Genomic DNA, 288358 nt, shown 5'->3' with positions numbered 1-288358 from the left:
CTTCTCATCTACAGCTGTATTTCTATCTATCTACCAAATTTTTCTACTTTCATTTCTCCCAGAATCTGCTCGCCTTCCCCATAAAATCAATAATAGTAATGCAGAAATTAGTGAATATCTAAAAGACTTCAATAGTTCCTCGTCTGGGAAGAAAATTGTTTCTTGAAATAAGGCTTGTTTTGGGAATAGGAGGAAAATATGAAAGAGAAAATGACGGTAAGAAACCTGGAAGCAAAATTATTTTGTGAGGCTACATATACTGGAGAAGGTGTCTAGAAAAGAAAAGCTGTTAACGATTTCCTAAGGACAGACAGACTTGACAGGCAGATTTAATGTCTTTAGAGCCTCATTTTAATATTAGCTTCTTTGGTAAATAACTCTTGACCTCTACTTTAACTTTAACTTGGTATTTTCTGGGTGGCTGTAAAATTTGCCAAGCCAAATCCTGTTCTGTCTGGTAATTGCCTTCAAGATCTTCAAGAACAGAAATAAGTCCTTAAACTGGAAGAGAAAGTCACTTACCATGATGGACTTCTACACAAACTTTTTTTTTTTTTCAGTGGCCAGAGCCAGAAGGAAGGTAGAAAGGTACACTTTGTACCAGCTGGAACTTGCTCATGACAGTGACATTCAGTTTCTAAGCACACATTTAAAGTAGTCTTCAGGGGAGTGAGGAAAAACTGCAGGCTACTGCAGTAAAATTGTCATCAGAGAGAAGGGAATTAGTTTCCCAGCCAGCTGGAAAGTTAAAAACGTATTTCTGGAAACTGATGTTACCTGCTCATCCAGTGTCAGCAAGGAGTCAATCAGAGCCCTGAGGCTTTGCACTGTTTTAATGGATGACAGCTGTATTTCTTCAATGAAGGTAGAAGCATTTTTTTCTGAACAGATATTCAAAGGATTTCCCTTTTCTGGTCAGTATTACTTCACTCTTCACTGGGTTCAGTCTGAGCAGTGGGGAATGCCTTCTGGCATTCTGACAGTCCAAAAGCAGGGAAGTCCACAAGCCCATCACCTGACATTACCTCAGAATTTCCTCCCTCTACTGGTTTCTGGTAAAGGCAATGTCAGTCATAATGCACTTCTCAGTTATGTGCAATTATCTAAACTAGCCAGCTGGTGCCCAGTCTTCTTCACAGAGCTGTTGGCACATGTCACTATCATTTAAGCAAAGGCTTAATGTAGCAAATGGGGGACATGGATATTTGAGCCTTTGGTACCAGCTATTTAAATAGGAAGATGAGACGGGTATAACTGAGATCTGCTCTCTAATCTAGTGCTGTATGTGCAGGGCTGGCAGCTTTTCTTTAGGGAAAAGGAAACATTTTTATGTGAAACACAGAAAGACAAAAAAGGAGAAATTCAAAACATCATTTTTATATTGCCAACCTTCAAAGAAAATACGACCAGAAATGAAATCAATATAATGAAAGCTCCACCTGATAAAACTTTTTTATTGTCAGTCTATCTCTTTTAGGAAAATATGCCAAAATACCTCTAAATATATCAAATAATCCATTCCACTCTTTGGAAGAGGTGGCCTGTGTTAAGTATTGAGTGATCAATAAAATCAGAACAGAAATATTTTTATGTAGCATTAATAGTAAATACATCTGCCATAATTTCAGGTTAAATCATAAGAAGTTTAATGAAAAATAACCTACCTATCCATATGGTCTTTGTAAGAGTAATACCCTACATTGCCCAACATTAACATAACATTGTTTTCTGACAAACTGAATAGCAGAAATCATCTTGTAAAACATACTGACAGTAGAAAATCTGAGGGGTTTACAGACCCTTTGAGTTAAAAAGGTGTGAAAACCAAATGGAGAATGGGTTGTCAGGCAATCTATGTCTGTTACAGCAGGAATTTCAATTCAGTCATCTCTGCTGATCAAAATATGTCACAAGGGGACTTGTGATCTCTTAGGCTACACTTACATAGTTAAATACCTCCTGTCTACAAAATTTCTTTCCATATTTGGGGCCAAGTAGCACAGACCACCCACATCCACATCTCCTAGCACTTCTCCCTATGTCTCCTCTCCAAGCAGCATATGATGCTATGTTTTGTGTGTTGTTTTTATATTCAAAGCCTCTGCAAGCAGTATTGAAGCCTACTAAAGTGTTGGGGTTTTCTTCATAGCATGATATTGCAAATGTATGTTGCATGCCCAAGGGTATGCTGGGAAGGTAGATGAGTGCATTTGAGATGGCAAAGCTTGTTGGAATAAACAAGAAAATATGTGTAAAAGTTCAACATTTGCTGCATTCTTGACAATGCTGCCTGCTGGGAATGGTCCTGGGCTCCTCCACAAAAACCATGCCTAGGATTTGTCTCAGAGAAAATTAGTCACCATTAGTGACTAAACAGTACCTAGAAGCATGATAACGGTTAAGGAATGTAGGTAGCCAGCAGTTCCTTTATCTGTCAGATGTCTGATAAGCAGTGTAAAATACCTTTGTACATGACTGCCACTTTAATCAGTCTCGAAAACAAGATAAACTAACAAAGATCGCACAGTAATGGTTTAGTTCATTTATAGAAAAAAGCTTCAACTTATTTAGTAAGTTAAAGCTTGTTTAGTTTGCTTAGCAAATTGTTGAGTACCAAATGGAAATAGAGCATAGGGTAGTAGTTAAGCACTGGAATGAAAAGGTGTGGATGATAGCTATAAGTTTTGTATCTGAAGTAAACAAGCAGTGTCTGCTACCTGTCTCCATTTGAAATGAGGTGGATCTTCAAACACAAAATGTTTAAAACATTATTTAGATAGGTCACAGAGTGTCTCAATACTTTGGCCCACTGTCCAGTATAAGGGAGTCCCAGCCTACTTGAGGACAGCTTCACAGTGCTAGTGTAACACATAAGTAACACATACAGTGTTTTTTTCCACTCCTACACATATATATGACATTTTAAAGAGCATCTTTACTTGCAGGGACCTAACCTATCTCATTCACTAATTTTTAATGAAATCATATTACTTCCTGTCATAGCTGACTTCTGCTGCGTTAATATATGATTGTCCGGAGAACTGGCTGACTGTTGGGAAGAAAATATGTTATACATTTCCCTGAAGTGTCACAACACTTAAGATTTTAATGCTAAAATTCTTTTGTGATTGCATTGCTCTCTCAACCTCTCATTAAAAGTAATTTGGTAGTAAAGCTTCTTTTTACATGCAATCATTCTCTCCAATTAAATTACTATATCCCCCTCCTCCAATTTTTTAGAGGTCGACATTTACTTTCCCTTAAAAAAGTGTTGTTTTGGCAGGCTAACATCCTAGTCACATCATAGAGAACTGTCCTGCTTTGAAGAGTCAGGGCACACAGAAATCAGAACTATGAGGCTTTTGGTCAATTTATTCCGTTATTTTTGTTGCCACATTGATAGTTGGTAGTCTGTTATTTGCTATGGTAGTGATAAAACCAGCAGTACATTTTGCATACGATGACTAACCTTTTGGCTATGTATTAATACTGTGTTATATTAACCCACCAAGTTTTCTAAGAGCTGGAAACCACAATAGCTATATTTAGGCATGGTTAATGCCAAGTCCTAACAGCAAGTGAACCAAAACTGAAGGTTTTGTTAATATTTATGTGACAATTACAGCGTCAGTTGACACCAAGAACCCAAAGTGATCTCCAGATTTGTACTTTTGACCTAAAGAGCTGAACTCTGAGAGTCAGAGCTGTAGCTGATCTGCATCTGAAAGGAAGCAGTTGAACTCTAGGGAGTTTAAGAGCAGTGTATTGAAGCTTGTCGCTAAATTTCAATTGGAAAAAAGGAATTTTACACTGAATATCAGACATCTTTGTTCAGTAAGCACCATGGAATTATTATGATCTCTGCAAGCTAAAATTTAGACTAATTCTTACAGAAAATCTCATTTTTTACAGAGGAATGACAGTACAGCTTCACTCTGGTGAAAATAATTTGGAAACCAGGTTTAAGTAGCAGTTAAAAAAAAAAAAAATCAACCTTGCTGTGATGTGGGCTAGCCAATGGTGTTGACTTTAGTCTTAGCGATGGTCCACAGAACTGAGCTGTAAACAGAAAAGCACATTAAATCATAGCATGAGTATATAGAAGTTATGAGTGATCCTTACACTGAAGTAAGTGGAGAAGCAAGTTTGTTGTGCATTACAGAGAGATTAGGCAGCTACCTCCCTAGAAGAGCTGGTTAGGGATCTCAGTGTTTTCCCATGAAAAAATACTTAATCATTAGAAGAATGACATATAGTATGGGAACGCATCTATTTCAATATCTTCCCATTGGAAACAAGAGAAACCCTGTTTTCTGACAGCTTATAGGTCTTCTCTGCAATTGCCCCAGCCCCTGAACCAGCTGGGCTGCCTGACCTTCAGGAATCATAAGCTACCTTCTTGGGAAACTGGGTGCCACAGAAATCCCAGCTCCCCAGTACAGCCAATACAGCTGGGCCTTCACAGTTCATAGCCCTTAATATGCTTCGCACTACTCCAAGAATGAGTTCCTCTGTGTTTCAGCAGTTTTTAAATCACAGCTCCCACGCTTTTTTTTTATTATTATTTACATTTTAAAATGCATCTGAAACATTCTAAATAGAAGATTCGAACAATTTTTTAAATGTTTAATTTTAATTTCTACTTCAAAATATCTCCTGTGGCGTAATAAAGCTATTTTACACCTTGAATCAATGTGTAAAAATGCTCCATTATAACATCAAGTAAGGGAATAAACAGTTGGAAAAAAAAGTAAGGTGCCTCACTCAACGCAAGTTAGAGCAACAGCTTTTTTATTACTGCAACAAAATGTAACCAAGCTGCCATCTAGATATTAAAGCCAGACATCTATCTGAATTGTGCTGGGGGCTCATCCTCTTTTCTAGTTCAAAGTTTCAGAGTCTTCTGTGAAAACTCCAAAGGGACTCTGAAAAGAAAAATCACATAAACTTTATGTCAGAAGCAAGGGTTTAAAGTTGAAAGAATTATTTTGTGTTAATAAATTTAAAACAAAAACTAATATAAATTCACAATGTAAAAACATAATAAACGTTTAAAAATCAGAATAAAATAATTTTAACATATTGAAATGCTCATAATTATAAATATTTGCATTCTTACTGTGATTCTAAATTTAATTTATGATTTTTTTAAGCTAAATATTGAAGTTAGTTTGAAGTCGAATTTATAATGGAGGTTTTTTTCTAGGAGACCTCTGTAATTTTTAGTTTTTATTTCAAATTCCAATAGAAGCGAAAGTCAAACCCTCTAGCAATGGGTTTTCTTGTCTTTGCGCAATTCTGTTTGCAAGCACCAAAAAATTTTTTTAGGCTGCACTGTGAGAATATGGTATTTTCTTTGGCAGTCTGTGAACCGCAACCAAGAAGGTATTGTCTTTGTAGGTATAAATTTAGATGCCTACAATTTCAGAATACAGTGTTTTTCAAACATACGTCTGCTACAGAGCTGCCAGTTAAATATATATCATTCCTTTGGGATTTATTGCTATTTGCAAAGTATCTTTATAAGAAGCACATGAAAAGAAGACTGAATAAGAGTGAAATGAATAAACTGTGGAGAACTGTGGAATGAACTGTGGAGAACTGAAACATAGAGAACTAACTCTAAAATATAAAAATGTTTTACAAACTAAGGCCTTTGCAGGAACATTGTGCATGTTAATTACATCTTATGGAACCTTCTCATGTAGTTAATTGTGAAGATTTTTTTTTTTGTATGAGCATAAAGCATGTGTCATGAAATTTGTGTACAGCTGTACAGGTGCAGCTGTACCTTGAAAGTGCAAACTGCCAAGGTCTGAAATCCCATCTGTCCTCAGGAATTTTTCCTACTCTAATTAGAATAATACAAGCCCCATTTTTCAGCAGAAGTGGAAATTTAATTTTTTTTCTTTAAACTCTAGATCGCTGGAAATGCAGTTGTGGATTTGAAGCACATAATTGCTTTTCTAATCCAACAGTTTTATGTCCTGACTTATTCCTTAGACTACTGAACATACTTGTTAAAAAAAGAAAATTAAATTAAATGGGGAAAAATTCAGATTAGTGTTGGTTTTATTTTGAGAATAAAAAATACCTATATCTCATTTTAAGCTCTGAATTTTTAAAAGTAGAGCCTTATATTATTGGGAAATTGAAATCATAGAAATCTGAGGTTTCTTAAAATTTATATAATTATTCCAGTATTTTAATAAAAGTGTAATATTATTGAAAGGTAAGGCTGGTAAGTTGCACCAACTCCCAACACTGTTCCCTTTCTGCCAATAAAGTTGGAGTGCTGTAAGTTCATCCTTTCTTTCCTGTTCTCATAAAGATACATATTTATTATTTCTTTATCCAGTCAAAGGAAGGAATAAGTTAAACTTGGTATCCTGAGCTACTCTTTGAATAAAACCTTCCATGCCACATATGCCTGGGTGACATAAACTTTGCTACAAAGAGTGCTAATTCTGAGTGCAGCAGTCTAGAGACAATATCCTGTTTTTCAGAGTGCCTTAGAAAGTCTAGGAAAGAGTGATGACTCCTTTACAGGGCAGTGACACTTTTTTTCCCCTGGAGTACTTCTTTCCACCTCAGAAGACATTTTTCATGCTCTAAAGTATGCCTTGCCATAATTTCCTGGAAGTCTGCCATATCTAACAGGTTAAAACCTTTAAAGATTGTCCCGTCTGCAGGATTTTTTAAAGAGCAGAAATAGCTCGAGTATGATGTGGGTCCAAATGCAGAGTTTAAAACACTAGAGATATCTAAAAATAGTGCTTAACAGCAGCAAAGAAATGTTCCTGTGCCTCCTTAATCTCCAGATTTGCCATGGGATAGCAGCTGCCTATATAGATACCAGACAGTGGTGATTTGTGTGCATGTAACGATTGAATAGATATTACAAACAGATCTTCGTGGGAAGAAAATACAGATTGTGGAATACTTTGGACAAGCCAGTAAAAGTGTAGCTATTGGACTGCTGCAAATCCTGATCCACCAGGAGAAAGATCGTGCAGACTCACTCACAAATCAGGGAATGCAAAATTATGGAAATATTCTTACTGCTGCTTTTTGTATGTAGAAGTTTTTCATACCAGGTCTAAGTTATCATTTACAGCAACACACTGTACGGAGACTAGACTGCCATGGTAGGAACAGGTTTGTGGAGATGGCATCCTGCACTACGATGTCATCTTCTATGCCTACACCTTATTTTTCTTCTACTCAGTACTAGGCTAAAAGCATCACTTGCTGTTGGCCATTGCTATCAGTGCTTCCCTTTTTTCTCCTCAATTTACTCCCCGACAGGTCTTGCCCATTCCTTTCAGTTTCTCTCTAGTAGCCAGGTTCATCGCTGTTCCTATATTGCAGCATTCTTGGGAAGCTTTTAGTCTGACATGCTTTATGAACCATAAAAATATGGTCATAAAAAATCTCTCTGGCTCCACTGTAGGTTAAAGAGGTTCCATTGTTCTAGTCAGAGAGCAAAAGGGAGAAGAAAGTTCCTAACTTTGGTGCAGCAGTTGTGTAAGACCCCATTGAAATGCTAGGTCACCTCCGTATTACATTTATCTAAATATCAATCTAATTAGAAAAGCATACACTCCTGAGACCTCTCAAGACATAATTTTCATTAGCTGTTACTTATAGCTTGATTTGACAGAAAGCAATGAGCCAGATTTTCACTAAACCATCTGTTAGATAGTAACGATGAGATATTATGACATATGGCCATTTAGTGAATATATTCCTAATATTTAGAGCTATGTAATGAGAAAGAATCCCTTGACACAAAAAAATCTTCTTTCAAGGAGGTCCTGGGAAAGCCTCCAGACACAGACAGATTCACAGATGGAGTGTCACAGTGTATCATATATTTATTTCAGTAAGTCAGTTAAACTTTAAGAAATAAAACACAACAACCATTTGAAGTAACATTTGCTAAATTCCAGCATTCTCATTGCTCTCTATCTGAAAACAGGTTAATCATGTCCATGCATTTCATCCAACCATTACCTATCTCTATTACAGGGGAGACGCAGTAGACAGAAACAATAAACACTGCTAATTGCGGGTTTAGATTGTGCTATATATTTTCCTTACTTCATACCAGGTTCCAAGTCCCATTCATTCATACCTCTAAGAGTATATGTACAAACACAAGCTGAAAATAAATAACATGCATTTCACACAAAGAAGAAACCCATATTTTTATTCTTGTTCAAATATCACTGACACAGTAGCACTAAAATACATAGATCATTATGTTCTAATAGATAAGAAGCACCTCACATTTAGCACTTAAATCTTCAGCTTTAAACATTTCAAAAGAAAACAATTCTTTATGTATCTCATACATCAGATATTTCTAAATATTTGTTAGGAGTAGCATTAAATCCTTCATAAGCTGTTCAGTAATGCATAATCTGTTTGCAAAAAAATAAAATTAATCAACCTTCTATGTCCCCCAAATATTTTCATATGGTCTTTGATGGCAACTAAAACCTACTTCTTATCCTACCGAGTACTGCTGAGGCAGCTGCAGAGAGAGACAGTGAAAGGCTGTTTGTAGAAAGAGCAGATTATTTTTCTTTCTCTGGCTAATATAACATTTTAATTCTTTTAGCCCTCAAAGTTATTTTTGGCGGAACCAATAGAACCAGACATTGTTACAAAGTCTCATCTCACAGCCCCAGTTTTCATCTTCTGTAAAAAGATTAATTAAAAAAGTTCCCCTGCAAAACCTTATCCCCACTTATCTATTCCCATTGTTATCTAGATGTTGAATTTTCTACACACCTCAAAGCTGTTCTTTGCATGAATACCTAGGAAATTTTAATCACCGTAAAAATGATGAAAACAGGGCACTGATTTCTCATCATCCGCTGATTAGTCACATGAATATTTCTCTCCAGCTCACAGCTGCATTTCTGGGGTCTAGGAAGAGACATACCTGTAAGCTCTCTGAAAGCAAGGGAAAAGCCATTGGAGGGGGCATACTATAATCATAGTAAATCGAAATAGAGTATGTGCAGATTGCTACCAGAACATCAGTCATCAGACGTAAATTGTTATATTTTGGGTGACAGCCAGAGTCTGTAATTTTTTTGAGTAATAATTGTGAAGTTCACAGCAACATTCCTTGTATCTGTCAAAACCTGCTTTGGCCAGCCCTCCCGAGATGCTCGCAGAGAGGCACACAGCCACGTCCACCTCCATCAGCTTGCAGTACTAATCAGATTACAAAGAGCATCTCTGGGAGTACATATGTGACTCCGTGTATGGAGACTCGTGTGGCAATGGAATGGAAATGTTTAAATCAAGGCTTCTAAAACAGGTAGATCAGTGTGTTGTTTCAAGACAAGCATAGTTAGTAGTGATGGCTATCTATAATGCTGCCAAGATCCAGCTGGGACAGGTTCTCAAAAAGTACAGAGGAAAGATAGATTATGTTTTCTTCTACTGAAATTGAGTTCCCACCTACATTGCTACAAATCTCAGACCTCTGACATTTCAAAATGTAACAAGACTGTTGATTTTAAGGTGGAATATGTTTTGAAAGGTTAAGAAAACTGAAGAGCGCCATAAAGTCCCTCTTCTTAACTGATTGATTACCCTTCTAGTGTTGAGGACCAGAGACATGAATAAAATATTGCTGAATTTACATAAAAACTGGAAGGTGGTAATTTATTTTTACAAAAGCTCTGTGAAGAACATTTTAGATCAGGAAGTGTTTATTGGAAAGGAAATAACAGGTAGCTTAGAATATAAACAGAAGTAAAGTGATCAGAACGGTATCCTTCTTTCCAATGGAGTAATGTAAACATATTGCTGCATTTAATGCAGGCTGAATTTGTTATGCAAGATGAAAGAAGTTTGCTCAGGGCAAGTGGAGCCTGTAGTACACAGAAATTTCACTGAGATAAGGAACCACTAGATCACACATTTAAAACCAGTAAGTAAGTTTTGACTTCTCTTGTTACTAATGTAAAGATGTTTCACTTCTTACACTTAATAAATGATTGAATCTGTTTCTTTTGTTCCTTTTCCCCTTTAAAATTAAGGAAAATCTGTGCTGCCTGCAAGAAGTATGGAGTACGTTACCATCATTGAAGTGTGACAAAAGTATTTAAACAGGACATCCTAATGCAGTAACAAGAGTAAAAGCAGGGATAACAAACAGCAGTATAGAAGCACACAGTAAGAAAAGAGGTATTTTTACACATTTATAATATTACAAGAACTAAAACTCTCTTGGAATAGAGAGATGGACATTCAAGTATTTATCACATATGAAATGTAGATGAAACATTAACTTAATTGCCCTCTTGAGCACTCAGCCTGATGCCTGTGTTTAAGCATTGTCCAGAACCTCAGCTTTAACGGTATAATTATTAACTAAAAGACTAGGAGGAGTAAAAATGATAACATTGCTTTAAACAGTAGGATACCTGCATAAACCAGTGAATTGCTTAATTTTGAAGGAGAGCGATCCTGAAAGGATTACACTTACATCAAAGAGGATCCCAACGGCCTGAAAGCTTAGCATCAGACAAAATGCAGAGGCTTGGCAGAGACTAAAATGTTTTACTGTTAAACACTCCTGTAATGAATCACACACAAATCTGACTCTTCTTAGGGAAAATATTTTCACTTCAGTGACTACTTGAAATAAATAAAATAACTTCATAGTAGTGCAAATACATCCCAATGCAAACAAAATATATATTTATTGGATGTGCCTTCCATGTTACACTTCTGTAAAGTGATTAATCTGAAATACTGTTAATATTGTAGTGGTGGCATAACAGTAGTCAGGAAAGCCCTCTATTGTGGTAGTCCTTCCCACCACTGTATGAAAATCTTAGGTTTTAGAACACAGAAATCAACCATTTGAGTGACACTGGCTCTGTGCTGTCCATAATTTTCTTTTGATAAAAAACAACATCAGATGTTTTCAGTGAAATAGATAATGAAGCACAGTGACAAGCATACTCTGCCTGTCATATGGTATCTACTAGCTTAGCTAAAAGTATATAGTTCTATGCTGTAAGGCTTTTCATTGACATAAATGGGGACAATTACATAAATACAGGAACAACCTCGTAAGTTTACACTTTTAATGCTCATTTTCCCTCTTGAGAGTTACAAAACACTATATAAACACAATAAGAGAGAATATAAAAACTCGATCTAACTTTATAGAATCACACTAAAGGTGCAGGAAAAGCATAGGGAGGTTTACTGACTGGCCAAACATTCTGTATCAAAACTGTGACAGTGCCAAGAACAGAACACCAAATTTCGGGTTTTAAATCTTTAGTTTTAACATTTAATTTCTTCCTGAGAAGTCTTCCTTACACCTTTAACTGCATCACATCTATGTTGGGTATAAAGTCAATACAAATCATTCCGATTTAAGCAGTTTGTGGTCTTGCTAATGTGATTATATTCATGTCGTTGAACAATACCTTTCTGAAAAGTGAAACTACCAAATGTACTGAATGAGTATTGTGTTGAATTCCTTTAAGATATATGTTAGAGGGTAAATTTTCACCTCTTATTCCTATGAGACCACATGTTTAGCTGGGTCATGCTGGTGGTTGGTCCTTGGGTGGATCAAATGGCACTCTGTTACACACACACATACACACATGCACACCTCATTTCTTTCAATGCAAGTAAGTTCATCAAGTATGCTTTACCCCATAGAAGCACAAAAAACTTGGATGGAGAACCATAGCGCTACTGGGACTCCCTTTGCAGAATCAGACATGGGTGAGTTACACCCTGACAATGCACAACTTTTTATAAAGCCATAGCAACAGATCATTGTGTATCTTGGTTTCTCTTTGAGAGTTTAAGGGGTTTAGCAGTGATATTCCTGAAGACATGTTTCTGTAAAGACTTAAGTGCTTTACTGAACTTGGATCCAAAATATAAAAAAAGATATATTTTTGTACCAATGTTGAGAAAAAAGCAATTTTCATTTACATTTTAGAAATTAAATGCCTAAATAGTGAGAATATATTTTTTAATCAAAACATGACTGTCCTGCAAATTTCACAAAAGACCACAGTCAGCTAAGGAGACAGCCAGATTCTTTATTGAACCTTGCATCTTCCCAAAGGCAATCTCTCTTAAATGGTCAAAAATGTTCTATTTACATATGTATCACCAGGCAGTTTTCTTAAGGGTTTTTTTTGCGTGCCTAAGTATCCAGAGTAGCAAAGCCTGAAGTAAAGAGCATAAAACATGAAGTCACACTATTACACATCAGTCTAGAATACCGAATATCATGATACTATCTCAGAGCTGCCTATTTTGCTGTTGTTACATAGAACAGGGAAATAATTTTATTTTTTGTTCCCCACTATTGTTTTCATAGTCTCTGTAGATTTTGGGATCAGTCATGAGTCTGCCCAACTACCACAAGCTGCAGAAAGCAATTTTGTCTTTGGTTGGTCCAAATAGTTTTTAATGAACTAGTTTATTTATGCAGCTATTCGGTTTCCTCTCAGCCAAAAAGCAAAGGACCAAAGGACAGTCCTTATTTTTCTGCACACCGAGTTACCATAAAACAATCAATGAGTTTGTTTTCTCCAGAAACATAAGCCTTAAATTGTCTTAGAGCTATTTGACCATATTTTAACAAGTTTTTAACTTGCAATGTGAGAATTTATGCCCTAGTTGAAGAAAATTATTGTTGGGTTGGGGGTTTTTCACAAACTAATAATGAAATTTTTCCTTGTGCATCATATTTCTTTAGTGAAACTGCATTAATGACTACATTTAATGCTTTGAAGTAACTGACAGGTATTTTATACGTTAATACTCTCTCTAAATGTTTCCAGAGTAGCTTGTATTTTGCTGCCAGTCAGGATTGAAGGAGAAGCAATGTTTTCAATTCATCTTGAAGTAGCCTTCTGAGAGCAATTACTGGCTTTTATGTCATTTAAACAGTTACTTTTAAAATTAAAAAATTTAAAAAACCCAAACAAATGAAAAAAAACCCCACCAAAATTAGAACACAACCTTAATCCATTAGTATGAGCCAACATTTTTCACATATGTCTAAGCTAGGAGTTTGCTCCTGGCGTTAATTATTACAATTAATGAATGTAAACTATCCTCAGATACAACATTCAGAAGAACTGCATATCACAGTCAGTAAGTGCATCCTATCAGCTCTCAGTGACAAGACTTTCATAAAGTAGATTTTGAGCGACAGTAACAGCTTCCGGCCTTGGGAAACAAGGGATCAGAGAAGCTGTTCTGCAGCTATTTCAACCCATCACTGGGTGTTTCAACTGAAACAGCTACAAATTAGAAATATTTGTTGAAATTAGCTGATTTTTCACCTCGATTCCCTTCTTCCATCTTCCCATGAAAGCTGTTCACAAACTCAAAAAAATAGCTCACAAAATTAAGCACACTAAGAAGCCTTGCAAAATACACTTAGAAACAGAAGTATGTTTGGACTTGAAAGGACTCTAACTGAGAGCTCAGCAGCAGCTCATCCTACCACTGATTTTATTGAACTTGTCTTATACCTTTGTTAAGAATAATATGTACATTTCAGATGCAGCCCCTTGTATAGCACAAAATTCATTCTAGAATATAACTGAAGGAAATCAGGAAATACAGGACAAGTTGGAGCTGAATTAATTCTGTCCCTGGGAAAGAATTTCTATACAGAAGCACTACTTTATATATAAATATTTGATAGATAATGACTAACTACCTAATGATTAGAGAAGTTGTCAACACCGTAGATTTGTCAGCAATAGAAAGCATCTGGAGCCCTATGTGGAAATAAGTGCCACAAAACCAGATTTTAAAATGAAATGTGCCAACCATGCTTACCTCATTGCATAAATTCTTGTTGCACTTCTGAAATAATCTCATATTTATGTTTTAAAAGATAGGGAAGTGATAGAACTTAAGAGCTACCATCCTAAAACAATGACCAAACAACAGAGTGTGAGAACTTTAACAAGCAATGATAAGTCACTTATAGAAGGTTGTCTAAATAATATCGCTCACAAGTGTACTGAAAAAAGTAGTAATAATGCATGAAAGACAGGAATGTACTTTGTAATTTCAGAACAACTTTATATGTCAGACTGCCAGATAAATATTTACAACACACTCCAACTTAGCTGAACTTATATGACTTCAATCAGGGCAAACTGCTTCCAGACACGAAGGTCGTGAAATATGTTATCAACTTTCCAGAGCCTCCCTTCAAAATCACATTGAAAGTGGAGAGCCACACGGCTGTCTAGTGTTATGCAGACTTAGAAACACTGATAGGAAGTTTATGAAACCCTTCCCAGGGGAAAAAAAAAAAAAAAACCAAAAAACATTGCACTGCTATCACATTATTTAATAAAACTAGGAAAGGTTGTTCTTTGTGTATGGTCCTTATAACCATGCCTGGGAACACCGACCTGTGACATAGGAAGCCATGTAGATTGCTGAGACTGAACATGGATGGTAAGAATCACTCTGACGAGAAGAAATACGTAGAAAGGCTGTGCAGCAGGCATTTAGCCAGATCTGCAGTGTCTAATTGTCTTCTTTTAAAAGTAATGTTACTAGTGCTATGCAAGACTGGAAAGGGAAAGCATAGCAGTTAGAAAAGACTGTGAATGAAGCCAGAGACCAGCCAAAGTTTGCACTTAACAGCCACAGTCACAACTGGCAACAAATGATTATTTGAGGTGAAAATCTTTTAGATGTTAAAGAAGAAAATGTGAAGAATGAACAGTGTTTCTAAGAAATGTCACATTCTATTTGACATCATTATTATTCTTTTATTAATAGGTTAACTCATTATATAAAATTATCACGCAAAGGACCTTTTACCCTACTAAACTGAAGACAGACAGAAGAAAACTATTCCAGGTATGACAGAACCTTGCAATTTAGGCATTAGGTCACGTACAATAAATTCTTCAAATTGCAGTTAAAAGGAGTGTTTTGGTGTCAATTACTATTTTGAAGCAACGCTAGCAATGCTGAGAATTCAAAAAAATCCCGGTCAGGAATCCTTTCTCTAATTAAAATGTTTGGTTTCTTTTTATTTGTTTTCTGTCTTCAGAACCTTAGGCCCATCAAAAATACTATTTTCTAGTTTTTCCAAATGATGAGAAAAGCTCGAGATTACTTTTGCTTCATTTGTTTGGACTTTTTTTTAATGTTAAAATAGAACATGCAGTACCAATTTTCTACATTTTCTTCATCAGAAATTTATGCTCATCTGGAAAAAGCAGAAATGAAAGGATTAGGCTCAACTATTTTCTTGCAACACTGGTGAATTTATTACTTCTTTCATACCCAGTATTAACTATTGCTACTCCTGCTGTACACTACAGGATACTGTTGGATACTATTACTACTGGATAGCAATGTTGATACTGAAAGAAAGACTGTAAAGCATAGTAAAAAAGTATCAATACCTACTATTTTCTTGGCCAATTCTCCCAGGAAATATGAAATACCATTAACACCACTGTATGTATAAATGCATACACAAATCAATGAGTTTAGGTATGTTACTGCTTAAATAATCTGAAATGTGCTCACCATGTCCTACAACAATAACGTGGACTACTACTATCAGCACAGTGGATATGTCAGTTCTCAGCACATATGACCATGAATGCAGTATACAAAATGGAAAAAAGCAAGAAAAGGCAGACCCACAGAGTATTCCCTCACTTTGGTGAACATTCCGTCTCTAAATGCTTTTGAATAAAGCAGAAGTATTGTGTATGTTGTTCACAGCAGCCTTATGAAACCTTTACCAAGATCCAGCCCATTGATCTGAGAAATACAGGTTAAGATGACTGCAATTTAGACCTCCAATTGAGACTCAGACTGTGTTCTGGAATGCTGATGGTGATGCACAGTAGGAGAAGCAGGAGGCAGATGACAGGAAGGGCTACATGTATCCTTTTTCAGAGGTGATGCAGGAAAGATTTTCTAGGTGTATTAGAGACTCATGAATCACACCCTTGGCCTAATGAAAGGATGGGCAAGTTGTGATAATTAGCCCACCCATTTAAGCTCTTTTCTTGACATTCCTCCTTGGCTCTCGTGTAAATTAAATTGATTGATGTAACTTACAACATTCCAAAGAAAAGGACTGGGGGAGGTAGTTCTAATTCATGGGGAAAATGTTCATTTTCCTTTTTCCAAAAGCAGTCTGGGAACACAAAACATCTTCGTATGTAGTCTAAATCTCCCCAATAGCAGTTCAGTGATCTTCACTACTCTTTAAGTAGGAGCCCATCACCAAAGATAAATGCATTTGCCATGTCATTATTCAGTTTTAGAATCAGTTCAGTTTGAGTTTGCTATAGTCACATCTACAGAACAGCCACATAGATTTGACAATTTTTTAACATGTGAATTTCTTTGTTCTGTAACCTGTTTTATTTTAACACAAACTGTCAGAACAACAAGATATTGTGAAACCCCATTGCTGTCTCTTACTGGTGAGATAATCGATGTTGCAGGCCTGTTGCTCTTATCTTTGGGGAGTGTTTAACAGCATGATGGGAGTTCCATTTTGATTTGTGACTGTTTCAGCTGGGTGGCCCAAGCATCCCATAGAAGGTGTGAACAAGCAGACAGCTGCTGCTTTTATAAAGCAAAGAGTTTGCTCTGAATCTTAGGTTTTATTTTTGAGGCAAGCAGTATCTTGGGATTACAGTAAGATCTTGAGATCAGGCTGGTGCGTGCACATCTGGTAATATGGGATTCACACATCAAAAATCAAGCCTGCCTGTAACTAGTTCATCTAAAGAATAATACCAAAAAGGGTGCACTAGAAGATGAACTACCTCTCGTAGCCTAAACAGCAGAACATATGCTGGATCATGGGGATAGTCCGATGGCACTTCACAATTTAAAACAAAAGGGCATTTCAGATGTTTGGCCTCTCTCAAACCTCTTTTTAAAAAGGTTTGCCTTTCAAGCATGACATCAGTCACTGTTGCTTGTAATGGCATGATATGAACAATGCAATTAAAAGAATACCTGTTTACATAAGAGGCCTTAGGTTTCTGATACATTTCAGGCACAATGTTATGTTTAAATGAGTTCAGACATATTGAAGAAGGTGGCAAGAAAATTACTGTTAGAAAGCTCCTCTGGACCTAGGAAGGTATCATCTCTACCGATTGTTTAAAAAAATGTGTGCAACTCTGACATCATTTATTGTTCTCTACGAAAAAGAGAAACAAATTTTGTCTGGTTGTTAGGGCCATTATTCTATTAAGTGTATTTCAGCTGAAGGTTTTAAGCTGCAAGATAGTTAGGAAAGTTGATGACCTACAGGAATATGTCGAGTATGCATGCTGCTGAAAGGCAAGAGAGTGAAGTTTGACTCTATTAAGATGGATGTGGAGTGATTGATAACATGTGTGAGAATGTAGATAGGAGCCTTGAACACGGAAGCAGAGGAGACAGGGAGTATATTTTTACTCATTTCTAAAACTTCTTTTTTAGAGCCAGAAAAGACAACATGCAGATTATTTGTACTCTCCTTCAGTTTGCTGTGGTAAATATGACTTTTTTTAAATCTATGGAACCACAACTGAAAATAGAATGCTGGAAACTTTATAACTTGAAGAAACGTTGACCAAATTCATCACAGGATCTTCTTATTTGGTAAATGAATCATGTTCTTATTGCATACAACCACAAAAAAGCTCTCAACATCCATTAAGAGTATTACTTGAAACATAAAAACTCATGAATGCTCTTTTGCTTTTTACAGAACTATCCTTCCATTTTCTCTGCAGCTGGATCTACCTTGAGAATTGACGAAGTAAGCTGAGAGGACTTTGACATAAGCACCCTTACTAAAAAAATACTATCTGCCTTCTAAACCTTACAGTGGTGCTTAGAAATAATTCTGCAACTACTCCTTAAATGTGAGTTAAGCCATTTAAAAATGTTGGGTCTTAGTCTGCTGCTCATATAAAAGGCATGTTATACATGTTTATCCTAAAACCACTGTTTTTAATTTATTGCAATCAGTAGATTCTCAATCACTAAACAGTGATGATTTATTTAACTCTTTTAAACTTAAAGTAAACATTAAAAGTCATATAGGCAAAATATAATCTATGCAATCCAAGTCAGTCAAACATTCTCAAACTTCTGGTTGTTATAACAACCCATTTTCTGGACCTAATCTTTGAAGGTACTTTTAAAAGCTTTCATGTCAGCTGCTGCCCCTTTTCTTCATTATCTTTACTTTGTAAGTAACACTTCTTCCCTTATAAGCATTTCCAAAATTATCCAATATGTCTTGAAACAGCAGTCTTGTAGCTAGGATGGCCTAAAGCAATGGTGACTCTAACATATTTCAGCACACAGGTATACTCCCCATTCCAGCTACTTTTCCTTTTCCCTCGCATTGTGACAGCAGGTACATTAGCAGGCTGCACTTATGGCAAGAGGTAAATAAAATGCAGAAAGATCTTTCTGCATCTTACTGAGAGTTACAGAGTGGAAGCTGTTATTCAAAAGGGAAGAGAGGACACTGATCTAAACCCAGGCATTCCTCCTTAAGTACCCTGATCTTCCACTCACTGCTGTCTCTAAACAAACTTGCTATTTTTCATTACTCTTAACATTTTCCTCCAACTCATAAACTGTCAGTAAAAAAAATAAATTAATAAATAGATTTCAGCAACTTTTTGCATTTCACACCATGAAAAAAGAATATCTGGAAAATGTGCTACGACCATGTCCCCTACTTTGTTCAGATTGGTCAACCAGAAGTTTTCAAGGTCTCACTCAGTATTTTCCATTTTATAACTACTGCCCTCAATGAAAATGTACTTTAATCTGCTCTCCACATATTACAAACTTTTCTTTGAAAGTTAATAAATATTATCTCTATTAAAAGCTGAGAAAATACAAAAAACAGAAGAATCAATGGCTTTGTGAGCTATTTTTACATGTCTAAAATCAGACATACAACGTAAGTAAAAAGAGCAGTGATCCATTTGACTGAAAAATCAAACTTTTTAAATTTGACATCTAATAACCTGAGTTTTGGGATCACTTTGAGCATAAGCTTAACACTTCCAGGTGTCTTCCATATTATTTTTGAGGAGTTTAAGTGTAAGTTTAGTGGTAAGGAGCTTCAGATTCTGCCACTTGATTTACTAACAGACGAGGAAATCACTTCAGGTTTTTAAACATTTATTTATTTATTTATTCATTCATTCATCGAACATTTAAAGGGCTTATCTATCACTGCCCCTGTTTTGGTGTGAATGGTTTTGGTATTGCAGGAAAGGATGGGTTGGTATGCTCACATTCAGCATCTCACCACTACTGCTCATCTCTCTCTGCTCATTGCAGGGCCTTCACCAACTCTTCTCTTTCCAGCTTCCTTCAGCAGACTGAAGCAAGCACTATACATTTCACAATAATGACTAGCACACAAACATTACGCCATAATAGTTTCTAGCTCACTGTGGTTACATTCATCATCTCTGGGTATGTTTATTTTTGGTACTGTTTTCTTCTTTCCCTTAATATGATCATTTAACAATGAAGCTATGCCATGTTTACATGTGCAAAATATAGACTTGTTACACACAAACAGACCTTTAATTTGTTGCCTTCATCTTAACACATGCAAGTAAATTTATGAAAACACTTCTTGTTTGGTCCTCATGAATTCTCCTTCAGCTGAACATTCTTTTTATGCTTTTTCATGTTTGGCTGAAGTCATAGTATATTATGTTAAAAAACTTTTGGCTCCATTTCATAACATTGAAGCAGAAAGGCTCATAATAAATTGATTTATGATCTGTAAAAAGACCTCACAGAATGTGTGAGCCCTTGCCCTCATTTCAGTGTGCATATATGAGAGGATATATGCATGTATGTGCATTTGTATGTACACATATTTTGTATATATGTGTATATGTTGTTACTACAGTGTGGCAAGTGTCCAGTATCTAAAGGTTTCCAGCTATGGTATGGTTTAGATTGTTAGCCAATATACAATGATACCATGTATATCAATAATACAATCAGTAGAAATACACTTTGCAGTAAATGCCTCTTACCTCTGATAACATACAGATATTTCTTAGTAGAACTTATGTGCAGGACTACCTTTCTGAAGGAAAGAAAGAAGGGGGGTGGGGAAGAGGGGAGAAGTAAAAGGAAAACTGCATAGTATTCCGTCTAAGCAAATCACTACAGATCTCTCTACTGATTCTAACTTACAGATTTCACTAATCTTTTTAGAGGAGAAAACAGTTGGCACATTTTTGTCAGGGTGAAATAAATAGAGCATTATTTTAAGCAAAGAGTATATACACATATTTTTAAAACCTCTTGGCATGATGAAGAGTGGGACATTGGAGAATTAAAAGTGTCTGTTCTTTGTAAAATTCCTCTTGTTCCTACAGAGATCCTCTCTGGCTACAAAGGTTTACAAGAGAAAAGAAAATACAATGAATTGTCTCATAACTGCTTATGCCTCAGAGACCATTTTTTTGTAAATATATCCTGACTCTTAGATAAGGTACAATATTTTCTTTTTTTGTCTAGCACCAGAAGGACTTACTTTGTGAAAAGTAAACCACAAATTTGACTAAAAATAAGTAGAAACAGTTAGGACTCAGATATTTTACTTTTCCCCCAGATGCAGTGTTTAAGTTTAATTGTAGAGGACCTGAAAGTTACTTTGTTTATCTGAAATTTTTGCTGCCCTGTGTTTATAAAATTGTGGGAAAACTGGATGATAACTTTGTTTTTGACATATTTTGGATGAGGATTTTAGAGCAGTGATATTGCTTTTCTAATGTAGAGTTCTTTGTGTCTTTTACTTAGGCAAGTCCAGCTTTTATCCTTACCTTTCTATACCTTTCCTTCTTCAATTTTACCACTCTCCAAAACCTTTTAGCAGGTGACTAACCCTATGTTGAGTTTTACATGTGAGAATGCAAAAAGTTCAAGATACTACAGTAGCTGTTTATTTTTTACAAGAAGCAAAGAATGGTCAAATATCTCTCCCAGATTACATTTTAATTATTTGAAGGAGACAGATCTGATACATTCCAACCATTACCAAAAATATACCTTAGCGATGGCTTTGGTATCCAAGTCTGAATATTTATTATACTGTAATGCTCAGAACAGAATATGGAAAGATAAACTACTCTTGGAATAGTCAAAACACCTTAAGGCTCTAGGAATTTTAGCCTGAATTTTGGAATAAACTTCATTTAGAGGTGCCATTTTGGTTGGAGTTAATGCTAAAACAGCATCTAATTTTTATCACATCTTATCCCTTTCTGAATTAGGCCTCTATGTATGCTGATTTTTGACAGACATAAGTCTATAAGCCCTGGATTTGTAAGTAATTGCAGTGCTAGCGCTGTTAGCAGATCTTCTGTGTTTGATGCATCCCCAAGGAAGCATTGACAACCTGAAACATAAAACTAGTTAATGTTGACTAGTCAGAGCTTACTTTCAATACTAAAGCCTGAGCTGAATTTAAAAGCTTGGCAGTGAGCTAACTAGAAGTTCACTTTTCTCCTGAGAAACTTTGTAAGTGGCCATTAAAGAAGGAAACAGTAAGTATGAAGGTTTAAAGCACTTTTTTTCATACAGACAATCTACACATGTGCCTGTCATGGTATAACTACTCATAACTAATGGACAAGTGTATGTCCACTGGGTAACTTAAAAACATGTAGTTCCACAAAAAGAGATTTTGAAATATAGTTCTATTTAGAATAGCATTTGTTCTGTTGTTCTGGCTCTTCACATCCTCTCCATAAATAATGAGAGATTTTCTTCCTAAAATCTTTGTGTACGTTGGTCTCAATGAACTATGACCGGGTCTGATGATGAGGACAACTGTACAACCAACCTAAACCACTGGTAAAATCGGGTCTGTCAGAGATAGGTCTGCTGGGTATTAGATTTGAAAAAGATTATACTCTGGCTATACAAATGTTCTAATAACAGCCTTGGCACAGCCACACACTCCCGTCTTAATTTAACTTGTCAGGCTCATCATGAAGTGAACTGCATGCATTTTATTTTAATTTAGTGTATAGGGTATAGAAAACCAGACCAATTCTACATGAGAAGCGAACAAAAGAATGGGGTAAAGCAACAGCACAGTCACTTCATCAGTCACTTGGATTGAGACTGTAGCCCACACATTTCCCTACCCACTGCTTGCAAGGATAGGCAATAAAAAGGATCCAACTTATGATGACAGAAAAACCAGGTAGGATTCTGCTCAAACAGTTGCATTTGCTCAGGGTAATGCTCAAGCAAAAAGAAAGGGCGTCCAAGTCCTATTGAAATATGGATGTCCTACATACCGGCTTCTGTGTGACATTTGTAACCTATGTCCATGGACTCCATAAAGATCATTTCAGTGGATATAAAACGCTAGGTTTTATCCACTAATAATTTGCTGACAGCAATGTCATGGAGGCTTCATACTAACCTCTAGGAAATATTTAATCACTTAAACCAGGGTTTATGTGTCCTAATTTGGGTATGTGTGTTATAAACATGGAAGCATGACATCTACAGGCTCCCATTACATAGGCACAGATCAAAAAAAGCGCTTTTAGCACATAATTTCATGTTGAGACATCTTTGCCCGAAAGATGTCTCCCCATCACCCTACTGTTTAAAGTCTTTATTCCTGCAATGCGTCTAAGAGGTATAGAAGTGCATTCAGCAGTAGGGCAGAAAGATGCTGGAGGTAATGTTCACAAAGGTGTTTAGACAACTCCTCCTAATCAGGTACCTAATTTCTTCTGAAATTCACCAAGGGTTTGTGCTTGCATAAGGTTAAGCTGTAAACCATAATCACCTTGTAATACCTGGCTTTGGCAGTTCGCATGTGGTCATATACGAAATTTTTAGCAGAGCAGGGAAGTGACATGACTTTCGCAAATTTAGACCAACGTTAAAGCTACCAAGTTATCTGCCCTTTACATTATCTCTCAGCTTTGTCTAGCTAGCTCCTTCCATAATGTTTATTCAGCTAGATTTTATGCCTTCGTATCTCACTGGACTCACTGCTTAGGAGAAATTGCCTTATGCATTATCCTTAACAAAATCACTCCTACAGCGAACAAGTTATTTGAAAAGCAATATAGATAACCCCAAAGAGGATTAGCAGAGCCTTCTTACAGCAAGCTGACATGTTCTCCTTTGTTTCCTAGTCTTTTCTTCCCTGGCACCATAATCTTCCTTGCTGAATTCAGACACTCTAGAAGTATCAACACTCATCAACATGATGGGATGTCAACTTCATAGTCAAAAACCCTGAGGCAGGAGACATTCAGGTAAATTTCAAAGCAGGCCAATCTCAAAAAGAAAAAAAAAAAAAGAAAACCCAAAATAACCTAACTTATTCCATTTCAAAAGAGATGCAACTAATAAATGAACTGACCACTCCCAAACCTCACACACATATCTTGATCAGCCTGCTATCTGTTCTGAGGAAAGAGAAAGGAATTGAGGAATAACTCATACCATAGTCCTCAGTTCTCTGTGTTGTAAGATTAATATAAATTGCCCATCAGATGAGACAGCTCTGGTTTAGAGCTGAATAGATGTGATAGTGCAACAAACAAATATGTCCATCTTCGACTGGAGCTTGTTAGCTCCAAAATGTGGTGTGCGGCTAGCTATGTGCCTCCTGAAATGGCTGGTTTGTGTCTGGCTTGGCACATGGGTAAAACTTTCCTACATTTACCAACACCAACCAGTAAACACCTTTCCAAGGGCTAGTCACCTCTTTGTGTCAGTCCAACTGGCTGGTGCCCTGCAGAACCACAGGGGTGTGAGGCCCAACAGACCTGTTGCAGTTCCCAAAAACTGAGGGGAAGGGAAGGCTTAGCCATGCTTCCTGCTTCTCACACTGGGATTCATGAAGCCAGTTGCCCACAAGAGAGACAAAGGATCTATCAAACTGTCTCACTCCTCTATGTGCCCAAGTGAAGGTTTAATTGCTCAGAAATAAACACCAAGTTGCAGAGACTCTGTGTCAACAATAATGTGTATGGAGATTTGAGGCATGTCTACACAGGAAAGGTGAGAAACATTTGAACTCAAAATTTTCTGGAGCATAAGCAGTTATTTGGAGTCCAAGTATTGGTTTAGCTACTATTTGTTCATACATTTTCTGATCCCAGATATTCAAAGAATGACACTTCCTGTTTTTCTGAAACGATTATCCATTCTGTCACAAAATATGCCAAACAGCTGATTACCCTTTAAATCTGGATGGGTGCTTTCCCTGTTCTGCAAGAGTAACTCTTTGTAATTAGTTATAATGACATTATAAACGCACATGGTGTTTTATAATTAACTATTAATAGGTAGCTACATGACTTGAAAAGGTTTAATAGATTTAATTAAACTACTTAAACATTTACATTGCTCTAATAAGTGTTAGGAAATGAGCATGATACCTGGCTTCAGGATTAATTTCAAAAACCTTTTATGAATTTAAATAGCCTTTTGGTTGAAAACTATGTATTCACTAGTAAGAGTAAAAGGTGAATGCTTGCACACCTTATTCCTTAGTAAAATGAGTGTGGTTTCTTTAGCAGATGTTTAAAATAAATGAAGTAAGTTCCTGCCTGGCGAGAGTTTTACAGAAACTGTAGTGTATTGCACTTATGTGTTTAATTTATCTTTTTAATTATTATTATGTACTACAATAGCACTTAACAAGAGGGTCAGGTTATACTAGGTGCTGTTAAACAGATGCACAATAAAACAAGATTTTCTGTTCCTGAACCTGGAGACTTAACATTTGGCCATATACCACATCTTCAGTGAACAACTGAAGATAACTAGTTTCAGAAACTGGGCTATGACAGAGAAAGAATTTTGAAGACTTGACTGAAAAAAAGTGCAGTAAATGCAAAGTTAAAAAACGACTCAATATTCAGAATTAAGCATGATTCACTGCATTTGTCTTTAGGTAGAACCATGCAGTGTGTGGTCTTGGCAGGCTTTGATGGGTTCACCAGAGGGTTACTGTTAGATGGGGCATATGATGGAGAGATTTCAAACACAAATTTTAAAACCATTATGTCAGTTGAAAAGTAAAAGTCTTTAAAATTAGATAATTTAATAAAATATTTTATATGGATGAGCCAAGACATGTCTACCTGTCAGCTGCTTTGGAACTATACTGTTTTATATTAATAAGTGTATTTTGTACCACAGTGCTAAATTTAAACCAGGCATCACACAAGCTGTTACACAAGCACCCCCATTCAGCTTTGCCAGCAAATGTCAGCACTGACCCCACAACACCCCATGCTTAGGGCCTCTCTTACACAGAGAATGCCAATTGTACTAAACTGTGGGAGCACTTACGCTGTGGAGAACAGAGGCTAAAACAAGACCCACCAAACTTATTTTCACTTGAGATCAAAGACAGAATGTGAGTTCAACTCTCCAGACATCAAAGACCAGTGCAGAAGCCCACTGTGCCACTTGGACCTGAAATTATGTCCTTATTATGTACAGTGGGAAGTTCACAGCTTTTATCTCAAAATGCAATGCAAGAAATTCAGTTAGTTAAAAATAAAAGATCTATGTAAATAATAATAATAATAGTGGTAATCACCATCATCGTCATCACCATCATCTAGACTTGATCAGTAAGAACACTGCTAATTAGAAGAATTGTTTCTAGTGTGCCAAGATTTCATGTTAATTAGACTATGAACATGATTGAGTAGAAAGACCTTATCCACATACAATGAAATCAATATAATTTCCTTTATAATAGAATTTGTTTACTCTCTAAATGATTTAAGCATCTCATGATTTTGCTTTGTTCATATACAAAGACCTCAGAGCTGGCTTCTAGTTAAACCTATCTTACTAAATTGGAGATTATTAGCCGCTGCAGTTCTGTTTGCATACCCTTTGAGACCATAAGAAAGGCCACCTGCCACTTCAGGCTAGTGGGGAAGCAAAAGGTGGTTCCATTGATGTGGGTAAGGTTAGCTCATGTTCAACATTCACATTTTCTTGTAGGTGGGTACATTGATACCAATCAGTGTGAAGACTTCACTAGTGCCACCAAGGCAGATGAGTGTTAGATCTGCAATGCTTTGCTGTCCAGTAATGAAACTGAGAAGAGATTATATAAACAGCTGGTTTCCTAAGTTCCAGTAGGTAGTAAAAGTAGATTGTTACATACATGTGGATTGTGATTAGTTAAAGTTATGAAAGGTATGCCTAGACTAGATGGCAGGCACACAAGGGTTATAGACCCTTACACATCCATACCAAGGATCTGGTCAGAGCAAGTTACATCTTACTAATGAGCAACCTGAGCTTCCTTCTGTGGAAACAAGAGTGTACAGGGCAGACAAGGTGTGCAGCACAAAGGTGTGCAGCACGCACCTGCGTCCAACAAGAGCATGGTGTGCGGAAGTGCTCCAAAACCTTGAGGCCTAGGTCTAGTGATACATCATTGTCTCTTCCATCTGCAAGAGCTTTTCACCTATTAACTGTATAATAACATTTTGTGAAATATCAGGCAAAATAAAACTAGTACCTGTAGCACCTTAACCTATAGTCCAAAGCCCATGCATGAACTGAAATCTTTAATTCCATAAAAGCTGCAAAACAGAAGAAATAGTAAGTGCAAATACATTTACACTCTTTCTTTTGGTCACCGTATACCTGTGCTACAACATGTCAACTTCTTTACTGACATTGAAAGCTGATGGTGTAAGGGTCTGCTTTATGGTTCACATCCACTCCTGTTGCCTTGTGTTCAACTGACCAGTCGGTATTGATTGCTCTAGACTGACCGCTCACCCATCAGGTGATGGTTTGAACTAAGGCTATCTATCAATGCCCTTAGCTCAGCTGCTGTTGAACGAGTGGGTGCACAATACACTGTGATAAACACTTGTAGCAAATAAAAGACATAGGACTAAATAAGCATAAAAATTCAATTGTTCTTTGACCCAATAGGAGTGTAGCCTCCCAAGCTGTGATCAAGGAATGCTTGCTATCACATGATGTCCACCCACATTGTATCTAGGCCCTGAACATATTTCTATATTAAGAAAAAATGATTTGAGCATTCTACTATATGAATGTATAAATACAGAAGGAAACAGTATCTTTGTTATATTCTAAACTACTAGAATTTCAGAAAGAAATTATTCAACCTCAGTTTTGGCCTTAGTCTGTTTCTATTATTGCATTTTATTAAATTTTGATATTGTAATATTCTTAGAAAACTAAATATTTATAAGAAGGTGCCAGTGAATAAAGACTCCACACAGAATTTCATTAAAAATCTTTGTGTTTTTCCTGTCCTATAAAAATAAATAACCTTTTCTTCAACTGACCAAATCATGGTCATTCTGAATAAGAGTACAATTCATGATCCATCCAAGTGGCTCTTTAACAATACCCTTTCTCTCTCTGACATAAATCTGTATTCATTGCTTTTTGAAAATTTCCACTCTTAAAAGCCCATAAAATTAAAAACATGTACTAAAAATACTTCAGATGTTTCTTCCAAAACACATCATAATAATGAGACTTAATTTCAAAATAGTTGTTTAATAACCACAGGGTTCCAAATATTAAGCCTGAAAATCTTTAGAAGTTTTAGAAGGTAAGGGCATAACTTCACTGTGAGCAGAGTTGCGCAGTTTAAGCAGCGCTATACTCCAGGTTGCATCACAGACTAGTTAGGCACTGTCACCATCAGTCATGGTTCTCAAGATTACAGCTAGTGTAGCCCCTCTGGATATTCAAGGCACAATAGATGGGAGCAACTGGGTTTCCTGGGAAAAGGGGCAGCCTGTCAGATCCCTGCTGACATTGCTTTTTGGGGTAGTGGTAAGGAACAGAAACTGACCTTGCAAACAGTTATTACTTTGTGTGATGTTTCTTGCCACCACAGTGGAAGGCAGTTCTAGGCAGTCACCACCAAGACATATGGCTCAGAAATAGAGCACAAAAAGGTTTACATGTATAAAACCTGTGTCTGCAGCTGACAAAAGGTAAAGCAGACTGATGTTAGGTAAATTGTACCGAAGTTATCTGGACATACCAGCAAATAACTTCCCATCAGAGAATTGTTGGGTGACAATAATACACAATTATAGACAAGAGTGCCAGAACCTCAGCTAGAATAAACACAGTGGCACAACAACAGATTAGCTGTGGTCATGCCAGCTTTGCTAGTTTACAACTCAAAATCCATGATGATTTATAGCTAAAAAGCCCTGGAATAGCTCATTTTTTAACACATTTTTAAAGTGGGTGGAAAAATTCTTGGTGGCCATAATGACTGCACCTTCAACAAATGAAAGCAAAAAGTTATTTTAATCTCTCACGTTAATCCCTTGCTCAGTTTTGATTTCTAAGAAATATTGTTTTAACATTTGTGCCAATGGAAGCCTTGCCAATATTTTCACAGAATGTTGATAGGTTTTGCCAATATTATATGAAGAAGGACATCTAAGAAATGCAAACATTTAGTAGACTTTTATGAAAAGTGATGTCTGTCCAGTATCTCATACCACTGGATAAAAAAGAAAACAAACTAAGAACTAGGCCTCTGGAATACATTCGTATTTCATATGACAAAAAGACTCACTCTTTGTCCTGTGAAATAATGAATATATATTATCATTATTTGCTTTCAGTTACCTAAATATACTCACATAATCTCACACTGTCTTTATCATGAAACCCTAACAGTCTACAAGACAACAATAAAGATACATGAATATACAGAAAAGGAGAAGTAAAGGAAGAAAAAAACCAGGTGACGATACTGAGGTCATGAGACTAGGTTTTTCCAGATTTTCATTAGTATTAATCACAACAAATAATTTTAAATGGGTAGGTTGCTGCTTATATTCATAGCAAATTATATAAAAATATTTAGTTGAAAAAAAATCATAAAATCATAGAATCATAGAATCAACTAGGTTGGAAAAGACCTTTAAGATCATCAAGTCCAACCATTACCCCAGGACTGCCAAGTCCACCACTAAACCGTGTAACAAAGAGCCTCATTACACAGTTTTTGAATGCTTCCAGGGACAGTGATTCTACCACTTCCCTGGGAAGCCTGTTCCAATGCCTGAGCATCCTTTTGGTGAAGAAATTTTTCCTAATCGCCAATCTAAACCTCCCCTGGTGCAGCTTGAGGCAGCTACCTCTTGTCCCACCACTTGTCACTTGGGAGACCAGCCACCTGGTAACAATGAGCTGATGAGGAGAGACATTGGCAGAAAAAACATACTTTTAGAAGCTCAGAATCAGTGAAGAGATAGTAAGGGTTGCAAGAAAGTGCCCTTCAGTGGAAGACAGGCTCTTTGTGTTTTGTGCCAGGAGAAGGGAGAACTACAAACTGTGAAGGTGTAAAATGTATTAAGGACCAAGTTCTGCATAACAGCACCATCTTAAATGATACAAATTGAAAGTTTCAGAGCTGTGAGAGTTAAAACTTAAGATTTGTTTCTACACTGGTGAAAAGGAAAGATTATTCACAGAGATGGGACCTGTAGCTCTGGAAAGAAGGTTAAGGTTCACACAATTCCCATCTTTCAGGTATCAGGCCCAGGAAGGACAGTAATGATACCATGGCAAAGATAACAAAGAATGTGACTATCATTGAGAAGACTGGAAAGGAATTTGAATTTAACTTGGGGTGGAGGAATAAACCTGTGAGACACTGGCATAGAGATGACAGCTGGAGTTGTGTTTGTAAAGAAGATCCACAGAGGGGAAAATAGAAGCAGGCTAAGGGATCAGTCCCATGAAACCTCAGAGAAACTTGGAAGGCATGCAGGCTCCCCAGGGAAACAGCAGCAGCAAATGTTCGTTGCACTATTATTGTAACTTGTGTTTGAAAATTCATACTTTTGTTTAAAAAAATGCCATTAAACACAGCTGAATAGAAATAAGCTCTATTATATAGTGACAGGAAGATGGTTTCCAAGTTCTAAAGGATGGCTTTTATCAAATAAATTTGGTGCAGTATCTGTATCAGGCTATGAGCAACAAGTCAAACAAGTACTCATGATATTTAATATTATACAGGTTCTTTTCTCTTGGGCTCTCATACCATATCTTCTGGTGTCTCACTGTCTCTTAAGTATATTGGTACTTTTTCCACTGAATTTAATAAAGCATAGTAACACTGTCAACTAAGTTTAGACAAAGACTCTACAACTCCCTTAAATTGAGTATGTTGTTTCAAGAACTTTACAATAGAAAGTAATACAGAATTTATACTCAAGTCTGTAGAGGTAAACAGAGAATTAAAAGACATGGTCAAGAAATGTCTATAAAAGTTAATAACAGTTCTAGAAATTATACCAGTTTTATCCTTCTTTAATTCCAGGATATTTCTGTAAGATTTTATTCTTTCAGTGGTGCCATTTCCCCATCCATACTTCATAGAATCATAGAATGTTTTGGGTTGGAAGGGACCTTAAAGATCATCTTCCACCTACTTGCAAAATTTATTTTGCAAATGACAGACTATGCTGTGTACAGGAATCTGAGTATGCTATGATTCTTTTATTGAGATCTCTCAGACAATTGACCTAGAATGAAAAGTTCAGTTTGCACTGAGAAATATAGAAATACAGCACATCAACAATCACTATTGAATACTGTAATTATTTAATATGTATTTAACATACCAATAACTGGTAGTAACTTTTAAACCACCAGATTTACAGCATCTCAAACTGTAGAAAGCTAGGATAGTCATGTTTAGGTTGCCCTCTACTGTTTAAGATTAGCAAGACAAGGCGTGTTTTTAAGAGACTGTAAAAAGCAGTTTGGGTGAGGAAGGTAGTTCTGGGACTAGAATAGGAAAATAAAGGCTTGCACAGAGGATTTGTATCTTTATTAAAAAAAATCCATTCATTTTAAAAGGTAACATCAGAGAAGTAGAAACTCTCTGAAGAGGAGTTCATGAAAGAGCAAATGTAGAAAGTTCAGTAATGTAACTTAATTTCTGTGAGATTGTAAAACTCTTACTTTTCCTGGAGAACCACCAACTATAGGAACAAATCCTGCAGTTGTAACTCAATTTCCCATTCAAATCAATGGCACAAATCTAATTCTTAGAATCTGAACACTCAGCTGAAATTCCTGGTTTAGAGAATTTGACCTGGGAATGTGGCAAGAAACACTGACTTTTTTTACATCTACTTTATAGATGTACTATTTTTCAGCATCATATATATCAATTTGGAAAATCCAGAGGCTATGCCACCCAAATAATTGAGCTAAACTGGATCCAGGCGCTTCCTGAGCCTCAGAAAATTTCAATGCTAAAGCACTTGAAGGGTGGCCCTGGAATGATGAGCCCTTCCAGAAATCAAGGGAAAGATTTACTGGACTGGAAAGAAGCCCTCAATTCTAGACAAACAAAATCATGTCTTTCCTAACAAAATTATCATATTTATCCCTTCTACAGGGTTTTCTTCACTAGCCTGTCTCAAAACAGGACAGCTGTAGCATCACAGTAAAGACCCACACTCCACTATGACTTTGAGAAAGCAGGTGGGTAATGAATGACAGCCCAAGACACCTTCACAGAGATTTTCTGCTTGTCTGCTAAGTCAGCTGATCCTTAATAGTGCAAACAAGGGCAAATCGAATTTATTTGGGCCAGAATGAAGAAGAGAGGCTGGATGTGCTTGATTTAGTTGGAGCAGAAGGGTAAGTACGTTTGTTGGTTGGCAGTGGCTGTCAGGCATGGGTTAGGCCCAGCAGCTGGCCCAGTGTAGTGATTGTGGACCTCCAGAATGTGCATTTGTTCTGGGCAGGTGAAGAAGGTTCCAAATAAAGGAGGTTTCTTGCTCAGTAATGCTCACAGGAAAATGCAGTGGTGTTTGCTTTTAGTGCTTTATATGGACATGCTGATCTGCTGGTTATACTGTTTGTTTCTTTCCTTCATGAGCATACAAAACAATCAAATTTTTGTCTATAAAGAGAAGGTAACAAGAGAGGGTATAGTGTTCATTGGCAATGGAGGACTAGTGGGAAAAACCTTTGGTGATTTGGAGTGATTCAGTTCTGCTGGATGGCACCCTTTAGGGAGCACATTTCTTTAAAAGAGTTTAAGCTTATGTGAGCTGCCATGAAAAAATCGAATTATTGCCACATGGCATCACTATGGACTACGGCAGGGGTGGGGGGGTGGGGCTGGTGGGGACTTAAATGTCTTTCCTGTCCATTTTCTTCATCAGACTCATCTAGGTTTTTTACAAGGCTCTATATTTCTTGTATTTGTTCTTCATGCCCTTTGGATATCTTTATTACTCCAAATTATGGCTGTATCTTGTGACCTTAACTTGAGCTTAGCACAGTTTTTGTCAAGGATTGTGTATATTTAGGGTCACTACCAATTAACTTCAATATAACATTGAATTCACATAATAAATTAAAGAGAATATAGTGTGTAGAGGGCTCTCATTGCCTTTAGGGACAAGATTTTCTGCCTCTAAAAAAACACTCTGAACTGACCCAGATGTGTAAGAACAATACTCACTGACTACATAGAACAGGTTCTGGTGTCCTTTGATCTTAACCTCCCCATTTCTTTTCTAAACATCTTCAAAGGGCTGCCTTTCTGAAAAGAAGTTCACTCATCCTTGTTTGCAGACTGAACAGGAAGGGCACGTGGAAGCTCTTTTTATTTTGTTGTTTGATTTATTTACAAACCAAATGTAAACGGTCTGACATATGTGACAGTTGGATCCAGGACTCATCAACACACAGCTCAGTTCTGTATCATGGCAAACGCAGGAGAGTAAATAATTACAGAGACACACAATGATTATTCAAGTGAGTCATAGCGCAAAAGTGAATATTTTTACCATTTACATACTAGTCTAATGCAATAGAATTTCAACATGGTTAAATCCTGTCCAAACTGTCCCTGGCACTTACAAAAGGGTGAAATACAGACAGATCTTGAAATATAGAAGTGTTCTTGTTCATCAGAAGTGGCAGTTCCCTGATTTTTTTCAGACTATTGGAAAAACTGAAGGAAAAGTAAGAGTGTCTTCTTTAGTATTATTTCTAGACTGACTGATTCAGACCTTTCAAACAACATTCTGTTTATTATTTAAGTCTAACAAACAAGTAGATAAGAAAACAATTATTTAGACCATTTCCCCAAAACTGACAGAGTAGAAATCAGTAGCAAGACTCAAGTATGATGCAGGATCTGACCCTTCACAACTACTCTATGTACTTCTTTATAATAGTTCAAGATAGATATGGTCATATTTTTGTAGTGTAAGGCAGTTCAGGGACTATTTCAGGAATACTTAAGAGTGCATCTATTTCTGCCACACCAGAATCCTAGAAATGTCAGTCATTATTTCAACTGATCCTCTGCATTTTCAATTGTTTTACGAATAGGAAGACAGGCACTTCTCCAACTTCCAACATTAGGACAGGTGAAATCAGCTTCAAAATGTGCATCAGAGATACTAAAAAACAGATTATATCTGTCTAACTGTGTTACCCTTCTGATTCTCAGAAAATGAAACAAATATTATGACAATGGCAACTTTCAGAGATAAGTTTGTGGAAGTTCAAGTTTCATATGAGAGCAAATCCCACTGATTTGTGAAGTTTCTAAATATTGGGACTTCTGAAATAGGACTTAATTACCTAAATACAGAATAAAGTGCATGTCCTTATCATCTGTCCAATAGTTGTAACACCACGTCTGGAGTTCTGTGTCTGGTTTGGAGCTCCCCAGTACAAGACGATGCTGACGCACTGGGGCATATTCAGTGAGGGCCACTAAGATAGCCAATGGGCCAGACAACATGATGTGTGAGGAGAAGCTGAGAAAACCGGGCCTGTTCAGCCTTAAGAAGAGAAGATTAAGGGAAGATCTTAGTGCTGTCTAAAACTACCTGAAGAGGACAGATACAATTAAAACAGAACCAGAATCTTGCAAATGCACGGTCATAGGAAGAGAGGCAAGAGAAACAAATTAGGAACATGGAAAAATCTGATTAGAGCTTAGAAATCTTGCTTTTTCCATTAAATATTGGAACAGGCCACCCAGAGAGGTTGTAGGATCTCAATCCTTGGAGATATTCCAAATACAGCCCTGAGAAGCTGGTTTAAGTAGACCTGCTTTGGACGATCTCTGAAGGTCGCTTCTGATGATCTCTGAAGGCTGCTTCCGACATAAATTGTATGATTCTGTGAGTCAGCGGGTGATGTTCTTTACCGACTAACGTCATTGTCTGAGAACCTGGGCATATTCCTGTGGATTTGAATCCTAACAGGCTGGAAAAGTATATTGATTGTAAGACTCCTACTTTCTGGCAAAAGCTCTAACTGCTTTAGTATTACACAGAAGTCAGGAAATACATGCTCTACTGTCTGTTCTGCCATAAATTAAGCATTACTGTCTTCTGTCAAAGAACAGATATATAATCTCAGGAGGGAGCTTCACATTCTGGCTCCCAAATAGACAAAAATCCCTGTCTATAACCATTATAAAAGTCTATGCAAGTGCTACCAATCAATGGTTCCTCAAACCTCAAGGTTTCTTCACCATCCTTTAGAAGTTCTAAACTTCACTTACCACAATTTGCCCTCTTTGTCTAAGAGTGGTATTATGAACAGAACATAGAACTCTTCATAGTGTTTAATTACTAATAAGCCTTCTGGTATGTTTCTTTTTTTGTGCCAAAGAGTACCCTCTCAGACAACATCAGAGAACAGTTTGGGGATAGCAAAGAGTATAGGGAAAAGAACATTTAGCTATATGGACATAAACTGTGCCATGAAAAATTCCCTAATGGTCCATTTTAATTACATTCACTGATTCAAACAAGCGTTCTAATTCTTTGGCTCTTAGCTCCTTTCCTGGATATAGCTTGTAGTCATTCAAATTACTTACCTATACAAAAAGCAGTAAAACATGATTTAATACCTTTCTAACTCTACCTAAGTGTTTATCCATCCCTCTCTTTTACTCTAGAAAGCAGAATTTAGAAGAAACTAGTCAAACTCTCTGAAGATACCATACCAATGCAAAATGCCACGGCAGCCTAGTTACACCATACAACCATTAGAAAGGTCAGAGTGCAACACCCCCTACAGACAACAGAAAAATTCCTACTGACATTGCTAGACACTGGATTAAGTTCAAAAAAAGTGAGAGAAGATACAAACTAACTAAATATATACATGGAATTCAAGAAATAAAATTCAGGAATAAAGAAAACAGTGATAATACTAGAAGCATGTATCTAGATAGGAAGCTTCTCAAAGGCACAAGAGTAGAAATTCCTCAAAAAAACTTTAGTTGAGAGCCAAAGAATGTGGATTTATTTCACTAATGATGACAAGTTCAAGGCATCTACACAAAAAAAAGATGAGTGCTGAAAGATGAACTGACACAGGCTGTGCACTTCATCTGAGGAGTGCAGATACTGTCCTTACAGGAGGATAGAATCATTCAGAGCACAAAATTATTATAGACAGAACAATGACTGTTGTAATGAAATGATGTACAACAGGTCAGAGGCATACAAAAGCTCTTTCTTTCAGGGGGACACTTGAAGGCTTTTTCTGGTTTAGAACTGATAATAAAATTTTCTATATTGAGAAACAGCTGAGAATTCCCAAGCACAGTATTGCTATATATTTTACCAGTTCCTTCACCGTGGAAGAGGGGAATGCTACAAATAGATAGAAGAAGTTCCCCTTGCACAGGTTTATTTTCAACTTGACTTAACACTCTGCAACATCTCCCTCACCGTATATAGACAGTGTTCATCTTTCTGTATTTACGAACTGTATTACTTAAATTCACTAGGTGAGTGAAGTGTTTCCAATTGGAAGCATAAGAAATTCCACAACTTCAAGATAAAAGCACTATTATGCACTATATGTCCCTTTGTAAACTGTTAGATGGCCTCAGCATTCCATCTGGCCCTTCAAACCAGCGCCTGATATGGGACATTTGGACACAGAGACAAGAAAAAATAATGCCATGAAGGGAGTAGGAAAGAGTTCTACTTGTCAACAAGATCTTTGGCTTTCATTTTGCAGATAAAAATGTAGCTATATCTGGAGATGTTCTTAAGATTTAAACGTACTTGAGTAGCTATAAGGAATTAAAGTTATTAAAGAACTCTGTAAACCAAAACTACCAGGGAGTAAACAGACTTAATGAAGACCTAGTTCTTACAGACAAGTTATACTGGCTTAGTGAAACGGGATCTTAAAAGGCAACTTTAGCACTATCATTTTGTTTTAAGAATGGTTTCTTTCACTTCAGGTTCAGGTCACACTTAACCTTAAATGAAACTGATTTCTCTTGGAGGCAGTCTTTTCCAGATTTACAAATTTACCAAAAGATCAAACCAAACCAAAACAAAAACCTGCTTATGCATCTTCCAGTTTGCTATAGTTTTAGGTTTGTGCAGAATATTCTCAGAACATGGCTTCTCTTACCATTTCCACTCAGTGATCGCCATTTACAGACATTCACTAAAGATTTTTATATTAAAACTTGCACTACATATATTTACAGATATGCAGGGTAAAAAGTCAATCTAAACATAAGAAAAACTATTCAGCCAGTACCTTTTCTTTGGTATATTTGAACATTGAAGTACAAAAAAAATATCTTATCAGCTTGAAGAATATTCTAGCCCTTTATTGCTTAGACTAGAGATGGAACAAGGATGAAAGACAAGCAATATTATGCTCACCGAGTCCATGAAATCTTGTATCATGCCTGATCTGTAACGCTACATTTCATTTCATATTCTCAATCTCATTTGCATACTATGGAGGAATATAGATATATATACAGAGAAAACAAAATAGTTTTGCACAGCCAGCCGTCCCAATGAAGTAGGTCCATCTGCCTATCTTACGAACCATCTGAGAGCTTGTCCAGGTTACTCCTCTAAATGATAAATCCAATCCCAGAGAGGGAGATTCAAAAACTCAGCAGGGCAAAGGAATATTGTGCATAGGAGTGTATACATTAAAGGTGTTTTGTAGACAAGAAGTAAATCCAAGCCTAAGTTTAGAATAATTTTTAGCCCTTCAGAACAAAAGAAAGCCTGTTTAGCTGAAAGAGCCATAGTAGCAGCCCACTTCATGGAAGTGTACTCCTGTAATTAGTAGCAGGCAAATATGATACTTAAGGGCAATTGGCAAGATAAAGGGGTTCAGGTGATGGGAATCAGCTGAGGAGGTGTATGTAGGATGAAATCCTCACATGAGAGTCCTATTGAGATAGACTGAAGTATTTGATTGATAGTCTGATTTTTTTTCCTCTTTCATTTCAATTAGTTGAACAGAGTTGCCCATTCTGTTGTGTTGAGTGACGATAAAGGTATTTTGGAATTTTAGACTAGTGTAATCAGAAGCACAAGGAAAACAACAATCAGAAATGTTCTCTTTCCTTATCCGGAACAAGTTTTGAGACTAAGAGAAGAACATACCACATTAAATTGAGGTAGAAAAATGCCAGGTTAAAAAAGTATTCAGTAGTGCATAGTTATTGAGAAAAACAATAATTAAATTAGTAAAAATTATAGCCTTAGATCTCATGTACTCTACTATCTTAAAAATAACCACATTTTAAAGCCAACAGACAAATGGAAGCTGGGGCTTTTTAATCATCCCTTGCTGAGAAAAGGGAAACTGAATGTTTTTAAAATATCATGGAAATATTGAAAAATTAAGGAGAGAGAAAAAGATCAATGTGTTTAATGAAATCATAAAAGACACAGACATGCATTATTTATGCTTACTTAGGAAAAAAAACAAGAAAATAAACATTAATGTTTTTGTTTGCATGAGCAAACGCTTAGTGCAATGCGACAGTTTGGAAGAATATATAGAATGTACTGTGAAGCTTCAACAACATGTTTTATGACTAGGCTTCAAATCATTATTTGCTCACGTTAAATGGAATCAGAAATAAATGTCAACTACTGATAGCAAAATTTGATGTCCAACTCTGTTTCCCAACTTGTAAAAGAGAGTTCTTACATATCTTTAAAGTTCATGCTAGATATTGGATGCAACACCTCTTCTCAAACTACTTTATGCCCATATTCCTTGGAGAAATGGAAAGCAGGACAAATAATCTTTTGAAGAATCAGGTAAAGCTATGAAAATTTCTCCTAGAGAAATATACAGATAAGCAAATTGCTTCCAGGAGTGGTACTGAATTCACTGCTCATTTTTTCATTTGAACTTATTCATAACCATAGAATATCTCATCGCCTCTTTCATACTTCTATATCAGTAATTAAAATAAATAAATAAATAAAGCTAGAGATCCAAACTATAAAAATTAAGAAGAAAGCAAGCTAGTGTTGAATTTATTTACAAGATGGTCCTCAGATATTACAGCAATAGTCAGTATTATAGTAAAGTATTCTCTCTCAGATTTTTTTTCATACTTTGTGTTTCTGTAATTAAATTCTTACTTATATTCCAATTCTGGAGCCTTACCTCACCCTTAAAAATATTGTATCTAGATATTAAAGTAATATGAACAAATTACTTTGGTGCAGTGTTTGAAATATCAGCAATATATACTGATGACTCATAGGATTAACTTCTTAAGCAGCTATTTGTAAAACATGTTTAAATCTTTGGAAGAACGACTGGCGAAATACAAAATATTATTATTAGAAGATGTTACAACAGATGTTCCCCAACAATTTGCCACAAAACCGAAAACTTAAATTATTTTATAAAGATCCTTTGGTGTTTCAACAGTCTTTGAAGTACAGAATACCATTTTCTAAGAGCTGTGATTTATAGGCATACTGTTTTATTTGGATTTTTTTGTAAATCATGTGGTGGTTTTTTCTTCTCTTGTAATGTGACAGCTTAACTCCTCTCTTATGTCAGAACAAAATGAAAAAAAATCCATAAACAAAGGAAACTCTCTTAGGACTTGTAATTCATAAAGTATACTTTGTCATGATGCATATCAGAAGAAAGCTGTAGGCAATTTCGCACTTGCTTTCTGTTTCAAAGCCTGGTGACTGGAATTTTATTACTTCATCAGAAGGATATTACATCTAGTTTACACTAAACTTATATTAAACAATGGAATACATTTACTCTAGATATCTAACTGAACACAATACACTTGCATTACACAAAAATTGTCCTAGAAATCATGATGTGGTCCTGCATTGGCTAGGGGTACAACCTGGACAATTAACTGAGCTTTTCAGTGGTTGAGTAAGTTTGGGAGCCAGTCCTCCTGACACCTCTGAGTCTAGAAGCAGATGATAAGAAGTAGGATAAGTTTTCTGAAATGAACACAGGTCTCTGTAACATGCTGCACCATCCACTCTGGACACAGCTATAGCTCCTGAAACAAATTCATTCTTCTTGAGCATTTCCTCTGTTGGTGAACCATAATATACTGTAGCACTAGAATCATAGAATCATAGAATCATAGAATCGTAAGGGTTGGAAAGGACCTTAAGATCATCTAGTTCCAACCCCCCTGCCATGGGCAGGGACACCTTGCCCTAAACCACGTGGCTCAAGGCTCTGTCCAACCTGGCCTTGAACACCGCCAGGGATGGAGCATTCACAACCTCCCTGGGCAACCCATTCCAGTGCTTCACCACCCTCACAGTAAAGAACTTCTTCCTTATATCTAATCTAAACTCCCTCTGTTGAAGTTTGAACCCATTACCCCTTGTCCTACCACTACAGTCCCTAAGGAAGAGTCCCTCCCCAGCATCCTTGTAGACCCCCTTCAGATACTGGAAGGCTGCTATGAGGTCACCATGCAGCCTTCTCTTCTCCAGGCTGAACAGCCCCAACTCTCTCAGCCTGTCTTCATACGGGAGGTGCTCCAGCCCTCTTATCATCCTCGTGGCCCTCCTCTGGACTCGCTCCAACAGCTCCATGTCCTTTTTATGTTGAGGACACCAGAACTGTATGCAGTACTCCAAGTGGGGTCTCACAAGAGCAGAGTAGAGGGGCAGGATCACCTCCTTCGACCTGCTGGTCACGCTTCTTTTGATGCAGCCCAGGATACGGTTGGCTTTCTGGGCTGCAAGCGCACACTGCCAGCTCATGTTAAGCTTCTCGTCAACCAACACCCCCAAGTCCTTTTCTGCAGGGCTGCTCTGAATCTCTTCTCTGCCCAGCCTGTAGCAGTGCCTGGGGTTGCCCCGACCCAGGTGTAGGACCTTGCACTTGGCTTGGTTAAACTTCATAAGGTTGGCATCGGCCCACCTCACAAGCGTGTCAAGGTCCCTCTGGATGGCATCCCTTCCCTCCAGCGTATCAACCGAACCACACAGCTTGGTGTCGTCGGCAAACTTGCTGAGGGTGCACTCAATCCCACTGTCCATGTCACCGACAAAGATGTTGAACAGGACCGGTCCCAACACCGATCCCTGAGGGACACCACCCGTTACAGGTTTCCAACTGGACATCGAGCCATTTACCACAACTCTTTGCGTGCGGCCATCCAGCCAGTTCTTTATCCACCGAGTGGTCCATCTATCAAATTGATGTCTCTCCAATTTAGAGACAAGGATGTCATGTGGGACAGTGTCGAATGCTTTGCACAAGTCCAGGTAGATGACATCAACTGCTCTGCCGCTGTTCATCAGTTCCGTGGCTCCATCATAGAAGGCCACCAAATTGTTCAGGCAGGATTTCCCCTTAGTGAAGCCATGTTGGCTGTCACCAACCACCTCGTTGTTTTTCATGTGCCTTAGCATGTTTTCCAGGAGAATCTGCTCCAAGATTTTGCCAGGCACAGAGGTGAGGCTGACTGGTCTGTAGTTCCCCGGGTCTTCCACCTTCCCCTTCTTGAAAATGGGGGTTGTATTACTCTTCTTCCAGTCATTGGGAACTTCACCTGACTGCCAGGATTTTTCGAATATGATGGACAGTGGCTTAGCAACTTCATTCGCCAGCTCCTTCAGGACCCGCGGATGGATTTCATCAGGTCCCATGGACTTGTGCACATTCAGGTTCTTAAGATGGTCTCGAACCTGATCCTCTCCTACAGTGGGCCTAAGGTCTTCGTTCTCACAGTCCCTGCATTTGCTTTCCAAGACTTGGGTTGTGTGGTCAGAGCATTTGCTGGTGAAGACTGAGGCAAAGAAGTCATTAAGAACCTCAGCCTTCTCCAAATCCATGGTAGCCAGTTCTCCTGATAGCTTCTGGAGAGGGCCTACATTGTCCCTAGTCTGTCTTTTATTTGCTACGTATCTATAGAATCCTTTCCTGTTATCTTTTACATCCCTTGCCAAACTTCATTCTAGCTGGGCCTTAGCTTTCCTAACCTGGTCCCTAGCTTCTCGGGCAATGCTCCTGTATTCTTCCCAGGCCACCTGTCCTCGCTTCCACCTTCTATAAGCTTCTTTTTTCCCTCTAAGTTTCCTCAGCAGCTCCTTGTCCATCCATGGAGGTCTTCTGGCCCTCCTGCTGCACTTTCTTCTAGTCGGGATGCAACACTCTTGAGCACGTAGCAGGTGATCCTTGAATACCGACCAGCAGTCTTGGGCCCCCCTGCCCTCTAGGACTGTATCCCATGAAACCTTACTAAGGAGGTTCCTGAAGAGGCCAAAGTCTGCTTTCTTGAAGTCCAGGGCAGTGAGCTTGCTGCACGCTCTTCTCACCGTCCTGAGGATCTCAAACTCAACCATCTCATGATCACTAGAGCCAAGGCTGCCCTGGAGCCTTACATTTCCAACCAGTCCCTCCCTGTTAGTGAGCACAAGGTCCAGCATGGCACCTCTCCTTGTCGGCTCCTCTACTGCTTGAAAGAGGAAGTTGTCTTCCACACAATCGAGGAACCTCCTGGATTGCTTGTGCCGGGCCGTACCGTCCCTCCAACAGATGTCAGGATAGTTGAAGTCCCCCATGAGGACCAGGGCCTGCGAGCGTGAGGCTGCTCCTATCTGTCTGTAGAGCGCTTCATCCACAGAGTCCTCTTGATCAGGCGGCCTGTAACAGATCCCCACCGTACTGTCCCCTGTTGCTGTTTTCCCTTTGATCCTAACCCACAAACACTCTGTTACCTCATCACCCGTCCCCAGACAGAGTTCCATACTCTCTAGCCTATCACTGACATAGATAGCAACACCCCCTCCTCGTCTGCCTGGCTTATCTTTTCTTAACAGCCTGTAACATTCCATTCCGACATTCCAGTCATAGGAGCCATCCCACCATGTTTCTGTGATACCAATGACATCATATTCCCGCAGCCTTGCACACATCTCTAATTCCTCTTGCTTGTTCCCCATACTACGGGCGTTTGTATAGAGGCACCTTAGCCGAGCTCCATGGCTGGGGTAGCTGGAACATCTCTACATCGCTCCAAGCACTTATTACAGGTGCTGGCAACTGACCAGGAATGTTGGGATGGATCAATGCTCCCCTCCCCCAACACATCTAGTTTAAAGCTTTCCTGACCAGCCTGGCAAGCCTCCTACCAAAACAGCTCTTCCCCTTCTTTGTCAGACCAGCTCCACCAGCCTCCAGTAGATCTGGCCTCCCAAATGGAGCCCCATGAGTTTTTAGCAGCATAGTGTTCCTTATGCCAATAAGAAAAACCGTTTGTCTCATACTGGAAATACAGAAAAAGTGTTCCAAAAAAATCACCTATTCTTACTACTTATTTTTTTTTTAATAAATGCTTTGTCTTTTGTATTATTATTAAAAATTGCTTCAACTGTTGAAAATCCCCATGATTTTTTTTTCTTCACAACACTGATCGATTCCTAGAATTAAACTTTTCTATAAATTTAGGGTTGGGCTGCTTCTCAAAATTGTCATATTTTGTCCCCAAACATGACATTTATTCACAGAGCTCTAGTTAACAAGGTCTGAGTTTAACATATGCAGTGAATTATATAATAAATACACCATTTACCAGAATTAGTAAAATCTGTGGTAAATCTTATGACTTTTCCATACCCGGTTCCCTTAATTTGTAAAAGAGCAAAATACAGATGACTGAGCAAAAAATTTGTTTTCATGAGTAACGTAAACCAGTTTAGCCATATCTTTATGGAATTACTTGAGCATTCTCTCAACCTTTACAGTATTTTTATTAAAAAGGTTGAAGATAGTACTGTATCTTATTGAACATGTCCCTGCATTGCTCCTGGAAGTGTGGAGCAGCAATTTGTGCTGCAAAATTACCAGGGTATTTTGCGTTTGGACTCTTTTTGCCAAGCAGAAGTCATGAGTCCTGAAAAGTGATGATAAACAAAACCTTGGTCTGCTGCTCTGTAACCCAAAGAAAGAGCACAACTCTTTTAATGACTTAGTGGTAGGTCAGTTGAGGTCACAGTATTAATACCTGTCAGTAGCTAATTAAATGAATAGGAATACAGAAAAGCCTGAAGACCTATATTTGCTGAAAGGTTCACATAGCTGTACAAATGGCAGGCATCTACAAGACCACTAGTTATTCAGAAGTTGGGAAGTTGTGAGAGGGAAAAAGTCTAAATGCATTTCATGCTCATGCACTGTTCTGAATTCAGAACACACTAATCTGGAAAATATGTCTAGAAACCCAAATGGCTGACTACATTCATGTGTGTCTGTCTGTCTGTGAAAGTTCATTGACATTAGGGAGGAATATAAGAAGACCAGAATGTGCTTAGATGCAATATTGTTCAACATCTAGTGTAAGAAGTTGTAAGGGTGCACCAGTAGAGGCCTAAAAAAGGTTGACTTGACTTTCTCAAGACCTGTAAAGTACATTGGACAAAACTGTAACCGGGGGATCCCAAGCCAACTGCTTAAAGCCTTAACCCTGAAAACTGAAATGCTGAAACATTTTTGGTGATTTTATGAATAATCATAAAACTATTGCTGTGTTTTACATTCTTAAATTCTACTTCTTTAAAGAATATACATGATGAAAGGTACCACTAATAGAGATCTCCTGTGTCACTCTAAAATGTATTCTAAATTGTACTCTTTCCCTTCTGGGGGCTTTCTGTCTAAAATGCATATTTCTAACAATTCTATATGTTGTTTTAAATGAGTCAAGTATATTTGCATGTTCCAGTTTGATCTGTACATCTGGGATCTCTTTAATCAGTCATTTTCTCATTAGACCCTGTGGAGAAATTATAGTCTTGTTCTTAGAATTTTGCATAAAAAAGAATGCATGTGTTTGCTTCATGAAGGGAATTAAAATTCTAGGATGTTGGAGTTAACTGCATGGGCTGATTACCTGAGGTTTAACAATTCTTGTTATTCACAGCTGTCAGTATTGCATGTAAGTGTTAGATTCCCTGTTGTCTCCCAACTCTTAGTACTTTTTGTAAGATTAAAACTGCTCAAAGAATTATGTAAGACATGCATCTGGTAATCAACAATCTACCACTAAAGCAGTTTTAAAATGTGCTGGATATTCTAATCCCTTTAATTTTCCATTTGTATAAAAAATTCTCTTCTTACTTTCCCCTAGGAGTTTAAAACTCCAATCTAAGAAAAGACAGATTCATTTCTTCATTAGAAGTTTCCATGCACTTTAATAGTAGATCTGAGCTTGGAACAATTTCCAACAAATTGGCCAAGTATTAGCTGGTGCATAGGGAGTGAGGAAACTGCCCAAATGACTTTCAAACAACTCCTGCTTCAAAATATCACCCATTTCCTATCCCTGAACATCAGCATCTCTTTCCAAAGAGCCAAGGGGAAAAGGACAGGTGGAGGGACCTGCATATGGAGGAGAGACCGGGCCATAATGGAGACCTGAGCATTTTTTTCTCACAGTATCAGTTTGATGACAAAAGGGAAACAACAAACATTCCAGCCAGCATTCATCAGCAGGCTTCCTTCTCCAAATTGTCAGACTTCATCCTGGGATGAATTAGTGGGTGAATGAATGGGTGGATGGATGGATGAATGGATTTTTTCAACAGAAGTCTATAATAGAAATATCAAAAAGCTAGCTAAGCTCTAATTCCATGGTAAGCAAAGATGAGAAGTGACAGCAGCTTGATTTAACTTACTCCATTGTCTGGTCTGAAATTCTGACAGAGTTTTAATTGTAGGATAGCAAGTTTTGGAACAATATGTTCTTTTCCAGTGTTCCATATTATGCTGTAGAAGAATAATATTTTTTGCTTTAAAAAAATAATATTTAACCCATGTAATGGGAAAGATTGCTGCATATTTTTCATCAGATTCATGTTTTGAATGCTGTATCTGCCAATGTTTGCAGTCTAAAAAGATAGTCTGAAATATGTGACTTTTCCCATTTGGGTATTAGATCATTCACAGAACTCAGGAAAGAAACCCCTTGCAGCAAAATAATTGCATATTTTTATATTTTCCCCTAAAACTAAGAAGAAGAAATAGCAGGAAAAAATGTGTAACTGTTTTTTTAACCACTGTGCAAAAATGTCAAATGCTTTTCATTTAGCATGTGACATTTCAAGCTTTTTCCACTGTTAAACAAATTACCTAAGAAAAAAAGATTTTCTATGAGTAACATCTTATTAAAATGAGTCCTTGAGAATTTCTGACTTTCATAAATGAGCAAAAAAAGAAGGAAAAAGGAATAAGCAAATTACCAAAGCTGAACACAATCGCAAGCCGGAAGAGCCAGACCCCAACAGACCAGCAATAGATTTGAGCTCTGAAAGTCAACATGTCAACAAGGACCCACAAAACCTTCGTGTGGAGCTGTCAGAGCACACCACTGGAAATGGGTCTTACATCACTCGTGCAAGAGCTATATTAAATCAACAGTATTTGCACAGGGGCTGAAACATTAGAAATGTCTCTTTATTCCTTTGTTCATTTGGTCTCCACTCTGTCATCTCTGATCCCCCAATTATATTATAAGTACAATACTGTTCATGTGAAAATTAGTTTTTCTAACAAGTATTCTGATGTAAGTAGCATTTCATACCATGAAGGGCTATTGAAGAGCACATTTTTTGTTATTTTTATTTACTCCTATAAACACAAAAATTGGTGCCAGCTGACTGTTTAGTTGACATTAAAAGGGTGAATATCACTTCAGTGTTACAATTGAAACCAGATTACTTTTTAAGGAAAGAAGCAGCAAGTTATGCATTAAAGAGTTTGTAGACTTATTGCAAATACAGAAACCAAAATAGTTTAATACAACCACAGCTAAGATGCAGTGTATATTGTGGTTTTTTTCATACAGCTGATTCTGGCAGATACTAATTACCCCACCCCAAGCCAGCACATGTATTTAATTATCACTTTGTCTCTAAAGTTGATTTAAATACCAGTAATATAACATAACCTAAAACAATTTAAACATATTCCACTGGTATTGGGAATTACACTTTTTCTTCATTTTGTGTTTAAAATATAATTCGACTATTTTTACCACTTATTCTGAGATTGTCTTGCTTGTCTTGATTTATCCCTCAAGAAAAGCCCAGCTTAGTATTGTTTTGTGAGACCAGGTGCACTTTTAAACTGGAAACACAGTAGAACGAAAAACTGATTGAAGTCAACAAAAACAAAATTAGACAAAACAAATGCAGATTGTTTCAGTTTCCTTTGACTAGGATGCTGCCTCCTCTGCATGTAGCTACAGCATTGAGAAAATATTTGCAAGTAAAATCTGGTAGTAATAGACTGCGCACCAATGCTAGCTACATTCTAGCAATGAGGTAATCTTTCTAAAGCACTTATCTTCAGGCTGTCAACAAGGCCACGCGTGCAGCAGTGTCTTCCTTACTTGGTTTTGTAAAGGCTCTCTAGGCTGCTAGGCTCCAGAGTTTTCACGCATACCTACTGCAATGACCTCAAACAATCCCACTCTCACCACATAACTTGTCTTTCTCCTCGTAACTTCCAGCAGTGTGCTATTTTATACTTAGCAGGAACGGCTGTTTCTCTAAGTGGCAGTACGACAGCATGCAGCTGCCATCGAAGAGCTTTGGCGAAATATGACAGCGGGGCTGCTACCTGCTGCAGGAAAAGATCTTCCCTTGCCGTGCGGTACCTGACTCTGCTACTGACTACGGGGTATGCTGTGGAGTGCTCCTGAGCCATCCATCAGTCTGCTGTGCTTCCTGGAGGTGATCTCTTCCAGGTTTCTGAGGTATTTCAGGGAACTGCCTGTGCAAGAGAGATGAAACAAGCACCATACCCAATGATCTATACACCTGTCAATGATTTTATGGCCAGTTTGCAGGAGAGAGTTCCAAACTGTAGCAGCATCTTATAATTCTGGTGAATAACAGGGAGCTGGGGATCTTTATTTCCTTTCTCTGATGACAAGATTTTAGCGTTTAGTACAGAGTCTGCAGGACCTCTACTCTGGTTACAGAGTCAGGTTGTATTTCATTTCCCATTGCTGTCCTATGAAGTTTGTCTCCTGTATTCCCAACAGCATCACAGGACAAAGACCCTGTCTGACTCTTCTAATGGATGGCTTCCTGAAAGTTCAGTGCTCTGTGACTCCAACCTGCCAGTAACCCTATTACTTCAGGGTCCAACCTGTCTCTCATTTGTCCCAGTCACCCTTCTAGCAGAGCTAGGAAGCACTTGTCAATCTATAAGAATAACAATAATATAAAGAGGGAAGGAATGATCATAGCTGTACTTTCTAATGGGATATGGGTGAAGGGCTCTGTTGTGACTTACTCCAGTTCCTTGAAATGAGGAAGCTAGCCAGTGCAACTACAGACACTTGCTTGGCATCAGACATGGACCAAAATGTGCAGGAAATACACCTTCCATTTTTCAAAGTGTTTCTTCCTGTCCTGGAAAGAGAGAATAACAATGTCCTTTGATTTTACACCTTGGTGCAATTCATCAGCCAACTGTTTCTCTCTGAAAACATCACATTTCATGAACTGTATGACTGTAAGAATTTCCAGGTTTGACCAGTGTCTTCTCACCCAGGTCATACATTACCTTGTCTCTGAAGTAGATGGTATATTTGGAACATCTATTTTATCTTAACCTCTAAGAAATCCTGATTTGGATCCTGAATCTCAACATTTAAGTGTGCCCTCCTTCTCTTGATAGCTGCCAGGGCCTCTCACCTGCTTAGAACAATGTTGTCTCTCTCTTCTCTGACAGTTACTGGCCCCCTGCTCGCCACCTCTTTGGCTCTTCCACACCACTGTAGCAAATTTCCATAGCTCTGGAAAACCTCTTGTTTTTCCGTGACTTTGATAACAATCTCCTTGTCCATCTGCTCCTAGAATTCTGATCTCCCTGGGTTCTGGCTTTTGATTGTTTCTGGCATGAGATGGGAGGAATGACATTCTCTCCTCAGCTTTATATAAGATTTTGAAAGGGAAAATATGAAAGAAGCATCCTTAAACAAAGGTTTTTGTGTTGTCTGAAGCCAGCCTTTCCCTCCTCTCCCCAATGACTTTCTTATATCTTTGACATTAAAAAAGAGGACAGAAAGGAATTTTTTAACTTTCCTCTGGCGCTTTTCTACTTCCTTAAGTACATTTATACATGCCTGTCTAACCAAAAGGAAAAAAACCTGATCAGTGTGAAATAAAACTTCAGCTTTCCCTAGACATCTCTCAGTGTCGGGCTTCCAAGAATAAACAGCACTTTAAAGAGAAAGGCAATCTTTTTTCTCTTACCTCTGTATTGGGATTTTGGCTTTTGAAATGGAATTGAGATTTAAGCAAATGAGGGTGTAAAACTATACAAAAGGAGTCCTTTGTCCATCATTTACCATGGATGTAATATTTCTTTAATATAGTAGTCTCATTAGCTACAACTAGGGTAGTTGGACTGTAGGTGAATCACAGATCTTAAGATAGATCTGACCAAAAAAAGAAGAAATATTATTAGTTTGGTACCATACACTTATCCAGGAACCAGCATGAAATCCATCTACTCTAGGTTTCAAGTGTGTTTTGTTTCCATAAAAGAGAGATCAAGGTATAAAGCAGGATCACACAACGTAATATCACAACCCTGGACTTCAGGAGAGCAGACTTTGGCCTCTTCAGGGATCTGCTTGGAGAAATCCCATGTGATACTGTCCTGGAGAGAAGAGCAGTCCAAGAGAGCTCGTTGATTTTCAGCAATCACCTCTTCCAAGCTCAAGAATGGATCATCCTCATGTGCAAGAAATCAAGCAAAGGCAGTTTGGAGAAGTCCTGCATGGATGAACAAGAAGGTCCTGACAAAATTTGAACATAAAAGGAAATCATACAGGAGGTAAAAGCAAGAAGAAGGTGATCCAGAAGAAATATAAAAACTGTCTCAGCATGCAGGGATGTAAAAGACAAATCCATCTGGACTTAAATCTTGTGAGATATATGAAGACAAAGGTTTGGTAACTTGTGTTAAAGCCACATAGCTGAACTGAAAACAGGTAAAGAAAGGAAGCTATGCTTAATTTATATTTGATTTTTGCGAAAAATTATGGGTTTAGCTGTAGGGTTTTTTCCCACACAGGAAAGTAGGCAAAAAAAAAAAAAACTGCAGTACTTTGAGGTATGACAAAGACACCCTCTTCGTCTTTTGATAATGAAATGTCTCATCATGGACCTACATGGAATTATAGATTAAACAATGGGCAAGATTTGGAGTGAAGGCTTATATTTTTCATTACACACACAAAAAAATTATTTTCTCTTCCAAATCTCAATATTCATTTATTTAAACTATTGCACCCATGATATCTGTGCATATAAATACCACAGGCAACATCAGTAGAACAAAAAAGGATTGTATATGTCAAAGCAATATCAGTAACCCAGACAAGATGTGACCATACCATATGAATCTTAGCATCCCAACCCCCATTTGGCAGTAATATTAAGTGGAAGAAAAGTCAGAAAAGTCAAAGTTAAAACTGGGAATGGATCTCCAGCTTGAATCTAATCTGAACTCAGATTAAAAAATATCACAGTAAGTATTGTATTCCTTAACAGTGAGACGGTTTACTTTCCAAAGAATATTTAACACAGTTCGGCCTTTCAGACAGGTTTTTTCCGAACAGAACAGAACAGAACAGGAGAGCCACGACCCTTTCGCATCACCGCATAAAGGTAACACCGGGATCGTGCGGGATGAAAAGCCTCCGTCAGCCTTGATTCCAGCGGGAGCCGCGGTCAACGGGATTGCCCGGATTGCCCCTGCCAGGCTCCCGCAGCGGCAGCAGCAACAGTAGCTGCAGCCCTCCTCCGCGGCCTCGGGGCGGCACTCGCGCTCCGCCGCCGACTGCAAGAGCACTCCCGAGATTTGCAGCTCGTTTATTCCTACCCGGCAGGGCCATTTCCCACAGAAACTAATCCCGTTTTCTTAGAACCACCCCTAGAAAACTAAGGGTGAACTGTGCAGTATCTATGCAAAAACTCTTACGCTTGGCTCTGGCCAAGGTGGAAGTGCCAAGAGAACAGCAGCCCATAGTAACTCAGTGTTTCTAATTCTGGGTGAGAATATTAAAAGAAACACACACACATACTACTGTTCTGATTTTGTTCAGACATAAATCTGAAGGGTCAGGCTCCTTTTTATTAAAAATGCTCTTACTCCACAGGAAAAAAAAAGGTATAAGGCATGAACATGCAATTTTTTTTTTTGTTCAGTTTCTTGGATAAAATTCCTTAGATAAGGTTTCTCAGAATTTTTTTTTTTAGTCCTTTTTTTTTTTAATAAAAATGTTATTCAGGCAGTAAACCAAAAATCTGCTCAGATTTCTTTGAGAACTTTTCTAGGTTTAGTGGATCTGACTTTTCCTTCACAGTTCTGCATCAGAATGGTTTTGGAAATGAGATACTGCTTTGTTACTAAAAGCTATGATAGCAAAATCTCTTGCGTCTATTCAAGCTGCACATCATTTTTCTTCAGTCAAATAGTACCTAAATTAGCCAGGTAATGTTTAATATGAAGGAAGCCAAAACTTTCCTTCATTTTGTGCATAAATTAGCATAAAATCCAAAGTCTAAACCACCTTTGGCATATTTAGCTGCTGTCTTTACAATATCTTTTATAATGTGATTAACAAGGAAAGAAAAGTGTTCTGTACTCACTATTACTTGTATGTGAAGTGTCTTTTCTGATGTGAATTTAGGCAGAATTAAGTACTTTAAATTCTTTATTAATAGATAGATTTTCATAAAAAATATTAATCTCACTGCCTCCGGAAGATGCCTTTTACCCAGAAATCTTCATTTTATTACTTTCAAAGGAAGCAGTGGTCAATTTTGATCAATTTCCTTAGATTCAAAAAGTATTCATTTTGGTTCTTGATCCTTTGAGAAGATCTTTTGAAGATTTGTATGATATGGGTTCTTTTTGAAATCTAACCTGTTCATCTTCTTCTGATGCAAAACTGTAAAGCTGTTAGCAAGAAGTCATACATGAATATAATAGTTGTTAGATAATAATGTTCTATGAAATCCTGCTGAACAGTGACAGACTGTTTAGAGATTACAGATGAGATTAAGATGATGAAGCAATTGACTCCTCTTGGCTAAGCCTGAAAGACTAGTAGTAGTCTTCCTCTACACTGCTTCTAGTCCTGATATATGGCTGCGGATGATAACAGCAAATCAGCACAGTGGGGCTGGAGGGCAACTGATCAGAAAAGTGTATAATGAAAGGGTATTTAGAAAAACAGGGGAGTTAAATGGAAATGAATAGGACAGGACTATATCTAATAACATGGTATTTCAAGAGCAATGCAGAGCTGGCATTAGAGCCCAAAGCCTACATGGCATGGACACAAGCCACAGACCAGAAGTTTTAGGCAACTTTGAAGATATTCCAGGAAAAGTAAACTGGTAAGCTTTGTCCCTCAGCAAACACCCATAAGTGCATAAAGCACAATGTGCAGAAGAAAGTTTATCACTGTGTCTTCTACCTATGCTCGAATAAAACCACGGGCAGGTAGATAACAGGAGGGGCCCTGTCGAAAAAAGGTCCCTCACTAGGATGTAACAGCAACCAAGTTGACTAGTCATATATGCCAACATACACAGTGTCCTAGATCCTGATGATTTCACATTTAGGCTTGGGCCAGAAAATTGCCTGGCATTATTTTGTCCCCTTGCCCAATGTACAGTGTAGGCAAAATCTAAGTTTACTCTTACGATGACCATAAATATTAGCACGTCACAGTTCCTGCTCTGTGATACCCAGTTTATGAAGCTTTCCACAGGAAATTTAGGCAAGGCAGTGGAACATTTTCTCCCTTTGCACAATGGTCAGAAAAACACTGGAGCTATTAATGGGTAATGATAGTATTTTATTAAAAGATAATATGTTTCTAATGAAGAACCTTCTATAATAGATGGACACAGCAGTATTTTTCATAGGGCTTGAGACAAAGGAAGAAATCCCAGGCAATCAAAAATATTGAGTGTTTTCTCTTCCTACATAAGCAGAGATGACTATGTGTAAGGAACGTACTATACAGAAATCTGCCTGCTGAAACTGGAAAAAAATAGTAAAATGTTGAACTTTTCAAACCATTCTTTCAGCAATAGAATACTATTACATTAATACAATACTAGCAGGCAACTTATTACTCTTGAAACAAAAGAGTGATAATTAAACAAAGTTATGGTAAAATTTAAGATTAGAGGACGTGAGGCACAGTCAGACAGAGGTATTCAGAACATCCTAGGAGGTGATGAGCTCAAAGCAGTCCTCTTCCTCATCTCTCTGAAAGCAACAGAGGAGAATGTTATGGTGAGGACTGTTATTAAAAATGGATCATTTTCCATGTTTCTAAGAGGCACCATTTGACATTTGCGACAGAAAGGGTTCCAGCACAGCTCCTTGCTGCTACACTGTCTGCATCATGCCTGAGTCCAGTCACACACTCCACCAAAGTCCCTGGACAGTTTGTGGCCTTCTGCAGGGATGGGGCTGGAGCCTCTGTTCCCTTTCCAGTTTTCTTTCAAGACTTGTCAGCCTCTCTCTGGGTAACAGTTCCCTTCTTCATCTGGGCTGTAGCTCTGCCGTTGCTAAGGGAAATGATAAAAAGCCCAAGAACGTGTTGGGCTGCGCTTAGTTTTCATGCTAAGAAGGATGAAAATGTTTCTGCTCACAGTTTTGGAATGCTGTTGCCCTCCCTTTCCTCTGGGGTGGCTTTTCTTTCAGGGGGCTTGTCCGGAAAGGTCTGGACAAACTAGAAAGAAATGAAGTGCTGTTATTCACTTGGCAACATTTATTACAGGCATGGAGGGCAAACAACAGTCAGTCGAGCCCTCTAAGTGCTGCTTTGACTTCCAATTTACACAAAAAAAGAAAAACATGTTCTTTGGCTTCTATTCAGTTTTATGATACACAGAAATCTGCATAAAGTTTAATGTAAATTTTAGCATTTGCATTGCAGAACTCTGTTCAACAAAACACTCCATACTTCCTCAAAGCTGTATACAGTTTGAGCTATCTCTGTGGCTTGATTTAAATATTTACCTCTTGAAGGTTCAGCTTTATTTAACATTAAATTTATTAATACATCTTTGTTATTGTTTTAGTTACACTCTTGGTACCTTCCACTATTATAAACATTTTTGTTGTGCAATGCCTGAATATTTCCACTTGTTTTGTACAGAGAGCTCAAATTAAAGGACAGCATGGGGTAGGAGGATTTTATGAGCAAACAGCAAGTCAGGAAAAATGCATGAAGGCAACAAACATGAGCTGTAATTTAGGATTTCGTGCAAAAACTGAAGATTTTGAAAATTTTAATTTCTTCAGACTTGGCAGCTGCTTGAATATGTGGCATTAATCCTAAGGAAGGATCCCAGCTTCACTAAGTATTGTAGCAGGCAGCTGATATCCAGAAGAGAGTAATTTTGGTGTCTTCTCTGCAGAAGTGAACAGAACAGAGCCCTCTGCAGCACTTCCAGAGTGGCTGAACTCCTGATGCCCAAGTGGCAATTCCTCAAACATACCTTTTTTCTTTGGTAAGTGTCATCCTGTCTAGATCTCCAGATCTTATGGAGGAGAGAGGTGGAGATTCAGTTACGAAAAGCACTGTCTGGGACATTTTGATGACCATCCACTTCCTCTCACAGACATGCAAGGATGCACTCCAGTTTATCATTGGGTAGGAAGACAGCAGCATGACCAGAGGTCTTCCTTTGGCTTTTTGTCTTGAAGGTATTGCTGCCAGTGATCCTTTCATTTGATTTCGCATTGATGACAATTTTGTCTCTGACCTTTCCCTTTGCAAGTGCATGGCAAAAAAGTGTCATTATGATCTTAAAGGCCTTTTCCAACCTGATTGATTCTATGATTCTATGTAGATATGGGCATTCTCTGACAGTTCTCCAGCTAGAGTTGAACATGTGTCTCTCCCTCAAAGGCACTAGGCTAAAGATCTCTGAAGGGTTCCCAACAGAAGTAGCAGAAGGCAAGAGAACGGTTGCAACACTGTTTGTGTGATGTTAGGATTTCTTAATATCAAGAAGAGAAAAACTCATGTCTTTTCACTGGTTTTTAATCAGAATGATGACATCTAGTCAAAGTGATCCACACACAGAGGTCAAGCGAGCAGCTGGAAGAGTGCTAGAGAACAATGCTTGGGACACAGCCATGTGAATCTTTAGACCCCTTCTTTTTTTTTTTTTTAAAAAAATCTCACCCTCAGGGCAGAGAAAGAAAGCCAACTGTGAAAATCTTGATGGGAAAACCACTTTCCCCTCATATGTTTCCCTCAACTGACACACCACTTGCTAATTGCTTTCTAATGGAGACTTAAACAAAATGCCACCTCTTTGCAAACAGGATTCCTTGCAGAACACTGTGGCCTCAGTGCACACCAGAGTGACTTATTTTTAAGAGGATTAACACTGCAATATCCCACATCTGTGACAAGTTAAAGTAATTCCTGCTTGTTGAGCCAGCAAAACCTGCACTATCAGCTCATCTTCAAATGACTGCTCACTGACTGCAGAAGCATTTGGACTGACTCTGCTGTTGCGTATGCCTCAAGCACATCATGTTCTGTCAAGGCCCCCTTAAAAACCCAGGCTTATAGGGTAAATGGATTTGAATTGACTCTTACCTAAGAGACAGAAGGTTAACATTAGAGGTCCTGTAACACAGGGGCATTTGAGAACACCAATTTTGTGAAGTGAACCATCAGTTTCTATTCTAGGTCTCCATTACTATCTGCAAAAAAATATTACTAGCTACCACTTGACCAAAGTATGAGACAATGAAATGGAACCACTAAACAAGTTCCTTATTAAGATCACTTTAATTCTTCTCTTTTTTAAGTGTTGCTGTTACATTTCCAATCAGAGATTGAAACTAATTTTTTTCTGCAGCACTCTTGCCAAATGCATCCATTTAGACAGTAAATTAGCTGAGAATATTTGCACATAACCTCTGATATGATTTCAAGGAAGCAAAGAACAAAAATAAATGTTAAGCTGCCGACAAACCCAAACCATTTCCTTTACTTCTTCCTTATAAAGTTCTAATGTGTTCAGGACCTATTTATTACTTCTCTAACCTGAATGCTGTTAGCAGTTCCCTCAGCTTGGCACTATTTCTCATTCCAAACATCTGAGGGCATGGAGGCTGTTTTTAAATTAAAACTGCAGTTGTGCTCAATTCATTTGTAATCTGACTGAAACATTCCATTATGATTCTCTCTGTAGCATCACAGTGCTACCTCAACCTGTCTTATTTCTCCTGCTACAGCCTTTTTGATATATATTTCTGTTCCCTTGGTCTTAAGCTAGAGACCATACACCGCAGGACCAGTCCTGAAGGCTCTTCCAAGCTGGCACAACACCACGAGCCAGAGGTTTATGAACTACTTCTCATTTGATGGGCACTAATTTTCCTACATAGACTGCCTTCATCATTTCCCGCAAGGACTTAACAGGTTTTAAAAATAGTTTCAGGAATATTGCAAAACAAATACATACGTAAAGAAGAATTTTACATATGAAATTGGGACCTCAGCACTACCAGCTCTATCAGTCTACTTCAGCTTGCACTGCTGTGGGCAAAGCAGTCTAGCTTTGAGGAAATTTGCTGGAGTGCCAACAAACAAAAACTTCCACTTAACAAGTTTGGTACTGAGAAGAAGAACATATACACAAAAAACCTCCACCTTCACATAAATCCCTAGCCTCCTCCATCCTCAGTTTCTATTTTCCTTCTTTCTGATGTGGATTACACAAAATCCATCAAAACCCATCCAGTGAGATGGTAAGCCACAGATCCCAGGCATCAGTCACCCACAGTTGCAGTCCCTTAGAGGTGTACCTGCCCCAGTCTGGGTTGCCCACAGACCCATTAGGGTGTTCATACCCCCTCCAATATGGAGCACCCCCTGCTCCAAGGGTGTGTCTCCAGACCCCAGTAGTTGCCATTGTCCTTCTAGAACATTTTTGAGTAGCAGCACTGGGGGTTTCTGGGTTCAGCTAAAGATCAGGGATGGGATTTCCTGCAAGACAACACTTGTTTCAGAGCCAGGTGGAAGCAGCTGTGTCCACCACAGGGTGGTTCATGGCCTCTCCACACTGGTGACCACTGCCTCCCCCTGAGACTTGAAACCTGTAACTTATGCACACTATGCCAACATGACAAATAAAAATTCAGAAAAAACTAGTGTGTGCTGAAAAATGAAACAGTTGTATTTTACAAGGTATTGTGAAAATAGAACTGAATTTCTAGTAACTCAGATGTTTATGTTGTACTCTTATGCTTCACACTACTAAATATTTCTCATCAAAAGAATCCTTTGAACTTGTAATTTGTATGTAAAGTAGGCATTTAAGATTTGAGGCTTTTTACTTGACAAGTAGTTTTGCCAATTGACAGATACCAATCATCCCCCAATTCTGGTTAGCAATTTGCAGTCATCTCCCTTTGAATCATTTGCTGAAATAAACTTTCTTTTTTTCCTCCAAACAAAAGAGCATTTTCTGGCGTTGAATATGCAAGATGTTGGGTCCAAGCCAATACCTCTCCATGTTGTTGAGAAGTTCATATTTGCACACATGCTTTCTATCACTCTGAGGATCGAGAGATACCAGGATTGGTTAAAATAATACTCTTGGAAGAAATGAGGGCATTTTCAGAATTTTGAGGGCTTATTAAGCTTATACTAGTATTTCGGTTGTTGGTCTCCCCCACTGCCTTTGCAATCATACTTTTTCATGAAGACCCAATACAATATTCCCCCAGAAGGCAATAGGTTTAGCTATACACACTGAATGGGAAGAGGTAAAAAAGGTCTTACCTACAAGGCTGGCTTTTAGAAATTAAATAGTATTTTTGTGTTCCCATTTACAAAGAAAATACTGCCCAGATTCATCCATGTATCAGATTTTCACTACTTACCCAAATGTGTCATATGCTACCCCATGTGGCATATAGTTTTGAACAAGTCTACAGCTGGTCATAGCTTCTGAGGTGGCCTCCTTTCCTCTTAAGATCTGAGAGTCCTGTGCATCTGCTGTATTTTATTTTAATATGTACATATACACAATATCATGTCTTTATTACGTCTATTAAACAGTTATTAAAGGTATATGTACAACGCACATTTTAGACATACTTTGCTTTGAAAGTCTGAAACTGAATAGTATCTACCCATGAGCAGACTTCACAGACAAATAGCATTTGTGAGCCTGTGCTTCTGATTACATCTGATGCAAAATTCCAGAAATTTTAAGGGTAGTATTCTTGCTAACTGAAGACTACCTTGTTCTTCATCTTGGGCAGAAAATTTCTGGAATGTGTTTAGTTTTGTCCTTATCTGCATCTGACTCAATACCAATATGAATTTTCTAAAAAAAAAAACAAAAAAAAAAAAAAAAAAAAACCAAAAAAAAAAAACCACCACCCAAAAAAAGGATGACATTTTACACACCAGCCAAGTCTGTATTTTTACAGGTCTGTGCCTGCTCAAACTCATGGTGATGCACTGAAGTCTTTATGGGCCTTCTGGCAGCTTACAAACAAGAGGAAAACAGTAGTGTCTAACAGCTTAGCAAGACCTACAGATTCAGCTGCAAGGTCTAGTGAAGCTCCAGCACCTACATATTTGTCTCAGCTCCACTCTGAAAATTAATGCAACATAGCAGTATGTTACAAGGTAGAATCCTCATTTCTGGGTGGCTGTAATTTATAAACTCCTAAATGCAGATATATTTCCACCTATTTCAATTTAGATGAATATGCATGGTCGTCAACAAACAGCTGGGTAGGAAGGCTGGTGATGATGACCCCTGGCAGTCTATGGAGAAGGCAGGTGGGAAATCCAAAGTGCCTGGCTGCCACAATTAAGTTAAGGAATGTTTGAGAGTCCTCAATCAGACAGACACATTTATACAAAAATTAAAATTTAGTTACTGGCTGTGCACTGCCATTCTCTCTGGCCATATGCACATCTAGTCCTTCAGAACAACAAACACATGCAGAGCTGTCACAAACTCTTTTCAGGTAGCTATTCTCCCTTACAAATGATTTAGCTCACACTTAGTTGGGTTTCTATGTCCAACAGATGGCAAAAGTGTTAAGAGGTTAGGCCAGGCTAAGCAAAGCTCTAACAAGTTGGGATTGTATATATACTGAGGTGGATCTTCTATTAAGTCTCACTTGGACACGTATTCCTCATCTCATACAGAAGCAACTGCATAATTTTACGAGTTTTTAAACTATAATTTGCTGATCCATGTGCACTTTGCATAGCAGATGCCACGTGGAAAAAGTATGGGTGTCATATTTAAAACAGTTTGGTTCTGTGTGAGACCTTTCATTAACAAAACTTTCAGCGCAACTCTTTTCTTCAGTGAATGCTTAGCAAAAGCATTTTAACAAACAACAGATCACAAAAATCAGCATCAGAGGACTTTCAATTAGTATGACAGAAGTGAACTAGAATAGCGCATAACCAGCAGAGAAGAGGATACATGTGCTTAACATTGGATCTAACTTATAAATGAGAAAAAAAGTCATTAAAATTAACACCACCTCAGTCAAATTTAGAATCCTGGTCACTCCAGGTTTCTCCAGATGTTTCAATCTGCCTAATCAATTCACCCTTGCTGAGTTGCCAAGAAGGCAGAAAGTACACACAACACTGTGTATGAAAAAGACCCCGTTGCTGTCAATTAGCCTCAGGACTGCTGCAATCTGGATCATGATCTGCTCTCAAAACCTTTAAATTATTTATAGAGGACATAGGTGGCATAAAACTTTCTACAGGAAAGGAAAGTGACTTTTGCTTGGCAAATGTGACATTCAAAATGAGCTACAGTTGGTGGACAGTTTTGCTGCTGGAATAATTAGGCAGGTGAAAGCAGGCTGAAGGAAGGCATACCCACCAGACGCTTGATGTGGAGAGAATGAATGGCTTGCTCTTTTTAAGAGTAACTCAGATGGAGGAAAACAAACATTTCAGGAATTGTGTTCTACAATCTGTTATTCCACAGAAGAAATTCTGCTTAGGAATCAAAATTGTCCTATTCTAGGTTTCAAGTCTTACTCCATATCTTAAAAAATATATTCTGGGTTTCAAGACTGGTCTTGAATAATGCTTTGGAGATACAATAGTCCAGGCTGAAACACACACTACAACTTCATTGTTAGTAAAGGGTCCATCAGCCTTAAACGACCTCTATTTGCTCAAGAAGCCTTCACTTATATTTATATTTGCATCTGTTAATTATCCATTTTAAGAGACAAAAGGTAATTTGGATTTATGATAAGGTTATTTGGGGCAGAAAGTTCTGTTGTACAGCTGAGTTCTCCATCTCCTCTGCATATTCAGCACAGTATTGCTAACATTCTGTTTAAAAACACACCAATCTTCAGTGGTAATATGGTCAAAGATCTCACTTTGAGAAGTGAAGTGGATTTGGAGGCTTCCCAGATAATACATCTGCCCTTTCTTTTTATATCACACCTCAAAAAATGAAGCTGACCAGAGAAATCATAAGAATTAGTATATTTCTCCAGAATGCATGTTCTACTTACTTCTCTCTCTGAATAACATCTGGATTTTCTTCAGAGTGGCTGGCTGTGTAACTTGGAAATACATGCCAAAACATCTGCAAGCCAGCTACATATTGCAAAGCATCTGCAGCTTAGACCTTGTGGGAATTCCTTGAATTATGGTATGGGGAGCACCAGCAAGCTGGAGGGAAAGGGAAGAAAGATAGAGCAAGCCCCAAATCTTTGTGCTGCACTGTTTGCATGAAGAAAAAATGATAAAAAAATGAGAATAAGAATGAAGAATGATTGCCTCATTCAAGTAATCAGCACTGCAGAGCTGTAGCCCATTTATAATCAGACGAAATACAATTTTGATCATCTCAGTAAAGAGGTTATGTTATCACTCAGCCTTCATGCATCATCATCATAACTGCCTAAAAAGTTCAGACTGAAAATATTTCTTCTACATTTGTTCTTATTGTTGCCCATCTTCTACGAACTATCTGGTTTGTCATAAACCAGAAAACTCTTCATGGTTTATTTCAAAGTCAAGCATACCTTCAGGTGATAAAAACCTTCCACCTTCCCTGACAAAGTGAATGACTGTCTTTATCAACTGTCCCACCAAAATTGATCAAAGATTTTGATTCTGACCAATCTCGTTGAACTGGGATTGAACTGATTTGAATGTACAAATTTATAATGAATGTATGATGAAGAAAAAAAAAAAAAAAACAAAAATTGTCATCTAAACATTTATATAAAAATCTAAAAAGAGGCTCTAATGAGTCAAACCAATAGTTCAGTATTCCGCCTCCAAGAGTGGCAATGGGCAGTGCTGTGTAAGGTGAGCATGAGCCATTGTCTGCAGTCCGTTCATCTCGTACTCCCTCGGTATCTGCAATCATTGGATCAGGGATGGTCATTATACTTGCCTATATACTTACCTATTCCTGGTTTAGATTATGGATGTGAGAGGATAGATACTTACCTATTTCTCTCATCCATCATCTGTTTATAGACCTTTAGTTCATGAATTTCTATTTAACTCTCTAGTGAGAAAAAGTTTGATCACTAAATAAATTACTAGGATTAGCCTTAGAGTTTGAATCCACATGCTCTAGCCAAGAGAATAAGCAGACTAAAAGATGTTTGTGGTAGAAGGGCTGTTCACTGCTCCTGCCGAAGCCAGGCCACAGCATAACAAGGAACACGAGGCCAAAAGGAGAATACTGAACTGTGACAGAGAAATCCTGTTGCTCCATGTCCCTGAGATTTTTTGTGTATTTATGACCAGAAAGCAACTAAATAAAAGACCAAAACAATTCTGGAACAAAGATCAGGAGTCCCCCTGCAAAAGGGCCTTAGTTTCTGTAGATGGCAACAAATACCTCCAAGTCCACTCAGAAAGAAAAAGCAAACATAGCCTCTTGCCAAAATTTCTGATAAAAAGAGGACTTCAGGGGATTAAAAAAAACCCCACCACAACTTTTATCTTTCCCATAAAGCCCCCTTAGAGTCAGGAAAGCTAAGGCATAGTTGCAAGCCAAGACATATTCTCTAACTGTTTGCCCTCTTGAGCTGAATTCCTGTTTTGAAAAGTGACTGGGGAAAAACAAAGCCATCTCAGTTTCAGTGTTTATTCATTTGTGGTCTATGAGCTATTAGTTAGTTTCATTGGTATTGCTCAGTTCAAATCAATAAGATTACATGAGTGTCACTGAAGACACAATCTGAAAACAAGGAGGCTGGGTAGCTCTTTCACAGCTGGCATGACTACAGATACACTACTGGACAGTTTAAGTAAGGATCCAATTGCGCTGGGGTTGACGACATATATTCATTAGTCATAAACAGAGCTAGTTTGCATTAAAAAATCCCAAACAGTTGAGGTCTTAGAAGAGTTGGACAACAGGCTAAAAGCTGTGCTCACTTTGGATGCTCTTTCTAGTCCTAGTTTCCTTATAACATTTTTCACTCCTGAGAGGAATTGTACTTCTAACACTGGCCCTTCTCTTCAGCATCCTGTAGATCAGGCTGCTCTAACACTTCCAGAGTATACGTCCCTTCCTCACTCCTCGATAGAGGCTTTTCACAAAGGAAACAATGCCAGGTTCAGTGCAGAGCTTTCGGTAAAGAACTAAACAAAAAGCTGACAGTGGTTTGTGGGTTGCACTTTCAGAAGGGTACATTTTGTTCTTGTTGGTGTCAGTCCAAAATATCAGTCTAAAGTTTACTGGAATTTATGCTGGCTTACACCATCGGAAGTGAAAGTGAACTAGTGTCAAGAGACGAATACATTTTGGTGGTGAAAGAAAAGAGATGTGCAGTTTGAATTAAAAAATATTTCATACCCTCTGGTAAGTGGTAGCATCAGTCTTCAGTAGCATCATCCACTTAAAAAACATGGCACTCATGCCAGTATATCCAGTTATTTTTATTCTATATTCTATTTCATCAGCGTAACAAAGTTGAAACACTAACTTTGATCTTAATCTGTCTGAAAAAGTCTGCTCAATTTATAAGCTTTCAATCAAGATTTTTTATCAATATTTTTTATTTTCATTAAAAAGAAAAAGTAAACATGACATTTAATTGATTTTTGCTTTACTCAAATGAAAATCTAACTTTTTTTTCTGCTCTGCAGTTTTCTGTAATAAAAACTCATACTAATAAAAGGAGCATACTAATAAAAGGAGGCACATCATATAAGTTGCACAAGTATTCACTTTTCTTTCATAGACATCACTATGTCAAACACATAGGTATAAGAGAAGAACAATTTCCTAATACTGATATTAGTAATATGGAAGGTTTGCATTGCCATAATGTGGAACGCAATTTTTTCGCTCCCCCCAGTAATGAGGAAAGAGACATGTAACGATGATTTCTCACTAGCAAGAACACCTGAGATGCAGTAAAGAACAGTCAGCCACTGGCTGACTGCCACCAGACAACCGAACTGGCTACCATGGATTTGGAGAAGGCTGAGGTTCTTAATGACTTCTTTGCCTCAGTCTTCACTAGCAAATGCTCTGACCACACAACCCAAGTCTTGGAAAGCAGATGCAGGGACTGTGAAAATGAAGACCTTAGGCCCACTGTAGGAGAGGATCAGGTTCGAGACCATCTTAAGAACCTGAATGTGCACAAGTCCATGGGACCTGATGAAATCCATCCGCGGGTCCTGAAGGAGCTGGCGAATGAAGTTGCTAAACCACTGTCCATCATATTTGAAAAATCCTGGCAGTCAGGTGAAGTTCCCGATGACTGGAAGAAGGGTAATATAACCCCCATTTTCAAGAAGGGGAAGGCGGAAGACCCGGGGAACTACAGACCAGTCAGCCCCACCTCTGCGCCTGGCAAATCTTGGAGCAGTTTCTCCTGGAAAACACGCTAAGGCACATGAAAAGCAACAAGGTGGTTGGTGACAGCCAACATGGCTTCACTAAGGGGAAATCCTGCCTGACCAATTTGGTGGCCTTCTATGATGGAGCCACGGAACTGATGGACAGGGGCAGAGCAGTTGACGTCATCTACCTGGACTTGTGCAAAGCGTTCGACACTGTCCCCCACGACATCCTTGTCTCTAAATTGGGGAGACATCAATTTGATAGATGGACCACTCAGTGGATAAAGAACTGGCTTGATGGCCGCACGCAAAGAGTTGTGGTAAATGGCTCGATGTCCAGTTGGAAACCTGTAACGGGTGGTGTCCCTCAGGGATCGGTGTTGGGACCGGTCCTGTTCAACATCTTTGTCGGCGACATGGACAGTGGGATTGAGTGTGCCCTCAGCAAGTTTGCAGATGACACCAAGCTGTGTGGTTCGGTTGATACGCTGGAGGGAAGGGATGCCATTCAGAGGGACCTTGACACGCTTGTGAGGTGGGCCGATGCCAACCTTATGAAGTTTAACCAAGCCAAGGGTAAGGTCCTACACCTGGGTCGGGGCAATCCCAGGCACTGCTACAGGTTGGGCGGGGGAGAGATTCAGAGCAGCCCTGCAGAAAAGGACTTGGGGGTGTTGGTTGACGAGAAGCTTAACATGAGCCGGCAGTGTGCGCTCGCAGCCCAGAAAGCCAACCGTATCCTGGGCTGCATCAAAAGAAGCGTGACCAGCAGGTCAAAGGAGGTGATCCTGCCCCTCTACTCTGCTCTCGTGAGACCTCACTTGGAGTATCGTGTACAGTTCTGGTGTCCTCAACATAAAAAGGACATGGAGCTGTTGGAGCGAGTCCAGAGGAGGGCCACGAGGATGATAAGAGGGCTGGAGCACCTCCTGTATGAAGACAGGCTGAGAGAGTTGGGGCTGTTCAGCCTACAGAAGAGAAGGCTGCGTGGAGACCTCGTAGCAGCCTTCCAGTATCTGAAGGGGGTCTATAAGGATGCTGAGGAGGGACTCTTCCTTAGGGACTGTAGTGGTAGGACAAGGGGTAATGGCTTAAAACTGAAACAGGGGAAGTTTAGATTAGATATAAGGAGGAAGTTCTTTACAGTGAGGGTGGTGATGCACTGGAATGGGTTGCCCACGGGGGTTGTGGATGCTCCATCCCTGGCGGTGTTCAAGGCCAGGTTGTACAGAGCCCTGGGTGACATGGTCTAGCGCAAGGTGTCCCTGCCCATGGCAGGGGGGTTGGAACTAGATGATCTTAAGGCCCTTTCCAACCCTTCCTATTCTATGATTCTACGATTCTAAATAATTGCTTTAAACTTGCATCTGGGTTTTGGGGGGGGTTCATTTATTTAATTTAAAGAGATGGATGCTAGGTCAGGATAAGTATACTTTAGAATACTTTAGAATACTCTATTCTCTTTAGAGAATAGAGAGGTCCTAAATGCAGAGTGGGATTATGCAATTGTGTCTTCTGGGACAGGTGAATAAGATATAGAGGAATGTATAATGTCCAAAAAGAAGTCTTTGTGCATCATAGCAATGTAATAGTTGTTTAACCAATGATTACAGCATGGAAAGTTCTTTATCCTATTAACTTGAATCTTTTCTGTTTTTAAACAGATTTCCAATAGCTGATCATTAAACTAGGGGCATATAAACCTTGTGAACACAGAAGCTCCACTGCTCTGAATCCTGTCACTGTTTGAGAGAAACAGATTCAAAAAGTAATGACAGCACCGAAAGGAGAAAAAGGTGGCATCTCTACCTCATCAGATGCTTACCAAAAAAGAAGTAAGACCTTTACAAGGTTAAATGTAAAGGAAATAAGAGGCAGAGTGGGCACAGGGTATTTTCACAATATCCAGCTTTGAAAATATGATCTTCACTTTACCAAGTATGTGTTTGAAGATCCTGAAACAGCAGCATAAACCAGTCTTCTCCCAGAGCTGTCCCCAGTTCTCCAAGCATCCCAGCAGAAACATGAACGCCGCTGTTGTGAGGATTGTCTCTGGAATTCCAAAAGGCAGTAGTCCGGGAGAGGTTGGACCTTCTCAGCACTCAGGAGGCTACCACTGGGATAATCTGCCTGGTTTGGGGTACTCAGTACAAGAGAGCAAATTCACTGGATGGTCACTAAATTGGTTAGAGAGCTGCAGCACGAAACATCCAAAGAGAAGCCAAAGACACCATGGGTGTTTCACCTGAGAAGAGAAGGCTAAAGGGGAATCCAGAAGCAAGCTTCAGATACCTGATCAGGATTTACAGAGAGAAAATTGAACTCAAATCTTCTCAGAAGTGCACAGCAAAAGGATAAGGAGCAATGTACATAAATTGCAGTAACAAAAACAATCCCTGTGAAAGCAGTTGAATGTGGCAACACTGACTACAGAAGCTGTGAAATCCTCCACCTCAGGCACATTTGATATAACTTCAAGGTTAGCCCTGTTTCAAGCAAAGATTTGGACTAGAAGATCTCCCAGGGTCATAGAATCATAGAGTACCTCAAGTTAGAATGGACCCATAAGGATCATCAAGTCCAACTCCCTGCTCCTCACAGGACTACCTAAAACTATACCATATGACTAAAAGCATTGTCCAGATGCTCCTTGAACTCTTGGTGCTTTGACTACTTCCCTGGGGAGCCTGTTCCAGTGATCAACCACCCTCTCAGTTAAGAACCTTTTCCAAGGAATGGTCCTTTCTAACCTCAGGAGAAGTATGATCCTACAAAACTGCCAGTGCTATGAATATATTGATAGGGTAGACCACGCAAAGCCAGGATAAAAACAGATGTCTAGGACAAAGAAGAAACTACACGAGGGCACTCGCTACTTCAGGATGACTTTCTTGTACCTACACTCTCAAGAAAACTCTTTAACAAAGGTGACTGGGACAAGAGAAATCAATGTATATCTAACGCACAATGCTTTTTCAAACATGTTGTATCAACAAAATAGATGTTTGGAAAACCCTCAAATTTTCAACTCCAGTGGGAGAAAATCTGCATCCACACACTTACTCCAATTTGTATGCGTATATGCATATCCAAAGGAATATGTTTTTTGAATTAACAAGGACCAAAAATATTTTACTCAGAATCTTGTGACATCATTTTATTGTATTTTGTAGCATTCTTTTCATGACATGCCTAATACAATACTTGCAACCACTACTAGAAGGATTGTATGAGGGCATTCACTGAATTTACAGCCAAATTTGACAACTGATAAGCGAACAGGCAGCTACAGTTCTTACTGTCTTTTTCTCTTTTTTAAGTGAGCATTTAAGGTCCAAAATAGCAGCCCAGGATTAGAACAATTTTACTGTCCTCAGTACTATTATGTTCTAGTTAAATATGAACATATTCTAAATGAAATATGGCTGAGTGAAAGTCCATAAGTGTCTTCATGGAACATTCCTACATGCCTAACCACTGCACATTTTTGTAGCAACACTTGTCCTAGCTAAATATGGACATAGTTGTGCTTATAGATGCTTTGTTTCCCTAGTTTATATGTAAAGCATATAACCCATAAAACTGAGACTTGTGGGATTATTCTGAAGTGTATGTCAAAAAGTTTTGTAAGGTTCTGTGACCAGCTTTACCTTCTGATTGCTTTGTGTAGGTCAAATGCAAGTTTTAGTCCTAGAACAAGAATAACTTCTTTGACAGCATAAATGACAGCCATTTTAGTTTGGGCTTTTCCCAGCAGATATTCAAAAGCCTCTTTGAATGCAAGTCCAATAATGCTAGATTACCAAATTACACATCCTGAGTCATTTTGACTTCCTCCACAGAAAATTGTCCCCACCTCTCCCTTACAAAAAAATCCAAACACCAGATGCAGATTATATTTGCTAAACTTCTACAGATAACTGGCAATACTGGGACACTGGTGTTTGCTATGCTTTTGAATGACAGAACTCGCACAGTTTTTTCTTTTGTTTTTCCCCTATTCAGGTATTTGTTTGCTGTATCTGACTGGATGAGGACTAACAGAAATAAAACATTGTGCATTGTATTTGAAAAAAACTACACATACAATCTTAGATACCAAGAAATTCCCATATAATTTCTCTCCTGACACTCAAAACATCTATTGTCATCGTGCCTCATCTTCAAAAAAGTTACACTTCTTTTTCTGAGACAAACTACACCAATGAGTAGTTAGGAGTAGATAGGAGCACAGAAGAGTGGAAAACAGCATCTGGAAAAGATGCTGTTTACCAGTCTGGCAAGTATACTTCAGAGCTGACATTCCATTGAGAGGGTCAGTACAAGGTAGTTTAGCCATCTGAATGTGCCTTACAAATGAGAAAAAAAAATCCAGTCTGTAACTGTTGAGAAATAGGAGAAGATACTTAAAACATAGTAAAAAGGAAACATTTACTGGATTATTTTAAAGTATATTACTAGAACCAACAGGACATAACTTCAAACATGTATAAAGTATTATACATAAAAATGCATAGATGTACAGTAAATATGTTCATTTATATGTAGACAGAGTAATATATACACATAGAGTCTGTTGTGCTTCTGTAAGTCTAAGCAGTAATTCTCGCAGTATGTTGTCTTAAAGCACTGTTATTATACAACTGTTTCAATGTAGCAGATGCTCAGAACAGTGTACATTAACGCTAAGTAGGTGTCATATCTATTTACTCTTGAAATATACAAATATAGGAAACAAAGGCCACAAATGCAACAGTACCTACACCTCCAAGACTTCCTTCTTTTTTTATTTAAAAACACACAAGTCCGCCTAATGGTGATACATAGGTTCTTTCCTGCTTCCCTTCCACGTCAACATGTCGCCCAGGCAGCCAGGACAAAAGCTTTGATGCCCTTCAGCACCACTTCCACTGATTCAACTCAGTGTGCTCCTGACCTTGAAGTCTTCAGGTCAAAAATGACAAGAAAAAATAAAATAAAAAATATATAAATAAAACAAAGAAGCTTGTGGACTTTTTTTATTTTTTCACAAGGTATTTGCCACCAATACTGTCAAAGCAGCTGAACCGTAGTGCATCCATGGGCAGGAGCATATAGCAGCTTTTGTGCACTTTGCAAAAAAATATATTAAAGAAAATCAAGTCCTTACTGGCTTGTTTTATCTGTTGCTAAAAAGATGCTGTGCTGCTTCTGAGCCCTTTCCATCAAATTCTTTTTCTTCTTTTTCTTGTCCTTTGTTTTTGTTGGCCTTCTCCCTGAAAAAAAGAGAAAAGCAAATAGTATCAATGAGACAACTAAGTAAAGAATACAAAAGTGACATTAGACTGTAGTTGAAAAACTCAGTGGCACAGATATTATCAATGGGGACTGCAGAGGTAATGGTGGCTAATGAGCTTCGATCATCTGTGAAAACAGAAGTTTTCAATGCGATACAAGAGGAAGCAGGATCCCCAACTGCCATCACTTTTCTACAGGCACATTTCACTGGTATGACTAACCATGTTGATGTAGGTCTCACTTTCGGCAGGGTAACTCACGCAACCAACGTTATGCAAGTGCCTGGGGCCCAGAGCCAAACAAGTATGTAGACTCTTAATTCACTGAAAGCTGGATACGTGCCTTAGACCCTTGCGTAAACTTGCTCGAGTGAGTAATCCTATTTAAGTCAACTCCAATACATCCATGATTTCAATAAGAAATTAAGCATTACAGACCATGTATTTGGTTGGATGTCATCCTATGTGCTTTGGCAGAAACAGTGCTGCCTCTGCGAATAACTCTTGTTACTGCTTCTTAGTACACTGCCTAATTCTCACAGTATATTACTGTGTAAAAACAAAAATTTCCTTACATGCTTCTTACTATTGGAAGTTCACTGAAAAATAACCAAAACTGGGAAATCAGGATCAATGTAGGGAAAAAATTCTCAGGCTCCTGGGAAGGGAAAGGCTTTTTTTCTGTTCACTTCTAACAATAAATCAGGACCCTTTGATTATCTCCGCAAAGATACTATGGACTGAAAAAATGCTAAATACAAAGGCCTTCATTCAGCAACATGTTCCCTTTTAAGCATATGCTTAAATCCTAGCAAGTCTAGTAGGATTTAAGGAGATGACTTAATGCTGTCTGGAGTGACAACAGTCTGAGTTTTCTTGGCAGTATCATATATTGAAATATGTGATCAATGGTAAAAAACTAAGATTATTAATCTCTAGAGTTGCTAACTTCATGAATTTACAGGAGAACTAAATGAACATAAGAAAACAGTAAAAGGAAATTCAAGTAGCAGACGACATAAAAATGTGAAAATGCATTTTTCATCTACATTGTCAGTACGGTATTAATAGGAAGAAATGTTTGCTAGACTGGCTTTCTCTTACTTCCATATTGTTTCTTAATTAAAAAGGCCCAAACCAGTATGAAACATTTATATTTGATAATAGCACTGAATAAATCTGATTCTAAAATTATCAAAATTTATGATTATTTAAAAATATAGGGTAATATACTTCAGATTATATATCTATAATATGCCATCTAGGCTACAATTCGCTAGGAATTATTGGAATACTTGTATATAAAATAGGACAGGACATTAAGGTAATGAGCACATGAGTTTAGTCAATATTAAAATCATAAGGGTCCTTGGAGTTTACTTCTGCTTCTCATTAAAGTCTGGAATTAATGCTACTATGGCATTTTGCCATTTTTAAATCTAGTTAATCCTACACAGTAAAACCTCAGTCCGACCAATCACTAATCAAAGCAGCTTTTAAGTTAAAACTCTTTAGTAACACTGTATCTAATGACTAGGCACACGTAATGAGGTCAGAAGGAAGGAATACTTGACACAAAATAGCATTATAACAAGATGGTTTGAATTATACAGATTTCCATTATTTATTTTTTTTTCTTACGCGATTCTACTATTTGGGACATTGTAAGGCACAGAATTGGGATGAACATATAGTTCAACACTGAATTCTAACTTGCACTTTAAATATCCTAGTTTTTTTAACCCAAATCTTCAAAATACTTACTGAGAAAGGAGTAGATGAGGAGAAACAATTTGAAATGAGTGACCAGTGTTGCTGGTCAGTTGATTCTCAGAAGACCAGCAGAATCAATCAGAGCTTTACTGGAGTTTTGCTCAATGATCTTACTTTCTGAGGTTTTTCACTGTACAGACCAATTAGTAAAAGAAATACAAACTCCAGTCAGTGCCGCATTTAGTTTTCTCTACTACCTCCTCCAGAGAACTAGAGTAAATGCTTACTGTAAGTTTAAGGTAGTGAAAGATCCTATTATTTTTCCTTTAAAACTTTGAGAGCACAAATAAAATGGCCCACAACCCACTTTGTATCTTTGTCTAGGCTTTACAAAACAGCTTCTGTAACATAAGCATCAAATCAAATTGCCAGCATGCTCCCCACACGATATCCTTAAAATAGACATGAACTGGACTAGATTTCAGTGATTTGGCATGTCATTGTGCTATGAACACATTATGGTGCTTCTGCTGCTCTGCAGCAATTGTCCCTGTACCTGCTTTTGGCCCAAGGCACACCAAAGGCAAATTACCTTCTTTTACAAGTGCCATGGAGTAGCAACCTGAGGCAGTACCACCAAGCTGTTGATATCCGGTAATTTGTTCTCCTGTTAGTGAGCTCTTTGGCTGCTTACTATATTTCCAAGTGCCCTGTTGTACAGAATAAGTTTCAATATTTTCAGGAGAATATTAAACCATACAGAGAAAAGCCAGATGGCTGGCGATGCTGAGTCCCAAATTCCAACTGTTATTTTAACCATAAAACTGAATATAAAAGGTATATTTCTTGGCTAACCATTGGTTCCTATATTGTTACTAGAACAAAAGAGAGACTAGAGATTAGTAAGAAAAAAGTGACAGTAAATATTAGAGAGTTCAAAGTATGCTGCTGAAAGTCCACACTCCTGAGAACTTTAATTAAATGCAGATTTCAATTACAGTGCTTATTTTGTCACCAGAAGCACAGTGAACAGAAGTAACTTCTGAATATCTTGCTACAGATGTCTTGAAGAACAAGACGTTTATGATACAGAAAGGAGAACCTCAAAGAGGATCTGGGAGCCAATCTCTCCCAGTTCCCTAACTGGAGAACAGTGGGAATGGGATGGCAGCAGCTCCCTCTGCTCTGTGCCATGGGTCGAGTGTGGAGAACCTCATTTGCAGGGAGCCTTGCATGGCCTCCCCCATACCTCAACATGTGTAATGCTCCAGAGAACAAGAGCCCTGACCCCAAGCCCTTCTCTCCATAGGAAGCAGCAGGATGCTGCCATGTTGTAAAGTTGTCTGCATACACTGTAATGTATAGGGCATAAGAAAGACCTGAAACTTAGCTGGACTCAGTGTTCAATTATCTAGCAGATAAAAGCTTTAAAAGCTTATCTATCATTCCGTACCTCATATTTCTGCACAGGTTACTTTAAATAAGCAAGACTGGCAAAGCCATTCATTCAAACCCTTTATTGCAATATTATAAAACTCAGTTTTCTTATTTGCTTCCTAAATTAACAATTAGTAAGTCCTAATTTTCTAAGTAAGTAATTTATCCCAATGGTTGGTAACTTTACAGTGTTATTCATTAAACTTTTGCTTGGACCACTTGGTTCTGATAGGTGGATGGGCAACTAATACGCTATGCAATGAAATCTTATCATTAGTTAACAATGTACCACAACTTCTGAGGGTATGATTATATATAGGTAATGGTACAGTAACATATAGGTAATAAGGCAATTCCAACATGAACTCCTAAAAAAACACCATGACAATATATACAGCAATTGTCTGTACGCCAGAGTAACAGCTATGAAAATAATTATTTAACTTGGCTCTTGCTGGGTTATTTTTCTTCCTTTTTTGTTGTTTTTGTACCATTTGACCAGCATTGCTCCTACAGCTGCTGTGTGCTGGTATATTAGAGACTTGCGCTCAGTTTGCTGGTTTGTCTTGTACCCTGAGCTTAAATGCATTTGGAAATACTGCATGCTCCTTCTGGATAGATCCACCTGATCATTTGCGATACGTATTACCAGGCTTAGGAGGAACCTTCATCACCTTCTACCAGCTGCAAAGGCAGCTTTCTCCGGACAGAGCTTGGGCAGCAGATTCCTAATGCTCAAGGCACTCCTGGTTATCCAGAACTAAAGTGCAGCAAATGTATTCACAGCTATATTGCTCAAGATCCTTGGCTCAGACTGACAGCACCAGTTCAGAATCTGAAATGTCCTTCGCCTACTGTATAAATACTGTTGAATGTACTGCTTTTCTAACAAAATCTGCCCGTTGCCCATTTCAACAAAAGGAGAAAACACAGTATACATCCACACGAGGGCAGCAAAGATTTAAATTTAAAACGTTTAATAAAGGAAAAAAAGGCAAAAACTATTTGCAGCTTTATTCCATAGTGTAATTACCTCAGAAATTTTAGGTGTTCTTACACACAAATTATTATTTTAGAGACATCAGAATGTTTAATACTCCCTTCTTTATTTAAAACATTTTTCTCTTCTAAAGATGATTACTGCATGATGAGACTTAGAGGTCCTGCCCCTGGACCTTCCTTGGATTTTCATATGCAGAACTTTCATTGCTAGCAGTAAAGGCACCATGGTGTCCTGGGATAATGGCAGACGTTGCTAAATACACCTTTTAATATTTTTTTCCCTTTCATTTGTCTTTTTAAGAGCTAAGTGTTGTACACTTGTACATCATTCTGCGGCTGCAGTTCTACCATAGACCCCATGTGTGGCAGAATCTTATCTGCATGGTAAAATAAAAAAGTTATTACACTTAAGTCACATCACTGAAGGATGGGAGGCACCGGGGAACTAATGATAGCACTGGAAAGATCACAGATACTCAATGATTAACTAGTTAGATCAATTCAAGAGAAAGATGGCAGATGTAAGCTGCTGCATAAACCCTCTCTGGCAGAACAAGTTCTGTCCTACTCAGACCCGCAGGTATCTCATCATTTACTCCCCTTTTGCACCGCAAATCAAACTACACATAAACAGTGACTGCAAAAAAATCCAACAACCAACCAACCAAAGGATTCAGTCCAGAAATTATTCCCCAGAGGTAATTTATTTCCTGGGGCTTTCAGTTGGGTTAAAAATTTTGGATACTGCAACTGCCAGAGAAATTGTTCAGAAATCTTATGAGCACACAGTCAATGAAAGAAAAAAGTTCCCCAGTCCTACAAAGTCAACCTCTTCCTTAAAGCACGGTTTACAAACCAGCACTGACAAGTGGCCCATAGGAAGAGGACGCAAAGAGCTTTAATAACTTAGAAAACATCATGCTGCTGGCATCTCTACCTGTGTCAGCACAGCTTCATAGAATCATAGAATCATAGAATAGTAAGGGTTGGAAAGGACCTTAAGATCATCTAGTTCCAACCCCGCTGCCATGGGCAGGGACACCTCACCCTAGACCATGACGCCCAGGGCTCTGTACAACCTGGCCTTGAACACCGCCAGGAATGGAGCATCCACAACCCCCGTGGGCAACCCATTCCAGTGCATCACCACCCTCACTGTAAAGAACTTCCTCCTTATATCTAATCTAAACTTCCCCTGTTTCAGTTTTAAGCCATTACCCCTTGTCCTACCACTACAGTCCCTAAGGAAGAGTCCCTCCCCAGCATCCTTATAGACCCCCTTCAGATACTGGAAGGCTGCTATGAAGTCTCCACGCAGCCTTCTCTTCTCTAGGCTGAACAGCCCCAACTCTCTCAGCCTGTCTTCACATGGGAGGTGCTCCAGCCCTCTTATCATCCTCATGGCCCTCCTCTGGACTCACTCCAACAGCTCCATGTCCTTTTTATGTTGAGGACACCAGAACTGTATGCAGTACTCCAAGTGAGGTCTCATGAGAGCAGAGTAGAGGGGCAGGATCACCTCCTTCGACCTGCTGGTCACGCTTCTTTTGATGCAGCCCAGGATACGGTTGGCTTTCTGGGCTGCGAGCGCACACTGCCAGCTCATGTTAAGCTTCTTGTCAACCAACACCCCCAAGTCCTTTTCTGCAGGGCTGCTCTGAATCTCTTCTCCACCCAACCTGTAGCAGTGCCTGGGATTGCCCCAACCCAGGTGTAGGACCTTACCCTTGGCTTGGTTAAACTTCATAAGGTTGGCATCGGCCCACCTCACAAGCGTGTCAAGGTCCCTCTGGATGGCATCCCTTCCCTCCAGCATATCAACTGAACCACACAGCTTGGTGTCATCTGCAAACTTGCTGAGGGCGCACTCAATCCCACTGTCCATGTCGCCGACAAAGATGTTGAACAGGACCGGTCCCAACACCGATCCCTGAGGGACACCACTCGTTACAGGTGTCCAACTGGACATCGAGCCATTTACCACAACTCTTTGCGTGCGGCCATCGAGCCAGTTCTTTATCCACTGAGTGGTCCATCTATCAAATTGATGTCTCTCCAATTTAGAGACAAGGATGTCGTGGGGGACAGTGTCGAACGCTTTGCACAAGTCCAGGTAGATGACGTTAACAAGCTTTAAGACCATTAAATTGAGGCTGAAATTGGCTATGCTCAATGTGAGCTACAGGAGGAATATGTCTTGGGGGCAATCGGCCATAGTAAAAGAACATTTTGGGCAGAGAGTGCAAGACATTGGGACTTGGATGGTTACACTGGCAAAGTAGTAAAAGGTTGAGGAGATGCAACAGAAAGGGTCAAGGGTCAGAAACCAGTTCCTCGTTTTCCTGGGTAAATTTCTGATGTCATTTGAAGAAGTTCTATGCACACATTTTTGCCTCTTAAGACAGCAGGAGGGATGGTATAATCACATAGAGCACATCAGATGCCTACAACACCATTTAATTCCCAAAATACCAGAAGCTGTAAAGGTGGGGTAATTAAGATTCGTAAAGCACTGAAACACAGTAACAACAGAGACCATAGAAAAGTAATGAATTATTTTATCATTCTTTCTTCATTTGCGAGGGTTGAATAATGTTGAGCAAATAAGGTCTTAGAACAATTACTGAATAAAAATAGAAAAAAAAGCATGCAATAATTATAGACTTTCTCACAACTGATACAAAGAAGAAGCAAATGAAGGCACTTCTGGAGCTTTGAAGTGCTGGAGTTTGCAAGCTTACTGGTCTTCTTTTGTACTTTTTGGTGCAATACTAATAGCTAATGGTACAAATTCTATGTATTCTCAGCCTACTGAAATTAATAATAGACTAAGAAAATGAGTTCCTTATGTAAATGCAGTCTGATGTTTTTCACACATTCTTGTCTATTTGATGTCAGCTTTCCTGATGAAAATCAGAGAAATTTCTATCTTGAGTAAAACTTGTCATTTCTACACAAATCATTGCAAAAGCACTGGTAGTGCAGAACTAACCTGCATGATACCACATTCACTTCCTGACACCCAGAATCCTGATACTTTATTTTCAACCTAATAATTTCACATCTCTGGATAAATTATTACATTTCAAACAACCAATAACATTGCATTTACTTGGTGTTTGTATAAACCAGACAACAGCTATTGAGATGAAAGCTGATTCAAAAGAAGCAAAGAATACTCCCTCAACTAACAGAAATAACAAATTATCTCAAGTTTCTGAATCTTACTGCCACTGGGTTTTTTTGCTTTGACACATTCACTAAGAAATTAAAGGTTTTACTATTTAGGGCAAGAATAAGCAAAGTGAGGTACTCCTTTCTCTCAAAGTACACATCTACTTTTCATCTGGCCTGAATACAAACCAACTAGCAATACTAAAATCTGATGTTCTTTCCTTCTGGAAAATATTGAGTGTCATCAGACATTGCCATCTGCTTAAGAAATTCTGATTTCCACAAAGAAATGGAATTTACATGTCATACCCTATTGAGAGTTCAGTGGATTTTTTCCTCAACTTTAGGGCAAATTCTCTAGCAAAAAGAGTCCTACATTGCTGAAACACAATGCATTTCCCACAGTGCGGTTTTCCAATGTATACAGTAGATGGCAGTGAGATATTAACTGAAAACTGGCTTCCATTTCCATCATTTCAAAGAATATTAACTTTTCTTTGTAGAAGTACCCATTACTCTGCTAGAACATAAGCTATTCTATTCATTAATGAATATAATAAGCACAAAAAATATGCATACATATGGACCCAGAGAAGAAAGCAGAAGAAAGGACACTAAGGGAAGAGGAAAACTAGCAAATTCAAGTTAACATGGAAACACTCAGAAACTCTGACAGAAGACCTACGTTTAACTGAATAGTATAGATTTTAAAATGTTGAGTCCCGTTGTAATTTCAGTCACAGTGGTGTAAAAACATGTGGGTCTCCATTGCAGCCAAAATGTTTATCATCTAATGTAGATCTAGCTCAGAATTCAGAAGATAAGAATATCAGCTGCATGCAGGGTACTCACTATTCTTATCTTAGTCAACACCATGTCAGATGAGATGCTTTGCAAGCAGAGCCAAACAAAATATTTCCAGTGAAAGATCTGGGTTTGTTTATTTTCCTCTTTCACAGTGCAATGTAAAGCAAATTTCAAAATAATACAAAAATATTTATAGACAGTCAAAAGTACACATACACCTGTAAATATATTTTAACTCTATGGGCACCAATAATAGCTAAGAACTAATTGTCTTTGAACTTCTCTAGGTTTGATAGGACATTGATCTAACTGTCCAGTATTCCAAACCAGATTCTTCATTTTTCTTCCATTTCTCCTTTTTCTAGCCAATTTAATTGATTTTATTTTTATCTTATCATATAGGGAATAGAAAATAAATTCTATTGAGACAGTATTTATTTGTAGCACCCTCAAGGTTTAATTTCATACTAGAAATTGCATTTTGTTCAAAGGTTTCTTAAAGAGAGAGACATTATACTGTGTAGTTTTGTTGGGGTTTTTTTATAGAGATTTTTTTCTTCTGTGAAACAGTCTTTATTCCTGTTGCAAAGGATTTGTATTTTTTAATTCCTTTTAGAGATTCTGGTTAAGAACTGAGGAACAATTTTGTTCTAGGGTCTTTTTCTCTTTTTCTTTCTTTTTTTTTCTTCTTTTAACTGAAACAACTTAAAATACAGTTTTAGTTATCACTTCTGCTTCTCTTCAGGTAATATTATTGAAGTTCAGTAAGAAAAAAGGCTGAAGTGAACATCTGACAACAGAATAAAGTACAATCCAGTAGGAACACTCCTACTGAACAACAACTGAAAGTGAAGATGAATGTATTATTTCTAATAATATGGTGTAAAATGATTAACCTCAGCATGTGCATCAGGAGTGGTGTAGCAGGATAACAGCTGCACCCGCATTGCTCGCTAATATCCATTTGGTTTATACACAAGAAGGTGCTGAAACAGGAGGTATTCCTACTGCCTACCTAAATTTGGTCAAGTTAGTTAGCCTCTGTTTACCCATAACTACTTTGGTGTATACTGTGTATACTTTTCCCTTCTCCCCATTTTTCTCATGCAGTGATGAAGTACACACACTTGTTTTCTTCACCAAACCAACAATCAGAACTGCACTCCGTCCACTATAGCTTCTACTATCTGTGCTATGGTCATGATGGAGTCGCTGTCTTAGTCTTCTAGTTAGGATAGTTAAGATATTATCTTTTCTGACACTTCCCCTCTGCTGATGGAGTGCAACACCGTCTTTATACTTAATCATCTAAACTTAGCTTTCATGACTTCCCTTTACCTGTACATCCCACCTACACACTATGGCCACAGACTTCTCCATAGCAATGCTACACCTGCATTACTAAATTAAACAGTATTAGAGAATATGTCTCAATCATCTGCCATATTTTGACCTGCAGCAGCCCCTGCCTTCTGAGGGAGACGGCACAGGCCAGGGCTGCTCCTGCAGGTGTGCCTCTGGCATGGGAGCTCTGAGCAGAGAAATATGGAGCAGAGCACAGGGATCAACCTGTGACACTCAACACAGTGCCAGACATTTAGTTAACAACTATAGAGATGGTCACTATCTTTGAGCTGTGGCCAGTCAGAATTTAAAAGATGTCCTGAGTTACATGGCTTTATCCATATATGTATTACAGTAGCTTTCTTGCTGGCTTAAAGAGAAGCACTTTCCCAAGACTGCCTATGAGGACCTAATACTTCTGTGCATGCCAGGCTGTAACCAGTCAATGCCACTTCATATAGTAGCTACAGGAACTTTATTCACTGTCAGGAGCTGGAGAAAGGGCATTTCTCACCCTAAATCTTACTTGTTTCCTAATAGTCACACAACAGTTTTTCATTGATATTAAAATTAATATTGCACAGCCGTTTATGAAAAACAGATACATACAGTACCCAATATGGCACTTTACCTTGCTAAAGCTTCTGTTTGTGCACTAGTATCATCAAACCACTGTCATAACTTTAGAAACAGCTTTATGGCCCATGGAACTTTTTTGGAAGTCTGTTGTTTATATGGAGTCTACTTTACAATGAAGTAAGGAACATAAAATCACCCAACTGGCTTCTGTTAACTATGATCTGGACCAGCTTTTGAAGCTCTGCTATTATCTTTGGAAAAGGAGTGCATGAGAAGTTCTGCAGGGAAGCTAAAAGACATCAGGATGATGGTCCTCATGCTGCACCTGAGCCTGTCCACTGCCTCCCTGGGAAATGGCAGCACAGCTTTCCCAGGACATTAAAGCTATTTTTTCTCCACCGCAAACATGCCATGGAGAGAGCAGTGGAAAGGAACAGCTGGACTAAAAGGTGAGTTTCAGCTCTCCAGGGAAAAACACAATTTCCTCCCTACCCTAAAACTGGTATTCAAACAGGTACACAGCTACCATGTGTTCATCAGCACAGAGTGTGTAACTTCTTTGGTTTTAAAGAAGACCTGTTCAGACTAAAATATCAGACGCTGACTGTTTCATGCTGCCTGTCAGACTTGGCCTGGAACATGAAAGAAAAGCAAGTTGTACGACCACCAGCTCTTCGTGGTTTTGTCTATTTTATTTTAGAAAGAAGTACCATTAACCCTATTTTCATTTTCATGCACCACACACCTAGAGCTTTGCTGTACCCTGGCTCCAAGCCTGGCCATGATTCTAGCACACACACATCTTGAACCCTGGACCATGAAACTGTAAAAACATTCACCATTAATTTAAAACTACCAAATTAATTCTTCAAAGTTCCTCGTGGACTTTTTTCTGAGTGTTTTAGCAATGTTTGGTTCAACTCTCTGCATAATTCTTGGCACAGGAAAAGCTTTGCACCCCCATCCCCACAATCCCCCTGAGAAGCAGCTCCTTAAATGCCCCCATGTTGCTCTGAAGTGTCAACTAAACTTTTCTGACCAACTGGCAATTGAGGCTTAAACATGAGCTGGCTGAGGACAGGAGGAAATATTAGTAAATCAGGATCAAGGACTTAAGATAAATTGGGCTTAAAAGTATTTCTTTTTGGCTTTCTCCAAAGCAATGCATAACCAAACCATGGGACTACCTGCCTTCCCCCACTCTTGCTCCCAGGCACTAAATGGGTGTATACCTCTCATTAATTTTTTGTTCCCTGGAAAAATAATTTTGCTTTAAAAATATGATAGTTCACAGGTTTCAGTGAATGGGTTGTAAAATATTTATTTGGTTTTGGTATTGGAGATATTGAGTTATTGATTCAGTCTGGCATGCTCGGAGATTTTCATAGTGAAAAAGTCATATTTGAAGGAAACAAAAGAGGTGGTTTCAAAGTTACGGTTTTTTAAAATGGAAATTCATGTAAAAACAAGCAATTTACGCTGTACTTTCTTTAAGTTATGCTCTAAAATGTTTCCTAATAAATTCAAGTCTGCATTAGATGTAACGTGTCCTATATTAAATTTTACTGCAGATGCACATAGGAGCATAGTAATGACAAACCACAAGGCAAATAACCTGTGATTTCTCAAAGTTTATTATTAGACTTAATAAAGTGTCTTATTTGCCTTGAAGCCAGCTGAACCGGGTATCTGAAGTTCACTGTATCAAGATTTTCTCAAACCTGTATTCTTTTACGAAGTTTATACGTTAAATAACAAATCCTAGATAGTAAAATTAGATAATGCATGTCTCTTTAAGAATACTTACACTTTATATGAATATAATTGAAAACATGTTTTATTCCTTAAAACTTAATATGATACAGTGATTGCAAGTGAGAAGTAGGGGTCAGTAAAACCTCTAGTGAGATCTCTGACATACACATGAGAAATCAAACATTACCCTCTGCTGTTGAGGCTACTGACTTGTTGGAGAAATAAATCTGATCTAGATATGAAGGCAAGACGAGACAGAGGATCCACCACTTCCTCTGGTAATTTTCCCAGCAGTTAATCATTCCACTGCCAGAAATGTCTGCCCAATTCCTAACTTAAATTTTAATATCCAGTTAGTATTTCTCATTATGCCTTCCTGTCCTAGATCACACATTCTCTTTACGCACTGTAGATAAATCTTTGCTTGTCATTTTTCTGAGAAGTTAAACATACGACAGTCTTTGTGCACCCTTCTTTAAAGTTATTTTGTAGCCCTCAAATGAAGTTTTTGACTCTTATCTGCACTGATTTCCACCTGAACTGTCTGATCAGTTTTCCAATATCTTCTATGAAATATAGGTCTCAGACTGGATGTCAGAGTTCTACTCACACATAGGGTAACATTGATTTATTGTGCTTTTTCCTTATTACCAAAGTTATATAGCCAAGAATTATATTTGAAATTTTTTTTTCTACATTCTAGTGGACTCATGTGATTTGTTCTGAGAAACACTGCTTTTTAGATGCCATTCCTCATCCTGCAGGTATACATTCCTTCTTCTGTAACTCTTTGATCCTCCAGGATAACTTTACATTTAATGAAAATTAATTGTGTTTGAATGGCATCACTTTACAAAGCACCCTGGATTTTATTTTTGGTCTACTCTAGAGTATTGTTTACCTTTATCCTCAGATTATTTCTGATTTGCTAGGGGAATGAATGCTCTGCAGTATCTCTGTTATGCCAGCCTGTTGCTGCAGATGGTCAGCCCAAGAGGGCTGTTCTTTCCCCCTCATCTACACAGCAGCTGGATATAGCCTTGGCATAACATGATATAAGAAGCAGTATAACGTGATGTCTAACAATACATGTGTAGTGGACAAATTAGGTTGTATTCTTATCCTGATACACATCTGCAAGAAAAACAGCACTAAAATCTCCACCATCAGTTTAAACAATCAATCTAAACTAAACTGAAAACTAAAGTTTCTTCCTGCATAAAAGTTTTAGTACATACTCACTGATAAAGTTGAAGAAAAATGTGTGGATGCTTTCTTAAGAAGAAAAGGAAAAAGAATATATAAACCAAACACAGCATGTAGCTTAAAGACTACTTGCCATAAAAGGCTTTTCCTGACTGGAAGTTACAGTTGTACTTAAAAAACAGATGTACATCAAAGACTGTTGATTAGAAGCACAGAGAGAAGTAATTCTCAGGTTTTTCGTTGGGTTGGGTTTTTTCTTTTTTTCCTCTCAAAAAAGAAATTCTTTATTCTAATACCAATAAAAGCTTAGTATGTACAGAATGATTCTATGGGTTTAATTAACCATATGAAAAAAAATAAATGTGCTCTTCCTGCTCCACATCATCACATTCTTACGGCTACTTTGGGTGAGCTTCTGATGGGTACAAGATCTTGGCTTCATTATTTTGTAACAGTATTAGTTTGAAGTCACTGCATAACTGAAATTGTTCAAGATCTATTTATTTTTTGCTTAGAAGTGCCTGATGTTAATAATTCTTTGTGGGACAGAGATATTTCCATCGCTAGATATTGAGGCTGGCAGGTCAACTGGTGACCATCTGCGAGGGCTACATCTCATTAATAAAATACAAAGAGCCAGAGCACAGGTTTGAATGGTGTCTTGAAAGACCAGCAGGTTTCCTGGCATGCTTCCGACTTGTGCCTACTAGTACTTCTCCCAGGAATGGCACACTCGTATCTGTACATTCTCTGCAGAAGATCAAGAGATGATAAAGGAAACATTTACCCAGACCCTTTAGACTTCACTGATTTCAAATTAGCAGTTGTTTTTCAAACTGGATATTTTTTACAGTTCTGATTTTAGATGTTTATGTGATAAGCCCCTGGGCTGGAATACATAGTCCTAAAACCCAGATGTTCAAGTTGTTGTGGTTTCACCTGGTAGGCAGCTATCACCACACGGCCCTTGCTCACTCCTCAGAGATGAGGGAGAGAACTGAAAAAAAAAAAAGGTAAAGCTTATGGACACAAATGTAAAACTTTGGCAACACACTTGAACTGGCTGATATTTTCTTGAATGTTGAAAGGAACTATTCATTTGAACCAAGCTAAGCTAAGTGATTATCAGCTTCTCACATTGAAGTATAGTTGATCTCTACTTAATGTTAATTATTTCATCATGTTAGCAAATTCTCATTTCTTGGCCAGTGTCTTCATCACAATCTATTCCATGTGTTGATTTAAACTGTCTGAGAAGATTTATGGTGGGTGACAACTGAATCATTTAGGGTGTGACATACTGATCAAATTAGTTACCAGTATCCAGTCAATTGTTTATTTTCTCTACTGAGACAATTAATCCACTATTACAGCCACTTCCCTTCTAACTCAGATTGGAAGGTAGCATTTTCTTCTTGTCATTTGCTGGGTTTAGCAGATTCCTTTCAAAATCCTGTTTGAATTTATTCTCCTTCCAGTTACGCTTAACATCTTCCAATTTCCTTCTGTGTAGCCGAATAATTACTTACTCCCTAACACTATCCAGTTATTCTTCTTTAACCTTCTTTCCACACATACAGGCTTTGAACATGTTATTTCTGTCGTTAATTTCTGTGTAAATAAACTTTAAGTAATAGTTCTTTCCCCAAACCTGATTCCAATAAGAAACATAAAATACTAATATGCAGTCAAAAAAAGCATTTGTAATACAGAATAAACATTTCTCCCTGGTTTACTTGTCTATGCAGATAATTAAAATCTGCACAATTACATAGATTATTAGTTAGAACCCAACAGCTTTATAGTTTGTCTCTATCAATCACAACTATGGAAGCATCCTAGGTAAGAGTCACAAAGCAGATTGACTCTCATTTCTCTGAGATGAACATTCACAATGCGCATTAATAATTATTTACTCTTAATTAACTAAATGGAAAAATACTTCCACCTATAAAAGGTAGAAAAAATAAGTTTTAAAATCCACATTAGGATGTAATATTGATATCATAATTTAGAGTTTATACAGTTAAATTTTCACTGAATTTTCATTGATACACAGTTAGCTTTTCAAAGAAAAACAGTTCAGCTATTTGAATATTTCTAGAATACCAAAAATAATTTGACCATTTTTAAACTACTGCAGCTTCTGCATGGATCTACCCAATAGGAAAAACACACAGAAGCATCTAAGAGTGATTTGTGAGGTAAGAGCAACAAAGCAATTATTCATTGTCAGGAAATGTGTCTATTTAGATTAAGTGATCATAATATTATTTGTTTCCAACAAATACAATTCTATGATCTTGAAAAAATACATTATTTTGAAATACCACCAACTTAATAAATTAGATAACTGATTTATTTTTGAAAATCTGGATAAATATACGAGCGAAATCCTTGTGAATCAAGACTTTCCATGCCAAGTCTCAACTGCGAGGGATTTTTTATGCTTAAGTATGAATTCCTGGAAAACATGGTTTATCATAGAAAAACTGGCAAAACTTTCACAGTATTTGCTCTAACAGGCGCCACTGTAATGGGCTGCAGATCTGTGAATAGGCCAAGAACAGAAGCTAAAGCTGACACTGAACAATAAAGTATGTTACAAAGTGGGAAGATAGTTTTTTTCTTGTCTAAATTATAATAGATGGAATTGATTTCAATCCATAATTTACATTGTGAAGAACTTCACTGGCCCAATCTCATCATTTCTCAAAACATTGTTTTGATAAGTGATTCTGCTCAGAAATTTCATCTGGCAATGAAAATATGGTCATCTTTGAAGAAATGATTTATTCCCTTCTTATGTGCAAGAATTAATGCTTGGGAACATAACTGAGTTTTCAAGGAACAGATCAGATATAACTTACCATTGCTAGCAGAATTTTGTTCATTCTATGCTGGCCATAAGTCTTGCACAATGCACTGACCCTCAAATGTCACAAATCCATAAAAGCTTACGTGCAGAATATTACAAGCTGAGATAGTCAGCCGGTAGCATGAGAATACAAAAACATGAAAGTGGCTGCTCTGGGTCAGCCAGGGATCCACCAAAACCACTACTGTAACTGTAGCCTGAAACTAACATGTCAGTAACAGTACAAGAGTAGGACAAAAATATGCATATCAGAGAATGATTGAAGTTGGAAAGAACCTCTGGAGGTCATCTGGTTTAACCTCTCCTGCTCGAGCTGGACCATGTAGACTATGTCCCAGTGGCTTTTGACTGTCTCCAAGGCAGGAGGCTCCACGGCCTCTCTGGGCAAGCTGTGCCAGTGTTTGGTGTGATTTGCAATAGGCACTATGCAAGCACAGGTACAAGAGCGGATCTATCTTTGTACAAATATCCCGAGTGCAGCCACTCCATCAAACAAGAATATCAAATCTCATCTCAATAGAGGACTGACAAATTAAGCATAAGATTTGAATGGAATATTATGAAATATTATCAGACTTCTTTTTTCCTCTAGTGACTTAAAAAAAAAAAAACACAAACAAAAAAACCCAAAAAACAAACCCCCCCCCCCAAAATCCACCACACATTAATTTTTTTGTGTCTATGTTAGAGAGCTAAGTATAATAAAAAAAAAAAACACCCCAGAAGTAGAAATGTCACAACAAAAATGCACATTGTGCACAACAGCTATGCCTCCTCTCCAAACTTCATTATTCCATTGAAAATTATTTATTGTAGTAAGCATGAAGAGGAGTTTTAAGTTTATTTAGTAGCCACATTTTGACATTTAGAAAAATAGCTATATATCAAGTAACACAATTATACACAGTACAATAGCAATATAATCATACAAAACAAAACGCAATCCATTAACCACAATTTGAACATTTTCATATGCTTCTGCAATTCCTACTTTTAGCCAGTACTGGAAGCAGCAAAAACTGTTCTTATGGCATGGTTTCAAGGAGAGATTTTACACCCATTTTTAAAAGTAAGATAAATTAAATAATGGTCAAGAATTTCTGCCATGCTGTAGAAAGCTAAATATTCTTGAGGTCATGGTTAGGATTCTAGGGATGTGGGTTAATATTCAGACTGCATTCAAAGACACACTGTGCTATCATTATTCCAAATTAATAAGTAATTCACAGGCAGCTACATTAAAGAAATCTCTATCCCTCATTCTTCCTTTCATTATTCCACCCCTTGGTTTAGCTCTTGTAAAAATAAGGTTTTAAATACTTGAAAATAAATTGAGTGTATTTTCACTGACACCAGACAATTCCAAGAATAGACCACTGCTTCTGAAAAAAAAGCATGATTCTATGCGACCGTTTATAATCCAGCATTTTACATTCTTGAGTTTTAGTATAGAGAAATATAAGACTGCAAAAAACCTATAGCATGCTCTACAATACCATTACTTTGGGCAGAAAAGACTAACTTTATGACAGACATTTTCACAGCATCAAGGGATTCCGAACAGCAAGTGCAACTACAAGTCAGTAAGGCATTTTGAAAAAAGGTAAAGGAATCTTTTAAAACACACTCATCCTTCTGAAAGAACACATTTCAGTAGCAAATGTTCCAAAGTGCTCAGCACTCAGTAGGGCCTGCAAATAAATTGTTATTAAATAAATTTTTGAAAGACTGAATAACTATAGTTATGTATTAAAAGTAGTACCAATAACTAAAGATTCAAATTATTCTAGATGCAAGTATCTTCTGGATTTAGCAAATACTAGCAAGTCTGGAAGCATACAAACATTTTTATTTCTATGTATATATGCATATATGTTAATGTTTGTATTATATATAAACAAACAACTATTATCCCAATCTCTCTAGCATGGAGCATTAGCTTTTGGGGACAACATGGTAACAAATAGGTATAAATGAAAAGCATGAGAGATGTCAAGCCTATTTGGAAAAAAATTAAGCACACACAAAATCTAAGATTCCACATCTTAGCCAAATATGTTGAGAGTTATAAAAATCAAAACAGAATAATAAATATTGGACCTTGAACTACAGTAACTCAAACAAAAATGTTTCCAAATTTTAACATGATATACATGATTAAATACATAATTTCCTGCTATTTTTCCATTGAAATAAAGCTAGACTGTAATAAACACTGTATGAAGCTTCAAGTAAGGAAGATCTAGATCTGATTATGAATTTTTTAAAGTTTTGCAAAAAACCACCCCAAAACTTCCAAATTAGAAAAGTATCTCTTGCACTTACCTTCAGAACTGCAAGATCACCATAGCACATTTTAGCTCCTTTTTAATGGGAAAACATGTTTGTTAACAAAAATGAGATATGGAGCTTGTTTAGTATTAACTTCTGCCAAGCGTAAACAATTTTTCTCTGAGTTCTCTGAGTCATGTGGCTAATGGCAGTAACTATTATCACTTCATTTGATATAAAACGGCTTAAGCTTGAAACCTCCAGTACTTTCCCACTGCAACTACTCGGGACTGTTAGACAATCAGAAAACGCTTGCTTTCTAAATCTAATGCATGTGGTAGCATGGCGGCATCACTATCATTCAGCGACCTTTCAAAACATGCTTTTTTTACTTTAAATTTGGCTCGGCTAAACACCATATTCGCATGAACACTAATGTAAATAGGATACCTTCAGTGAACTCAACTTTGAGGACCACAAGTGACACATTTTTAAAAGGAAGCTACTTTTTACCAGCAGAATGTAAATATAACCAAAGGCTTAAATATTTTTATCTGCAGCAGGAAATTGCTGAGCTTAATAAAGGATTTGGAAAGTCTGCCTATATCATAACTGGGTTTAGTGCAATCTCTTCGAGGACACACAATTATACCTATTCAACACAAATGAAACTGCTGACAGGAACCAAGGAAGTAAATTATGAGCTATTATTTTGCTAGGTTGCAATGCTTTGCATTAGTTCATTTTTCATTAGAATATGTATTTCTAATCTTCTCAAATTAGCATGCTAGATCACTGCATTGAAATGCTCCTTCACTAATAACACTTGATTTTTTGCTGCTGACTAGGTTTTACGTAAATACCATGAAAACAAGCTCTTTGGAAATACACCAAATGTATAGCCCTACACAACAACATTCTCTTCTTCAGAAATTACATGCCAAGCGTTTTCATACCAAAATACATCAGACTTTTCACATGTATAACTAAGTGAGACACAGTGTTTTAGCAAACATTGAAAACTCTAAACCAGAACCTTTAAATATGCTCCTTTGGGGGTTGGATGTCGGGTACAAGTTTGACAACCAAGTTGAGTCAAAAAATCATGAGCCAGTCACAAGTAAAATTAAAACCCACTAGGTTTTAAAGCAATAATTAATTTCCAGTGCTTTTTATTGAATTTATGGTGTTGAAACATTTTCAGATTCTTGCCTGCAGCTAACAAAGACTTGAAAAACAGCTAAAACATGAAAACTGTTATTACACGGTGGTTCCAGCAGCTTAGCTTTAAGAAATCAGAAAACTGGTGACAAAAATCATACAAGAAAACAATACAGGGAGCTCTCATTTATGTCGTAATTACTACATTATTCTCTTCACTGAACCATTTTAGGAAGTAATAGGTAAAGCCTTTTTATAAGAATTCCTGCAAGTGATGCATGGTAACTTCACAGTTCAAAGAGTTCTGCTGAAGGAGGAACCTGAGCTTTCTCCAAGTGTCCACAGGAGATGAATACTCTTACAGATTTGGGGTATCTGTACCTTTCTTTCCTTTTGCAGATGAAGCATTGCCATGCTGAAAGTATCAGAGTTTCACTTCCTTAAAATGTGTCTTTCCAAAATGTGCTATTTTTGATTCAGGGAGAAGCCCAAACTTTCCGCATCACTCTCTTCCCCTGTTTCTTGTTTATTATTGTCTTAGAATGAAACCAGTAGAAAAATTAGCGTAAGTGGTAAAAAAGGTAGACAAAAAATTCAATTGCTACTGAGCTGACATGATGTCTTAACCACATACTGAACAGTTACAGAGAGCTTACACAGTTAATTGTGTAATTAGATTACATTTTGGTTCACACAGAAAAATAAATCACAGGCGTATCAATAGATCCACACACCCTGTTTTAATAGCCCTGAAAGATGATACAGAGATGCTGACTTGGACAACTGTTAAAAAATAAATAAATAAAAATTATGTGGTTCTATTGCAACATGTTCCTCCTAGCTTTGAAGTGTATGCACTGATGCAACCAGTTATAACTCCAAGTCCAGCAACACTATTTGAATTGTCATTCTATACTCAACTGGTTGGTGAAAGTGAATCTTTCTTCCCCCAGTTCTCCCACCCCTCCCCTCTTTTTTTTTTTTTTTTTTTTTTTAATGATTTCTTCTTCATTTTCTTTTAGGACAACCTTCCCTCAATTAGAGAGAGGTTCCAAAACTGCTCAATGAAGTGAGGACTGTAGTTACATTCTAGCTCCAATTTTAAGTTCACTTTTGAGTTCTGAGATCCAACAAGTAACAATTACAAAAGAGACAGATTTGCTTCTCATTTAAACCGATCAAGCAATGAAGCTTCACTGGCTTTGGCAGAATTTCTGACTTTTGGCAATAACCATCAAGAAGCTCATGCTCATCAATGCTATAAAAGATCAATAGGAACACATCTATAGAACACTGACCTATTCCAGCTAAGTATCTCACCCAAAGAACTAGGATGTGAATGCTTTACAAGCTTGAGTCACAGTTTGAGATACTGTAAAATTATGACACTGTAATAAAAGGGAGGGGTGAGGGGATGTTCTCCTCCCAAAAAATGGCATTTCTTTTAACATCCTGAACAAATAATTCAGATGGTTGGAAGAAAAGTAAGAGAGAGTAATACATTATTCTTTCACAACACACTCCACCCAGAAAACATTATTCTGGAAAAGACGTATGAATCAACTTTTTTTAAAGCTTGAAACTTTAAGGACAATTACTTCTTTAATAAAAACACTCCACTTAAGAAGTTTTATAACGTGCTTAATATTTCTTTTACGAAACATTTTGCTGGTTTTTGGGCCACCTCTATTACCGAGTTCTGCAGAAATGATAAATCCCTCTTCTCCTTTTCCTTGCCACAGCTGCAAGAATAAAATGAGCCTTATCTCCCAGGATTTTTCCTTTTATGTGTCTAGGACTCATGTTCCACTGGCTTCCCCTGCTCTCAAAAGAGGTATTACTGCAGCCTACACTCAAGCTGGCATTGGGTTGCAGAGCCGATTAAGAAAGCCTGGTGGCAGAATAATCATGTACTGAGTGCTGCGAATTAGAGCTGATAGCATCTATTCATAAGTCCTACAGAGAATATATGTTTAATCACCTTCAATGATTATGAAAAATCTATTCTGACCATTACATCAGAGTGTCAGTATTATAGCTTATAAAACTGACAGAGTCTGTAATGATCTTAAAACCAATTTCCTTTTTCTTCCAGACTTATCTCCCTGTATTCTGTTACGGTACTTTCTTTTAGCTAGAAACCTTCCATCAGCTATTCTAGTTGCCTAACCAGAGCAATGATTTGAAGCCTGACACAGGACTTGTTCAGCAGATATTTTTTATCTGTGGAGTTTTTATGGTCCAGAAATTTCTTCAGCCATCAGTTATCAAATACAATCTCTTTTCTTCTGTTGTAAATATACCTAAATAGTCCTACTCGTATATCACTCCTAGTGCTATCTGGCAGAGCTGTGCACTGATTTTTAGTGCATCTCTCCTGCACAGTCTTTTGCAATGCTTAAAATTTATTCTCTATATTCAGCCAAATTGTGAGTTTTCTTTGCTAGGCCTCACAAAAGTTGTTTCTTCTAGTTTAGATGTTATAAGGAACAGATGGTAAATCAGGAGGTAGCAAAATAATCTGGTCCATAAATTCAGAGCAAAAGCACAAAGCTGAAATTTAACCATCTTTGTAGTAGTTTTTATGTATCTTTGTTTTAGGAACGCTTTAGGCATTTGTTATTTCAACTAGCAGATAAATGTGGCACTTTTTTCTGTCTTGAAGATACTATAGTATTAAAGCTAAATGCAATCAAGCTTCAAGACAGCTACGCTACATCTGATCAAAGCTGCTTGGCACTTGCATCTACTGAACAGCTAAGGTTTCATTGTGCAACTTTGAAAGCAATGAATTAAGAAAAAACATTTGACAGTTTTTACAGTACTCTTTCTGCTGTGCTGAACTCTTTGTATAGGAAGAGTTGGCAATACATTCAAGATGTTCACATTTGTATCTGACAGAGAAACAGGATGATTTAATAGCTGGCTGTCATCTTCATCAGGAGCTCGCTCTAATGTGTCCCATAGTGTTATCATGGGATATTAATGCCATTCAAAATACCTGTGATTTTTATGAAACATTATAGTGCAACTCAAACATGGGTGCTTGAAAGTCATGCCCCTTCTACGAACTTCCTAAACAAAGCTCTTAACAAATCTGACATGCTGTAAAGCACCTGCTCTCATTGGTGTCCTACTGCTGTGGCTCTTTGCAACTAGATACCTGCATGATTCTCTGCTCTCCAGCAGTTTGACTTGGTACCAGGCTCACAGAAGTCATCAGACTTAAGCGTCTGATTAGCTAAGAATGCCAAGGAATGCTCACAGGAAACCAATAAATTATAATTTGAGTAAAAAGGCTTAAAATGGGCAAATATATGAACAGCCAAGCTAATTAGCTTCTACAAGAAGTATCTCAAAAGAATAGTCTTAAAAGACGAGCTAACAGTTTGCTACTGTGTCTGCAGTATTTATAGGCACTAAATAGATGTGCATGACATAAGATTAAAGTGTCAGACTTGGAGGTGATACGCAAAGCTGTATAAACTCAGCCTTTATTTGAACTCAAATAGCCTTCTTCCTGATTCACACTGTATGAAGAAACATAAACTGATAAACTCTCAAATTAAATGACAAAGCTGATGGAGGATTCTAATTCAGTGGAAGACACTTTAAATTAGACTTTTGGGGCCTCTTCAGAATGTAAGCTGTGCCAACTTAGAAACACAAAATAAACACTCTTAAGAGAAAAGATTACATAAAAGGAGCCCCTTTGGGAACCAAACATATTGGTGCACTACTGTGTCTATCATAATTAATACTGCTTTTATGCTTGATCATTTGGTGCAGAATGTTATACTGACACAGGTACTTAGTTATCTCTGTGTTATTGCATTGCTATTTTACATGTTACTACTCTTTTTAGGCTAATTTATTATTAAGGCTGTGCCCAGAAAATGATCAAATCTACCCATTTTTAATGTGAGGCTGTAACACCATATAAAAATCAATGCACAGAAGGAATGCCCTGTTCAACACGAGCAGTTCTTGCTTTCTATTGCTCTTATTCTCTGCTCACGTTCTCACTCCTTTTCCAAACATTATCTGCAGTCATGTTTGAATTTCTTCAAAATGAACCCAGGATTCAAACTGTTCAAGAGTAAGTTATTTTCATTCATCTCTGAGGTGCAAAGCAAAAAGTACTACAGGAATCAGTCCAAGCTTTCCAATCTGAGGTAAAATTATCTCAAATTATTTCAGAAAGCTCTAATACCACACGAACAAGCAAAACCAAGCAATGATAATAAAAAGAAGCAGTACTTTTCCACCGTTCCCCTCTTTCTGTGCTGCTCATGGGAGGTAAAGGTAGAGACATGTCTAGAAGCTCTCTATGAAGTATTTCCACAGCACACCCTTAAAAACAGTCCAATTGACTCTAGCCTAGTTCTAACACTGGCAGCAACTTGATGAAATGAGAGCAGCTGGGGAGATTGCTCCTTCACCTACTCCCTGTTGGCATTCCCCCTTGACTCCTGTAGCCAGCTGGTGCAAGTTAATTAAATTAAATCTGGTCTACAGCAAAGTACTGGAAACTGCTGCATTTATGAATTGAGCAGTGTCCCTTTCCAGAATTTCTGTGAGCCCTGTGATAGTTACTTAACAGTAATAAACCCCACGAGAGAATAAGTCCTACAAGTTAGTGCTCATAAGCTATGCACCCATACAGCAAACCACAGTTCTTTATCACAAACATTGTGCCTCATGGCCTGCACAGCACTATGCCAGATCTAGTAAATCCTGTCTCTCAGCAGGGGTAACTAACTTGTGCACAACATTATGCTGACAGTGAGCTACCTTGTGCAGCACCAGCTTGGGAACCTCTCAATTATGCATCACTGTAGACATGCCCATTGCATGTCAGATTTTAAAAGACACTGGAAACCAGTCAGTGAAGCAGCTTTACCTTCTGCAGTCAGCTAACAAAGCTGTTAATTGGGACCCAAGTGTCCCTATACAATTTTTTTTTTCTGTCTAAAGAGACAAACAACAGAACGAAGCCATAACTGTCTGTTTCTCAGATTCTTTCCTCTCTCCCCCTCTTCACTGGATTCTTTACTCTCCAGATTTGCCCTCTGTGGCTGTGGGATAAGAGTAAACAATTTCTGCTGAACTCAGCCTGAATCCATGGGGCTCCTGTCTTAGGCTATCTTAGGTTGCCACTACATATCTAGCAAGCAGGCCACAGAGCATTCAAAATGATGCTCCAGCACAAAGCTATTATAAAGTGTTTGGACAGTCCATCACAATCAATCAAGTTACAGCAGTCTAATGAGTTCCTAGCTTAACAACCAAGCAGCTGTAATTAGAGGGTGATGCCTACTTAGATAATTGACTTTCATTGGTACTGTGCAAGGAGTATGCACCCAGTTATGTCTAAAAAGCTTTATCTACTTAAACTGATAATTTAACTGTTGGTAATCACATGTGCATCCAAATAATCTAATTTCTGTTACAGTTGGTTAGAAATCACCAAGCCAGTCCTGCAGAGCATGGTCCAACATTCAGAGTCATACACATGTTTTCTCACACTATCCTTAAGGGTGATGAGGCGGATAGCATCTAAGTATTGCATAAAAATACTTCATGTTTTCTAAATATTATAGTATGGTGAAGTCTTTCTACTTCATTCACAGTTGCCATTATTTATAGAGTAATTTCCAAGATCCAAACACTGCCATTGTTGGTTCATTTTCTGCTGGAGAGATGAACAGTACAAAAACTGAGGGTTATCAGAAACACCCAACCAAAAATTCTGCCAGGAGTATGTCAGGATGTGGCCCTTGTGTTAATGTTGTAGAAACAAACAATGTCTGTATAGCCTAATAGGTTTATTACTTTAAAAGAGACTTCTGTGCGAGAAAAGCCTTAGTGAATCCTTAAAAATAAGCAAGGCCAATTGCTTTCTAGTCATGCCATACCTGAAGCAGATGTGTCTCCAGACCTGTCATTACCCAGGCCTGTGGTATGGGAGAGGATATCCATAGAAACGTGCCTTACTGATTGATCTTCAGGGAAGAAAATATGATCTCAAGTAGGAAAGTATTTGCTGGTTTCTCTGTGTGACTGAAATGGCTGACTATAATGTATCAAAAATAGAGCTCTGGTTGAGAAGTAGAAATGAGTAAATATACAGCTTTTTCTCCTTCAGGTGAATTGTAGTTATAGAAAGAGCAAAAGACAAAAACCAATAGGAGTTACTTCATAAGGGTGTCACAATAAAATTTGTCAAGTACCTTTTATGGACAAATTCAATTCATGCACTTGGATCAGCTACAGCACTCCAGTATTTGTATGTCCATGTGGATTAGCAGCTGGCTCTCCTTCAGCATTTTTAAATAACCCTGAACTGTATAATTGTCATGGGACGCTTATAACTCACATTGGTCATTAATGAGGATTTACACTCTGGTACACTCAGTTATTCATTTAAAAAAGATAACTCCCATAGGAGATACTGCATCATATGATACTCATGCTACTTCTGAAATACAATATACTTAAGAAAACACACACGTTGAAAGTACTTATCTGGTCTAAGATATAATAATGGCAATAAATATATTGTGCATGCAACCTTTCAATGCTTGGAAAAACTGTGTGAAAGTCTTCCCAAGAATATATTTCCTATTACTTTAACTAAAAAGGGGGATTGAAGGATAATTTATATTCAGAAGGAAGGGAAAAACGTGCTTCAGTTGGCTCTTTGGCACTGCCAGCAATTCCCTGATAATCCTTTTAAATAAGTTGAAAATGTATCATGCTATACTATGATAAAACAATACATAAAATTCCACAGGCTGAATTGTCCTGATAAGGTATGCAGAGCTAAAATGTTGCACTTGGGAATATATATAGCACAAGATGTGCTTTGGGCAGTTGTAATGAAGAAGGAAAACTAAAACAAATCAGATGACAACTCTTTTCCACGCAAGTATTTTGCTCATGTCATGAAAGGTACATTCTAAAGGTCACTTTATACGGTTTTTATTTCTAGTCTTAAAAAGAATCATGCATTTTTACATTTTCGTGAAGTAAAAGAGAGCTAAGCCTTTTAAAACCTTCAAAACCTGATCCATCAGTTAAATAAACAAACCAAAAACCACATTTCACTACAACAGCACTCCAAGGAAATTTAGGCTACTTATATCTATCCATGCTAAGTTACAGGTTTCAATATAAGTAATGCATTATTTCACCATATTCACACACCCCAGAAATGCTAATAATCGCAATTATAACCCACAGTAATATTTATCTGGACTGAAACAGCAAAAAAGTTTTGTAGGAGCATTGTGACTTAATACCAAACTGCCTCAACTCCCATGCATGATCCACCATACCAGTTTCAAGGAAAATACCAACCGAAATATTGAACAGTTACCTAAAGAACCTAAATATTGGAAGGGTTATTTTCAATAAGTGTTGATATTTTTCAGAGCACTCAATTGCTTAGCTGCTTAATTTAACTGACCTTATTTCAAACACATAGAAAATGCAGGAGTATGAGCCAACAGCCATATCTTGTTCACAGAGCTTTGAGAGACATCTAAACCATCAAGCAATTTTGCAACAGTGGAATCATTCCTGTAAAATCTGCAAATGAAACCTGAATGTTGGTCCCTGACAGATAGTACTTGGGGTTAGAATCAAACATAACTGCTACTTATGCTGATGTACAAGTGTATATAGTTTATAAAAACTATTTCTAAATACTTTTCAAAAAAGAGTCTAATTGGATTGTATTTTCCCTTTAGAAAATAACTAAAGAATAGATCACTTCCCATAATGTAATACAAAAAAACCCAGCAATTTTTTAAAAGTCACACTAAGCTTATAGTTGAACTAATTTTAACGAATATGAATCAAATGCATATGTAATAGAGCTATTTCATCTCTTATGTCACACATAGGCATTTTCTTTTCTTCATTTATTCAGGGGTATTTGTTGCTCAGGTGGGTTTAAAAAAAAAAACAAAAAAAACCAAACAAAAAAACAAACCAACAACAACCAAACAAGTGCTGCAACACAAATTCAGCTGAAACATTTAGTGTGCAAGCGAAGTTTCAGAACAGGATTTCATAGATTCATTCAATCCCATATTTCCTCATTCATATGACCAAATAACACACAAATTACACTGTATGAAAAATAATATTTATATGAATCTTGCTGTATCTCTGTCTTACGTGTGTGAACATCAACATGTCATACTGGGTTGTCAGGACCTAAAAGATTTGTTATTCATCAGCCTTAAGAAAAGAACACATCTGCTCATATTTCATCATTAACACACTTTAATTTTCTTTACTGCTTTGATATGAATGTATGGAGAAAACACTCCTCCATCAACAGATTCTTAATTTGCCTGTCCCTGCTGCAGGAAGGAAAAAGAAGATATACACATGTGAATTATCAGTACATGGTTTTTTGTTTCTAATGAAAAAAAAAAAGTAAAATACTATATTTTAAAGCAGAAATAAGTATATAAAAAGGAACTGAGCTACGTCCAAAAAAGCGAAAATATTTAATCTCTGAGAATTGTTAGAGTAAGTGCTAATCCTGTTTCTCCCACAGCTGACCTGATTTGAGCAGGAGGCTGGACTAGATGACTTTCTGCAGTCCTTTCCAACTTGAACTACTTCTGATTCAGATTTTATTTTTTCTATTTTTCCTTTTTTTTATTATTATTATTACCAAACAGAGATTACAACCTTTGTACTCTTTTAAGGAGCTGGCACAAACTTAGCGTATATTGATAATATAACTACATTTCTTGCCTATATGCCTTAATTTAAAATACTTAGTCTAGTCGCAGGCACTCTTACTGAAATGAGCAGTATTAGGAATTTCATTTTCCATAGGGTTTAGGTTTCCTTTACTATTAGTTTTCACCTGCAGCCGTCCCTTCTGAATGCGATCAGCTAAAGGGGGGGAAGAATAAATAAAACAAACATTTTAATACTCTCAGCACAACATTCCCTGTACAAAGCAGGTGTTGACAATCCAGACGAGCAGATTCTGCACCTGACAAAAGCTTGTTTCCTGAACAAACATACTAACAAGCATGCCAGGCTCCAAGGGTTAAGCCATACTATAAAACAGTTCTTGTTTTCTGGAAAGCCTCCAAGTTTCATCTTGTCCCTTCTTGCTCCCAGTTGCTAACTCCTTCACAAAATGTGCAAAATGGCCATCAACTAAAGTAGTCACAAAAATACTTGCTCTATTACTACTATTACTATTGCTTTCCCAATGTGCACTGTGCAAAATAAGTGTGTTTGGTGGAGTTTACTTCTTGTAAGCTCTCTGCTGATGTTGAAAGGGTTTTTTCTTTTTTTCTTTCAGAAGCTTTGAGTCATGCTTTGTAATTAATAATTATGGGTTGTATTTTCAGACAAGCTAAAGTGAAACCTCCTTGGTCTGAGGGTGATCGGTGCTTACAACATACAGCAAAGGAGACAAGCCTGCTTGGTGATACCAATATTCTAGCAAAGCCAGAACTCAGTGGAGCTACACTTAGTGCAGTTTCTACCTGTCTGCTGAAGGTGAAAAAAGGGCAGATTTGGTCCACTGGTACCGCAAAATTCACAGAAAGATGCAGTAGGTAAATGACAGTATATTGTAAATTCTATATACTACGGTCTGCATATTCATTAGCTTTCTGTATTTAAATATATATTCTTTTATCTTTTAGGATTTTCAGTCATAATTTCCAAATATTAATAATGAAAATCTGACTGGGTCATTTTACTGTTAGATAAAAGATTACTGCATAAAAACCCCCACAACCCAACCAACCAGCATGAAGCCTATCCAATTGCCGGAGTCATGCTGGAGTCAAGGTGAGAAGCCCCTCCCACTACAGCCTTATGACCTGTCCTGCTGCCTTCCCCCATTTGAGCTCAGGAAATTAATGCACACATACATATGATCTTCATCTCTCTTGCTTCATGTCTTAAATAAACATTCATAAACAGCATCATGATTTGTACTAGAATTAACAAGTTTGGCAGAGAGTAATATTCATGTATTACTTAATACGAAACGAGAGCAATCTGCAAGTTTCTCAAAGGTAAAAACGAAAGAGGAGTAATTACTGAGGTGAACATGGGGACCATGTAAAAATAAGTGGTAAAAAGAGAATATTTGTAATAAATCTATGGGAAAACTTCAAGACCACAAGATTTATCAGCCCACAGAACATTTCTGCCTGCTAATTTCCCCATTGCTTGTAACACAATCACTCTTTTTTACAAATTCTTGTTTTCTTGTTTTTGGGGGTTTTTTTTTGAGACAGAAGAAAAATTCTGATCAGGAAGAGACCAGCATGGGTAGGAGGTGGCCTGAACAACCCAAGTAATCTTTTTCTAAGTCCAGCCTCTCACAGTATGAGTCATGTTACACCCAAGCCACAAGGTAACATACATAACAGGAACAGATACACAGATGTGACATTCCCACCTGGTAATAACAGTTAAATCAATTAGTACTGATAATAAGAAAATATCACAGAGTAATATATTTGACATCAAGCAGAGTATCCTCTTAATGTTGCTGGCTTCAGTAGGAAAGAAGTGAAATCATCTTTCACTTGCATTCCAGCTTGTATCTCTACAACTCTGCAAATACTGGGAAGGTGATAAGGAACTTTTTCTCATCAACTAGATTTGTACCACAGCCATATGGCCAGATGGGTAACATCTCAATCCCTGATAAATATGAAACTGAAGTACTTAGTAGGAAAACCAATTTAACTCCACTTCTTCTGCAAATCTGTAAAAATCTGTTTCAGAAGTTTTTCTGGAGCGTGGACCATAAATAGGAACTGTAAACTGTACAGAAGTAGAAAGCATGTGACAAAAGCACTATATTTGACCCTGTTCTACCAAAAATAACCTTACTTCCTGTGCTCGGTTTAATCCATCACAACCTACAACTGTTTTAGCTTTATAATCCAATACTTATCCTACACATTTGTGTAAGTTCATATACTGAGAACATTAGGAAGAAAGCATTTATTAACCGCCACTCAACCAACATTTAGAGGGATTATGGTTCCTCAGTCCTCCAGTAGTGCTAATCTTACATTTTTCTCTTATTATTTCCTCAGTTTAAAAGTTCAATTACAAAATTTCTAACATTAAGAAAACACCATATTTTTAAAAACACGGAATCTCTTCTTCAGCAGCTAGGACCTGCTTGACTTGAGCTCCCCTGTAACCAGAGTCTCTGCATTCTCACTGCTTCACAGGGATTAAATAAGAAATGAAGCATTTTTTGTCTAATGCAGCAACTTGCTAACTAAATTAAATACAATAAAAGAGTAGGATCTCAGACCAGCCATGTATATACTCATAATTAAAACATACTACAAAGCAGGTGTTTCAAACAGGACAATGCCTGTGCCTTCCTCACCTGCAGAGATATCCAGACCTGGGTATGACTTACTCTAGGCACTTCAAACACCACTAACACTCCCTCACAGAAGTTTCTAAGGAGAGAGAAGAGAGTTTATACTCCAGCCAGTGTTTTATATGATGGCACAGAAGCATTATTAAGCATCAGCATTCAGTGTGGAGAGTTCAAACCTGCAGGTTCATTCAAACCTATTTTTATCTCCAAAAACACAGGCAGGAAATCCACACCATAGAAGGACAGGAGAGGACTGTAATATTTAGGATTTACTGGAGGCCATAGTTATGAAAGAGTGCTACAAGCCTGTCACACTGAATTTTTATTTGAAGCAATGACTTTCCTGATACTTAGTGAAAAAAATGCAGAGATTTGATCAATGATCTTGATATAGTCTAGGCAATAAATTTCCTAAGTCTTAGGAAATTTACTTCTGGTAACTGCCATATGCTGGTCTTACGATGAAAAGCTTCATAATCTATTAGTATTCTGCAAATATCATCACATCTATATCATTTAGCCCTGAGCTACAATATTCAGAACAAGTAACATTCCAGCTAACAATGCCATCTGTAACTAACTTCACTGAATTTAAATCCCCATCACACCAGCACTGGGTGTGCCGCTTGCAGAGAGGTTTAGAATCATAATCTTTCCCGCCATGTGCAGAGCAATTAGTTATTTCACCTTCACTATTGTTTTCCTCCTGAAGTTCAAACTGTAACCTACTATAGTTCTTCCACGGGGCACCTCTTCGAAAAAGCCTCAGAATCACACCAGGAAAAACACAGTTTCACAGTATACTGAGAGACTAATCATGCTAAGCCTTTCCCTTGAGCCTTGCTGCATAAATTAGGACTGCCGTAGTACTGCCTTTCAGCCTTGGCTGGCAGAGCCGGGACAGGATTTCCCCTTTGGCTGGGATGAAATAGCTCTTTTCAAGTTAGAAATAGGATTTCAGTTAAGGAAAGCTCATAAAGACTTTTGCGGCATGGATTACGCTTACACTTACCTCCTGGACAATGCCTCATGGCCATTTTACACCGTCTGGATTCTGCAATGGTTGGGCACGGAATCGTGTCTTTCGCTGGCTTCTTCACAATTTGTCTTGTTCTCGTTTCCAGGCCCCACTTAAATCCACATGTTTTGTTATTTCTGCTGCAAGTTCCCCACTCGCTCCACTGACCCACTTCACAGCCTTCTGATAAAGCAAAAGAAAACATGAGTGAGCAATTATTTTCATTTTGTTTTCTTTTTTTCTTTTTGAATTAGAATATTATAAAGCACCACTTGAAAGTTTTACTGCTAGCAGGCAAAAACTTGCAAAAAAAATTAAAATCTCTTACAGAAAATCTGAATCTTTTTAGACAGCATCAACCTGAGCATAAAACCATCTGACTTATCAATCTGAATGTACAGACATCATGTTAGTCCCAAATATTCATAAAGCCTCCTAAAATCATAAGGGGTTTTTTTTTATTTTTAATTTTTTAATAAATAAATCCTATTTGGTTGTCACCAGGATTTGCAAAGTTTAAGAGGTCACATTTTCAGGGCTTATCCATCATGAAATGTAAGGAATACTCTTGAAAGAAAGAGTCTGTTCTGACACAATTCCCAGGTTTCAAGATAAAACACCAAATTGTGAGACTCGAGAAATACTGTAAGAACTGCCAGTGCTGGTTGGAGTTATATAGTAATTTTTAGTAAAAAAACCCCTTATTTGGTGGCTTATATTTGTTACTTCCTTTGGAAAAGGGAGGGGCTGCAGAGAAACTGAAAGTGAATATGAAACCCAGATGTTACAGGAATGACACCTGCCCTGCCCCTGAGTTCTGGCCTTGGTAAAAGGCAAAATGAGCAGGTAGTTTTATGAGGGCAAGAATACAAGAAGTACATCGCTGATTTAAAGTTCTAATGCAAAAAACTGGCCTTCCTAAAATCTTATAAATTCTGAGTTATAAATCCTCATACAAGGTGATTTACAATTAAAAGGACAAAACTTTCTGATGCAACACAGACTGCCATTCCCATTAATGCAGTATTTCAAAGTTTGGAAAAAACCATCATTATTATTGATAAAAAAAATGCAGACCCAATTCATTAGTCAATATTTCTTGACAGGAAATGTTGAGCATTAGCTCAAAAACAGTGTCATACTCGATCCTGCCACCTGGCAAAAGAGCTGCTTCAGCAGCATTGCTGTGCTAGAAGACTCACCTACACATTCCATAAGCTCTTCCAAGGCTGCGAATCCAGGGGGGCATCCTCGGAAGCATCGACCTCTGTGCGAGTAAAAGCCAGTTTTGCATTTGGTACAAAAGTCTCTGCTAAAGCAGGAGTCGCAGTTTTCTATTCTGCATCCTGAATTGAAAGGATCATAAGAAACAGTGAGACAACTAAGTTAGGGTCAGACTAAAAATGGAAGGACTTACAAAGCAATAAAACTAGCAAAACTAGAAGATAAGGAATACTCTTATCCTGAAATCCATCTGCTCTATAGGAGAAATTACGGTTAACTGTAATTATTTACCACATTTTCCCCTACATCCTTTTTATTATATTTTTTTAATCAAAACTATAGATAAAACCTCTAGTTATGGGATATTTGAGTTAATTACATCTTTTTGGAGGAAAAACATTCAGTGTAAATTAATTTTGTGTTTAATTTTGAGGCAACTAAGATGCAAAACTTTTGGGCAGTACACATGTATTGCATGTACTGTTTCCAGTTTACTATTTGTCCTCAAAAGCAGGATATGGTTTTTTTCATGAGTTGACCCTATAAATAGTTGAATGAATGCTTTCATGTATTATAGCTGGTGTCCATATCTACCAGATATGTGCTACCATGTGAAAAGCCTCAATTTTTCTGCATGTAACTGTTCTCTATCATTAAGGCAGTTAATCCATAAAAAAACAAAACCCAACATTATTAAATGATTAAAAGACATAAAGCTATAAACAAAAGAACAAAAAAAAACCCCAAAAACACAACATTAAAAATACTATTGCCTTTTGAAATATTGGATTTCTCTGAAAATTTAAGAGAAATATCATCCACGATAGACTACAGACTGAGAGGCAGACTGTTCAGAAACATCCTATTCCATACTAAAACACGGCAACTTGGAAATGAACTAGATATCAACATTCATATGCACACCTGAGAAGCGGAAATACTTACATGGAGGCTTATGAAAGTCAGTCATACATACCTAAAAAAAAAAAAAACCGCCAGGGAAAAATGTTCCCAATATTAAAATGTAAAAGCCATTACACTTGGAACAGTAATGAACACTCTGAAATTATTTTAAAAGAATCTAATCCTTCAGCTAACATAGTTAATTTGTACAACTATGTTAACCATCCTATCTTCAGCAATCTGAAGTCACAGAAGGAAACATTTGTTATTCAGGTCATGCAACAACATACTAATATTTTTGGTCACTTATTTGATTCGTTTATTCTTCATTCTTTTCTAAAGAAAAAACAAGAGAAACCACAAACCATAGGACTTCTGAAATAGCTATTGGTAAATATACCCTTCCCTTAACAACATTTCAAATTTAGGCAATCTTTATAAAACAGATTTTAGTATTTATTCCTGAACTTCAACATGCCTAAGTAAGGCACGACATAACACTTAAACTGGGTGGTGGTGGAAAATTATTCCTTGTTAGCAATTAGGGCAATATGAGGCTTTTTAGACCAGATTTCTTGTGGCATTGGACAACAAATCAGGCATATTACATGGGGAAATAAAAAAAGAAAAAAAAAAATCAAATGCTGGTACTCCTTTCTTTGGTAAGAAGGAATGTGAACATCAGTTTGAAGTCTTGCACTGCCAAAGATAAGCTCTGCAGGCTCTGTTTAGACCCAACCACACATAACCTGCATGCTACCAACTCCTGTGTCCAGCATCTCTCAAAGGAGCTTTTAGAACTTGTGTTCACATAAGCAGCACAAGCTGGGCTTCTTATCCACAGTTTATAGGAAATTCCCAAGAACGAGGGTTGAACCATTCTCCAAAGAAGAGGAGATCACTGCCCAAACAATAACCCTGCAACATCACTTCCCCAGATTAATCTATATGCACAAATGATACAGTGACCTGCTCAGGAGATGTACTGCAATAGTTAATTGCAAATCTGATTTGTTACACTAGAGATGTATTATGTACTCAAGATGTACTAGGCAAATACTTTATTACTTGCAATGCTTGAATCAAACATCTAGTGTGTGTAAATATTCAGGAAAAAGAAAAAAAAAATCAAAACACATTTGCCTCTTGCCCACCCACACAAGACAGTTTGAAAAGACATCAAGGTTTTTCCAAATCTTGTAGTTCAACGATGAGGTGCAGAACAGAACACTAAAAGAAAAATTAGCATCATGTGACCTCTCTCACATCCAAGTGATGCAAGCATATTTTTTGAAATAAATATTGTTTTAACTATTGTTTTCAAAACATGTTGGTGAGTAACATGTTTAAAATTTACTCCATTTGAACTTTTTTGGGTGGAAGAGGGATTAAATGAGAAACTTTTTGGTACAAGTTGCCTTTTTATAACATATAAACATGCTTAGCAGGCAAAAGCTTGCCTCGTCTTTGCTCCATAAACCTACTGCTATTTAAATTGCTATTGTGTATTGCTAGTACACATGTGAATACCCCATATTTAAACATTAAATGAATGAATAAATCTTCTTTCAGTTTCTTGATCATACTTCATAATTCCAATCCTATTTATATTTTTTGCTTTGTATTCTATAACTGTTTTCTTTTGTATCACCGTAGAGTCCTTGTCATGATAATTATATTTTGAAGACATTACTAGATGCTTCTGGGTGAAAGTTGGGTGAGATTTCCACCAGGGCAGTTTATTCTCCTATGAAGATAAATCACTCCAAACATGAAATGCCTATTACTTAATGTGTATCAGATGTAATTTAGTAGAAAATACTGAAAGAATGGTAGGAATACTTTAAGAATTCTGAAATTAAAACATTCATTCACCAGAGTGACATTCAGCACAATGCTTGGAGTTACTGGATGCTAACCATAACAATAATTTAACTCCATAATAGACCACATAGCAATTGAAGATCAACTGGGAGTGACAACTCCTTTTTTACAACCTTCATACACTCAGTTTCAAATGATGAAGCTAAGCCTTGCTTCTATTCTTTTTTTTCTTTTAATAAAAGTGCTGTTAATAAATTATTTTAACTGTGAGGTTAGTACATTAATTAAATCCTTTTGCTTTTACAGCTAGATATACCAATGTGGAGAAAGTGTACACATTTTTAGTTGGACTTCTAGAGGAAGCTGATACTCCATTATGAATATTAAGATACCTTGCTCTGGAAATAAATACAAATGTATCAAATTTTGTATTTCTTTTTGTTAATCTGCATCATTATGTAAAATTTATTAAATATAGGTCTTAGTGGAAGTATTTCAGATTCCTAATTTTTTTTTGTATTCTCCTATTTAAATAATAAATAGGACAAGAAATGAATTATCTAGTATGAAATCTACAGAAGAGCTGTTTGACATAATATTCAATGCTTAAGAAAAACAGCATTTAAAAAAAAAAAGTCTCATTTTTTACACAAAACAATACAATAAAACCCAAAGAAATATTGTTTAAAGTTAATGACCTGAACTGCTTTCTTCTGATTGCCAGAGTTTTCAACCCTTCAAACTTTCTGATCTCAGCATCTTACGCCTAATTCTGGAGAGGGAAAGCAAAAACCTTTCCTACTTTTAAGAATGTCTACATAAACACTTTTCAATTCCATTTAAATTAACTAGTAAGCTTACTGATATAATAAACTGGAACAAGGCAGAGATTCTTTTTTCATCTGGAGAAGGTTCTTACCAAAACCAATTTTATTACTTCAATTTATTAGCCATACATCCGATTGCTTTTCTCACCAGTTCAGTGACTTTATTTTCTGTGTAATTTCAGTAGGTAAACTGCGGCTGGTGTATTCTTTTTATTCCTCTTAAAAGATTAGCTAGAAGTTTACAACACCAGAAAAAAACCCAAAGGAAACAAGACAAAAAAACTTCACCTAAACATAGCTAAGATTGGAGGCCCAAGTTGCTCTTTAGAGGAAAGAAACAGATACTTCATTACCAACAGTATTCTTCAGAAATGCCTTCCCCCCATTTTAAAAATAAATAGAAAATGGTGCCCACTAGAGGTTTCCGGATAGACAAGGGTGCCTGGGAGATTTTAGAGAAGCGGTAAGAAGCCTAGAAGTGGAAATTCTGGGGGGCGCAGGTAAAGATAAGATTAGTGTAAAGGGGACAAAGAGTTGATAAATTCAGTCCTGATCACTGATCAGGAGAGCGATCACATACCTTTGGCAGGCCTACCATACTTGCACGGCAACAATGACAGAATTAGAAACCTAATCGTCAGAACCCGAGAGTGAAGAAATAAAGGGTGCTTCATTGCTGTTGTTCTCATTTATCTAGCAACAAGAGGTCTGTAGGTCAGGGGCAGATGCTAGAGTCCTTACTTTGTCTTTCACTTGTATTCAATTTGCAACATCTCACCAAGGGTCTGCTTCCAACCAGACCTCAAATCCCTCCTATTCCTGATCAGCATCATGTCTCCTTATATCCCACTGGCCCCGCTACCCTCTACTCATAACCAGGACCTCTCAGACATCATAACACTTACTGCAACTCTTCTAGCACGATCTCGTATTTTCTTTCCAGTGATTCTATTTTGAGAAAGCCAGAAAGTGAAATATTTGCTTCCACCCTTTCACTTGAAAGGTGTAAAGCACCACTGAAAGCCACTCCCATATGAAGACCACACATCTTTCTTGCTAGCACTCGCATATAACTGGACTTCAAAAAGCACTCAGGGAGGCCCAGAGAAATCTGCTGGTATGCCTGATTAGCACAGCCCATTTCTAAACAGACGACACTTTTTAAAATGTCACACCATACTTCCCACAAGAGTTGTATGTAAATGCAAAGAAAAGAAAAGAAAAACATTCTGGCCCCACTAAAATCCATGTCAAAGGCCCTAATTTGCTTCAATAAAGACAGTTTTAAACTAGTAACTTTCTTATACCATCAAATAGACCAGACCCCACTGCAATTACTTTTATGGGAAAAATTAATATTAAAAATAATAGAGTATAATGTTTCATGATAAAAACATATTTATAAAGTGGAAAGTGAGAACTGGAGAAAAGCAGTACTCCAAAAGTTAGAAAAACTTTCTAGTAGTTTATTTTCAAACACAAGCTGTCACAGGAGTGGTTATAAATTCACAGCTCCATGACTTTACCCCTCTGGGGAAAGGGTGGAAGAGAAGTCACTACTTTGTCTGGTGAAGCTGAGCTGGGCTGAAATCAGACAGAAGTGCTTTGCTCAACTGTCTTCAGTGTTTAGACAAAATAAAAGCAAAACAGAAAGTTACCTCCTCAAGAGCTCTAAAATGATGATTTATGGGACAAGATATATAACTTTTCCAATGGAAAAGTCTATTGATACTGTGCAACCTCTTAATTTAGGCTGACAGACTGTGAATGACTGACATTTCAGTAGAGCACAAGGGTAGATTACAGTATGTAAAAGTGCCTCCATGCCTGAGAGTAGTTGAAGAATATGCTCAAGAAAGAAACATAACTTCATAAGCTAATACTGTGCCACTGCTCACTCAATGGCCATGAAACCTACCAAACTGAAGGACCATATTCTTTGTTCTAGAGAGGAGAAAAAGAAGGATCATATCATCTCCCTTAAAAAAGGCCATTGTCAGAAAAGAATTCAAAGACAGAAATTTAAAACATCTTTGACTTTAACTGAAACAGACTGGCAAAAGTTATGTACAGGACTTAGGAGCCAAAGTCCCCTTTCCCTTAATTTTCAGTGAGCTGTAACACTCCATGGCACTTCAGAAATAACTTTCTTCTGAAGTGTTTTGCACGTGCACCAGATATTTTGAAAAAGTAATAGCTATGAGCCATTTTTCAGTCACGGTTAGGGCAACAATCCGATCTATAAGAAGTCTATTTAGCTGGCCAGGAATAATAAGTTTGTATTTAGGCTTTATAATCTCATTTATGTTGACCCACGTATCCTTATGTGAATATCACAAAAAACCCAAATCTTATTGATGTGGATGAAACATAATATTTATAGAAAACTACATAAATAGTGCATTAAAGAACTCCAGAAGAAGAAAGCTCAGATTACAAATCATGTCTCAATTAGAGATACATTTTAAGCAGATAAACCACAGTGATATTAAAAGATTTTTGTGACCTATTTTGGCTTCCTGACAGTCACGATAAGACAATCCTACTCATTCGTTTGAAATAAGCATTAAAGAACTGACAGATTTACATTTTAAGGATGGAATCAAAAGCCCAGGAGTTCAAAATACAAATTCAGATATTGAATTAAATAGAGACTCAGGTGCACATGCCTTTACTGTAAAAAAATAATATATGCTCCTGTAAACATTATCTCTTTGTACTAAAATTACAGAGAGCATAACATTACCAAAACAAATACTATACTTCCATAGTAAATTTATCACCAGTTTATAAGGTGATGCAGAATAAGCTGAATTGCAGGAAAATATATGCCTTTGAACATATGCCTCAAAGCAAAAAAGTCTCCATATTGAGATGCATGTGCTTCATATTTTAACATACCTTAACAAGGTTTATTATATCAGTTTCTCATACTAAGCACAATACGACAAATTTTAAGGTCAAAAAATGTCTACCTTAACTATAAAAAGTAGTGATTCATTTGTACTTTTACTGACATGCATAATCTTGAAAATTTTACACAAGCCTTATTTTGGCTTTGTGAAAGATCCATATTCTCTAGTGTTTCCATTGCAACATTGTCCCTTTCTAAACATAATCAATGCGACTGACTATCCATCCGTAACTCCCTTCATAATAAAGACATTTTGAAGTACACATAGTGGGAAAAATAGCTGGTCAATTCCTAGTAATGTTAATAACAACGATTCACAGCAAGTTCTGCTCCACATGAAACTCAGACACCAGTAAAGAGCAGATGACTATGGGAAAGGAAAGTGAGAACATGTGAGGGGATCCACATGAGTGGAAACCAGCAACCACCAGTGTAAGAAAGAGAACTGCACTGAACTGCAGTGAGCACCTTCAAGATGGAGAGATAATGATCATATTTTTGCAAAGAGAAGCTGCAGACTGAAGCTGTGGAAGGAAACATGGCATTCCTCAATTGAAGGGCTTGGTAGTCTTTGCTTGAGGCGTTCTCCTGTATTCAAGAAGTCAAAGTCACAGGTGATGATTCACTACAGTTAGTGTTTTCCTTTTGAAGGTCAAACTCAGTCTTTAAGGCATCATTCCAAAAGGAGCCTCTGGGCTCATAACTTGCAAGGTTGGTTATCCTGAGGAGTGGCAGTTGTTGCTTGGTCCAAAGCACCCAATACTTGGGTCTTTCACATGAACTCTGACTCACAGTCCCCTACTCTTCTTTCCTCAGATTTCTCTGCCTCTTCTACCCCAGAACCTCCTAACTTCACCTATCCCCAGACTGTCTCCATGCCCATCATACTCACTCCTTCCAACTCCTGCTCCTATCCCTCTGCTGCTCAGTAAAACAGCATTGGTGCTACAGACTTTACGCTGACATCCTGACTTGTGTGTTGGCAGTCCACACCACCTTGAGGACACAAGGGCACATGAGGGATAAAGACTGCACTAGTGCTAACAAAAGCAGGAGACAGAGACAAAATGCTGAAGAGAGCTATGATGTGAGCAGTTCTTAAAGTGGAGGGGACTATCAGTTTTACAACCAATGGAAAGAGAAGAGAGACCAAAACTTTCAGGAAAGTCACTGAGGAAACAGTAAGGAGAGGAAGAAAATCATAAGCAAAAAAGCTTTAGCCTACAAGGGAATATCTATATTAGATATTTAACCTCCTAAGCAGCTATGGCTTGGGTAGTTACAGGTTTATTAGTATTATTATTATACAAATAAAGGTTTTTAAGCTACACGGCTGGGGCCAAACATGAGTGTTAGAAAATGACACACACAGTCACTTGACCACAACAGGTCCTAAAGTTTACCACACCTCTACCATTTCACAAGAAACAGTGCTTGGAATACAACATCCTAATTATAAAATACGATAGTAAAGATATTTTTTACATTAAATTCACTTAAACACTTACTGATACATTTCCAGTAAGTTCTAATCTTGATTCATTATTAGTTGAGATCTTTTAAATAAATGCCAAACCACAGTGTTTTCAATTATTACTTTACAATTATACAATTGTCTTATTAAATCTAAATTGACTACAGATTTAATAAACCTTAATTCAAAGCACTGTGATGATTTTTGTTGCCAGACAGATGGAACAAAACTTTTCCATCAAAGCACAAAGGCCAAAAAAAAAATTAAAAAAAAAAAAAAAAAAAAAAAAAAAAAAAAATCCAGAACTATTAGAAGGAAGAAAAAAAGAGAGTGGAAGAGAGAAGGAAAAGATAAATGCCTATAATATATTGACAGCAGACCTCAATTTCTGGCCATTCAACTTAATTTTCAAAATCCCAAATACTATATTAAGTTTGTTTTAAAAAGATAAGGCGATATTTGAAGGAAACAAACACAAAGGTAATGAAAACTATTTCTAAGAAGTCAGAAAAAATATTTAAAGCGAACAGTGCTGCCCCTGTGGTAATTTAACTCTTTGACAGACCATTACAATTGCATTGACTGCAATACTCTCGGACAGTCACATGCTCTGCTATGCTACATTAGAAATAGTCAAGCCATGATATATTAATGATGCCTTGTTATTTTGTAACAAAGTTAAAAAAAAAAAAAGAAAAAAAAAAAACAGAAAAAAACCCCCACCTTTCTTAATACAGTGAATTTACTACATGTGCTTAATAAATGCTCAATTTGTTTAAAAGCTTCTCTTTATCTTGTTTTTACTGAAGGCACATGGAAGGGAAAATTACAGTTTTAGCAATGTCAGGCCCTCCTGTGAAGAAAGAAGGTGAACCTAAACAAATGGAGTAGCCAACCAAAGCTGAAGGGAGCTGTAATTTCTCAACACTGAGTGCTTCCTCCCCCTAAAATTGTAGAAGTTACTATGGATACAGACTAAGTTCAGAAAGGTTCAAGATAGGCTTGATCCATTAATCAGACCAATGTTAAACCAACCACCCAGGTGACAGATTTCATCTTACTCTTTCAGTCAGTTTGGTTTTTTCTCATGAGATTACTTCTTTTTGGAGCAGTTCAGTTCAAAGTCAGTAATTATTAAAACTTCTTGGAAAACTAACAAAGTGTAGCTCTTCTCTTGGGTATTCTTCTACAGAAGAGACTCAACACTTTCCAATTTCATGTCCAAATGTACTGCGTTCTCATACTGCAGTGTTCAAGATGAAAAATATCTCCAGCAGGAAACTCTACATTGATTTCTAGAGACAAGCAGTCTCAAATTACATAATTCACTGTTACTAGAAAAACAGTCTAGAACCACTTAGCAAATTCAAGACACACACATACAGCTTACATGTAGAAAAGAAAGTTAGTCTTGAAATTCAAAATTTCCATCATTTTAGAGTTGCTGCACTCGGCTGTTATATTTATTGTGTTACATTTGGCACTAAATATGTTTGGCTTTTAAAATCATGTCAACATTTTCCATAAAAATATGTTCTATAGTTTGTCTAACAAAAATGGGCAAGCATTCCAGTAATAAAATATTAAACAGCTTTTGTGCCTATAAAGACATTAATAGTGCAGAAATAATTTTAACTTATGAAATTCAAGCTCTGTAACTCCCAGAAGGATTTTTAAATGGCCAGAATTTTTATTATTTTTAGCTGAGATAGTATTATCTGAGCAATAGTGTCTGTAACTAAGCATACCTAAAAGTATCTAACATCGCGTAGGAAGAAACCTATTCTATTTCTTAAGAATGTTTATTTTAACTCAGCTTCAATCCACAAAATGTCTGTGTGTCCACGATGCAATGTATGTGCCATGCAAGATCACCAAACCAAGGAAAAAATGAAGATGTGATTTATAAATACACCAGTTGGCAGTTACACTAAAACAAAAATATACAATATAAAAATCATTGGAGAAGAACCAAGACTGGTCGGTAAATGCAACTGCATCATTATTCTCACAGGGGGAGACTGTCAAATGCATGAGGGTGAGTTAAGTATTCAGTGCTCAACACATGCCAATACGGGTTGGACACAACTCGCATTTATGCTTTTCAAAACCAATCCTGTAATTCAGTGAAAAGCCCACTTTCAGTTAGTGGTAAAAATTAAAAAGGTTATATTAAATTCACCATCCACCTTCTGCAAATAATCTTTTTGTTTGGTTTTTGTCTTTAAGAAAGTAAAGACTGCCACTACAGACTACTTTTTCTATCTCGCAAGCGCAGTACAGGCTAATATAGATAAATTAATCTATTTCCCAAAGTTGCAACTTGTCCTGGGTTCAGCTATAGCAGTCATTTTTCTCCTGCTTAGTAGCTGGTGCAGTGCTGTGTTTTTTAACTTTCAGCCTGGGAACAACGCTGATAACACCGATGTTTTTAGTTGTTGCTAAGTAATGTTTATTCCAACCAAGGACTTTCTCAGTCTCATGCTTTGCCAGGGAGGAGGGGAAGCCGGGAGGAAGCAGAGACAGGACACCTGACCCAAACTAGCCAAAGGGGTATTCCATACCACAGCACGTCATGCCCAGTATATAAACCGGGGGGAGTTACCCGGAAGGCCAGATCACTGCTCGGGTCGGGCTGGGTATCGGTCGGCGGGTGGTGAGCAATTGTATCCTCTCCCCTTGTTATTTCACTAATCGTTATTATCATTGGTGGTAGCAGTAGTGGTTTTGTGTTATACCTTAGTTGCGGGACTGCTCTTATCTCAACCCGTGGGAGTTACATTCTTCCCATTCTCCTCCCCATCCCTCCGGGAGCGGGGGGAGGAAGAAGGGGGGGGGGGGGGAGTGAGCGAGCGGCTGTGTGGTTCTGAGTTACCGGCTGGGCTCAAACCACGACAGTTCTTTTTGGCGCCCAACGTGGGGCACGAAAGGTTGAGATAACGACAGATCTGACCAGAGTGTGTTTAATCATATTTGTGATAAGCATTCATTGTTACTACTCGTCACAATGGTGATTATTTGGCTCTCAGACGTGTTGCGCTTGATCTCAGAGTTTCAGCATGTTGTACCTTACTTACAGCCACTATTTGCTGTTTTAGCGTTTATCGGCTGGGGGGCCTGGGCTAAGGTTCTTGTTTCACTGTACTTCATGGTAATGACTTGTAATACAATAGACTCATTGATCATGAAACTGGTCTGGTTTGTGCTTCCAGCGTGGCCATCACCACTATACATTGGGAGGTATATAATGAAATATTTTAGCAATTGCATATCTTTTTTTTTCTCCTCGGGGGGTAAACTTACGAAGGAAGCATTCTCTTTCACCCCCCGTTCCCCCACCAGCCTATTTGCAACAGCAGTTGAGAGTTCTGAAGGTTTTAGATGGCCTTTGAGTACCCTTGAAACCTGCCTGCTGATTGTGCTGGGGATCAGCATGTTGGCACACATACGGAGTGTGTTTTACCCACGGCCATCCCGTCGTAGGAACATCCTATTTCGTTTAATGTCAAAAATTCAGCAGTATCAGGTTCGAATCTGGTCTAGGGTTAGACGACGATATAGGAGGACCACCAGGAGATTTTCCCTGAGGCTGGACAGTTATGAGTGGCAGGGTGTGTGGGATAGTATGGGCAAGTACCTAGGCCAGTGGGCCCCTCCAGTGCTTTGGAACTTCACCACTGAACAAGTGCAACATCCGGAAAAACTAGTAAAACACTTAAACGAGGTGTGCTGTCGTCCTGGTTATACCAGAGAGGGACAAATTTTGGCAACGTGCTGGGGCTTGGCCTATGCCTACAGAGCCCTGCTCAACACTATCCAGCACCTTCAAAGGGAAAAAAATGTCTCTGGATCTGATGGCAAAGCAACAGACAACGCAGCTATGCCAACTACAAGCACAGCAGCTACTCAGACCCTGACCACAACAGTCAACACAGCTACTCCAAGTACAGCAGCTACATCAACCCCAGTGACAAGCACAACAGCTACTCAAACCCTGACCACAACAGACAACGCAACTACTCCAACTTCAAATACAGCAGTTACACCAACCCCAGTGACAAGCACAACAGCTACTCAAACCCCGACAGCAACAGACAATGTGGCTACTCCAAGCACCGCAGCCACACCAACCCCAGTGACAAGCACAGTAGCTACTCAAACCCCGACAGCAACAGACAATATAGCTACTCCAAGCACCACAGCTACACCAACCCCAGTGACATGCACAGTAGCTATTCAAACCCCGACAGCAACAGACAATATGGCTACTCCAAGCACTGCAGCTACACCAACCCCAGTGACAAGCACAGTAGCTACTCAAACCCCGACAGCAACAGATAATGCAGCTGTTGGTGTTACTCAACTCCCAAGCACAACAGCTGCACCAACCCCAGCAATAGACATTGCAACCACTCCAATCCTAGTGGCAGACACTGCAGCCACTCCAACCACAGTGACAAACACTGCAGCTAAACCAAATGTCCAGTTTGTGACAATGTCTGTTGCCCCTGTAAGCAAAAGCAAACGAAAGGCACAAAGAGCAACCCGTGAAGCGAAGAAAGATGAAGACCCAGTGCCATTACTATATGCAACAGCACCTGAACAAGAGTCACTACTACGTGGGTCAGAGGAAGAGGAAGAAGAAGAAGAGGTCACTTCTCGACCCCGGACCTCAACCGAACTACGGAATATGCGAAAAGATTTCACCCGTCTTCCAGGGGAGCACGTTGTCACCTGGTTGCTCCGGTGCTGGGACAATGGGGCCGACGGTCACGAACTAGAAGGTAGGGAAGCCAAGCAGCTGGGATCACTTGCTAAGGAAGGAGGAATTGACAAAGCGATTGCAAGAGAGAAGCGAGCCCTCAGTCTTTGGAGGCGGCTCCTGGCAGCTGTGAAGGAAAGGTTTCCCTACAAAGACGATATTACGAATCGCTCAGCCAACTGGACCACGATAGAGAAAGGCATCCAGTCCCTGAGGGAATCAGCCATTATAGAGATGATCTATCGTAGGCCGGATTCCAGGAACACATCCGTAGACCCAGATGAAGTCGAATGTACACGACCCATGTGGCGGAAACTTACACGGAGTGCGCCATCATCGTATGCCCACACATTGGCATCAATGACCTGGAATGACGGAGTATCACCAACAGTGGATTTCCTGATTCGTCAACTCCGAGAGTTCGAAGACAATCTCACCCCTTCCATCATTTCAGCTGTGGAAAAACTGTCCCAGGAGTTCAAACAATTGAGAGACGATTTATCCGATCTATCCAGCTCTCCACGCGTACCAACCCATGTCTCAGCTATCAACAGAAGGCGCCCTACTGCTCGAGAAAGAAAATATAGGAGGTACACGCCACGGGCCACCCTATGGTTTTACCTGCGGGATCATGGAGAAGACATGAGAAAGTGGGATGGAAAACCTACTTCAGCTCTGGAGCAACGGGTGCGTGAACTGAAGAGGAGAACAATGGTCAAGGATGATCCTCCCAGGAAAGCTGCTGCTCCAGTCTCTGGCGAGCAGTTTCCCAGATGGAGCGAAAGAGCTGATTTTACTCCAGCTCCTGTGATAAGGAATACTAATCCCTTTCTACAAGACAGAAGTGGAGAATTTTGTGATCACTATTAGAGGGGCCCTGCCTCCAGCCAGGTGGAGGAGAGGGATAATCGGGTTTACTGGACTGTGTGGATCAGATGGCCTGGCACATCAGTCCCACAGAAGTATAAGGCTCTAGTAGATACCGGTGCACAGTGTACTCTGATGCCATCAAGCTATCAAGGGGTGAAACCCATTTCTATTTCTGGAGTGACAGGAGGATCCCAAGCGTTAACTATGCTGGAAGCTGAAATCAGCCTGACTGGGAGGAAGTGGCAAAAGCACCCCATTGTAACTGGTCCAGGGGCTCCATGCATCCTTGGCATAGACTATCTCAGGAGAGGGTATTTCAAAGACCCAAAAGGGTATAGATGGGCTTTTGGTATCGCTGCCTTGGAGACAGAGGAAATTAAGCAGCTGTCCACCTTACCCGGTCTCTCAGAGGATCCTTCTGTTGTGGGGTTGCTGAAGGTCGAAGAACAACAAGTGCCAATTGCGACCACAACAGTGCACCGGCGGCAATATCGCACCAACCGAGACTCCTTGATTCCCATCCATAAGCTGATCCGCAGACTGGAGAGCCAAGGAGTGATCAGCAGGACCCGCTCACCCTTTAATAGCCCCATATGGCCAGTGCAAAAGTCTAATGGAGAGTGGAGATTAACAGTAGACTATCGTGGCCTGAACGAAGTCACACCACCATTGAGTGCTGCCGTACCGGACATGTTAGAACTTCAGTATGAACTGGAGTCAAAGGCAGCCAAGTGGTATGCCACAATTGACATTGCCAATGCATTTTTCTCAATCCCTTTGGCAGCAGAATGCAGGCCACAGTTTGCTTTCACTTGGAGGGGCGTCCAGTACACTTGGAACCGACTGCCCCAGGGGTGGAAACACAGCCCTACCATCTGCCATGGATTGATCCAGACTGCACTGGAACAGGGGCAAGCTCCAGAACACCTGCAATACATTGATGACATCATCGTGTGGGGTGATACAGCGGAAGAAGTTTTTGAGAAAGGGAGGAAAATAATCCAAATCCTGCTGAAGGCCGGTTTTGCCATAAAACGGAATAAGGTCAAGGGACCTGCACAGGAGATTCAATTTTTGGGAATAAAATGGCAAGATGGACGCCGCCAGATCCCCACAGACGTGATCAACAAGATAACAGCAATGTCTCCACCAACTAACAAGAAAGAAACACAAGCTTTCTTAGGTGTTGTGGGGTTCTGGAGAATGCACATCCCAAATTACAGTCTGATTGTAAGCCCTCTCTACCACGTGACCCGGAAGAAGAATGATTTCAAATGGGGCCCTGAGCAACAACAAGCCTTTGAACAAATTAAACGAGAAATAGTTCATGCAGTAGCCCTTGGACCAGTCCGGGCCGGGCCAGATGTGAAAAATGTGCTCTATACCGCAGCTGGGGAGAATGGTCCTACCTGGAGCCTCTGGCAGAAAGTTCCAGGGGAGACTCGAGGTCGACCCCTTGGCTTTTGGAGTCGGGGATATAAAGGATCCGAGGCCAGCTACACTCCCACTGAAAAAGAGATACTGGCAGCCTATGAAGGGGTTCGAGCTGCCTCAGAAGTGATCGGAACTGAAGCGCAGCTCCTCCTGGCACCCCGGTTGCCTGTGCTGGGCTGGATGTTCAAAGGCAGGGTCTCCTCTACACATCATGCAACTGATGCTACATGGAGTAAGTGGGCCGCACTAATTACACAACGAGCTCGAATAGGAAATCCCAGTCGTCCAGGAATTCTAGAAGTCATCATGGACTGGCCAGAGGGCAAAGATTTTGGGATGTCACCAGAAGAGGAGGTGACGCGTGCTGAAGAGGCCCCACCATATAATGAACTGTCAGAGAGTGAAAAGCAATATGCCTTGTTTACTGATGGGTCCTGCCGTATTGTGGGAAAGCATCGGAGATGGAAGGCAGCTGTGTGGAGTCCCCTGCGACAAGTTGCAGAAACTGCTGAGGGAGAGGGTGAATCGAGTCAATTTGCAGAGGTGAAAGCCATCCAGCTGGCCTTGGACATTGCTGAACGAGAAAAATGGCCAGTACTTTATCTCTATACTGACTCATGGATGGTGGCAAATGCCCTGTGGGGGTGGTTGCAGCAATGGAAGCAGAGCAACTGGCAACGCAGAAGTAAACCCATCTGGGCTGCTGCATTGTGGCAAGATATCGCTGCTCGGGTGCAGAACCTGGTGGTGAAGGTACGCCACGTAGATGCTCATGTACCCAAGAGTCGGGCCACTGAGGAACACCAGAATAACCAGCAAGTGGATAAAGCTGCTAAGATTAAAGTGGCTCAGATGGACTTGGATTGGCAACATAAGGGTGAATTATTTTTAGCCCGGTGGGCCCATGACACCTCAGGCCATCAAGGCAGAGATGCAACATATAGATGGGCTCGTGATCGAGGGGTGGACTTAACGATGGACACTATTGCCCAGGTTATTCACGAATGTGAAACATGTGCTGCAATTAAGCAAGCCAAGCGGTTAAAGCCTCTCTGGTATGGAGGACGATGGCTGAAGTACAAATATGGGGAGGCCTGGCAGATTGACTATATCACACTCCCACCAACCCGCCAGGGCAAGCGCTATGTGCTTACCATGGTGGAAGCAACCACCGGCTGGCTGGAAACATACGCTGTGTCCCGTGCCACTGCCCGGAACACTATCCTGGGCCTTGAGAAACAAGTCTTGTGGCGACACGGCACCCCAGAGAGAATTGAGTCAGACAATGGGACTCATTTCCGGAACAACCTCATAGACACTTGGGCCAAAGAGCATGGCATTGAGTGGGTATACCACATCCCCTACCATGCACCAGCCTCTGGGAAAATCGAACGGTACAATGGGCTGTTAAAAACTACACTGAGAGCAATGGGTGGTGGGACTTTCAAACACTGGGATACACATTTACCAAAAGCCACCTGGTTGGTCAACAGTAGGGGATCTGCCAACAGGGCTGGCCCAGCCCAATCAGAACTTTTACGTACTGTAGAGGGGGATAAAGTTCCTGTGGTGCACATAAAGAATTTGTTGGGGAAGACAGTCTGGGTTATTCCTGCTTCAGATAAAGGCAAACCCACTCGTGGGGTTGCTTTTGCTCAGGGACCTGGATATACTTGGTGGGTAATGCGGGAAGATGGGGAAGTCCGATGTGTACCTCAAGGGGATTTGATTGTGGGGGAAAACAGCCAATGAACTCAATTGTACGCTGTTGCCTGCTCTATAACACTTTTATAGCCCACCAGCTAGATATCTTCAGGTCACCAGCCATTGACCCTGACTTCCCTCCGATCATCACCTCAACAAAGAATGAATTTTGAGGAAACCAGATGAGCTCAGCAGTGACCAGATGAGTTTGGCGGTATCATCAGCAGGCAACAACCCGACACCATGTACCGTCCCTCCTGCCCTGAAAGACTATTACAAGAGATGGAACCTGACATCATGGACTGGATGAGTTCAGCAATTTTACAGGGATTGGTCCATGGACTAGGGAACGATATCTTTCTCTGTGTGTGGGTGTGGGTGTATATATATGTGTATATATGGGACAGGGGTGATGGTGTCCTGAGAGATGTGGGATCTGAGCATGACGTGAATGGTATGGAATAAGGGGTGGATACTGTCCTGGGTTCAGCTATAGCAGTCATTTTTCTCCTGCTTAGTAGCTGGTGCAGTGCTGTGTTTTTTAACTTTCAGCCTGGGAACAACGCTGATAACACCGATGTTTTTAGTTGTTGCTAAGTAATGTTTATTCCAACCAAGGACTTTCTCAGTCTCATGCTTTGCCAGGGAGGAGGGGAAGCCGGGAGGAAGCAGAGACAGGACACCTGACCCAAACTAGCCAAAGGGGTATTCCATACCACAGCACGTCATGCCCAGTATATAAACCGGGGGGAGTTACCCGGAAGGCCAGATCACTGCTCGGGTCGGGCTGGGTATCGGTCGGCGGGTGGTGAGCAATTGTATCCTCTCCCCTTGTTATTTCACTAATCGTTATTATCATTGGTGGTAGCAGTAGTGGTTTTGTGTTATACCTTAGTTGCGGGACTGCTCTTATCTCAACCCGTGGGAGTTACATTCTTCCCATTCTCCTCCCCATCCCTCCGGGAGCGGGGGGAGGAAGAAGGGGGGGGGGGGGGGAGTGAGCGAGCGGCTGTGTGGTTCTGAGTTACCGGCTGGGCTCAAACCACGACACAACTACATTCAAAAACATTTCTAGATGGGCAAGTTTTTACAGCATGGTTTTAAAAGGTTTAAAGTGGACAAGTTGCTGAATTCATAAACATGTTACGAAAATGAAGGCCAAAATCCTAAACTAATTTACAGAAGGGACACATAAACCATATACTGGTCTCATTTAATTTTTCATCAAAACCTAGCCACCTGGTATAGATTAGGCAGCACTTGGCAATATTACACAGCAGTTGGGAACACAACATGAAGAATACCATATCCACGGAGCCTGCATAGGGAATGGGGAAAGAGAGGCGGGACATCATTCCATGGGCTGGGACAGGTCCAAGCACGGCTATGAGTGCTCCTCGTCCAGCTCAGACTGCCACTGACTGACCTCACACAGGTCTGAAGATCATATGTGATGTGAAAGCCAGCACCCACTTTCTCACAATGTGGTGCATCCCAGTGACATGTCACGGTACTGAGGGGGAGAATATCGTTCATCGAACAGACACTTGATTATTCTAGGAAGCAAAGAAAAGCTCTTTCTCACTTCAGGTTCCTAGGTTCAGTGACCTAATTTTGGTTAGACTACAACACACACACACAAAAAACCCCCATAAATATGAATTAGAGGTAATAACGATTAATAATCCATATGGGTAATACTGCACATATGAGCATATGGAAAATTCAATACGAATCAGCACAACCGCCAGATAGCAGTGAAATAATGTGTAGAGATAACAGAGCACTCGTTGATTTTAACAGTTGTGCTTCTAGGCACAAACATGCAAACAGGGAATCTTGTTGCAAATTAGCAGGTTGTAAATTCCCAAATAAAATGCAGTACTAAAAGTGAAAGGTTTTTTGTTTGTTTTTAATAGTACATCTGTTTTATTCAAATAGCAACGCTTACATATTAAAGTATGTCTGGTGCGAGGTGTCTGGTCACATGAAATACGTGTGGGAACAAAAAGTATGACAAGAAGCCCACCCATATAAGGGCATATACCGACTAGTACCTACATGAGGCACTGTTAAATTAATGCTTAATCCTTTTTATTTTCATATAGTGGGAATTCATTTGTTAAACTAGGAATATCTGCTTAAATCATCATTCTTTCCTCAATTTCCCTTCTAACTAAAGCAATAAAACCAATAAAAATAACCACAACAATAAAAATTAGGCTAACGCATCAACTATTTAATCTGCTGAATGTTACATATCTTGGAGTGAGTTAGGATGTTCTTTAGCAAAGAAGTTTTATAATGATCTTGAGACATCTGTGAAAATATCACTATGTTCCACAACATATCATTTTAGAAACTGAGCATGAATTATGGCCTTCCTACAACAGTAAATATAAGGGTTCAAAAAAAAATAAAGAAAAAAAAAAAAAACTCACTTGAACATCTGTTCATGTCTGGCGTTCGGAGTCCATAGTACCCCGATGGGCAGGAATGCAAGCATTCACCATACTGCCTCATTCCTTCTCTTCGTAGGAAGAAGAATAACTTGTGTTGGCATCTGATGCATCCATTATCCTTTGAACAAGATAAACAACCTTTGCAAATTGGATTTGATCCATAGCTAGCTGCAAAATAAGAAGATAAATTACATTTTGAGATCATTTGGAAATTATTTTGGCTAGAGATCCTCTTCTCTCTAAAGTGTTACTTATCTACCACATGGTTACAAGTAGTTTTGAAAAGAAGGTTCTGAAAGCACACTCACTCTCACACATCTGCACTGGCAAGTGAATAAAAAGAAATGCAACCTCTACATTTTTTATTGTACATAGAGCAATTTAATGAATTTACGCACACTGAAGAGTACAGGCAAGCAGAAACCAAGCTATATAAAGTTCACCGGTATAACGTAAGCAAAACCCAGGTGCTGAATTCTAGTTTGAAGCTGGGAACATAAGCCCACAACAGCAACAAAATATATGAACAAGAGCACACTGATATATGCACCTGGAACGATATGTCCATGGAAATCCAGCAACCACACTAATGCAATTCCTGACTTGTGAAAAGAGCAATATTAAGAGTAGAGAACTCTCTGCAGAACAGATACAGTACTAGCAACACATGCTGTCCCATTGCTCGCAGGGTCTCCAGAACAACTGTCTTCTTGCAGCCTCTTCTTGATCTTTCTAATAAGAACATCAAGACAATTATTTCCAAGAAAAGTGTAGCAGTTTTAACTTCCAGGAGCCTTTTTTTACAAGTTTCTACCAAAATGGGCTGAAAACCATATGCACAGACATTACTGAAGGAGATTACCATATTCAGGTATATGAAGGCATACCAGTTGCTGTGCCTTCAATTCTATTCTTAAGTTTTGGTTTTCTTTCTTTCCCCCCCACCCCCCCCTTTAATTTTTTAATTACTTGGCTGATAACTGCAACACATACCTCAGCTTCATTACTCTCTGCCCTTATGAGCTTTTATTATCCTGCCTTTCCACAGTCGCCAAACACTGCCTTGTCCCTGTGGGCTGTCAACTCCTCAAGCACTGAGTCAGCACAGCAGGTTAGCACAGGGAGGATGGCTCATCACATTCCTAAAAACAGCATAACTTAACAGGTCTGGTTTAAATATTAAATTGGCTACAGAAATTTGCCAGTTCAAACCTTGTTTACTGGAAACAAAACAAAAAAATACCATGCAACAGAAGGAAAGTGTCTTTGGGGTCTCAAGAGCTTTCTAACAGAGCAGCTAGCCAAAAGGACAAAGACTATGTCTACTGGTTATATTTTTAAAAACTTAGAAGTATCCACACCCTACCATAGTACTCTGGTACTTTTATCTTGTATGGATGGATAATTGAGGTTGTTCAATGGATGACTTTGCCAGCAGAGCCAGGAAGAGAAAAAAGGAAAAGCCCACCACCCTCTGGAACCGGTAGCTGATAAGCTTTACTCTCACCTTCACACATCTGCACACCACATTCCCACTCCCTCTCTGCTCCCGTCCTCCACACATGCTGCACCAAGTTCAGCCCAACAACATTCAACTCTGATCTTGTACAAAATAATCCTAGTGGGTGGCAGGCAGGACAAGGTGGCAAGCAATCGGTGTGAAACAGCTCAGCCAGTGGGACACTTTGAGTGTTGGAGTCCTCTGGCACTACGCTCACATAGTGAGATCCTTTTGATAGGAACAGCATCCTTACCCTCTAGGGTATATGTATGATTCTTTGCCTCTCTGACAACCCTTTTGTAACAACGCTCCCTCTCAGACCAACTGCCTTACACTCCTACACCAGTTCCCATCTCCCGTTGCCCACAAGACTTCAGATATAAGTTTTCCTACAGTTCATATTGCTACTATTTGCATTCACAATCCACATCTTCAAAGACATCTAAGATGAGGAAAAAACAGATGATGAGCTAGGCTTGGATACATCCCTCATCTCACTGTCAGCAGGGAGTTGCCTATCTGTAACCACATCAAATAATGCGACCATGTACTCCAAAGCAATTGTTGCTCAACACATGGTGGGCAATCCTATAGACTTCTGAATCCCCTTTTAGCCTCCTTGCATCTCACTCTTAGTAAAACTGTACCTCCAGCTTGTTCAAGATTCCTCAGAGAAGCCTGTACTATACAAAAGAATTAAAAGGAACAAAGCAAAAGTAAAGAAAGACACAAGATGAATGAATTTATTCGCCACTCAAACTCTTTGTTTGAATCAGCTGAAGTCAGATCTCACATGCAGCATGCACATGATTATGACTCCAGGGCCAGGCCAATCACTGAACAGCATGGTTATAGCTAACGGCTACTATATATATGGTTATATATACACACACACAGAGATATAACTAAAAGCTATGCGACAGCAGGTCTGCTGGCAACAGACGGAGTAACAGGGTACACCTGTCTCAAAGGGGGAAAAAGATCTTTGCACAGGAGTCAGTAGGGCTTACTGAAAGAGCTTTAAACTGGATTTAAAGGGGGAAAGAGATAAAACCAGGCTCACTAGAGATAAGCCTGGGGGCAGCACATCAATGTTTATGGGATGGTGTGCTAGCCAAGGTCCTTCAATCTGCCACCATCTCAGTGGAGGAAGAGGATGGAGATCCATAAGGCAACAGAGAAGCAAGACTTAATGATGTGTTAGAAACCACAAAAGTGCCTGAGAATGGCCAAATAGGAATTAAGGCTTCTCCCCCAAAACAGTGGTGGAATCAATAGCCCAACTGAAATGTACCCACACTACTGCACACAGCCTGATAAACAAACAGGAGGAGCTGAAAGCCACTGTGTAGCAGGAAAATCATGACACAGTTGCCATCACTGAAAGATGTGGGATGACTCACACAACTGGAGTGCTGTGATGGATGGCTATAACCTCTTCAGAAAGGACAGGCAAGGAAGGAGAGGCAGTGGGGGAGCCCTGTGTGTTAAGGAGTGTTTTGATAGTCTAGAGGTTAATGATGGTGACAATAGGGTTGAGTAAACATGGGTAAGAATCAGAGGAAGGCCAACAAGACAGATATCATGGTGGGAGTCTGTTATGGACTACCCAACCAGGATGAAGAGGCAGACAAAATATTCTATAAGCAGCTGGGAGAGGTCTCACAATCGCTAACCCTTGTTCTCATGGGGGACTTCAACTTACCAGATGTGTGCTGAAAATACAATACAGTAGAGGGGAAACTGACTAGGATGTTCCTGGACTATGTGGAAGATAACTTCATGACACAGCTGGTGAGTGAGCCAACTATGGAAGGCGCCCCACTGGTCCTGTTGTTTATGAACAGAGAAGAACTTGTGGGTGATGTGATGGTTAGAGGCCATCCTGGGCATGGCAATCACAAAATGATAGACTTTTCACTTCTTGGAGAAGTAAGGAGGGGGGTCAGAGTCCCTTAGGAGGCATTCCTGAAGGGCAAAGGGGTCCAGGAAGGCTGAATATTCTTCAAGAAGGAAATCTTACAGGTGAAGGAGCAGGTTGTCCTCATGTGCCAAAAGACAAGCCAGCAGGGAAGACAACCAGCTTGCCAGGTCCTGAACTTGAGTCACAACAAACCCATGCAACACTACAGTTCTGGGGAAGAATGGCTGGAAAGCTGTCCAGTGGAAAAGGACCTGGGGGTGTTGCAGACAAATTTAATTATGCTGATTTCTCTGGGCTTCAGCCATAGTTTTGTTCTAACACACTCTCACATGAAAAGGATCTAACAGTATAAAATGATCCTCCATTATCCTGTGCTATCCTTTTTTTGGAGATGGATGGCACATCTATCACAGCTCAAGGTCAACACAAGATATATGAAGGAGTTCAATAATAGAGTAATTTTGTAAAGTTGTACATATTTATTCCAAAATTTTCTCTTGTGTGGAGATTCCCCAAACCATGACATCTAGACTTTCTTATCTCCTGACCAGCCTTAAAAAATTATTTGTAATTTCTACACTTGTATTTTTTTTCTGTCTTATAGGAACACTGGGAGATTTAGTACATCAAAACTTTAACTCACTCATTGAATTTGGATAATAAGGTTCAAGATGGTCACACAGTTAATGGTCAATAGTGATGACTTTTCCTGTTGCTCTCCTAGTTAGTTAAGTTATAATTAAAAACTAAAAATGCATCAGATATTTTTCTTTTCTTTTTTTAAATCACACTAAGGAAAAAAATACACTAAAGAATTACACAATGATAAGGGTGTAAGGGGAAATAATATGATTTATATGATGCAATACAGAGAGTAAACTTTATGAAATAATCTGAAAACTTTCCACTGTGCTGCCCAAGTATGACATTGAAAAATTTCCAAGTATTTTGCATACAGTAAGTTATTGTGAAGTGTATCACAGAATTGGTGTTTTTCCACATTGTTGTTGCATATATTCTTTTCAGACCTTCATGGGAAGCATACTGACTTCTGTGTCCTTTCTGACAGTTCAACATGACCCAATGCAGGGAAAATCATGATATGGTCTACTACTACATTATTTGGATAGTGAACATATACTTTAACAAATCAAGTATCATAGCACTGGTTTAGGTGTCACATCAGCAAGCCATCTTGAAGATACCAACTTAACTTTCTCTCTTTGCCCCTATGTACACAGGTTATCATTAAATCCTACAGAATCCCCTTGCCCCAATGTTTTCCCTTTCCATCTTGGTTTCTTAATTTAGCAAATACAATGCATTCTTATCACATACAGCTTCTTCAATTCTCATATAATTGCTCTTTGAAGGAGGAAGCAAATGCCTCTGTGTTCAACAAACACCTATACACTTCTGTTCAGATTTCTTCATAACTTTTTCTTTTTCCTTCTGTATTAGACTGCAAGAAAAAATAAGCTCACAGAACATGGTCAATCACATTCCAACTATCCAGCTGCAACACACAAAATGTAGAACATCACACTACTCATCCTTGTTTCGGCCCTGCCTGTAACACCCTCCTCAACTCTCTGTGCCAGGCAGACAGGTTTCCTCCAGCCAAATCTCTCATGGAAACTCGCTCCTTCCACGGGGCCTACAAATGTTAACCAGCATCAGAGCACTGCTGTCATCACATCATAAAACTGAAAATGCACACATGCTCCAAGTCAGCACCATCCTCTGGGTCTCACAGGACACGACTGCCCTGGCTGTCTGTTAAGATTGTAAGGTCCTTGCAGCAGGAGTAATGTTTTGCACAGCCACATAAGTATGTGCGTAGGTGTGAACACCACACAAACACACACCTTTATGCAGATAATGCATTTTTCTATTCCTTCTGCCTGCTGCTTCTACAACTAAATATAGAGATGCTCTGGAGTATAAAGAAAAACTATTTATAGACTAGATTCTCTATGGTGCTTTTTTATTTTAAATCTGGGATTAAATTTGCCAAGTTTGAAAAGGTTACTTGAGAACACAGACTAGTACCCAAACACTGAATGCACTCTCAGGGTGTTCAAAGTTTCATGGTTTGGATCCATATCAAGTAAAAATCAAATGTCAGCTAATTACTTTAACTCTCGTCTGCATCAAATGCATTTAAGCCATACTGCTGAAGCAGTTTTAACTGAATTGTTATGACTGTTCGAAATCACGAGAGAATCAACAGTACAAAATGAGTCTAGCCTGTTCCCCACAAGAATACAAGTTGTTCTGTAAGCAAGGAGATCTAAGAGCATTTGATTTTCTGTGATCTTACTGTCTTGCAGCCCATACCACAACAACTGCTACTAATTTGTGTCTGTCTTGTATACCCTCTTGTTAGGTGTCACAAATATCTTTTGAACCTGGTGCTTCAGTTCACCACAAGGATCTGGTATTTTTACACTTCCATAAAATCCCAACTGAAATGGACAAATTAATCCAAAACCAGTTAGAGAAAGAGGAAGGCCTGGCAGAGAAACAAGCAATAGAAAACATCATTACCTAAACATCAGTCCTCTAGAGGGCCAGGCTAATGTGCTCTTTAAGTGCCTAATATCCCTCATTGCCTGGTCTCTGTGTCACTTTGGCAATCTTTGGTCTTTTGAACTCTCTGAAGTCAGAAACTGGGTTTACTGGTACAATGGCCAGCTTAATGGCACACTTCCCCTAACTGGAATTGTAGCTACATAAATGCTGGTACCTGGATTTTAGTTCAGATCTAGCAGGAATGCCTCGAAGACACTCATTACTGTAAACATTAGGTGTGCAGACAGGACTCAGAGGAGGGAAGCAACTAAAAGACCACCGCAAGCTGCACTTTTTGTAGCAAGAGTAGATTTCATAATCCTGAATCCAATTAGTGTTATAAAGATATCCCACACATCTCAATAAAACCAAATAAAATATACTTCTGCCTGGCATATGTCTTCAGGGTACCAAAGAATGGAACAATGAATACAGCCTTACAGGTACACCAATATTACACAGTGTACCAATGTACTAACACTGTAAGACTGCAAGGTCATTATAGTTAAAAATCATCTGATGGGCTATGAACAGATGCTGGCCAAAAAAACCACCTAATTGTCATTAGAGCTGTGTAAAAGCAAAAGTAAGTTTTGAACAGAAAACTTCAACAACAAAAAAAAAAAAAAAAAAAGAGAGGGGGGAAAATTACTAGCTTTATTCATTGTCTTCAAGAGAATTAAGAGAATCCAGGTCAAAGGGTATTCTTATGAACAATTAGCCCAATGCCCTATGTAAAGAAGCCACAGAACTTGCTCTTTACCAAAACATATCATTTAAGACACCATTCAATCTTGATGTTTAAATTGTCAGTGGTAGGAAACCACCACAACCTTTGTTAAGATATCGCAGGGCTAATCACTCCCACTGTTGAAAAAATCTGTTGTGGAATTTTGAACTTCAAATAGCAACCACTGGACCTTTTTATATCCTTGCCTGCCAAATAGTTAACAGTTTTTCAATGTTTTTTTCTCCAATGCAGACACTCTGATCAGGTCAAGCCTTAGCCTTCTCATGGGTAAGATAAACAGAGCAAGATTCCAGAATGTCTCACCGCAAGGCAAAGTATCCAGTCCTTTGATCAATCTCTTACCGTTTTATGAATAGGGTTATGGGCACCAAAAAAAGAGCTCAGAAACGGAAAAGCTATTGTACCAGTGCCAAATACAGAAGTGATATAACTTCTCTACTTTTCCTAGATATTACTCTCAAAAGCATTCATGTGTTACATAAGTTTTTTTGACCACATGGTACCATTTCCCAAGTAGCATGCTGGTCTGGGTATGAAGCAATCATTTTTTGGAGTTACTTAGGAGATCACCCAGTGCTATCTTTATCAAGATGTTGGGCCTTAACCAAACAATCATTTTCTCTGAAGTTGCCCACAACTCAGAAAATCCACGTTGCCAACTCAGAAAATCTGAGATAGACTGACTGTAGAGTGGCATTTCATTTCAATGAGTTTGGTATAAATCTCACTAAATTTATGCTCATTAAGTGAACAATTTTTCCTGCTTATTATGAAGCTATTTCTTCACTTCCTTTAGAAGTCTTAATTGTATTTTCAATATCATAATTTTATGCTTAAACTACTCCCATTTTTCAGCTCGATTTATTCTTTCACTATTGATCTATGGCCTTCTGATTATTCTAATCTAGGTCTCACAAGACTTATCTTCATTCCATCTCTATTCAAAAGACAGTGGACATTTTTGGACTTATATTCCACTCCTTAATCAAAACATTTTACTTTTGCTACATGGCTATCCCGCTGAATACTTTCAGAATTTTCTGTACTGTTTTACCTACCACCATGGTAGGAAGAATCACTGTGAAGATCAGTCATATTATTCTCCTTCAGCATCCTGGCAAGTCTCAAGAAATCACCTACACACTGAGATATTTTTCAATATTTAGTAAGTTCATGTACTATCAGCACTGCATACTGACTACCAAATTCAAATACTTTATCAATAAAATGACATGCATGTTGGTTTCAGGATGCCTTGGTTGCTTAGATATTTTGAGAACATTACCGACTTTCTTTCCAGCTGGGCTAAACTACCAGAGAGGTAGTTCAAAGATCTCAGGCATCTTTCTTCATTCAACTGTCTGGAGCTTCAAAAGGCATCTCTCAGTTACCTTCTGGATACCTGCTATCAACTGGAAACATTTAACTCTCCATGTCCTCTTCTGTCTGCTGTTCACAGCCTACCAGTCCTCACTTGCCCTCAACTCCACTCAATGCTGCTTCCTCCTTCTCCTTCTGATGTGGATCCTCCTCCACATTTTCCCTCTGTTCAGTTCCCTGGGGGACATTTCCTCTCTCCTTGAAAACAGAGCAGCACTGCTTCTTCAGTCTGGTTGATCAGACCTCTTCCATTTCCCCAATGACAGTACCCATCCTTCCAGACCAGAAATCCAGTACTGTCAACAATTTGCATGTTATGCACAAGAAATGTTTTCTGGCTACCGGAGGAAAAGAAAAATGTGGAACATCTGTTGCATGTCACTAACACCACTCCATCACCTGCCATCCTAAAACTCAAGTACAGAAATAGACACAGAGAGGAAAGTGTCCTAATCCCTGTTCAAACAACCTAGGAAATATTAGCTTTTACTGCTGTTTTCTGTTCACAGATTCACTAGTTTTATGCTGGTTCTTCCTGCTGTCACTGACAGAATAATTTAACACTAACACTTGAAACAAGGGCGAAAAGGTCCAAGCATCACAGCCACAAAGTGCATGCAGAGACAAAAAAAAAAAAAGGTAAAATAAAATATACTATAAAAAAGTCCTCTTCCCTCGTACTCATGCATACAAGTCAGCTACATAGCCTGTTCATAAAAAAAAACCCCAACAAATCTAACCAAGTCTTATCAACCAACTGGTTCACGGGTCATCTATCTTGAAGCCTAGCTCCCAAAAAGACCATTTTTTACATTTGGTGTTCACAAGTCTTGGGCATATGATGCACATTCATGTGCATTTTGCTAATCCCACTTCTGATCTTTTATTTATAAGCCAATCCATTTCAGCTATAGTAAGAAATTGCATTGCACCAACAAATGGACCAGCCATTTCCTTTAATCCATTCAAGTTGTTGATTTGTAAAGTGGCTGCTTCAGCTGTTATCACGCTGAAAAGAGTCCCTCCAAGGTGACCTCTGTTTCATCTGCTTATGAGATGCTAGAATGATTCTTTTTTAAGAACCATTTATTCTAGCAGTACCAAAACATGGTCAATACGAGACCATCGCTGTACTGTTTGCACAGCTGTGGGCAGTTTTGTCTACTCCAAATCTCAAAATTCTTTATCTTTTCTGGCATCTTCAGTCTCTGTAAAATTATCTATGATGTAAGCTTTCAAGAAACTTCCATCAGATAGCTTTGTTATTTAGGATACTTTATAAGCCCCAGATAATTTGATTAAATGTTGGTAGCTTCACGTATAGCAACCTTAAGAAACTCCAACCACAAAACCCAACAGGATTTTTGACATGCATTATTTTTGAAGAATAAACTGTCTTCCAATTTCTCTTATTTAGATGTTACATTAATTACACTTTCTGCTTTTTACAGGTCTGTAGAGTAAAATGTAGAAAACCCCCAAAGCCACTATTTGAAAAAAGACAATAATCACATCTGAGATTGTGGGTTGTTCCCCAAACTCCAGCAATTCAAACATGAAGGCAAACACCACAAGTCAATATCTTTGGCAAGAGCACATTGATTACATTTGATGAAAACTGCATAAATCAGTTGATGGGACAGAGACCAGACCCCCAGTCTGCTCTACCCCTAGGATCGAGCCCAATGTCCATCTCTCTCCGGCATGCCTTTCATGCAGTGGAGGGGCTCTTTTGCCTTAGTGGCACAGCAGGCTGGTTTCAAAGAAGGGACATCTACAGCTCCCTCCCACCAGGCCACCGCTCTATCACTCACCAGTCACAGCTCTCCAGCAGACACTCAAGTTTGAAACAGTGTGAGCACTCAGCAGCCTCTGTGCCTGCACAGAGCTGACCTTAAACCATCTGCAGCAGGCATCGGGAATTTTCAATTTCCCGACACACCAAACGCTGTGTCCTTCTAAACAGGTTTTTGAAAAAAATCACACTCCTCAGCTAAGGTTTTATCTCTTTTTCACTTATATCTTCTTTATCTCACCTACATATGACACTCCAGAGCTCCTTCTAGGAGTTGTATATAGGAAGAAGGAAGCAGGAAAGATAGTACATGACAACCCTCACATTCCCCAGCTTATTTCAAGTGGGAAGTTTATTTGCCTTCCATTAAAAATAAATTCTACTGGGAAGCATGAGCAGATGCTCAACCAGAGTCTGGTAGTTCCAGAAACAGTCGTGGTCCTTCCAGATACTTACTATGCCTGGGAACAACTCTTTATATATGGTGTTAATGTGGAAGCTGCAAAGAGAAACAAAAATTAAAGAAGAAACACTCATAACTTTCCTCATAACACCATACTGGTGGAGAGGCCTGGCCAGTAGAGTCCACAAAGCAGTGTATTTCCACCTCTCAAGTGGTTAAAAGTCACTTAACCACCAGTCTCAGACCTTTATGTTTCAGGTTCCCATGCAATAGTCATCCAGAAATGCACAGGCTGTCACAGCCTATTTCTTAATTACAAAACTACACAGAAATACACAGGAATGCATATTCCCCATGTACATATTCTGTGTGCCGCCATCTGATGGCACATTCAAGAGCAAACTTCATCCAGCATACTGTTGCTGCAAATCAACATCTGGGACATAAATCCTATTGGAACAAAGTCCCGGGGATTTAAACAAATTCATTTTTTTCCAAGCCTTTTAATATCTAGACTATTTCAGCTAGTGGTTGTGTAAAAGTTTCATCTCTAGCATGCGGGTGAAAAAACAGAGATTTAATTTTTTCCCCTTTGATGGTGTGTTTACTTTGTCTTCTATTGTAAGTTATAACTTTTCGAAGCACTGAAAAACGCAGGGATCCAACATACTCGCTTTCCAACCAAAACACAGTTCCAAACCCAGATCCACCCAAACCACTGAAGACAAAACATCATTGGAAGCACTGAAGCTAAAGAGATGAAGATCCGGCACACTCTACTTAAGACACAAAGTACAATGACATACAAGAAGACTTTATGCATGATGCATGATATTTCACTTTGCCTTTTCATACTTTTACTGAACAATTTCTGAAAAAGGTAGAAAAGATTGAGGAACAGGAAAAAAGTATTTCTTTTCACTTCCTGGAAGATTAAACTCAACACGTGATAAAGTGATAAGTATCAAATCTGGACTCTGAAGCTAGATAATCCATACAGCAATTCCAACAGAAATAAAGAGAGGCAAAGACTATAGTTATTTTCATTGTTATATTAGGCACCACTAACCTAATGACTATACACTTAACTATTGTTTACTATCACATTTTATAGTAAAACAGGAACTGGTATGTAAAGGAAATGCCAAACAAATAAAATTTGACTGTGATTGTAAGTCCCTAACAGTGAAGAACATGCCTTATTTCTCCAGTTTGTAAAGCAGTGAACACACTGGTTGGTGTTTCATAAATACCAAACTTCCGAAAATAAAGAACAGCACATAAATAGATCTTTTTGCCTCATAAAATAAAATAAATAAATAAATCTTAAATTGAAAGGCAGAGAAAGTGGTACCTCCTAAGAATGAGGAAATGTAAGGTTTTAGACAATTGGGAAGAGTATGGAAGATTTAATGACCTCAGATACAAGGAGCTGAATAGGAAACTTTATAATGCCTGTAAGGTTATATTCACAGTATCATGTTTTGCACAAGAAATGTTGTACAGGTCCTTACATTGAGCAAAAGCTAGTTCTGAACAAAGCTTTAGTGGGGGTCTGTACAAGCAGATCTGCCAGATGTCCAAGCCTGACAAGAGGCAACCTGGGTTTCAGGTTAGGCATTAGGTTGAGAATGAAGCTTAGACCACACAGAAGTAAAACTGCTCCCCCCAGCCTTGCAAAGGAGTAGGCTGGTAATCTCCAGGTACATGTGACAAGCCTGTAGAGAAGCTCATTTGGGTAATGTGTAGACACAGCACTACATTCCCTCAGTTACAGCAGCTGTCAGAGTAGTTAATGATTACGTTTGCGCTAAAATACCAGTAGCACTTACACGGTCCCAGATGGGGTACTTGGGATGAATCCATTTCAATGCTATTGAAGCACTAGACAGAGAGAAGATACTGTTTCCTCCTTGCCCAGGAGGAAAATTCCAAGCTAGATGAACACTGTGGTTACTCCAACAGCTACCCAGTTTCAGTAAGTCCAGGACTCCACATGGTACCACACCACAACACTCCTGAACAGGTAAAGGAATGCACAGCCATTTCAAGCCCTTACTAACCTGGTCTGGCCTCACACCTGACCCTGCTTTCAGTAGGAGGTTGGTAAGGGAGATCCAACCTCCTGTTTGGGATGTCTCTTCCAGACTGACTTACCCTGTGGTCCTGTGACCTGCATCTGAAGTACCACTTTCAGGTTGAAGAAGGCAGCAGCTTGAGCTACATACATGATGTGCAATGCACTTCTGATGGAGCAGGAACAGGTAACAAAGCACACATGGATACAGAAAGTTTTCTGGATGTCAAGATATATTCCTTTTCACAGGAGATCCCATGGAGCGAGGCAACAAGTATCAATGAATGAAATGGAAATAAAGCATTTAGGAAACATGCTGTAATTGCAAATAAGGGATCCTAAACGATACCTTCACAGCTGGAAGTATCCTTTCCCACACAAAGTGAGCTCTCTTAAGAGAAAACAGCTCACCAGACCCTAAGGAAGAGTCCCTCCCCAGCATCCTTATAGACCCCCTTCAGATACTGGAAGGCTGCTGTGAGGTCTCCATGCAGCCTTCTCTTCTCCAGGCTGAACAGCCCCAACTCTCTCAGCCTCTCTTCATATGGGAGGTGCTCCAGCCCTCTTATCATCCTCGTGGCCCTCCTCTGGACTCGCTCCAACAGCTCCATGTCCTTTTTATGTTGAGGACACCAGAACTGTACGCAGTACTCCAAGTGGGGTCTCATGAGAGCAGAGTAGAGGGGCAGGATCACCTCCTTCGACCTGCTGGTCACGCTTCTTTTGATGCAGCCCAGGATACGGTTGGCTTTCTGGGCTGCAAGCGCACACTGCCAGCTCATGTTAAGCTTCTCATCAACCAACACCCCCAAGACCTTCTCCACAGGGCTGCTCTGAATCTCTTCTCTGCCCAACCTGTAGCAGTGCCTGGGATTACCCCAACCCAGGTGTAGGACCTTGCACTTGGCTTGGTTAAACTTCATAAGGTTGGCATCGGCCCACCTCACAAGCGTGTCAAGGTCCCTCTGGATGGCATCCCTTCCCTCCAGTGTATCATCAACCAAACCACACAGCTTGGTGTCGTTGGCAAACTTGCTGAGGGTGCACTCAATCCCACCGTCTATGTCGCTGACAAAGATGTTGAATGGGACCGGTCCCAACACCGATCCCTGAGGGATGCCACTCGTTACTGTTTTCCAAATAGTGCAAACAGCTGTGTACCTCCAGCCCTCCAAAGACACCAGGATAAATTCTTCCTTAGCCATCAGCTATCAGTAAAGAAAAATGGTATCCCAGGAAACTATCACTGGAGAAATACAACATATGTCGTATATTAGCATTTAAAAAACATTATCTAAAGTTTCTTTAATAAGGTGGGGTCTTTCTGTATTTATAAAGGGCCCTACCCTAGTGTGTTTACTATGGGGCAATTCAAAGTTAGATTAAGTTTTAAGACAAAAAACAGGTAAATGCTGATCAAAAATTAGCAGTTGACAACGTACCTGTGGGTTTTGGACTGGCTTTATTTTCGCTCTACAAGCAGCACATATTATAAACCAGAAATGTGATTATTTGAAGCTTTGCAAGCTCCAAATTTGTGAAGCTTAAATTACTTGTTGGCGTAATTGATTGAAAACAAATTAGATGTTGGAAAGAGTTAAAATTGGTAATTGTTTAAGGATATTCTACTGGATGAATAACAGGCCAGAGTACCTCAAATATGAAAAAAAGAAAAAAACAAAACACCACACCAAAAACAAAAACAAAGCAAGCAAACAAAAAAACACTGTTAGGCAAAGACGACCATTCTGACTTAAAAAACAAAATAAAAAAAAAGAAAAAGAAAATATTGAAAAATAAGTGGTATTAAAGCAGAGCTTCAAAGAATTGAAAAACAAGATATAAATAGCAAATAGTGTCAGTTAAAAAAATTGAGATAATTGACAGGTAACCTAATGGGATTAAAAAAAAAAAAAAAAAACACCACACAAAAAAAAAAAACCACAACCAAGGAAGAAAAAAAAAAAAAAAACCACCCCAACCCCACCCCTCTAAACCTTCAAATCCCAAAACTCAACAGTGAATAGAGACCAGAATAACAAACTTTATTTCTAACACTTAAAATAACAGACAGAGAAAGCAAAAGAGCTCATCAGTTACACCTTGTGTTTGGATGTATCCACCCAATGTGATAACAGCTGTAATCAAAACTTTGCCATCCATACAAGAGGAAGCTATGCAAAACCATTTGCCAAAGAGGAAAAAGATTAAGCAACTACCACTCCCAGTCAATTGCTAAATGCATTAACTTAATGTTTCCCTCTAGAACAATTTTTTTTTTTTTAATAAATGCTTGAAGACTGAAGAAATCCAACAGCTTTAAGAAAGTGTTTCATCACTGAGAAGTAGAGACTAAATATACATACGTATCTACGTAATAGACTAAACAAGGGTTTAGATCAAAATTAACTGTTATTCGCTATGAGCATGGAAGAAAACTGTTGGTGAGTTATACTTTGATTTCTTCGACTCATTTGTCTTATTACATGCCATTTTGATTTTAAAGCCCAGATCATGGACTAATCTCTAAATGTACACTGTATTAAGAACGAACCAATGCTTACCAAAAAAGCTCCAAAGAATACACAAAATCTTTCCTGGCACAATCGCCAGGTGACAAAATTTGAAGAGGTAGTCATCATCAGTAGAAACCATTACTGGTCTCAATTAACCATTTACAACCTAGGAAATGCAGTTGAACAAAGGTAAAAACAACTACTCAGGAGAAGGAGGGAGGAGGTCCATCTTGCTGATGATGACTGGAAACTGAAGTTAGGCTTGAACTAAAAGAGAATATGTCCACCCTGTATTTAAACACTGGAACATGCTATCTATAAGATGGAGACAGGGGCAGAAGGGAATGTGAAGAGGTTGGGACCAGCTGAAAGCCCTTGTTAGGGAGACTACCTCTCTCTTCCAAAGTTATATGCTTTCGTGGCACTTGTGGTATAAAGTATTTAGCTCTTGCCCCTGGAGGTGTCATGTGAGAACTTCAGAATACATAAATTGTGTCTGCCACAGTTGAGATCATCAATGTGCTTTTATATCAGGAATCCAAATCATCACCTAAAGACTGAGCTTTGCTCTACATGCCGGAGCAATCTTGAAGCTGCATTTCCTTCAAATTAACCTCAACTGGAAAATATGCTCTAAGTGTACACCTAACATTCTTCAAGAATTAGTATGCATCCACTTCACAGGACCAAATTAGAGCTAGCCCAAATTAAAACCCTGAAACATGTAAAGCATGGGCACCAGGTCCCCAGTACTAGTTGCTTAGTTCTACAACTGCACCCCACTGGACCTCAGTTCCTGCTGTTGTAGACATGGCCAGTGGGTCTCTCCTGATCCCAGTTAGGACACAAATGCCCAGATTGCTCTCAGTAGTCCCATGCTTGGGATTTATAACATTAGTTATAAATCACATACAGTGTCACATTTCAGGACCCAGCCTGTAGCCTAAAAAAGTTACCAACTTCCATTTGCAACTGGCAGATCTAGTATCCCAAGAACAAGGAAAATTGTTTTTCTTCCTCTAAATGATCAGACTGGCCATAACTAGGCACGAGTAACATGCTAGATCAAAACTAGTGTCTAGTTTGTATATGTCTCCCATATACTCAGAGTCAAGCTAGTTATTATATTACATTCAGAAAGGAATTTTCTTCCATCAAAGCAGCATAGACTTGCAGCATGTGGCACAGTTTACTCCTGGGACTGTCTGGGCAATTTTCATTTAGTTAATGTATCGGCTTTCCAAGGACCTGAAGTATTTTGTGGCTGCTTGGTCAGTGCTGTGGTCTATGACATATAGTTGAGTAACCTGTGAATTGAAGTGGTTTGTGCCAGTTTGTCTTTAGACTATATACATCTGAGTAAAAGGTAATAATGCTTGGCAATATATTATAAAAACAGTCCTTCCTGGTCTTAAAAAGCAAATGAGGATATGCTGAATAAAACAGTTTAATTTTTACTCCCTTTTATTAGAAAGGCTGTACCTCTGAGAGGAGGAATTAACTACTCAAGGGAGCCCTCAGCTTAGGGTAAGACACACCTAGGTTCAAGGAATAAGTCAGCCACAGTTGATTTCATGACTTCGGCAAATATCTTAGCTTTTCTTACTCTGAATTCCTCATTCTTAAAATTGAGATTATTGCACTTCACTATCTCAGAATAAAAGGAGTGTCAATGCCTTAAAGTAAGAAGTAATATGGGCTTTTATCTCACTTTAAAAAGAGAGAGGAAAAAAAAGAGATCAATGCCATTGAAAAAATGTAAAAACTTAATTTCTGGAGTATTTCATAAAGTAGAAATTATTTTTCCAAAGTTCTCCCCTCAGCTCTCAAAACACTTCATCTTAGAGACCACTGGAACTAAAAACTGCATAAACCACTGAAAAAACAGCTACTGAAAAATACAGACCAGTATTTTCACATGAGGCACTTGAAACCTGGCATCTAAATCAATACTTTGATATTAGAACAGCGGGGTTTTTTGTTTGGTTTTTGGTGGTTTTTTTTTTTTTTTTTTTTTTTTTTACACTGTTGTACACTAATAGACTCCAATAATTCCAAGTAAGTCAGCAGGAGCCAGGACCATTCCGGTTATGAGTCTCCTGGTACAGTTTTCTGGATGATAAATATTTGTTGATAGTTTTTCAGAAAGAAAGGACGTGTACTACAGCCTTGGTGCAACTATGGTCTTTAACTCAGCCTGCTAATTCACATCATGATTACAACCCCCACTACTGTATATTTGACTCAAAGAAATTAACTGGAAGAAAGAAAACATAGCTTTCCACTGGGAACAGATGACATTAGTTTTCCATAAACACAGGCAAAAGGTCTTTAAGAATTGGACTTTTAGGAAAGCCCATGGTGAGCCCACACCCCATCATCTGAATAAAGAAAATCCTAGCCATATTGTCATTTAACAAGAGACACCTAAAACTTCGCAATACTAAACATGCTGTTGCATATATTTGGTCACAGTCACATATTAGGACCTCGAAAATTAAAAAGTTAAAAAATCTTCATTCATATAACTATCTGTAAAAAGAAGCCTAGGTGCAGACAGGTCTGGGCTCTAAAATGAGAGGTGAAAACAATGGAGAACAAATTTACTTCATTGCATATACTGATGCAAGCTCATGCACTGAGGAGAGTGCACTCAAATGATCCCCCAGTACACTTGCTTTCTTCACACAGCTATTTCACCGGAAGAAAGCAAATCATTTAAATGCACATCTCACTTTGTATCTCGGATTTACTTGAGTTTGTAATTCCTTAAGATTTTGCGGAGGTGCTTGTGACACAAAGCTGCAGCTGAGAACCATAAGCACATTTTTATGTCTACCACCAGAAGCAAATTTTTAGGAAGTTATGACAGTCACTTTTGCCTCTAAAAAAAAAAAAAAATACCATTAAACACATTGATTTTAAATTTATGTTTGGATACTTCACTATTTAAACTGAAAACTCAAGTTACTCACATAATTTCTATGGTGCTGGTTTTTTGTTTGTTTGGTTTATTATTTTCTAGCATTGTAAAGCATACAGAAAATGCACTATCCTAACCTGAAATACAGTTTTTTAAAAACTGAATAAATGATGCAGTTAGAATATTCTTCCAAGTACCTCTCCTCTCCAAAGCATGACTTCCAAACCAACGCTGTGGTGTTCCACACTTGTGCCTCAAGGACTTACAGAATAGCTTGCCCAAGTTATGAGCTGCACACACGTAAATGTGTACACACACACAGGCATACACATTCCCTGCCAAAACCAATCCCAGAAAAAAACTAACTAAATTCTGTCATGGAAGGTGCTTGTATCTCCCTCAAAAATTTTGTACTCACTACGCTTTCTATTAAACCACTTAAAAAACATGGCTTTCATAATTAAAAGGAGATGTAAATAAAGGCCAGTGCAATTTTATTTCATTATTGTAAGTATACAAGCTGGAATCGAAAGCATTTTTTGTCACAGCACTGGCTTTGCAAAGCCAAGAAGACAAACAAGAAGCTTTTAACGCTATGAAGCAAGAATGATAGAGAATGCATGCAAGGTAGTCCCAGAGAAAAGATGTTATCTTATAAAAGATTTTTTTATGTTTTCAAGATTATTTTTTTTTTTTTTAATTCAAAATATAATCACCAGGTCTCAATTTAGTACTATTAACTGTTGCCTAAACACTCATTTTTCAGTTGCTAATATTGCAATCATCCAGATATAGCAGCTCCTGATTTTAATGTCCTCTTATGCTTATTAAGTAACAGCAGGGTCTCCTTACTTTTGGGATCATTGGACAACACACAATTGTCCAAGGACCTAGCATCACCTCCATGAAGGGAGAAGGACAGGAGCATCACGCCCTGTACCTACAGCAACTGCCAGTGCCTCTGTATGGAGCTGTAAACTTCTGGCTTACCAAAACTGCCTACATGCTGGTCACCACAGGCAGCCTGTGATGATAAACTTGTGATTACAGTCAACCCTTTATAGTAGGTCTGCCTTCAGTTACTATCTCTTTCCACCTGAGCAGGAACACTGGCCAGTGTGACTGACCCTGAACTCGGGCCACCACCAAAAAGCAAGGTGATGTTAACTTTGTGGCTGTCTTCCTTTAAAAAAAACTTGTCTTACATCTGCCTGAATTTAAAATAAAACAGGTAAGTATATGATCAAGAACAAAAGTTAAATAGATGAGTAAGAATTGCCATGGAAAACGCAGGAGATATAATCACATGTGATTATCAGACTTGTGTATTTCATTGTAGCCAGAGGGGAAGACTGGATCTTAGGAACAGCTTCCCCTCTCTCTGCAAGCTTTCTGCAGGGACTGTTTGATGATGCAGTGCAGTTGGGTCAGACTAGGATTCTGGCAAAAAGATATAAAATAGCCTGCAAAGAGGGAATGAAAGAGGAGGGGGAAGAGGGATATATATATATATATGTATTTATATAATGGCACCTTCCTATGCCCATTCTCTCCTCCTACACTCCTCATCTATCACCAATCTCACCATTCCCCATGGAGCTATTAAACTCAGCATATAGCCCCTTACAATTACTATAACCATCTGATTTTTATAACTTCCCACTCCAGGCTTTCATTAACCCCAGACTCACTCAATGCCAAGTCTTCCTTCCTGGAGCACCAAGGCTATGTGTGGAGTCCAGCTGGCGAGTCAGGGAGACGTCGTAAACTGGAAGAGTGTGCTGGAGCTACTTAAAGTTGTGGTGAACCAGAGGAAAAGGACCAATTGTACAAAAGACTTAGGAAATGGATAGAAGGTGTGAAAATATCCATCAAGAGCATAATTCGTGAAACAACACCGAAAGCATAACAAAGCCTAACACTAAAGACATCGACACAAACAAAAATCATCCACGCAGACCTGACTCTGCACAATCATCCATAAAAGCAGACCCCAAACAGCCACCACACACCTATTGTTGTACGTTTCCTGACTTCTAGGAGTGCAGCACAGTCAGAAAGCAGCAGATTTCTCAGTTTTGTTGATGTGTCTGTAATTTCAAAGCCGCCAGACTTTAACTGCTTTTCAGCAACGACCTCACATGGCATGTTTTGGCTGATATTTTTATAGACAGTTACAGCTCTCTCTCTCCAAATGGAAACACTGACAGGTTTGTAACTCCAGAAATATTAGCAGGAACCATAACACCACAAGACTGATTTAAAATACAACCTGTGTCCTGGGAAGTAATTTTTAACACTTCGTGGCTTAACATTTTGTGTGCCTTTTTAGGACTGGTTAAATGTGAAAATTAGAAACTGAAAAAGAATCCTAGGTGCCAAAAAATGCACTGATTTCCCTTATTATCCACTACAGTCCTTGTTGAACAGCTGTCTCCATCTCCAAAGGTGGAGAGAAAAAGATAATTGTGCCATATACCTACATTAAAATATTGTGCTATGCTTAGCTCTTCTTTACTTCAATCACTGTAAAACACATTCATTTTATTTTAGCTTTTAAAAATTAGCTAATTCATATTTGGAGAAACGGAAGGATTCATGCACATTCAGAGAACCATATGATCATTTGGGTTGGAAGGGACCTTTAAAAGTCATCTAGTCCAACCTCCTTGCAATGCACAGGGACATCTTCAGCTAATCAGGTTGCTCAGAATCACATCCAGCCTGGCCTTGAATATTTCCAGGGATGGGGCATCTACCGCTTCTCTGAGAAACTTGTTCTGTCTTCCTTACATCTAGTCTGAATCTGCCCTCTTTTAGTTTTAAAATCATTACCCTTTGTCCTGTCACTACAGCCCTGCTAAATGGTTGACCCCATCTTTCTTATAAGCCCCCTTTAGGTCTTGGAAGGCTCCAATAGGGTCTCCCTGAACACTTCTCCAGGCTGAACAACCCTAGCTCTCAATCTGTCTTCATAGGAGCGGTGTTCCAGCCAGTATTCCAAAGTCCTTCTCAGGAGTATTCTCAATCCCTTCATCCCTCAACCTGTACTGATACCAAGTCTCAGTAAGGACCCCCGAAGCACTTGTCACTGATCTCTATCTGGACATGGAGCCATTGACCACACATCCCCTTCATAGCATTGCAGCAACCCATTTATCTGCAGACAGCTCTAACAGAGGACAACCAGTTTCCAATGAAGTTGACCCAAAGATAAAACTCACTCACATGCAAAAACGTCTACTGACACAAACTCACTTGCAGAACAAACTGGTTATATACTAGAGCCATAAACTCTGCCTCATCAAAAGTCAAATAAAATCACCCCAAATGCTTGACTAGTTCAAACAACAACTGATCTGCCAATTCAATAAAACTTGTGAAAAGGGAGTTAATTAGATAACTTACATAAAATAAAGGGAATTTTATATGCCACTTTATACTTTCTCAGCACTAGTTCTGTGAAGACTTTCTGAATACAGGTTTTTAAGGTATTCCATTCTCTAACTACGTAAGTTTTTATCTGACTCTATGTAATAATTCAAAACCCTGTGGTACAGGATTTGGTCCTTCTCATTTGCAGGGATGTACAGAAAGTATAATCCCACTTCACAGAAAACCTTCCTGTTTCAAAATCAGTCTTTATTCCAGTCCAGAATAAATTACAAATAAATATTTCAAACATAAATAAGCCAAGTTCTGGTGCTGCCCACCTAACAAGAGCATTTCACTGCACCACGAGCAGGAACAGAGGCACTTGGGAACTGGGACCCCCAAGGATTCCCAGGTACTCATGCGCTTCCATATTCCTATGCACCTACCCATTTCATCAGTGGGCTGAAAGGAACCCCCAGTAATCAGCACCAAGACATGCCTGTCTGCTCTCCTCAGAATGCCTGGGAAGCTAGTGGGACAGCCAAAGTCCTGGCAGCACTGGAACACCGTGGTAATGTGACAGCACCAGAGGTGAAGCTGCAGCAAGCACGGCTCCCAGCTTCAGCCTCCACACCATCTTTCCTGGCTACAAAATACTGGCCCAGAGAAGCCCACCAGACTAAGAAGGATTTATATGCCAGTGGTTTCTGCAGTGATTCCAAGATGGTCTAGACTTGGCTGCATATAATGACCTGCTGACTGGCAATACTAATGTGCACTCACATTTATTTCATGACTAACAATCTTCCTGCTATTATATGCAGCAGTAACTGTCTCCCTGGTTCCCTGCAAGCAGACAGGCTACAAAAGAATGCATGCAAATACATACACAGTGCAGTAATTGAGAGTCAGCTTACTTTTTAACCATATTCAGCAAATTTTACTTTGTTCTACACCTCTCTCTCTCAGCAGAAGATACAAGATACAGAATTGAGGAATCCTGATTTACAATCAGAAGAAACTATAACTGTTACTAGATAAATTATTTTAGAGATGAAACAGCACACTGGGAAACACAAGAAGTTACTTAGGATATATACTGCTTAACTTACTGGTTGAAGACTAGACAACATGCATTTATCAATGCATATAAGTTCGACAGGAAAAATAATTACCACCTCCTTTTAAAAGCTGCCTGAACTCTCCGTTTCCTTAAGGAAACAGTGTCTTGCCAGCCTTAATTATAGTTTCCTCCAACTGTAACATTCATAGCTCTTAAATCCTTAGTTTTATTGCCAGTAATTAGAGAGTGTATGGTTTCTGTCCAAAAGATTGAAATGTTTTAAAATATTAAGAACTTTGTCAAGGAAATGAAGTACTTCGGTATTGCCAAATGACCATTTTACTCTCCCCCCACTACTTCCCCACACCCTATTTCGCTGAATTAATTTTGGAACATAACACATATCATGCCTGGATTTGTCCCAGACAAATGAACTTGAAATCACTATTTATCATTTACAATGCCTTTTCTAAACACATTTGGCAATCGAATCCCAGCCAGATCCCTTTTTACCAAAGAGTTTGTTTGAGTAAGCAGGGCTTTAGAAAACAATTTGTACCAAGAGTCAGAGTACTTAACCCAAACTTTCAGTCTTAAATATATTCTGCAAAACTAAGTGCACTTTCAGTATATAAGTGATAAAATAGATGACTAAAAAGTGTGGGCAGTATTTTGATAATTGCATGCTAGAAAGAACATATAGGTTAAACAGCCTTATAAAGTAGTGGAGTGGGCACACATACCACAAAACATATGCCGTAGCAATCTTCTGCTATATGAGCCAACTAATGACACATGCTTTGCATCCAAGTATCATTAAAGGAACACGAAAAAACAGCACACAGCAAAGCAAGGCTGTAAAACTGGATGCAGACTCTGCAATGTTATATCACTTATAAAACAAAATCTTTGAACTAGAAACTGCACTACAGCTACTGCTACCTCAGGAAGCTGCGGTTTGCTGCTTCTAACACTTCATTCATGTATTATTTTTAGGAACATGGACATCTAAATAAAATTTTGTAGGCACACAAGGTTATCTAAGGGTAAAACAGTTTATCATATTCAAAAACACAAGAGAAAAGAAACACGGAACTGTATGTGTTTACTGGGGCCGTCTTTATAGAGAATGTGGTGATTAGGAGAGAAAGACAGACTTGTCATAATTCTTCCAGTCCAAGTTGTGCTCTTAGAAATCTGCACCACCACAAGGCTCAGAAGGGGTCTCAGATAAAAAAGGTGGTAGTTTCGATACCACTTCTTTTCAAGAATGGATTTCTTCCCCATAAATAGCTGCTGGAGAAGCAAGGAGTGCCTTGGTAATGAGTCAGCTGAAGTCTGAGTTCATCCAGCTGATTGTGATCAAGCTGGTATCTCCTTTTCTCTCTGTAAACACAAATGTGGTCTTTCTTATAGCTTTGTTCCTACCGGTGGCTGAGGTACCACTAGAGTTCGATGTAGGGACAAAGACCTCTAAGGCCCTCAACCGGTCCATCAGAAGACTCTTTGTTGTACCACCATCAGCTTGTGTTTTTCCTTTCCTCATACACAGAAGTTCCAGACAAATGCTGTCTTACCAGGACCATCTGCAACACCTGAACAACCACCTAGCATGGCGTGGATCCTGTGGAAAGGCCTAGATTCTCTAATTAGGAACACCTCAGTTAGTAACCCAGAGGATCAAGTATTTATATGCCCAAGTATCTAATTACATGTGTTCTGTTAGTGGAGACATCACGCCACATCAAATTTTTACCCCAGAGGGCCAAAAGCTAGGCTGGTCTGAGGGCATGTAGGAACATTAAGGACATAGAGAAGCAATGTCAACAAGTTTGCAAGCAGATTAGTGTGCAACACAGATTTACAGGGGAAGAACACATATGGGGAAAGAATAAGACAAGAAAAAGTTCAAAAAGGAAAATCATTCCATCACATTCACAGCATTTTCATGTTATTCGACCTCTTATCAAAGGGAAAAGTACCACAAGAAACCTTGCTCCAGGCCAGGGGGCATTTGACTTCAGCTCTTTACTTCAGTTCTTTACTGTATGTACTTTATGAGATGCATATTAACAACTAGAAGCAGAGATACAGCAACAAGGAAGCCCAGGTTACATTCCAACAAAGAAATTCTGTATGCTCAGCTAGGTTCCCCATCCTTATTTCTAGTTGACAGTAAAATGGCAATTAGTTTTGAGTAGCAAGATGCTTAAAACATTCCTACTATCTTCTTTTACCACCCACCCCCTGTTCTTTTTGCTTTCCTCCACAGCCCAAGTTTGGTTGTCAAAAAGGCTGCAGGTTTCACATTTAGACTGTACTGAACCACTGGAACATTTAGCAGCATTCAACTGATTTAGTCATTTGAACTACAGGAATTTCATATACTTTGGGGATTGCCTTTCTGCTGTTTGCATTTTAGCAACTGTGCCATTCCCACCCCCATCAATCGGGCTGTGTGCAGGAAGTCACGCTCCTTTTCTAACAATGGGATGTTACACTTGTGCATGTCTGTGTGCATGCATCTGTATCCAATGTTAAACCACTTCCTTGGGCTTCAAGGAAAGGTTCTTGGAGAAGGTGGTGTGCAGAGGAATGGACGTAGAACAAAGCTCTTGTGGAAAAAGGAAGAGAAAATAAACACCAAGGTAGAGCCAGCAAAGAAATTTGTCTTGATTTCAAGTCCTACATATCCCAGATGCAAAACTGATTACTGGATGAATTCTGCATACTGTGAAAGTCCAGTCAACACTTCAGGAGATGCTTCAAATTTCTTATGTTCTCTTAACAGTTTGGAGTTCCATGCTTACCTCCTAGATGTCAGCTGCCAGTTCTGCATGCTGCTGGGACAGACTAGCTAGTAAGATCCAGCTGGAAGTTAACAAGCAGAGTCTGGCCCAGTGCCTTTTCCCAGGAGGAGGCAAACCAGCCAGCACAGCCCAGCCAGCTGCCGCTCACACAGCTGGGCTGGGAGCATCTGCCACCCCGCAACGTCACGGCCTTGGAGAAACCTGAGTGCTGCAGCTTTCTTCAAGTGTGCAAGAAAGAAGAGTCAGCAGAACTGCAAGCCTCTGTTTAACAGAAGCGGAAATGAGACAGGAGTGGAAGAGGATGGGTTCCAACACAGCTCAGGGCTGCCCTGAGCTTCTGCTGCTGCTGTCTCCCAAGAAGAAACCCAAAACTGACATCTAGTTCATATGCCCAGTGGTTAAGACGAGACCACCTTAGGCTAAATAAGAGCCTAACTATCAGCTCCTCTGTGGCATGTTACCTGCAAAGTCCTCAAAATAGAATTAAAAAAATAAAAAATAAAATAAATTAAAAATAAAATAAAAAAAAAAAAACAAAACCCAAACCAAACACAAACCTTGTTTTGGAACCAGATTGGAAAGGCTAAAACTATTAACTGCAAATGCACTAATCCCAAACCTTTCCTCTTGCTTAGCAAGAATCATCAGTTTAATGTACACAAAGGGACAGATGACACTTAGCAGGGCTTGGAGAAATCTTGGAGGCTTTTCATCCTTATGGAGAAGATTCCTGTGGAGGCACTCAGCTGGAAAGGCAGGGAATTACTAGGCTCCTCTGGGGGCAGAAATGTTAACTAGAGTCCTGCTGGGCAGCTGTAACATCTCTGCCCATTCATCAGCTTTTCCTCAAAGGTTCCTGCAGCTCAGGAAATCTCCCTTCAAACGCCCTTTTCTGAATACATTGTCCAGGCAACAGAAACTAACGGGATATGCTGAAGTGGGATTTAGAACAGGAAAAAATGAAGTTAGATATTCTGAAAACCTCCAAGAAGGTCACCTTTCATAAAAAGGAGTTATCATCGGGTCAAATTGCCTTTTTTTAATTGTTCTCCACCTACTGGTAGGAACGTTCAGATACTGCAATTCAAGAGAGTGTGAGGAAGAGTACCTGTCCTTAGAAACAGAAATCAATATAAATTTTAGCAAACAATGCCCGGAAAAGAAAGCTACATACACACACACACATTCATGATCTCTGTAGCCGAGTGGCTCCACCATTTGCTACCAGAGAAGTGCTCTTCTAAGAAAAGAAGAGACCATGACTCAGTATGACTAAAGACAAAAAACAAAAAAAAAAGCCAGACTGACACAGACTCCTACTGCAATCCCCAAAATCACTTCTCAAGTTTCCCTCTCTCAAATAGAGATGATGATTAAATAAAAAAGCATTTATTAAAATAAGGAGAAAGGTAACTATATGATTTTAGAAACAAAGCACTTTAGAGATTCTAAAAACAATTACTGTATTAGTTTAGTCTCTGAACTGCTTAAACTGAGAATTAGTCTCATCTCCTCCTGCTGCTGCTCTTGCAGACAGATGTGATCTCAAAATATCATGTGTCAAAACAAACAAATAAAAATGCATCCAAAAGTGGTAAAGCTCATCCAAGTGTATCTAAGTGTCTTTGGCAACACTAGGCACAAATACATGAGAGAAAAGACTGGGTTTTGCTAAACTGATACATCAACTTCTGACTGTATCCAGAAAGTGCACAAATGTAAGATTCTGGCATACAGCTGGAGGCAAAAAAAAAAAAAAAAAGGGAAGTTAATCTTTATAAACCGCAAAATAACATCTGCTTACAAATGTGGTGCAGTTTCAAATATGTTCTTGTGAGATCTCCCTGGTGCAGTTTCAAGTATGTTCTTGTGAGATGTCCCATCTTTACATACTGTGCAGAGCATTTTCATAGACTAACAGAACCTTTCTGAAGACACCATCATGAAAAGACAAGGCTGAATTCTGCTCAGCTCCATTTGCAGCGGTAGGAATCCATTACAAGCTTAATCAACTGCACTAAGCAATTGTATGAAAACAGTTGCACCATTGTAAAGATGGAAAGTATATTGATACTCCTTACTTCCAATGGTCTTGAAACCAGCCTCAATTGACTAGATAGTTAAAATCAGTTACATCTGTACAAATTTGAATTTGGAAACATGAGTATGGAAAGTAACTTTCAAAGTGAAATGAGAGGGGAGTCTAGACAATACATGGTACCAAACAAGCATGCTTCGGACAATAAATATCAGTCAATCAAGCCATGTCCCAGAGGTTCAGAGATCGAGTACTGTTCTTTCACTTACCATTAAACAGCAAGTACCTGTTCTCTCCTTGCCAACTGAAGCAGCACAGCAGAATACCCTAACCTGTCCCTAGCAGCAGTGAGTCTGGTCTAACAGTAATAAAAGGTGTTTGCGGAACCGGAATAAAAGAGACTTGGGGGGCGGGGGGACCGGAAAACCACGAACAAAATAATGACTCCAATGAGGTGTTAGACATTGCAAGACCATGCATACCACTCTAAAAATCCTACCTTAAAGTACAGGTGCATACAAGTATTTTCACCTGCATGTAGCCAGTAACTTTACCATGAGAAAACTTACACAGTTATAAGGCATCAGAGTATAAAATGGGCATTCTGTTTTCTACTTAGATGAGACATAAATAACATAGGAAACCCCTATTTTCTGTAGTAGGGAGGGAAAAATAAAATCTAATAGTCAAGAAACTGAATTCTGATTCCTGGTAGAAATAAGAATTAATTTGCTGAACTTATTTTCAATAAATCCCTCAAACCCATGAAACATGAGTCAGACCAACTCTTAAAGCACTTTTAAAAAGCACTTTACAAACTCCCTTTGATCGACACTGGAGACATAAAACCCACCTACAAGGTCAGCTGTAGAGAATATCAAGAAAAGCACGGGCCACACAGAAGCACTTGCCTACACAGACAAAACAAATGCAATACATATAAGATTTCAACACATTTTCAAGTCTTTTTAGAGTTGGCAGAAAATGCATGTTCCCTTGAGTCTCATTGAAACCATAAACTTCACCCAGGTCTCAGCTTTAAGAGTCTGTTGAAACAACTGTGTTTTCCACAGTGTATTTTGTGTTGACTACAAATTGGGGGGGGGGGCGGCGGAATACATACAGTTTTTCCATTTTAGTTATTTTTCTTTTTGCTCTTTGCTCTCCAAGTCAGTAAGTGAGCATATGAGAGGATACAAAGAACGAATTATAGCACACTGCGGAAACTCTAAAACGAACACATCACCATAAATACAAATATTAGAGGTAAAGATCAGTAACTACAATGCAAAGACAAAAATATTTAGGAATTAAACAGAAGGCAGAAGCCAGTCAAGCACAAGTGCCAAAAGGCAAAACAATTTAAGAGCCAAAACATTGCTCTGCCACCCCACCAAATGAAAAAAAGGCCCAGGATGGCAACTATGCAGAGCCAGATAAGAACCAGAGGAAAACAATAACCCATTTGCACATACAGAATACTACAGAGAGTTTAATATTGCTACGCAAGTGAACATACAAAGCTTAGGAGCTTGGCAGAACATCCTAACATGCTTTCTAGGCAATCCTGAAATTCAACATACCATGGCAAGATTCTTCACAAACACTACTGCTGAAAAAGTTTGAACTTTTAAGTTACTTTAATAGAATTAGAGACAAACAGATTTCTTTTTTTGGTATTTCCACCACGTCATTGACGCTTGTGAGAAAAAGGATGTCACCCATAAGAACTGTGTTAGCTTTGTGCATGTGAAGGTTTGCTCGATGTAGTGACTCCGATCTATTTTTGTGAAGTCAGGGTTTTGAAAATATAGGATGCCTACCTGTGGGGATTCTGAGTCTTGACAAAGGTATTTTATTTCACAAATTCACAATTCAAAATATGGTTTTGCTCAACTACATTAAAGCAAATGTTCTGCTTTACTGAAGAGCATACTATAACAAGCATGTTTCCAGCACAGACATCCTGGATCATTCTCAAGCCATAAACAAATACAGCCTAGTAACAAGCTACAATATTTAGCAAGCTAGGGATGAAATTCACTTGACCTAACTTCACCAGCTAAAACCTTAAGGATTCACTCTTAAGTTAACCCCTTGGGATAAGATAAATTACCTTCTGGAGATGCTCATCCTCTTCCACTGGCTACAGAAGAACCTAAAACCTAAGTGTGCTGAGCATCCCTGCTGAGATGTTCACACCATTTCACTGACTAACAGCTAGGTCAGACTGAATCTAACCTTCAGATGGCTAAAACTATGGGAAACGAGTCCCTCTCTAAACTTTAGTCTAGGACATTCTTGTACTCTATTTGCTGTAACAATCAGCATGATGCAAGGGTACTACATTTCTGTGGTAGGCAGACAGATGCTTGCCAGTAGTATGCGTTTACTAGGCAGCAGCTCCAAAAAATATATCATTTACATAGATATCTAACAGAAAGAATTGAGAAGCTTTAGTAAAATGAGGGTTATCTTGCCTATTATTTCACAAGTTTGAAAATATCTTTTTGCTGTACATTTGGGTGGGAACTACAATCACTCAATGCACATAAATTCACACCATCTCCTTGAAGTTGCCTCTGAGAGACCCCTTTTATTGCAGTTTATTTACTCCATTTAAAACTCCTTAACCATGTAAGAAAATTACTTTTGGCTTAAATTTCAGTACAATTACCTTTCAGTGGTTGAATTTCCAGCTTTGAGATTTAAGGGGATTTTCTGGGGTTTTAATGCCCCCCCCTTTTTTTTTTTTTTGGTACGTATCTGCATTTAGCATTACTGTACTGTCATGCTATAAGAAATGAGGCACTCATACTTACAGAACACCAGCTTCTTGTTAAATTCAATCAGCACACAAACAACTGTGTCTTTGTCACAGAAGCCCAAGTTCAAATGCATAAGGATCAGATAATGAAGGGGAAAAAAAAAAATTAAAAAAAATCTTGTATGACACAATATGCTTTCACTTATTTAAGAAGTGAATGCACAAGTATCTAAATCAGATGCTCTGGAACCAAAACAGTTTAAATGAGTGCATTTTGAAGCCTAAAATATGTTTGAGCAGTTGGATGTTATAACAGCATACACCACATTAAAATTAAGTTAAAATCAGACTTTCGGGTAGTCTTAAATGTAAAAGAGAAAACAACAAAACAAAACAAAAACACAAATAAATGGCCTTAAGATTCAGAAATACTTTTATAATTTGGAGGAAGAGGGGTTAAAAGAATCAGAATTCATTTTCAGAAACAAATTACAATCTCAACATCCTTGTCTTTTAAGTTCTGAATGTATAACAGGAAGTAGGAATTGTCAGAGGTATGTATAACTATGCTTAAATTATAGCTATAAAGCCAGCTAGCCTAATTCTTAGAGAACTTCTAGTTAGAACCTACTCAGATTACATGCAGATAATAAAAAGAATTAAGCTAGGAAGCTGAAGGGGTTTTTTGCCCACACATTATTTAAACATGAATCCAATTACTGAAGTTTCGTGGAGCTGCTGTCTCACTCCATTCAGTTTCCCCTAAAACAAAGATGATATAGCTGTATAGCAGTGCTGAAAAATCCTGAATTAATTTTGGCAAATGAAATCCCTTCTATAATATTATTCTGCTGTGGGAGGGGGTATGAAGGAATCCCTTTTAGCATAATAAAAATGATGGTGATATAATGAATAATTATTATGGGATTTTATAGCTGGAAGGCATGGTAGCTATTTCAAAGCTATTTGTAACCAACAGCCTTATAAAAAGCTAGAATGTATTACATATGTGCAGAAGGTAACTGCAAGCATGTATTAAACCCCAGCATCTGAAATAACGAACGAATGTTTGTTTCTACAGTAACTACCTCTTTATCAAAAAATGTGAGCTGACAAGCAACTAAATTAATTAATTATCAGCCTTTTAAGAAAGCAGAAATGAGGATTTAAAAATAAACTGCCATGAGATGGAAGCTCTCCTTTCTTTCTCTGACAGCTGTATCATTCCCTTCCTTCCAGCAGCAATTTGGTTTCCTGCTGAAATGCAGAGCCTCCGAAAGGTGGCATTGCCAATACTTAAGATGTGCAAGAATGGTATCCCAAATACCCAGGTCTTGGATTCCTGTGATAAATTTTAAAAAGGTAAACAATGGGATTTCTTTCTACTCTTCTTAAGGTAAAAACAAACAAACTGTAAAGGAATGATAGAAGCAGTAGTATCTGTCCAAGTTTGCAGTCAGTTTGTATAAAGCCTTGAAATCCATGAACTACTTTACAGACCATGGAGAACTTAATTTTTTGTTTTATCTCCCTTGCTTTATAGAAACATCAGTAATTCCAATAAATTTTGAGGAACCTGTTCTACTTCATTATCATAAGGTGATGCTGTGATACCATTGAAGACAATGGTCCATATGCTTTCTCTGTCTCTCTAGGAGTTAAAAATGGATCCCACTGCTGTGACTCCCATATAGCAAAAGAACATTTAGGTTGGTAAGTGATATCCCTGTCTTTATCTCAACCCATGAGATTTTTTCATCTTATTTCTCCCTGTCTTGTTGGGAAGGGGGAGTCAGAGAGTGGCTGGGTGGGTATGTGGCAGCCAGCCAAGGTCAGCCCACCCCACTTAGACACAGGCAACAATCCCAACATGAAGTGTGAATATCCATGTGGACTATGGATGTAGGAGATCCACCTGAATGTGGGTCTGTTCTTTTGAACAGACAGACTAACTGCTCTGACTATGACTTTGAGGGAGTCACCTACAAGTAGTAGAACAGCTCCTTTCAAAGTCAGTCTAATTTTTTAAGCAAATCTAAGCAGTTCATTGAATTAATAATTCAATATTAAAAAAAAAAGTAATAGGTTGAAATTCATTAGATTTTCAAAAAGTCTTGGAAAAGACTATTTTAACATGCTTTTTTTAAAAATTTTTATTTTTGACACCTAGATAGAACATAGTAAGATCTTCAGCAGTATGCAGTAATTTCCCTATATGTGTAATTTCCCTCACATGCTTAAACACACACACTTACACAAACTTTTCTGAAAAGGACAAGTAATTTTAAGACATATAATGAAAAGCTAGAAGATTAGGTTCCTACCTTTACCCTTTTAATAGAACCATGGCCTTTGTGTTCTAACAAAACATGCTTGTCTTACTAGGGCACCATTATGCAAATGTCCAGAATTCCCATTTCAGGGTCCATCAAGAGTTTCTGTCCCCCCCTGCAGTGTCATGCAACAGTGTGCAGTGCTGCAGACCCTGCAGCAGCAGACCCAGCTTGGTCTGAATGGTGAAGCAGCGCACCCCCTGACACAATGCAGGTATGCACATTCCTCACCAGCCAGCACCTAAGGGGTGGAAGCGAATGAGGGATTGCTATAGACCTTCTTAACATGCTGATACAGAATCTGATTCTCACTACGGAAGGAGTGGCTAGGCCAGGCAGCACACATGTAGGGTCACTGGGCTGGGAAACACAAGTGTAAGTGCTACTTTGGAGGGTGGGCCGGCAAAGGACGAGGCGAGGATCAAGACCACTAACATAATGTGGCCCTAGGCTGGCTAGCTACCCATTAGTACCTAAGCTCTAGTTTCTTAAAAATTATATATAGAGCTGTTTTATTTAAATGTTTAGCCATGAAACAACTTTTAAGGACTAGTTATTAACATTCCTATATAAAAACTTCTCCCTGATGCAGGAAGACTGCATTCCATATCCTATATATATCTACTCTTTTAGTCTTTATTCTGGAAGGGCATAAGCTAAGGCATGCATTGAAACAATTGTTTGGAAATGCAAGTGATGTACTTGAAAAGCTGCTGGTTGTTCAAAATAAGTTTTTCCTCAAGAGCAGGGATATTGCGTTTCAGTTTTCAGGAATTTAAAGGGACAATACAACCAACTGGTGCCTGATTATCACTGATGCCTGCAACAATATAAACCATAATGCTGTTGGCTTGATTCCATTAATGAATTAATCTTTGTCAGAAGAGTGTCTATAAAGAAGGTTCTTAAAAGACCCCAAGGACATTATAGCACTGATGGTTTACCATTATGTGGTATAACAAAGTTTTACTCAACCAGTTCTAAAAGCAGACATATGGAGTCCATTAAACCCCTCTCTTTTTTGTGGTGTAATTCTGAATGGATGTATTATGCTACTTATTTAAAATATGGATTGTAACTTCCACCACCAATTAATAAGTTCTATACATTGCATGCAATTTATAAGATGCACAAGCTTTGTTATCAGCACCTAAAACTGAAACAGTGTCAAGAACTGTATTCCAGCAAACTGTAACAAATAGATTAATATGATGAGAGATTAATAACTTTGACGCTAATTAAACCAGGGACACACAGTTTAGCTGTTGTTGAAGTCAATGAAAAGGTGCTTCTTCTGTTAATCTCCTCATACTTTGAATGGATTGTCTTTTTTTTAATGTATACATTGCTATCCTCTGTCACACATGCATAACCATACAAAACCACAATATTCTCAAGTAAGGAATTTACATTTAATTCTATAAACAAATGTTTAAGAAAGAATCCCACACATGCAACTAATCAGCTCAGCTGATCTCCATTCCACAATAAAAACTGCCTTCACCATTCTTTCCCTTGCTGCCACATTTTGCCCTGTTACATCAGCATCATCTTTTCCCACCTTACTTTATTCATGTTCTTTTGGACTTCCTGATCAAAGCAGTTTGGCCTTAGTCTTACATGTGGGTCCTGAATTCAGCGGAGTTCATTACAAACCTACAAAAACCCCTTCCATATACCTTACTTTAAGATCAGGGCTGCAATAAAAGATCCAAAGAGGCATGGACCAGGGTGCACACTCAAGGGTTCAAGGGACTATCTTCTTGCAAAGCATCCTACCCAAATAACAAACAGCAAAGAAGTAAAGCTTAAGGGATATTTAGAAAAATATAGGTACACTGCATTTGCACACATACTTATGCATATACGGATTGTCACTTCACAGCAGGGACTAACTGAAAGAAAACAACACAGGAAAGCTCATTTATCTTTACTCATCCCTCTTTGCTGGGAAATGCAGTTAAAATACAAAAAAACACCAGGTTAAATAAACTTCTCAAGTAGTTAAACAGAAAGATTTTCAAAGACATAGATGTGAGTAAAGGAACTTCCTTCTCTTACTGAAAACTTCAAATTTTCAAGTCCATATGACCAGCACATTCAGGTTAACATAATAACAGCTAGTAAAAAAAAAAAAAAAAAAAAAAAAAAAAATAAAAGGGAGGAAAAAAAAAAGTGAGCTTTTGCCATGAGTTCTAAGGGAGTCTGGGAGTCTACAAATACAATATATCACACTCACGCTGGCCATTAGGAGTAAATACAGTGAAGAAAATCAGAAGGAAGAAAGTGGCATCCATTTGAGGCTTCTCACATGCCAGCCTTCAGCCTATGTAGTGTTACACAGCCATAAAGTCGAGGATATACCAGGTTCTTTGTTGAGCAGACCTGTGTCTTACTAAGCCCATCATAGGCTTGGTTCAGCTCAGGAGACAAAGAGGAGATGATCGTATCCTGGAAGATGTTGGCAGTTAATACTTATCAGCACCTGTTATATATTACAAAGCTGAAGCTAGACTTAGGTGAATGTAAGGTTCCCAATTAAATGCTTTAATCAAGAAGATTACTATCACCTGCAACTTTACAGCAACACCATTGCAGCTTTTTCATTCCTATTTTGGCCTCCTGGGTTTTATTCTGAATGGGAAAGAAAATCATCCCTGTGTGAACCCAAGAAAAGACTTTTCCTTTGAAAACTAGCTTTTACACTTATTTCCTTTCTGCAGTTATAAAACCCTGAATAATTCAAACAGCAATCATATAACCAAAAATTAACAAGCAAATATAACACAGCAAGTGTTCTCAGATGAGTCACTGTACTCTTTATATTCTTGATTTGTTGGCTTCTTTGCCAAGCAATCATCAACTAATTACTGGACTAACTATAGCACACCAAAATCATTGCATCTATCCAGACATGGCTGTTGTGGGAAAGAAAAAGATTTCTCAATTCCTATTAGAGTTAAAATTAAAGTGCACATAATGATAGTTTTCAAGAGATCTCATAGCAGCTTTGCTTCAGCTATTCACAATTTTTCATATCAGTATGTCCTTTATGTTTTTGAGAGGGCTGCACAGCCATATTATCTACCACCACAGCCCTACCTTCAGGGTACCTTCCCAGGTCTTGGAATACTTTTCAGCAGATTTGGGCTCCTCAGTTCAACATCTGTAAAATTCCAGCAGATCAGGTAACATTACAAAAACAGAAGATCTTTCTACAGAACACAGGGTGTAATTTTTTTTCACTGTTGCTCTTACATCACACACACACACAGAGTGAACAAGGAGTAATATCAACTACTACTGCAGAAGGGTTTACTGGTCTTTTAACCAACATGAAAGTCAACACAGTGGACCAGAGTTGCCCACTGTACAACGCCTTGGGATTCACAATACATGGTTCATAGCAAGGGCTATGTTTCTGGAGTGCCCTCCACTGCATCAGCAACCTCTTAAAATCATCATTGTATCCACAGAGAAATGCATGTCTCCCTACTGACAGTTGTTCTAATGGCAAAGTACTTGCCAAAAGAGGACTGGCTTTTGTTCAAAGAAAACAATGCAACATGGACAACAGGCAGACAAGCTGTAACAGCAGCTTCTTAAAGTAGCAGTAAAAAAAATAAAGAAAACTAAACAATTTTTTCTGAGGGATCTCTTTTTTTTAAGGAACTGTTAAGAGGAATGGCTACTACTGTTACAGATACAGGTACCACTGCTGGTAGATATTAAGTTTCCAATTATTCGTTATAACACAGCTGAGAGCGATTAGACAGTTTACAGATGACTGCTAGGAGCCCAGTGCACATTATGTGGGCCATCAGGTCCTGCAGCCTAAACACAATTCTTGATTTAATGGATAAATGAATTTTGCTAAACCACTTCAAATACAGGAATGTTTTCTGAATCTGTGCACAGGCTGTTAGTGTATTTCCCTGAAGTCTCATTCCAAACAGATCACAACACACTTGGCCGGACCCAATAAAAACTGCACCCCAAATTCCCATACCAATGAATTCGGTGCTATTTTCTATGGCTGCTTGTAAGCTTCTACACTGACATCTTGGTTAGCAATTTTTTTGCTTTTTACTAAATGACACTTTCTATGAAAGTTGACTGCTTTCCATGAAAAAGATTTTTTTTTTTCCCCCTATTTCTCTGCCTAACTTCTGCCACCAGTTTCCACCAACCACACTGGTTCCTTTGCTCTTTTTTCCACACTAGCATCTCTGTGCTGTGGGAGCAACAATCTCAGTCCTAAAGGAAAGGTCTGAGATGTAAAAAAAGGACGAAGTAAGGCTATAAATTGTCTTTCACTGCATCTTTTACTGCTTAGTTGCCAGTGTTGTGGAACTTGACTTGTTCTTACATATGCCCTTACTGAAGGTCTGAAATTTCTGCTATGCTGTCTGTAAGAAGAGAAAGGAAGTAATATTGCAGCACACTAATGCAATATCAGAATTTTGCAGCTTTACTAGATAATTAAGTAAGCATTAATTAGGTGATCTCAAAAGAATGTCTCTTCATTTATAAAGTGACTGTCCTTTCACTTACACAAATGTATTGAAAGTCTTCTAACTGGGAAGCCAATGCACTGAAATATCTTCAGGACAAACTCAAACGGGAAGAATGTTAAACTTTAGAGAAACAACAAAACAAAACAAAATGTGGTGACTTTCAATATAAACACTGTAAAACTCTACAGTACACAGTGGGTCCCTTTCTGGAATTAGAAACCTCAAAAATGTTTGAAATATCACATATAGTGAAGGCCTTTGATCAATATTCTGCCCTTCACAAATTTCAACCAGAAGTCTAATACCTTGACAAACCAAAATACTGCATGGGAAAAATAAAACTGTATTCAAAGATTTCAAGCTTCCTTTCCACATGCATGCTCCCACAGATGAGCTACAGGTAAGATACACAGCCTATTCGCTAGAGCATACTTTCCAGTTTGGAAGTCCATTTTCCCCAGTGAGTAGCATCAACTAATTAACTGAATGTATGGCCACTGAGAACATTATGATCATCAGTTCTAAGATTCTCGTAGTACATATTATGGTATCAATAGGAATTTATTCTTTCCCACTTCTTAAGTGGTGAGTAACTCTCAGATTAAATGTGGGAACGAAAAGCAGTGCCAAATTAGAAACGAAACAAAACAAAACAAAAAAAAACCAGTAAAATAGAAGAGCTTGGACTTACTGCTTCATTAACTAGATGATTATTATTATTATTATCATTATTATTATTATTCCCAAAGTAAAAATTTAACCATTTGGATAATTAAGGAGTCTTTTTATTCCATAACACTTATTGAAGAACTCTTCATGCATTCTTTAAGTTGTCTTGTTTCTGGATTCAATGAAAAGTACTGAGCTGAAGGTAATAAAGCTACTAGCCCTATCTATTTAAGCTATGTCCAGCAAGATGTGATAGGCATCAATGTATAATATCAAACAGTTGACATTTCTTAAGTCTTTTTGCTCTTAACCCCAAAATAAACCAACAGCAGGTGAACCTTGTCAACAATTTGCTAGTTGCTTAGTAGATTCTGACTACCATGTTCTAGAATGCATATTATATATCTGGTTGGCATTAAAGTGCATAATGAAGAACATATTTATATCCTGTATTTTTCCAATCTCATTCACTATATTACAGGATTAATGGACGTAAAGTTCATATCAGGAGCCAAATTGTTCTAATAAAATCTGAAGCATTTATCTCCTGAGAGGCTGGAAATGACACTGATTGTTTATTGGAAAGTCTGAAACAAAACTAACAAAGGAGTACATTACTTAATCTCATTCATGCCCATAAGATTTTACATGCTAATACTATGCTGAGTAAATAAAATTCATGAGTCTAAAGGAAATCCTATTCTCTTATTTTTATTGGGCATTAGTAACAAACTTGGCCCTGTACTGGAAACAGCCTATTTTCCAGCTCACCTCAACTACTTCTAAGGTACCTAAGCCCTCATTATAATCTACATAAAGCATGTACTGGGCAAATAAGCAAAGGAACACACTCCTACCAGGTCCCAGGAAAAGCACTGGATAAGAAAAGTTCATTCACAGACATATCCAACTGTCACAACATCTCCTTGGTACTGGTGAACCAATAGTGATATTCTCATGCCACTTAAATCAATGGAATATGAGCCATTCATTTCATGGGGACAGAACTCTCCCTTTATCTTTGCCCTGAAAAACTTACAAAGCAGTTTAAATAAATGGAAGCAAACAACTCTAAAGTCCAAGCATGAGGTTTGACCATCATGTTGTTTAAGAAGAAAGCTTCCAAAGAGCATGTGGGATGAAGGCACTAAAAACCAAAGATAAAGGATACTAAGGAACAAGTCTTCCCAATTATAAACATCAGAACAAAAAGGGTTTGTAGCAGAGTGAAAGCAGAAACAGACAACTAGATCACAAAATCATACAATGGTTTGTGCTGGAAGGGACCTTAGTTCCAACATGTAGTTCCAAAGCCCCTGCCATGGGAAGGGACACCTTCCACTAGACCAGGTTGCTCAAAGACCTGTCCAACCTGGCCTGGAACACTGCCAGGGATGCGGCAGCTACAGCTTCTCTGGGCAACCTGTTCCGGTGTCTCACCACCCTCATAGTGAAGAGCTTCTTCCTAATATCCAATATAAATCTACCCTCTTCCAGTTTAAAGCCATTCCCCCTTATCCTATGCCTTCACGCTCTTGTAAAAAGTCCCTCTCCAGATTTCTTGTAGGTACTGGAAGGCTGCCATCAGGCCTCCCCAGAGCCTTCTCTTCCCCAGGCTGAACAACCCCAACTCTCATTTTTTCTACATAGCAGAAGTGCTCCAGCCCTCTGTCCACCTTTGTAGCCTCCTCTGGACTCGCTCCAACAGATGCACCTCCCTCTTCTGCTGGGGGCCCCAGGGCTGAAAACAGTACTGCAGATGTACATGAGCGGAGTAAAAGAGAAGAATCACCTCACTTGACCTACTGGCTACACTTCTTTTGATGCAGCCCAGCATATGATTGGCTTTCTGGGCTGCAAGTGCACAATGAAGCCGGCTCATGTTGAGCTTCTCCGCAACCAACATCTCCAAGTCCTTCTCCTCAGGATTGCTCTCAATCTATTCTCCACCCAGCCTGTGTTTGTGCTTGGCACTTCACCTTGTTGAACTTCATGAGGTTCACATTGACCCATCCCTCAAGCCTGCAAGGTCCCTCTTTATGGCATCCCTTCCCTCCAGCATGTCAACCACACCACGTAACTTTGTGTCATCACCAAACTTGCTGAGGGTGCACTCAATCCCACTGTCCATGTCACTGACAAAGATGTTAAACAGTGCCAGTCCCAATACCAACCCCTGAGGAACACCACTCAACGACCTCCACTTGGACATCAAGCTGTTGACCACAACTCTGAGTGCAACTATCCAACCAATTTCTTATCCATTGAGTGGTCCATCTGTCAAATCCATGCCCCTCCATTTAGAGACAAGGATATTGTACAGGACAGTGTCAATTGCTTTGCACAAGACCAGGTAGATGACGTCACTTGCTTTTGTCTACCTACCGATGCTGTAACCCCATTGTAGAAGGTTACCATATTTACCCTTTAGTGAAGCCATGTTGGCTATAACCAACCACCTCTGTATTTTCCATGGGCCTTAGCATAGTTTCCAGGAGGATCTGCTCCATGATCTTGCCAGGCCCAGAGGTGAGACTGACTGGCATGTAGTTCCCCAGGTCTTCCTTTTTCCCATTCTAATAATGGGGTTATTTTTCCCCTCTTCCAGCCAGTGGGAACTTCACCAGACTACCACAATTTCTCAAATATGATGGATAGTGGCTTAGCCATTTCATCTGCCAGTTTCCTCAGGACCCATGGATGCATCTCATCAGGTCCCATGGCCTTGTGCACCTTCAGGTTCCCTAGATATTCTTGTACCTGAGCTTCTCCTATAGCAGACAGTTCTTCATTGTCCCAGTTCCTGCGTTTGCCCTCTGTGACTTAGGTATTTGCTGGTGAAGATCAAGGCAAATAAGTCATTGAGTACCTCAGTCTTCTCCATATCCAGGTAACCAGGTCTCCTGTTTCCTTCTGGAGAGGGACCACATTCCCCAGTAGCCCCTCTGTGCTGGTGAGAACAACATCCAGCACAGCACCTCTCTTCATTGGCTCGTCTATCACTTGGAGAAAGAACGCACCAATGAATTCACACCTTCACACCCTCCTTGTCTCCCCTGCCTGTCCTTCGTGAAGAGCCTTTATCCTTCCATTCCAAGCCTACAATTACAGTAGCCATTCCACCACACCTCTGTGATGCCAATAAGATGATAGCCCTGCAGGCACGCACACATCTCTAACACTTCTTGTTTACTCCCCATACTACATGCATTTACATAGAGGCATTTAAGCTGGGCCCCTGATGAAGACAATGTATTGGTTGGAGTGTCAGGAATTCTTTTATGCTGCTCTTCAACTGCTCCTCTGCTGACCTGCGATCCCTCTCCAGGCTCTGGGCATCTCTTTCTGGCAGTGGTATCAAACTGGTAGGAGTGGGATAGATTGAGGTCCCCCTCCCCCAGCAACTTTCATTTAAAGCCCTCTTCACCAGCTTGGCATCCTGTTTGTGATGACAGGTGTCACCTTAGTAACTCTTTCCAATTTACATTGCTGCTGTGAGCAACTTTCTGTTGTGCATAATGAAGAACATATTTACATCCTGTATTTTTCCAAATCTTATTCACTATATTGCAGGATTAATAGGCCTACCCAGGCAAGAGAATTGAATTTATGTCTTCTAAGAGATGTGTAGAGTCTTCAGCATTGTAGTGCTGTTACGAGTCTATGCCAGGAGCAACTGTGTAGTCCCATTTTCCAGATGAAGGTGGAGACAGGAGGCTGACTGAACAACTTCACCACAGTCACACAGGTTGAGAGCCAAGAAGTGAAAATATATTTTCTGTACCCTGAGACCCTGTACTCTTTATCATTGCAGATATCCTGTTATAAATCTTTAGTACAGCTTTACATCCTGTATGTATTTAGAATATTCAAAACATCCACCAAATCTTCTGTCATCTTTCCTGTTGTCAGCCCAAGGCATCAGAGTTTGAGACATCAAACAATGATAATGGACCAGACTTAGAAACCTTGAACTAGAACAGACGGATCATATTTGCTGTTCAAATATATGTAGGTTATCTCCTCATCTTGCAGAAATACCATTAAAATGGAATTAAAATGAAGTAGCTTCTGTATTTCAGATCCATTTAAATCACAGCAGGCTGGGTCTCACCCAGAAAGAATGACGCTTAATGGCTGAATGCTTTTTTGAATCCAAATCAGAATTCCCTCATAAAGAAGATAAAAAATAAAAATGTATTACATTTACCTGCACTCTGGGTGCTTAGTATCCAGCACATTTCAAGCAGGGATTAAAATCAGTATTTGGCGAGGGGCTATTCATTTCTTTATTCTGTGGGAATGCAAATACAGTCTTAAGAAAAAAAAAAAGTCATATGTTCATAAAAATCTAAAAGCCACTTGGTATACATTACATAGATTAGATTTGTAATGTGAATAATAAGAGACTAAAATTAAAAGAAAGATACTGGCAACTCCAAGGAAGTAAAGACAAATATACTATGTACTTTAATATTCTTAATATAAGAAATACACATTTCTTAATTTTGAGAATGCCTTGAATTTTTAAAGCTATGTTTCCATTTTCAGATAAATTCAAGTCAGTAAGGTGTTCAGCTAAGTATCTCTAAATGCAAGCCTCCTTGAAACATCTTCATTTTACAGCCCAAGTCTGAGTTGCCTCAAGCCTCGTCATTTTCAAAATCTAATAATATAATTATGTTATTTTGGTGTGAAATAAAACATAATTTGGGGGTTTTAATGAATATTTAAGTTGTTCTTAAGGCACTTAAGTCAGCCTATTGAAGAGCTCCATCCTGTGTATCTGAAAATTAATAAAATATGTCAGGATAAAACCACATTTAAATACTTTTTCAGACACATGTTGTAATGAAAAAAACAGCAGTAATTTCTGCACACTACAGAGCAGTGATGCAGTCACACAGGTTTTGCTGTCTCATCTCTGACAGACGTGAGAACACAGAAGACTTCCCTATCAGATAGTGCCAGTATCTTCTAAGTCTCTTAGATCACTGTCATGGATGTGACATGCAAGTGTGTGCTCAGTCAACAAACTTGGAGGCAGGAAACTTATTTATGTGCTTATTACCCTTCATAATAACCATATACATGCCTAGAGATCAACACTCTAGGACCTCTCAAGCATACAAGTCACTGATATAAATTGTGCTGTCATAGTGCAGAGGTGAAAGACTTCACAGAAGTGAAAGAAAGACTTGCAGTGCCTACTTCAGCTGTGAGTGCTCAAGATTTGTAAGAAAAAGAGAGGAAAACCTTCTTTGCAGACACAAATGCAGAAATCCATAATGGGGGTGGTGGGGTAGAAGAATCTGGTTTTAAACATACTGACCAGCTCTGTTGGTAAGAGAACCAGGCACCTTGGATTCAAATTTCATGCTCTCACCACAAAACCACAATCCCTGCAGAGCATTTAAGTAAAGCAGTAAAATGAAACATCAAACAGCAAATGCAGAGCTCTAGGATGTACTTGAATACTATCAAGAGCATTCAGCTAATCCATATTCCTCCTTAGCTCAACATATGTAAACAAAAGAGAAATTATTCCATCCAGTAGAATATCATGGGGATCTCTACATGGTTACTACAAGGAGAGAAGAGATAGTGTTTCTGTTACAAACTAAGCATGAATGACAAAAATCAAGAAACAAATTAACACAGTAACGAGCAATGATGAAAAACAAGTCAACTATGCTTGTGACCAAACAAAACAGTTAATGCTTAGTCACAATTTCATAAGTTAGTGGTGTGAGATGTAAATGCAAAAGAAGGATAACACCAAGTAGTTCTGACATTGAATCATTTCAATACAAGCCTCTTGCAAGTCATGCTATTCCTCCACAGCATGGCATTTCATTGTATGCTTTTTCTCATATCTGCCAGGCTCAACTCTGGGTATTTTTAAGATCGATCAAGCCCAGAAAGGCACATGGTAGGCTGAACCTCACAAAGATCTAAAATCAATTACCATTTTCTGTAGAAACAGAAAATTTGTAATGAAAATTTTACAGGGAAATTGATATACTGAGCAAAAGCATTGGTCACTCCAGCAGCAGGTAGTACTGCTTTCAAGAAGGGTCTGAGAAACCTCTTGGTAGTAAAGGCAAATTCATCTCCACATTAAGAGTACTCCCAGTCTAAGACACTCAAGTCTAAACCTAGAAGCATGATATGAAGCAGTTCCTATGTGTCCTGGTTTTGGCTGGGATAGAGTCCATTTTTTCCCTAGTAGCTGGTGCAGTGCTGTGTTTCAGCTTTAGTCTGAGAACAATGCTGATAACACACCGATATTTTAGTTGTTGCTCAGTAGCACTTACCCTGATCAAGCACTTTTCAGTCTCATGCTCTGCCAGTGAGGAGGGGCACAAGAAGCCAGGGGGGAGCAGAGACAGGACACCTGACCCAAACTAGCCAAAGGGGTATTCCATACCACCGCATGTCATGCCCAGTATATAAACTGGGGAGAGTCACCCCGAAGGGACAGATTGCTGCTTGGGACGGGCTGGGCATTGGTCAGCAGGTGGTGAGCAATCTTTTGCCTTATGGAAGAACTCAGGACTTTATAACCCCAGAGACTCAACTTCTACACATATAAAAGATATCTCTCAATTCAGAGAGGTACATGGGAAAGTATCCTGAGCCCTCCAAAACTCAATCACAAACAGAAGAAAAAATTACTTTCAAAGACATCATCACAATAGGCAGGTTATTAAGAATATGAGGCTGTTGGGTTTGCTAACCCCTCATAATCAGAAAAACAAAGATCATGGTGGATGAAGTACCATTGCTACTAACCATTCCACTGACTCTTCTGGATTTTGAAGTGTCAATGCATGTCTTTTTTGAAGCTGTCCGCATCTAAGGATATGAACTACACGTGTAGCTGTTTACCAGCTAGAGTACGTACACTGAGCTCCCAGCAAGGATAAAGGCAACAAGATGTAGATGAAAAAAAAAAATGTTAAGACTTTAGTAATTAGAAAAAGCCAGCTGCAGCTAATAAGGAGAAGCAATGTTAAACTGGGATTTTAATTTTTTTTTTTTTTTTAAAGCAAAAACACCACTTTACTGCAACTGAGACACAGAAGCCAACTAAGTCACTGGACTCTTTCACTATACAACTTTTAGTAGAAAACTGTGCATGGAAAAACTACTGCAGCTGATCTGGTAGGAACACAAGCCCTAAATGGAGGTCTTCATCCAGGTCAAGCTTTGGCAAATTCTAATCCTTCTCAGGTGACATTACTTGAATTCGACCACATCCAGTTGATCTCTTCAAATATTTTCCTTCCTCTCCTCCTTAAGCCTTCCAGAGTGTGTTTAAGTAGCACAGACTAATGTTATTTTACCCAATGAGCCTCATATTACACCAGGCTCAATATGCAGTAGTTTCACTTAGTGGCTGCTTGGAAAGCTATTAAGAGAAAACAATATGAAACCAAGTCTGTCTTCAGATTCAGGTTTAATAGAGTCACATTTCAACCCTTTTCCAAAAGCTGAAAAAACCCTACACATTGATGCCACTGCTAATGTTACAATAACTGAAATAAAAGTTGGAAGCACCAAGACTTTTTCCAGGAGTCTGATGGAAAGAACTAAAAGTAATGTAAAAGAGTTCTCAATACAGCATTAGCAAAGTGAACTACAGCTCTTAAAAACAGAGAAGTGCCTGACTTTTAGACTTTCCGTAAGATTTGGTAGTAATATTGCATGAGACAACAATATACCAGAGCAAGCTCCACTTCAGAAATATACACTATACCCAAGACAGATTGATATTGGCCCCAGATTTACAGCAAAATGAGTGAGACCAGACTTAGATCTAGTATCTTCATGATTACATTCACAATGCACTCCTTGGTGTTTGAAAATATTTGGAAATTTAAAAAAAAAAAAAAAAAAAGGAAGAAATGGGGTAGCAAGGGACTCATATGATGAAAAATTAGTGATACAGAACCCTATTTTTACAATAACTTTAAATGGCTCAGATCACCCAGACAAACATAGTTTTTTGTCTTCCCTTTGATTTCACCTCTTACCTTTTACTTCCGCTATGCATCACCAGCAGTTTTTGCATGGAAGAATGAAGGAGAGAAGGAAAGTAAGAGGTGGAGCAGGTGCTACTGCAAGACTTCTGCTAGACTGGGAGACTTGTTGAAGGGAAGTGACAGAGCTTGGCAGTCCTGTGTCACCGCTAAATACCAGAAAGCTTCTCGGGGTTGATCTCGGTACTCCAACAACGTTAAGGTGATGGCAACTGCCCATGATTCAGCCGCATATCCCAAGGATTCCTAAAGGGAATGGACTCTCTTTCCTCTCCACAGCTGACTAATACTAAAAGCTAAGCAGGCACAAACTAGGCACCTGACACATTTCTAACTACCTTTCATAGAAAAGTTGAGGTTGGAAGGGACCTCTGGAGGTCATCTGGTCCAATCACACAGTTCAAGCAGGGACACCTAGATGCAGTTGCCCAGGACCATGTCTGAACAGCTTTTGAGTATCTCCAAAGAGGGGAACTCCACAACCTCCATGGCAACCTGTGCCAATGCTTGGTCACCCTCACACTAAAAGAGTGTTTCCTGATGTTCAGAGGGAACCTCCTGTAGTCCAGTCTGTGGTCACTGCTTCTTTTCCTGTCACTGGGCACCACCGAAGAGCCTGGCTTTGTCTTCTTTGTATTCTTTCTTCAGCTACATTGATGAGATCCCCCTTGAGCCTTCTCCAGGCTGAACAGTCCCATCTCTCTCTGCCTTTCCTGACGAGAGATGCTCTAGTCCCTCAGTCTGTGTGACCCTTTGCTGAACTCTACCCCAGTATGTCCATGTGTCTCATACTGTGGAGCCCAGAGATGGACACATTACTCCAAATGTGGCCTCCCCAGTGCTGACTAGAGGGGAAGTATCACCTGCTGGCAACATTGCTCCTAATGCAACCCAGAACACCATTAGCCTTCACTGCAGCAAGGGCACATTGCTGGCTCATGTTCAACATAGCATCCACCACGACGCCCAGGGCCCTTTCCCAGCTGGGTGGTCCCCAGCACATACTGGTGCATGGGGTTGCTCTTTTCCTGGGTGCAGGACTTTGCACTTTTTTTTGAACTTCATGAGGTTCTTTTCAATTTTTTCAGCCTGTTGAGGTCCCCCTGGATGGGATAGGGGGTACTTTCCAGAATACTGCTGGCACGAGATGCAAATAACAAGCCATTTTTAGCAGAGCAGACAATATCCTCCTCTTCCTGCACCCAAAGTAAAGCAAAACTAGATTCCCTTTGACACAATATAGAACTGTCTGTATCGGGTTACAGAGATCATGCAAAAGAGAGAGCATGTGCAGCACAAATACGGGAAGATAACAGGAAAACTGTTGGCTTCCTTGCTGAGGGAGATACAGATGAGGCTCAAGTCTGCTATCTGAAATGAAGGAAATACCCTTTTTGTGTGTGTGCTAGTACGTGTCCTCAACACAGAGGGGATACATAATCCAGTTAACATGGACAACTCTGAGAATCAAAACTGGAGATCAAATACCCAACTTTGTCCCAAACTGTTAATCACCAGGTTATTCTGTGCCTCCTCTTCCTTTCCTACCCTGAGACAGTTTTGCTCACCTGAACCCTTCAGAAGTATTTTTACAACTACACTTCCATACAGCAGTAGAGATACACACTGTGTAGCACTAGGAGGCCTACAGGCTCTGTTCACCTAAATATAAGATTTTGCAGAAGATTCGCTTCCCAGTTTCACAGCAGACGTACTGCACTGAAGCAGTTCCTAGTTTTCAGTTTCTACAACAATCTATATTAAAAAAAAAAAAATAAACCACCAACTCACAAACATAACATGATAAGCTTGAATCATAGTTCACTTTATAGAAAAATATAGCTACTTTAAACACTACAAAGATGTTGGGGATTCTTCTCCTTTTACTTCCCAACTACAGTTACAAGTGTTTCCTAAAACTCAATTCTCCCCTCTTCCTCCCCCCAAAAAACCAACAACTTTGAAGGTCAAAGACAACAAATGAAGTTCAGCAAAATCTGGGACTGAATAAAAGTTATGATAAGCACTTGTAATTCTGCAGTTTCATCAGCTAAAGAGAGAAACTATGACACACTGTCATCTCAGCATCAGTGCAGCCACTGAACTCCAGTATACTGCCATAGTGCTGTGAGAAATACAGTTGGTGTTTCTAGACAGGTGCTTTGGCTTTCAGTTCAATTAGATGCTTCCATTATTAACTCCCATACTGCCATAATATTAACATTTCACACACGCACTGCCTAGCATTTACGTAAAAAGAAGAATTTATTTTCCATTACCATTGCCATTGTCACAGACATGTATTAAGCAAAAGTTTTACATGTGGAAAGACTAGTAATGCAAGTAATCCCTCTGACTCCCTGAAGGTACCCTCTTACCAGGAGGGCAGCCTTTCCTGCACTGAACCATGTCAGGTAGACAACATCAACACAAAACAGGCGATCTGCCCATGTGCCATGAATATTTACAGAACATCTTAAAAATCTTCAAGTTTGCATGCAGGCCAGGTATATTTTTGATGGCCCAAGCAAGGAGCCTAAGTTGAAAAAATGTCCTGTCATTGGCTGTAGCTACAGCAACAGACCACAACAGCAAAGGAACACGACTATCATACTCCAGAATGTGCCTTCCCTCAGATGTCCCTCAGAAAAACAACTTTCCTCACAAGTGACCATTCAACAAAGCAGGGGAGAGAAGACTGACCATTTTGGAGAGGAGGGGAGACTAAATTTAGAAGTAAAACCACCTCCTGAAAATGCTCCTGATTAAAGTATTAGAGCATGTAATTCAATGAGGACAAAGTGTTCTTTGGGTTTAAGTCCCTTGCAAGAGCGAAGCATCTCATATTTGTAAGTATTTTGCAATATTTAGCAATAGCTCTGAGCAAGCTAAAAACAAGTAGCTGCTGTGGTGTTGTGCTGCAAACACAACCTAACACACCTCGGGTGCACTGCAGTGATCCTGTCGAGTCAAAATTACTCTTGCAGAGTCAAAAATGAATCCATGTCATAGAATCATAGAATCGACAAGGTTGGAAAAGACCTTTAAGATCATCAAGTCCAACGGTTACCCCAGGACTGCCAAGTCCACCACTAAACCATGTCACTGAGGGCCTCATCTACACTGTAATCCTTGAAAATCAACCAGCTTTCCTGGATGCCTTTTCTCTCCAGAGCTGTAACCTATGGGATTCTTCCAGGCAGATCCCTAAACAAAGTCTGCTCTTCTGAAGAGCAAGGTGCTTTTTACATTCCTGCTTCCTCTCAGGAAGTTGCACCAGGTTGTCCACTCTTTTCTGGGCTTCTCTTTGATGGTGGTGGCTGATGATGGAAGTTAATTTTATTCAGAAATAAAAATATTTAAGACTTAATCTCCCAGCCCTCGATGGGCTACAATGTCCATCATGTTATTAGCACTCATAGTGTAATGCGAGACCTAAACCAGGTCTGAACTAGCTATAATGAAAGGCCAAAGAACATTTCTGATAGTGGAGGGTAATCCGGGACAGACTCTGCTCTGGCAACCTTAATTCAAAGGTTATTGTCTAAGCAGGCCCAGCATTACTGGGCCTCACCTCAGTTCCGATTCTTAAGTACCATCTGAATATAGATAAAGTGAAATATCATGAAACTTTAATTCCCATTCTAAAGATTTGTAGCTGCATGCTTGCCAGTAGAATATCTAGGGAAGTTGGTATGTTTAAAAATCAAAACATATCATACCCAGCAATTTTTTTAATTGAGTAATCCAAGAAAGAAGCAAGAGCAAATCACTAACACCCATCTTTGCCAAACACAGTTGCTGTTTCAGTGGTTCCTAAGTTGCCCAGCAAGTTTCAGTGTGGATGCGCTGGGTGTTGTCAGCGCTGCTATACATATGCAGATTAATCTGTGCATGCACAACAGCCATCTGTCTGATATGGCTTGATGTGGCTAGTTTGGGGTTTTTTTTGGTATTTTTAAAGGTGGCAACCATACGGCTGAAGAGACCATACATTAGTGCAGAGTATTTATTTGTGCGTAACATATTCCAGCCAGCATTTCAACTTGAAAAAGAAAATAACATGTCTCTTGAGGAAGTTTATATTTTGTTGCACCACTGTAACATCCTAACAAAAATACTGCTGTCCCCTTGCAGTGTAAGGCAGTACAAGTTTCTCCCAATATATAAAAAGGCACAGACATTGTCTTCAATGCTGCACATGATCTACTTGGGATTTAGTGTTCATGCAACTGCCCGGTGATTTTAAAAAAGCATCAATTTAGGCTGTACCTAAAAGCCAACATCACAAACACTATTTATCTTTTAGGTCCCTTCCTCCGCCTCACTACATTTATGTTTGGGTCTGGTTTTCATCAAGATGGAGAAAATCTTGACAATTCTCAAAAAAAAGGCAAAAGTTTCTGTGAGGTAAATTTGAGACTCATACTCCCTAAACCATATGTTCTGGATTATTTTTAGATTTACATTTTTTAAATCCTAGAGAGCAAAAACTATTTTTTTAAAAACAGAAAATCATACTAGAAGGATTTGCATAATGTTGTGGATCTGTGTTAACCATACATCAGATTTGCTATTACCCTCTTCAAATAACATTCATAATTCAATTAGAAGTGTTTATTTTGAAATGTAATTACAGAGTTGCATGCCTCTTCTAAATATTACCTGTAATTACTTACACTTCCCTTGTTACAGTCATACAAGCATCCCAGAAAAACAAAACAACAAAAAAAGAAAGGAATGAGAGCAGATAGATAGCATAAATTCCATTCCCTCATACAAGGACAAAGTCTTATAGATACACCAAGTACTTGGCTCTACTGAAATTTGCATTTCAAAAAGAAATACATAACTGCTTAATTACTAGATGCCAAGATTTGCAAACTGCCCGCTACCAAAAGATATTTCTCCTATTACAATGAAACAAAGAGCATGAACATTTTTTGCACTGCTCACCAGATCTTAACAGGTGGAATCTTAAAAACCTTCCCTTGATCACATAATCAAGGTACCTAAAATGCTAGTTGTTTTTCTGCTTTCCCTAAAAAAATAAAAGAAAATAATCTCTTTCTGCCCCATACTACAATTTTACTCCTTTAAGTCCTTTTGCTCTTCACAGTTTGTATATTCAAGTCCATAAACAAGAAGAAAGGTCAGAAAATTTAATCACCAATCTTTTGCATGCTACTACCTAAAAAGGAATTTTAAGTGATAAGTTTGCACTTAAGCAATAAGCAGTTGCATCAAAATAGAATCAGATTAAAGCAAAACTATATAAACTAATTGGAGTGTTGCATTCAAGACTATTTAGGTACAAACACAAGGATGAGACAGGGTGACCTACACACATCCAGAAAATGCTAGCACCTGCTCCATGATCCATGGTTTGATAGATAAAGGTCAGAAATGTGCATAGCTTCAAAATCAAGGTGCTGAGATGGAGCAATGCCAAAGTAAAGACATACAGTTATGGTCTTAAACCCTTGCAGTCTCAGAGGAATATCTACAGAGGAAAGTATTCTGATACACCACCATTTTAGATGAATTACAGCTGTCACCTCCAGCCGAGGCTCAGAACATCGATTTTTCGCATCAATTAAGTATTTTGCAATAGGATTATATACAAACACCAGCTTTGTGGAACTTCTCCTGCCACCCCAGTGCAGAAGGGTGACATAAGAGTGCCTGACAGACTCATTCTTTCACTCTTGCTTCTCCTGTGTTTGACACTGTGTTGCACCATTTTCTGTCTTTTGGGGGCATACACTGGAGGGACCATCACCCTGATCCCTTTTGACTTCATTTCTCCTCAGGGTTTTGAAAAAGTATTAGTGAAAATGGACAGGACAGTGCATCTCATGTTAACCCTATAAGAGCCAGATGAAGAGAGAATAAAGTGATGCAGCTAGGTTTCAAGTCAGGTTTACAAGCTACACTACTGACCACAGATACACAAATTTCAACAAGTGTGATGGTAAACCCTGGCCAGCAAGTGGCCTTTCTGTATGGAGCTAGCTGGACAAAGTCATCATGCAGATAGCAGAAACGGCCGTATGATCCAAACGTTTCATCTGCCTGATGGAGCTCAGAGAAAAGGTCCCCTTGACACTTCACTTACCAAAGTGTTTTAGTTAGAATCCAGGCATCAAAAAGTCATACCAGAAGCCTATTCCACGCTCTACACCAAAAATTACTTGGGAATAGCTTTAAACTCAACACTACTGTCCCAAAAAGTGACAAGGCTTACTCTGTATGCACCAAGTGGCTTTGCAGCACGCGACTGACACTTTCCAAAGCACTGCATCTGCTAAACAAGTACTACAGAGACAATGAGTATGCAAACCATGGCAGCACCTAATTTTGGTGTCTAAAGCAGCCCACGATGAAAGGATCAAGCTGTTACATTTGTGCATTATCAACAGCCAACATATATGAAGTCATGCTTTTCACTAAGAAAAGGATTAGCAAATACTTGGAGCCTAGACAAATACAGAAAGTTCTCCAACTGTGACTAAACAAAACTTTCAGGTGAAAAGAAAAAGAGAGGGCATGTCTGAGGAATTTAATTTAGTCTTTAAAAAGAATACCTGAAATTAAATGAATCTCCAATACAAGAGAAAGTATCACTTTCAGGGACCTTATCTGTTAAACAGCTGCACCAACACACAATTTTAATATAGGAGACAAGATTGAGTGTGGCGATTCCCTTCTCATTTGGGGCTGATTTCAGCTTATTTCAGGGGGTAACAGTGTAGTTCAGATGTACACATCTTCAATTACAGATAGAGGTAATCAAGTCATCTTACGTTTACTGAGTTTGGGGTATGCTTTATCTTATCAAAGGCAGGCACCTACTGTAGGATGAGTTAAATTGTACCAACAGCTCCATGGACTGTACCAACTAGCGCTACATCAATTATTAAAGAAAATGTAGATATTCAATTGCAAATAATTACACAAATCCCACCCCTGGAGTTTGTAATCAAGGATTCATTTTTGGAAAGATTTTATGGTCAGCTATGTTTCTGAGTTTGCTGTACAGCACTGGGAAAAAAGTTTGCAGCCTGTGATGGTCTGCAGGTTTAACTAGACAGTCCCCTCTAACCTATGGTTAGCTGAGGGGTTTGAGTATTGAAAAATAGCCAGGTGATCAGAAATGAAATGCAGACCTCCATGTGATAGTCAGACTCTTGGCAGAAATAGCAAGAGAAAGAAAAAAAACCAACAAAGAAACAGCTTACAGAAAGACCGTTGTTTATTTCTTTATGCCTTGAGTTTTGATAGTCAACACCTCTTCCACTTTCTAGCTTTTAAATAACATCACATTTTTCATTAAAAGCAGCTTATGTAAACACCACCATGCAAACATACTTTGTCATAGTAATTATGCTGTGTGGTGGCCTGTGTATTGTAAATGACACAATGAAGTGAGAAACTGCATTCTTGCTGTTAGCGTCTTAGCTTCCCTATATTAGTATACAAACTCACTTTTGGTATTTGTCATGCATATTGAGCTGCTCTAGTAACAGACTTCAGCCAAGCCTTGGAAAGCATACACACTCTCCCCTTACCTCCCCTGCCAAAAAAAAACAAAACAAAACAAAACAAAACAAAAAAAAAAACCAAACAAAAAACAAACAAAAAAAAACTCCCACAAAAAGAAAAAAAACCCAACAAAACAAAACCAAAAAACCCAAACACATAAAACATAGGATTAAGCCAAGTTTATCAAGCATACAAACGTAAATTCTTCATCGCAATGTAAATCATCCTGCAGTTTTTAAAACAAAAAGCATATAAGCATGTGGCAGGGGGTTGGAACTAGATCATCTTAAGGTCCTTTCCAACCCAAACCATTCTATGATTTCATAAGCAGACTTTAAGGTCTGACCAGATACATCCACCGCGTCCAGCATCTTAACCCCATGTGACTCGGAATGGAGGCTAAGGGGATGGATACAGGCAAGGGAAAGCATACACACAGCAACATTGTGCCAGCACACGCTCCCCATTTTTAGTTTCCACTATAACAGGCCTTGAGACACCTGTCAGCTGCACACGAGTTGCTCCAGGGTACCCTGCCTGACCTCTGCTTGCTTAAGATCACCACATACATGCCAGGCCCAGAAGGATGTCTTTTAAATATCACAAGCAGCACCAGAAACCTACTTCAGGAAATTGAACCAAGCGCCTAAACTTAAGTGCCTGTTTTCATGGTGAATCCTGCTCTTGGTGTTTTGATCATCTCTTCTGCAAACCTTCACAATCCACTTGAGCATTGATTATCCTCAGTAACTCTGCACCATTACCTAGTTTGGTACTCAGTCACTGACACAGAAGTTTTGACTTCTGCTGGCATTTTAATATAAGAAACTTCCTCAGACTTAAAAGATCATAGAGCACAAGTAGCTAAAAAGTTTAAAAGCTTTTACTTTTCAATGGTTACAATGTTAGCATATTCTTCCTGCTGTAGTAATGGTGTGTATATAAAGAATGTTTAATAACTAACTATCCTAAATAGTAAGGGTACAGAAGCTACCCTCCAAAGCTTTACTACTGATCACAAGTACCTGGGAAACTGCTCCAGAATGTGTTAACATGTCTCAGTTCTTTTACAAGTTCTGTTACAAGTATTTAATGTAACACTTGAGGAAAATATACATCTCAAAGTACAGCTTCCTCATAAGATTTTAAGCCTTATGCCACAGACAAAAAGTTAACTGTCCTCCAAATGCAAAACATGTTCCAAGTTCAAAGAGGATAGAATAGGTAAAATATTTGGATACGGTTGGACAATTGAAAGATATTCTACAAAGAATGATGTTAGGTTTGGGGTTTTTTGAGATCGTAAATTACTCTTTTGGAGGCATTACAGTCCCTATAAAAGCAGATGTGGTATTTACTTCAATCGAGTACTTCCAACATAGGTTCCTTTTCCCTAGTACTCAAATCATCGGTATTTCCCAAAGCCTGACTGCACAATCCAACTGAGACAGTTTCCAAGATTATCACCATCTCAGGGAAGTATCTAGTCAGTCCCCAATATCTGAACAGGTTTTTCTCCTAGTTGAAAATCCATGTAACAGCCTATATATAATTATTATATTAATAACTGGTTTGTGGTCAAGATTCCCATCTTACTTTAAGGTCATACAGATTTCATTGACATAATTTTGATTCCAGCTACTGTGTTCCTCCATACATGCATATGCTGCTACAAATGCCATACACAGAGCTATAACTGAGCTCTAAGAAACACTCAGGGAAATTTTCTTCCCCAGGCACTCCTGCTATTTCCACCTGTGGATATTTCGCCATCGCCACTGTCACATACTATTCACTCATTGTCACAGATAGTACCTCTTTCTTTAAGCACAGCTGAGTGTGAGCATAAAATCATAGAATAGCATCCAGGAGACGAGTATGCACCTTAGCCATTATGACACTCCTTAAACACGAGCTAAATAGACAAGTATTCAACACCCACAGTTTTTCTTTGAGTTCTTGGATACAGGTAACTTCCAGTTTCTCAGTGTGAACGTGCCCCATTCACATCACTCATTATTCCAGAGTTGGTTTGACCAACTCTAGAGAGCCTTATTGGAGGTACTACAGCTGAATCTTCCCACCTATGCAGGCACTTACTGTCATATTCACTTTTTTATTCTCACGGAATTTTGTTAATATCTAGTTTTTGACAGCTATTTACAGTGAACCCTATATACTTTTCCATCTTGTACTGACCGCTAAAGAGAAATCTGAAGGAAAGATAAAATTTTCATTGAAATGAACAAGTGAGTAGGTATCCAAGAGAAATTAAAAAAATCAAGTTGTACAATTAGACAAGAAAGAGAAAGAAGGTGCTTTGATATCAGGTGTGAGGTTACACCACCGACCCTTAAGCTATGTAATCCTTAGATCCATTTTAGAATAGTTTCTGCAGGAAAAGCAAATAATCATAATTACCTGCTCAGGACGGAGACTTACAGAGGGAGAAGTTGCTGGCATGTTTCAAGGGAATCAAGGGTCCGAGCCAGCTAGGCAAAGCAATATTCTAATGAGTTGCAAAAGTAACTAAAAGCAGCAGTGGAATTAGCAGAATCTGTTGACTATAATGCATTTACCAAATAATGTTTAATGAAATAACATTGACTAACAAAACACAAATCAATGCCAGGTAGAAACCACATTCTAAACCTCAATTTTTCCTTCCGCTTCTACTGCGAAGTTGCATGCCTTGGTTTGGGAAAGGGTTGAAGAAGTCTGGGAACATCCCCTCACATTTACTAAATTCTTATTTGCTAGAATATCCTACATCGGCTACAAATCCACTCAAACTCCAATACAGGCTTATATACTTGAAGTTTACTGTACATTTAGCTGCTTTAAAAAAAAAAAAAAAAGTCAGCTACACATGATATTTGCCCACAATTCCACTGAATGCAATCGATTTCTACTGCACGGGAGACTTAATCTATGCCAAAAATTTTATTTCATTAAGAAAATGATATTATGGAGCATCTGAGATCATGTAACAGACAAAAACAGAATGCCAGAGAAATTTTAACTGCCAGTACCCCACAGTGAATGCCTGATTATTTGCAGATGGGATATGGAAAAATTGTGAAATTATTGGAATTTTGGGTCCTGTATGAAAGCATTACTTCAGACTGCATGTGTCATAGCAAATGTCTACTATAATTTGAATACATTCTTAGGTTTTGCTTTCAGTGCTCAGAACTGGCTATGCTTACTTCTTTAGACTTATTACCTGAAAAAGACTGCATTCTTTGAAGCACAAAACAGAACCCTTAGGTGATAGCACAAAACAGCGCCAGTAAGTCAACTGTCAATACTGATGGTATTTATCCAATAACTAAACTAAAACCTAATTTAAATCAATCTCCTTTGGAAAAGCCAACTGTTCAACAAGCACAACAATCGGTCTAAGATCAATCAGCGAACATGAGATCAATTAAAACCAGCTTAAGTTTTTGTAGGAGGACAATTCACACAACTCGAGTTGGATGTCTATTTATTTCAGTACTCCCACAATGCAACCCTTAAGCTCTGTTGTAAAGCAGAAATACCACTATCACCCTCCGCTGTCTAGCCAGCACTCTAAGTAGTTCCACATTTAATTAAAGACACAGTATACCCTTTGTTAGCACAGATAGTCTGGTCACTTTAAAGGACTGCTAGCGTTTTAGCCACACACACGAAAATTAAATTCTGGAAACCATCTGTTTCAAAACCACCAAAACTAAACTGCTTCACAATTTTATTTGTACCTACTCCGAAGGTAACATCTGCATAAAAGTGCAAACTATTGCCTTTTCATACTTTTAGTGCTGTTTGTACCGGCTTAACACAAGAGATGTTAGCTCCTTCCCCTTCCAAATAACTTCACCAAAAGTCCAATTCTTTCAGAAATATGAACTTCTCAGCAGCTGAGCCACCTGATAACCTCAGCTAACTTTAGAAATGGGAAGAGAAAACATGGCCGAGAAAATAATAGGAAAAGGGAAATATTTGGATGATAAAAAAAAAAAAAAATCCTTGAGTTGTACACCACCGCCACCACCTCCACCCCCCCCCCCAAAAAAAAAAAAGTAATAAAAATAAAAGAAAAGAAAGGAAAAAGAAAAGAAGCAGAAAAGACCCCAGACGGCCCTGACAGCTGGGAGAGTTGCAATAACCTTTCTGTCCACATGGGTGCTGTACTGGCACATCTCACCGCTCCGACTCCTGAACTCCGGTAATCCCGACACCAGCATTTTAGGAAAACAGATTAAACCCTAACGCACTGTTTCTCCGTTTTTAACTCAAAAGGATCTGCCCGCTTTAGCCAAAGTTGGCGGCACAGGAACCTCCTGGCGCTGGGAGAGGCGCGGTTCGCTCCACCGCCGCGGCAATCCCGGGCTGAGCCGCCGAGCCCCGCGGGAGCGGCGGGGACGGGACTGGGACCGGGCGGGCAGGGGAGAACCCGCCTTCCTGCCTCGGAAACACAGTCACCCCAAGGATGCTGCACGGGATGCTCTTCAAAGCCCGCCCCACGGACATGAGAGCCTGAGCAGCGCGGGCGAACAGCGAACCTCGGGCCGCCGTGAGCTGCCTTGCGAACTACGACGGCGGGACGGGCCGCTTCCACGGCTCACGGCAGCCGAGGGGCCGGCAGCGCCCTTCCTGCGGCGGGCAGCTCCCAGCGAGATCCCGGTTCGGCCGGCCCCGCGGGGAGGAGGACGCGTCCGAAGGGGTTGGAGTCTCCCACTGCTCGCGGAGCAGCCTTCGCATCGGGAAAGGGTCCACGCTGTTCTGCCCGCTCCGGCCTCCCCAGCGGGAGGGCGGCAGCAGCCCCGCGGAAGGGTCCCCACGCCCACACGGCTCCGCACCTCGGCTCGCCGCCCGCCGTGCCGGCGCGGCGCGGAGCGGGCACAGCTCACCTGCCGGTACCGCCCCGGCGCGGCGGGAGGGGACGGGCACACGCAGTCCGGCTGCCACCGCTGCCCCGGGCGGGTGTCCTGGGAGAACGGCGGCGCTACTCACCTCTCTTGCTGCGTCTCCAGCGGCCGGCTTGGCAGTGGCCGTAATCCATACAGTTCAGGATGATCAGGGCAAAGGAGAAGAGGCGAAACTGCATCCTGGGCCGCGGGGTGGGCAGCCTACTCCGGCGGCAGCGAGGGGAGGCGGGTGCCGGCTGCGTGCGGGGCTGCGAGCAGCCCCGGGCGAGGAGGGGCCGCCAGCCGCGGGGACCGGCAGGAGCTCACACGGCTCTCGCCGCACTTCTCGGGCGCTGCAAACTCGCAGCTTCTTCCAGCATCTCCCCTGCGCCGCAGGGAGGGAGAAGAGGAAAGAGCCTGGCTCCGGTGTTCCCGGTCCTCCCGCTGCTCCGGCTCTCCCCGAGAAACAAAAAGAGAAGCAGCACGCCCGCGGGGCGCGCACAGAGCCCGGAGCGCAGCTGCCCCCGGCACGGCGGTCAGCGGTGCCGCTCAGGCCGGGCTGTCAGCCGCGGCACAGCGCTATTTATCGCGGCGCAGGGCGCACCCCGCCCACACGCGCTCAGGTCGCGGGCACGGCGGGGCGCAGCCGCTCCCCCCCTCACCCGACCTTCCACGGCGCGGCGCCGCCGCCGGGCCCGGGCACCGGCTCCGCGCCACGGGGCAGCCCCCCGCGGGCTCGGCGGGGCGGGCTGCGGCCGCATGCAGGCGGTGTCCGCACCGGCCCCCCGCGGCTCCCGCTCCTCCGGGGCCGCGGTGCCGCGGTCCATTGGTGGTGCTGCCGCCGGGGGACCATCCCCTTTCCCCGCCCGGCCCTAGCGCCGCCCGCTGCCGCGCCCGCGACCCCGCCTCCGCCGGGCCCTAACGCCCGCCCGCCCCGCGCCCCCCGCCCCGGCAGCCGATGAGGCTTTTGCCTCACTCTGCGTGCTGCTCCCGCTCCCGCAAAGCCTCCTCGCCGCTTCCCTGCGCTGCTCGTAGCCTCGGGAAAGCTTGTCCTCCGCACTGCTCTCCCGCGGTTTTTATCCCTTTTTTTTATGATTTTTCTTCCCGCAGTGTTTGGTAATTAACTCTATTTCCTTCTTTCATCCCTGGCTTTAAGACCTTTATGTGTTTATTTTCACCTCCTTCTAGCTCCTTAAAATCTGAGCCCATACTTCCCAAAGCCTCGTCTTTGAAGCACCACTTTCATTGTCCCAGTGAGATGGCTCTTGAAGTCCTAAAGTACAACTTTAGCAAGTGATATTTAGCTGTTTCTAGCCACATTTCTACTTGGCAAAGGTACTGTAGAGATGGTAAAGCAGGAACCCCAATAGTGCAGATAAGAGAGGATGAAACAAGGGAGCACCCAAGAGGTTCCGGGTGAACTTAGCTCTGATGCAGGAGGGCCTGTTAATTCTCACAGCATCAACTACACTGACCCCACAGAGCTATATGATTTCTCTGTTCCTCACTCACAGCCTGTACCCCAGTGCTGCAGGTATCAACAAACCATGTCTCCTTGTTCAGGGTGCTGGATACAATGAGCCCCAGAAGACCTGGGACACCATGGTGCAGCTGTGGAAGCTAAGGAGGCAGCCTGGGTCTGGCACAGCCAGCATGAAGCCAGGTCTCATAAACCCAGCTGGATCCAGGCTGGCTCTGAGCTGGATGTTTCTGCTCCTTTCCACCCCCTGACAGTTCTGGTTGTGGGCATGTGGTGCCAAAGTACCTGAGCTGCCTCGGGATGGAGCCAGCTAGGTTTTCACCAAAGCAGAGATGTTGTACACTTTCCAGAGCAGTGCTGGCTGTAGAAAGAGCGTAACCGTGTTCACGTGGCGCTGTGCCAAGCTAATAAATCATGTTAGACCTCAGCTGGCTTTTCGTCCATGGCCCAGACAATCTGACCACAGATAAATGAAGTCTGACTGTATGGTGTTTACCATCCCACCCTGAGACTCCAGAAATTTTGACTGTATTTATTAGTATAATATTCCTCTGAAGTACAGAAGCATCAGTACCCTCAGTTTCCAGACAGAAGACTGAGTTACAAAGAGGCTAAATAACTCCCCTGAAATCAAAAAGGATGTATGAGACAGCATCAAAACTTGGTCCTGAGTTTCCCAAGTTCTCATATACCACTACAAATAACCCCTGGGCTGCCCTGTTTTACACTTACTTACTGTACAATAGTAGTGCTATACTAGCTGAATTGCTAGTATGAAAAGTAAGTATTTTGTAAAGTCACATTACAGCATCTTCTGATGTCAAGTCTTTATTTATTATAACTGTCATTATGGGGTTACAGTGTATGAGATCCTAATGTGCTACACAGAGCACCTGTACCTCTCAGTGTTGTCATAACCTAAGAATTTCAGAGATGTGACCTGTCAAATAACTAACACAGACCTAAGAACTAGGTCTGCCAAGGTCAGTCTAGCTCAATGTCAGTGGTCTCTGAGTGGATTTGGAGTGGATGCTATGGGAAAGAGTGCAAAAACTAAGGCATGTCTAAATGTGGTTTGTGGTCTTTACTTCCCCCCATCTTTTAAAGTGAAACTTTACAATATATCTTGTTGCAACAGAGGCCATAATTTATTTTAATGGAGGATGTTAACTGGCAACCAGAGTTCTCCAAGATGTGTAGTCCCTATATCCACTCTAACTTCATGTGACTGGTTGTGTGCCACAGGCAGCTGCAACTGGCACTTTTTGCAGTGGCAGTATCTTTAGAGCACATGGTTACAATTTTCTGATGCAGAAATAAAAAGTGTACGACCACCCTACAGATCCCCCCAATCTCTCCTCTGCAGTGCAAGGGAGAGAGAGATCAGACTGCAAGAGGAAGGGGAAATCAAACAGAGGGGTTAACCACACCTTTGTGAGGACTCCAGGAACTGATCTCCTTTACGGTTTTCAGGTCTACAAACCCGTAGTCATGGGGCTTTGAGTCTACAACAGTTACCTGGAGACTCAGAGGTCCTGGAGTCCTTTGTGTAAACAGTGCTATCAGGACCTCCCCATGAACACAACTCCATTTCTGGATGTGTCTGAAATACACAGAAATATAAATGGACTTTCAGAAAGGTGCCCTGCTGACACTGATGTTGTCTTAAGTCCCTCAAAGCGTAGTACTGGGTTTCAGGGGAAACAGGTCTCATACATTGCCCCATTTCTTAAGGAGGAAGCCTGTCACCCTTCTCCCACCTGGGCTTCAGGACCTCAAAAAGTAAATATGAGGAATGTATTTCCAAGTGAAAATCCTAGACTCTGAGAGCAGGAGTAAGCCTCAGCACTGAGATTTTCCTGTGTGCAACGAGAGACGCAGTAGCCCAGGTAGAAACCAGCTCTGCAGAGGAAGCCTGCAGTCGATGGCTCAGGAGCTGCTGGGGTTACAGCATCCAGGCTAGACCACCCACAGGCAGCCCAATACCTGACAGGACTAGCCATCGGCTAGCATCCTAGCATGCCATGTAAGCGCAGGACATAGCTACTTCCCTGGGACTGCTTCATGTGATTTACATCAAGAGACAGCAGACAGGGAACATCTGCAAACAGTGAGACACTGTTGGGTCTGTAACAGGCAGCCATCAGAGCTGGAGTGGCATTTTCAACACTTCGGTAGGAAACACAGCTATGATGACTATGAAGGAATATAATTATTTATTTATTTTTAAAGTATTTATCAAGAGCTCTTTCTAAGCATGATGGGCTGTTAATAGACAGTATGAAAGCACTTGTATGAAAGATCCAGAATTTGAGTGAACACCCGCATCCTGTATCAAATGGTGATTGGAAGTAAACTCTCAATACTGCATGAGATATGATATGCAAGAAGTGCTTTCAAAGCGAAGACAAGCAGCTTATGCTTCTCATTACGAGGAAGAATCAGTGGAAGTATGCAAGAAAAAAGTATTGCAATCAAAGTTAATGGCTAAGAACACAAAGCTAGACAGACAGCAGGCTAACCTGGATTTAAATTCACAGAATATAATGTTGCAAAAAGCAAGACATTTGGCAATAAGAATCTGGATCATAGTTTTAACAGTACAATGGATGGAAAATTCATGTTTTAAAAGAGGTTGCACGAACAGAATCTTCTTTCTAGATATAGACTAGATACAGTTTGGTTCTCAAATCTGCAGATAGGTCTCAGATAATTAGTCGCCATTACAGAAATAATATCTGAACTTGTGTTTTCAGAGAAGACTACCCAGAGATAGAGAGTAGAAGGAGGAAATAAGAGAGAACATTGAAGAGACCAGTCAGCCCCTGTCAGGCATCTGGAAAGTGGGTGAGGATCACCATAGCATTCCCTCTGGGTGAGCTTCTGAACGAATGAGAACAGGAAACAAAGGCTGAGGACTAATGTAGGACAAGAATTCGAGCACATAGGTAGCTGTTTAGAATGGTCAATAAATCAAGAAGAATGAAAGTGATTCTGAGATATGATTAAGAAACAATCCTTAAAAATTTTGGGAAGAATGGTGTCAGTGGCTCAGAAGCCAAATCAGAGTCTGCAGAGCCCAGACTATGTTTACATCACAAGGAAAAGAGTGAGGGGGCTTGAGAGGTTAAAGAGAAGACAAGGCAAAAGCACTGGGATGGGTTCCACAGGATGTGGTAGGCCTGTGTGCCTATAGTCCCACTAAAATCAACAGAGAGGAATTCACTGTAGGCACAGCACGGTGTGTGTATTGTTGTGTAGCACTGGGGCACTAATGAACACTGCATGCATTCTAGGGGGGACTTTGTCAAAATGAGGAACTGGGAAAATTGCTTGAGCAATAGTGTATTCATTGAACATGGTCATAGAAAGAACACATTAGTCAAGGCCCAAGAAGATGATGTGGCAATGATTGAAATACCAGATGATGAGAGTCTGGGCAACAGCTTTAGCTGTGGGGATAGCTCAGAAGAGGTGTATTTTACATAGTTTATTCTAAAGTCTCAGCAACCAAATTAATGTACTTGAACAGTGCTGAGATGACTCATTACACTCTGTTCGAAAATCATAATAATATTTTATAGAACTACAGTTCTGTTCATTGAAAATTCAGTTTTATGTGTTGTGCTCCACAGAGGTTTCACTGGCTGTAAAAAATCTTACCTTTTACACTTTGGCTGTATTAAAGCCAAAGCGCTGCTGCTTTTGCAATATAAATTGAACCTTTCCATTCTTTACTGGGCTCTATAGGATGTGATCTTTAAGTATCCTAACTTCATCACATAGCAGAGAAAGATCTTAAAATGAACAACACCAAAGTTTATTTTAAAAGAAATTTCTTCTTATTCCTGTAGCTGGGCAACTCATCTCCTCTACACTGAAGTCATGATCTTTCCTAAGACCAGTTTCAGCAACAATACGTAAGTCTTTGTAGCTTTACACTGCAGCAGAAGAGATGCATCTTTATTTTCAGTGAAAGAAATGAGCGATCCTGGCAAGCTTCACATTTAAACTTAAAAAAGAAATAAATTTATATATAACCCAGCTTCCAACTCTTTATTTCCAGGATAATCTTTACCTTCTTTAAATTCTTAAAATACATGTAATTTATTAATTCTTTGAAAAGTGATCTAAAATAATAACAATAATGAACACTGTTCCCAGTTTTGGATCTCCCAAAACATGAGCAAGAAGAACCGCTATGTTTGGTGGTTGGAGTACTAACCATGTGAGGGAAGGCTGAGAGAGCTGGGCTTCTTCACCCTGAAGGAGTGTTGTAGTTTAACCTCAGACAGTAACTAAGTACCACATAGCAGCTTGCTTGCTTCCCCCCATCTGCAGTGGGATGGGGAAGAGAATCAGAAAAAAAGGTAAAAAATATACAGGTTGAGATAAGAACACTTTAATAATTTAAATAAATTAAAATATAATTATAATAGGAAATATATAAAGACAGGAATAAAATAAACAAACACCCCCAAGTGATGCACAGTACTACTGCTCACCAACTGCTGACTGATAACCAGCCTGACCTGAGCAGCGATCGGCCCCTTCTGGGTGACTCTCCCCAGTTTATATACTGGGCATGACGTGCTGTGGTATGGAATACCCCTTTGGCTAGTTTGGGTCAGGTGTCCTGTCTCTGCTCCCTCCTGGCTTCTTGTGCCCCTCCTCACTGGCAGAACACGAGAGACTGAAAAGCCCTTGATCAGCATAAATGCTACTGAGCAACAACTAAAACATCGGTGCGTTATCAGCATTGTTCTCAGGAGAACACAGCACTGCACCAGCTAATAGGGAGAGAATTGACTCTATCCCAGCAAAAACCAGGACAAGGGCATTTGGGGGAGGCCTAACAGCTCCTTCCCCTACCTATGAGGAGGTTACTAAGCAGGTGGAGCCAAGATCCTTATGGAGGTTCTGGGAAGCAGAATGGGAGACAGTGGTCACGAACTGAAATAGGAGAGGTTCGCACTGGCTATAAAAGAAAATAATTTTCCCTGTGAGGATGAATAATCACCAGTCCAAGTTGTGCACTTGCCTTCCTTGGACGAGGTCTTCAGCAACTTGGTCTGGACTCTGCTGATCCTGCTTTTAGCAAGAGGTTGCACTGGGGACTTCCTCTGGGCACTTGACAGGTCCCTGACAACCTGGGTGATTCAGCAATCCTGCAAAAACCATGAGCTCCCAAAATAGGGCAAGAAGATTGCCCCACACACCTTGTAGACACTCACGTAGCTTCCCTTCAAACACTGCCTATTCAAACACATGGTATCTCTTCAGCATCCACAGTGCACAAAAAACCCCTCAAACTCTCAAAAAGTTCTCTATAGTTTGAAGAAATAAAATGATTGAAGTAATCATTCTGTTTTTAATGTTAAGCTACAATGTTCTTTAAAAGTTATCATCTGTGTAAGCAAGTGAGGCAAGACTATCTTGAATTCTTCTGTCTACAGAGATTTCAAACTAGGCTAATTTTAAAAAAGGTCTTGTCTCAGCAAAAAATACCCAATACCTTATGGAGGAAGACTGTGGTTATTAAGAGAGTGTGATTAGAAGCAAATCTAACTAAATTATCTTAAATATTGAGTAGGCGATCAAAGACTCTTCCTTCTAACTCTCCTCCCTCCCTGAAACACAATCTAACTCCTAGTTTTTCATTGGCCCATGCAGGCTTTGGTCATGCAACACTTCCAGCAGTATCCATGAGCATTTTGCCTAAAGAAGAAAAAACTCATTAAAGCTGGAGGTTTCCATTAAGAGCTCAGAGAAGTAAATGGAAAGAAGGGGTAACGTCTCTAAAATAACTTTGGTAGCTCTCTTGAGTTTAATTTCCATTTTTTTCAGTAGGGGGAAAAAAAAAAAAAGGAATACAGAAAAAGTAATAAGAAAGATATGCCCAAAATGAGGTGTATCCTTCTCTCCCAGTTTGGACTGGCACAAGACAACCAGTTCCTGCCTGCCAGCTGTGGACAAGTGAGCGTACGAGAGCCAGTGTGTTCATTTGTGGATATCACATTCTGAAGGTGAGAGTTCAAATTCCAGCTTGGCAGTTGCAGATAATTCACTTCTTTTGGAGAACAGTGATTTCAGTTTACCATCATATATATCAGAAAATTACTGAAAAATTAATGTATACCAAGCCAGTTCAGGCTTTCTGGTTTGCAGCACTTTCCATTGCACCCTAACCATACAGTAGAGGTTTGCAACATGTATATACAAGTTTAAATTAGCTCTAATATGGTCTCAGAAAAAAGGCTTTACAAGGACTTGTGGAATGCAAAGATGAAATGTGAATTGTTTTTTATGTAAGTTTTTGCAAAACCAGCACAAGATCATAGAGTAACTGAGTTTGGAAGGGACCTTGGAATATCGACTGTTTAACTTCTTGCTCAAAGCACAGCTAACTTCTGAGTGAGGTCAGGTTGCTGAGGGCCTTCTCCAGCTGAGTTTTCAAAATGTTCAAGGCAGAAGATTCCACAGCCCCTCTGGGTGCCCTATTCCAGTGCTTGTCCATCCTCATGGCGAAAATTTGTTCCGTATGTCCAGAGAGAACTTTCCTCATCGCAAGCTGTGACCATTACAACTTGACTTTTCTCTGTGCACCCCATCTTCTTATAAGCTCCCTTTTATATCCAAATATATTTATATGTTTGGTTGTATATACATCTTTATATATTGAATTATAAGTTGCTGGTATATTCTGTTTTAAACATATGTGTAGTTTTTATTTCAACTTTGCACTTCCTCTGTTTCACCTATACATCAGATAGAGAAAATATTTCAGATATTTTTTAAAAAAGACATCCTTAAGATTATCCCAGTCTCTTCAAGACATCTACCTTGTTTTCCCACTGTTTCTGTTGAATAGATGTATGGAAGAAATTCTTCACTGTGAGGGTGGCACAGGTTGCCCAGAGAAGCTGTGGCTGCCCCATCCCTGGCAGTGTTCAAGGCCAGGTTGGACGGGGCTTGGAGCAACCTGGTCTAGTGGAAGGTGTCCCTGCCTATGGCAAGGGGAGTTGGAACTAGATGAGCTTTAAGGTCCCTTCCAGCACAAATCATCCTATGATTCATTCTATGGACATCTTTTCTGAATAACCTTCTGATTTAGTAACTGGTTTTGGAGATGTCTTCCAAGTACAGTTTAGAGACCTTTACTAGTTAATGTTAATAAAGACTAAGTGTTAAATATTGTGAGGTTAAGCACATGCTTTCTTCAGCATATCTATTTAGCAATAAAGCGATTGCAATATTTGTTGGATTATACAAGAAATATCTCTGCCAAATGATAATAAAGAACCGAGTTTAAAAAGAATTTTGGACAGTTAACAATCCCTAGATAAAATCTTACAACTTGTGTAGTTAATTTCAAGTGAGTTTCAAAAGTAAAATTGCATCCATTAATATAATAGCATATGTTCAAGACACTTTTATAATCTGCAGAATATCATACTTTTCCACTGTCACATCATTGATTACCCCTTCTCTTATATATCTAACAAACAAAGCTCAGGAAAGCAAATTAAAAGACAACACATGAGCATTCTCTCCAAAACAGTGACCTCCTTTAGCCCAGCTCAGAAGAAAGCCTGGATCCGTAGATAATCCTACAGCAAAGGATCAGTAGATAGTGACACTAATAGGAAATGGGTGTATGATCTCATTGCGCTCAGGATGCCAGCCCTTCACATGTTGTGACAAATATCTGAGCCCAGAAATGAAGGTTTCCAGTGAAAGAGCAAGAAAAGAGCTTACATCCAGTTTTGTCAGAGGAATTGCACAGATATGCCCAAGGACATATTTTCAGAACTTCAGAGCCGCAAAATACAGCTTTTAATTTTAAAAAGTGCATAAACCACACTAGAATCCTGTTTTGTTTGGGCTCTATACCCTGCTAATCATGATGGGAGCTGAATGCCAGCTTCTGCTTCATTGCAAGTTTTGGTAAAAGTGTATCACACCTTTCCTCTGGAACAAAACTTTGACTCATGTCTGTCCTCATAGTAAGAGAGAGCTAAGCCATAAGCAGAAAAAAGTGCAAATTTAAGGTCACCATTCTTTGGAGTAAAATTAAATCAGGAAATAGGGCAGAGAAACTGTGATGTCTGCCATTTCAACAATACCCCAAGGGCTGAGAAGGGGACTGCTGGAGCCAAAAGCATGAACCACAGTACGTAAGTAGCTGTAGTCTTTAACCGTGCCTATCTCCTGTTGATCAGCAGAAAACCTATAAATCATGCTCCTTAGGGACTGAAAGACTTAAATAAGTATTAAAGAACTCAGTCCTGCACTGGCAGAATAGAACATATGATAATCTATATGTTTTCTGCCTTTAATTTCTCTTTTCTTTTGGATTTTTTTTTTTTTTCCTCCACTGAGCCCTTTAAAACAGGAGAATAAGTGAGGCCATGCCAAATGCAGATATTTTGCTTTGCTTTCCCTGAACTCAACACTGAAGTTTTTATCATCACTTTAATGGATATTTTCAGCTTAGTTGGACCTCAGTGATGATTTTCATTATTTAATGTCAGCTTCTTTCCTTGGGGAAAATACGAAGTTTGGGGTTTAAGCCAGCACAACAATTAACAAATGGAATATTACAAATCACATGGCCCAGTCTAAAAACAGCTACTGATCATCTGTGATGCCTTCAAGATGCTCCCAAACCTTCCTTCACCCCAGTCCTGGTTTGGCCCACAGCTGGCAGTTGAAAACTTTTTGACTGATAGCTGGCTTGGTGAATACAACTAAAAATAACGCTGGGCCTGAGTCCACTCCTCACTCTTTAGTCCTTCTGGGGAACAGCCTCTTGCACAGTAACCAATTGTTGTGGTATCAAAATTCGCATTTTATCTGCCCAGTGTGAGGGATGCAGAAGGATGTGGCTGGGAAAGCTTCAGGCAAGGGATTTTTAAAAGTGAATTCATCTTGTGCTACTGCTGTCCCCTAACCAACGGGTTACCTTCAAAACTTAAGATGTTTTTTAAATATGAGGAAAAAATAAGATACCGTATCTTATCTCACATATATATGTGGGATAGAAACTAGCGGCTAAATCATGGAATCATAGAATGGTTTGGATTAGAAAGGAGCTTAAGATGATCTAGTTCCAACCCCGTGCCATGGGCAGGGATGTCTCATCCTAGACCATGTTGCCGAAAGCTCTGTCCAACCTGGCCTTGAACACTGCCAGGGATGGAGCATTTATCACTTCTTAAGGATCAGTCAAGCGGAACGTTTTTGAATGTCTGCAACTAAATCTCACCTGAATCAATGCACCTAAATCCAAAATGGAAATAATAATGATTTAAAACCCCCTCTTTTAGCTTGCTTCTCACCTAGAAGCTTCAAACTCAGTGGCACCATTTAGCTCAATTTCAAAGATCCTGGAGGAACAGAGCTTTGCTTCTACCTCAAACCAGCAAACGTGGAAAGCTAAGACCCTCACTGACACAAGCATTCTCAAATCTTAAATGCAAACCAAGCACAAAATGTGTATCAATGTTTTCAGTCTATCTCCCTAGTCATGACTGTGTGATTTATCAGACACATTCTGAGAAAATCTCTGGGAATGGTCTCCTTGCAAAACCTGGCTGTGGTAACTTCTTTGCAAAGACACAGACAGCAGCAATACACTCGTACCACACAATAACAATATTCCCACTTCTGCCTAATTATACTAAAACTTCCATCTCCAAATGTGTCCTAAGTAATTAGAAGCGGAAGGGAGGCTGGGCAGGAGGCTGTACAATCCCTATGGGATCTGGGCCCCTATGCAGGAAGGAAATCAGGTTTTGTTAGATTAGAGAGAAGCAGGAGAAAGGAACCCACAGCCTAGGAAAGAGCCACGCTTGGATTTTGGGTTTCTGCCCCCTAAAAACGCACATACATTCATCAGTTACTGCATAAAATGTTACATCTGTCAAGCCATAAAAACATCTCAGAACAGGAGGCTGAGAGCCCACAGGTACATATTTCCTTTGGAGCAATCATCTCATGACACACTCTGTCTGACATCAGTCATAGAATCATAGACTGGTTTGCATTGGAAAGGACCTTAAAGATCATCTAGTTCTAACTCCCTGCCACAGGCAGGGACACCTTCCTCTAGACCAGGTTGCTCCAGCCTGGCTTTGAATAATGATGAAGTTGCTGTGAGTGAAGGAAGCAATGCATCTCTTACTGGTTTCTAGTTAGGAAAACACACGGCTTTGTGCAGGAAATGTGGATGTGAAGGAACACGGAGCATAAGGATGGGTTTCAGTACCTGTCTGTCACTCCCTGGCTGAATGGCCACGCCTATAAATTACTACACGGAATCACAGAATCATAGAATCAACTGGGTTGGAAAAGACCTTTAAGATCATGAAGTCCAACCATTCCCCAGAAAAAAGACATGAACTTTCCAGGCTTCTTTTAAAAGAAAATGGTGAACGTTGGTCTGTTCTTTGACAGAGTGGCTGTAGGTAAGGGCACATGGTGACCATATTTTTCAAAACCCTTTGCTGGTGAGGGCAGTATCTCCTTTATTGTGGCTTTTTAGAGAGCAGCAGGGACACTGTGCTGCCTCCCACCATACCTTTGCTCAGGATGCCGTTCACAGACAACTGTAACCTGAGTGGGACTCCTTCAACAGTTTCCTGAGCAGCTCCACGGAACAAACACGGTCAGCTTTTGGGCACTTGTGGGGGAAGCAGAGGTCTCTGCGTCACTGGTTTAGAGCTACCTACAGTTTCATGACTTTCAAAAAATGTCCTTCACAAGTCAATGATGAGAAAATGGTCAAAAAGAGAACACTCACTAACAGTGTCTGCTGAGCTTCACTCATTTGCCCTCATGCATTTCAAGCAACCCTCAGACTACAGTGTAACACGCCAGGGCGTGAAAATCATCCAAGCTAAAGGAAGCCCAGACCAAGATGCTTTGTATTGGTATCTGCTTCATTTGAAACACTGATATGGTAAAGTCACTGCTTTCTGGGTGAGGTGGGAAGGCAGCAAATAAACTTTCTTACCAGTGGTAGTAATACCAATAGAGTAGAAGTATGAAACTGCTGTCAGGACTTAGAGCAGACCTCTCCATACCACTGATGGTTTCCTCACCCATTCGCTCTGCTTATATGTCATTCTTACATTACGCTTCCCTTCTGAGAATGACAAAATGCAAACTACCTTCGAATGAAGATGATTCCTCCAGAACCCCTTCCATTCACGTTAGTGCCCAGGGTACGACTCAGATGTTCACAGCAGAAGCAGGATACTCCTCTGTTTTCAGAGGACCCATCAAACCAAACTTGCTTCCAGACCCTCATCAGAGCTCAGCCTTGCTGCGCCACACCTTGGCCACATTCATGTTGCAGTTGCTGGGAGCAACTTATTTTGGACATTCTGAACAATTGTCCTTGTGCGGATGGTTTGTACTAGTAGAGATCTTGGACCTCCATCAAAGGCAAGAAGGAGTGTATCATGCCAGTCTTGGAGAATACACTCCTAGCAAGTTCTGGGGCCTGACTTTAGCTCTGCCATAGCTGCGTGGCCATGTCGTACTTTTTATTAAACATGGGCAAGTTGCACTGTTTGGTACTGGCACGTTTCCATTCAGCAGTCTCATGTACAAGGGTACTATGACAGAATCACAGTATGGCTGAGGTTGGAAGAGACCTCTGGAAATCATCTGCTCCAACCCCCTTGCTCAAGCAGGGACACTTAGAGCTGATTGCTCATATGGCTTTTGACTGTCTCCAAGGAGGGAGACTGCAAAAACTCTCTAGACAACCTGCGCCAGTGTTTCATCATCCTCAGAGTAAAAAACTATGGGGGGTTGTGTTCAGCTTGAATTTAATGTTTTTTAACTTGTGACAATTGCCTCTCACCCTGTCACTGCACGCCACTGAGAAGACTGGCTCCCCCTTCTTCATTCCCTCCAATCAGGTACTTATTTTTACACAGTGGATAAGATCTCCCTGAGCCCTCTCTTCTCCACGCTGAACAGTCCCAGATCCTCCAGCCTCTCCTCATATGCAAGATGTTCCCCAGTGCCTGAATCATCTTTGTGGCACTTCAGTGGATTCACCCCAGTAAATCCACACCATGGACACAGGCGAGGACAGAAGACTTGGCCTGGTTGTGGACAATCTAATTGGGCTGATAAACTGCCATGAACATACAATCCCAGATTCAGCAGAACAGAGGCCATACCAAAATTACATGACAAATATTATTTTACCATCTAACCTGGTAGTCTGTTTATACAGGGACAGAAATTTGGCTGATGTTTAATTAAATGTATTTTTTATGTATGTTTAATTAAATCCCAAATTGTCTGCAACTGTTTTTGCATTTGACACTGCAATACATGCAGTAGTGATTGAGAAGTTTATTAATTTTTATGATTTGCTTTTTCAATCTCCCAGTAAGATACTCTGGAAGCAGAGAGTTTTCACAAAAGCAAGTAGTAGCTTAACAGATAAAACATGCCACAGCAGCTAAAATAATTTAATATTTTCAGTAAATATATATATATTTATATATTAAAAGCCCATATGTCGTACATGTCCAGCACGACACTGTGGATATATAAGAAAAATCCTGCAATACTGTGTAAATTGTTCAAACAAATAGTAGAAGAAAGCCACCCTTTGAGCCAAGCACCTGAGGTTAGCAATTAGCATAGCTATGCTAAGAATGATTCCCATTGCAGATATCTCATATGTCTCAGATATCACTAGCTGATACCTCAGTCAAAATAAATCCACTTTGTCACTCTGTTTACACTGCTGGGGAGTTCTGGTTAAACCAAAGCCTTCCCATAAACTGCACTGTTTTGTATACAAGGTATGGAAAATATTTGTGTTTGGCTTTCTGGCTTCTCAATCAACAGTTTGTTTCTTTTTCTTTGAGATAGCTGGTTTGCTTTGAATAAAGCACTTAAATGTTGATTATAAGGGAATGACTCTCAAGCTTGCTGGGGCAGACCTGCTTCAAAAATCATTCAGGAAGTGTAAAAACAGGAGAAGGAGAAGTCACTCTGGTGCTGTCTTGAGACATGAGATGTTGAGGTTCAAATCCGTGTTCTAAATCAGGAAATAAGAGAGACATAACCCTGCCACTGCATGTCTCAGGCATGGGCTCAGGCTATCAGCAGTCATCCCTCTTTGTCGTTTTAGTTTGTTTTCCTGCTATGCGAGGTCTCACAGATATGTTCATAGAGTGCCCACCATGCAGGACGGACTCCAGGTGAAGGAACACAGTCAGCTCTTGCAAAGCTCAGCGTGCATGCATGACATGGGGAATTTAGCCATGTGGGGAATTCAGAAGTCTCAATGGTTAGATTGCAGCTGTGAAAGGCATCACAGGTTTAAATTTTGGATGTAGGCACCTGCAAATGAAAGGAGGATTTTCTATCGCTAATTTGTCCTGTGGGGTCACACAGGGACACTACTGGTGACAAATGGTGTAATAGTTACCTAAGTCATTCCCCAATTACTATGATCCCACTGCCTGGCTGGAGAAAGGTGGTTGAATACTGGCTGTTCTTACATGTTTCTGCCTGTTTGTTAAACTAACACAACCTTGTGTGTTAACTAACACATCTCCTCCTGCTGGTTTCTTTCTTTATCAGTAGAATAATGGTTGAAAACTAAAATTAAAAATGAAGACACCACCATACACTATGTCTTAGATGATCTGAGTAAATGTTTCAGGAAACCTCCCACAGACTTGATGCCAGATGTAAAAGTACAGTTAGCTATGCTGTTCACTTGAAAGCCAGTTTTGGGAATGCATAGTGTGGTGAGGACAATATTGCTGTGCCAGCCATAGCATGTCCTTACTTTTTGATATTTATGGGGCAATCCTACCATTGCTATTGTTTGGGGGATTTTTAACACACAGATTAAATCTGTGCTGCAAGTGAAACTGCAAGTGTAAGCCAGCAGAGATAGCTGATTTGCTTTGAATAAAGCACTTACATGTTGATTGTAAGGGAACGACTCTCAAAAGTGGTTTGGGCTTCACCATGGGCTCAGACCTTCCTGAGATTCTTCATCTGCGCTGAGTCCTATAACGTAGCATCCTCCTTGCACTAGTTTCTTTATCAGGTAACTTCAGGCTGGCATGTGTACACCCTCATATGCGATGGTCACACCTCTGTTCTTTGGAGTACATACTTCGGTCCATGAATGCTTTAGATTGTCCAAGCCCTGTTCACACACAGCTATTTACTAAAATTTTTATGGGCAGATCAGGTGGATGTAAAGAATAGGCTTAAGGCTCTAATTCTTCAGCGAACTTTGCAACTTCTTCGTCTGCCAGTTAGACAGAAGCATCTGGAAGGAGGCTTGTGGAAGGATCTGAAAAGCAGGTCTGGGGTTGGAAGCTCCTGACCAACACAACAGCTACCTTTCTGGTTCCATATTCCAGGCCATTTGACAGCATCAAGACATACAAGCCACCTATGGTGCTTGGAACAACTATGCTCTGTGATTTTTTTATCCTCATTTTAGATCAATCTAGCAATAATAAACTGATTCCTACGGTTCCTGGCAGGCTGCCCCAGTATGAGAAGTATTCCCTCCCTTGTTTAAATGAAGGATTGTTCAGCCAGACTTCTCCTCTAGCTCTGGGAAGTTTGGACTGTGGTGACTTCTTGCTCTCAGCCACCCCCACATTGTGTTATTTATTTGTGGCATTTTGCATAAGAGTTCCTATGCAAATTATAGCTTGGAGCCTTTGTCCAACAGATAGCAAGAGCTGCAGTGTGCCGTTCTCCCAGTGGCAAGCCTGCTTCGGTGTCACTTAATGAATCACCATTCCAAACGCAGGAGAAAAAAATATAAGCATGTTGGAAATTTAAAATTGGATCTTTACTGTCATTCTTCTCTCATCACAAATAAACCGAAAAGAAAAGAAAGACGCTTGTGGTACTAGAAGCTTTTGGATTGTTATAACTACTAACCAAAACCTCCAATAAGCTGCCAACCAGACTACTTTCCTCAAGCTTATTGTTCCATTTCTGTTTCTGCCATTTAACTCCTCAACTGTAATATTTCCATGCAAACAGCACGGTGTGCCCAAAATATCTTATCTTACATTAGAGAAAAAACAAATTTTTTCAGGGAGGATACTCTATCTCTTTTCCCCCATATGGCTGCAACTATGCAAAATCAAAATGGTTTCTCTCTTGGCAGGCAGGCGGGATTCCTAAAGAGCCAACACAGAGAAAACAGATAAAATTAAGAGACAAACACCAGTGCTTATTTTATCCTCTTTCTTTCCCCGTCATACTTTGTCCACCTTTTACATCCCCATTATTATCACTAACTACAGCTGACAGAAATCACATAATTGGCTGATGAGCCCCATACATTGATGCAAGTTTAACACTTTTTGCCCATATTCGTGGCATGTAATTTTTCCTTTGTCCATTTCTCTGCTCTGATTTCCTCCTAACTTTGCCTAGTACTTTTTGATTCTTCTTATCTAATAGCTTCTTTTCTTTCTTTCTTCCATAACATGCTTCACACTGTCTTTGTATTTTCCTGAGGTTTTTCCTCCACTTGCTATGTCTTGTTTCTTTGAACATCCCTTTCAAACACTCTTCTGGAGTGGAGGCTTCCTTCCCTTTCTTTGCATTTACTCCCTAATAATTCCTAAGTTGGAAAATGATATAACTGTAAAAACCCACGGGGGGGCAAATACTGCATCTCAGATTCCCCGCTGCTCTGGAACTGGGAATTTTGAGTTGATGCATCCTGCACAAATGGATGGAAACCATTAGTTAAATAGATGGATCCTGCCAGCTAATAAATATCCTTTTAATAGCCTATTTACTTTTGTCACAGCATAGAGTTAACACTCTATACTAGAGGGGCTGAAAGAGAGGAGGGCTGTGTTGGCTGTCTCCACGGGATCAACCTGTAGAGCAAGATAAAGACAACATGGTGGGGTACTGGGGTATGTGGGCTTAAACTAACACAACGTACACCTCTCTGTGGATCCCTCTGCCTACACATTTAACAGTTCACTGAGGCTGGCTCTATACATTAGATAGACCATTGATAATGTTTAATATATAATTTTGCTTCTTTTTTTTTCCCCCCAGGAAAAAATTTCAGTGTTTTATCACTTGCAGTTCTGCTGACTTCTAACAAGCCTTTTGGGGGATTTTTTTTTCTGAGCTGGTTTTGGTGGTGAGTGGGAGTGAAGAAAGAAATTCAGTAAGTCTGCAGGCAATTGCTGTACTGGCAGTGTACATTGCTTTTCATTTTGGAATTGGCATGAAGGCCCTCCAAGTAACACAAGCTCTCCTTTTTGACAGAATTGACAGATGAATTATATAACATGATGCAGTCAGAGAGTTTCTTTGGGGGGATGAGGATTGAGTGAAGTCAAAATGGAAAGCTCATTTCACATCAGGGGTATTCCCTCACTGTACTATTAAAACAAAGCACCTTTGATCCAAAAGGCTTCCACGGCACTTTACAAAACGTAGCCAAGATTTGAAATGACACAGCTGTCTAAATTAGGTTCCTCAATCTACAACAGACATACGGTAACAACTCAATAATCACAAGTGTTTGACCTCTCACAAATTCCATCTACTTGGCCAAGCAGGGACGCTGCAAATTATTAGCACCTTTAATCTGTGCAAGTAATTCAGCTGAAACTGTATATTGTTTGAAAACACTGATTGAATTTGTACAAGAAACTAGTATCCAACTATGTTGAAATCCAAAATAGATGAGTGTCCTTGTTTCTTCTAACTTAATTTGAACCCCAGAAATTCTCTGATATTTCCCATTCCTGGTAACACTTGCTTTGTATTCAAATCATACAACATATTGGACTATATTTTTCATGTAATTTCCAATAAATGTTTTCAAAGCTTTGGTAGCTGTCTACCCTGAGTGAGTTTCAGATCCTTTCGGGAGATTTATGAGGTGGTATGAAGTGAAGGAATGGAGAGGAAAAGAAGTTTGAAATAGGGCTTTTCTCACATAAACAGTACGAAAGGCATAGAATCATAGATTCTAAACAAATAGTCCTAGTTAGGTCAAAAATAAACCTGCAGGAAAAAAAAAAAAACAGATTGCTTTCTCTATACTGCTCAAACTTCAAAATTTCCTGTATTGTAAACAATAATTGTTCTTTTCAAAAAATCATTAGGAAAAAAGGTTTTTACACCAAGGAAGTCATATGACACAAGGTTCATGTAAGTCAGAAGGATAAACTGCAGTTTGATGTAGGACTGCAGTTTGCCTAAACATCATCACCTTTTTGCCCCTTCAAAAATACATCAACCTGGCATCATGGGAGGCAGAATGCTCCTTGAAGCAGTAGTAATAGGTGGTTAATCTCTTCTCAGGTTGGGCAGAGAAGAGATTCAGAGCAGCCCTGTGGAGAAGGACTTGGGGGTGTTGGTTGATGAGAAGCTTAACATGAGCCGGCAGTGTGCGCTTGCAGCCCAGAAAGCCAACCGCATCCTGGGCTGCATCAAAAGAAGCGTGACCAGCAGGTCAAAGGAGGTGATCCTGCCCCTCTACTCTGCTCTTGTGAGACCTCACTTGGAGTACTGCGTACAGTTCTGGTGTCCTCAACATAAAAAGGACATGGAGCTGTTGGAGCGAGTCCAGAGGAGGGCCACGAGGATGATAAGAGGGCTGGAGCACCTCCCATATGAAGACAGGCTGAGAGAGTTGGGGCTGTTCAGCCTGGAGAAGAGAAGGCTGCGTGGTGACCTCATAGCAGCCTTCCAGTGTCTGAAGGGGGTCTATGAGGATGCTGGGGAGGGACTCTTCATCAGGGACTGTAGTGGTAGGACAAGGGGTAATGGCTTCAAACTTAAACAGGGGAAGTTTAGATTAGATATAAGGAAGAAGTTCTTTACAGTGAGGGTGGTGAAGCACTGGAATAGGTTGCCCAGAGAGGTTGTGGATGCTCCATCCCTGGCAGTGTTCAAGGCCAGGTTGGACAGAGCCTTGGGTGACATGGTTTAGTGCGAGGTGTCCCTGCCGATGGCAGGGGGGTTGGAACTAGATGATCTTAAGGTCCTTTCCAACCCTTACTATTCTATGATTCTATGAAAAAAACCCAAGTTAAGCATCATCTGAACAATTATTATCAAATAACCCATTGCCTTTCTATGGCCCTCACTTTACAAGGTTATGAAAACATCCTGAAATAATTAAATTATTAACATCCCAACACTCCAAAAAGGTACTTTAACCTCTAATTCCTAAGTGCAGACACAAAGATGACATTTCCTTTTTTTGAGATTAAACAAGAAAGCTGTATCCAAGCCATGTGTAGAATCAGATCCTTCCACAACCAGCCTCATCATTCCATCACACAGTTGATTCCTTTTGATATGCTCAATATACGGCTTTTTGGCACAGCACAATTTTTTGCTTAAATACCGTAACTTCTGACCACTGAGGCACAACAATTAAGTGTTCTCAACATGGGTATAAAAGGATCGTTGTCGTAAATAGTTGCTTCCTCATACCTTGCCAAGGGTCCTTGCTAGAGGAATATAATCTGCATGTTCCCACCACCTTAAAAGCTCACCTAGTGCAGCTTCCAGCCCATGGCCATTTCAGCCAAGGCAGCTGTAGCTGAGTGGCACAGCCAGCACCTTTCTGCACTTCTATTGCAGTGTGTGAAAGCTCTCTCAACAATCCAGTTGGTTTTTTTTTTATGACAAATTCTTCTATGTACATTGGATGTTCACTGGAACAGGCTCAACCTACTGAAACAAGCTTAAGCTTTCATGTTGTTTGCATTAAAAATTCTCTTTGTGGCCAACTTAGTGTATTCAGGGTTGGTTAGCTCCAGAAAGACAAGCTCCAACATCATGATCAGCTAATTCATGCATGTTTTCAAACTCCTTATGCTATGGAATATATTTACACTGCATTATGATTTTACCTGATACTAAAGTGCAAATCTGTCCACTTGCCATAATGCATGTGTGAGTGCAAACCCTCACAGAGAAGATACTTTGGGACACAATGGATGGAGAAATTTAGCTCATGCCATCAGTGCAGCATGGATGGGTGAAGTGTGCTGTGCTTGGTCACATGTAGCCTACTCTTTTACAAAGGGAGGTAGGGATTTAATGTCCTCCTACCATTGAGGATGCACTGAGCAAGAAACAAATACACTACTTACAAAGATATGCGTGGAGCAAAGGAAGATGCTGAGATGTAGCTTACTCCTTAGCTTAGGCTGCTGAGAAACCCTAGCCATCCTCTACTTGAACAACTTAACATAGCTTTGGATAGCTATACAGCAGTGACAGTTCTGCTCTTTGCAAAGCGTCGCTCATTCTCACACAAAACGAAAACATTCATTAGGAGGTTTGCAGTTTTGCATTTTCACATCTTTAAATTTTAGTTTAATCAGGACTGCATTATACAAGTAAAGAAGGACATTATTTTACAGCCCCTCAGCTGGCTGGACAGTCATGGTAATGAATGATTTTCACAACCCTGCTGCTGCTGGCAGCTGTCATCCATTCTAAGGATATGGAATTAATAACTCCAGCTGCAGGAGCTCCTGCACAGTGCATTGGCAGTCTATCCTTGCTACTAAACACCCAGCCATGCTGTCTTACATGGGCCTCAGAAGTCTTTGCTGCATTATTTCCCTGTAAGGAGGTAGGTATCTGTTTGTTACCATCTTCTTTGTTTACAGTGAAGATAGTACATACACCAAATTCTCTGCCAACAAGTACAAAAGGATCAAGGAAAGCCAGGTCCACTTCTTGGCAATGCTGTGTTCTCAGTGCTTTCCGCTGACCTCCTCCAGTCACTTAGTCCTGGTCCTGACTTACCACCATTCCAACAGCCAGCACTCGCTGTAGGCACAGCAGAGTCTTAAGCCCTTAGGCCTTAGGTGAGGACTTGGAGAATCATGTGTCTTTCCAATCTGGTGGTGGGATTTTGTTTAAACCTTTATTTTAATGTACAGCACACAGGCATGAGATTTTGCTTTCCTCTTAGATATTAAAGGTTATATAATTAATCATCAGCTAATCGCAAGGAAGATTAGGAGTTCTTCACACCATTCTTCTACTTGTACATGCTGTAAAAGTAACCCATTACCAGCAGCAGAACTGTTCCCCTACCTGCTCTTTTAACTGAAAATTCTTGAATGGGTTTTCAGATTTAATTTCTGATGGCATTTGTACAATGAGAACTGAGAAGGCATTTATTGAAACCATTACAAATTTTATAAAAAATTACAAACATAACACATCTTTCTGAAACATTTTAACCCCTGGAGAATCATAGCTTTACATGCTACACTTGTTTAAAGAGAAAAAGACAATCTTTATTTCTACAAAAAAAAGAAAACTTGGCCGTGTAACACAAACTGCTCAACAAATTCACTGGAAAAAAAAAATAAAAATCAACGTTTGTTCAAGAAAAGATTCCTTGGAGCAGGGGGAAATACAGGATTTCCCCATCTTCTACTTTTCTTCCCTTCCTCCCTTCCAAAAAAAGGAAGGAGAGGGAAATCTTACAATACTCCTCTCCCCTTTCCAAGGGCTTCTTTTAGCAGTTACTACAAATACTTTTGTAAAAGCCAAGCCAAAACAAGAGGCACAAAGTGGACCTTATCTTCATGTCATTTAAAGAGGAGAACAACTATTCTCGGATGTTTATAAAATATTGCTACTAATGAGATTGCTGAAGCTTAGTCAATGGAAAGTTACGACAGAATTTGGAATCGTCATGCTTGAAGTAAGTTTCATCTACTGCCAACCTACTGCAAACTCCTGCTCTGGCCAGCTGCGTCCTCTGGCTGAGAACATGCTTCCTACCCCCTTTTGCTCTCAGTCCTTGTGTAATTCGATCATACCTCAGTTATTTTGTGACCTCCCAACTCACTCTGAGGAAGACAGCATGTTATCAATACCTGTGACAAGCTCTGCTGAGCACGTATTTAGCCATACAGAGAAGCCGTTTGGCGAGCAGCAGCAGGGCAGAGCACTGTTACAGTGATTTAGGTTCAGCAAAGCTTTCCTCTCTGAATAGCAGAGCAGGCACACAAAAAAATTAGGGACTAAATTCCCACTAGGTCACTGGAAGCACTCAGTAGGTTTACTTCATCAGGATTCACCTGGAGCTAAGAGCCCTTCACAGCCAACAGGACACACTGAATGAGGCCTTCCCCTTTCACCATCAAACCCGGGTGAAATCCATGCCATTTTAGAGAATGATTTTAGCAACATTACCCTGACTGCAAAACAGCAGATGGACTTCAGAACACTCTGACCACGTAACTATCTTTATGTTTTGGTTTTTATTTCAAAGAGTGACACGAACTTTCCACTTCTCCTGGGCAGAGTCAATGCCAGATGACTGACAGAAGCAATACAAAAGAAATCATTTGTTTAAAAACCCCCTTCATATGAAATCAGAATAGCAGAAAATTAGAAATGTTACTTACAACATACTTACAGGTACCTGAGGTATCACCAGTGATTATGGCTTGCTCTGAATTTTACATCACTTTTACGATTTCTATCTTAGTAAACTGACCGGCAATGGTCTTTCCTCGGAAGTGACACAAATTCTTATTTTTAACTCCTGTTCTGAAGCCCACCTGACTGCATGCTTAAATCAGTGGTGTCAGTGATCACTGCACCAGGGTTTAAACACTAGCGCAAAACCAAGACACTCCTCACCTACCACTCCCTCCAAAATATAAAAATCATCCCACAAAAGCATCAGTTTTACATTTTCAGGAAGGAGAAGAAACTTCACCTTTTCAGTTTCCTAAAAGGGACCAAACTCCCCCGCCAAAGTCACTATAATTTACCGCATGTGAACACAGGTTTGTTTTGTGAGCTGGACTTACCCTTTAATGGGGGACCCTTTAAGATGTACAGTAGCTTGTTGGTGCAGAAATTCAAGTATAGGGATGACAAAGTATTTTGATGCACAATACATTTACAGCAGGTACTTTCATTATTTCAAACTAAACTTTTCCTTTAAGGTTTACACATGGAAAAAATTTCTTAAGCTTCAAAACCATTCATGTAACTGATGTTTCATTCAGTATCTGAGGAAAACTACCAAGAATCGAAGCAGTGCTACACAATCTGCGTGTACCTTTTGTATGCATGCACACCTGCTGGATGAAAGGCGACAAAACAAACAGACCAAAAGCTATAACAACAGTTTTGTAGTCCTGAAATGAGACGATTTTAAAGCTCCGATTATTTAAGTAAATTCTTCCTGTCAAAAGGAAAGCTGCATGTGGGCAATGTGCCTGCTGTTTACAAAAAACATTCCAATTTTATCTCATTTAAAAATTCTTTAATTATTACACAACAGCACTTTTGTGATTGTGTTATCAAACAGGGAACATGGCTATTACACAATCTGGATTGTTCTAAAGTGAGTGTTTGGGGGCTGTAATGATATAGAATGAAACTACAGCTTGCAATTTAGTCAATCTCTCGTGAGAAAACTTGAGGAACAATAAGAAACTTGGCATAAAGAGCATGCTTAGCCTTAGGAAATGCCGCTCTCCAAAGTCAACTTGCTAACTTCAGTCTCAATTCAGACTCTTCATCCTCATCATAGGAACCAATCCTATTCATAAAGTGAATCCTTGTGCGCCAGACCAGCTTTCTGCATTGGTGTATACAGCCCAGCAGAAATCTACCTTTAACTGCTTATTTCCACCACTTAAATTCCATCTGCTACCCATCACAGCTGCTTTGACAGTCATAAGGCAAAAGATGTAATTAAGCACAATAAATGATGCTTATTACCGTATCCTGGGCTGCATCAAAAGAAGCGTGGCCAGCAGGTCAAAGGAGGTGATCCTGCCCCTCTACTCTGCTCTTGTGAGACCTCACTTGGAGTACTGCGTACAGTTCTGGTGTCCTCAACATAAAAAGGACATGGAGCTGTTGGAGCGAGTCCAGAGGAGGGCCACGAGGATGATAAGAGGGCTGGAGCACCTCCCATATGAAGACAGGCTGAGAAAGTTGGGGCTGTTCAGCCTGGAGAAGAGAAGGCTGCGTGGTGACCTCATAGCAGCCTTCCAGTATCTGAAGGGGGTCTATAAGGATGCTGGGGAGGGACTCTTCCTTAGGGACTGTAGTGGTAGGACAAGGGGTAATGGGTTCAAACTTAAACAGAGGAAGTTTAGATTAGATATAAGGAAGAAGTTCTTTACAGTGAGGGTGGTGAAGCACTGGAATGGGTTGCCCAGGGAGGTTGTGGATGCTCCATCCCTGGCGGTGTTCAAGGCCAGGTTGGACAGAGCCTTGAGCCACATGGTTTAGGGCAAGGTGTCCCTGCCCATGGCAGGGGGGTTGGAACTAGATGATCTTAAGGTCCTTTCCAACCCTTACGATTCTATGATTCTATGATTCTATGATTACAGCCAGATCAGTTCTTCTGATAATACTCTGCTGTATTAAAATGTTTTAAAATAAATTACTAGTATTCTAGGTTACTAGTATGCATATTAATAAACAGAACACATTAAGTCATAAAATAATTTAGACTGTAAAGAACCTCTGGAGGTCAACTGATCCAACTCCCTACTCAAAGCAGGTCTAAGTCTATCAGGATGGTGAGGTAATTCACTTGACCATCTCCAAGGGTTGATATTCCGTAAGATCTCTGGATGACTGGTTTCACTGCTTGACCTTCTTCATAGTAAAACCCCCCACCACCTTAAATCTAATTGGAATTACCTTATTTGTGTCCATTGCCACTCATCCTGTTCCCATGTACCTTCAAGACCAGTCTTGCAGTGAATCCTCCCACTGAAGGGACCAAAACCAACAATAAGATCTGGTCTTAGCCTTGCTAATAAAGCCCAGACAGGACACTATGGTTCTGCTATGGTCATGTCTCTTTCCACTGGAGCACCTGCTGTTTGTGTTCACCTTGCTGTCCACCATATCCCCCAAGCCCTTTTCTGGAAAGCTGCTTTCTATTCAGTTCATGACCCCCGCCTGCACTGCTACATGAGGTTATTCCATCCCAGATGCAGGGCTTGACACTTGGCTTTGCTGAACTTCAAGATGTTTCCATCACCCAATTCCTCCAGCCAGCTGCACTTCCCTTGAACTGCAACCCTGCCCTCCAGCACACAAACTGCTCCCCTCCAAGACTGGTATAGTACAGGATTAGACATGGGAGAGTGAAGATGGAAGTCTGCCTTGAAAATCACTTCCGAAGAAAGAAACCTGCCATCTTGATGGACAAATCAGTTCCTGTGACTGTTACCCAGCCAAAAGCGTAACTCCAGACAGTAAGCAGGAGGGTTGGCAAGTTACAGCAACTTTCCACATGTAGATGAATTCCAGAACTTTGGGAGCAGAGAGGGAATAAGGTGAAGGCAAGCCATTAATTTTTCCCCTCAACCTTAAATGCGAAACTGTATGCAGAGATAGTGTCTGTTCCTTTCCAATATTCACATTCACCTCACTGATCAGTCACTACACTTCACAGAGCCCTGAAAAGGATCTTGGATTTTCTTAGAGGTGCTATATTACATTTTGCAGTGCAAAGGTGCTAAGGAAACAGATGGAAGTGTGAAACCCTAACTTAAAAACCCCAGAAACCTTAAGAAACCCTTCCAATTACAACAGCTGAACACCATGGGGTTTTATTGCTTCATGTTTGTATCATTAATCTCAAGAACTTCGTGATTTCAAAATGAAAGCTTTAAACCGTACACAGCTCATTAGTTACACCTTTTGATAGGCTTTTCCCCTCTTTGAATCAAAAAGCTCTACTCCAGAAAGCTTCAAACACTGGGCAAGATTAAAAATGAGATTTAGGACATGAAAAAAATCTGAAGCGTGAACACACAGGTCTACCCAAATTATTGTGCGTGTAGATTATGGCAGGTTTAGGCGTAGGCCATACATGCTTTCGCTCACCAAGCTTCTTCTGTGACAAACAAACAAAAACCTGGAAGTGTAGAAAAAGATTCCTGTTTGGCCAAACGTTCAGTGGGATCCATTTGTTTGTACCATCCGCTTTTAATTTTCTTAAATGCAACAACTGCAATAGTAACTATAATTTTCCACTTCCAAACTCAGGCAGCTCTGACAGCAATTGCATCCTTCAGTACAAGTCTAACAACTGATACTTTAAATTTTGCAAACTGTGATCCGAAATGCTTTAGAACACTATTATGCTAAAAAGCCCCTATACAACATAATTACCTATTTAAGTTAGAGAGATGCAGAGACTGTTAAAATTGGCCAATTTTATTCAAACAATGTTAGATGAACACATAATTACCTTCTCAAAAAAGTTACATATTCATGTGCTTTTTATTGAAGTGAAAACTGATTTTCCCCCCTCTGCAGGAGTTATTTCAATAGAAGCCAGAGTCTTGAGTAGCCCAGTTAGGCGCCTAAAAGATAAATAAGGATTAGGAAAAAAGAAATTACTGTATTATCTGCTGACTACTGACATTTATAAGAAATTATGGAAAAATACTGATATACAGCTATGAAGCAGGAATATTGTTAATTAGTGAAGGATACCCTGTAAGTTTAAAGCAAATGTCAATACAGCAGAAATACATGCTGCAATTGAGTGTACAGCCCGAGTCCTCCAAGCTGGTAGTTTCAAAAAGGAAAAGTTCTAGAAGAGTCTAAAATACATACATAAAATTGGCAGAAATATTTTTTAAAGACAGTATTATCACATAGGTTTCACATGACTTCCCTTCAATGGAATAAACTGATGCACCACTCCTTGTCCAACTTCCATCAATATTTCAGCCAAGCAATGAGGAAGCCCAATAAAACTTTTAATATTTTCCAAGTTCTTTTAATGTGTGGTTTGTTTTCTGGGGTTTTTTTGAGTATGTATGGCTGGGTCCTTAGCGGACCTCAGAATCATCCACCTTACACTGTTGTTCTTCCTTACAACAAAGTTGCCTATGTTTTAAGGCAGGTAGAGGCAAAACCAGACGATCTTGCCAACTTCTTCACTTTCACTAGTTCTACTTAAACCTCTGGCTGACCTAATTATATTCTCTAGTATTTCATGAAATGTGTTTAACAGTTAGGGTTTTGCACAACTTCTCCTTCATGTTCCAGTCTTAAGCATCATCCATTCTTCTCTCAATACCATCTATACACACCTACAGATATTTAAGTACAACCCATTTGAAAAAAGTAATATAACTACTTTCGCAAATACCAGCCTTCAAAATTAGCCCTTTTCAGGTGGTGAAGAAAACCATTTAAAGGAAGTAGAGAATCAAATGGTGACAGAAATACATTTAGTTACGCAACAATAAAAGGAATACTTAGTCATGAAGAGAAAGGCAAGAACAAGAATCACTGCCTAATGCTCACCATAAGGAAAAAAAACCCCACAAACTTTTCCAATTTAATTCCTAGTGTCAGAACTAGCAGTAGGTACATTTGATGACTTAAAGCACAGGCTAAGAATTATACTTCAGTATATCTCACAAAAAAGAGATACCAGGAATTCAGAAAAAGATAACTTATACCAACCTCAGATCTACCACTCTGATTCAATTTCTTCTCAATGTTCATAGCCAACATTTGACTACGGAAAGACAAGCTTTTGGTCTTTTCAATCACTTGCTGATAAGGTGAGACTGCATTGTTGCCCATGACTACGTGGCCCTAAAACACAGCAAAGATATAGCAATTTAACAATCACTCAGAATGCAGAAGCCTTTAATAGAATGCTTTGCTTTCAACTTTTCACAGTTCACCTTACACACAGGATTACACAGAATACATGAATCACTTCACACTTTATGGGCAAAGAAAAACCAATGGCAGAAATCAGAACTCTCTGTTCTTGATTAAAGTAAAAAATTTAATGAAAACTTAACAAATTCACTTGGATCCATGTGTACGGTCTTACCAGCTTTGAATCCAATTTGGCATCTAGTCGTGCATTTCGAATTAGATTCACAATCCATCTTTCTGCTTCTTCAGGAGTCATATTTAGTTTATCTGCCAACATACTAAAAGATAACAGACTTATCAGATTGTGAAATAGAGTCCCTCTGATGTTGGTAAACAATACTAGGGACTGTGGAATTCAAGTTAAACTAACACAAAATCTGGCACAGCCTGAGACTTGTATTCAATAAATACCACGTATCTGGGATGCACATTTTCATTTGTCTGAAATTAAAGCTTACATACATGCACTCCTGCCCCATCTCCCACACCCACTGCTTTACACTGGGAAAATAAGTAATTCGCATTCTGAAGGATATACTTACTCTGAACTACATTATCTTGTACTTATAATTTTAACCTGAGCAATTTTTCTATATTCCTATTAAACCATGCCTACATGAACATTCTTTGGAAAACTCTCAATTAAGTAATCTCACCACAAACCAGCAACCACCATTGTAACAAGAACAATTGAACTGCTTTTCTTCTTACTTAAATCCAGCCAGCAGTCAAGAAAGTTTAGACTAATTAGTCCAGGAAAGTGTTTATCAATAAACTTCACATTGAAGCTTCAGGAGAAAGAACCACAAGACAGAATTTAATACAGAAAATGTGGCAGATACACTATGCTCAAGCTTCTCACAGTTTTAAGGAAGGAAAGTGGGGGAGGACAGAGAAAGGAAAATTCTTAATGAAACAAGCACTCTTGTCCAGGAGTAATTCCTTCTGATGGCATTTCCTGTGGCTTTCCAGCCAACTCCTTTAGCTTCCTGCTGGCAGTTGGCTCATAGAGGACATTTGTAACGCTCATTCTTCCATCAGCTTTCTGACTAAGGTAACAAACATGAGGTAAGGGCTACAGACATGACCAAAAAAGCCTGCTGGCTGCACCAAACTGCACAAGAGGTCAATTTCTCACCATTTTACAGGATCTTGCTTGAACATACTTTTCTCCCCTGAAAAAGTGATTTTCCTCTTGATGATTATTAGTGTCAAGCAAATACTTTATTATCATCTCATCTACCTGGCTATACTATGTATATACTCTTCCTACACAGTCTTCTCTCCCGTATGTTCTTGATCTTCCACCCTTCTCCCAACTACAGAAGTAAATTCCATTTTTTGTCAGACAAACATGAAGTGAGGTGAATACAAAAAACAAACCATAAGGAAACACAAGGTAACTTAAAATAATGGACTTACACAAATGCAGCAAAATGACACATTAGTGTCAGGGGAGCTCTCATGTTTCTTTTAGAAGCATCGAGAGGACTCAGATAAAGTAACTCCTCCTCCAGATGACCACAAGAATGGCTACTGTTTCTACACTTGGTATGAAGTGACTTACCTCTGGGTTTGAACTGTGGAACCTCCATCCTTGGAGATAGTCAAGAATCAACTAGACAAGGCCCTAGGCAGCATAATGGACCATTGCAGTGGGTCCTGCTCTGAGCTGTAACTGGGTGCACAGGATTAAACTAGATGACTTCCAGAGGTCCCTTCCAACCTAAAACACCCACATTTTGTTTCTCCCTTAAAGTCTCAGTGTACTTGGAGAGGAAGAGGACAGAAACTTCCAGAGTCGTTCCAAGCTGGAAACTATGAAGTGCTTTAAAACACCTAACAGATAATTCTACCTTTTCCTATTATGTCTATATTTTACTAGTCGGCTTTTCCAGAAGTGGCCTTTTTTTATGTTAAAAAATGTTTTATGAACAAACATACAGCACATATGCAGCTACATGACAGAAAACACATCTCGGCACAGCAATTTTCCCTGAATATTCATTTGGAAAACTTCCAAATTGTAGAATGAAAGTGAAGGGTAAAAAATGATATGAAAGCCTACTTCATCACAACTTTTAGCTTTGAAATTTACATGGATTTAAAATTTTTATATTAAATATTTGAAGTTAATAAGCAACAGCTATATTTCAGTGAAATAAAGATATCTGTATTAAAAACCTAAAACTTTATCACAACTTTGACACTAATGATGACCTTATTCCAGCACTTGTGGCAACTGGATTCCATTTTAGGGTTTCTTCTTGCAGGCTACACCAAAGCAGCCAGCACTACCCAAAGTGCCTGGACATGTTACATGGAGGAGGCACTTGCCAAGTGGCACTTGGCACATACGGCCAAAACAGCATTCTCCATTCTTCCAGAGCAAATGCACTGAAGATCTATCTTGACTACAATAATGTAACAAACACCACTAATCTCCTATTGCACTGTTAAAATAGGTACCTAATATTCTCAAGAGACAGCATCTGGGGCTTATCCCCATATATGTTTACTAGTTCAAGTAATAATGACACATTCAGGTTTACAAATACATGTTAACACCATTAATACTAAGGAATGGAAGCAAGAAAAGTTGTACTCTAGATTACCACTGTTTATAAAGATCCCACTATAATGCAATAGAAGTTACTGAATTATAATGAAGTGATTTAATTAATGTTTAAAGAATACTGTCTACCGTTTGAAGTTACAGGTGATTTCAAGGGTACTTTCAAAAGTAGTTTTTTAGGTTATTTCTGTCCTTCTGTCTTAAAGGGGATTCACTTATTTGGGTCACGATTTAAGTTTTCCTTTCCTTAAAAGGCAAGTTTATCAAATTTCACATGTCTTTGTACATAAACAAGCCTATCTTGTACCACACAAGGAAGAAAACTATATAGAAAACGAAAAATGAAGCATATTCAGGTCTTCAATTAAATACAGGCATATCAAACTAACCAAAATACATTCTGAATTATTTTCATTTATTACTCCCTGTTAAACATGGTATTTCCAACAGTAAACTAATTGCGGAATGACTTGTGATATATAAATTCTAAGTTACAACTGATAAAGCAACTACATCCTCTGGAGAAGTGTCATCTGCTTAACAGATGTAAGTAGTTAAAAAAAAAAAATAGTTAAGCCATCTATTTTCCACTAATTGAACATAAAGAACAGCAGATTTCCCACTAATTGTTTTCAAATTTGTTCTGAATAGTTAAACAGTACTTATCAAACATTGTGGTACAACCAACTAGTTTTCAACTCCAAGAATAGCAGTGGAAATCACTTGTGGACAAAGAAATGCAAGAACCATGCCTCTGTCATTTAATTAAAAGCATTCTGACTGGCTAATTTCTTCAAAATCAAGCCTGAAATGAACTAAGAAATACTTAAGCACCCCACTTAATAATGCAAATCTAATGACTGTTACAGTTTGGAGAAATTTAAGGCTTATGTGCTTATGTCCATTATTTGAAACACAATGACCAGTGAGAAAGGAATCTCACCGCAATTATCTGAAGTGATACATGGTAGTATCCATGTCAATCTGAGATTTGTGTCTCAAAGTCCATCATTCACCTCAGAGAGCACTATAATGCTTATAAAACTATGACACTGCTGCCTTTATTTATGAATCGCACATAACAAGGAGAGCCAACTGCAGTATTTTCTATCCTATTAGAAGTTGAAATTCCACATACAGCACACACATATGAACTGTAAAATAAGCAAACACTAAATAAATGACAACCATGTACCATAAACCTGAATTTGTTAAATAGAGCTTGCTATTTTTGTTGTAACGAATCACTGGCAGGTTACACACACTTTATTAGTATTTTTTGACAGACCTGAAGCATACTTAGAATACAGCCTCATTGACTGGAGCCAGATCAGAGGAGCAGACTTTTCAGGACGACATCTAGTCTTTAGTTAAAAAAGTCTAAGCATCGAATTTCATTTAAAATGTGTGCTTTAATATATGCAAGATTCACAGTACTAGAAAAATTAAAAAAAAAAATCAACACATTTATAGGAAACTGCAAGAAACTATCAGGAAGAACTATATTTACATTTGTTCTTCTAAATACTTATTCGAAGACCCTTTATCCCTAAGTGTGTAGTATTCAAAGTGATTTTTGCTAAAGTATTAGCCTGCTTATAAAGTGAACACTAAAGTACAAGAATTCAACTTTGAAATCTGATTGTTGTAATTTAAGTATATCATATTTAGAGCTATAAAACTAGAAAGACAGCGATCCAATTTGATTTTAGTTTGTGATTTTATCTGATTGACTAAGCACTCTATTACTGAAGCTTACACTGTCTGTCAAACTGTCCTCCAAGACTGATTTTTCTGAACTGCTGAATTAAAAAGTGATCTTACCCAATGCTGATACATTGATGGATGCGACAAAAAGTTTCAAATATAAAGAGACGGGCATTCTCAATGAAGTCCTCAAGGCATGCCACTAAGAAGAAATCATTCACAAGCACCTGCAGTGTAAGGAGAAAGGGAACACTGAGGACAAACATGGAAATAGTAATTTACTTGGAGACATCATCAACAAGATCAGTGAACAGTTAATCTAAAAACAGTTCTTGGTATATTCTAAGATGTGAAGGAATTTAGAGGTTTTCATTGTTCTGCAGCTTGCTAAACTAAAATTGCATGCTAACATGATCACTGAGGTCTGACTCAAGAAGAGAACAAAGGCCCCAGCAACACAAAATTTAACACTCTGCTCATACTGTAGGAGTCTTCTCCCACTCCACTTTGGAATGTGATCAGCATTCTCGTTACCGTGCAAACCAGCTTCCTTAGCAGTGCAAGTGTGCCTGTGAAGTTAGATTACAGGACCAACAGCCCCATGCAGTGAAGACTAGTACAAACCACCTGATTTGCAGTTAGGTGACTAATACTAATGAAAGAAAAGCCAAACCAGAGGCTGTAAAAAAGAATTAGTACTAATGGTCAGCTATTGGGAATACTGACTTTCACATGAGTCAACCCAAGTGTTAGGTATCTTCTACTGTTCACAGCATAGTAACCAAGAGTTTTCCAAGAATATGCACCTAGCTATCTTAATGTTACTTCCATTAGTTTTTACCACTACAATTACAGGATGCAGTATCTTTCACAACAAAAGGAAAATCCAAGCTTTTCTTCAAGCATTTCTGAAGTACTAATGGAAAAGCTGAAGCTCAGCCAAGTGCATGATTACCTATCACTACTTCTAGAACTGCTAAAATATAATTTTAAAGCTATATCCTTACCAGTAAGTCTTGTTTAAGTGTTACAAAATGAGTTGCCAAAAATCCCCCTCCCAGCAAACCCAACTCCACACACTCATGAATTAAAGCTCATCAGAAAATATTGGCAATGGAATCAAACACCACTCCAAACAAAATTAGCTGGCCATTATGAATTTGAGAGATCTTTACTTAAAGAAAAGCATTATGAATGTTATAATCCTTACTGTTTCACACTCCCTCAGCTTCTTCTGTGCACCATCGAAATCAAAATTAACGTACAAGCATTCCACAAACTCTGTGATAGGGTCCCTGTATGTGTAAGACTCCTGTCAAAAAAAATTGGGAATAATATTAGGAATCAAAGCCAAAAGATAACTCAAGTATTCCTTATATTCTTCAACCAAAATTTAATACTGGAAACAAGTCCATTCATCCTGAAGAATAATAACTAAGTTAAACTTTCCAATTTCTCTTTTAAAAGCTGTATAACTACACTCTTCCCCCACCCCCAACAGCCTGGATAAACAACTAGAAGTGTTATTTCACGTTCAGCATTTAGTGCTGTATCTTTGGGTTTGAAAAATGTCAAGAGACTAGAGCCGGCTCTAGCTCAAACCTCCAAATTTCTTAAAATACAGAAGAAAAGCCAGCCAGACAGTCTTTCTAAACTCTGGTTTCAAGCAGTATTCCAACACCAGATGCTTCGTATTTCAAATTGAAGGACTGTTTGATTCAAACAGACAACATAGCTATCAAATAATGCTACTTTCTATATACAAAATACTTGAATTTATTTTGGCATTAAAAAAAATTACTCAACTTTCTCAACCACAAGGCAACTCTATATACACCTGTGTAAATTAAGAGGTAATTAAACATCCTTTTTAATGAACATTTTAAGACAGCTTAACTCAGTATCTGTCAATATCTGCTTCAGTATACAACAAATTAAGAGATTTTTCTAGAAAAAAGTTATTTTTCCTTCCTCAAAGAACTGTATTTACAGTCTTATTATTTAGGTTTAAAATTCAGTTTTATAGGTAGAGGGGTCTTCACATCAAAACTGTCCTTGTTAACCACATAATTAACATCCACTATGTAAAACACTCTTGGATTGATCACCTTCTAAAATTGAGAGATGAACAAACTGCTTACTTGTTGGCTCAATACTTGCAAAGGTTTTGCCAGTATCAGCAACTCTAATTGCTAACAGAGTAATCACCCTACCCTGTGACATTTGACAAATCACTTAATTCAATGCTCTGTTTTTCCTACGTAGAAAGTCACTAGTTATCCTGTCTAATCCACGTTCAAATCTATAAAGCCTCTGCATTTCACTATTTAACATAATGAACCATACAGACTAGAAGAGTACTAAAAAAATAAATCTCTCATCAGATATTTCAAAACCAAATTCAACAAAGTTGGTATTTTCAAAAGGAAAACCCTAGTGATTTTTTATTCATGGTAATTGTACAAGATAAAACAGAAGCAAAAGAAGTTGTAAAATGTTACTTCAAATATGCGAAGTTATTACATTAGAATTTCAATGATAAAATTGGGTTTTAGTTTAAGATAGAAGATGAGTGTTTACACTTCAACTGGTTTACAGCTTCTTATGTTACTTTTGTGAACACTGATGCTCAAAACCAGATTAAGAGATGCTTAAAAGTTGATCTTTGCATTGATTGTGCTTTGTATAGGTACTTAAACATCAATGCTTGAAGTGGATATAATTGATTGCTACTCTGTAATAACTTCACTGTCACTTATATATCACAGTTTATTATTCACTATATTATTACAATTACAAATGTTTAGAATAAAAACCTTCTGCCATAACCTCTGCTGCTATCAAGCACAACTCTTTTATTGCTCTTGTCCACATTTACATCCTCATATAACTCACAATCATTTTTAAGAAAATGCAGACCTCGCAGTATTGTGCACAGTTCTGGTGTCTTCAACATAAAAAGGACATGGAGCTGTCGGAACAAGTCCAGAGGAGGGCCACGAGGATGATAAGGGCGCTGGAGCACCTCCCGTATGAAGACAGGCTGAGAGAGTTGGAGCTGTTCAGCCTGGAGAAGAGAAGGCTGCGTGGAGACCTCACAGCAGCCTTCCAGTATCTGAAGGGGGCCTATAAGGATGCTGGGGAGGGACTCTTCATCAGGGACAGTAGTGGTAGGACAAGGGGTAATGGCTTCAAACTTAAACAGGGGAAGTTTAGATTAGATATAAGGAAGAAGTTCTTTACAGTGAGGGTGGTGAAGCACTGGAATGGGTTGCCCAGGGAGGTTGTGAATGCTCCATCCCTGGCGGTGTTCAAGGCCAGGTTGGACAGAGCCTTGGGCCACATGGTTTAGTGCGCGGTGTCCCTGCCCATGGCAGGGGGGTTGGAACTAGATGATCTTAAGGTCCTTTCCAACCCTAACTATTCTATGAACACAAAACAATACACTTCAGTGGTTTTGAAATGCAAAGAAGATCCAACAAGATCCCTTAATCATAGAATTACTTGTAGGGATACCTGGAAAAGAAGAATCAGATCCAAAGCCATTTCACACATCGCACTGAATTTCCTGCATTTAATCAGAGAGAAAAGCAAAACCAAGAGCATACTCTACTCATTATTTGTTGTCATCAAAGGAGGAAAAATAATCATCCTGTCCTCCCACAGATCAACATGCATTTTACTTCACAGTGGAAAAATTGTTCAATGAAAGTGAGCATCAAAATACAGGAGTCCTAAACCAGGCATATTATTAGAAGAAAGTTGTTATGAAATCTCAGTAAAAAGGACAAAAAAATTTAATATATTTCAGTCCTTACCTGCTGAATAACCTTGACTAGATCTTTCAGCACTTGTCTACGTTTTCGAACATCCTTATTTGTTATGACTGCAGTAGTCAAATACCTGAGGATATGTGGGCACATTGTCTGAATTGCATTGAGATATCTAGAAAGACAAAGTACAGATCAGGCTCAGATAATGCAATTTTGCATCAAAACAGTATTCATGATAAATAGCTTTGGCACCTTTTATACAATTAAATACCTGGGCTTATGACTGACCATTTATTCAAATACAGGAGGTCAATTTATTTTTGTTAATCTTTTTGGGGCACAGGGAGGAGGGAGGGACGGAAGCAAGTGGTAGAGAAGGCAGCAGTGCACTAGGGAGAGAGGGAAAGGGGCTAGCACTGCAAAATAACGGCTGATATGCTATATTCAGGTCAGCACTGGCCTAGGCTGTCAGCTACACCAATTTCACAAGAGAGGTTTGCACAAGGACACAGAACCACAGGAATTCCTTTTCTGAATTGTCATCTGAGCCTGCAACTTTCCTGTTCAGCTGTCCAATGAATTAGCCCATAATTACAAGTGAGAAATTAAAATCCACCCATATCAACACAAACACTATGAAACAAAAAGGAGGCAAAAAAAAACCACCACAAATTACCATCCCACTGGAATCATCACGCAAAAAATTCAACTGCTTTTTTTTCTAGTATTATTCCCATTGTAATACATCACCTCCAACTAGGTATTAACTTGTAGTTTAACTTCTAAGTATTAAGCTGTTCTTGACTCGATCTACATATAAGTCAGTCGTCTCACAAATGGCTATAGCATTTCAATTTTAGGTTTTATTCTTAGATTTTTCTCAAGTTCCCTTCTTAAAAAGGTTTGGTAAAATCAAAATAGAACAATACCTTCCCCTACAGTCTTAAAAGATGTGATAGGGGTTGGTAGTCTAGCAAAATCCATTATTTCATCCCCCCAAAGCACCAGAATAAAGAGTCACTTCTTACTTCCCCACCCCTTCCTCCTGAAGCAGAAGTATAACCATGAAGAAAAGCAGATTATAAACGCACACCAGAAACCCCAAAATAAAATCATAACACAGGCATGAAAAAATATTCAAAGTGTTAATATCATTAGGGCTTCTGAAACAGCTTCAGGCTAAAAATGTTTGACAAGCTTGCATATTCATCGTCTGCCTTCATTTTAAATTAAAGACCTGAACACAGCACAACTTACTGTGGTTGATAGAGAAAAAGGTCAATGATATTGTCTCTCCCTTTAGGGTGATTAAAAAACACAAACAAAGACCAGTGGATGAGCCATGTTCTTTGCTGAAGAGACTGCAGCGGGGAACTGACGGACTAAAAGAAAACATAACATTGGTTTAAGTCAAACAGATCACAGTTTGCATGAATACTAATGCATGGAAACCTGTAATTGTTCAAAAGTCTGTGATTTTCCCCAGCTCCTTTTAGATATTAGCACTCTCAGGCTGAATTTGACCTCTAGCTTTTTTAATCTGTCATCTGTTAATCTGCTGAATATTATAAAAAGATAAATTTTCCACTATTATATTCTAAATTGTTGGCCAAAATTTATATTGTTATGGCAAGAGCATAGATTTTAGTTCTCCTAAGACTACCATACTAACTTAAATTACTCCTTCCCTTTTTAATCCTGAATTGTTTCTTGCATTCCCCCTTCGGATGTGATTTGAAGAATTACTTGGCTTCTCCAGCTTTTCAGTTTTACTTCCTTTCAAAAGACTCAAGAGCTTTTTTGCTCTACACTCTCAGACAATGATGAAACACTATAGTCACTTTCAGCCAAGAATGTAACTATGTTCATTTGAGCCAGCTGATAATGACACATAAGGAATCAGCACTAAGTATTTGTATTAGCTCCAAATTTCAGCAGCACTTCAAACAGATTGCAAAGCAACATTTTGAGAATGAACTCACGCAGCAAATAATCACTCTGAAGAGCATGACAAGTAACTACTATGATTCTATCCTAAAAAAAACTTGGATACTAATGATTAAGTCAAATTTAATAATCTAGTTTCATAAAGAGAGAAAAATAGAAAAAAAAATCTACTAACATTAGGTATCCGCCACAAAGAACAATTCTGGGGAGAGCAACAAGAGACAAAAACCAGTCACCAAAAAAAAAAAAAAAAAAAAAAACCACAACACACCACCAAAACTCAACCACCAAATGCCTTTTCAAGATTCTGGTTCAGGAGAATAAAACTTTCATATTTCACATATGGCCACTGAAGCCCCATGAGTGGAGGGGAAAACTGAAAGGTCCTTAATCACTCCAGTTGCTCTCAATTAGTACTGCAGCCCCTCTCTTTCCCTATATGTTTTTAGTGCTCATCTGAACTCAATAGCTGACAAGAAAGCTGAATTGGCTGAAAACTATTTCCAAAACCAAGCTGTCTTGCATTTGGTGTCAAAAGTATGTTTTCATGTGAGAAGAGTAAAGTTTAGTTACATGCATTTCATTCTTTCAGAAAGTTAATAATACTATCTGAAAGTTAAGCAGATATGTCACACAATGATACCTTGCCTTCAAGCTCATCTTTGAGAATAGGTTTTCTGGTTATTGGAAATACTTTCAGAGTTCTCAGCTACGTTTTCAAATGTGACAAGAGGGAAGCAAACAATTTGCAAACGGAAGCTTCACTATTTCTTTACAAGCAGCCTTCAACTCTCCCACCATTATTAATACCTAGTCAAAAGCTGGTAAACTACTCCGAAACAAAACTACAAGCAATTCATAATAAACCTTGATTATTAACACCTCTAACCTCTCACCTTACTGGCATGACCAAGATTTTACTTACATTATTATCTATGGTCTCCTTTAGTCTTGTGAGATCTTCCATGGCTGCATCCCAATTCTGCATCAGAATTTCAGATGCCAGTTTTCCCCACAGAGAACTCAAAGCATTTCTGTCTGTTGCTGGAACCTATTTTCAACAGCAGCAACAAAATCATACTCTTAGTAATTTTTCTAAATTATTATTTACTTTTAAAAAAGAAAAATATTTTCTGGCAGTATTTTTAATTTACAAGATATCAGACTTGCAGGGTCCTATCTTTCTAAATTAAGTGCTTCTAAAGAAGGTTCTAACAAAGCAGTCTCCTAAGGAACTCATGGCAGTAGGTAACCGCCTTTAAAAAAGCTATACTTAAAGCCTTAAAAAAAAGATATACTTCCAAATTTTTCTTCTTTAATTATAGTCAATTACAGGAATTATTATTTACCCTAGCAGTATTTCAGAAAGTTAAGGGTATTTTTAATGGGATTAGAAATTAGCAAAAACAAACCTCAACATATGAGCCACTACATATCTTCAGCAATGGCCTCACATACCCATGAGTAAGAAATACACAGTTCACAAGTCATTATTTTCCAGGTAACAGAGGTGTCAATTTAGCCAATACTTTTAGTTGATAAGGTTCACACACACTCTGCTGGTTCCAAATCATATAAATACAATTAGCTATTCACAGTAACTTCCTTTAGATACTGCAGCTGTTTTAGCTACAGTACCTGGATTTTCAAGCAGTTACCTTAAACTTCCATTTATTAATAAAATGGCACATTCATTGACCACCAATAATAAATTTACTGTGTTGAGATTCTTACAAGACACCAAATCTCCATTCTCAAAATTCACTCCCACCACAAATTGTATGAATTACAACAACATGAAAAGCATTGCTTCAGAGACTATAATCTAGTTCTACAATTCTCATTTAAGCTGTTTACATTGCCTAGGCAAATGACTTATACTCTTCATTCTATCACAAAATTCAAGAGAAGACAGACGAGTTCAGATGATAAGCTGACAGTTCATTACCACCCATTACACTCAATCTACCTGCAAGCTTTTCACTGCTGTGGATTACATCTGTGAACAAAACAAATGCTCATTTTGCTGCTAGTCTTTGTTTTGGGGTTGTTTTTTTAAATATGTTTTTCAGGATATATTTGCAGTGAGGAAAGTATTTCATATTTATATGTTACCACAAGACCTACAAATTAAGTTCTAAATTCAGCATGAAAATAACAGAGTTGGTGGGCAATAGTTAGTGATGATTATTAACAATTATTTTCAACTTTTCTGTGGTGCACAGTAGTCTCAAAAAAAGGTCCAGTATTAAATTTTAATTATGCATATAGACACTTACTGGTCTAAGTACTACGTTAAAACAAACCAACCACAACTTCCCCTTCCTCCCCAAGCCAACTAAGAACCCAAACTTACCAGAACCCTAAAGAAGTAGAGATACTCTGCAGCTCCCGAGTAATTACCACATTCATACTGGAATTTTGCGTACCTGTAGAGCGTATCTAGGTACTCCTGCCTAAACTGAAAAGGAATATAAAGAGAGCTTTTCTTCACTAGGGTAAAAGAAACATGCTGTTGCAGGCCAATTTTAATAGTAAGTTAACCTTTGAAGTGTTTAGGTTCTTTGAAAGACGCTGTACACAGGAAAGGCAATATTAAACTATTATACACTTAATCCATAATACCAATGAAAGATTATACTAATACTGGAAAAACAGTGAAATTCTGTATTACAAAGTAAAGCACATCTTAGTTACAAGCATGCAGCTAACATTAAGTTACAGCTTCATTTTTATTTGTATAAAAATTAAAAGCTTAAAGGCATTCAAATGAAATACATTAGCATTAGGAATTCTGCCTATTTACTACATTGACACAAGACAGGCCAAAACATTAGTCCATAACTGCTCAAAGCTGTTGGCTGTGAGGGAGGTTAGGTGGAGATATTTAGAACCGAATTCAAACAGATAAAAGAATTAACACACTTACACCATGCTTCTCAGCTAAATAGTCAAACAGCATCCGACCATCCCTATAACGAAAAAACAAAGCCACTGTTTTCACCAAACAAACTGATTGTCACCATGCAACACACTACACAACACAACCTTTAGCCCTTAGAACTAAAATATCCAAAGAAAGCATAAATTCAAATGATACTCCTCCACTTGTGCAAAAGCAACTGCAGAAATAGCAGGCCAACTGCTCCTAAAGTGTCATGAAGAAGTTTCAAAATCTTAAAATTACTATAATTTTAAATAAAGAATACCACCTGCAATAATAACTGGAGTTAAAAAGGGTGGGAAGTTGGTTTAACTTTGATGGCATTATGAGCTTTCAACATGCAAGTTAACTTCTCACTTACAGAGCTTCCAATTCCACAACAATTTCTCTAGCCAAGCAGTCTGAACTTAACAGGAAACAGGAAAAAAAGTGCAAAAACTCAAGCAAAATAGAATTAGAAACTTAACCCACTGTTAGCACTGGGCATAGTGGTTAGCGAGAATACTTCTACCACTGCATATGCCTGCAGAATGCAAAACTACTTAAAAAAAAAAAAAACACACACACTTAGTAAGTTCTAAACATCTAATTCATACATGATCACATTTCTGTACCGCTTTTTTAGTCAACATGGATAATAAAAGGACAAGCAGTATTATCTAGATCAAAGAGAAGTTAAAGCCTCCAATAGGCAAGCATGAAATTGTCTATCACTGGTCTCACATTAATGACCGCAGGACTTTAGATACACATTTTTCAGCAATAGTTAACTTAGTGAATATTTTCTTCTCCAGTTTCTGCAATGGATCTTGATCAGCTCTTAGAGTGAAATTTTAGCACACTAGCTTTTCAATGCAATAAGAATTCCATTCAAACTCTGCTGCAATCATCTGGCAATAAGAACCATAGCTGAATTCACACTCATAAATGAAAGCCAAGTATTTTCAATTTGGCACTTCGATTGTATGGACAGTTTTTATCCAATACAGAAAGGATTCATGTCATTTTTCCTTTTCTCCAGCCCCTCGCTTTCCAGGTACGCTTCTATACTTGCAGCTCCCCTCCACTTTGCCTCTTCTGCACATTCACACTTCAACCAATTAATGGAACTATCATATTTGATAGAACATGTAACCAAAATTTAACTGAAGAGCTGAGCATCAAGCTAGAAGTCCCTCTTGGGACAAAAAAGGAAAAAACACAAAACAACCATACATTCCACCACCCCTCCCACCCCCCCCACCCAAAGGCAAAAAAAAACCACCAACCCCACAAAAACCTAAAGAAAACAAACCCACAAAACAGTGGAAGTCTATGCATGGGAAAATGTCCTCATTTACTCTGAAATCAACTGACTGCAAAGCTGTGAGCTTGTTTAATTAGAACTCATGATACAAAATTCTACAGGGAAATGGCACATCGCCAAGGTAGCCAAGAATGACAATCTCCAGTAAAACTTGTGGAAGCAATGAAATAGTCTCATGGGTTTCTTCCAGTGGAACATACTTCAAGCATGAGGAATACTGACTATTCATCTATAATTTTAAAGTCAATGTCCTCTAACAGCTGCATATGAAAAAGAAAGTGAAATATTTTTGGCTTATTCTTGAAAGAACTTCCACTTGCAAAGTCTCCTTTACACATCATCTTCTACTGTTTCCCAGACTTTGATATTCCAAACAGCACTGTCATGGAGCAAAGGCTGTGGTCTAAAGCCCTGATAACATGCCACTCTAAATTTGATAGAGATTCCAAATCACCAGCAGAAATTCACAACAGCCAAAGAATCAAGAGCTGCTTTCTACTATCTAAAGCATACTCCTCAGGATCTAGACAGATTGACACCTTTCAGCCCAATTCCCCCATTACTGTATAACCCCAACAATCTGGACTAGAACTTTTATTGAGCCAATAACAAAAAAAAAAATTGTTTCTGAGCTGTGAAGCTTACAGACATTTTAAAAACAAAAATGATGTACCAGTTCCAAAACAAAGCTTGCTGCATATGAGTAGTAGGGCTAATATTTTATAGTATTAAGCAAGCTATATTCATGCATTTTTTATCGTATCTCCTGCTTCCAAACAGGGTGTTTCTGATGTGGAATAAGTACTACAGAGCAACTTCAGTGAAACAAAGGTCAAGTAACAGAATAAATTTCCCAAGAAATGCTAGTACTTAGAATTGCAACAAGGTAATCTTTTTTTCTAGGCAAAAATATTGCAAGAACTGGCTAAAGGCAAAGCAAGAATTGAACAAGATGAGAAATTCAGTTAGATTTGAACAGAGGTGTGATAGCATCAAGTAGGGTTTTTTGGGGGTTTTGTTTTGTTTTTAAATAGTTCCAGTCAGCAGCTTCAAGGCAGTTAATAACGGCAACTGGGCCTGTCGCTTTCAAAGCTGTATTTCTGAAAGCTGTTGACTGGCTGCATAACCACTCAAGTCATAAGCAAATGTAACTCCTTCTCTTCATATAGTTAGCTGACATAAATATCCATGCTGAAATCAGATACAGAGATCTGATCCTGCACCTAACAGTGCTTTTCTACAACAGAAGCTTAAGTACACTCTGGTGATACCAGATCAGAAAATAGAAGCTTTTTCTGAAGTGCTAGGAGGCCAACAGATTTCATGATTTCTACTGCCATCTTGTTTCATGTATGCATCAAGACCCAATGCACTGCACCTCACCATTTCTGCACTAAGTTCTAAATTAGACTATAACAAGTTCTGAAAGTAATGTGCAAAGGGGTGGAGGGAGGTGGGGGGGAGGGAAGGGAGTGAGCGAACCATTGCATAGTACTTAGCTGCTGACTGGGGTTAAACCACAACAGTGGAGAAAATGTAGGCCAAGAGGTTGGATTAGGTTTCTCAGCAAGTTGGGCAAAGATGGGAAAGGAAAAAAGGATGCTCATCTGCACTTGAAACAAGGAGCAAATTCTAATCAAGTTCCTCTCCCTTCCGGGACCCATTTTCTTCAGAGAGGTTGTTCACAAAGGTACACCTTGTCAAGAAGACTTCTGCAGGCTAGAAGGGTTTATGCATTCGATACTTTCCTAAGAAAATTCCAAAAGCAATGTTACAGTCTTCTGTACCAGCAGACGTATAAAGCTTGCCAACAATAAATCCAAGTATAGGTTTCACCTTCAAATTCAAGTCAAGGTGCTCTATCTGATGTGGTATGCTCTATCTGAAGTCTTAGAAAAGGTAAGGCTGAGGAAGAGATCTAATTACTTTTCCATAGTTGGTTAGACACATTGACAACAGTAGTAACAATGCTTCCTATGTAAAGGCAACAAGTAGTAATTTACACTAAACAAATACCTACCCATCCCTCTGCTGAAGTCTACTTCCTCAAAGACTACAGTTGAGCTTTTTCCTACAGGGCCAAATTTAGGCTTAACCATAAGAAAACTTTCATAGTCCTTAGATATTATGCGCAGCCAAACTCAATCTAACTTAACTACTCACATAAGCAAAGTGAGAAGAAACTGGATACGTCGGAAAGATAATTCTGATCACTATCTCACACCAACAAGTTGGCCAGTTTTTGGGGTGAGGAAGGGGAAGGACAGGACTCCTGAAAAGTATATGCTGTGAGGCTGAAAGGATGCTTATCCACTGGGCCTCCCAGACTAAGGCACACCATAATTCTTTGTGGAAGGTAGAGAAAGGAGAGGAGGCAGATGGCCTCCGAGAAAAGAGAATCTGAATTGCTTCAGCCTGTATTTCCCCTCAAAACAACAAACAAAACACACCCCTAACCTCCCCCAAACCAGTCTTGGCTGTGATTTGACTGCACTGAATGACTGTCACTTGTCCAGAGTTAAGTCACGAATATTAAGAACAACCGAGATGCCTTATGCACAACAGGTAAAAGCATTGAAAAGATTTGTGTCCAGCAATTTCAGTTACCTGACCACAAGCACTACTCAAATAGTGGCTGGAAATAAACCCATCTTTTTTTGTAGCTGCTACACATAGAGCATTCCTATCATCAACACCTAAGAGATACCAACAAGCCATCCTGAGAAATAACATTAGAAATTACCTAGTGGACTGCATTTGTCTTGTAGTCTCTGGGTCCTCAAACATCTTGACAATAGGTTCAGTTTCAGCTTGAAGCTGCTTCAGCTGTGCAACAACAGTTGTTCTCTTCTCACGCAAAGCTAAACACACAAACAAAAAAGACTGATGTGATGCATAAGTTTTTAGAGACACCAACCTGTAATTACATGGTGCTGACAGCACAATTGAAGATGTGTTCCCAATTCCTACCTCAACTGTCCTCTCGGTCAAGTCAAAAAACCAGAGCAATCTAACAATTCAGTAACTTACGAAAAGCTGCTACCATCTGGTTCCTTTCCTCCTGTGCAGAGTTCTAATCAAGCCTCTGAAGAGCAGGTATAGCTGCAGCAGAGTTGTTATTAGACAAACTATTTCAGGCTTCCACTAAGGCAGAAACAACCTTTTAAGTTCATTTATTCTGAATAAACTTGAAAAGAAAACAGTGCTATAATACAAATAATATTAATTTTCCTTTACCTGACCAAGTTTTGAAAGCACATTTTCAGAAAACTTTAATGACAACTGACAGGAAGAATTTAACGCAGCTCAATCTGCAAAATTACAATTTAGAACACTATACATGCTTAATTAGAACATTAAACCTGTTATGAAAAAAGGTGAGGAAACAGAACTAACAGCTTTATGGTGACTATTTTATAGACCCAAACTTCCTCACCAGCTGCTACCAGCACAATAAAAATGAACACTTAAATAAAGCTCAGAAAAGCATATATGCCTAAAAAAAAAACCAACCTCAAAACAAACCCCTAAAAAGACCCCAAACAGTATCACCCTGAGACTGGCTATATGAGTCAAGAAACATACAGGGTCAGAGAAGCCAAGACCATATCCCACAAGAGAACAGTATGCAGGAAACTGAAAGCGATCCACACACCAGGACACTCAATGCCACAGTGAACCTATGAGACATCTGTTTCGTGATTTGACTACATATATGTATTTGAAAAACCAGGTCCAAAGTGACTAACACCATAATGTTGACCCAACCTAAATTTAAGAATGACTTGCCTGATAAGCAGTGTTCCAATATGGAGAAATTATCTCCAACTTCAGACGAATCTTGAAATTATAAGAGGAAGGGCAAACAAATGACAGAAAATACATTCATTTAATTTAAGAGTACAAAAATGTTTTCCTGTGACATCTCCTGGCTGTGTAATTGTAAGTTGATCTCATGGAAGACAAGACAAAAGCAATTAAAAATTGTGCAGGGACATTTCTAAATAAAATAGCACAAGTGAACTTAGCTTTGAATACTTAAACCAGTGAGGTCTTAAAAAAAAAAAAATCAGTATAAAATTCTAATGAAGCCAGCAGTTCCACAAGTGAGAACCACCTGTCTGTACACACATTCTGGCAAGTGCTGATGCATGAATATGACACTTCAGAAAGATCTCAGGGCAAGTTAAGATCTTCTCATAGAAAGCTGTACAAGCAAGCACCCTGAACAAATGACTGCATGTGAAAGTACTACCTCTGCTTGTGTTAATTTTACACCGTCAAATAAGAGCTACAGATTAAATAGAAAGTCACCACATGAAAAAAATTTTGCCAATCCGATGAAGTAAAATCTTAGAGATGCTTGAAACTAGCATTACAATATAAGCGTGGAAATTGTTTGACTGTATGAAGCCAAAGCTCTTCCAGTGACCAAATTCATTCAACTTATTTGCAGCTATGCCCTTACGAAATACACCTAGCAACCTGCTTAAGCAAGTGGCTGTAATCAGAACAGTAAAGACATTAGTTACTTTGTGAAAGTGTGCTATTTCTTGTGCTGTTTACTATTTTAACATTTTACTACTCATTTACTACTGATAACAGTAACATGCTTCAACAGTTTAGAATGGCTGAAGAAAGGAAAGAAGAGGAAAACCTATTCAGCTTTGCGATCTTCAGAGCTCCGAGATGGTCTGACTTTTTTTGATCAGTAGAACCGGTAAGTAAACCTAAGGGTGACGCTATCATTACAACTGTTTTAGATTACAAAAGTGAAAACCTCTGGTTCTAATTATTTGTTACGAGTCCCACGCACCATTACATATGACACCCATGAACAACATCTAATTCTAGCATATCAAAGATTTGGTCACATGTTGAATCCAATGTCCATAAATCCATCCGTTCTCTTCATGTATTTCCAAAGAGGCTACCTGCCAACTCTGCAATTGCAAGAGCCTGAAGAGGAAGACCCAGAGGCAGAACAACTGTTGGATCTTGTACTTGACTATGCAAAAGCACCCGAATCTTCCTGCAAAGCTGCAGGCAAGACAGACTGTAGTCCCACTAATTTAGAAAAAGGAGAGGAATTCCACAAAATGGAAAAATAAAAAGAGATGACAGAATTAGGAATAAAGTGTGTATTTAAAGACTAGGGTTAGGAAGAGGGGAAAAAAAAAAACCCAACATGCCAAGAAAAAAAAAAAAAACAAACAAAAAAACAGTAGGAAAACCACAAATGAACAAAAAACCCCTCCCCCCCAAAAAAAACCCCACAAAAAAGCAAACCAATAGAACAAAATAAATAATATCAAGAAAACCCCAAAACCAAACACTAAAGATAGAACTTAGTGAAAGTGAGTTATGTAAATTTCCCCCCTCTTCCCCAAACACTCCTCAGGAAAATAGAAATTTAAGTAATGAACAAGTTTCCAAAGTCATGAAGCAGACAGTAAGAGATTTAACATCTGTATTCATTATCATTTTAAATATCATTAATAGAGAAACAACAATTTATATGCAGAGTAAGGAAAACATGCATTTTCAAAAACATCTGTATCTCCTCAAAGTCTACAAATCAGTCATGGATAGATTAATTAATAGTTACTTACAACAGAAATCCAGCCTTAATATATTGGATGCTTCAAAGAAAAAAAATCTAAAATTTTTTTTTCAGTCTAAAAAAAGTCTAAACTCTAAATCATTGTGCAATGATGTTTAATTTGGCAGATGAAAACTAAGTGTGACTCTCTTAGGCTACGCCTTTGAAGTGCTTGAAATTAAGATCCAAATACTTCAGACATAACTCAAAGACTAAGTTCCTAATAGGCCAACAAACCCAAACCCAGGATTAGGGGATTCCATTTGTTTCAGTATTGAGCTTCCTTTCACTAAGGCCAAAGTTAAACAGTATTCTATTTTTTAGTGCAACAAGCAAGTTACCACCACGTATTTATTTTAGACAGAAAGGTTGCAAAACAGATTTTACTTCTAAATGAACAGCTTACCATGTGGAATTTCATCGGAATAAAGATTTTTGTACACATCCATAGCAAAATCCACCATGTTGGTATCACTAAGGAGATCCAGTTTTCCTTGGAGTAGCTCTTTTTCATTGTATATCTGAAATAGGAATTATTAACAAATTCCTTTGAATACCATTAAATAATTTCCAGTTCATATTATGTAGCTACCCTTATGGCACAGTTTATGTATTTTTTTTTTGTCCCAATTAAATCATTCTCAACATCAAGTTTCACAGCTTTGCAAGATCTCACAGCTCTTTATTTAGGGTCCTTACTATACAGCCTCTGTATGTTTCTGATCTTGGTAAGATATCAGTGAAAGTAATGAATACTTTCCACAAAATAGCATACTGAACAGCACAGACTAGTCAAATAATTTGAAATGGAACCTTAAGAGATACTCGAGACCAAACTTTTAATTTAACTGTAGCACAGACTAATCTAAAATATGTTGTTAGGTCTATAGCATAAGAGCAAGTTTAGTTTAGCTTTTGGAATCAGATGGTGTTCTTTTAAACTTTGCAAACTGGTTTTCAAAATTCTTTCCCCATAATTTAGCCACAAGCTGTAAACTGCTGTTACGTCTTGAAGATGTAAGTGGAGGCCTAAACTAGAGAACACCTCAAAAATACATTTGCATGAAGGCTGTACTACAGTTCACCACATTCACAAATTTCCCAGATACAGAATCTACAAAAGTTTAGCTCAGCTCTGAACAGCATGTTGGGTGAGGTTAACACTACAAAAACAACTCTGTTTAACTTGAGCTGATTTATAAGAGCCAAAATATTCAAAATACCCCTGAGATGACAGACATCAAGCGAAGTCCATACACTATACATGAAAACAGTCATGTAGTCAAGTTATCCCAATGCATACATGCTTAATTGGTTCATTTCTAAAGCCTAAAATAGTACCTATTTCAAATTCAAAGCTTATTTTACACATTTTATTCCCATTTTAAAATGGTTCAGATGAGTTCTTCAGATACTTTAGACTAAACTCTCATCAATGTAAATTATCTCCCGCATTAGCACGTTCTCTGCAGTATTATAATTAAAAATATATATAAAGAGACCAAGGTGGGATACGCTAGAAGAGACAGTTGGTTTAAACACAAATTCGTGATGACAACGGTTTAGAATTAAAACTACTTATCAACACCGTCTACACTGATGCAACCCCACGCACCGCCCTGCAGCTCCACGGCTAAGGGGCAGCACGGTGACAAGGGCGGCAGGCGAGGCCCAGGGCTAACAGGGGATATCTCACGCTGTCGTAGCGCAGGCAAAACACGAACCGCGGCTGTAAGGGAGAACTTTCGCCTTTCCCTCCCCCGACGATGAAGAAGGAAAAGAAACCGCACCAAATGCGAGGAAGGCGAATGAGGAGTTCCCCCTCTCGGGCCTCCTCTCGGCCCTCATGGGGAAGGCCCACACGCCTCGCCCCGCGCGGTGCGGAAGCCCTGAGCTCCTCCCTTCATCCCCGAGCTCCGAGCCGCCTCACGGGCCGGGTCCAGGCCGCGCACGGCCTAAGGACGCAGACGGCGGCGGCGCGTCCAGGCCCACACCGGCAGCTGAGGTAGCACCCACCGCCCTCCCTCTCCTCCTGCTGCGGGTCCAGCTCAACCTCGTCCGGGAGAGCCACGTACCTCCTTAACGGAGAGAAACTCCAGCAGCGGGAAGACCAGGTGCCGGTCCAAGAAGTGCGCGATCTTGGTGGTCAGGTCGTACTCCGCCATCTTGGCAACGGGCAGGAAAGAGGTAGGCAGGGCCCCACGGAGCGCAGACCGCGGCTTTTATGCGCTGTGCGCCTGCGCGGCCCCTGCGCATGCGCGTTACCCACCCTTCCCCCGTCCCGTCCGTAGGGGGCGCGGTGGCGGACGCCTGCGCAGTGAGCTGACCCGGGCTCAGGGCGGCTCTGGGACTGGACGGCCTGCCCCGGCCCGGCCCGCGGAGGGGCGCGGACGGGACTTCGGCAGGGAGCGGAGGCTTTGCCGTGTCGGTGCGGAGGGAATGGCGGAGCTGGGTCCTGGCCTCGTTTCCGCCGCGTTGCTTGATGCGGCCGCAGAGCCCGGCCGGGTGCACGGTGTGGTGGGGTGCCTGGCCTCGGGCTGGATGAAAGCGTTAGTGCAGCGCGGTAATAAGTGCTCAGTAGAGATAATTTGTCTCCTGTGGTAGGGTCAGCTTAGTAGGGTTCGATGTCAGAAGTGGTGAATTTCTCTTAAAAGTATGGTAGAGTAGCTTTGAGGTGTGAGTCCAGCCACTTTGTGCTTGGTGTGGGATCTTGGCTTAATCTGATATAGAGAAACTGGAAAAGGACCTAAGATGTTCTTGGCACCAAGTGAAATAGTTGAAGTGTTAGTTTGTGTTGGCCGTGGTTCTGAGCTCTTACTGGTGAGGGCATGACAGATGAGAGGCAATAGCGATGGTGGAGAGCTAGTTGTCAATGACTTGCACAGTGAAATCCAAGCAAGGGTGGAAATGTAATGTCGAGATTAGGAACAGAAACAGGGAAATCGCTAATATGGACAGTGGGATTGAGTGCACCCTCAGCAAGTTTGCCAACGACACCAAGCAGTGTGGTTCGGTTGATACGCTGGAGGGAAGGGATGCCATCCAGAGGGACCTTGGCACGCTTGTGAGGTGGTCCGATGCCAACCTTATGAAGTTTAACCAAGCCAAGTGTAAGGTCCTACACCTGGGTTGGGGCAATCCCAGGCACTGCTACAGGTTGGGCAGAGAAGAGACTCAGAGCAGCCCTGCAGAAAAGGACTTGGCGGTGTTGGTTGATGAGAAGCTCAACGTGGGCCGGCAGTGTGCGCTCGAAGCCCAGAAAGCCAACCGTATCCTGGGCTGCATCAAATGAAGCGTGACCAGCAGGTCGAAGGAGGTGATCCTGCCCCTCTACTCTGCTCTCGTGAGACCTCACTTGGAGTACTGCATACAGTTCTGGTGTCCTCAACATAGAAGGGACATGGAGCTGTTGGAGCGAGTCCAGAGGAGGGCCATGAGGATGATAAGAGGGCTGGAGCACCTCCTGTATGAAGACAGGCTGAGAGAGTTGGGGCTGTTCAGCCTGGAGAAGAGAAGGCTGCGTGGAGACCTCATAGCAGCCTTCCAGTATCTGAAGGGGGCCTATAGGGATGCTGGGGAGGGACTCTTCCTTAGGGACTGTAGTGGTAGGACAAGGGGTAATGGGTTCAAACTGAAACAGGGGAAGTTTAGATTAGGTGTAAGGAGGAAGTTCTTTACAGTGAGGGTGGTGAAGCACTGGAATGGGTTGCCCAGGGAGGTTGTGGATGCTCCATCCCTGGCAGTGTTCAAGGCCAGGTTGGACAGAGCCTTGGGCGACATGGTTTAGTGCGAGGTGTCCCTGCCCATGGCAGGGGGGTTGGAACTAGATGATCTTAAGGTTCTTTCCAACCCTTACTATTCTTTGATTTTATGATTCTATGATAACTTGAATATTTCTTGTAGCCAGAGTAAGGAAGCATTGGAGCAGTCTGCCCAGGGAAGTAGTGGAGTCACTATCCATGAAGGGATTTGAAAGGCGTGTAGATGTGGTGCTTAGGGACATTGTTTAGTGGTGGCTTTGGCAGTGCTGGGTTAATGGTTGGACTTAGAATCATAGAATCTTAGAATGGTTTGGGTTGGAAAGAGCCTTAAAATCATCTGCTTCCAACCCTCCTGCCATGAGCAGGGACGCCTGACACTAGACCAGGTTGCTCAAGGCCCTGTGCAATCTGGATCATTTTAAAGGTCTTTTCAAATCTAAACAATTCTATGGTTCTGTGATTCACCATGATGTTAACTCACCAGAACATTGACACATCTAAAAGGTACTTTTTGCTTTTATACTGTGTAAGTTTTCTGTTGATTTTTGTCAGAACATACAGTTGATTCTAGTGAGTCAAGTCTCATCTCTTCACATAAAGCATGACTCCAGCCTTTGTCACAAAGAAACTTTCAACCCCCAAGCAGAGGCATAAATAATTTGCTTAGTGAATCATGTAACTACAGACTATGTCTATGGCAGCTGCAGAGGCTGAATAGTAAGTTAGTATGGTTGTAGTACAGATTAGTTTTAGAGTTGGCTGGTTTGCTTTAAATGTAAATGGGAAACGAGAAATAAGGACATAGTACATCTACTAAGCCATTCTTCAGGCTGCTTGTGATGTTCTCCCTACCTTAACAGAAAGATACAAAGGCTACAGAATTAAGGATGTGACAGGCTGGTTTTCGGAGGTAAGTTTTCAGAGCAGCTCAATGATTACAACGGTAGAAGGCGTCCCATAAGGAAAAAGAGAAAAAAAGTATGCAGGATGAATGAAGTCAGTTCTGCACGTGACCCTGAGTTATTAACACTTTATTATAAATCTGTAGTGTATGTAGTTTTATATTAGTAACACTCTTCTCAGAATATCAGCTGTGGAATAGAATCTCTTTTTATCTGCAAGACAACCTTACATTTTCTATAGTAATTGTAGATATTACTTCATTTCAATGGTACCTATATGATACCTACATATCGCTGATGGCATACCTCATCTCCAGTGGTGAAAGCTGTCTCTGTCTAATACTTTTCCCATAATAACTATGTGGGTTTCATCAAGGCCTGTTCAAACTTGCTGTTGGTTGTTCTCCTTATGGCAGTTAGGTTACGGAGTTGTCAGTGGAAGGCCCTCAGCAGTACAAAAGGCTAAAGCATCCAAGGCACTGTGCAGTACTCAATTCTGTTTGGTGAGTGACTATCTTAAAGAAACAAGTCCAGTAATAAGGGAAAAGGTGTAAAGAACTAGCTGGGGAGAGCCTTTTAGCAGAAAGACTGTTAAAACAATACTATACCAAGAGGAACTGTCAGAACAAGCGTTTGTTGTGTATTCCCAAAGTGGAATATACTCTGAGGGCTACTGTTCTGGGAAAAGACAAGTGTGTCTAGCTGCTTTAGCTATATCATTTAGTGAAAGAGCTATAACAATCTTGGTAAAAACTACTCAAATATATCTAAGCTTTCATGGCAAAACAGTCTGAGCCACTTTTAACTGATTAACTGGAAATTTGAGTTTACTTTGAACTCTTGCACAAACACCTGACTGGGGAATTACAAGGCGTAGTAACCTCTAAGCCAAATTTTTGACATAGACCAGACTTGAACCTCAAGTGCTTCAACCTAGTGGAGTGCTTCCCTTACGGAATTTCAGTCCACTGTACATAAGGTTCTTAAAGATTGCTAGTTTGGTTCATGAAATAAAAGCCATTTGGGGGGAATTACCTAAAAAAAAATCTTAAGAAAATCATCAGGAATGTCTCTTGCTCGGGTCTTTTAATTTCGTAGTTCTTAAATGGGAGGAAATTTTGTCTAAAGTATTCATTTACATAATTGGTTGCCATTCATCTTACTGTTAACACAGCAGTGGGATCCAACATTCTTTGAATTGTTAGAACTAAATTATCACTAGGAAATCATACTAAAATATTTTTCTGCCTCACATTATCAAAGGGAAAAGGAACATATTAACTTCTTCCACAACCTTTGACACGGAAGATACAGTTCAAATCTTACAAAACTTGTTTATTTTTTTTCATTTTGTATGTATTAATAATTCCGAAATTATGTTTGTCTTTTTTCTTGGCTTTTTTTCTATCTGAGGGGGAAAAAAAAAAAAAAATCTAATTCCTGCATTCCATAAATATTTTTACACTTGTTAAAATAAAAAATGTGACATCTAGAAGAATTCACTGCTGTCAGCTATTTCTGGATAGCAGTCAAATTTGCACTAAGTGTATCTCATAATTCAGCTAAGTTATCATAAAAAAAGATTGCCATGTTGATGTGCTATTTAAAGTATTTGGGGGGAAGAAGAGGAGAAGACATACAAAATGGAAGTACCTTGTTAAAACTTTATTTGATACCCTTTTTTTGGTGCAAGGGTATTAATAAAGAACTTGTCTCATGGCATGATAATTAAATTAGTGGAGCTACTCTGCATTTGTAGTAGTGGAACTTGTATAAGCAGGTTTTTCTCACTCGAAAGGATGACTGTATTAAAAAGCTGAAAGCAGCAGTGCTTACCTGGTTACGCTTTACTAACGTATGGTGTTAGGCTCTATCCTCAGCTTTCAATGTGACATTTCTGTATTTTTGGAAATACTTCTCTTATTAAAAAACCCAAGCAATTTATGGAACTCTGTTGTGTTGCAAGCTTCACCAATAATTTGAATCAAGAAGTGAACATTTGACTAGAAGTCAGTCAGTTTTAATACATCCTCTCTCAAGGTTTCGACCAAACATAGGTGTTTGTAAAACAAGTAAATAGAATACTTCCTCCCCCTCTACAAAGGTGACGGAAGAACAGAGGAAGCAAAGAGATAATTATTTCATAAGGAAAGGGATATTATGTGATCGTTCCACTTCTGGGGAAAAATATTCCCTTTCTCATAACTTAAATGTAGGATACCTGTCAGAATAAAGGCTTAAAAGTTCAATCTTATACATACAGATGTCTCTGTTGGCTGATATCCTCTTAAAGGATACATCATGTATCATAATACACTGGTACATACTAGGGTTAAAATTATAATTGCAAGGAAAACCATGTGACTTGTGGCATTGAGCCTGTTCTTAGTCTGTTTGCTTTGTAGAGACAATGCAGCATATCAAAGGGATGGAGGGAAAACCTTTTACATGCAATAGTCTTTTATCTTTCCATCCTGTGGTACGATTTTGATTTTGTTCATCCAGGTAACAGTGAAAGTAAGGAGAAAGTAGAATTTGATTTGAAAATAACAAATGCATTTTCAGTGTTACTAGCTTGTCCAATTCTATGCTTTCAAGAGAGATTTGAAAGGCCTGTTAGGAGTCAGAACTGGATCTGGGAATTACAGAAGACTTCAGTGAGCTTAGTTGGATTGCTAAGGAATAAATGAATTTGGCTCTGTAAGTATGACATAGTATACTTTAAATATACAAAACAAGGCAAAGGAAATTATAAGTAAATCTTTTTATCCCAGAGCATTGGAATCAGTGAGGAAGGGCATAATTTAATCTCAAATCTTTGTTATTGGTGATGATGGATGAGCATAAAAGAAACCAGCCTTGCTTTCCACTCCCAAGTTGTTTGCAGAGGAGAGATCTGGAGAAAAAACGTTAGAGTTCAAGTATACTTGAACTGGAGATCAGAGAAACAAATGAGGCTTTTCAAAATAAGCATGTTATAAAGTTATTTTTCAAAATAGCATCATATGTTAAAGGGTACAATAAAGCGCATGTTAAGAAACTTGAAATTGTTGCTCCTTTGATTTATTAAAAAAAAAAAAAGGGGGGGGGAAATAAAATGAAGGGGGGGAAAAAAAGAAGATTTTCCTAGTGGGAAATACTTTTAAATGTTATATCCCCAGGAAGTATTTAGGGAAACATAATAGGTTACTATGAAAAAGTTCCAATATAATCAGTCTGCAATGACTTGCAGTGAATATTATTTTATGCATTTACATACAGAAAGAACTCTACGTGCTGACGAACAGCAAGCAGCTCCTATTGTATATTCTTTCTCTGTTCTTGACTGCTGGACCAGTTTAGGCTCAGTTATGAAAAATAAAATATTTGTGGAATGATTGTACATGAAAATCTGAGTTGAAGGTGATACAGATATTTATATCACCAGGCTTTTTGAATCGATCATTTGAAAACCATCTGAATTTGATATAAACCTGGTTGTAGCCATGAATTTCATGACCTTTGTTCCTGTTATATTGTCTCTTTTTTTTTTTTTTTTTGTCTCAGATGTATTTTCTGGCTATGGCTTTAAAAATTTGCTCCCCTCTTCATTGTTGAGGAAAAAGGGCTAGAAACTGTTCTAGCTTAAGATGTTTACCTCCAAGGTTTAGTATTTTAAAATGTTTTTAAAATCTTTTTAATGCATAGAAAATAGAGAGGATATTTGTTTCACAAGGACTTTAGTGTAAAGGTTGCAAACTTTAAGCATTACATAGCAAGTGGGTGCACTTCTTGAAATGGAATAGTTTGGGAAAGGGCGGTGGTGAATACTTGCAGGTAGTGCCAGATGCCTTTGCCATGGGATCCCTCTGGGGTATATAGCGTGGATTTAAGAGCAATCTGGAGATACCGTGTGAGCATGTTGTATAAATATAGGCAGGATATTTCACCTTTGAATGCTTTTATTACACCTGTATTCAGGAGGACATTGTAGTGGTCACAGTCACCATGGCAAACCCTGCAAGAAAGCTGTATTCAAATTAGTTTAATACAATTCATGGCCTTGTGCATCAGTGTTGAACAGATGGCGTTTGTTCAGAAAGGACGGGACTCTGCTACAGGCTGCAGGATTACCTTGTAACGTTCATGGGCCAGGCAGAGTAACCATCAGCCCACAGTGGATCTAGGTATTTGGGTTTATTTGAGAACCAGCTAGATTAGAGCTTTTACTGTACTAGATTATCTCACATGCACTCACTCTCCTGCAGCAGTATGGTCAGGAGGTCTTGGCCTCCCTTCCCAGCAGGGAGATCACTGCTGGTCCAGGAATGCTTGATGGCGGATTATGGTGTGCCGCTGCTCACAGTTACTGGCGTCAAGCATTACAGATCAAGGTCTCTGAGCACCCCCTGCCAGTCATTTCCATACAGACCCCCTTGATCTCCAGGATCATTTCTCCAGCTGGGATTTTCACTGCCTTCTTTCCAGGCCCCTTTCTTGTCCCAAAAGCTGTATCATTTTTTCATGGAGCCCTTCTTTGAGGCCCCTAGCCTCCCATTTTCTCAAGTAGTCTATGTGTAGAAACACAATGCATGATCAGCGTCCTAATTGGGCGTTCTGTCTCTGAATTAATTGGAGGAGTTGGGATGTGCCACTCTTCAGTCACAGTTTTATCAAACTTCATACCCAGACCATAGCGGTTGCCAGTAGGAAGCAGCAGTCTTCCTGAGAGTTCAAAAGTTCAGTTTCAGACAATTCACACAGGTGTAACCCAGTTATCACCTGCCTGCTAGTGTTTAAACTCTTTTTTTTTTCCCCTGCAACAGAGAGCACCAAAGATGCCTGAAAATACAAAAAGAAACCATCGCCGTTCTCGGGCTTTGTCCATGGGAAGTGGACTGAGTCACCATGCTAACTACAAGAAAAACATTCCAGTCTTAGTGTTCCCTGTACTCATCTCAAATTAACTTCTCCAAGAGGGATAACATTGTAGGCGCATTTGTTGAGGAGGAAAATTGAAGCAGGGAGATGATAAAGACTTACTCAGAGCTAGCACAATAGATTGGTGGCAGGACCATGGAAAGAGGAAAAGATCTGACCTCACTCTGGTCTCTTGCAGTACTTAATTGTTATAGGGGCCTCCAGTCAGTAATGAGTCTAAGACAGTGGAAGACAGAATTTCTCACGGGGGCGGGGGTTGTGGTGAAGATGTTCATTTCTCTTCTTTTGTTTGAGAGCTGTATTTGAAGGCATTGTTCTTCCACAGCTGCAGTAGCCTACATTCATTGTGATAATTGTGGGACAATATGTAGAAAGGGTGATTGATACATGAGATAAAGTTGTGTAAGAATATTAGTAGAAGATCATATGAACATAATAAAATACACAAAGGCAGCTCCAAGAAATAAGCTAAGGACATTTTTTGTGGGGTACAGTGTGGGAGATGGTACAGCAAATCCAAATAGGGACGAAAATGGGTGAGAGAAACAACAGCTAAAACATTTGCTGGAGCAAGTCACGTAACAGGACTGAGTTGAAGTATTACAGATAGGTAAGGCAGAAAAAATACAGTAAGCAGCTCATGGACAGAAAAGAAAACATTCTGTATGCTCACGAAGAGTGCTGTACTCCCTGCGGACCCCGTCATCTTTTTTCCATATCAAAGAGCACGTTTTTCCTTTGGTAGGAAATCCAGGTGTACAGGCAGGGTTTGGACATTTGGAAGGCTGGGCCCAAGAGACACCACAGAGCTTGCAGAGCCATCTGGGCACATCCAAAGAAGCAGGAAGTTGCAGTAGTAGAGAGACTGCTGCCCTACAAAATGTGGGCTGAACTCAGTGTATTCGAAGCAGAGCACATGTGAGTAGGAGGTACTCTTTTACGCTCCTGAAGGGTATAGGATACAAACAGCAGTGAGCAGGCAAAGTTTGATTTGGGTTTGATTTATGGTTTTTCTTTTTCCCTGAGATACCCTTTATAGATTTGTTACCAGCTCTGTGTGAAGGTTTTTGAGAGCCAACTAGTCTCGTGTTTTCAAGCTCTTCTATTCTCACAGTTAATCAGTTGTACTGTATGACCTGGACAGTTTGAACTCTTGACAAGTTTAGTTTTAAGAGCATCTCAAAAAGATTTTATAACAAGGAAGTTAAAAAAGTGGATAAAAAAGGGAAGATGCAGCCTGCAGTGAGGAGAATGAAGGAGTACCTAAAGTGAAGATGCAAACTTGTTATTAACAGCCATCTACGGAGTCCACCACTTAACTCAAGGTTTTTAGCAGATGCTGTAATGAACATGGCTACTTTAGGAAGAAGCAGTGGAGAGAGGAATGCTGACAGGCGCTCCTGTCAAAGTATCAAATTCACCCTGTGGATATGGGCTTCTCTCTGTCTGACAATAAAGGGAGATTAGCTACTGACTAAGATGCTGCGATTGCCTCTACCAGTATGAAGTGGCTCAGAATCGCTGTTGTAAATGCAGCCTCAGCCGGGAAGGTGTAGGGAAAGCTGACTTTCCTTTCTCACTGGTGTACGCATAATATAATATTGATCTACACAATTCATATTAGTATTTTCAGAAGACATCAGAATATGATGTCTTAGATCTCAATAATTATTCCCTTCTTGCCTAAGAAGACTAGTATTTCTAAATCTCCTGTATCATTTCCTTGTAGTCTGCTGTGGCAATATATAATCTTAGGAAGTTTGATCCAAACCTATTGAAGGCAGTGGGAAGGATCAGTTGATTTCAGTGGATTTTAGAGGGTCAGAGGCAGATACAGGATCTAGACCAGAGCATTAGTGTAACAGGTAATGTTATTCCCTTCAGCAGCACAGCATTTTCTCCACTATACTAAATCACCTTAAGCCCAATTTTCCTTTCCTGTCCCAAAATACTGAAGACATTTCAGGTGCCTGTGCTAATCTTTGACAGCATTGTTATTTCAGAAATACCGGCATCATAAGCTACATACAGGCACAGAATGTTATAAAACTGTGATATGTTTTAAGTTGTTGAAATAACGTTTGTTCATGATGTTGTGTGTTAAGTTTCATCCCATAGGGAATGTGTATGTGCGTGTTTTGTTTTGGGTTTTTTTGGTTGGTTATTTTTTTCAAGCTGAGTTATTAGGCCCTGAAAATGGAAGTGCTGATACAATCTGAAATAGTATTTCCTGAAGGACCATATTAAAGCAATATTCTAGGAGTTTAATAAGCCCCATTGTGAATGTCATTTGTCATTTTATTCCTACAGGCAAATTGTAAAGGTTAGTGAAGGCTATATATCAAAGTTAAATGCAGCTTAAAATTTTGTTTCCAAAGTACAGGTAGTTTGTAAATATTGCCAGTTGTCCTTTTCAGATTATTGTGCTAAAAATAGTTGTGAATAGGACAGATGGGGAAGAAAGTGTCTAAAATGAAATTGTATATATACTTCCTTAATTATGAAGAATTATTTTTCTGTATAAATAGTTTCAAGCTGAGCCTGCACAGTTTTAGTCAGAAAACTAGCATAGTCTATGTGTAAAAACTCAGCAAAATGCAGGTATTTTAAGTAGGATTGTTTTGAAAGAGGAAACTAGTGTTTTGGTGGCTAAAAGTATATGAATTGTGTATCCTGCTGTTTCTTCTTCTCTAAATGTGAATGATGTCTTGCAATTCCAAAATGTTCTTGCCAGTTCATATTTCAAATGGTTATACTTGCAAATGGAACTTAAGCTTCCAGTCTAGTGAATTCTCCCTGCTTAACTCTGATATGGTTTAATAAAGTTTCTGTATAAAGTATTTGCAATATTAGGAAAAAGGCTGATACAAGAACTCTGCCTTTACAGTATTGTGGTTTATCGTTATTGCTTTTTAACATGTTCTTTAAAGTGTGGTTGTATGAAAGTGCTTACAGTTGAAAATCATATTCCACTTAACTACAGCGTTAGCATTTCACAGTGAGTTGGATAAGACCCTTTCTTTTAGATTAGAGGGATTTAGGGTTTTCATTGTATTTTTCATTAAGTTACTATCTATATTCTAACAATGCAAAAATGGAGAGTTTAGACAGTTGAATTCGTAGTAAACTTGTAGGTTTATAGGGTTTGGTTTAAAGTAACCCTTAGGTAAGTGATGGTCCTTCCGCGTAGCTTGGTAGCCAGTCACTCCAATTCATAAAACAAATACTGAAACAAAAACCGGAGTGCTTGTTTTTCTGAACTTTTTAATCAGCAAACTCTTCCCCAAAGATGGATCGAATCCTCTTTTTTAATTTAGTTAGCATAAATTAATTAAATTGAAACCTGATTAGCTCACAGTTAGGAGAATCTCTCAGCAGTGACTTGGAACACTTGCTAGGGATTAACCCCAAATCCCAGGCCCTGTACTCTTCTGCACTGCCTTTTCTAGTGGCATCATTTGTTCATGGTAAGAGACTTTAGAGCCCTTCATTTGAAGGTTGCTGAAAGAGTTATGTGCCTTTCACCTGTGTTTTAAAATGCTTACATGTTAATATTAGACTCAACAATTCTTCTGTTAAGAATTTTCTGAGAAGCAGTTAGTGAATCAATATTTATGAAGTCGAGTGTGTGAGTTGCATAAAAATATTATTATTTTTCTCTAGGCAATTGAGGAATTGCCATGATTGTAAAGTGGTAATTCCATTAGCTTCCTATCTTAAGCTATGCCTGGGTCTTTTCTGCTAAAGACAAAAGCCCGTGTCAAAGTGTTGCTCATTAACGAAAAATAATAGGATAATACTATGCAGTTAAGTATGAAAAGTTTTATTCTTACATCAACCATATGTTAATGATAAGTATAACATCAGCCTGTTGACATAATGAATTCTTTAAAATAATTATTATACATCCAATGTTTTTAGAAGTTTTAGAGAAGCCTCATTTTTAAGTCCAGATCATAGCCAAAAGGTGGCAGTATTCTATTCAATATTCATTTGCAAAACAGTATAAAAATGCATTTATTTATTGACATTGTGCTTTTTATACCAGATCAAACTGGATGGTTGTATCCTAAAAATGATGTTCATTTATGAAAAGCACTTAGAATGAAATTAGAAATGATAGTTCTTGTTTATACCTGAAAGCTTGTGAAGAATAATCTATTACATAACGTTTAAATATTAGGTGTGTAGTGTTTCACACAATGTCTACATTGACACTAAAAGATAACTTTGGGGTCTGGATGTTCTTATGGAGTCCTTAAGAGCATCAGAACTTTTCTTCTGTTGGCAGAGTTAACTCATTTTACCTTCAAAAAGAGAGAAATTAATCTCCACATGCTTTTAATATGAGCCAAAGCTGCTGCATTAAAAGCAATTTGTTTTATACACCCTAGAGATGTTGTAATATTTTTCATAAAGTGAGTATGGGCTTTTTTGTGCTGAGACAACAATAAGTTGAAGAATTGTTGAAATACTGCTTTGCCTGCCTGCCAAGTTGTTTAGCTATACATCAGTGGTTTGTCTTGGAATACTTTGAGGTAAAAGTTTAGATATTAGTGGGAGAGAATGCTTGCAAGTGGAGTTATGTTCAAGCAAATGTTTCCATGTAAATTTGATCCATAGTTACATCAGATGTAAATATGAAATTACGGTAGTTACAGCATAAGTTTAAGTCCACTTGAGTAAAAAAGTATTTTCTGTTAATATGAAATACTCTTAAAAATCACTTTTTATTACAGCCTTTTAGAAATATTTAAGAATCAAAGACCTATTCCCCAGATATTGACGAGTCTGTTTTCCTGTGACTATATTTCATCCTTTTCAGTGTTGAAAAGTTTTGATAAACATAACATGTGAGATAGAAGAAAACTTCAGTCAGAGGGCAGGATCTGGGAAATTCAGTGGAAATGGTAGTGCTTTTTAATATGCTTCCGTATTCACCTCCAATAGAGTATAATTCACACTTTTCTAACTTTTATAATGTCAAGCAAAACATGTTACAGTTCCTGAGGGAACTGGAATTAATAGGCTTTGAAATTCTTCAATGACTTCTCTGTCTTTTGCCACTTTATTTTCTGGAATAGCCCACTCACTACATCTGTAAGGGCTGTTCTTTCAAAAAAGGACAAGAGACAATGTTTTTGTTGAAGAATCATTTGGGTGTTCTCACACTGACAAGAAAGTGATGTGAAATTTAGTTCTTTATTTAATAGTCAAATGAGGCAGAGCATTGTATTACCAGCACAAATTCAGGTAACATCATGAAGGTAAGCAGGATGCAGATATCGGGCAAATATAGTTGTTGCCACAGATATAACTAAGAGACTGTTCAGAAGACCAAAATGGATGATGTTATTTTTTCAGCAATAACTCATCACTTTTTAACAAGAGGAAAAGTCCTAAGGAAGTACAAGTGTGTAAATACTGACTTTGCTAATAATCTGTTTCCTGCTGGGCTCTAATGTTTGTGATCCATCTGCTTCTAGAGTCTATCCCCAAAGAGCATTTTAGGAACGCTTACTTATACAGAAAGGCCCAGAAATTTCCTGAAATTATTCTGGGAACAAATCCAGAGGATAGTGAAAACTCTGGGACATATTCTTGTATATGGATATCAAAAAGAACCATTGCTTGGGGCAGTGTGTTCCCAAGATATTTGATATATCCCTGGAGGAGGGGAGGAAGCCTTCTCAGTGCATGCATCACATTTTAAGGAAATTTGGTCAGGAATCACAGCATGACTACAGCAACAGTATGCTTACATGACATTTCAAATACTGTGAGCACATCTAAATCTAAAAGCAATGGCATATACTTCAAATAAAATGTAATTGTCATAACTGTCATCATGCAGGTTAAAGATACTTTATGTGTCTGCAGTTACATAAGCGAGCACAAATAATGCTCAGTTTCCGTCTTGTAGTTAAACTGGGGAGGGGGTATGCATTCAGGTATTACTCTTAACAGTAAACTACTTTGTGATCATATGTAAGTAGAGTTTTAGGTTTAAATTTTGTCTGCTAAGAGAAGGATGAGCTCCCTGAACAAAACAGAACAAGTGTGGGAAGGATTTGGAAGGTTTTCGCAGTTGTGGGGGAGGAGGTTTGCATCTGCTGGATGTATGTGTGCTCTGTACCATAGATTAGCTGCTGTGGATCGCCTGTGCCTATGCACTTGTTTCTAGGGGTTGCTATCTCTGCTGTTTAGAGAGGCTGTGGTTTCCTCTTGAACTTCTGCCTCTGCCAACACCCTCTGTTTTGTCTTGATGCCAGATGCAGCAGTAGGCGGATGGGGGAGGCCGTGCACATGTACGGGCATTCCTGAAGTGCATGTGCTGCATCATGTATTGCTCATCGGGTAAGACTACACTCCTGAGGCCCTAGTGAGTTGTCCCTATGTCTTGCTGATACTTCAGTAAAAATACAACTGGCTTGCATATTTTGTTCTCTGTGTTCCTCCAAGAAAAGCTTGCAATGTGCAGTAAATCAGCAGTTATTACTTACATGCTACAGTGTTGGTTTTGACTTGTCCATATTAACTGTGGAAATTAATGGGACATTAGCTCTCTCCCACTTGGTAGGAATTCTGCTTTTTTGGTAGTGTTTCTGTAGTAGACCTTTTAGTAGCTAGCCTTCCCAGCAGTGTTTCCAAGCTTCAGTTTTGATTGAGCATACTTGTTTTACTTTAAAAAAAGATTAATAAACATTTAACTGATGGGCGAAACTTGCCAAAAACTAGTTCCTTACGTTTGTACACCACTACTCTGGATTGTTTTTGTTGAATAAAGGCAGGGCAGAAGGTAGGTTCTAGGAAATTTTGTGTCTCTTAGGGGTTTTGGTAGTATTTAACTTGGGCATAAAATGCAAACCAGTCTAAAATATAATTCATATAAAACTGTGCCCAGCTCTTTTGGAAGTCATAGAAAGATGTTTCAGGGACTGAAATGAAGTTCGGTAGGCCAGCATCTCCTTTGAAGATATTGTTAATGATGACATTGCTAAAGAACATAAAGATAGTAGGACTGACCCTGTGCTCTTCGTGTGCTCTGAAGTTGCTGTGAAAAAATAGAAACTGCAGGTTTTTGCTAACATACATTTGTGGCACTCATGGTTACTGTGCACATATCTTAACATGGCACACAAACAAGCACAGCACTGGTTTTACAAGAAACTGCTGTTTCTGTTGCAGGTTACTGGGAGATAATAGTCCAGATTCTGTAGCACTAGTATCTTCTACTTTTTGACATACCTAAGCTCATACGTTCTGAAGAATTACATGTGGTGAATGTCATCATGTACTTACATGTTTACAGGCTTTGGGGGCTTTGTTTTAAGGACTACTTTTCATTATGTGGTACACATTATTACAATTTTTTAACTTTCCATTTTTTTACCTAAAATTTAGAACATTTTTCAGGACAATTTTCTATTTTAGGAGAAATTCCTAACCTATACATTTCAGTAACACTGTACAGGATATAAACATCTTGTTCTATTCATCACATTCTTCCTTCAGGTATGGATAAGGAGGCCTTGAAGGAGGATTTTTCAAGTGTGTAAGGTTATTCCTTGCCAGAGCTTTGAACTGACATCCCGTTATGGAGCTTTTTGCAGTTGGCTTCCCTGGCTTCAGAGGATTTGAAACAGGGAATTTGTGAGGTCGTTAGAGGAGTGGATTTTTAAAACTTAGAGCCACCTCCTTTTGCCTCCTATAAGCATGATCTGGTAAAACCTTAGTTTTACTGCTCAGATGAATAGTTATTAATAGTTATTCCTTGCATTCAACAGCCATTGCCTCAGATGTAGTAGTTTCTGAGAGGTGCAAGTTGGTTTTTAACCCAGTTCACTGAACAAGTAAGGCTTCTGCAGTCATGTCACAGGTACCTCTGTTAGTCTTTTTGTAACAGTTGTTTAATCTGTAGGCCAGTTCTGTCAACTTGAAAAGTAGGGTAGAGATCCCAGAAGGGAAAAATCTTCTGCTGTAGTTCCAGCGACTGAATATAGCCCCTGAACCTATTTGTTCATCTGCCAGAGGATGAGACACTTGCTTTTCATCTGGATTTCCTGGCAGCCAAGTAGATAAACACTTTCAGGTTAGCCAGTCCATCAGGTGTGTATCTAGCTGCAAGATGTGGAGCATTACATCTCTTGTCCAGCAGAAAACAAATAGAAGTGGAAAAGAACAACTCGAAGATACAGTTGCAAAACACAGTGTGTGTGTTGAGGGGCAGGAGGGGGCTGTGGGTGTTACTCTTCAGCCATGAGACACAAAGACAAAACTGGCTTCTTCAAGAAATGTTTAATTGCAGCTAATCAAGTGTGCAACAAACCTTAAACTATTTTATTAATGATTGCATATTAATAATGTATCTACAGTTGAAAATATCACACAGGTTAAAGAAAATTAACATCAAAGAACTTGGCGCTTTTGGACAGTCTCACAGTCATCCTAAATTTATCTGAAATTTTTAGAAATTCTGCTTAATATAGTAGAACTTTAAAATGCTGGAAATCCTTGGGAAAAATATGTCCTCTAAAAAGACAAGGCACATCCATATGGTTGGTGAAGCTTAAAATACCTTATTTGATCTTTCTGGCAACCAGCCTGTAATCAGTCTGTAACAAGAACTTTCTATGTATCAGACTTTAGGAACTGCTGAAATCATGAGAAATACAAAAGCAGAAGTGAACTCGTTCATACTTCTTTTCCCATAGTGATGAAATAAAGATATAATGCACAACTGAGGGGAAAGGTGTGGGTAGTGCTGCTTGAAATCACAATCCTAAGGGCCTTGCTCTTTTGGGCTTAGGTCGAAATTGTAGCAGAGATGGTGTTTTCTGCTCCCTTAAAAGGATGCGTATGTTGCTGTATGCAGCCCCTTGGAGGCATGAGTAGTTACTCGGAGGAAAGTGCTTGTCCTCCCATTGGCAAATATGTATAGGAATCACAGCTGTTACTACAAATACTGAGAATATCTTCAATAGCTGTATACTCAGAGCTCAAATAAAAACTATCTCTAGCTATTGCTATTTTAGAAGTTAAGATTTCTTTTCATCTATGTGTTGCTCTGCCTTGCCTGAGGATAACAGAAGGTAGATTTTTGAAACATTCAACTGTGTATGTAGGTAAAAAATTTAATGATATCCCTCAATAAAAATGTTCAAGCTGATTTACACAATGTTGACATAAATGGAAGGACTGTGTTTTTCACAGAAAAGCCAATAAGGTGTCTGGCAGCCTGTTGGTAACAGAAGCTTGTATGAAACAGCCCAAAGCAGAACATTCTGTAGATAGTAGGGTTCCAGAGTTTACAATACACCTTATTTTGCAAACTACAAAACACCAATAGGCTGTCTTACAAAGTGTCTTCATATTTGCATGCATATTACTAGCTATTCTGACCCTTCATAATTCAGTATACTTTTAAGCTTTGCTAAGGGAAGTGTAATTATATACTGCTTGGGCAACTCCTAAAATTGATGGCTTGGATGTAAGGGATGATTCAACATGCTGCCTTATAATCAACAACATACTCAGTTCACTAAAATAAAATTCACTTTTCCAGATTTTTAGCTTGGAATACAATTCAATGTATTTGTATTTCAGATTTCCCTGCTCATAGTTTAATCACCTTAGGCATTATCAAGGTTGTTGGCACTATCACCATGGTGTTTTTTAGCAGTGAAAGAACACCAAATCATAGACTCATAGAATGATTTGGGTTGGAAGGAACTTAAAGATTAACCCCCTGCCATAGGTAGGGACACCTTCCACTAGACCAGGTTGCTCAAAGCCCCGTCCAACCCAACCTTGAACACTGCCAGGGATGGAACATCCACAGCTTCTCTGAGCAACCTGTTCCAGTGTCTCAGCACCCTCACAGTGAAGAATTTCTTCCTAATATCTAATCTAAATCTACCTTCTTTCAGTTTAAAGACATTCCCCCTTGTCCTATCACTATTTGCTCTTATAGAAAGTCCCTCTCCAGCTTTCTTGTAGGTCCCCTTTAGGTATTGGAAGGCTGCTATAAGGTCTTCCTGGAGCTTTCTCTTCTCCAGGCTGAATGACTGAATTCCAACAAGGCCTCGGACCTGAACTTGGAATTAGTGGCTGGCTATGAAACCCAGCTTAATGTGCTACAGCATCCTGAGTTTGACCTTAAGTCTAACTTTTCTCAAAAGAGATATTTTTGGACATGCTTTTTCTGATGTTACCATTGAGCCTGGAGTAGAAAAATTTTGCTCCAGGCGTTCTTGTGTTAAAGCAGCCTTCACTTTAGCTTTGTAGTTGTTTCAGTAGAACAAAAAATCAAATTACTTCTTGTCCCCATTCGCTAGTCCTGCAGATCTTTCTGGACAGCATTAAGAATTTTGCCCGAAGGAACTAGTTCTTAGCAGCTTAGGTTTAGAATTATTCATGACACAGAACGGTAAAACTTCTGTAAATAAATATTAAGTTGAGGAATTTAATTCACTGAAGTGCAGAGAATGCAGGTAAGAATTGTTTTAACTGTTACTGGGTAACTAAAGGCAAAGATGACATGGAGGATGGGTGGCTGAAATGGCAGCTTTCGATTCACTTTGCAAGTAAAATCACCTCTTTTTCTCCTTTGTTTTAATCTACATTTCATTTTACATTGTATTGTTCCAAAGAGGCATCATTAATCTTTGTAGTTACTCTGCTATCATCCCTGTGTCCCCTGTGGCTTGAGGCTGCAGATCATAATTATTTCGAAAGTTCCTTGTGTCAGTACATCTGTTCAGGTCTGTGATCAGAAAGAGAAAAATCTGTCGTGATGCTCCAAGTTGTCCCTAAGAGAAAAGTTGGCAAAACCAAGTGATTCTCTGAGGCCTTAGGCTGCAAGTCCCATTAAACAGTTTGCCAAATGTACATAGTGAAATTGGAAACTGGTGAATTCTCATCAGCTGCACTGAAAAACGTACTTTTCTTAAAGGCTCTGTAGGCAACGTGGACGGGAAGATTCATTACAATGTACTGTAACTAAGTCACCGTATCCCCTAAACTTTTCTTTACGTGGGTAGTTAAACATTGTCAGAAGTCTGGCATGGTTCACAACCAGGATTCCTTCTGTCATCCACTCATCAGTTGCTGGCTCTTACGAGGTGCTGCCAGGAGAGAAGGAAATTACTTGCAGTGTGTGCAAAAGCACGTTGGCCCCGGTGCCTGGCCCACGCAGACAGACATAGGAGAAGTACGCCTGTACAGGAGGATGGAGGTACTTGGGTAGAGCTCCTCTGTCCTCTTCTCAATGAAAGGTCTGTGTTTTCACACAGCTTTCTGTCAAGCTTTGAAACTGAACCAACTTTTGGAGTTGAGAGCTTGCTCAAACCAGAAGAATATGCTTCCAGTAACCTGTGAAGCCTGTTTTAAAATCTGCTGGTAATATCTTGACTGTGAGCAGTCACTGGCAAGGTTTGAAGGCAGGTTACCATTGACTTGAGCAGGATTGGACTTTTGCTTATGGGCCTGTACATAACTTGTAATTATAAGTTTCCAATTCCTTTCAAAGATGCTGAAAACTTGCAGTGCCCAGTGACCTCTGTAGGACCTTGATTGGATGTTCACATTTAAGAAGATAAACTTTTTTATCTGTTAACCTAGATAAGAATTTAAGAGCAATTTTACACTTCTAAACTTCGTCTTTCAGCTACTCCATTAGCTTAAGGAAAGCAGTAGTAGCTGTCCTTACAACTAAGGTGAGCACACAGAAACCCTACAGCATTGTACAGCCATCTAACAGTTTCCTAAAAGCGCGAATGTTCTTTCTTGCTTACCAGTGAGCTGTCAGTTGGGATTTCTTTTTGTGTGTGCTGAATTCCCTCCTTTCTCTCTTTGCCCTTGCTGTTAATAAAAAGCTGAATATAAAAATAGTGAAAATCAGAACTGATGTATGGATATGGCATTCAAGAGTTTTTTACCATTTTTATAAAAGAAAGATAATATTTGTATAATATAACCCGTATGTATTATGGCTCTGTGAGCTTACACACCAGTGAATGTTTCTGAGTCTTTTTGCAATAAACTACATGGTCATACTTCTAGCTTTTGTGATCCCAGAATCTCACCACCACCTCCCAGCCAGTGACCCTGTAATGAATGTTGCATTTACATTACCAAATCTCATCACCATATGTCTGTGCATGCTGTGGGGCTCAGAGCAGTTGAAGACTGCTGTAGTTAGGTCTGTGAAGTGAAATGAAATGAAACACAACTCCAAATGTTAGATGAAGAATTTCTACAAAGATGTTGTTTAACAATAAAGATGCTGAGGGGAAACTGGTTTGAACTTGGTTCTTCATAAGGAAATTTGTGTGCTCAATACTGACAGAGAGACTGAGGAAAGGGTATTTTTTTGTAAATGTAGACACGGTGAACACTGGCAGATAGCTGTACAAGTAAAGAGATTTTTATTAACTGCCAGGGTGCATTCTTTTCAATAAAGCTGGCCATATGTGTTTTGAGGAGATAGTTAAGATTGGTTTTCCTCAGAATGATTGATGACAAAGGACATATAACCAGACACTCAAGTTGACTTTGAGGATGAGTCATTCAGATACAAATGTTAAGTAAACCCAATTATTTCATTGTACTTCTCTGAAATGATGGTTTAATGTACAGCCCAGCAGTGACAAATTTTTGGTCTAACACCTACAGTATCCTTTTTGAACCTTAAGGGTTTCCATTCTGATATTTTGTCATGGTTTAAACCTAGCTGGTAACTCAGTACCACGCAGCCATTCGCTAACCCCCTTTTTCTCCCTCTCCGAGCAGGATGGGGAGGAGAATTGAAAGAATGTAAAACACACAGGTTTAGATTAAGAACAGTTTAATAATTGAAATTAAGTAAAATATGATAATAGAAATAATACCAAGAATAACAATATTGATAATAATAGGAAACAACACAAAAAGAAATGAAAGCTCAGACAACACCAGTGATACACAGTACAATTGCACACTACCTGCTGACCGATACCCAGCCTAACCTGAGCAGCAATCGGTCCCTTCCAGGTGAGTCCCCCCAGTTTATATACTGGGCATGACGTGCTGTGCTATGGAATACCCCTTTGGCTAGTTTGGGTCAGGTGTCCTGTCTCTGCTTCCTCCTGGCTTCTTGTGTCCCTCCTCACTGACAGAGCATGAGACTGAAAAGTGCTTGATCAGGGTAAGTGCTACTGAGCAACAACTAAAACATCAGTGTGTTATCAGCATTACTCTTAGACTAAAGCCAAAACACACCACAGCACCAGCTACTAGGGAGAGAAATAGCTCTATCCCAGCTGAAACCAGGGCACATTTTTTCATATCTTAAGAAGACTTACTGAAGGAGATTTTAATTTAGAAACTGTTTCATATCTTTATAAACTTCTGGATATTAAGTGTGCATATTTGCTCCCATGAAGAGAGAGATGACAAGGAACCATCTCTGTATATCATCTACATCTATTTGAAAATACCTAATTATTCGCTATAAAAATGCCTTGCCTACAGTGTAATTTATTATATATTCACAGGTGCTTTGTCAAGCAAAGTTTGAAAGGTTTCAATGGATGACATTTCCACCACCTTCTTTGGAAGGCTCTTGGTAATCAGACATGAGCATCAGTAGGAACTTTTTCCTTGATTCACGGCCTACTTTCAAGCTGCTCCTTTTCTTTTGAACAGTTCTTATAAGGAAAGACAAATTACTTCATTGTACTGCTCTTCTGTTCCTCTATCCATCCATCTGCTTGTCTAACAGTCCTTGAGTAATTTCTGAACCTGGTAGCCAATTTCAACCAAATTTGACTGAGGATTAGAGGTCTCAGAACTATTAAGGTCTTACACATTTCATGAAAATTGATTCTAAAAGAGAGACTTGCGTCAGTGCCCGCTGAGTAAAGCTCAGTCACAGCTTGCCACAGGGAATCTGCTTAACTGATTGCAAGTTCATGCTAGTGAAGTTAAACAAGTCTAAGTACTGGCTAGCTCAAGCCTTGATTTTGTAGTGAACCACAATGTTGTTTTTTAAAGTTTCTGCAAAAACAGTTTTCTTGTTCCCTTTGCATTTGGCCCTCCATTGACTCTTCTGCTTGGCAACTGAAGAATGAAGAAGCTGCAAAGGGGTTTTTAAAGCTGCACTGGAATAGATGTCTGCTGAATTTCAGACACTTTCAAAGTAGCAATCTGTATGTTAAACTCTATATGTGCAGGCATAACTAGCAGATCATATCTGGTGAGAGGTATGAAGAATCTGGAGAAGTTATGGTTTGGTTAATTTTCATTTTAGATTGATCATTAAAACTTTTATCGGATGACTGATAGAATTTTTTACAGAGGGAGTTAACAAAATCTCTCACTCACAATAGAGTGATTAAGGTTTGTTATTATGGTAACACATGTTGCTTTAAATATTTTCAATGTGGTTTAATTTCATGTCTTGCCAAATAATGGTCTTATTTTCACAGCAGCTGCCATTGTTTCCTGTAAAAGTGCATGGTAATGTAGCTTGGAGTCCATCCTTATTCAGGCAGATGTCCCAGTCATTTCAAGATTAAACTTGTTGTTAATTATAATGGGTTTAATCTCAATCCTCAGCAGGAATACAAATATTTGAATAAATCTCTTTATTAAACCATTTATTCTGTTGTAATTGAAACATCTAACACACTGACATGCAAAAGGTACCAGTGAACCTGATGCATGCACACTTTCTGCCTGCTATGGGAAAGTGGTATTCCTCACGTTGTATTCACAGGCTTCTAGGCTTGTACCCTCAGTATTCCTTACCCCGTATTCACAGGCTTCCAGGCTGCATGGTGCTAGAGATGACAATTTATTGCTACCTGGCATCAGAATCATTGCCCTGACAGGTAGCTTGGTAGATCTTGGCACATCACTGTATGGCTGATGTTCCTCTCCACAGGAGACCTCTGTATTTGAGACCTCTGTAGGAGTTCCTCTCTACAGTAGCTTGGGTTCAAGGGGCTACATAAGCAGTCCGTTGACAGTCATCTATTGGTTCTTTAGGAAGCTGGCTAGGTTATCTGGAAGTGGCTCCTCTGTCTCCTTTGCACTGCTGTGCCTGGTGACATAATCATCAAATAACTTTCACTTTCCTCCACTGAGATTTCTGATCCAAGAAGAAGCTTAATCCATCTAGCTCTCCGCAGATAACTTCTCTGGTATCAAGGATTTTCCTGTAAAGAAACGAGGATGCTCTTAGTACATTTATGCTGTTAAATGTGTCTGCTGTCCACCACGATGCCTGGCGCAGGGACCAGCTGGTGCGTGATAGTCACATCCATGTTTTTCAGGGCTAGTGTACTCTGAAACAGAGTGGTCACATCCATAGTGTTCGACTTCTGTGAGCCTCACATGGTGGCCCTACGAGTTGCTATTTTTTATGTGTTTTTCTGATAATGCCTGGGTTGTACTTCAGTCTGCTAGAGTGGTGATTTCATTACATGAATCTTAAGGTATGTGCTGCAGGCTCTGGGGTATGACAGAAAGGAATGCATGGTTATTTGCAATAGTGTTGGAGGACTACACTAAGCAGGACCCAAACAGAGTGCAGGCTAGCCCATCCTGTCTTTTGGGAACAGTTGCTAATCAACTATCCACAGAGCTGCCCTCATGTTTTGATTTTAAGGGCTCTAGCTGACTTTCTCCAAAGGAAAGCTGCAGAATAAGGTAGCCAGGTGACCACTACCCCAGAGTTCCAAGGAGCTAAGCACAGTGTAGACGTGTGCATGAGGTCCCCATATGATGTAGTTCATCTGCTGGAAGGTATGATGTCATACTGGGGTATTGCATGATATGAAGCAGAATACCCAGCTCCTGGGGCAGTCTTCTGGAGTGGTTAGTGTTTCCACTATAAATCACCAGATTTCACCAGGTCTGGAAGTTACAACCTTTGCTGTTTTCATGGCCTTGATCGTGAGCCTACTCATAAGGAAAACACTCCATGGCCTAAGGCAGCACAAGAAAGTTAACATTTTCCTTAGCTTGATATAACCTTTTTTACAACATTGCTTTGCTTTGCTTCATCACTGTGGTTATTTTCACACTTTTTCTATTTTTGTGATTTGTAATACTGTACTTCACTATTGATTTAAGACAAAACTCCATTCGTTTTTCATTGTTGAATGAAACTATTATTTCAGATGGTAAAAATAAGATCCATTTGGTATTTGGATGCTTCTGGATACTAAAACATTTTCTGTCATCACTCCCTAAGCACAGGACTCATGACTAAGCATCATACCACTGAGTCATAAAGGACTATAAGTAATGTCTGAATTCATATGCACTTTCTTGGAAGCATTTCCACAATTCTGTCTTGAAGCTTTCCCAGTTGTATGTGCATTAATCTGTCCACACCATGGGAGAAGTGAGAACTGGGTGCTTTTTCTAAGGTTTATTCTTTTACTTTTGAGAAAAATGTAGCAGTCATAGTTCATCAACTTAAGTCATCTTTCTTCTCCTTCACAGTGCGTGCCTGTGTTAACATTTTAGTGCAAATTAGGAGTGCACTTTTGAAACAAAACTCCCGATTGTCCTTACTGACTGTGCTTTGCTTCTCATTCTGGGGCAGTTCTGGAGCATATGGGCTTTGGATGAAACTAAATTGGAATATCAACTCCCAGAGCACACCTAATGCACTCCTCCCACAGCAGGGCATTTAGTCTATGTGACCAGTCTAGAGTTAGTTCAGAAGAGTTAGTTCAGAAGTCTCTAAAAACGCCAAGATAAAAGCAAAAAATGCCTTAAAATGTGCGTACACTAAGTGTTCTGCTTTACCAGTTCTGTCCTCTTGGTTGTTAGTTGATGTAGAAACCAAAGCACACAATGCAGAAGTTACATGCTCTCGAAGAAGATAATTATCTTGAAGTTGTGAGAACAGTACAAGCACTTGTCCACATTTCTTCTTTATCTCTTCGGAAATTGTTTAGCTGCCTGATGCCTGCAAGGATGTGCAGGCATTATACTGTCTTGCGTTAGATACCTGGTTAGCCACAGTACTGAACTTTGTCTGGACACACACTCGTAATGTAAGTTGCCCTTTGCGAATTAAAATCATCAGCTTTTATGTGTAGGGTGAGGATGGGGAAAGCAGAGACGTTTTCAGATGTGTATCAGTTTGTTCTTAAATTGATTTTACATTTGTTTCAGAGGAATTACTCTAGAGTTGCACTTTTATAAACAATGAGAATATAAAGGGCCATGGCTTGCTGTCCCCATTTTATTTATATGCCCCAAAATACCTTGGAGGTTATTCAAATAAATGCACTCCATTCCATTTACTTGACTGGCTGATGGCTTAATCATGCAAATAAATGTGTGGATGATATTTATTTGACTGTCCGTCATGTGGTCTCTTTGACTGTATGGTAAAGCATATTTTCTTTTTCCCCAAAGAAAAAAATTAAATTAAATGCAAAAAAAACCCCCACCATGTTGTAATGCTACAGTTGAGATTTTAAACACACAAAAGTCAGGACATTCAGAGTTATGACTCCCTGGAGCTTGTAGTTCAGTTGTGTTGTACATGTGGTGTAGATTAAAGCACTGTTTTCTTCTCCTTTCTGTACTCCTTTCTCTTCTGGATCTTTTCCTCTTTTTCTTTTAGCTCTTCCAAACTGTCTGTGAGGGAGCTCCTCCGTGGTATGGGTGATCCTCTAAAGGCCTCAGTGGACAGGCACGGGAGCAGATCCCATGCACGAGACTCTGGTACTGCTCATAGTGGCTGAGCAGTGTAGCAAGGGAAAGAGGGAGCCGGGGACCACTTCAGGGGAGCCCAGCAGAGCCCTGCATGGCACGTGTGCGGCCAGTCCTGGCTCCGCTTTGCATTCGTCTCACAATAGCTATTCTGTGCTGTCCATAGTGCAGCACTGCCGAAATAGCACTTCTCTTTTTTTTCTACATATGTGCACTTGTCACGTATCTCTTCTTTGATGTACTCCATTCACGTTGGTCTGTGTTATAGAGGGGGTAGTAACTGAACAAACCCGTTGATACTCATTCATGGATATTCTGTGAATATCAGAGATCCTCTGTGGATGAGGTAAGCAGACAATGCAGTAACATTTCTCAAAAGCCGGATGTAGCCTAAGTTGACTGACAACAGAGGATGGATGCTTCTCAGCATTCACATTGATAAGAATTACCTGAAAAGAGTATGTGAGTTTCCACAACACTTTTTTGGGTCTTACCCTTTTTTCTTGTTACTTTAATTTATCTTGTTACTTTATTTTAATTTATTCCTTTATTCTTTTTCAGGTTAGATATAAGGAAAAAGTTCTTTACTGTGAGGGTGGTGAGGCACTGGAACAGGTTGTGCAAGGAAGTGGTAAATGCTCCATCCCTGGCAGTGTTCAAGGCCAGGTTGGACGGAGCCTTGGGCAACATGGTTTAGTGCGAGGTGTCCCTGCCCATGGCAGGGGGGTTGGAACTGGATGATCTTAAGGTCCTTTCCAACCCTTACTATTCTATGATTCTATGATTCTACGATTCTGTGATTCTACTTTTTATATTCTGTATTCCTGCATAACGTGAATGAAGTATGATATACTCTTTAATGTGATTACTGTTTCTTTGCTGGTATTGGCTTTCTGACTTGGCTTCGTAAAACTCCCAAAGATCCTCAACAATATAAATTTCTGGAGGCTGATAGGTATAAATTGCTCTGAAGTGATGCTAGTTTGTTTACACTCTTCTAGGCCAAATCCTGTAATGGAAGAGCTACTCTGCCCAACTGCTTTCAAATGCATATCATTATACCAGTCTCTGGATCTTCCAAGAAGTATTTGAGACTGTCATTATTAGTAGCTAAAAGTTCCTGCTTTTTCAATACTATAAACATTGGGATAATTAAAATATTATTCTAAATCCTTTTGAAATAATAGTTTTGGTTTAGTTATTGCATGTTAAGCACTGACTGTAGTAAAAATAAACACATTTCTATTTCAACTTATACAAGCAGGATATTATTTCCAAGCTCCTCAGGGCAGGGATTGTACTTGTCCTTATATCTGCAAATTGTTTATTGGAAGAGGAGCCCTATCCTCCATACAGCTTCAGCATTAATATTAAGTGATGATCTTCATATGGAAAATATTGAATCTGAATACACAAATTTTTGTAAGTACCAGCAGCCTATTGTACAATCACAACAGCACTTTTCTTTTTCAACCTCTCATATTTCTCTCATTGGTTCTTCTGCATCCCTTTGTTTAATTAACTAGAGAAGAACAAAGAAGAAAAGCCAGACTCTAAAGTTAGTATGTGAAATGCAGTTGCTCTGAAAAGTCATTTTCTGTTTTTCTGTAAGATGGCTGAAGGATTTATGTCCAGGTGTATTGAGCATGATGAAGACATGGGTTACTGGTTTAAGGAGGAATTCTGTCTCAGGTCTAAATTTTCCCACTGCTTCATGGACTAGTCTCCACTACATGCCAACCATGCTCTTGTCCCTTGGGAACAGCATTTCCAGTGCCGTGGGACTGCTGTGCTTGTGATGAGCTCAGGGCTGTCCTTCAGCTGCCCCTCTCCAGCCAGCCATCTGTATGACAGCCAGTCATGGTCAGCTCTGAATTAGGGATGTCTCTTTCTGACAGGTTGGGATTATTGGGTTCAATTTCACCTCCTTTTTAAAGATGCCTCTTCCCTCAGGCCCATAAGAAAAGACATTAAGTCTTTCAGACATTAAGTCCATAATAGCTGTGATACTGTGACAGTGTTAATAATAGACCAGCTATTAGTTAGCAATACTAGTCAAATAATAACTGTGAAAGTAAACCATCTGTAACTAATACACTGTAGCTGTAGCTGTCTCCACACAGTGGCTTCATGTAGGCATTGTGCTAGGATGCCTTGCATGACAGTACACTCAGGGAGAACCTCATCACATCCGTGTTGACCCCTCAGACAGTATCGTCGGAGCCTTCCCGATGAACTCTGCCTATACCTGCAGGTTAATAGCTTTACCCCTAGCAAAATTCTTGCTTGCTTGGTACATGGAGCTGAAATCTGAGCAAGAATGAAGAAGTTCAAGAAATAAAAGCAGATGTAAAGGAATTGGTTTGGATATGTGGTTTTACTCAGTGTTGCCAGTTCAGTTTCTATTTTACAACAAGCTTTAACAATGGATACATGTAGTATTTTTAGCAAAAGAAAATACTTGCTAGTACAAAAGAAAGTGTGTTCCAAGATTTAGTGGGAATTATACTACCTTTTCTTCCTTGGTCTGAAGAAAGAAATAAACTAAACTGATTCAGGCCTGGTTTTGATAAAGTAAGAGGAGAAATTCCGGGCAATCACAAAATGGGAGAAAGTAACAGACATTATGAGAAAATATTGGATGGAGCAACAGTCATTGCCAGCGTTATACTATAATTGAATGTACTGGGTTATTGGGGTTTTTTTAATGAAATGCTGTATATAGATCTGTAAAAGACAGTACCTTTTGTCCCTGCTTAAATATTTACAGATTATATTTGGAAGCTGTTATCAGAGTTAAATTAAAAGATCCTACTATTTGTATCTTGTATGTTTGCATAAACCCTACCAGTTCACATTTAATAAGATTTGCTATCAAGAGAACCACAAACTGTTTAACTTCATAACATCTGCAGCTTTTTCACGTTTTTAGGGGGGTTTATGTCTGAGTAGATTTATTTAACTCAAATAAGTATTATGGAAACAATTAAATTTCTTCCCTATTTTCGTGTCACTGACAGGCTTCCAGTTCAGCTTCACAATATGGTGTTTCTTCTCACACAGCTAAAACAAGACATTCCACAGGAACAGAAAAAATTGCCATTTTTGTTACCACCACAAGCATATGATATCTGCCTTCAACAGCTCGGAAAGTTTCAATTTAAATAAATATTGGAGAAAAAAATATTTCAAAAAACTTTTAAGCTAAGTCCCAGTGGGTGTCTGTTGCATGAGCACACACCAGTCTAACTCAGGGTTATATTTTCATTTCTGTCATTCATTGGGGTAAGTCTGCCTTAGATTGTTACATTCACATATTTACAAGAAACTGCTTCAGTTATACACAACGTGCCTGCCATTAAAAGTTACAGTTTGAATTTGTACTTGCTTATGAAAGAGAGAGTAAAAAGCAACACATTTCAACCTGCAAAGTGTTGTCAAAGATGCATCTTACAAAGGGTTCCCCATTGGGTCATTCTTTGTGGACTGTTATTATAAATGTAAGGCTCTTCTGTCCCACAGCAAGGATCAGTCTGGCAAGCCAGGTTATTTTCAAAAGCAATAAAAGATATGCATGATAAGAAAAATTACTTGATAGTTCACTGTGTCCTTCCTGCTGCTAATGAAAGGTTGTTCAATACAATGTATTTTGCATTACTTTACCCATCCACTTTTTAATAACTCATGGGATGTGATTCTTTATGCTTTCCTGATGAAGTCCACTCTTGTGTACATTTAGTTATTACAATCCTTTGTGTGGATTATTTTTTCCCCCTAAGAGAATTTCTCTCTTCTTTGTTACATGCTCTTGTAATGCCCTCCACAACTTTTCCCTCCGGTAGGGGCTTTGAGTGCTTTTCACTATTACGACATAAGAAGAATTTACATTCCTCTAACCTGCCTAAGAGGAACTAGTCCTTCGTTAGGCTCTGTAGGATCCAGCTGGAGCCAGTTAAACTTTTTAGAGCCTCAGTTTTGCACCCAGCTCATATGAACTGGGGAAAGCGGGAAAGCAGGAAGCTTGTCCCCTTTTTCCCTCTCAGTAGCACAGGGCAGCACATTAGAAATGTAACAAAGCAAGAATATTTGAAGTTTATGCATGAATCCTTCAACAGAAGGTAGTAAGTGCTCGATTTTTTCTTAGCAGTTATAAAATGCATGCTCTCCTTTCTTTCATGCCTTGTGGTTTGCTACTAACCTGAGGATTCTGGAGGTGACTGAAAGCAGAAGCTGTGAGTGAGGTTTGTATCTAAGTGTGATACTACTTCAGATCCTCCTGTATGTCTCGGGCCAGGATATAGACTATAAGGACACAGGTTATTCTGCATCAGTATGAACAGTCCTGTTAGACAGGTCTTCTCTCTGCAGCGCTACTGCATGCCAGAATCCAAAAAGAAGACTAACAACCACAATATTGCTAACTTCTGTTTGCTTACATCTTTTCTTCATATGGTTTCTTCTACATTATTGGTGGGAACTATGAGATGATCAGAAATATCTGAGTGAATTAATTGCTCTCTTTATGCATTATTGTTCATTAATTAGTATTTATTATTAAGCAGCTTACTGAGGAAAAAATAACTCTGTAAAACTGTTCAATCCATAGCTTAGTAAATGTCAAAAAAACAGGTGTGAAACAGAGAAAGTCTCATATCTATTATAGCTTTATGCTACTCCCCACTGTCCTTCTTTCTGTCAGCCTCTATGGAAAAAACTGCACTATCATCCTGATCCAGCTGGGAGAACTACTGCAGTGTCTCAGCTACGGTGAAGAGAGAAACTAGAAAAGAAACTAGATTTGATTTTTGGCAAGTTGTTAATATTTGTAATACTGGCATGTTGTTCCTCTGTGTTGTGAATGTGCACATTTCCAGAGTCAGCTCTCGGAGATGGGATTTACAGCAATAAGGTGTGGAACAGTAGAAATGTATTGCTGTGCACATCTGTATTGTACATTGCATGGCTGACCTGGACATCCATGGTGTCATACATTTCTCCAGCTATCCTTATCCTGTAGAGCTACATGTAAGATAGACTATAAGACTATTGTCTGTAAAATAATGCCTATGACTAGGCTATAAGATAGTGCAATTCAGAAGTGGTAAGGTGAGTGGTAAGACTCCAAACCTATCCAATCTACTTACTAATTGTCTTCAACACCACTGACCTATAATTAATGTGAACATCCATCTCAGCCTTGTGGGTGGCATGAAAATTTAGGAAAAGCCAAAATACAGGGGCAGTTGAATGTCTTTGTTTTCCATTAGCTTGAAAACTACTGATAATCCTGAAACAAGTTAAGGTCTGCCCAGTGCTCTGGGACAGTAGGAGGTTACTATTCTGTATATCTGAGAATGTGCCAGTTTGAGCATTTTTTGGAAGCTGGAGAAACTTGAAAGGCTCGGTGCCTCCACCCCTGCTGCTGGACCCAACAGACACATGCTCCAGCACTGGGAAGCTGTGGGAGGACTGTTGTGTCGGGTCGCTCCCCTCCCTCAGCCTGGAAACACGCAGAGGCACATCCTGCTTCAGACTGTTAAGTGAGAGCTTTGGTCCAGAGGAAACATCCCTGAATTAAAACATACTTGTTCCCACCTGTAAGAAATTATCTTTTTTCCTAATGGAGCTTGTTCTAACCCCCCTCCTGTAATCCTCTGTCAATCCCTCTTTGTGCTGAGGAGAGAGCAGAGATGACAGACAGTCTGCTGTAGGCAGAGCTGAAGAAAATTGCCTGTGTAGCTGAAGCTAACAGTGGTCTCAGCTCTGGAGACCCTGGTGCAAAACTGGTATGATGACAGTGACTATCACATACCCTCGCGTGAGGAGGAGTTTACCATAATTGAGAGAGGCTGCGGAGGAGCTGCTGCAGCCCTTGGGAGTGCCAGGACCATCCTTTCAGCACAAAGGTGACACACTGTCAGGGTATCGATGCTTCTCTGAGCCCTCAGCAGTGAGTGAGATCAGGTTATAAGAGCTTTATATCCCTTTTTTAGCGTAGAAGATTTTCCTACTGGTTTTTCTATTGAGACCCAGCAGTTTTGTGTGTTCCTGAAATGCCTCCTGCCAGCCACAGAACCGTGTGCGAGTGGAGCTGTACCTCAAGCTCGTCTGTGTGCTCAAGCAATTGAGAGCTGTCGTTTTGCTTCAGCATGGTGGAGTGAGGTTTCATAATGAAACCCGTTCTGACGGTGCAGAGGAACAGTTGGCACAGGCTTCTAAGTTTTCCACCCCTTCTGTCCACAGTTCAGTTGCGATCAAAATCAAAGCTAATTTAGCAGTGTTTGAAAGAAGTTGTTCCAAAGCCAATTAAAATTAAGGGTTTTCTATTGATTTTGGTAATTCATATTGCTGTGGAGGAGCACTTTCCAGCAGCTCAGATCAAAGCAGTAGATAGGAGAATATAAATTTTCAGGGTTTTCTAAAATCCTAGAGAAGGAGAAGGCCAGTGTGTCAGTGCAGAGCCTTTGAGCCTCTCATGGCACAGTCCCTTCCTGCCTCTTCAAACTAACTGTGCTTCCAGTCAGTCTTGCATTAGGTTTTCAGGTGAACATGGGCTTGGAATTCAAAGCAACAGGGGAAGGGCCAAACCTTAACATGATCAGTGTTTCCTTCGCAGACAGGAAGTGGACTTCCTAGCCTTCTATAAAAACCCTTTGTCAGGCTGCATACTCTCTTGAAGCACAAACCTAGATGAGGTTTCTATTAATATGCATAATTACTAATTAGGAAGAGTAATTTCTAGACATACAGTTCAACTGTGGTTCTTAAGCTTGTAAGTCTTTTGTATTGGTACATTTCCCAGAGTAATTATCAGACACACACTTCCCAGAGTGTGAAGGAGTCATTCTCTTTGTACATGCAAATTTAACTCATGAAAATTTCACGGAGATGAGAAGAAAGATGCAGAAAAGCAAAGAGTTTCTGTCCTCCTACAGACTCAAAGGGGGATAACACTGTAACAGTAAGAGTCAGAGAAATCTGTAGTAGTTTTTAAACTATGTAACTTCAGGAGAAATGAAAACTTCCACAAAAATTCTTTTTTCTTTTTTTTTTAATTTCAGAGCAAAATTTTTGAGTGAAAAGTATCATAAGTACTTACATATTTAAAGGGACCCATATTATAGAATAATGAATAATAGATTGAAATTTGTTCAGCACATGTAATACCACTATAGTTATGAAATAAGTTCTTATATATTTGTAAGGCAAATTCCCATTTTTCAGCTGTTATAGGTGACTTCTTTTGCTTATTTTTCAACCTGTTTTCTGCTTCATGTCTGTTTCTGTCTGTTATACTTTTTTTGACTGTAGGATTTCCAGTTCTGTTCAGTGTCCTGCAGTTATCGTGAGTTGATATTAGAAACAAATGAATGTCACCTTAGCAACATTTACGTGACTTTTTAGAACACCTAAATAAATTAGAACTACTAAGAAAATTGTCGGGTTTTTTTGCTGTTCATCCAACAAATACAACCTGAAGAAACAGAAGTGATGTGCTTCTGCAAATAAGGATTTTGTATTGCAGAATATTATAGACTTCAAAATGAGGGAAGGCTTTCAGCTTGCCAACTGCTTGAGTTATTCCTGTCAATTGACCTACCTAATCCATTAAAATACCTTCTTTGATTTTAATTGGAAATTGGATTTCACTTGCTGTGGCCAGCCGCTTCTCGTTACAAAAGAAATGGTTTTGAGGCAAAACCTTACCTTGGTATGTAGTTCTCCAGGATCCTGATCAGGACAGCATGGCTCATCTCTGCTCAGGAGGGATTCAAAACTGTCTTTCTGATTTTCCTCACAATACAACAGTGAATTGGGTACCAGCATCTGTGGTGAACCTGTAGTTCAGCCCTGGCTCCTGGCACACACACCCATGGTGTTATTTTGATGGTTTGTTCTCAAGGATTAATTGAGAGATGGCAGCACAGGGTGTGTATTGCTCTGAAGAAAGCTCTAACAACAGTCAGGAGTTGGGTGTTTTATAGAATATTTCCTGACCCTGAAAAAGGGAACTTTTTCTTTCTTTCCTTTTCTTTTTTGGGGGGATATTTTTCCCCCAGGTATCTGAAGAAAAAGTGATGATTACAATAAGAGAAATAGCAAGAGGTTTTCCATACCTAGGGGCAGTGGTGACATCCTCATAAATCATGGATAACCCTAACAAAGACAGTCTTAAAGAGGCTTAGTTGTCAAACATAGGTAGGACCGTTCCCATCGTATTTATCTTTCACTCTACAGCTTATAGAAACCAAATTTCTGTCATCAACAATTATTAATCATCCATTTACCCTGCTGAGACATCTAATAAAGCATCAATTACAGATTTTGAACACAAGAGAGGAGAGAAAATGTAATCCAAATTTTCAGAAGTATAGGGAAGAAGAATTTCATGTAACATCTGTGCACCACATGTTCATAAATTACATGGGCCTGTGAACATTTCTTCTCTCATCTATATGTCACGCAGATTTAATAGTTCGTAATTTCATGAAAAACAACATTATTATGCACCATGCTTAAAAAGACGTGTGATCAGCTCTCCAGCAGCACTGCTGCAAGCTGCTTTCACTGAGGGCAAGCTGGTGGTGGTTTATCATCCTGTGGTGTCTCAGTCTTTGCATGCAAAGCTCCTTCTTCATGGCCAGACTGAGGAAAGCTGTCCGACTGCTCCTCAGGGGGGCTGGCCTGAATGGGATAACCTTTGGCTGCCCAAGGAAACTTAACGTTTTATGTTCTGACCACGAAAAAATGTTGGAGTGTGAGGGGTCGCTGAGACCACCGCCTTTTAGAGTAGGAAGAAGTTCTTCCCTGTGAGGGTGCTGAGGCACTGGCACAGGGTGCCCAGAGAAGCTGTGGCTGCTCCATCCCTGGCAGTGTTCAAGGCCAGGTTGGATGGGGCTTGGAGCAACCTGGTCTAGTGGAATGTGTCCCTGCCCGTGGCAGGGGGGTTGGAACTAGATGAGCTTTAAGGTCCTTCCAACCCAAACCATTCTGTGATTCTTTCTATCAGCAATGCCTTATAGCTTTTTAGCTTGAATGAAAAAATTAACACATTCAGTGTTGCACAGTTAGGATGTTTTACAAAATTTTTACCTAGCACTAAATTGCAGGTGCTAATCTAAATACATGTGCTTCTATCTACTGAACCAAGACAAGGCAATGGTGTACAAAGGAATACACAGATAACCAGGTTTGCTCTTGCCTTTTATTTCTGGTGTAATTTATCCATCTCTGCATAAAATCTATGTGTGTCATTTAGCCCCAGATCTTCGGCTGACTCTGCATGCCCATAAAGAAAATCCAAGTGTTGTGTCTTGTAAACATTTATTCCAAGATGTGGAGGAAAGTGATGATTTAGATGCAGAGCTAGGAGCAGAAGAGTGAGGGAGAAAGACAAATCTGATGAAAGGAAATTGTGATTTTATATTATCTCCCATTCTTAAAATAACACTCCTGATGACATAGAAGAGATAGAGCTTATAAACATACAAGGGGTTTTCCCACATAGATATGGCTAATAATACAAAAATTAAAAAAAAAAAAAAAAAAGGAAAAAGAAAAAAATACTAGCCATGGGTTTCAATGTACAAGAAACAAAACCAAAATCTTCAGAAAACACAGTTGCAGTAAACAAATTGGAGACTACAGGCATTCCAGGAGTTGTGTGCTAAGCACACTCAACATTTAGTCTCCTTATAGCCTAAAACTTGGTTTAAAAATTAAGCATAAACTTAAATTTAACTGTAATATACACCTTTAGGATCTTGTTTAAGAAAAATACATCCTGGAAATAGTTTCCAGCATAAGAATTTTCCATCATCTCGCTTTTTTGCAGATGATAGTTCTGATTTAGGGAACGATATAGAAAGTGTCAGGGGCTGCAAACCCAATTTGAAGCATTTCGGATTATTATCCCAAAGAAGAGCTCACAGACACTGTCTTCCTCTGCTTAAGTCTTCATCTAACAAAGTGCTTAAGCACAAGCTTATAGATTGATTTAAGTAGAAGTTCTGTCAAATTTGATAGGAAGCTTTGTTGCAGTGATCAAATCCTAGCAAGGGATTGATTTCTAAGTAATCAAATTGCTTTGTTAAATGAAAGCCTCACATTTCTCTTCTGAACTCTTGAGACAGCTACTGAATTTTACCAAAGGCCATTAACACAGTGCAGAGCAGGCAGAGCCCCGCTGGCAGGAGAGATTACTTTCCCTGGCTGACTTCTGCAGCGGAGGTCTGAACCTGCCAGGGAATATAACTGTATGCAAAAGCCATGGATCTGTGCAGGGGTCGCCAGCTGATGGGCTAAGCCCCCCCAGCCAGGTAAAAATAAGAGTCAGACGTTGGAACCAACTCGTTGGAAACTGCTTTTGTCTGCAGCAGCACAGTGGAATAATTCCAGTTACTCCAAGCACACGTGTAATTAACTTTTGCATAGGAATTAAGGAAAATTGTGAAGCCAGAATGCCTTAGCAGCCAAAATTTCAGGTTTAAATATCTTTATTACTGTTAGAACAAATAATAACATTTTTTGTTCATCTTTATATTTTTCATAGGTAGAAAAGATCCTAGAACCATAGAATGGTTTGAGTTGGAAGGGACCTTAAAGATCATCCGGTTCCAACCCCTTGCCATGGGCAGGGACATCTTCCACTAGAGCAGGTTACTCCAAGCTCCGTCCAACCTGGCCTTGAACACTGCCAGGGATGGGGCAGCCACAGCTTCTCTGGACAACCTGTGCCAGTGTCTCACCGCCCTCAAAAGACAGTGGCCGTGTTTCCAGAATGAGCAAAGGGAGACTACAGCGTTTCTGTTTTCACAGCAGGAGCAGTTTTCCTGGCTCTCCCTTTCCCTGTGCTATTGACAGGTGCTCTGGGATGCTGTTGTCTTGCAAACCTGCTGTCTCCTCACCCTCCGAAGGCTCGAGTCCAACAAATGTCCCATGAGCCTGCAAAGATAAAACATTTCTTTTTATCCTGGGGAAATGGAGAGCAGAAATCAGCTCTGCAGTGAGCATGAAGAACTTCTGACTCATGCCTAATTTGATCTAATCTAAAGCTTATTGAGTTTAGGAGAATCCTACTGGGTTCCTTTCGGCTTTACTTCAGGATGATGGTTTGGGAAGTGAATTTATGTTGCATCCATGAGCACTTCATATCTTTCCAGTTTTCATTCATTTTCATTGAATCTTTTGTTTGCCATCATGGGGTAATATATTCCTAAAACAGTAAACCTCTTATAGTCTTTAAAATTATTCTTTTGGACTTGAAATGTAAGACATTTAAGAAATTTTGCTTTAAAATAGCACTGTTGCTACGTAAAAAAATTTCCCAAGAAAAAAAAAATGTCTGAAAGCTGCAGGATCTTAATTAAAATTGAATCATGGTATGAACAGACAACTAGAAAATACAATCTGCAAAATTCAGTTTGATTATTTTTGTTATTTAATTCCAGAGGATGCTTTGATTTGTCAAACAGGAGATAAACATACTTTTCCTCCTGAGGATACTGCTTGCAGGCAATGTTGGTGAGCACAGACAGCAGCTGCAAAGGAGGTTTAAAAGAATATGGAAGCTGCTGGTACATTCTTTTCTCAGGAATGGAAAGCAGAGCATGTAGGAGCAGACCTATAGGATGGGAACTGCGTGTTCAGGGAATACACGAGCACACTAGAGATAAACATTGTGGGGAAATACATGTATTCCTGGATGTAGCTTTGTTCCCGCTTTAACTCAAGGTGCAAGAAGTTTGCTTTTTCTTGATTTTGACTGACCACCGCCCAGACAATTCCTGCTGCTGCTGGACAACCCATCCCTCCTGTCAGCATCGTGAGAAGGATGTGACTAGAACGGATTTACCATAGAGGAGATCATAGGGGGAAGATCAGCAGCAGCTCAGCTGGGGTTCTGATCCTGTTGGTGGTGAGCTGCGATGATGCATCTTGTGTGGATAATATGGCTAAAGGTACCTTCCATGGAAAATCCTGAGCAGAGCCTGCGTGAAGCATGTACTCACTGTAACTGTGTGAGCTGCTTGTAAAATGGAGTTCTGAATGTCATTTCATAGAATAGAATCACAGAATCAGCTAGGTTGGAAAAAACCTCTAAGATCATCAAGTCCAACCTTTACCCAGGACTGCCAAGACCACCACTAAACCACGTCACTTGCAGCCTCATCTACATGTTTTTTGAACACTTCCAGGGATGGCGATTCCACCACTTCCCTGGGCAGCCTGTTCCAATGCCTGACCACCGTTTGGGTGAAGAAATTTTTCCTAATATCCAGTCTAAACCTCCCCTGGTGCGGCTTGAGGCTGTACATTTCAAATATTACCCACATTATAACTCCAGATAAATTCATACCTATTGCTGTTCCTGTCTCACAATATGGCCTTTGCTCAGAAGCGTTTTGAAATGCTTTGTGGGCTGCAGCTGCATAGCCCAGCCAGGAGACCGTGCCCCCTCTTGGCTTGTGCTCTGCTGGGAAGACTCTGCAAGACACTAAAAGATTACAGATGTAATCACAAGTGGCCATATCAAAAAACAGCGTGAGGGAAGCATTTAGACCACTCAGTAAAAGGATAAGATGTTTCTCTTCAGCCATAGAAGTGAAAATGAGGATCAGATTAATACCTGAACATTAGCATCCTAAGCTAAAGTGCTTCAAGAAATCAATGTTTCATTGCACCTCTGTAAAATGAGACAGGGAAGTGAGTGATCGGTGCTGAGGGCTCAGTTCCTCAGTGGGGCAGAAACCAAAGACCCATTGAATGAAAGTTAGAGCTTTAATTTTGCAGCAGGGGAAAACAGCATGTTGGCATCTCAGTGGAATTTTGAGTTTGTTGTACCCCAAACAGGTAAAAGGAGTTTCCCAGAAGAAATAAATATAATAAATATTATCCATGTTTCTGTATCTTTCACAAACCCCGGAAATTACAGACTGTAAGGTTTAGGAAAAAAGTGTTATTAAGTTGAGATATTTCCCTCAGTTTTACCTTGTAATATCGTTCATTTGAATAAATTTTGTAATTTTATACCATTTTACAGGAGGTAAGAGTGAATAACATCAGTTTTCAGGAATTCATAAATAAATAATAAAAGAGAAGCGGATATTTGTATTTCCTAATTCTGGGATTAATAGTTAAACTTATTTCCTTATTTCTCCTACAGAAGTTAAAGATTTTTCATAAATTTTTTTAATGAAAATGTTGCTTTCAATTATATTGAAATATTTCCTTTAAATTTTATTTTGATGAAAAGTATATTGAAGGTATTGTAAAATACCTTCAATGTAAATGTAAAAAATATTTTTTGCATTGTGTTGTATTAGTTCTCATTTTTGTATAACTTTGGCTTTATTCAGGTATGGTGATGGTAATGTATATTATCCACATGCAGTATCCATGTGTACAGCTGTTTCATTATCAAACACAAAGTCTTCTGGCTTAGGAAGGACATAAAAGCTGTTTCAGTGAAAATTATATGTAAGCTTAATGATCATATCTTTACGGATTCTGAAAATGTAATGCTTCTGCTTTTAACAAGACATGATAAAATAATGTAAAATAAAATACCAAATATAACATCACAAAATATTCTCTTAAAACCCTCTAAATGACAACTTTCCAGCATGATAGCAATTCATTTGGAAATACTGGTTTTGTGACTTTTGTCAAATTGAGATTCTCCCAGATATGACAGTTTCAACTAAATGGCATTTAGCTACACATGGGTTTTAATAGACAAGTTTATTTCTTAAATTCTAAACAGAAATTGTAAAAAAAAAAAAAAAAAAAAAAAAAAGCTTTTTTTCTCAGTCTTTTTAGGTAGTTTAGAAAAAAATCAATTTATCTCTACCTTTTGTGAATTAACTACTTGACCTTCCCATCAAAGCAACCGCAGCACTACCAAATTTGACAGTGTTGCAGATCAAGTTGGAGTTTAGAAGTGCTATGGGGGGCCAGCAGGACTCAGCACACAGCACTAGGAGGAATATGTTTTCCTAGGACACACCACCTTTACCTGGGAAAGGCGGAACACTTGAATAAAACAACACTTAGATTTTGAAAATGTTTCATCCAGGACTTCAGCTGATTTTACTGTTCATCCTGCATTTTTGCTTACTTTTTTTTAGATCTTCCATTGATCTGAGCAAAATTAACTTTACAGCATATAAACATATCTACCTATGAGTCGCAGCAGTGTCACAATTAATGTAACTGTACATTTTTGGGAGCTATGGGTGATTGGCGTGTGTGAGGAGGGCTCAAGCGGAATGACAGAGGTGCCTGGAGTCTTGAATTTTGCAATTTAGCGAATGCATGTTAAATACAGTAAGGGAGGGGAATCAAACTGGTTCACACCTTGGTCATGTGCGTGTTAGTTTTAAATGTTTGTGTCCATTTGGAGCAGGTTTGGAGCAGGTTTGGGAGCAGGTGCGCAGCAGCAGCAGGCACAAGCGAAAGCCCGAAGCTGTCATCTTTGAGCTGGTACTTTCTGCTAGTGATACCTCCCATGCATGGCTGGCTGCTTCCCCTCCCAGAGGCACGGTCCTGTGTGCACCAAAGGAGATGAGTTTCCTCATCTGCCTTTTGTGTGCAGGCACATGCTGAAAGGGGGAGGAGGGTTTTGCTGAGACAACAGATGCACATGTGCAGATAATTTCTATTCTTGTATCTAACTCTTTCCTGCAAAATAACAGTGGTGAATGGTGGTAACTCAAGAAGACAAAAGATAGAAACTAATGTAGTGGAAACAGTGAGGGTGATAGATTAGTGTAATTTTGTATGAGAATGGTTATTGTCAAGTTACTGTCACAGGATAGTTTTGCCTTGCAAAAATGGTTTTCATATCTGCTCTCTTATTGTCTGGTTGTTTTTCAGAAGACACTGGAGCTTGCGATGCAGAGATCGTTACATGTATGGAATTGAGAACAAAGATATAAATGTAGGTAAAATGATAAAAAAGTTGAGAAGGGGAGTGAGCAAAGACCTGCCTGCGAGCCTTCACCTTGAAGGCATGGGCATGCGCATCAGAGGAGTGAAACGAATCCCATGGAGAAGGAAGGTATGCCAAGAGATTCCATTGAACCCTTGGATATCCACTACGCAAATCCCTGAAAAGGCCAGGATTTCTGCAGGACAATACTTTCTTCCATTAGTTTTTACAGTCAATAAAGGAGTTGTGGAAGTGGAAGGAGACACATGGCTATGGTGCCACACACAGAAATCAAGCTGTAAGTTTGTTACGACTTTTTTCTTACTTCTTAGGTTTATCCTGAGGATGAGTTAGTAAGTGAATAGAAAATAGGTGTAACAGAAAGAAAAGCAGGAAGAGGCCGTACCTAACATCTTGGAGTGAGACTTTTCTCATTGATATTTAATATATTTATATTGAAATATTTATTGATATTTATTTGGCTCCTCAAATCTTTGTTCCAGGCTTTGACTCTATGGCAAATAACCATATCAAGGGAAGAAAGATATATGTGACTATAAAGTGCAGGCAAAATTGTGCATGTCTGATGCATAAAAAGGTTTCTGGATTTTGAGGTCTACTAAATCAGTTGGGTTTTATTGCAATATGTTTTTGTGGTTCATTTGTTCAGGAAGAGAGCATATATTAAATATGAAGATCATATACATAGGAAAATACTGATTTCATTAGGTAAGAAAGCAAGAAAAATATGTAATGCCCTAGTATTCCTTTAATCTGCTTATCCAGTGCTAGTGTAATAGATCTTCCTTCTTTAACCAGGTTTCTGAATGAACGAAAGTCCCACTAAACAAATGAGGCCCTCTGCCCACTTTATAAAGGTTAAGTTATCCAACAAAGACTGAAAATAATGATAGTGACTCAGGTGGACAATGGAATTCTAAATTTCAAGTATTAAGTGTATACTGTCATTCATGTGAATTGTATCATAAATTGACTTTTTAATTTTAAGACAAAAATGAATGCAAAACAAATTTATAGCACCTGCTATGCAGAAAAGTTGCAGTCAGGGAAAGGGCTGAGTTAACTGAATAAATAATATGTCCATTCCCCTTAATATGTAATACATTAATGCAATATGTCTTCATATTGATCTGCTGCCAGACAATCATGATGACTTAATTACTTTTGTGTAAAGAGTCAGATTTTAGAATATAATCTGACATTCTTTTTCCTTATTGCAGGGTTGTTTTGGACTGTACTCACTACATGCAGACATAAAATACTCAGTTTAAATGCACTGAAAAGAGCTAAAAAGCTTTCTAGATTTCCCAACTTTCAAAAATTCCCATCTCTCATTAAGGATGTGCAAAAGCATTTTTCTAATGAATAGCCCTGGGTGACTTTTTGTCACATCAAGATTTCATATAAAAAGGAATTCGTAGAAACTTTGGGCAAACTTTTCAGTAATCTGTATTTTTTACATTTAGCATTTCATGTAAATCTGATGTTGAACAGCAATTCTATCTCATACTACCTGTATGCTTTTCAGTTGCATCTTGCTTCCAATTGCTGTTGTATAGCTACCAGACACCAAACCACGGAGCTCGCAGGGGCTAACCTGTTTACAAGAGGTGCGCTGATTCCTGTGGTTTCACAAGTTCCTTGGAAAGATGTCTGAAGAGGCTTTCCGTCACCGACACGAACAAAGGCAGGCTTCCCAAGGTCTTTCCCATGGCTACAGAAATGATCCAGAGGTTTCCCCATGCAGGAATTCATGGTAGAGGCAGAGATTGGCAAGTGTCATGAGAAGAAGTTGCTGGTGGTGCTCCTGAGCTTGTGTCCACTGCAAGTGGCAGGTGAGATGCAAATACTTGCAGCAGTGTGGTGCAGTGGCATCTCTGTGTCCCTCACAGCGGGCCTGGGCATGGAGGAGGGCTGTGGGAAGACACACCTGCCCATCCCTACAAGCGGTGTTTGGTGCCAAGCCACATGGAGCTGTCATTTGGTTGATGCCGCTTACTCACAAATATTGCTGCTGTCTGTGCTGGATTTAATTTTGGAGGGATTGAAAGAAAGTACCTTGGGAAGGATTGTACGAGGAGAAGTTGCATAAACCTTTTTTCCTGACTCAACTTTGTTGTTTTCACAAATGTGGAACACATTTGGCCTGGCATCCCATTTGATTTGTTTACTGCTTTTGTGTCCCACATTTGCAGAGGCTTTCCAAACACAGACACTTCTCTCATCTGGCCTCTGTCTGTCTTCTGCACAGAAACCTCAGTATAGGTGGGTGGAGTACATGTCCACGGCATTTGGGTGGGCTGTGAAGGGGAACATGGTGAACTTTTGGAATAACCTGGGCTGTACTTCAAGCTTGCCCACGGTTCAAGTGTGGAAATTATGGGATTTGTTTGGGAAATGATGTTAGGCAATACCAGCTATCAGCCCCTACCTTGGTTGCACACAGCTCGCTCTTTACATGATCCGCCCCTGGATGTGGAATATTACAGCACTGTTACGAATTATTCAGTCTGTGTGCTTTGGAAAGTATGCACCATGGCTCGTTTTCAAACATCACTTTTGTTATAAACATCAGTGGCTCCTACAGTGACCTGAAACTAGTCAGGTAGAATTTAAAAGAGCAAAGAATTTCACAGATGGCTGATTTGTTACTTCATTGTGGTGTGTGTAAATAGTTCTCTGCTTTAAAAAATATATCCTTGCATTCTAGATAAGACTGTTACTAGTTTTTCGTACAACCGTAACTCCCACGTTAGGTGGGATGTGTTTCAGTCAAATCAAACTGAAAGAAGGAACAAACCCATCCTCTCAGCCCAGCCTTTTTCCAGCCGGAGCCTTCTTCCTAACCACTGTTTCATCTGGCCTTGCCCTTTTCAGATATGCTGAGAATAAAGTCCTAGCTCCACTGTCCTTGCCACTTGGTATATCTGCCAGAAGGTTGGGAGACCTAAAAAGGGTAATTTTTTTTCTGCATATACGCTGAGGCTTGTTGTATAAACACTGTCATACTGCAGCCTTTCAGAAATGCATTGGCTTCACTTAAACGCCTCTGTAACGGCCCAGAAGAAGAAACTTTTCCCCAGAAGCAGTTACCTAGCATGCATCATTCTTGGCAGTATCTGCAAATAAACTTCTTGTAATTGATTTAAGAATTTTCAAATAAAAAAATTATGATAGCTGCGGACAGCTATAAATAACAGAAATGAAACACATTATTTGCACTGTGCCTTCACATGCACTTGTTTAGCTCTTTCTCCTGTTAAGTTAAAACATCTGTTTCTATGGAAGTGGAGCGTTCCATGCAACAAACACAGCACTGGAAGTGACCCACATATTAAATGACAACATTTGACAAATTCTAGCAGTTGATTACTGGGGAGGAGTAGACTGTGGTTATAATCAGAGTAAACCAAAAAAATGTGTACCTTTATAAACCTAGATTTTAAATGAAACATCTGTACTAAATCATGTTTGTAGAACAGCACTGTAGCCAACTACCAGACCATATGATAATAGGGTGTTTTTAACAATCCCTATTTCCATCACCATCCTCCAAATCAGATCCAGACTATGCCCAATGGCATGAATTCTGCTGGAAACCAACTGAGATAGCATCAGGCTACAGCAGATGCTGTCAGTTTAAGATACAGATACCCTTTAAAAGTTAGTGATTGCAATACCTCATAGAGATTATAAGCACAGGTAGAAACTCAGTGAATATTGGGGTGCTTTGTAGGAAACAGCCTTTTCCAGGCGTATTTTAACCAAGGCTTACACACTGGTAAAAGGTGGATATGGCAGGGGGGTTGGAACTAGATGATCTTAAGGTCCTTTCCAACCCTAACCATTCCATGATGCTATGATATGATGCAGTGTCCATGGAATCTTATTCTTAAGAACTGTGAGTGTGTAGCAAGAAAGTGGCTATTCAAATTGCAGCAGCAGGTCAGCTGGTGATAAACCAAGAGTGCTCAGGCTGGCACCAAAGCCAGGTTTGGCAGCTCATTTAAACACAATTCTTTGGGTCTGTGAAACTGGTATACAAAGGTCAAGTAAGTACAATGTTCTTTGAGTGCTTCCTGTTGCTATTAAGTGGATACAAAACAAAAGAAAATTAGTTTAGTCCACCTCTTTATGTAGATTCTTGAACTGATATTCATTAGTATAATCTGAACATACAGATTTTCTTATTACTGTGGAATATTCTCGGAATTAATTTAAAAAACAACTAAGTGTCCAAACCTTGTATTAGCTTTACATAGTCACTACATTCTTTCCAAAACATAAAAGGCAAACCCACCCTGCAAATACATTGTTAGTTTTAGATGGCCTGCCATTAAAAAGTTGCCATTTTATTAGGAAAACCTGTTCAGAATTCCTTGACCAACATAAGTGACACCCAATAAAAACTGTAATATTGAAAGAGTGAAATATTACTTGAGTGACACTCAAGAAATAATAGTTATTTGGCACAGGGGAAGTTCTCACTCTGAACAGATAGATGAGTGCCATTTGACAGGAATTAAAGGACAGGCTACATTAACAGGGAACAAATAATATTTTGAGTGGTGGTGTCAACAGTTGCAGTTATAGGTTAGCAGGACATACCTAAAATACTATAATAATGCAATTATCTCATTACTTAGAGCTAACCTAGCAAGGCATTATGTCTATAAGGAGTTAATAGGATTCTTATTTAAGAACAAGGAACAAGTTTTTAAGATAGCGTGAAAGTTATACAATGAGGAGGTAGGGAAAAATCTGTACAGTATTCATCTTACATTTTGATGTATTTTGATGATCCCATACTTTGTTTTGAACATTCTATTTAAGTTTACTAATAATATATAAGAAGCTTAAATACTTTCACCACCACCATAATAGAAATTGTGACTGATAAGTTACTGAATTCAAGAATAACAACAGGAAAGTGGACTACCAGTGTAACCAGTGTGCTTAAATGTAGAGAAAAACTTGAAATAAAAAGCTGAATTGCTTTTTTTTTTTTTTTGAGCTAAACACAAAATGGGGGGCAGAGAATGTTAAAGCACAAAAGGCTTAGAAATACAAGATCATCTTTGGTCTTATGCTTTATTAAAACATTTTCATAGATTTATAGATGTTATTGTCACAAGGGACTATTAGATCATCTGGTGTGACTTGATCTTGTATAAAAGCAACGTCTAGAGTGTCCTCTGAGAGGGCTATTCCTCAATTTATTTGATACTGTATAACTAATAACTTACAGTGCTATTAGACAAAATGAAACCCTTTGTCATCTAGATCTTTAATGAAATAATTCTCACAATGTGTCTCTTGAATACCCATTTCTATGATGGCATTTATTTAAAAATCCAATACAAAACTTAATTCCTAGTATTTACCTGAGTTTCAAGTTGCTTGCTTCTGGTGTCATAGCATTGACAAATAAAACCACTTGATCTGGACCATCTAAATTTTCCCTATTCTTTGGCTTCTTTCAGTGTCGGGCCATCAGTATATATTTCAGTATATTACTTTCTGAGTTATTTATAATGGCACAGATGAACTGTTGTATAAAGTTGAAAAAATACCTCTGAACCTGCCAACATCAGTGTCTAGTTTCTTAATACTAACCTTTTGGTTTGGAAGTGTTTTACAATGGTTGTATGTCTGACTAATGAAAGTTGTCAGCTTAATCTACTTCATCAAATACACTACTAACTAAAATTCTACTTCTATTTAGGAAGAGTGTTAGTAATTGATGAAATAATTCCAAATTCTATAACAGCAGTTTCAGAGGGCTTTTTACGCCACAACATGAAGGCCGCAAGTTGCACACTATACCTCATCACTCATGAACAGAATAGCTTTATATGCACAGTAAATAACAGCTAAATTAAATGGAATGAGTATTTTAGACAAGTTAGCAGTCCAGATAAATTTTGGGCCATCTTTCTTAAAATACGTTAGTCAGGTAGAGTTACTCTTCTCTCAAGAAATGCAGTTACACCCTAACCTCATGATTTTCACAACTGTCTGGTATTAAACTCACTCCAGCAGAGACATGTTGAATTCTGTAATGTCAGGGAGCATGACCGCCACCATTTTGTAATTCTATTGCATTTTTCTTCTCATATCATGTACCATTATTTAATTCCATTTTGCCATTCCTGTGTTGTGTGGGATTCTGCCTGCATGGCATGACAGTTGAAAGTCTGGCACGGATTCTTGACAGCTGTTTTGAAGTGAAGGCTGCGATGCGTGCTACATCTGGAGGTGCTGAGGTTTGAGTGCAGACAGTGGAAAAGTCCAATTTCTCTTTAGGGATGACTGGGATAGATTTACAATATCTAAGCTCTCATTCAGGAAGGGGACTCCATAAGGATCTACTCAGGCAGATGCCGTTGCAAAATGAAAGCCAAAGATTCTATGGCACATTTTGTGATACTACAAAATAAGTTAAATTAAAACAAGTTAAATATTGAGTTAGAGGACTCATGAACATTGTCTATACTATCCTGAAGTGGCAGCCAAAAGATATCAGTTTTCTGTCTGATTTCCTTCTAATTTTTAAGATATGGTTTTGTTTATTTATTGTATATGAAAGTAAAGTTGGACCTAGGCTTCAGATCAAACTCGATGGATGGCAGGAGAATTGCTAAAATGGTAATACTATCAATGTCGGGAAATCCAAACTGAATTAATTAAGATGCAATGTGTCTTCAAAAAAGTGGATTGGAAGGGATGGGGGTTGGCAAGTCATTTTTTTAAACTTGATCTGTTGACGTTTTGTTCTAGGAAAAGGATGATCCTTTATTAATGATTTCATGTCCTGTCCATTCAAAAACTCTTAATTCACACATTCGTTTCACATAAAACCAATACATTCTTCTACTTATACGACATCTTTTAGTGTCATATAAAAATACAATCAATATTGCTTAATTTCAGAGCAAAATAGAAATTCACTTTGTGCCCTTCCATGTTTAAAAAATAAAGCTGGCCAAGCTCTTCTACACACTGTAGCACTCAAGGATTGGTGCATTTTTGGAACTGTGGGCTTTCCTCCTGCAAAACTTATTCTTGAGAGTAGTATTTCCCAAATATTTTAGGTTTCTATTTATCAATCCAGAATGTTCCTCCTAAAATAGAAGTATCCTGGGTATTTTATAATGCATAAGGAAGTGACAGGATTGGCTGGGAAGTTGATTAATTTGGTTATTGACATTTTCTTGGGTTTTTTTCTAAGTATTTTCATCCTCCTGGCTTTTGGAGACACAGCAGCAGCTGTGAATATTGGATATGCCTCTGAAGCAAAATTGGGGTCAGTGGGGAGCTAAGGATCTCTTGTGTCCACACTACATCCCTCTTCAAAGCTGTGTTGTGCCACATAACTTCATTTTGACCTCACTGTATCACATCATTTGAGGCCTGGGTGGATAGTTTTCTACCTGCCGAGTTCCACAAATTCCCTTTGCAGCAGAGGAGCTGGCAAGGTGTTGAGACGCCCCTTTCTTCTCCAGCAGTGGTACATCAGTGCTCAGGACAGTGAAGCTTTGCAGGGTCTGGAAGAAAGAACAGAGCATTGGATAAAGGCAATTTGGGATGTACTTGGGATGTACTTAGATGCTTTGGTGGTAGTTATTACAGAAAATCCAGACCTGTCTTCGCCTTTATGCTTAAACTGGAGATTCCTACTGAGTGCTTCATTCTGTGGCTTTACCTGAGTATATTCTTGTTCAAGCATGGCATTGTGCTCGTTTTTCACTTCCAGTTTCATAGAATCATAGAATCAACTAGGTTGGAAAGGACCTTTAAGATCATCAAGTCCAACCATTACCCCAGAACTGCCAAGTCCACCACTAAACCATGTCACTAAAGTTTCAAGGCTGTATTTGCATTTGAAGCCAATGGCATTGTTTCATGGAAATGCAGGAATCCTTGCCAACTAAGAATAAGGCAGTCATCAAAATAAACTTCCACTCTGGTCATATTTCAAAAAAATTCAGTAGAGCCTAGGACAGCCTGACAGCACTGCAACTTCTTGTTGAAGGCCCTCTAGCACATAGAAATACAAAATGTAAGTGTTCAGATTTTTGGGGTGAAATTCTATCCAAATCATTCCAGTGCACAGAAATGTGCAACCTCAACAGAAAGAGCTTTTCCCTCTGAAATAAAATATTAGTGTTGCTGTTGATGTAGTCACTTTCCCCAAGCAAGCGCCATCATCAGATGGTCCTAATTGAGTTCTGACACTCAGTCTAATCAATCTGTATTAAAGAAATAGCAAAAGAACTTGACTTTAGTTTTGGGAAAATTACATATTTAAAGGATTTGTGTGTGAGCCACAGAGTGATTTTACATTAAGTGAAAGCTGCTGTTAGGAAAAGAAAATTGAGAAAATCTCAAATCTATTGAGGCAGCTTCATTCGCTGCACATTTTAAGAAGAGAAACCTTGTTGATCATGAATAAGTTATTGTTTGTTAAATGAGAGACCTGTATATTCCCTGTATATGTTATTTTTAATGAACTTTGCTTCTTATCCACATAAATGTCAGGGAACATTCAAATTACTATTTTACCTCTATGAAAGGTTCATTTTCTGTTTTCCCCCATCAAGAATAACTTTGAAAAACTGTGTAGTACTTCAGACTTCTATAAGCTGGTGAGGTTTTACTTGCAGAACCAATGGCTAAATGATGGTTGGGTGGTCTCAAGTTTACTCAGCACCCACATGTTATATGATTTCCAGAACTTCTGTGGTTGAATTTGGATATTTCTTTTTTTTTTCATTCTGTGCACTAAATCATTATTTCGTATTATTCAGGGAGTAATGGAAGACTGTTAGCCTCAGCATGAAATAATAATATAATGAAAGCCCAAATTATTTCTCTGACATTTAAGATGTTGCTGTGTATATTTTTAATTATTTATACATTATGCACTCATAAATACATACACTTATTTGTAGCAACCAGACTGTTTCAAAATCTTTGGTTATTCATCATGGATGCACACATGAACCTCCTGCGTCCCCATGGAAAAATAAGTCTTTTATCCTTTACTATTTCCTATCAATAGGCTTTTTCAGTATTTTTTGTTTGTTTCTAAGTATTTTTTAGAGCTGTATCTGAACTTCATGTTTCCTAAATTTATCTAGTTATATGAAAATCAAAATGATGAAAGGCATATTGCACAGAAAAAGCTGAATTCTTATATTATTTCTGAACTAAAGTATCAGTTATCTTTGGTTTCAAATATGCAGTTCCAGGAGGCCTTGGGGGGCCCCAGTGGTGGAAGCCATCTGCTGCAGAGTCTGCAGCTTCAGTCTTAGGGACTCAGAGTAAAAGTTTCAAAAACATGCAAGGATTTCATTCTACAAGATACTGTTCTTTCTTAATTTTCTGTTACTGCTCTTTCTATACAGAAACAACAATGCAGAGAAAGAGCATTCTAGTCCTTTTTAGTTTTAATTATCTGGTAGCAAAAATCAGCAAACTGCAGTGGAATCTTCTGTACTTAGTGAATCTGGCCAAGATACATTTCACTCACTATCTCACCTAGCCGTTTGTCTAAGGTTAGACATTGGTATTGGCCAAAGTTAAAAAGTCAGGTTGACTGTACTATTACCAATCCTAGCCATGCTGTCTGTCTTACCTCAGTATAATACACAGAATCATTAGGAGCATATGAAAGGACTCCTAGCAATCAGAAAACTGAACAGAAAAACCAATGAGAAACTCCAGAGCCAAGATGTAGATGAAGTTTTTCCCATCATCCCAGACTTCGTTGTCTAACTCACCGCTCTAAGAAGGAGAGTCACAGTCCAAATGCAAGGCAACCCTTAGGTTCTGACTAACAGCTTGTTTGTCAAAGCACAGCAAAAATAAAGGCCATTTTCACATATAGTAGTTGGGCACTTGGGATATGTGTCATGAAAGTGGGATACCTAAGTGCAGGTCCAGCCCTGTCTATTGGTGTCAGGTCTACATCTCACATCTCCAAGGATTCCCTGGATTAGGTTAGAAAGGGCTAAGCATTTCTTCTCTTCTCCTGGTAAAGATGGACTATTGTGCAGCAAATTGCAAAATAAAGGCTCTGACAGTTTGATAGGCAAAGGGTAAATTGAAGCAGAAAGAGGCAGCAGTTTTCTAAAGATTATACACTTCTGGGTCAGAGGTGGGTTTGAAACACTGCTCCCAGTAGGTGCTGTTACTATCATCTATAGGCATTTCTTGGTTTTGCTTCAAGACTTCTTTTCTAGAAATCAGCTGTGAAGAACAGTCAGATCTGGAGCTAGCAGAGACAACACTGCTTACCTGGCTGTTATGCTCCAAATTTTATAAAGCACATTATTTGTGGTTTCAGTCTCTTTTACTCAGTAATGCCTACAAAATCAGCCCAACACCAACAATCTCTTGATTATTCATTTCAGCTTCCAGGAGGCCTGCTGCCACTGCTGCTACTGAGTCATAGGTATTAGCCTTTATTAGGCTTGAGTACACATGATGCCTTGCTTGGCATAGTCACATCTGCGTCATGAAAATTAATGAAAAAATATTTTTAGATCATTTATTGATTCACTGATTTAACTCATTCAAGCATCTCTCTTCTTTCATGTTCTATGTCATTGTCCCTAGTCACATAGAGCAAACCAGCTTTGCAGAAATACTTGAATCAATCTTTGGCTCTGATTTTACAAGACTACATGTATGGGTAGGTAATTGGAGAGTCCCATAAATAAATAAGGGACTTAGATACTGTAAACCCTTCCCAGCAATCCCAAAAGAGAAATTGTTCTTTTCCACCGTACTTTTCCAGTCCAGCCTCACCAGATGTAGTATACATCATATTCGTAGTTTCAAAACAGCTGTCAACAGCGTATGCCAGAATCTCAGTTGCCATTTGGCATTCAAATGGTATTTCACATGACATACAAGTGGCAATATGAAATTAAAAGAATAATGGCAGACAGCACTACAGAAATATCAAATGGATTGATGGAAGAGTAAATTAGATTGCAGGCATCTTTAGTGACACGCTCTTCCACTTACCAACTCAGCTGAAGTACTTATGTCTTGGACTATTTTTTGCCAAAAAAGTCTTTCTTCTTATAATTCTGGCATTGTTATATACTCCTATTCTCTTGGTTCTGGTATCAGATTATGTTTATTCCTTCAATTCCTGTTGCAGAAATTGTATCCAAGGTAGGATTATTTCTTCAGTCATCTACTAAAATTAGCTTCTTCCTGCCTTCCCAGAAACTTACCACATTGGTCAAAATATTAACATTGAGATAACCTGTTTGTTACGCATCTGAAGTATGCTCTCTTTGGTCCTCCTGCTTCATGTTTCTTACATGTTATGGGTAGTCTGCTTTCAGTCTGTTGTCCTTCTCCCCCTCATTGCTCTTTTGGTATCAACAAGAAGCCAGTTGGCTGGTCCATCCTCCTTCAGTTCAAAGTTACTTTGGTGAGTACCAGAATAATATGGTAATCCCTCCAAAGGCCCAGTGGGTACCTTTCTCCAGTCAGGCTTAAAGGCCCTGCCAAAGAATTCAAAGCATCTCCTTATCGGGGAATTCAAGACAATTCTAAGAGCAGCTGAAAAGTTCCCCTTCATGATTGAAGCAGTAACAGGATCAAAATAACCCACTGACCAGTTTCCAGTGTTGCTTAATATGATCTTTAGACTGGACAGGCTTATTTATGGCCCAGTACAGCGTGGTGTGGCTTCAGGGAAGTGCCCATGAAGGTCTAGTCCTTTCCCACCGCATCCTTGGTTCCAGGATCCAACAGATAATATAACACTATTCTGTTACAGCTGCAAATGGAGGTTGTTATTTTATGATTGCTGGTTGTACTTACTTTGAAAAAGGTATTTTAAGAGGACAAATGTCTAAGATGTGCTACACTGATGGATGTTTGATGTTGTTTGTGAGAAGAGAGAGAGGGCCTTTTTCAGCCAAGAGCCATGGGCCAGAAAGCTCTTTATCCGATAATTTCAGGATAAGGATGAACAGTGGCAGCAGCAGAGATGAGCACACACTCAGCAAAACAATTAAATACACCTTCTGCAGTGAACTGTTTTCTCAGTTAGGCTCAGTTTGTGAAAAATTTAGACTTCTTTCTCACTTTTCCCCAAAGAAAAGCTTTACATAGGTTTTAAGCAGTGATAAATAGCACACTTGCCATAATGCCTTAGTCTTGATTGGTTGCTATGTGTATTGTACGTGGTACGTTATATGCTGGTTTTCTGGCACTGGCTTCCTGTCATTAGTCAAATGTCATTTCATCTGGAGCAATGGCTGAATTTCCAGATGAAAAGTAAGGGCTCTGATAAAAAGGACAATCACATTTTCACATTGGTGAAAAGCAGGAGGAAATTCATTTCAGTATAGTTGCTCTGTGTTTATACCAGTGTCACTTAAAGTAGAATGTGATGCTGTACACAAAGCTAGGTACAAAGTGCATTGTTTTAATGTGATAATTTTGCACACTACTTACCAGAAGTGGAATAACAGAGAAGTCCTGTGTTACATGGGGATGTTCATTAATCAGTATTTCTAGTTTCATATTAGCTAGTTTTTAAAATTCTTAGAAAATTAATTCTCTCTGATCTTCTACATAGATTGGTAGAGAAAACAGCAAAGAATGATACCTGGGAGCTCTTGCTGCTAGGAGGTCTGGAACAACGTTTGGACTGGAGATCAGGAAAGATGCTGTCAGGAATGCTTAGAGGTATGGAAAAAAACACATCTAGAATATTTGTCTGAACACATTAATAAATCTAATACCCTTAGCCCTTTAATATAGTGGTAAGAGGCAAGGATCTACTTAGAAATATTTGTTTAAATACAGTCCTTCTTGCCAGATATAGTGAGTGTCATAGACACAGAAATGGGAGTGCTTGCTAGGAGGACACTAGGGTGATGGCACTGAAAGACTCATTTTACTTTCCCATCTGGCACAGGGCTCTAAAGGATTAAATGCATATCTCTGCTAAGCCCAGATCTACCCTGTCTGTGACAGTAACAGCTTTGGTCTGATCAGACTGTCAGCAGTTGTGGTGTTACAGTCACATTGCAGTGTTGTCATCCTGCACTGAAGAGCAAACTGTTGACAGAAGTCATAGGAGGAAAGGAATATGAGAGGATTGAGTCTGATTTAACCGTAGGGACTTTGTATTTGGTTGATTTTTATTCCATTTTAAAACTTTCTGCGTTTTGATGAAAAGCAAAAGGATAAATCAGATTCTGTACATAAACTATTTACTGGGGAGACTGAAATCCCTCCTGCTGGGATTACCTGTTACAACAGATGCAGATCCTGCAGTATGCCTTCTCAAAGATTACCCAAGCACAGGCATCTCAGGGAGCATGGCAGCATATGTGCAGTAAAGGGTTAATATTGTTTGGCACAGCTAGAATATTAACTAAAGAAGAAGACATTACAGGCTATGGCTCCTGATGAAATACTCCTTTCCTGGGGTGTGCTGGAAGTCACAAGACCAAAGGCCAAGTGACTTCATGCTTCTCAGAAGAGGCCATGACACACATCCTGGAATGGCACATGGAAATTTCAGGAACATCTTACATGGACAGAGGCCTCCGACAAACACCAGTGTGAGCTCTGGGACATTTTTCACTTATGATTGTTGATTTAACAGCCCGGCGCATCTCTCTGAACAACTAAGGACAGATACTCAGCTACTGTAGATCACCCCAGTACAATCACACAGTTTCATGTCTGCCTCTCTACAGGCTTTTTAAATCATCAAAATAGTTTTTTTTACCCATTTAGAGAATTCTGAGTGTCAGCCTGTAGAAGCTCAAATCTGAATCTTGATAACCTTGATAAATATGCACATCTCTTTTACATGAAGGAGGATCCTTTCTTAGAACTGATGTTTTAAGGATTAAGTTACAGAAAAACTGCAGTCCATATGGGCAGCACAAAGTAAATAAAACCAAACACAGCCCAAAGTGTAATAATATCAGAAGAGCAGTAATTTGAAATGAGGTGGCTTATTACAAACTGCAGCCTGTTTTGAACAGGAGTACCGTCCAACTGCTTTCTCCCAAGTCCTGGAAGATTCAAAGGCTCAATTAGATACACCTTGCATAATGCTCAGAGATCCTCATGTAGTGCTCTGTAAAACAGCAAGTCTTCCATTTTCTACTTCAAAATGATGTATTAATGCTTGTCTGAAGCATAGAAATTAGGAGCCAATGACAAAGGTGAGATGGACATCTAGGAGCTTGGGTATTGGTTAAGGTCGACAAGCAATGAGTAAATAGTTATGTCTTCTGTAACATACCTCCACTTTCAATGAAAACAAGATAGTATAGCAAATCATCAACATTAGTGGAGTTACGCCACTTTGTACTAATAGAGGATGATGGCCGTTCTGCCTTCTTATAAAAAGACACATACTCTTGTAAATTCAAAATCTGTTTATTTCTAGGAAAAAGAAATTTATTTGGTTTTTCAAAGTCTTTCTGTCAGTAGTATGACAATCACAGTACACAAAAATAATTATCTAAACAGTAAGTCGTTAGAATGTAATTCATATACATCTATATGAACATTAAAAAATGAAGAAAAAAAGAAAGCAGTACAGTACAAAGCTCCATCAAGTCCATGAGAATCTTCATTATAGTAAGCGATTAGCTTTGGAAAGCACTGCAGCCCACAAATTAAAAGGTCTCGGTTGGCTAAATCACTGCCTTTTTTTTTTTACAAAACTTTATGAAAAAGATACGGCCTAAATTTTCTCCTGATTAGTAGTCAGCTAATGAGTGGTTTGTATAAATCCGTTATCCGTTTTCTGTTCTGCCAGTGCTAGGTGTATTCATTTGCTGGTGAGTGCCCTGAAGCTGTAGCCCACAGTGTTCAAAGGAGGCTCCCTTTCTGGAGGACCGGCAGCTGTGAAGTGGGAGACATCTCTGTGAAGGGCAAATCTCAGAGCCCTCTGGGTCTTTTGTCTGGAAACTGTTTCATCCATAAGGAGACTTGTATTGCGGTGTGCCAGAGTGGGGAGCCAGACACCAGTCATAGGGGGTTCCTGGCTGAACAGTACAAGGAAACCAAACTCTCAGTGGAAAAGTACTCTTTGCTCTGGAAAGCCCGTTTTTTTGTTTTGTTTATTTAGCTATATATTGTGTTACATTCTTCAGAAATGCAAGAAATGCAATATCCATGGATCATGAGTGTGGTGTCTTCTTGTATTATACAGATTTTGATGCTGTGTGAGACTTGCAATAAGATGGGAAAATAGGGTGAGAAAATTACCTTGCTCACCTAGAAGAAAAGTTTTGGCAAGTCTGTCATAAAGCAACGTTTCCAGAAATACAAAAAGCATTTGTTTTGTTTTGCTCCTGGAGCAGAAGCCCAGGTGTGAAGAACTAAGGGGAACCCACAGCCAGTCTCAGCTGTAACTCTTCGGTGAATTCAATAACAATACAAGGCAGCTGTGGGTTAACCAGATGGGTCCTTGCTCCCTGCTCTGCTACCAACTTACTGTATTGACAGTCTCAACTTACTAACCTGTGAAGAAATGGCTGCAGCAGCATTGACCAACTTGCAGTGCTTTTTTCGTGATTAATCAGCAGTTCACAAAATACTTGAACTTCATGTGGAATAAAGCACTAATAGTCCAGGGCAGTTTTTCTGTGGTATGAAATCAGGATGTTAATGCTGCTGTTTCAGATCAGTCTTACAGTTAAAATGAAAAGAATGTGCACTACCATCCTTCCTCTTAGGACAGTCAAATGTATTCACCTCCACTTAGAGAAAAAAGCCATGAAATAACCATAAATTGCTTCAGCAAATTACAGTCTAGACTTGCTGATTTGTTTTAACAACACAAGATATCAAACCCATATGCAAGCGTTATTGTAAACTGCTGTTCCTAAATGCCTGTGAAAGCATTGTCCTCTAGACTAAGTATCACTGCAGCCAAGTAATTACTTAGATTTAATGTGGAATTTAACAGGAAAGGAGTATTCGCTGTGTCACTTGTAGTAGTCTGGTTTTTCTCTTCCCCTGACATCTTTAGACAGAGTGGCTTGGTCATCACTATCATTTGACAGCAATGCAGCTTGCAGAAGATGAGAAGGCTATTTGTGGTTAGGTAACACTGACACAGACAGTGAGCTGTGTACCTCCAAAAGGAAAATGAAACAGGAGTCAGGCTGCATTTAATTTTTAATGCTTTTTTGTGGTTGTCCAAGTTTATCTTTATAATTCAGAGTACCTACAAGATGTACTCATTTCCTTCACAACAGCAGCTGTGGAATGCATGGAGGATTACCTTTGTGGCTTCCCACAACTGAGCTTTGCCTCCTTCTAGAAGTTCGTGGAAAGTGCCATTGACTACAGCGGTCTCTTTTCTTTTGACAGGCTGCAGTGTTCAGCCAAGCACATACACATCAAGTACGGGGCAGTCACATATTCATAATCACTTCCAATGAAAATAAAATGTGTCTGAAATCTCTGCTTTTCGGGGGCCAAAAGGTTTTTACAAACTATTCTTTATAAAAAAGATTGGTACAGCTATTCAGGATTCTCAAACCTAGGAATCTAAAGCTGAGAGCAAAGTTATGCAATTGTATTGTACCTGTGACAGTGGCTTCTTGGGCTGGGACCTACTGGTTGTGTCATGGGGTAGTTAATTTTAGGAACTGGAATTATTAAATGCACAGAGTAACTGAGACACTGAACTTCTGTAGCAAATTAGTGGCCTGTAAAGTTCAAAATGACGCAAAAAATTTCACCAAAAAAATCACATCTCTTCCCTGCAACTGAAACATTACAAAAGTGCACTGTGAACATGGAGCGACTGCAACTGAAGGAACTGTTGGAGCAAGCCCACAGGAAGGCCACGAGAATGATAAAGAGGGCTGGAGCACCTCCTGTATGAAGACAGGCTGAGAAAGTTGGGGCTGTCCAGCCTGGAGAAGAGAAGGCTGCGTGGAGTCCTCATAGCAGCCTTCCAGTATCAGAAGGGGGCGTACAGGAATGCTGGAGAGGGACTCTTCATCAGGGACTGTAGTGACAGGACAAGGGAGAATGGGTTCAAACTGAAACAGGGCAGATTCAGGTTAGATATAAGGAAGAAATTCTTTCCTGTGAGGGTGGTGAGGCACTGGAACGGGTTGCCCAAAGAAGTTGTGAATGCTCCATCCCTGGCGGTGTTCAAGGCCAGATTGGATGGAGCCTTGAGCAACCTGGTCTAGTGGAAGATGTCCCCTGCTCATGGCAGGGGGGTTGGACTAGAGGATCTTAAGGTCCTTTCCAACCCAAACCATTCTATGATTCTCTGAAAACAAGGCATTGCCAGTCTCCCATCCACTGCAGTGTGGATTTTGTGGTATGTGTTTGTTCCCCTGGGTTCTGCACACATTGCTTGCACAGAATACACAGGCGGAACAATGAGGCTAAGGCGATATTGTAACCACACTGCTTCCTGTGCAAACTGACCTTTTAAAATGTTCCCTGTGTAGTCCAGCATCTGACTGGACTACATTTAGCCCCTGCAGGATTTTCCACCCTCTCCCTCAGGATAAGGCAACAATTTGGGGGAGAAATTTGTTCTGAACATAGCAACGAGGCATTTGCAGTCTTCTTTACACAATTGCTTTTTCAGTCTCAGCTTTATCAAATTCAGCAGATAAATAATATATGCCTTTCCATTTCCTATGTGAGATCATGAGTGAGGAGGTGCTTCTTGACAGATGTCCAGAGAGTATTTTCAGAAGTGATTTTTCAGCCAAATGTCACCATTATAGCTGTCTAGTCAATTTAGCAGTGGCATCTCAGTTTTCGAATTTCAGCCAAGTTTTCTCATAGGTGTCACTGAAGAAGGTCAGTTAGAACTTCCTAACAGGACAAAAGTGCATTTTTTTCTCTGCTTAAAGTTACTTCGACACCATTATTTCACTTTCAGAAAAATAAAAGGTAATGTCTCTCAACCAGAGGAGGAAAAAAATCAAGATGCTTTGATAGTCTGAAGATAGGAATGTAAAATGAAGGTAAGTATGGCACAAATCCAATTGCTTGGAATTATTACTGACATTTAGGTATAACTCCCTGCAGCATCTATGGGACATCAGTACTCTTTTGGTTCTCCCAGGAATTCAGGCAGATCTTCTACAGGAACAAGAGGTATTTGTGTTACTGAATAAAGATAGAAAATGTGAACAGTAAAAAGGCACTGGTAGAAATCAATGCATACTGAATGTGACCTAGGTAATAAAAGTCTCAGTTATGTTTGCTAAGAACTCAGGTAATTAGGGCCACGAGCATGATAAGGGGGCTGGAGCACCTCCCATATGAAGACAGGCTGAGAAAGTTGGGCCTGTTCAGCCTGCAGAAGAGAAGGCTGCGTGGAGACCTCATAGCAGCCTTCCAGTATCTGAAGGGGGCCTATAAGGATGCTGGGGAGGGACTCTTCATCAGGGACTGCAGTGACAGGACAAGGGAGAATGGGTTCAAGCTGAAACAGGGCAGATTCAGGTTAGATATAAGGAAGAAGTTCTTTACTGTGAGGGTGGTGAGGCACTGGAACAAGCTGCCCAAGGAAGTTGTGAATGCTCCATCCCCAGCAGTGTTCAAGGCCAGGTTGGACGGGCCTTGGGTGACATGGTCTAGTGGGAGGTGTCCCTGCTCACGCCAGGGGGATTGGAACTAGATGATCTTAAGGTCCTTTCCAGCCCAAACCATTCTATGATTCTATAATTCTGTAATTAAATGTATGTAAATATACCAGCAGTAAATCCACACAAATTACAAACTAAGAGTTACAAACAGCTCTCATTCCATTTCTAGCACCCTAAGCTGTGACTTCTAAGGAATTTAGACATTCTTTGCTTTTTACAGTTATGAAAACGTTAATTTTCTTATTTACTAGTAGGAAGTTTCAATGCAGTAAAATGCATTCTGTCTAAAAATTCCCCACTTTAATACGGGTTGGACCATTTCATGTGAACTCCCTGCAAATGCCTAAATATGCCATTTTATCATTTTATTAGTAGATAAACCATGCTTGATGCATCAGGACCACAGCAGAACAAAGTGTGACCTTTAGAAACCTAAGAAACTATTTGTCCTGGAAATATACCATGTTCTCTCTTCATAACAAAAACATGGAATGCAAAATGTCCGAGAGGTAAATAGAGCACACTGTATAGCTCGAGGTGACTTAATATTAACACTTTGGGCAGTATTAACATTTGCCTCTTGCTTCTTATTTACTAGAAAAATATATTGAAGTATATTGCAAACTTTTGCCGTTTATAGAAATAGAAATTAAATTTATTGAGTAGGATCAAGTCCAGTAAATTTGGGACCAAATAAATCCCACACGTTGTCTGTGGATGTCTTCAATACAC

General features: G+C 39.2%; 2 protein-coding genes and 1 long non-coding RNA gene across 4 annotated transcripts; 1 reads left to right on the top strand and 2 right to left on the bottom strand.

Moving 5' to 3' along the window:
* Positions 1–66459: 66459 nt before the first annotated feature.
* Positions 66460–179480, bottom strand: RSPO2 (R-spondin 2). The gene is made up of 5 exons (XM_030508172.1): positions 178768–179480; positions 120740–120928; positions 101565–101708; positions 100357–100545; positions 66460–68586 (listed from the first exon to the last, which is right to left on the bottom strand). The coding sequence occupies exons 1-5, from the start codon at positions 178859–178861 to the stop codon at positions 68477–68479; spliced, it is 726 nt and encodes a 241-aa protein (XP_030364032.1). The 5' UTR covers positions 178862–179480; the 3' UTR covers positions 66460–68476.
* A 25897-nt stretch (positions 179481–205377) lies between these two features.
* EIF3E (eukaryotic translation initiation factor 3 subunit E) lies at positions 205378–228921 on the bottom strand. 2 transcript variants are annotated; one of them, XM_030508135.1, is made up of 13 exons: positions 228801–228921; positions 227132–227246; positions 223867–223984; positions 219803–219845; positions 219230–219334; positions 217799–217924; positions 216184–216308; positions 214972–215098; positions 212364–212465; positions 211271–211380; positions 207047–207149; positions 206665–206799; positions 205378–205547 (listed from the first exon to the last, which is right to left on the bottom strand). In XM_030508135.1, exons 1-13 carry the CDS (start codon positions 228888–228890, stop codon positions 205509–205511), a joined length of 1338 nt encoding a protein of 445 aa, XP_030363995.1. In that variant the 5' UTR covers positions 228891–228921; the 3' UTR covers positions 205378–205508. The 2 variants fall into 2 exon arrangements, with proteins under 2 accessions (XP_030363995.1, XP_030364004.1); XM_030508144.1 differs by lacking the exon at positions 212364–212465 and having other exon boundaries at positions 228801–228917.
* Positions 228922–281624: 52703 nt separating this feature from the next.
* LOC115617516 lies at positions 281625–284170 on the top strand. Its single transcript, XR_003994620.1, has 2 exons — positions 281625–281705; positions 283807–284170. It is a non-coding gene; the product is annotated as an uncharacterized LOC115617516 (long non-coding RNA).
* The last annotated feature ends 4188 nt before the right edge of the window (positions 284171–288358 follow it).

The sequence above is a fragment of the Strigops habroptila genome, chromosome 1 (assembly GCF_004027225.2).
Source record: "Strigops habroptila isolate Jane chromosome 1, bStrHab1.2.pri, whole genome shotgun sequence".
Classification (NCBI taxonomy): Eukaryota; Metazoa; Chordata; class Aves; order Psittaciformes; family Psittacidae; genus Strigops; species Strigops habroptila.
Note: the sequence above shows the minus strand (reverse complement) of the source record. Positions and strands in the feature narration are given on the sequence as shown.

Bases quoted from the DNA above. Each gene is read 5' to 3' on its own strand.
- EIF3E (XM_030508135.1), bottom strand. From the start codon at position 228,890: ATGGCGGAGTACGACCTGACCACCAAGATCGCGCACTTCTTGGACCGG. The intron at 206,800-207,046 runs GTAAGACCGTAC...GCTGTGTTTTAG, and splicing joins CCAAATTGGATTCAAAGCTG to GGCCACGTAGTCATGGGCAA. The intron at 205,548-206,664 runs GTTGGTATAAGT...TTTATCTTTTAG, and splicing joins ATCAGAGTGGTAGATCTGAG to GCGCCTAACTGGGCTACTCA.
- RSPO2 (XM_030508172.1), bottom strand. From the start codon at position 178,861: ATGCAGTTTCGCCTCTTCTCCTTTGCCCTGATCATCCTGAACTGTATG. The intron at 101,709-120,739 runs GTGAGTTTTTTT...CTTTCAATTCAG, and splicing joins AGACATGAACAGATGTTCAA to GATGCAGAATAGAAAACTGC. The intron at 100,546-101,564 runs GTGAGTCTTCTA...TTGCTTTATCAG, and splicing joins AGAGCTTATGGAATGTGTAG to AAGGCTGTGAAGTGGGTCAG.